The sequence below is a fragment of the Onychomys torridus genome, chromosome X (genome assembly GCF_903995425.1).
Source record: "Onychomys torridus chromosome X, mOncTor1.1, whole genome shotgun sequence".
Classification (NCBI taxonomy): domain Eukaryota; kingdom Metazoa; phylum Chordata; class Mammalia; order Rodentia; family Cricetidae; genus Onychomys; species Onychomys torridus.
In genome coordinates this window covers 29,602,195-29,890,552 of record NC_050466.1, presented here as the reverse complement: position 1 = coordinate 29,890,552, position 288,358 = coordinate 29,602,195, and the positions used below count along the sequence as shown (strand labels likewise).

General features: G+C 38.6%; 1 long non-coding RNA gene and 1 pseudogene across 1 annotated transcript; both read left to right on the top strand.

The window, feature by feature from the left end:
* The first annotated feature begins 78,902 nt into the window (after positions 1-78,902).
* LOC118574590 lies at positions 78,903-93,469 on the top strand (annotated as a pseudogene).
* Positions 93,470-143,106: 49,637 nt separating this feature from the next.
* LOC118574065 lies at positions 143,107-260,690 on the top strand. The gene is made up of 3 exons (XR_004943689.1): positions 143,107-143,238; positions 144,478-144,553; positions 260,553-260,690. It is a non-coding gene; the product is annotated as an uncharacterized LOC118574065 (long non-coding RNA).
* The last annotated feature ends 27,668 nt before the right edge of the window (positions 260,691-288,358 follow it).

The following is a 288,358-nucleotide window of genomic DNA, read 5'->3' as shown; positions in this document are numbered from 1 at the left end:
GGACCAGGCTGTCTGCTGAAAGATATGACAAGGAGATATATCCATGAAATCTTAACAGTATGGTTACTGTGAAAAGACCTGCACAGTGACAACAGTTGACATGCCAGTGCAGATGGAGGACACCTTATAAGGCCCTACCCCTAAATAAAGTGCTATAGGCAATCAATGGCTGCTGAGAGAAGGAAAGTCAGTTTTCTCCAGAGACAAGACCCCTGCCTGATAGGTTATCTAACCCAAAGTGGTCAGCCCTAAATTAGTATACTTAATACACAACAGGAAATGGACTCAGCAAGTTGTATTTGTGTATGTATGTTTGTGTATAACAACAATTAAAATGTCTTTTTTAATTCATTCTTTCTTAAGATCTATATTTAATGTACATTTTGTACTGTTTTGCCTTCATATATGTATGTGTGAAGGTGTCAGGTCCCGTGGAATTGGAGTTATAGACAGTTATGAGCTCCCATGGGGGTGCTGGGAATTGAACAGGTTCTCTGAAAGAGCAGCTAGTGTTCTTAACTGCTGAGCCATCTCTCTAGTCCCAATTAAGAGGTCTTAAATTTAAGATGAAGTGGAGGGACATGGGAGTAGCTGGAGGGGAGTGAGGGAGGAGTAAAATTATGCAGATTATGCAGATAGAGTACTCACATATGAAATTCTCAAAATTTAAATTAAGAAAAAACAACAACTCTTCCAGAAAGCATTTTCTGACCCCTCCCAGCCAGTCTTTTCTTCACATAGATCCTACACAAGAAATACTAGTGGAAATTAGGCAAAGAACTGCAGAAATGTTGGCATTATCCCTTACTTCTGTAAGTGGGATTCAGGCCAATAGAGATCAGTGTTTTCAGAAATGTCTTCCAAGTGACAGATGCTGTTGGAGATGTCCGAGGTACATGTGTGCCCAAGGAAACAGAGGCTCAGAGCTTGAGAACAGCGGCCAAAATCTGGAGAGTTTATACTAATTCACTTCCAAACATTTTGATTTTCTCATTTTACCCTTTTCTTTGACAGTCTCACCAAAAATTTGACCCACTGCTGCAGGGATTTGGGGAATAAAATGCATCATTAATCAAAAATTACTCTTCCCTAAAGTAAAATATTAGCTCTGTTGTATAGTTAATTGCATTATCAGAATGAACAGCTCATCCTCTTTACAATGGCTTTAAACCCTGATCACTTAATAAGTGCAGGAATTATAGTTAATCTAGCTCAAAATTTAATTATGGTGAGTCATACTTCACAAAGCAAAGCACACAGAACAAAATTTTGGTGACATCATGTCCCATTGACCTTGACCTCAAGCCTGCTGCATTTTTCTAAGAGGGATATTGGAAATCCTTCCTGTTTGTGAGGTAGGGTGTTCCTAACAAGATCAACCACAGTCTAACTTGCTGGCCTTACAGGACAGCCTGCCTAAATCAAAATTTACCCTGAGAAAGCCCTGTGACAATTCTCCCTCTAGACTCTGCCTTTCCAGATCTTGTCAGGGCATTATGCATATAGGTTTGAAGACCAGAACTACAGGGGATCCAGGCTGGGACAGGGTGCTGAGGAATTTAGTGCGAGCTTCAAAAATCCAAGAATGGATCTACATGTAGATTCCAAATCTCTCCAGATTGACAGGAACCTAAAAAGTCAATAGTGCTATGTCAACTGTTTTAAGCCTCAACATTTCTTCACCTCTCACAGAATTGAAGATAATCTTCTAGGTGTTTTCTGAACAGAAAAGGGCTATTGATCTCTTGGAATTTTACACCTCTAACAATGGTATTTTAAAAGTTCTGTCTCTCTGAAAAATTATTGTCATTCAAATTATCTTCTCTCTGGTCATTCTAATTATTTTTATACATATTGGGTTGGACTCAGTTGCATCATTTTTCATTAATGCTTGCTAAGTGTTTTCTTTTATATTTAATGCATTATTCCTTCCTCCCATGTGTCTGGGGAATATTCTTCCTACCCTCCAAAATAGTAGCTGCCTTTTCTTACTTTTTCTCATGTACACTATTGAGAAGAAATCATTTCTTTCTTACCTGTTTTCAAGTTATTTCTGTTCCGACTTCACCATGTCAAAGGATAACATGCTGATGATGGCTATTTCCTCATGGAAAAATTAATAGGGCCCCTTTTATTAGACTTTGCCTTTCTTTCCAACTGATATTTTGACTTCCTTCTTTTAATGTTTTGGGGTTTAGGGGGAAATGTTTTGCTCTGAACTTTTCATGATAATACACATGTCTGTCACATGCCTCTCTTCTCCATTCTGGTCATCTATTGCTGTATAATAAACCATTCAAAATATAGTGACCTAAAACTAACATTTGATTTGATTTGATGTGATTCGTGATTTTATGGATCAAGAATTTGGAGACATCTTAACTGGTACTTTACCTGATTCATATGGGGTTAGCTGAGAGCTGAGGCTAAATAGCCATTTCCAAACTGATTTCTTCACATTCAAGTTTGTCATCCCGAGGTCTTACACCTTGTCCTGTCTATTTCATGCATATCTTCTTCTCTCTTTGCTTTTGTATCTCCTTATCAATATGGCATTTTATCTTTTAAGGCCTTTCAAAATCATTCAAGCTTTCCAAGTTTTGGTAGTCGCAGGTTAGTCATACATTGGCTAGCTTTTGATAAGTAGGAAACGGCAATTGCCAGACCAACTAGGATCTATTCCAAGAACTGTCATAACACCAATTATATTGTATTTCTTTGGCCAAATCAATCACGGGTACAACCTGGACTCAAAGAGGTAGAAAATACACTCTTTCTTGTGGAAGGAGCAGCATTGTTGACTTTGCTGTAGAATATGTGATATTGCAGTAACTGTCTTCTGAAAATAAAAACATGTATCTTGTACACAGTTCCAGATTTCAAAGTCTAATACTATAAAATATAGATAGAAAAATTGGACAAAATACATGAACCTTAGAGAAATTGAGAAAGTGTATTTAACTTAGGATAGCATTATATAATGGTTCAAACATGGATTTAAATTCTGAAAATCTGAATTTGAATCTCATCATATCTGATAACAATCTTATACACACTTACTAAACACTTCTCACAAACTAAGCATTGTGTTGGAAATTAAGAGACTTAGGAATGACTAAGATAATAATTAAGACTTGAGAAAGCCAAAATGTACAAAGGGAAACTGTCATAAATAAATATTTAGAAAAGAATATACTAAATGTTATAATAAAAATACCATGTACCTTGGTGGCTCAGAGTAAGAAGCTGTTACTCTGGGTGCCCAGAAACTGCTTCATAGAACTGAAAATAGCAGAATAAAATAGAAATGTGTTATACAGAATGACAGGAACACAGAATAGCATAAGAAACTGTTGAAAATTAAAGATAGAAAGAAAAAATGTAAAATATTAACATATTGTTAGTAAGCTGTGATACAATTTTAATCAGCCTAATTAACATAGAATCCTCAAAATAAGAAAGAGGACAGAAAAATATTGGAAGGAATAATTGCTGAATATTTTACCAATTAGATAAAAATATGAGTCCACATGTCTGAGAATTGCAACATAACCCAAGCATAAAAAGCTTGAAAAATGTGTAGCTGAAAGTTTTCCTGTGTCCCTTCTAGCCCGTGGTCAGGACAAATCTCTCTCACTTGCCAGTCCTGTAGCAGCTAGAACCCAAATAAACACATACAGGCTTATATTACTTTTAAACTATGGCCATGGCAGGCTTCTTGCTAGTAATTCTTATACCTTAAATTAATCCATTTCTATAAATCTGTACTTTGCCATGTGGCTTGTGGTTTACCAGTACTTTCACATTTTCCTTCTCATGGAAGAGGCTAATAGCATCTCTTCTATCTCTGCTTTCTCTTCCTGTCTGTTTGGATTTCCGGTCTGCCTCTAAGCTGCCTTGCCATTGACCAAACAGCTTTATTTATCAACCAATCAGAGCAACATATATTCACAGCATACAGAAAGGCATTCCCATCATTTCTCCTTTTCTTTCTATTCAAAAGGAAGGTTTTAACTTTAACAGAGTAAAATTACATATAACAAAACAGGTATCAAGCAAGAATTATAGCTACAATATCTAGTCTATTTGTATTTGGCAAAATTAACAAAGATATCCTATCAATCCTATGTTTGTGATTCTAAGGTTTCATATCTACCTTATCTCTTATCATAACCAAGGAAAACCATAATTGTAACTATCTAGTCTTCAACCACATCAAAGACCTCAAAAGGATACAATATTATCTCAGTGAACAGGAAGAGCATTGTAAGAAGCTCCCCAAAATCTAGAATTATAGAGACAGTTGGCTGTCTGGACAGTCACCCAAAGTTCTTCTGCAATGTTGGGGCATCCATTCTTCAGCCTCTATAGGCCTAGAGTCTCTCAATCTAAATCTAATGCCACACAGAAAGAAGCGACTCTGTCATTCTAGATTTTGGGGAGTTGCTTACAATGCTCTTCCTGTTTACTGAGATAATATTATATCCTTCTGAAGTCTTTGATGTATTTGAAGACTAGATAGTTATAATTATAGTTTTCCTTGATTATGATAAGAGATAAGGTAGATATGAAACCTTAGACTCACAAACATAGGATTGATAGGATATCTTTGTTAATTTTGCCAAATACAAATAGACTAGATATTGTAGCTATAATTCTTGCTTGATACCTGTTTTGTTATATGTAATTTTACTCTGTTAAAGTTAAAACCTTCTTTTGAATAGAAAGTAAAGGAGAAATGATGAAAATGCCTTTCTATATGCTATGAATATATGTTGCTCTGATTGGTTGATAAATAAAGCTGTTTGGTCAATGGCAAGGCAGCTTAGAGGCAGACTGGAAATCCAAACAGATAGACAGGAAGAGAAAGCAGAGACAGAAGATATGCTTTCAGCCTCTTCCATGAGAAGCAAGATGTGAAAGTACTGGTAAGCCACAAGCCACATGGCAAAGCACAGATTTATAGAAATGGATTAATTTATGATATAAGAACTACTAGCAAGAAGCTTGCCATGGCCATAGTTTAAAAGATAACATAAGCCTGTATGTGTTTATTTGGGTCTAAGCAGCTGTGGGACCAGCAGTTGAGAAATTTGTCCTGACTGCTGGCCAGATGGGGCACAGAAAACTTTCAACTACAAAAATGATACCAAAGCATACCATAATTCAGTTCCTTAAAATCAGTTGTAAAGATAAAATCTTAAAAGAAGCTAGTGCATAGAAATAAATATATGAACGAAACCAGATTTCTCCTTAAAAACTAATTAAGAAGACACCAGGAAACAATATAATAACAATAGAGGAAAAATAGTACAGCAATATGCAAAGTAAACTTCAAGCCAATAACAGTCATTTAATAACATGAAAGACTTCAATTCATCAGATACACATGACAATGTTATATATAGTTAATCTAATAATAGAGTATCAAAAATATTTGATACATGGTGGCTCACTCCCATTATCCCAGTGCTTTGCAGGCTGAGGCAGGAAAATTTCAGTGAGTGCTAGGAAAACCTGAGCTAAAAAGTTGGATGCTGTTATCCTTCCAAAAACTACATGCTAACAATAAGAATAGAGCTTGGATAATTATATAATTGCAGTTGGAGATTTCAATACTATCTCTCAGTTTATAGAACAAATAGAAAGTCATTAAGATTAGAGAAAAGTACCACAAATGAAATTGAAATATACAATATTTATACAACACTACACATAAAAGTATCAGAGTAAATATACTTTAAGTACATACAGATCATTTATCATAGTTGATCATGCTATGCTACACAGAGCAAGGTTAAATACTTTTATTTTTATTTTATTTTCTATGTATTAATATTTTGCTTGCATGTATGTTTGTGTACCATGTGCATGCCTGGTGCCCTTGGATGTCAGAAGAGGGCATTGGATCCACTGGGACTGGAATTATGGATGGTTGGAAGCTACCATATGAGGGCTAGAGATTGAATGCTGGTCCTTGTATGAGTAACCAGGACTCTTAACAACTGAGCAATCTCTCCAGCCCCTTGGATAATTTTATGAATATTGAAGTCATGTTAATATGCTCTCTGACAAGAATACAATTGAATTAGAAATAAGTAACAGAAATACAGTTGAAAAATTCCCCAATGTTTAAAAAGCATACAATACATTATAACTCAGGGATTAAGTAAAAAAAGAAAGAAAGAAAAGTTGATATTTTAACTGAATGAAATTAATAGTACCAGTAGGTTATTTAGAAGGTGATGTATATGATGAAATGTTTACATCTATGAAAGAAGAAAGGGCTCATTTAATGTTGACATTTTTACCCTAAAAATCTACAAAATAAAGAATAATTAAGTCAAAAGTAAAAGTAAGAAAGGAAATAATAAAGATAAAGACAAAAATCAATGAAATATAAAACAGAAAAACAACAAAACACAAATCTAATTAATTTGAGTAAATGAATGAAACTGGTAAGTCTCCTGCTCAGGAAACAAAGGGAGGAGACAAAAATTACTACTCTAAGAACTGAGAGCTATGATAGCACTATAAATTCTGTAGGTAATAAATAACAGACTACTTAAACATTTTACAGCAATAAGTTCAGCAGCTTCAATGGCATAGACAAATTCCTTAACAGACCAAAAGTCCCAAAGCTCATCCAAGAAGTAATACCTTGAAATTCCCCAAATCTGATGAAGATATTGAATTTGTAGTTGAAAACTTCCCACAAAGAAAATTCTGGTCCTGCATGACTTTTCTGGTAAATTTTACCAAATACAGAAGAAAGAAACAATACTAACTATATAAATATATTTCTGAAATAAAAGGATGAAAGAGGCAGCATGCTCAAGTGTTAATGTGCATATCTTTTATCATGACACTGTTCACAATAGCCAAGATGTATAACTAGCCTTGCACCAGTCAATAGGTGAATAAAGACTATGGTATGTAAACAACAGTATAATTTAGTCATGAAGAATGAGATTTTGTCATTTGCAGGAAAATGGATGGAACTAGAGAACATCACATCAAGTTAAATAATTACAGAAAAGTCCTGGCTGTTTCCTCTCATATATGGAAATAAACATAAAAAATGACCTGAAAGTACAAAAGGTATTATTAGAGACTAGAAAGGGAGCCATAGAGAAGCAGGAAGAGAAAGAGTGGAAGAGTGGGTGGACATGATGAATGCATATTCATGCATGGAAATGCCAAAATGAATATTATATGTATAATTTTGTTAATTACAGTAAATCAAAATGTTGTAAATATGACAGAGATAAAGAGTATTTTATAATTCAACTTATTGACCAACCTTACCCTGAGAACAAAACTAGCTAAAATCATTTCAACTAAAGAAAAGTATAGATCAAAATAACTCACAAATATATTCACAAAAATCCCTGGTGAGTATTGGCAAAACCCCCAGTAATATATTCAGAAGGTATTATGTCATACGTAAGTGGAATTTAATCACAAATTTGAATTTATATTCAAACACAAATATCAGTATCTCACCATATTAAGAAACTAAAAATGTGGCTGAAGACAATGGCTCAGTGATTAAAACCACTTGCTGTTTTTCCAGAGGACACAAGTTCAGTTCCCAATACTCACATCTGGTGACTCACAACCACTTGTAACTCCAGTTCCAGGAAAAACTTCCACATAAACACACGTACATACACATAATTAAATACAAAAATAATCTTGATGAACACATACTAAAAATGATAAATCTTGTCATTATCTTAGAACAAGGAAAATGAATACCATAAAATTCAATACCCTTTCCCAGTGCTAATTAAACAATTTTATGCATAGCTGCTGTAGAAGAGAACGCCCACAAACTCCCAAGAGGCACATATGAACACTTGACAACTAATATGCTGAACATTGAAAGACTCAATGTTTTTCCCTTAAGAGGGGAAGGCACACTCTCACCTCTTCCTGTCAACATTTTACTGGAGACCATAATCAGTGTGATGAGGTATGAAAAATAAATTAAAGACATACAGATTATAAAAAAGAAATATATTTTATTCCTAAACTACAACATCATCATTGCAGAAGATCTTAAGGCATCTAAAAAATGTGAGCATCAATAAGTGAATTGAACAAGGTTGCAGGATACAAGTTAAATATTCAAAAATCAACTGTTGGATCCTAGCAAAAAAACAAAAGAAAATTGAAATTTTAAAAATAGTATTTCCAATAGCATCAAACAATACAAAACAGAAATAAATTTGACAAATGGCATAGACAACTTGTACACAACATCACTGGGAGAAAATTTAAAGGATCTAAATAAACGGAGAGATACATCATGTTTATGGATCAGAAGGCTCAGTATTGCCAGGATACCAGTTCTCCCAAAGTTGATTTGTAGATTCATAACAATCTCATTCAAAATCCCAGCAGGCTTGTTTGTAAATCTTGATAAACTTATTCTAAAATTTATATGGTAATTCAAAGGACCTATATGTGTCAAAACAACCAAAATATGAAATAAATATCTATTTGATTTAATGATTTATTATAAAGATACAATAATCAAGACAGAATATCATTACTGTAGATAGTTATAGGTATTAAGGGAACAAAAGAGGAAGTCTAAAATAGAGCCATACATACAGAGACCATTGATGTTTTTTTACAAAAGTGACATGGTAACTAAATAGAGGAAATCTTTCTCAATAAATAGTGCTGAAAATGGAATACCATGTAAAAATACTGGACTTCAGTCCTTATCTCACACTATATACAAAAAGTATAAAACCTATAGCCAGATACATAGTAGAAACTCTAAGTGGCCTTGCATTTGGTAAAGCTTTTCTAAATAGAATACAACAAACCTGAAGGATAAGAGTAGAGTAGGTAATTGAACTAAAATGAAAAGGCAAGTCGTTGACAAGAAGAAAATATTTTCAAATCATGTATCCAATAAAGACCTTATATTTAGTATGTATAAGGAATTATTGTAACTCAATTATAGGAAGACACAATAAAGTTTTTTAAAATGGACTAACGATTAGAACAGACATTTCACAAAAGAAGAAAAATAGATGGTAAATATTTGCACATGAAAAGATGCTCAACATCATTAGTCATTAAAGAAATGCAAATCAAACTCACAATGAGCTTCAACTACACACCCATTAATCTGTCTAAAATGCAGAAGACTGACCATAGATTATCAGAGAGGACTGTATGCAGTTAGCTCTTTCATTTATAGCAGAATATGAAAAATTACAACCATTTGGGAAAGCAAACTGGTATTATTTATTTAGTTTTCTAAATTAAAATAGTTTTTTGAGAATTTCACATGAGAGTTGTATTTACATCATCCCCACTGCTATGTCCCTCCACTTTCTCAAATCTATGACCTCATCTTCTCTAATTATTATTGTTTAATATTCATGAACACATATAGAGATATTTGTAAGTATTTGCTTATAGAAGTTAAGCATATGTTTGCCTTACAATATACTCATTTCTCTCCTGTGTATTTACCCTAAAACAAAGTATTTGTTTGAACAACAACCCACAAATATTCATTTTAGCCTTGATAAATAGTCCCAAATTTAACTAATCTGAATACTGTATTATTCACATTTCAATAATGAGATTCACCTGAGAAATTTAATATGTAACTGTTTATTACAAAAATATGAGCGATTATAAAAATAATGACAATTGAAACAAGATAGACAAAAAAAGAACATAAACAAATGATGGGACTGTAAGAAAAGGAATTATATTTGAGTGTCTCTGAGCAGATCATGCAAAGGACCTTGGAGTGAAAGAAAAGGAAATGTAGTCATAGAACAACACTTGGCTAGTCAGTATATAACTTTTTAAATTGTCAGAATAACATTAATGCTAGCTTTGCATCTTCTAAAGGAATACTTATGCTACAAAATAGAATGCAAACAGCATCAGTGCTGAAGTAAAAGTACAGTTGACAAGTGGAAATGTTGAAGGAGGGAGGGGAAGGCAAATGGAATAGTTAAGTGTCTTTATACAGTAGGAAATTGAAAGACAGTCTGTTATGAAGGGAAAGGAACATTTTATTACTTACAGGATAGCCATAAAGTTTCTAAGATACTAATATAACTATATTAAAGAGAGGTTGGCAAAGAGCAACATGAAGTCAACAGTAAATATTTGGAGATGGATAGTTCAGGAGGGATGTCTCAGAAAAAAAAAATCAACACCTGGTGTATGTGAATATATGGTAGAGATTTTTCATTTTTAAAAGAGCCTGGTGATAAAGTGTTATCACTGATTTTTCAAAATTAACTAAACTGAATGGAAGTAATTACAAACCCCCAGAGTGTAAAAGGTCAAAATTCTGAAAAAATAATACATATTGTCAGAATCAATTTACATAAAATTCCATAAATATGAGTTAATCTATGCTAACAAAATTTAGATCAAGGGTTGCTTAGAGACAGACCAGGGGGCATTTATATACAAAGGGGGTATCATAAAGCTTTTGCTGGTAATAGATATACATTATCCTGGTTGAGGTGATATTTTCATTGAAATATAAATTGTAAATATGCCCAATTTATTATATGCCTAAATAAAGCTAAGACTGAGACTAACAAACACTCCTGTGAAAAGACAGTAATGGAGTGGAAGGATTAAAGCCATATCATACTGAATTAAGAGATGAAAAGAGGAAGAGGGGATTGAGTATAAGCTACCCACTACACCCACACAAGGTCTTGTACATGCTATTCATTACTAGCTTTTAAAACTTAAAAGATGGGAAAGGTGTAATAGTAGATGAAGTAGGCAATGATGTAAAAAATGGATTTCTAAAGGAGACAGCCCAACATGATGTAGAATAACTAACTAGCTTGGGGGAGGGGTTTAGGAAAAAGAACAGACATTTAAAAAGCAAGTTATAAGTAAGGTGTCAATGGGAAGACTAGAGGAGGTTGTACAGAACAAAAACTGAGTTACCCTGGGGAACAATACCCTAACTAGAACCCCCATGCTAGCAAATAAAAACCCAATGCCAGGAATTGGTTACCTCTTTTTAAGGTTGGCCAGTGGAATGATAAAGACTCCCAAGTGTTATAGGCTATTACCAATTCCTGACTACCTCCAGAACTTGATGATAACACCCTATTGTTAAAGACACCACAGGACATGGAGAATTCAAGCTGGTACTCACCTGGGAGCTTCATCCCTACTGGCTAGAATATATTGTGGGAGGTGCTATGCACTGGAAGGAGGAAGTTAGGCCTCAATCTCTCCCAGCTATAAACACTGTAAGCTATAACAATGACTGGCCCAACAAGATGTGCTCATTGGTATAATAGTCACATGGACATTATGGGAGTAACCAACTACTTTCTAGCTGGATCTGAGGGCAACTTCATGAGATGGAACCCATACTTGCCACTGTTAAGTAGGCTAAGAACCTATTGCTTGATAGATCATAATGAGCCTTCAGGAGAACTGAATTATTACTATTCTTGTCAATGGACATAGTGTCAAAATGACTCCTGATGACTTATTGCTGTTTCCATAAATCAGAGAGTCACTCAGTCCTCACTAGAGAAGCTTCTCCTTGCAATAGATGGCACTAATCACAGAGACTCTCAATTAGTTCACATGCAAAAAAATACAAAACCATGGAGAGCTCAGCCCTAAATGGGAATGGGATATTCATATCACACATACATCTCACCCCAGTGTCAGGAATCTTTGCAGAAGAGGGGCCAGAAAGAATATAAGAGCCAGAGGTGGTCAATAACATCAAGGAAACAGTATTTCCGAGACACAAAATAGTAGATAAATGTAGAAACACACAGCAACTCTGGCAGCATGTACAAGACCTGCACAAGCTCAAGGCCAGACAAAAGGCCAGCATAGAAAGGGGAAGTTAGACTTAAAAATCCCACCAGTACCTGAGGCACTCTTGGCATTTGGTAGCCTCTAGGAGAGGGAAAGTCAGTCTACACATCAGGGCAGGCCCTGTCGTTAAGACTATCTGGACCTTAATGCCCCCTGCTCATAGAATCCCTCCTCTCTCTCTCTTTGACTGGACTCCTGGAGCTCAGCTTGGTGTTTGGCTGTGGATCTCTGCATCTGTTTCCATCAGTAACTGGATGGAGGCTCTATGATGACAGTTAGGGTATTCACCATTCTCATTACTGGATTAGGTCAGTTCAGGTACCCTCTCCACTATTGCTAATAGTCTAAGATGGGATCATCCTTGTGGATTCTGGGGATCATGATGGGAAGACCTAGAGACAACCAAATCAAATTAGTGGGAACCCATGAACTGTGGAACAATAGCTGTGGAGCCTCTATAGGACTGGACTAGGCCCTCTGCATAGGCGAGACAGTTGGTTAGCTTGACCCGTTTAAGGGGCCCCCTGGCAGTGGGATCAAGATCCATCCCTGATGCATGAGCAGGCTTTTTGGAGCCCAGTGTCTATGGTGGGACACTCACCTTACACAGCCTTGGTGCAGGGAAGAGGGACTTGGACCTGCCTCAACTGAATGTACCAGGCTCTCCATGGGAGTCCTTGCCTTAGAGGAAGTGGGAATAAGGAGTGGGTTTGGGGAGGATGGCTAGGGGGTGCAGGAGGAGCGAGGAGTGTTTGTTGTTGATGTGCAAAATGAACAAAAAATTTCTTAATAAGGAAAAAAAGACTAGCTGGACAACAAAAATTGGATCCAATGGGAAAATAAATCTCCAAGTTGATTGAGAAGGGATGGTAGGGTAGAGAGGATGGCTATGGGAGGAGTTACAGGAGAGCGGTAAGTATGTTCAAAACACACTGTATGACATTCTCAAAAATATTGCAAAATTGGAGCATCTAGAATGTAAAGAATTTCTCTGTTTTGGTTCTATATTCTACAGAATATAAGGAATATAGTCTCAATTCTTCTGAGACTACAGGAGAAATACAAAGTGAGATTTAGAAAAACTCAAAGGATGTTTGTAGATTTGAAGATAAGGAGTTAGAAATGGCTTAAATTTCCTCTGGGAAATAATAATCTAGGTAATTTTAGAGGATTTAAGAGAGGATAAAGGAAGTGATGAAGAAGCTTAAGTACATATGGGAATAAAAGGGAGGAAATGAGAACTAGGAGCATGTGAAGGATTGCTGAGTGACCAGATGGTCCAGACATAACTGGACATTCTCACTGATAAAGGTGGTAACATTTCAGGGGCTGCTTCTTTCTCCCAGACTTCAAGATGGGAATATTGTAATCTCATATTTGGAGGGATCTAAAGCTGATGCTAAACCGTACAAATGAGGTCTCTCTAGTTTCATAGGATGATGATACAATCGTTGTTAAATTGACGTGTTCCAAGATACTGATTAGGTAGGAAAAGATAGAAAAGATGAGAAAAAAAGAGCTTGAAACACTAGTTCTCCAGGTTTTTCATTTAGACCAGTAGTAAATGGGGGAAAAGACATTTCTGGGAGTTTTGAGTCTTTGTGGGCTACCAGAACTGAGCCTTACAGAGATGCCATGCCCAGAGATACCAAGTGGTGAGCAATGCTGAGAAACTGCAGATCAGGGAGGCATGATGCCAGGATATATTGGTGGGGTCTTCTATGCTACCCAGCCTGTGCAAAGTGCTTGGAGTGATGAGAAAGTCTGTGAATTGGACAGTAAAGTAAAGGGAACAGTGACCAAGAGTTCAAGAAATAATCAGAAATAATCATCACCATGCTGGCAGACAGTGTATATTAGGATATACTATATCTTGATTAATAGTTATGCTTTCTTGTCTTGTGGGAAAAAGTAGTGCTGTTACCAAAAAGGATTTGCCTTAATTTCATTAACTGTTGAGTCAATAGTTTTCAGTGCAGCCAAATTTCTTTTTCTCATGCCAGTTTTCAAAAAAGTTGCGTTTGAATACTTATCTCATCACATCTCTGTGAGAACAAATTTAAAAAATGGATCTAAAATGTTCAACATGGAGCCTGCACCTACTATGTGATCTATGAATTGAAGCAGTGACTATTAATATTATTGTATTTTTATTTATTTTACCATTTAAGTAATGTTATCCATGAGCTAGGGGCCTCTGTCTGAAACTATAAATTATGGTTCTGTTTTTCAAGTAACAAATCTTCAGAATCAAGAGACAGGAAAGACATCCCTCATTCCAAGGAAAAATATCTCTAATTTCTTCCCTATCCTTCCAAGGATCAACTTTCCAGAATTCCAGTAAAAATATAACAAGTACATCAATGAGCCTGATGCACAGTAAATTCTCAACATATTTTCTTTGCCTTAGCCACTGCACTTGAAAATTGCTCATAGTTCTAATCCCTAAAAGGATGGCATAGACAATATATTGATTGACTGATTTCAAAAAAACAATACTAGATTCAGTTTTAATAGTCTGGAAAATTCATTGACTATGACTTTTTTGAGAACTGGGATCATGTTTTTTTTTTTAATCATTTAAAATTATTTCTAGGTATACAGAGAATAGGTATTCAATAATTCTCTTTAAAATGAAATTAATCTTGGCTCCCTGACTTGCCCTTAAGACAAGTACTCCTGTTAACCATAAAATTCAATGGGCACAAAATATGCTTAGTATTTAAAGTCAGTTGGCTGATATCTTCACTGACAATTATCATTCAAGAACTTTCCTCATATCCTGAGCATGCTGTTATCATACTCCTACTAAAATGAAATCCAGTGAGCTTGGAAAGACAATGACAGTAATAGTATTCCCTATCAGCACCAGAATTTTAAAACATATTTATTATTATTTATCTGTACAGGATATGTGTGGGCATAGATGTTGAGATCCGAGAACAACTTTATGGGGTCCTTCCATCTTAAGTGTACTCCTAATATGGAACTCAGGTCTGTCAGGTTTGTGTAAGCACTGCATGATGGAATATGTGTGTGTTTGTGTGTGCATGAGTCAGAGGGCACAAAGTTCATTGGAGTGAAGGGTACTTAGGGATAGGACACTGTGAATGAAATCATGCAAATGTTAGGCACTTGGTTCCTATTTAGAAGAGTATCTATGGTGCAATAGTGGCATGATTGGTTGTGGGAGTAATCAACTGCTTCCTGGTTGGATTCAAGGTCTACTACATGGGAGGGAATACATATCTAGCATTGTATGTCTAAATAAAGGCCTATCTAAGGGTAGGCGGACACAGACTCTGGGTGGGGGACTTACCAATGTTATGCTAAATGTAGATACAGCCAAGCTGCCTCCTAAATATCTATTCTATGTTTATACCATTAGACTATCCTCAGCCACCAAATGTTATTTTTGTAGTGGAAAACTGCTAATGCAGAGACTCCTAACTACTCAAAGTCCTGAGTGTAAGTGATAGTGGAGTGCTTGTCCCCAAATAGGACATCTAAGTCACCCCACTGAAGACTCAGAGAACATTGTGAAAGATAGAGTAGAAAGACTGTAAGATCTGAAAGATGGGGATGAATTGTTATAGTGTACTCTAGATATGACATGACCACTGTAATGATTATTACATAGCAGTTTTGTACCTGTATAAGACCTGTAAAATAAAAAGGATATAAAAAGAGGAGGAGGAGAAATTGGGAAAGGGGGGTTTAGGAGTGGAAGGAGGATAAGACAGGATAATGGGGGTGAACATGTTCATAATATATTATACAAATGAATAAAATTATTTTAATAGAAAAAGAAACATATCTAAAGCTTAAAATCTAGCATTCATATGCAAAAGAAAACATGCAAATTTTTTCTGGGTATGGTTTATGTCACTCAGGAAGATTATTTCAAGTTTTAGGCTTATTTACCTGCAAATTTCATAATTTCATTTTTCTTAACAGCTGAATAATAGTCCATTATATAAATGTACCACATTTTCATTATCTACTCATCAGTTGATGGATATCTAGGCTGTTTCCAATTTCTGGCTTATGAATAGAGCAGAATTGAACATAGATGAGCAAGTAACACAGTAATAAGATTTAGAGTCCTTTGGGTATATGTTCAAGCATGGTATAGCTGGATATTGTGGTGAGAGTACTTTTAGCTTCTGAAGGAACCTCCACACAGATATTTCTAGTAGCTAGACCAGTTTACACCCAGTCTTTAAAATGTTACTTGTATTTATGTTTTTAGGGCTGACCATTGGATCAAAGTCATTTTAATTTGCATTTGCCTGGTAGCTGAGGATGATGAACATTTTTAAGTGATTCTCAGCCATTTATTTTGTCATCATTTGAGAATTCTCTGTTTAGTTAATTGCCCCATTTTTTAATTGGTATGAGTAAGGGGACTGTGTTCCAAATATATTGTATGGAAAATTTTTTTTATTTTTTTATTTTTTCCCTTTTTTATTATATTTGTGTTTTAATTTTACATATTAGCCATGGGTTCCCCTGTCCGCCCCCCTCCCGCCCCCACTCCCACCTTCCCCCCATTTCCTCCCCTCCGTTCCCATCTCCTCCAGGGCCAAGAATCCCCTGGGGATTCATTTAAACTTGGTGGATTCAGTACAGGCAGGTCCAGTCCCCTCCTTCCAGGCTGAGCAAAGTGTCCCTGTGTAAGCCCCATGTTCCAAACAGACAGCTCATACACTAAGGACAGGTCCAGGTACCACAGCCTGGATGCCTCCCAAACAGTCCAAGCCACTCAACTGTCTCACTTATCCAGAGGGCCTGATCCAGCTGGGGGCTCCACAGCCTTTGGTTCACAATTCATGTGCGTACGTTCATCTGGCCTTTTGTCCCCATGCTTTTTCCGATCCTGGGCTCAACAATTCACGCTCCCACAGTCCCTCCTCCTTCTTGACAACTGGACACACGGAGCTCCACCTGGGAACTGGCTGAGGATCTCTGCATCCACTTCCAGCAGTCAATGGATGAGAGTTCCAGCCCAACCGTCAGGGTGTTTGGCCATCTAATCACCAGACAGGTCAGATCAGGCTTTCTCTCGACCACTGCCAGCAGTCAACGGAGGATGCATTACTGTGGACCTTAGGGGTCCTGTCCAGCACTCTGCCCACTCCTGTTCTCATGTGGTCCTCATCGATCATGGTCTACCAGTACTTGTTCTCCCTTTCTGTTCCTGATCCAGCTGGGATCTTCTACTCTCCCAAGCCTCCCTTCCCTCGAACCTTGCCCTTCATTTCTCTCACTCTCGTCCAGGTTGTTCATGTAGATTTCATCCATTTCTCTGTTATTGGGTGATCCCTGTGTCTTTCCTAGGGTCCCGTTTTCTAGGTAGCCTCCCTGGAGTTGTGTAGCAGTCTAGTCATCTTTGTTTAACATCTAGTATCCTCCTATGAGTGAATACATACCATGTTTGTCCTTCTGAGTCTGGGTTACCTCACTCAGGATGATTTTTTCTAGATCCAACTATTTGCCTGAAAACCTCATAATGTCATTGTTTTTCTCTGCTGAGTAGTACTCCATTGTGTATATGTACTGTATTTTCTTTATCCATTCTTCAGTTGAAGGGCATCTAGGTTGTTTGCAGGTTCTGGCTATTACAAACAATGCTGATATGAACATAGCTGAGCAAATGTCCTTGTGGTATGATTGAGCATTCCTTGGGTATATGCCCAAGAGTGCTACAGCTGGGTCTTGGGGGAGATGGATTCCCACTTTTCTAAGGAAGCACCATATTGATTTCCAAAGTGGCTGTACAAACTTGAATTCCCACCAGCAGTGGAGGAGAGTTCCCCTTGCTCCACATCCTCTCCAGCATAAGCTGTCTTCTGTGTTTTTGATCTTAGCCGTTCTGACAGGTGTAAGGTGGTATCTCAGCGTCATTTTGATTTGCATTTCCTGGATAATTAGAGATATTGAGCAATTCCTTAAATGTCTTTCAGCCATTTGAACTTCCTCTGTTGAGAATTCTGTTTAGTCCTACAGCCCATTTCTTAATTGGATTGTTGGGCATTTTGATGGCTAATTTCTTGAATTCTTTATATATTCTGGATATCAGCCCTCTGTCAGATGTGGAGTTGGTAAAGGCTTTTTCCCATTCTGTATGCTGTCGCTTTGTTTTGTTGACCGTGTCCTTTGCTCTACAAAAGCTTCTCAGTTTCAACAGGTCACATTGATTGATTGTTTCTCTCAGTGTCTGTGCTACTGGTGTTATATTTAGAAAGTGAACTCTGGTGCCAATGCATTCAAGAGTACTTCCTACTTTCTCTTCTATCACGTTCAGTGTAACTGGATTTATGTTGAGGTCTTTGATCCACTTGGACTTAAGTTTTGTGCACAGTGACAGATATGGATCTATTTGCAGCCTTCTACACATTGACATCCAGTTATGCCAGCACCATTTGTTGAAGATGCTTTCTTTTTCCCATTGTACAGTTTTGGCTTCTTTGTCAAAAATTATATCTTCATAGGTGTGTGGGTTAATGTCAGGGACTTCAATTTGATTCCATTGGTCCACATGTCGGTTTTTATGCAAGTACCAAGCTGTTTTTATTACTGTAACTCTATAGTAGAACTTGAGGTCGGGGATTGTGATGCCTCCAGAGATTGTGTTATTGTACAGGATTCTTTTGGCTATCCTGGTTTTTTTTTTTGTCCATATGAAGTTGAGTATTATTCTTTCCAGATCTGTGAAGAATTGTGTTGGTAATTTGATGGGGATTGCGTTGAATCTGTAGATTGCTTTTGGTAAAATCGCCATTTTTCCTGTGTTAATCCTGCCTATCCATGAGCATGGGAGGTCTTTCCATTTTCTGACATCTTCAATTTCTTTTTTCAGGGACTTAAAGTTCTTGTCATATAGGTCCTTCACTTCCTTAGTTAGAGTAACCCCAAGGAATTTTATATCATTTGTGGCTATTGTAAAGGGTGATGTATCTCTGATTTCCTTCTCAGCCTGTTTGTCTATTGTATATAGGAGAGGTACTGATTTTTTTGAGTTGATCTTGTATCCTGCTATGTTGCTGAAGGTGTTTATAGGCTGTATCAGTTCCTTGGTTGAATTTTTGGGGTCACTGATGTATACTATCCTGTCATCTGCAGATAGGGAAAGCTTGACTTCTTCCTTTCCAATTTGTATCCCCTTAATCTCCTTATGTTGTCTTATAGCTCTGGCTAGAACTTCAAGTACTATATTGAATAAGTATGGGGAGAGGGGACAGCCTTGCCTTGTTCCTGATTTTAGTGGTATTGCTTTGAGTTTCTCTCCTTTTAATTTGCTGTTGGCTGTTGGCTTGCTGTAGATTGCCTTTATTATGTTTAGATATGTTCCCTGTATTCCTGATCGCTCCAAGACCTTTATCATGAAGGGGTGTTGGATTTTGTCAAATGCCTTTTCTGCATCTAGTGAGATGATCATGTGGGTTTTTTCTTTGAGTTTGTTTATATGGTGTATTACATTGACAGACTTTCATATGTTGAACCACCCTTGCATCCCTGGGATGAAGCCTACTTGATCATGGTGGATAATTGTTTTGATGTGTTCTTGGAATCTGTTTCCCAGTATTTTATTGAGTATTTTTGCATCAATGTTCATGAGGGAGATCGGTCTGTAGTTCTCTTTCTTTGTTGCATCTTTGGTTTAGGAATCAGGGTAATTGTAGCCTCATAGAAGGAGTTTGGTAATATTCCTTCTGCTTCTATTGTGTGGAACAATTTAAAGAATATTGGTATTAAGTCTTCTTTGAAGATCTGGTACAATTCTGCAGTGAAACCATCTGGTCCAGGGCTTTTTTTGGTTGGGAGACTTTTAATGACTGATTCTATTTCCTTAGGGGTTATTGGACTATTTAAATGGTTTATCTAGTGTTGATTTAACTTAGGTATGTGGTACCTATCAAGAAAATTATCCGTTTCTTTTGGATTTTCCAGTTTTGTGGAGTAGAGGTTTTTGAAGTATGACTTGATGATTCTCTGGATTTCCTCATTGTCTGTTGTTATGTCCCCCTTTTCATTTCGGACTTTTTAAATTTGGATGCTCTCTCTCTGTCTTTTGGTTAGTTTGGATAAGGGCTTGTCTATCTTGTTGATCTTCTCAAAGAACCAACTCATTGTTTCATTAATCCTTTCTATTGTTCTCTTTATTTCTATTTTATTGATTTCAGCTCTCAATTTGATAATTTCGTGGTGTCTGTTCCTCCTGGGAGACTTTGCTTCTTCCTGTTCTAGGGCTTTCAGGTGTGCTGTCAAGTCACTAGCATGAGAGTTCTCCAGCTTCTTTATGTTGGCATTTAGTGCTATGAATTTCCCTCTTAGCACTGCTTTCATAGTGTCCCTTAAGTTTGGCTATGTGGTGTATTCATTTTCATTGATCTCTAGGAAGTCTTTAATTTCTTTATTTCTTCCTTAACCCATTGGTGATTCAGTTGAGCATTATTCAGTTTCCATGAGATTGTAGGATTTCTGTGGTTTTTTCTGTTGTTGAAATCTAACTTTAAACCATGGTGGTCCAATAGAACACAGGAGGTTATTCCAATTGTTTTGTATCTGTTGAGATTTGCTTTGTTGCCAAGTATGTGGTCGATTTTAGAGAAGGTTCCATGGGGTGCTGAGAAGAAGGTATATTCTTTTTTGTTCGGGTGGAATGTTTTGTAGATATCGATTAAGTCCATTTGAGCCATAACTTCAGGTAAGAAACACCATTATGTCTCTGTTAAGTTTCAATTTGGCGGATCTGTTCAGAGGTGAAAGTGGGGTGTTGAAGTCTCCCACTATTAATGTGTGGGGTTTTATATGTGATTTAAACTTTAGTAATGTTTCTTTTACATATGTGGTTGCCCTTGTGTTTGGAGCATAAATGTTCAGAATTGAGACTTCATCTTGGTGGGTCTTTCCTGAGATGTGTATGTAATGTCCTTCATCATCTCTTTTGATTGATTTTAGTTTGTAGTCTATTTTGCTGGATATTAAGATGGCTACACCAGCTTGTTTCTTAAGACCATTTGATTGGAAAGTCTTTTCCCCACCTTTTTTTCTTAGGAGGTTTCTGTCTTTGAATTTGAGGAGTGTTTCTTGTATGCAGCAGAAAGATGGATCCTGTTTTTGTATCCATTCTGTTAGTCTGTGTCTTTTTATAGGTGAATTAAGTCCATTGATATTAAGGAATATTAATGACCAGTGATTGTTTTTTCCTGTTATTATTTTTATTATTTGGTGGTAGTGTGTGTGTACTTCTCTTCTTTAGGGTTTATTGCTGTGGGGTTATCTATTGCCTGTGTTTTCATGGGAGTATCTGCCTTCCTTAGGTTGGAATTTTCCTTCTAGTGCTTTCTGTAGGGCTGGGTTTGTGGATAAGTATTGTTTAAATCTGGTTTTGTCTTGGAAGGTCTTGTTCACTCCATCTATGAGGATCGAGAGTTTTGCTGGGTATATTAGTCTAGGCTGGCATCCATGGTCTCTTAGTGTTTGCATTATATCTGTCCACGTACTTCTGGCTTTCAAAGTCTCCATGGAGAAATCGGGTGTTATTCTGATGGGTTTGCCTTTATAAGTCACTTGGCCTTTTTTCCTTTGCTTCCCTTAATATTCTTTCTTTATTCTGTACATTTAGTTGTTTAATTATTATGTGGTGAGGGGACTTTTTGGGGGGTCTAGTCTGTTTGGTGTTCTATATGCTTCTTGTATCTTCATAGGCATTTTGTTCTTTAAGGTGGGAAAGTTTTCTTCTATGATCTTGTTAAATATATTTTCTGTGCCTTTGAGTTGGTATTCTTCTCCTTCCTCTATCCCTATTATTTGTAGGTTTGGTCTTTTCATGATGTCCCAAATTTCTTGGACATTTTGGGTCATGACTTCATTGGTTTTAGTGTTTTCTTTGACTGATGAATCTATTTCTTCTACTGTATCTTCAACACCAGAGATCCTCTCTTCCATCTCTTACGTTCTGTTCTTGCCTCTGAAGTTCCTGTTTGTTTACTCAGATTTTCTATTTCCAGCATTCCCTCTGCTTATGTCTTCTTCATTTTTTCTATTTCCCTCTTCAGGTCTTGGACTGTTTCCCTTGTTTTTTTTTTTTTTTTTTCATGATTTTCTTTCAGGGACTTATTGTTTTCTTCTGCCTTAATTGTCCTTTCCTCTAGTTTTTTATAGTGTTCTTCCCATTTTTTGTTTGTCTGTTCCTCCACTTTATTTTTGATTTCTTCTATATAAGGCTCTAGCCTCTTCATGATGTTACTTTTAAGGTTGTCTTCTTCTTCTTCTTCTTCTTCTTCTTCTTCTTCTTCTTCTTCTTCTTCTTCTTCTTCTTCTTCTTCCATTCTGTGATGTTCAGGTTTAGCTGTTGGAGAAGGGCTAGGTTCTGGTGATGCTGTATTGCTCTTTATTTTGTTGTATGTACTTCTGCCTTGGCGTCTGCCCATCTCCTTGTGGGTTCCTTCTTGGTCTTATCAGTGTACTTGGTCAGACAGTGCTGACAGATTTAGGGAGTCTCTCTGGTCCAGATGGAAGTTCTGGGCCTGATGGGAGCTCTGGTCCAGATGAGAGTGCTGGCCGGATAGGAGCTGGGGGGGGGGGGGCTGGACTCTGAGTCTCAGGAAGTCCCTGGGATCTCCTTATCTTGTCCAGATGGGAGCTCCTCTTGTCCAGATGGGAGTTCCGGGACAGGATGGAAGCTCTGGTCCAGATGCGAGTTCTGGGGCAGATAGGAGCTGGCGGCTTTCTGGTCCAGATGGGAGATCCGGGACAGGATAGGATACTGGACACTGGTTTCTAAGTCTCTGGAAGTGGCTGGGGTCTCCAGCAGATGGGTGTGGGGGCAAGACATTGAGGTTGTAGTGTCCACCAGAGGGTCTCTTTGGTCTCTTGGAAAAAAATTTAAACAGAAAATGCAGTCTTTCTTTCTCTAAACTCCTAATCTAATGCCCAAGTCTTCCCCTGATCAACGAAGTTTCAACTATAATTTTACTTTTTTTCTTTTTTTTCTTATTTTAATTTTCCATTTATTGATATGGCACAGGAATTTCAATGCTGAGGCTATATAGCTGCTACATTTTAATACTGCCTCTAATTTATCACAGAGTTACTTGCCAAAGTTGTTGCGCATAGCTAGATTGAAAAAAAAAATATTTGGGATTTGTGACAATGTGGATTCTGCCAGTGATCCATGAGGATTTTTCTTTGTAGAGTTTGAAACAAAAGAGCAAGCAGCAAAAGCTATTGATGGAGGTCTAGGTCATGAAGTCAGAGCAGGGTAGGGGATGAAAAATAGCTCTGAGGATTTAGGTTGCAGAATGTTAGATGCTGGATGCTAGATGCAGGACACAGGATGTAGGATGCAGAATGCCTTCCTTTCAGGTAAAAAGCCTAAAAAAGTGACTTGGTAGGATGGCACTCAAGAAAAAGATGCTGAAGTCTGTGAACTGGTTCCCAAAGAATCTTCTTCTCTCCTTGGAGGGTGAGAAGTGTTACACACTTTTCCTATCACACAATGAACTTTTACCTACATCCTTCTACAGTATTAACAAGAGCTATTGAATTACATTCCCCAAGTCATGCACATTTCTTTACAAAGCTTAATAGATGACTACATTAAAAAAGGTTAACCATACTTACTCTGTATCCCGACTGCCACACACCTCAGGAAGAACTTTTTCTCTGCACCAAAGAACTTCTCTTTTTTCATCTATGCCTGCTTTTTTCCTCTTCTACTCTCACTCATGGTCATGATGGTAACATCTTTGTCATGCACCATTTATCTGTCTTTGGGAGAGAGATGCTCTGGAACTGAATTTCAAGTTGTCTTCTCTGGAATTCACTTTTCTGCTTATATATAAGCTTCTACCTTTACAGTGCCTTTGAACAAAATTACATTCTCATAATTTTTATTCTAAAAGTAAAGTAAGGTTTAAGTTTTATAATTTAAACCCTCATTGCCATTGAAGTAATCTTGACTCTGTACATCATTCATATGATACTGAGGTCAACACAGAAATGCTCTTTGTAGAATAAAAATAACTAAATACCACAAGACATTGCGATATGTGTTCGTGTCAGTGCGCAACAACAGATTCTCTTTAGTTTGTAAGTATCTATCAGTTATGTTGATCTCAAGACTCAGAGATTTAATTTAATCGTGTTCTTTAATTCATAGCACATAACCTTCATTATGTGGGAATCTCTTATTCTATTACTATATTTCAGCATTTTATTATCATTCTCCACCTCCAATTTTATTTCTTCTTTGTCAGACATACAATAATCATAGTGTACACAATAAACATCCTTTAGAATGAACATGCCTATATATTATCTTAAATTTTCAGTGTTTTTACATACATAGTACACTACTATAAACTTCATTGCTTTTCACTTAGCATTTTGTAGTTTAAATATATATTCATATTAGTATGGTGAATTGTCATTACTGAATTGTTCATGTCCTTATTAAATTTAGATGTTGAATCAACATTGATTTCATCTGTAGACACTCTAATGTGGTATCTATTTTGGTACTAAGGTATGTAATGTTGCTGTAGCAAATACATAAATATGGAAGCTGATTTAGAAATATTATACACAATGAGTAGAAGCTGAAAGAGTTTTGAAGTACATGCTAAAGTACAGACACTATGAGCATTCCTAGTGTATTCCCGTACAGATATAATGAACATGTATCGAACATTGGAGAGTGGACAATCCTTTTGTAAATTGGAAAAGAATGTAACTGACCTATAATGTAGCACTTGGTGGAGGGCAAAATGTATACATATGGCATTAGTTCCTTAGTTGAGGAGATGTATAAGTACAGTTGAAGGAGTAGTTTGATTTTTTTCCTGGATGCCTGTAGTAAAATATTAAATGAGAGACCTTAATTAAATGAATAATTAAGCGCAAGTAAACTAGAACTTGAAGATTTGGAAAAGTCTCAGTCTATCCATAAGGGAAAAAATAAAAATTTTCTCCTGAACAGAATACTGAGGGGATGTGTGAACAATAATTCAATGAAAAGATCTTGAGTGTGAGTCATGGGTTTCATCAGTCATGTCAATAGAAGCGAGTAATAGAGATGTAATTACATCACTAAGAGAAGCAAGAAGCTCAAATGGAATGAAAGGAGGTGAACAGACTTAACTACATTTTACAGATTGAGCAATAAGGGTGTCTCATTGCAAATGCATAGTTCTTCAAGAAATGGAAGAATGAACACAGAGGTGGTTTAGATGCTTTCAGAACTGCTTCTCCCAAAAGGTGTGTGACCATTGTCTTGGTTTTATCAGTACAAATGTTCACAAATCTTGGATACAGGATACTTGGAATACTGAGGACAGTGCCACCACCTAGTGTATCCTTGAGGGCATCAGCTCCACCAGTAGTAGGACCACTAACGCCAAATGACCAATGCAATGGATCCAGAGGGCAGATCTTTAATCCTCTTTCTCCCTTAAATATTGAAGTGTTCAAGACACACTTGCTCACCCTTGCTTTTTGGGTGGATATATTACTCCTTGATTGCATAGATTCATACTGGAGAGAAATTAGGCTCAGGAAAAATTAGACCCTAAATACCAACCATGTCAAATTCAGATAATATTTTAGATGAAACTTAAACTTTTACAGGTTGTGTTAGAATGAGCTAAGAGCTGTTGGTATATAGTATGCTGTATATATGAGAAAGATAGGAATTTGTGGATGCTTTAAATACATAACATGGACTGAAATCTGAGTTACTAAGAATACACCAGTTGAAACTTTAACTACCAATGTTGGTGGTTAAGGAAGATTTAGAGATGTGTCTATGGGAATTAATTACGGTTCGATGAGGTCATGGGGATAAGGACCTCATGATAAAATTTTCTCTCTAGTATAAGAAATACAAAACCTCACTGTCATGCTTCCTTCCTTCCCATCTGAAGAACCCAATCATCCTTTCATCCTGGATTTCTCAACTCCAGAAATGTGCAGAAATACAGTTCTACTGTTGAAGCCATTCAGAGTATTGTGTTACATTATGGCAGCCAGAGCAAACTAAAGCATCAGGCTAGATTGGATTTCTGGATTGAAGCAGTATTTCTAGTATGTGCATATATCTCAATTTACTTATGTGTTCCCCTAGAGATAGGGATCTAGTTTGCTTTTGTTGTTATCATAATGATTTCATAAACATTATCACACATGTTCCTTACTGAACCTGTTCATTGTAAATTCAGTCATAAGGTTTATACATAACGTTATTTAGCTTTTACAGATTGCTCCCCACATGGGCTCTCCCAATTCATTCCCCACCTAATAGTAAACACTATGATTCCCCATGTCATCATCAGTTCATAATATTATCTGACTTTCTGATTTTCCTATTGGAATATGTGTTCAATACTATGTCATGGTTTTTTTCAAATTTGTATGAATAATTCTGTTATTGGCCATAGTTCTTCAGATACACGTTTCCTACTGTGTCAAATGATGATTCAAATACTGTTTTCATTTTCTACTGGATAAATCCCTCCCCTCATTTGATGATACCTAAAATCACAACTTGACTTTGAAAATGTATTAGAAACAAATCAACATAATAATTAAGGAGAGTAGAGCTGATAAAAAGACCAAAGTAGTGATGGGGAAATCATACAAAGAGAGGGAAAAGCAAAGATGAAAAAGTTACCTCTATTTAGTATAGCTCTGAACATCCTGGTAGCCAAAAAAATTGAAAAGATGATTCATTAATTCAACAAATGTTTTTGTTGAACTTTTATGGTTTTAAAATTTTTTGGTCTCTTGGCTGAGTCTCAATATAGAAAATAAATATGGTTTTGAGAAAATAATCTAGCTAAATCAAGTCCCCAAAATACAATCATGAGAACAACACTAGAGAAAATAATCTTTGGGGCTGAATCATCTCACTGATCATCACATCTACAAAAAGCTTTTCAGACATTTGTTTTGGTTTGAAAAATATTTTCAAGACATGTTGATTTTTAAGTTTTTTTTAAAAAAACAAAACTTTTGTTTTGAACAGTAGGAAGCAGAATGCACAAAACAATTTTTAAAATGTTTTCTAAAAACATTGTGCTGCTGAGTTTTATTTCAAGAATTTAGATTTCCAAATATTGGCTCCAAAAAGGCTGTGAAAAATTGCACTCCTCGGGCAAAGTGTAGATAGAGCAAAAGGATCAGTGATTGCCACAGGTTGAGAGGAATGAGTAATGTATACACGGAGCACAGGGGATTTTTAGGACTATGAAAACACCTGGTGTGATGTTATAATAGAGCATACAGGTCATGATACATTGATCCAAACCCATAGATGTATAACCCCAAGGGCAAACCCTAAAGTAAAGGTGGAATTGGAGTGATAATTATGCGTCAATGTGGCTTTATCAGTTTTAATAAATGTACCACTCTAGTGAAGGGTGCTGATTGTGGGAAAACACACATATATTGGGGTGTATGAGAAATTTCTCTATGTCCTTGTCTATTTTACTGTGAAATGAAAACTGCTTTAAAATTATCTTTATTTTCCAAAGCTTTTTTCACTTCTTGGTGACAAATGCATCCTCCAGTGCTATGCTGAGCCCACCTTAATATGGCTTCTATGCAATGATTGCTCAGGGTTTAAACTTGTAGCTAGGGTCACACTGGATAGGATATTAAGCCTTGTGGGCAAGAAAAGGTCAAGATTGAAGGACTCAAGGGTCCAGGAGTTGTCATGGATGTCTCTTAGGGAAATGCTGAGAGGTCTCTGATGAAATAACTCAGTGGACATCTTAGAAGCTCCACAACCTATTCAGCTGGTGGGAGAGGGGGACTTACAAACCGTTTACCTAATTCTGCTTCATCAGAACCTCTGGATCTTATCCTGGTATCCCAATGCAGAAAATCCCATTGACAAATACCATTGTTCCATTGTGTAGCATTCCTGGTCTTCTAGACATGTTGCATCCAATGTTCTCAGAAATCTCATGAGTAGATAATAGTATTATTCCCAATTTACATATGAAGAGACTGATGCCTGGAGACAATAAATAAAACCCTCCAGGTAGCAAAGCAAGCAGATAGGGAAATGAATTAGAACCAAAGCTCAAATGCCTCCCAACCCAAGCTTTTGATAACCATTTTACTTTATTATCTGTCTCCTCTCATCTCAGCACTGGGATTAGTAATTCTTATTATTATATTCATCACACTAATAATATCTTATATTCATTCTTTTGTAAATGTAGTGCTGAGATGCGAGCCAGGCATATACACATACTAGGCAAGCAATCTACCATAGAGCTACAGCCCCAACCTTGGTATTTTGTAATTGTGTTGTCCTTTGCCATTTAACACTGTACAGCCTGTCCCCCTAATTGGGTAATTAGCCCTGAAAGGGAGTGAGCTACCATTTATACTTTTCTTAGACCCCAATAGTGCTTAGCACAGATGTAAAAGCTTAGAAGGGAAGGAAGTAAAACAAAGAACTGATGTTCATCTGTTATATTCTGTGGCACATGGAATGTTTTATTTTTGTTGTTGCTTTCTTGAGTTTTGTTTTTTCATTTACTTGCTTTGAGGCAGGGCTTTACTTGTAGCCCAGGCTAGCTAGGAACTCACAGATATCCTCCTGCCTCTGCCTCTGGAGTGTGAGGATTAAAGGTGTATGCCACTATTCTGGGCTATCCAACATATTTTCTAGTTTTATCTTTCTAAATCTAGATTTGTATAAGTGCTGTTGTTGTTCTTATAAAGACAAAGAGACTGAGGTTTAATGAGTTGAAATTGCTTGCAAATTTCATTTGCATGAAGATTAAACCCTGCCTGACTAAATTGTTCCATGTATCCACTGTGCAGAGAGGCATGTAGTCCTCAGCATTCTTCTCCAACAGATGGGCACATGGGTATAAGCATTTGGAAAGCTTTGCCCAGTTGTGTACTTCAAATGTACATATATGCATTTCTATTTCTAACATTTATTTCAATTAAAGGCAAATTGAACAACCAAAGCAAATGACTGTCTTAGAGTAAATGGTAGGAACATAATTTGAACCCAGGTCCGTAAGCGCCAGCTCTTTTGCTTCCCAAATGCTCAGCTCTTCGCACTTACACCATTCTTGTAAGTGACAGCTTGGTCCTTCTCTAGATCAGTTTCCCAATTCGTAGATTCTTTAGCTGAAGCTGAACTGAGAGAGGAAGATTCATACAAGGTCCTCTCTCCAGCAGTCTCCATGCCCCTCATTCAACAAATGAGATTTCTTTTAATGAAGGCACCATATTTTAATCCATATGTTGTCAATAATTCAAGCAGAAGCGTTCATCAAGTGGGAATTAGTAATTAAAAGCTGGTGATGTTGAAATAATTATTCTGTTTACCTTCTAATGATTGGAGAGTTTTGTCACCATACATTGGAAGCAATAATAAACATGTTCCATTTAGTTAAATCCTTTCAATCATGTCAGTTTTATTGGTCAACTCTTCAGTACAAGTCATTGTACAGGGTCTTTGGGTAGCTGCACAGCTGACCCTATTGGCATCCCAAAGTGCTCCCAGTAGTTGAGAAGAGGACACAGATATGCACAGGTGTCTATGCTTTACCAGAAAGTGGAATGTTGTCATTTATGTTATGGAGTTGCAAAGTGATGCTTGCAATCAGGAGGAGACACTGAATTCTCTGGTGGGAAAGTGGGAAATATCTAGAAGGCCTCACAGAGGACGTAGTTGGAAATAAGACAAGAAAACTAAGAGTTACACTGCATAAAATCCTGACTCACTCCAGATTCTTCCACTCCATTTTTCTCTCCTACTCTGTATCTAAGTTATCCACACGATTGTTGCTCTACATTTTAAACATAAACTGATACAACTACTCACACCCACTTCTGCTACTAATACTGAGGACCAAGTTTTCATTTGTCACCCAGCCTATTGGACTTGTGTTCTAACCGGATTCTCTCTTAATCTTGCCTCCTGGACTTTCTTCACTAGTGTTCAAAAATCTATTAAAAACATAAATCAATTGTTGCTACTGACCTAAAAGTCTCCTGTTGTCTTTTCATCTCACTTAGAATAGCACCTCAGCTCTCTAGCATGGCCACCACAATCTTGCAGGCTCTGTTCCCTGCCTTGTCCCCCTTGCCTCCACTTCCTTGCTCAATATATTTTAGGGACATTGTTCTCCTTCCTCTTCCGGGAACTTTTTGTGCACATTCTCTGCATTAAAAGCACATGCACGTAGTAGTTCCCAAATGTCTCATCCTTCACCTGTTCAGGACTTGTCCGTGTGTCACCTCTTCCAGAGAGAGTTTCCCTAAAGTCTTCAGATAAAATAGGAATCCCCTCCACATCCTCTCCTTTTTGTCCTGCTTCTTTTTTCTTATTGGGATTTATCATGACTTGGCATTTGTTTCTAGAGATTGGTAAACTTGTGTTCCACTAAAACATGCTAAATCAGAACCATGGGGCTTTACTTGTCCTTTTTTTCCACTTCAAATTTTGCAAGACTAGTAGGTGGATTTTTTTGGTTTTGTTTGTTTTCAATGCAGGTTTTCCTCCTTTCATTCCTCCCATAACCCCCCACCACACACACACTGCCTCTCTACCCCAGATCCACTCCCCCTCTGTTTCCCTTCAGAAAATAACAAGGTGTTCCAGGAATATTCACCAAACATGACATAACAAGATACATTAAGACTAGACACAAATCCTCATATCCATGTGTGCAAGGAGGTTTTGCCTGTCTTGTTTACTACACAATTTCTAAATCCTGGAATAGTGATTTTCACATATTATGTACCCAATAAACAACTGCAAAATGTACAGGCAGAGATGCAAAGAAACTTATATTTCTAGGGAAAGAATGGCTCATACACTCGACACAGTGCTGTGTGTTGGACTAAAGGTTTATCAGGAAAAGTACACCATGTCCACATAAAATTCCCACTGTAATAAACAAGCAATTAGAAACTGTAGGGTAAGTTCATTGACCAAGGCTAACACTGTGGACTATGGGAGGGCAGGAGGGGACCACCCTATAGTGATTAGCACAGTGACTGGCCTGTGATATTGATTTGTTCCTGTCTCCATCTATCACACATTTATTGAACACCTCCTTTACGAAAAACATGGTACTTGGCACAGAGAAGTATCCAATTAAGAAGATGACTCAGTCCCTTCTCTCACAAGGCTCATAGTCAAGTATAGAAGATACATGATCAATATTGGGATATAGAAAGACAAAAGTGAAGGATAGTAGATGGAATAGTTCAAAAAATGGCACTAAAGAAGCCTGAGAAGAGACTATTGCAGTAGTGTCATCACAGAGGTAACTGCCGGTCTGGGACAGGGGAACCAGTCAAATATATGTGGCCACCTTTTCTCAAAACACCTTTAACTGGCCTGGAGAACCCTACTATCAGGCCTCGCACTCCACGTCCCCTGCCATCATCATTCATGCTGTTTTCTCCATCAGGGGGGTTTGTGAATCCTTCCTGACATTTCATGAGGCCTGTGACTCTGGCATATTTCACCACACAACTGAAATTTCCCACTAGAAGGAAAATGGAGGTATGGCGGCATTTCCATTACTGCAACGTTGGGCTACATTAGCCCTATCAGCAATGAAGAGTATTGCAATATACATTGGAGGCAAACTGGAAGCAAGGGATGTGTGAGACGTAGAAAGCCCCTCCCTTGAGCCAGCCAACTGAGCCAAGAGAGCCAGACCAAGAGCTGAGTTTCCAGGGGCCCATTCCTTCTTGTTGACTTATTTAGACATTACTTTATTTATACCCCTGCCTCATTCCACACTGCCTTCTTATCTGATCTGTTGATCCCCTCTTCTCCCCTTACCCTTTCAAATGAAAGGTCATCAAGATAGATTTCCTTGGGGGCCCGGCCTACACCTGTTCCTTGCACGTGCTCAAATGGGAAAGTGGCCAAAGACTAAATACAACCACTTCATCGTTAGGGAGAAAATTGAGACTCACAGAAGTTCATAAAACAGTTCAAGGTCACAGAGTTAGTAAATGGCTAAATTCTGTTTTAGCCTAGATGCAAGCTTTGGTCTTCTGACATCCTAGTATGAGTACAACATTTTCTCATTGCTGAAATGATAGAAACTCATTTCCCAGTAGAAACCTTTCTTAAATGGGGAATACCATTTAATGGAGGAGGAGGAAATCCCTTGTATAAGTAGTGTGGCATTTAATATTATAAGAAGCTAAACTTAAAAGGGGAAGGGTATAGGGACAAGGTAAATACATGGCTATATATCAGTTTCTGTCAACTCTATATGCACCAACATATATTCACACACACATACATACACACACACACACACACACACACACACACACACACACATTCACTTCAGTTGCCTGTAAAATGGGGTTCATTATAAGTTCAAAAAGAAATCATTTTGGGTTACAGTGGTCTGTAGTGTCTCAAGTGAATAAGGGATGATAACATTATTTGCTCCTCCTCCGGTCCAGCTATAAGCCCCAGCTCCTCTTTGTCCCTGTCACTCCTTTATTATTTATTGGTCACTTTCTCTCACTGCATTTGTTGACACACACATTTCTCTGACATTTCCTTGTCTTTTCCCCCCTCTATCTCTGTTCTCCCTTCTTCCCTCTCTCCCTTTTCCCCTCCCTCCCTATCTTCATCTAGGAGACCTCAATGAGTCTTCTGAGCTGATCAGCCTTGGTCTTTGCTCCCAAGCACCACTTCCCAGGACTCAACACAGGATGAACATATGTCAACAATCCAATTTCCCTACCTTGGGTCACCCATTGACTGTTAGCAAACACAAAGCTATTCTTAAGTCAAATTCCTGGTCTTAGGAGCTAGGATCACTCATGACAGCTAAAAAGGAAAGGTTCTACCCGAAGTCCAATGAACATTTGTGCCTGCAAAGGTCTCTCCTGCCCCTCCCCAAAACACATCATACACTTTGTGCCTGGGAGCCAGAGCTTCCATGGAGAAAGACTAGGACGGTCATAAGCAAAGGCATGCTAGTCTTGTTCCCACAGCACCTGGCACCTCAGCCTTCTCACCATCCTCCTATAGTTCTTCCTTGCAGTAGATGTCATTCCTAGACTTGTTTACTACTTGTGTGAGCTTGTGGTGGTTTTTTCCCATTTAGACAGTAGGCTCCAAGGAGGCAAAGTGTCTGTATTGCTCTTTCAACTTTTATATCCTCAGTGCCTAGCACAGTGCTTGGCAAAAAGTTAGCATGCATGCAATACACTTTTATTGAGCAAATAGGCAAATGAACCAATTATGCACTCTTTAAGCTTCAATGTTCTTACCTATAAAATGGTAAAAATACTGACTACCTTCTAGGGCTTTTAGATGTATTGAAATGTGGCAATTTATATAAAGTATCATCAACAGATGTGCAATGGATGTAAAAACTTTGCAGGGTTGTTAGGTGGAAATTAAGATGACGCACATAGACCTAACTAGCACAATACCTGACACAGAAAGGCCCTTGGTAAGGATCCACATCCTTCCATGCATTTACTACAGTCTGCTGCTAGAGAGGTACAGGGGACCAGCTGGAAGTGAGGCCCCCCTCCTAATGGCCACCCAGAATGGAAAGCTGTGCCTTCTGCTTGCCACCCTCAGCAGTTTTAAGCGTGTGGACATTTAGTCTATAATCCCCATGGCCTCCATCTCCAGCCCCTGTTCAGCCTTTCCTGCTAATTAGATGAGTACGGGTGTTTACTGTCTCTGCCTGGGCAGCTGACGGATGGTTGAGGCTGCAGATCATTAACCTTTTTCAGGTTCCCAAATGTTCTCATTAAAGAGCACTGTCCTATGTCTTTTTCCAGCCCCGAGCTGATAGCTACAAGGCTGCCTGTCATGGGGAACAAGTACTTGGTGGGACGTGACTGCAGCTGTTCGGGACAGAGTTCTCCGCTGTAGCCTCAGGATTCTTTCTGTTCTTCTAACCCTTACCAATTCCTTTTAAAAGCCACCACCTTGTGGAGACATATACCTATGGAACCCTGCCCCCAAGAAGAGGAGAGTACAACACCCCCTTGCTCTTTTATACTTTACTAGCATGTAAGGGTAGATTTATGACTTGTCAGGCTGCTCTGAAAATTCTCACAACTCCGGGATAGAAGTAGTAGAGCCCCAGGCAAGCTTGGTCTTAGGTTTAGCCAGCCTCTGCTTTTAATTTGCACTGTGACTTTTGGGCAAACTCCCTGGCCTTCCTCTACTCTGTTGCCCTGCCCCTGGAGACAGGCTTCTTTATTCTTTAATGGCCCCTCCACCTCTTCAGATATCTGTTTCAGAGACAGAGATGGTAACAAATTATTAGTAAGACAGAGCTCAGAAGAGCTAGCTCACAAAAGGGGACCTTCTTCCACTCCACCTGTCAATCTCAGTTCTGTGGAAGAGAGCTCTTTATTCCCTGAATGGCCCTCTTGGCCTGCCAGAGGCATACACTCTGGTCATGGTGACAAGAAAAAAGTGAATGAATAAGGATTCTTAAACACTCATGGCAGGCAAAAGCATATAGGTTTTGAATCTGACTGCTCTTCTGAGGGAATGAATTGCCTAGCCCTGCTGGACTTCAGTTTCTTGAACTCTAGAATGGTTATAATAACAAGTAGAGTGAGTCAGGATGTTACAGGAGACAATGGATAGAAAACTCTTAGCTAAGGGCTCGTGTTTTCACAGAGTCGGGGTTTGTCCCATTTTATCTTGAAGGTTCTCTCCTCCCTGAAATTGGGGGAGAGTAGTGCAGAATTCTTGTACAGCTTCATGGCAGCCTTTTCCCTTGAGTCAGCCAGCCACAGAGATGTGAGCTACCTCCCTAAAGCACTACCCTTTGAAGGTCCATATGGTGGATATACTGAGCAGAGGTGAATAAAGGTATACGGGACAGGGTGAGCTACCACATTCCCATGTGAATAGTCTATTAGAACTCAAGAGAAGTGATGAGATCCAGGCCAGAGAAGTGGACAATTCCAAGATCAGAGACACAGAAACGATGAAATAAGGGATATAAAAAGAGAAATTCCTCCATGGCTTTCCCTGCATACCGTTTCCAGTGCACTGTGGAGTCCTATATTTATGTCTTTGAGCATTATCTTTTATTCTCCTTAATCATTTTTTAATTTTTTAGATTATAATTTAATTACACCATTTCTCTCTTTCCTTCCTCCAAACCCTCCCATACTCCTCTCCCCACTCTCCTTCAAATTCATTGCCTCTTTTTCACGAACTGTTATTGCACACATATATATGTGTGTGTGTGTGTGTGTGTGTGTGTGTGTGTGTGTGTGTGTATTACTAAATATGACCTGTTGAGTCTGTATAATGTCACTTTTATGTGTATTTTCAGGGCTGACCATTTGGCACTGGACAGCCAATTGATGTGCTCTTCACTGAAGAAGACCACCTCTCCCTCCAACATTTCCTCAGTTGCCTGTAGTTTTTTGTTGTTTTGTTTTGTTTTGTTTTGTGTGTGTGTGTGTGTGTGTGTGTGTGTGTGTGTGTGTGTGTGTGTGTGCATGTATGTGTGTGTAAGGGGGAGGTCTCAAACATGTCCACAAGGGAATATGTGATCCCTAACCTACTCCTCTTACCTAAGTTTTCTTCACTTTAGTGAATTACAGTATTATCTACCATAAATGCTAAGATAGTGGGCCACATCCTTCCTCCTTACCTCTCATGTTAGACTGTGGAAACTCTCCAAATCCATTATCCACATCCAAACTATGGCCAGTTCTCACTCTCTCTTGTTTTAATGTAAGAGATCTACTACACACCATCAAAATGTAAGGAGGTGAGACTCAGAAATCAGTATTTTTAATTTTTTCTTTTAAGTGTCTTACAACTTCATACGTGTATATCTTACACTGTGATCATATTCAGCTTCCATTACCCTTTCTTACCAACTCCTTTATAAAATCTATAATTTTCAAAAGTATCCAGGTGGGTCTAGTGTATAGTAAAGGATAAGAATCACAGCTCTAACCATTAACCAATCCTTTCTCTTCATAAACCTTTTATTGGATTTTGATTGTATTTAGAATAAACTCCAAGCTCTTTCTTATGGCCTATAACAGGACAGCTTAAATAGAGTTTCTATAGCCATGATAAAACATCATGACCAAAAATTAATCATATAGCTTGTAGTTCATTCATCCATGGAAGTCAAGGCAGGAACTCAAGGCAGAAACTGAAGCAGAGGCTGTAGAGGAGCGTTGCTTACTGGATTGTTCTTCCATGGCTTACTCAGCCTTCTTTCTTAGAGAATCCAGGACCACCAGCCCTGGCATGGCACCACCCACAGTGAGCCTAACCCTCACACCTCAGTTATCAACCAGAAGAATGCAGCACAGGCCAATCTAGTGGCAGCATTTTCTCAGTTGAGAAATAACTCCCAAATAACTCTAAATGTCAAGTGGATATCAAATTAGCCAGGACACAGGGCTTAATTTTTTTTACTTGCAACCCCTTCTCACCAGGGGAAATTTTACTTAACCTTGTCCACACCAATTATAAAACAGGTATGTGAGAAAATTTTACTTTAACTTATGCATATCAATATATAAAATAGGTACACAAATAAAATATTTGCTGATAATAAAACTATTTGGCATGTATATAATTTTACCATTGACTAAACACAAAAGCAGATTTGCACACTAATGAGGCGGATATGCCTCTTTATTTTTATAAAGACTTAAAGCTTGGCTGAATATTTCATACGTTAGGACATAAAGCATCATTAACATTCTTCATGATGAAACAATATTGTAATATTGTAATTGTTAATGTTGTAATACATCAATGTGTAGTACAAAACTGTAGAAATACATTTAAGCCAATCTGATCAGTGCTAATAGAAGTCGGACACAAATTTATTGTCAAAATACTGGCAGCACTGAGAACCTGTTGGCAATGAAAATGGGCCTCTTGCAGATCTATCAAGTCAGAATCCATGAACATGGAGCTCGATCATCTGTGTTTTAACAAACCCTCAGTGAATCTTGACTAGCGTTCACTTCATACAAGAGTATTGTCTGGTAAGGAGCAAGGAAGACATTTTATAACTCTTGGATGTTCCATAGCATCTAAGACAATAGATGGTAAACATAAACAAGGGCAACAAATTCAGGAAGTAGTGGCAAGTTGACTGGAGTGTGCAAACAATACATGTAACAGCTTAGAGAATTTGAAGTGGCATCAATGAGGCATAGAAGAAGGTAGCCACAAATGGTGCTAATGCCATTTGCTAGGCTGGTACTTTTCACTGCACTCAATCTGCCTCATTTCTCTCCAGCCACTAAGATCACGCTTGGGGAATGCCCCCCACTTACAATCTCCCCCACATTGCAGTGTTTAACTATGGGCCTTGGTTACTGACCTTTCTGCCTTTGAAACTTTCTGCTCAATTAATAAAACTCTCATCTCCTTAATGGATTGAGCCAATCCTGTTCCAAAAACCATTTCATTTGGCTTTGTCTTGGATGGTGTTGGGGGTTGACTAAGCAGTCTCACTGAGTTTGCCAGAATCATCATTTTCCTGTACATTCCATCAGTCCACTTACTTTAAGAGCCTGTCAGGGAGAAGATAAAGCACCCAGCTTTGTGCCTTACCCAAGACCGGGTCCACAGCCCTGCTGACACCAATCTGGGAGCTGGCCTAGGGAATTCACAGTCTCAACAGGTTATCTGCCAATCCATATTGGCTTCTGGAGAATCCAGAATTCTGTAAGATTCAAACTTAAAGAACATTCAGGGTCTCTCTTTGGTCACCTTACTCATTTTATGTAGAAAGTAAAGCCAGTGGCCACACAAGTTAGGAGCTCCTGAGAAGGGCAATGATAAGTGTTCTGGCTTTATCATCCCTGTTTTTCCCAAGGAAGATGATTGCAAAATTCAGTAGCTGAAGTTCCAGCTTCCACCCCTGTTCCCATTGCTTGACGAAAGTTACTCCTTCAAATAGTGGACTTATTATGATGGGATCATGTGTTTTAAAGATGCCAACCTCAAGGATCCAAAGAGGCAGCTCATGTGCTGTAAAATGGCCTGGACCTCTCCAGCACTGTGTTCAACTGGCACATAGATCTGAAGGTTAGACTATACACTCCTATATTTCATTCTCATGTTTATCTATGCCTTGTGGTAATACATCATACTTGTCTGCCATGCCATGGGGGAGATACCTTTCCTATATGGAGAACTGTAGTCTGATGAGTAACAAAGAGAATATATAGATCAGTAGGACAATTGGTAGATGTAAAGCCAGACAGACATGGGTTTATATTTCAAGCTCCACCACTTCCTAATCCTGATATATTAGTCAGATTATTTCTCTAAGCCCAGTGGCACCCAATTAAAATAGAGACAGTATTACATTATTTTCAGAATTGTCTAGTAGAATAATAGCCATCTTGAACTATGCACATTGCCAGGAATATAGTAAGTTCTTAATAAATAATATTCATTACTTTATTAGCTGGTCTGGAACAAGTTCCTTCTTCTGTCAAGCTATCAGGTACCTTATCATATTTCAGATGGAGATGAAAATATCCACTTGATACACCTTTAGGATGATTAAACAAAGTTATGATTGTAAGTTGCCTGCTGCAGCACATAGCACATTATAGTCATCCAATACCTGTTTTCTATGAATTAAGACCAGAGACAACATACCCTGAAGCAGAGGTTAATAGAGAGGGTCTGAGTCGCTGGTTTCTCCAAAGTGGGAGTCTTGACATACAAATAGAAGAGTTGGCTATTGCAGAGCCATCAGCATTGCTTATTTTCCTAAAGATGGGAAGCTGATAGGGATTGGTTGTGAGATTTTATCCTGTAACACCAGCATTCAACATCAGTTACTGTCACCTGGATTTTTCTACATTTCTCAGGTTCTCTGGGGGACCATGACAGTGTTAGCTCAGAATTATCCAGAGAAACAGGAAGAGCAGTCTACCACACAGCTTGACCACCACTGACTACCTTGATTTGAGTATTTTGACTAAGGCAGCTTAGCCAGGAGATGGGTAGCACTCATATCAATGGGATAAATGGACACATTCCTAGACAATGTTGAGATAACAGGAGAAGGGGTAAACATGTATCCTTGATGTTTGCTATGAGTTCATAGACATGGCACCAATGTGTCCTCTTGGCAGGTAAGGGAAGGGCTTCCCATTTGAATCTGGTTTTGGAAAGGGGGTTCAATGGGTGAGAGTAGGAAAAGAAAACAGCACATACAAAAGCATGGGGAAGTAAAAAAAAGCTTGCTGTGATGGGAACCAGCTTCAATGAGGCTTGAGTTCATCATGTGAGGAGTAAACACAGGCTGAGGTAGGAAAAACATAATGAGTTTCCTTGTAGTACAAAATTAAGAGAATAGACTTAGAAACTGGGAGTCCTGGAGATGTTACTTAGGGGTAGATCATTTGCCTAGCATACATACAAGATTTTGGGTTGAATCACTAGTACTGGGAAAAAAATAGGGAGGTTAACTTTGGGATTGGAGTTTAGTTCAGCACTAAGATGATTTCCAAACATGCATGAGGCCTGATGCTTAAGCCCCAGAACCAGGGCATGAGGAGTTACTGAAAAGTTTTAAAGTGAGGCTCAATGCCCTGGCCAAATTCATATTTCAGAAAGTGTACATGGTTGCACTATGGAGAAATTGTTGCTGAAGAAGTTGATACACCCAAACCAGTGGGGGGGGGGGTTGTTGTAACCATCTGGATGAAGACAAGGACCTATAATAGAGTAGGAGAGAGATGGACCCAATGGGGATGAAAAAGAGGAAGTAGAATTTGATTATCTATTGAATTTGAGGGTGGCAGAAAATAGGAAAAGTGAGGATGACTCTAAAATCAGAGTTTAAGAAACTAGGTTAAGGGTGACTCCAGAAACTGAGGTGAGGAACATAGGATGGAGAAGTAATGAGTTATGTCAAGTTTTGACTTGTTTATTTGTTTTATTTTGGGCTTTGCAAATCAAACTAGGGTCCTTGAAAATAGTAAACAAGGATGCTGCTGCTAAGCCACCTCCACAGTCACTGAATTATGGCAATTTGGGGTACATAAAGGCTAACCAGATGGAAATGACAAAGGCTTATTTTCTGAGTATGAAGTATGGCACATTATCATTTTCTAATTTAATCCTTAAAACAGTGCTCTGAGGTACTACACTTACTTCCATTTTATAGATGAGGAAATGAAGGTAGATTGATATGCCAATACTAGTCTCACTCCAGACTTATAGTGTGTATACATTACCACTCTATCAAGAGACAAAGCCTTCAGAATAGTTTACTGCAGAGACTCTGCATCAAACCTAGTAAGCACCTATCATTGCTCCCTATGTGGACAACCAGAACCTGACTTGTTGCTGTAGCAACTTCCAAAGTCATTTTCTAACATCCCATTGGAAACATCTGGGGATTGATCTAAGGGAGTGTATTTTCAACCTAAGATACTCTGAACCACTTGGCTTTTAACAACAGAGAAGACCTTCAGATGCTCTGCCACCTGATCCACATCTCCAAGGCTTCCTGAGCTGCCATAGTGTGTATCATTTTGTCTCCATCTAGGTCCCATATTCATTCCTAGCAACTACAAAAAAAAAAAACAAACCAGCTATAGGCAGGCATCACACCAGCGAAAAAGGTGTTCAAGTGTGGGGAACTTGAAGTACTCAGGAAAAGTACAACAGGAAAAACATTTAAACTGCAGTATTTTGGCCTTTTGTCTTTTCCCAGTCTTGAATATCTCTCCATGCAAGAGATAACCTTTCAACGATTACTCCCAGAATGGTCTTTCTTGCTTACATTCCTTATTTGCCTCCTATCGACCACTTCCATCCTCAGGGGTTTTTCAAAGTCACTCTAAGACCTCTGTGGTTTTAATTAACCAAGTCGTTCGGTGCCATCAGCCTTCTTCATCAATTTATTAGTCATTTCCTTCTTGGGCTCATTAATGAACATACTTAATAACACTGTTTCCATCCCCAAGTCTCCAGAGCCCTCCCCAACCCTCCCCACAATACCTTTCTCCTTGCCAGGAACTGCTGGACATTCATCTCTTGACCCCTTTCTTCTGTACCAGCTTGAAATCCATAAATATGAGCTTACTCTCCAGGGTTAGTGAGAAATCTCTGGGTACATGTGTAGGCGTGGGGATGCATATGTATATGGAGAGGGGCAGAGGGGGGATTCTGATAGAAGACACAGAGAAAACAACATGGAAATGGAAGATAATGAAAACACTTTCTTTAATCAAGTGTTTACCCACAGGACTTTTGGAAGACCAGTCAATTGCATATGCTGTTTATTATTGCGTCCCTCATCTGCAATGTGCTCTCACTACTCCCCCTACGCCTCCTCCATCCAAAAACGATGAATCAAAGACTTATAAAAAGACATGAGTGGAAGTGACCTTAAAGATCCTCTGTAGCTCTCAGTCCTAACTGTAAAGAAGAGGTCTAGAGGTGACCTGGCTATTCTTCACCTGGGGTCAACATAGGTGCTACTCTTCCAGCTTCTCTAGTGGAAGAGCTCTTTCTACACAGCTATGAGAGACAGTTGGGAGTTAGGAGGCTAGACTTGGGGTCCTGGTTCTATAGGTTCAAATCTTAGCTCTGAAAGACAACTGTGTTGGTTTGTTGGGGCTGGTATAGCAAAGTTACCACAAACTGGCTGAATTAAAACAATGGAAATTTATTCTCTCACTGGCCAGGAGACCAGAGGTGAAAATCAAAGGATATGTAGGGTGGACTCCTTTTAGAGGCTCTATAGAAGAAACTTTATTCTGTCTTTCTCTGACCTTCTACTGACTGTCTCCAAGTTTTTCATTGCTTGCCACACAGACATGTGGCTCTGTTCTGTCTCTATCTTCACATCACCTTCTTTTTGGTGTCTCTGTGTATCCATACTCCTTTGCTGAGATGCAGGACTTTGTGTCCACACTAAGGACTTCAAGATACTTAACTAATTTCATCTTCCTCTTCGAAGACTTTTATTTCCCAAGAAAGTATTGTGGGGTTGTGGGTGGACATGAATCTTGAGGGCTGTTCTCCAACTTACCATATTCATGACACATCCCTGAGCCTCAGCTTCCCTCTCTGTCTAATGGAGATAATGTTCTTTATCTTCCTTATGACGAGGTTCAGAAGATGAAATAAGCTAACAGATGGCAAAGCATTCAAAACAATGCCTGGCATGTAGCAAGCACAACACTGACATTTTAGCTCCATTCATCCCTGAGCTCCAGGCAGAAATCTGTCTCTAGTTTTTCCTTTCTTTCCTTTCTATTTAAGCCGTATACCTTAGATTGAGAACCGTGTTTGGCACATAGTAGAGACAAGGTAAAAATGTATGAAGTCAACACATGGTGTTTAGGAGTCACCAAGTAAAGGCATTCTCTAGACGTTCTTCCAGTGGCAGAGCTAGAATTCTTCCAGCCCCTAGGGAGAAACAAAGGAAGTAGTGTGAAGGTTGTTACAGCACAGAGGGTCAGGCTTTATCAAAAATATTGTTGAAGGGCATTCCTAAGCCACACATGGGGCTCACAAAGACCACGAATATATTAGACCCACTTATCTCTGTGGGTGCAGATACACCAGTCAGGGTGAGAGGAGAGAGGGAGAGGACAAGCAGGCAGGCACCAGCTGCTGGTTGACCCGGTCAATGAGTACCAACAGATTTCTAAATACATTCTCCTAAAGGGTTATTGGGACATTGCTAGCGGGGCTAAAAGAAACAGTCATGAAGTTCCCTATGGTCTCTCTCTTCAATTGGATATTGTTGCCCAACGGATGCCCTTACTAGGAAAAGTGCCTGGCAGGGCCTGAGCCAGCTGCCCAGCTGTCTTGTAGGGCTCAGTTACGTTTCGCTGCCTCCCTACTGGGCAGGGATTTGCTTATGGAGTTTCAGTGGAAGAAGTTTCAGTGCATGTGGGAAGGGGGTGAGAATGTGCATATATCTCAGTGTGTGGTGTGTCTGTACCAGTTGGTTTTGAGAAGAGTTGCTCTCCAGGGCAGGAACACGTAATCTAACCCTTCCTCCAAGGCCAAGTTCAGCAGGAGAGCTGAAATCCAAAATTAGCACACTGACCTGAAGCCTTAACCTGAATATGTAAGGGTATACATATCAGAAATCCAGCCAGGATAGATATTGGGGAAAGGCACCAAGGAACCTCCAACTGGGTCACTCTTAGTGAGAATGCACGTTCATGGAGCCTCCCCCATTGTCATTCCCAGGACCATGCAGTGAGAGATGGGAACGGAGGGACAGTACCTGAAGTCTAAAGCTCAGCATATGACCAGATTTGGTTGTTGGCTAGGACAAGGACTCATAAATAGCAAACATTTGCTGTGCTGGTACCAGGTGCCAGGCACTGTGTTAAACTCTTTACAAATACTAACTTGTTTCTCAGATAATTCCTAATAGCATCCTTTCCTTTCCAGTAAAAAGCTGAGGCTATGTGGACAAAAAGCTTGCAAGTGTTACGAACCAGAATAGAACCAACTCCCTTAAACATTAAGCTCTACTGTCCTCAGAATCTGGCTCTTCTAGAGGAGGTCAGAGTATAAGGGGCAGGATTCGTGAAAGGTAGGAGTCTGGTCTTCAGAAAAACTTGGGGTTCTGTTTACCTTAGTTCCTTTTCTACCTGTGCCTTGGTTTCCATTTTGATGTATTGCTGCAGCAACAAAAAGCAAGGATTTTATGTAAGGTTGCGCCCCCTCATGGGTTGAGTGGTACCACAAGTAAATAAAGGATTATTTTTGCAAGATTTTCTTCTTGCCCATTTCTGTGCTCTGAGTGCCTCGTTGGGTCCAGGGCTCTCGTTGCATCCTCAAGTATGTGCAGTCCCAGGAGGGATGGCTGATGGAAAGAATAGGGTTATCATGTGCTGATAGAGAGTCCCTAAAATATGCCTAACTGTAGACAAGGGTCCAGGGCATCTAGTGTGTTTAAAATCAGTGATGGAGAAAGAGAGTTGAGGGATAAACTAAGGGATTGAGCTGAGTATTTTATGGAAATGGAGAAAACCCAAAGGAGGAACATTTGATCAGGAATCCATTAGGCTTCCACCACCTGTTGCCATAATAATCATATGTTCTTGGAAATCAATTAGTAAATATTAAATAATATTTGATGTTATGAACAGTAATTTATGGAATCCCTACTAGGCTCCAATGCGGTACAAATTATTCTTTCTGCTTTACAGTTCTGGAAGGTGAACTTTAGAGAATTCAGACTGACTCTTCAGCTCACCTGCTGTCTATTCCTGAGTATGTCAGTTACCTTCTCTGGATCCCAGTTTCCTCATCTTCAAGTAACTTATAAACCTTAATCCACACAAGGCATTTAGATCAGTAGTGGTATACTGTAAATACTTAAGAAGTGTTAGTCATTTTCATGTATACAACCAAGATTTCACCCTCAAAAATAATCTCCTGAGAGTACCAGACGACATATCTATCTGTCTTCGCACCATCTTCAACTGAATGTCTCAGTGATACTTGAAACTTGATGTACCCAAAAGCCAAACTTAGGAGTACTGCCATCCCAAACTAGCTCTTTTCCACTAGTCTCAATGATTAGCTTTATCAAATAGAAAGCTCCTGCCTCTAGCTCAGTCCCCATATCCAGTCTAAAGGAATAAAAGAAATGTTTTAGTGTCAGGGTTAGGAACAGAGTCTGGACCATAAAACCTAACATTAGCTGTATAACTAGTCACCTCTGTCTCTCAGTTCCTCATCATAATAGAGAAACAATAATTGTATCTACCTGCTTATACTGTCATGAGTAAATAAATCTGAACATAGAAATTTCTTAAAACAGTATCAAGTATCTTGCAAACCCTAATATGAATCTATTTTGTGAGTTTTTATTTTGATGGCTATAACCTTGGCTTCCTTTACTGTGCCTGTTCCTCTGTGTGTTTACTTCTGTAGGAAGCAGAATGGCAGGAAATGAATATATGAAATGCTAGTGGTGAAATCTGGATGGTGAAGCTATAAATGACCTTAAATCAAACAGAACAGCACAGATGGCTCAGACCTTCATCTATATTCCATATTTGTTAGAAGATGTTGATGCAGACCTGGAATACAGCAAAAATCTGACATTTAGAGGAGATAAAAGCTGGACCAGATTTAGATGATCATTAGAGACACTTGTTTAATCACTAAAACCATCTTAGGTGCACCCCTACTATGTGCTACACACTGGGAAAATAAGTAACTGAAACACAGCCCTGCCTTCAAAATCCTCAGTCTCTGGCCTCAACAGAACAGTCAGGAACCACACACCACAGTGCTGTGGTTTATCACTGGACATTGCTCACATCAATCCCCTCACTTTTGCAAGGAAAACTATTAGTAGATTCCATCTCAGCCACATCAGAAGAGTAGTCATTAAGAAAATTGATAACAAATGTTGATGAAGATGTGGGCAAAAGAGAACCCATCCACACTGTGAGCAGGAATGTAAACTAGTGCAAGTACAATAGAAATTATCACAGAGGTGTATCAACAGAAAGCTAGCTCTGGTCTTACATATGATCCAGCTATACCACTCCTGGGTATTTATCAAAGTCAACATATCAGAGATACTTGTACATCAATGATTGTTGCAGCACTAATGACATGAGCTAAGTTATGAGAACAACCTAGGTGTCCAAGAGTAGAGGAACAGGTAAGGAAAAGTGATTTTCATGCCCAATGGAAGTCTTTAGCCATGAAGAATAAAGCCATGCTATTTGGGGGAATATGGAGACAACTGGAGACAATCATATTTCATATTCAGAGAACTGAGTCAGATGCCAAAGGCAAATGCTGTATGCTTTCCCTCATTTGTGGTTCCTAGGTTTTACATAGTCAAATATAACCATGCACAGAGCTATGCCATGAAACTAGAAGAAAACTCTGTAGGAATACAAAGACAGAGAAGGGGAGGAAAGGAGGAATGGGAGAATGCTAATCATACAATATATACTTGGATGAATTTTTGACAAACAACAACAAAAAAACAAACAAAACAAAACCTCATCTGGCTGCTTCACAAACTCTGCCTGAGGAGAAAACAGCAAGTTAAGATCAAAAGTGACCTAGGCCAAGGGGCAAATTCTAGCCTTATCACATAGCAACTGTGTGACATGTTCTCTAGCTCCCTAGGCCTTCGATGTTTCATCTGTACAATATAATTAATAATAGTACCTACCTCATAGGGCTGTGGAGGAGTAAAAGATCATCCATATAAAGCAATGAACACAGTGCATAGCCTGAGTAAGAACTGAGTTCCCATTGGCCACTATTCTTAGCTCACAAGTGTACAGAAATAGCCTGAGAAGCAATGAGAAAGACCATGAAGATGTTCGTGGCTTTTTTTTTTTTTTGTCTGAGACTGTTTAATGAATGTAAAATCATAATTTGTTTTTCGGACAGGTACATAATGATCTTACAGTATTATATTAACAATTTTTATTCTTAGGATTCTTAAGTCTCTTTAAAATTAATTCTTCCAAATCCAAAGATGTGTTAGTGATGTTTCCAGTCACTAAAGATCCAGTTGATAAGTTCCTCGTCTTTTATTGTCTTTCTTTTCTACGGAGTCAAGCTTTAGTAATAACATTGCTATTTCTCTGTTTAGAAGAGAGCGACCAAAGGGCAAAAGAGAAGTGTCATTTTGCCTTTTCCTGCTTGTCTGTACCTGGAGAGAGGAGTGAGAGAGAGGGGAGTCCGGCTGGTAACGGGTAGAGGTTTGGTGACATCTTCATCAGCCAAGGCTTGTAGGACAGCTGCTCCTTTATTCATTCCTCAGTTACCTCACTCCTGAGGGGGATCATGGGTTGTTTCATGGCTTTTTAACCCCCACCCCACCCCTTTAATTCGGAGGGAATGCTAGCTGCCTGAGACCAGTGTACACTGAACTGTTAATCTCTTGCAGGGTGATCATCAGGGTTGATGTTTTTTTGTTTTTTGTTTTTTTTAATAAATAATTTTTTTCTTTATTATTATGTGTTTTAAATTTTATACATCAGCCATGGGTTCCCCTGCCCCCCCCCCACGATGTTCATGTTTTTACAACATGGAAGGATGTTCAAAAATGAAAATCTTGTGCTCTGTTCTGTCCTAGTTAGGTTTATCTGTTGCTTGGTTAAACAGTTACAAAACCAACTCAGAGAAGGAATGAGTTTATTTCATCTTACAGCTCCCAGGAGACTTGAGGAAGGAACTCAAGGTTTGAACCTAGAGGCAGAAACTAAAGCAGAGGCCATAGAGGAATCTTCTTACTGCCCTGTTCCTCATGGCTTACTTGGCCTGCTCTCCTTTACAATTCAGGGCCACCTACCCAGTGATGGCATCATCTGAGCAGTCTGAACCCTTCCACATCAATCAGCAGTCAAGAAAATGTCCCCAAAATCTTCCTTATAGGACAATCTGATACAGAAAATTCCTCAGTTGATATTCCTTCTTCCTCAAATGAATCTAGCTTGTATGAAGTTGACAAAAACTAAGCAGCCTATGTCAAGAAACTAAGAGCACAATCCAGGTTTTATGACACTGTATCAGGAATCACAGGGGGGAAAGAACTGATGTAGGAACTTAGGGATATGAATTTACATAGCCAGAGAGATGGCTCAGAGGCCAAGGGCACTTGCTGTCCAATCTGATGACTTGAATTCTAGCCCAAGAACCTATGTAGTGAAAGAACCAACTCCCAGACATTGTCCGCTAGCCTCCAGTTGAATGCCATGGCAAGCGTGCACACACACACATACACACACACACACACACACACACACACACACACACACACACAACACACAACACACAAATAAATAAATGCAAAAAGGGGAAAGAAAATGGAAATGAGATTAGAGATCAAGAAGAGATGTGTCTTCTAGACTGTCAAGTTGTTTTTTGTTGTTGTTCTTTGTTTCTTTGTTTGTTTATTTGAGACAGTTTCATGTGTCCCAGGCTCCCCTCAAACTCCTGGTCCTCCTGCCTCTACCTGTTGAGTGCTGGGATCATAGAAATGTCCATTATGCCCAGTATGTGTGCTGCTAGAGATAAAACTCAGGGCTTCATGCTTGCTAGGCAAGCATTCTACCAACAGAACTACATCTCCAATCCTAAGGCAAGAAGTGGAATGTTGTTCATGCATGTTATCATTAGGGAACAAGTGTCTCTAGATTGGGAGCTCATATCTCAGATAATCTGGGTTTTAATACTCCTTTGGTTGTGGGACTAAAATAGCATCCTTTTCCTTCTATTTTGCTACCACTGTTTGTTTGGTGTGTGTGCGTCACTGTGGGCCACATTCTAGCTCTGCTACTTACTTCCTCTGTAACATGAGGCAAGTGACTTGGTCACAGAATTGGTGTAGTCTCTGAAGAGAGAAGGGCCCCAAAAAAGAAGTATCTGCAGACTCCCTGGGTCCTGATTGGAGCCATCCTGTGCTAGGTGAAGGTTTAATGTGTTTATTAAGCTCATCACCCATATAAATATGACGCCCATCAGAAAACTGCACTGTTCTCTCTCTCTCTCTCTCTCTCTCTCTCTCTCTCTCTCTCTCTCTCTCTCTCTCTCTCTCTCTCTTTCTCTCTCTCTGATTTTGGCTTTAATGGGACTCAAAAGAGCAGACTATATTTACAAGTATTGGGATTCCCTCTGAAGAATGGAATGAGAATGGGCTGAATAGCCAAAGAGTTCTGACTTTGAACCTCAGCTATTCTGTGTGGGGTTGGCTATGTTGCCTAATGTCTCTGATCATGTTACTCCACTTTTAAAATAGGTATAATTATGACCAACTTGAAGTTTTTCTGTTTGGTGGAAATGTTACTGCATACATTACTATTTCTTCACAGACACTACTGAGTCTAAGATACTGAAGCTGGACCTTTATCAGGTGGGGTGGAAGGTGGAGATGGGAAGATGAGTAGAGCCTGGAAAGGAAAAGGAGAATAATAAAAGGAGATGTAGAATGATTAAGTTGGGATAAATAACCTTACCTACTTCTGTTTATGACAGTGGACAATTAAAATGTATTATCTTGGTTATTTTGAAATATTAAATCTTCATAGCTGTAGTGACCATACTATGCAGTAAAACTTCCTCCTCCTTTCTAACTCCAATTTTGTACCCTTTGACAATTGTGTCCCCATCCTACTCCACTGACCCCTGGTGAGCATCCTCAACTCTGTTTATAGATATTTGATGGCTTTCTTTTAGATTTCACACATAAACAATATAAACAAAAGTATTACCTTTCTGTACCTAACTTACTTGGTTTAGCATAATGCTGTCCCGTTCCATACATGTAGATGAACATGGCAGTGTCTGTCTTCTTTAGAGCTGAATTGTATTCCATTGTAGGTATGCAGCAAGACTTCTATGAACATTTAGATTATCAGCATAGTTATGCATATTATGGTTTCACCCTGTAGAATATGCATATGTATCACAACACCACATTGTATCTCATAGGTGTATACAGTTACTGTTTGTCAGTTACAAGGTAAGTGGGGCAGAGAGGATGTGAGAAGAGAAGCCTATGAAAATGGTGCAGCGAGAGCTTCCAGGACTCTGTGAGAAAATCTGAGGGGAGTGCACTAGGAAAGAAGCTCCAGGAACCTGGGGATCTGTCTGCATTTGAAATTGTTAGCTTTTCCCTATGGCTTCCCTTCCCACCACTACATGAATTGCCTTCTACTGTAGAAAACGCTCTTGGATGAGGAATAGCATGGGTTCTGTCTGTGCACATACAGTTGCTCTTTCAAACCACCCTATCCCAGAGGTCACTTCAACATACTTTGTGTGCTATGGCTTACCCTGAAGCTCCCTTCCAGTTTCCAGATATCCATAGATGCCACAATCTGTGAGACAGTCTGTTAGCACTGGAAGTTTCCAGCAGAGGGGTTTGGGAGTGTATAGTTGTCCGCATGGAGGAAGCACACACACTGAATGGACAGCATGGCTACCTGGCCTCTACCTTTCTACTCAAGGAGAGACAGGGGCTTTGCTATGCTGTCTTCCTAGTACTTCATCTATATAGAAATTCTTTTATAAGAAGTATATAGAAGTTCTTTTCAAATGTTGATTTCACCTGCCCCCTCTCTTTCCTCTTCTTTTTGCTTGAGTCCCACTCCCTCCCTCCACTGATTCACCTTTCACCCTGACAAGAAAGACTTTATTTGAATCTCTGAAGCCCTGTGGAATTCCCTTGCAACAGACGGAGAATTTAAGAGAGTGTTCAAAATGACTGGCCTCACCCAGGCCTCAGGAAGATTTACATCTGCCTCAGAAGGAAAGAGAAGGAGCCTCGCTTTTCCCAGTGGATAAATAGCCTACAACAAGTCCTTTGAAAGCACCTGCCAAGGCAACTCTTCAGCTTCAGAGGAGGCCCTACCATCTGTCACAGCCCCTCTGCCCTCCAGGTTACAGAAGAGTGAAAAGAGTGTGACTAGGCGTGTGTCACCTCCTGTGGCAGATGGTTGGAGGTGGGAGGTTACCAGGAACAAGGGAGGGGACACATTTCCATACATTTGGCCCCGAGATTATTTCTGTTTGTCAAATGTTCACATAAGTATATGTACTCAGGGACTAACATAAGGACTCTTGGTTGTCAGGGACATAGTGTTTGAGTCAGCTTTCCACCCAGCTGCTCCATTACATCACCCTAAACAGTCACTGTCATCATTGCCCCCTGACCCAGGCCCTTGGCTTTAGAGAGGCTCAGGCTACAGTCAGGAAGCCTACCATGTGACCTCTCTGTTGGACTCCTCAGATCACATGCTATGTTTTCTAGTACAGACCTGTCTCCTCATTGCCTGCAATTGTGTGTATGTGTGTGTGTGTGGAGGGGGGGGGGTGAAAACCTTTAATTTGAACGCAAATGCCTTACTTTGGGGGTTTCAACACCTACAGTCCTTCCGTCTACTGCAATAGTCCTCAGTGGTTTCAGAAAACATTTTTTCTGTTGTGTGTCCCCTTTAAAATGTATATATATATATGCATGTATAAATGTACATATATATTTCCTAATTATGGACTCATTTTCATTAGTGTTCTACTATGCACTAAGAGAAAATTAACTGCAAACTCCTTATGCTTGTGGTTGAGATACAGTTTTAAAGCTGAAACAAACTTCCAAATGAAATGTAAACAAAACTACAAGACCAATAAAAATCAAATGAACAACAGTTCTTTGAACGAGGTAGATGGTGTTGTTTTTCTAAAATTAAATTGCTGTTCAGATCGTGACTACAGGGCCGACTGGGATACAGGTTCTTTTGAGTTCGTCATGCTATATTACTGTGAGCCAGGCGATGACTCAGCTCTAGTACCACTTTTTTCCTATTAGATCTACTGCTAACCTGTCATTCTTCCAGCCCTCAGGGACGTCATTTGGCCTTCACCGGAGACTAAGCCATCATTTATGTATTAAGTCCTCCTCTGTGCTTCTCTCATTAGTCCTTGACAATACAAGCAGGACATTGTGACGCTAATGAGTTCTTCTGCACAGAACGTAGCAGAGACTGCTAGTTATCTATCCCACTGTACACCCCCTTCCTCCCTTAACTAAAGTCCCCAACCTAAAAAATAAAAATAAAAATAAAAATAAAAAATAAAAAACCCCTACTCCACAGCCTTCCTTGTAGCCATTCTGTGAGGTCCAGTTCAATGAGACACAAATGAAAGTGTTATTTGGAGTCTTTTGCAGATCCTCTACAGTGGGAAAGGGGTGGCCTGTCATTGTCCTTTGTCCCACCTTCCTACTTTTAGTGAACAAGGATTAACAGAGCTGTTGCAATCAACATAGATCATGAAGGTGGAAGAACTACTTACAGAATGGCACAGTAGAGAGCTGGGAGGAGTTATGGTACTAGCCATGGTCATGAAACCATCCCACCAACTCTGTACCACCCACTTCCCAATGTTGATGTCCTACAAACTAGTCATTTACATTGTTTAAGCCACTGCCATTTAGGAATTGGGCAATCACGGGCAACCTACTATGATACCAATACAAAGATACAGGTATACAAGAAGGCCCAGAAGTCTTGTAGCTCTCCTCAGATTTTGGGTGGCCATTCAGGTGACAGCAGGCTTACTGTATTTGCTTTAGGTTTTACTGATGATCAAAGAGAGAGAGGAAGAGAGAATTTTTACTGGTGTAGCCATCTTGGGAAGCAATATACAAGTTACTAAAAAAACAATAGAACCACCCAGAATGAAATCAATACCACAAACAGTGAGCTGCCTTCCCATGTTCATTGCTGAACTCTTCACAATAGTTGTGGTATGAGAACAATCTAAATATTCATCAACTGATGAACAAAGAAATTGTTGCACACACTGAGAGGAATATTTTTCTACCTTTTTACAAAAAGGAAGTCTTCACCATTTTCAACAACATGGACGAAAATGGAGATCATCATCTAAGTGCAATAACCCAGATACAAAAAGACAAATACTACACAGTCTCCCTTATATCTGGAATATTTTGTTTAAAAAAAATGACAACATGCAAACAGGGAGAGTACATGCATATAAGAGGGCTGCCTGAGGCTAGTGGCAGGGATGAGGTCTTGGGGTGCAAAATTGCAGTTCCATAGGACAAATAAGTCTGGAGATGTAATGTACAGCATGGGTACTATAATAAGTGATAATGGATTGCACACTGAAAATTTGCTAGGATGGTAAATTGAAGGTGCTCTTATCACAGAAAAAAATAACTATGAGAATACAGGTGTGTTAATTTGTTTGACTACAGCAATCATTTCATTACAAATTGTGTATATATATATATTCACATTGTACAATTATATATATTCATATTGTATACATTATATATGTACAAAACAATTTTAAGAATCCAAATATTAATATTGACACATAAAAACCTAATCCACAAGAATATGCAATACCCCCAAAGGCTGTGGTTGACACCCAGAAAGTCACTAGGGTGATGCAAGAGACAATGGAAGTCCTACTGTGGATCCCCAACTTTGAGCTTGCATCAGTCAGGCCCACAGGGTGGAAACTAGAACTGAGTGAGGTGGGAAACTTGAGGGAGATGACCTGTGGTTTGAGGAAGCCAGTGAGACCCTGAAGGAGGCAGGCTGGCAATAGCCATATCCACCTATGTGTCGCCCAGCTCTTCTTCGGCCTCACTGCACTGCACAACACCCTGTTTAGGATGACATGAGAAACCTCAAGCCAAGAAAGTGGCTGTCATTGCTTCCTAGAACGCCAGTGGCATAGAGCAGGTGACAGGAAGGTGGGGGCCAAAGTGTTAGCCAGGAAGGGCCAGCTTTCCACCCCTGTGTGGGGCCTCAGCTGCTGGACATAGCCACAGCTCTGGAAACTTGACTCTTCTAACTGAAATCCCTGTGCTAACTTCAAATTTAGCCCTGGGCCTTGGGCCACTTCGTAAGTTGCCTCCTCATATCTTCCCCACTCAGCCACCTCTGAGATCAGGGCCAAAATCTGGGAGAGGTTATGAAATGTGACCCTCCATTTGGCCTGATCAATCCATCTCCAAATAACAAATCTTAATCATGCCACCGGAGAGCATCCCCTCTGCCTTTGCTATGAATTCTTTCTGTCTCGGCCCCCTTTCCCCATTTCTACTTCTGCCTCTCTTCTTGCCTTCTTAGACTCCTTGCCCTTAGCCCAGCTGCCCTTCCCTTCTTCTGCTGCTCCTGCCGGGCCCCACAGGATGAACTAGTGGGAAAAGCATACATTTGAACCACAGAACGCAAGTTAATCTGGACTCTGCCACTAACTAGCTGTAAGATCCAGAACAAGTCACTGCAATCCTCTGAATCTGCTCCCATTCCAGAAAAAGAAATGTGAAATTCTGCTAAAGAAACTGCCATCGTGATTTACTTGAATAAGACAAAATATGTAAATGTCCCTGAGATCTAGCCGGGAATTTCTGTTGATACGCAGGTCAGGTATCCTCCCCCGCCAGAACTATTCCCCAAACCTGACCCTTCCAATAATTCTGGCCTTGATGAATGACACCTGCTAGCATCCTGCAAGCAAACAGCGATTCCTGACTCATTCTTCTGCCGTAACTTCTAACTCTAATCTATCATGAAGTAAGTCCTGTCAATATTACTTCCGTGTCTAAGCCAGATATTGTCTCATAAGACCATGTACCCTTGTCACTGCTTTCAAAAGTGGCAAATTTACCTTTATGGTGTGATGATTCATGCTAATCTCCCTGCTCTTTATTGTATCTCCAGGCCTAGCACAGCGTTCGTCATGAAATTGGGAGCTAAATAAACAGAGTTGAATAAGAGAATTAGATGGGGGTTAGAATTATTGCCATTAACTGGTAAAGCACATGGGTTTTTTTTTTGTTTTTTTTTTTTTTGTTTTTTGCAGAATCTAAATGCCTCTCCCAGAGCTACAAAAAATAGCGAGCAACCAAGACACAGTTTGAACAGAAATTTGTCTGATCCCAGAGTCAACTCCCCAGCTTTCTTGAGGTATAGAATTAAAGAAAACTGTAGGAATTGAAGGTATACAAAGTGCCAATCTATTCTACACATAAGTGATTACTTTAAAATGATTACTACCATTGCGTTTGTGAGCACACTCATCATCTCACAGTTATCAGGGTGTGTGTGTGTGTGTGTGTGTGTGTGTGTGTGTGTGTGCTGAGATTATATAGGATCTGTTCATGAGCTGAGCCTAGGGAACATTTGTCTCTAATCCCAGCACTTGGGGTTGTTGAGACAGGAGGACCACAAGTTACAAGCCAGTCTGGATTGCATAGCAAGATTCTGTCTCAAAATATGGAGAACACAGAACAACAGCAGTTACTCTGCATGTTAGATAAAATCTCACTCATAATGTAAATTAATCTTGGTCCACTTTTTTCAATGATGAAATTGCTGTATGTGGAGTATAAAATACTGTAGAGACATGTGTCTTTTGTACATGTTTCCCTGCAGACTGGACTTCAGTTAAATTCTTTTCCCTGGTGCTGAGGGTCTGCTGCCATGGTGTGAGTCTGGGTCAGGAATCTCATTATGTTGAAATTCTTCATCTTTTTCATGCATGGTATAGGTACTATCAGCCTTGACCACCTTTGCAGCTTAGGATTGAAATTTGTTTTAACTGTATCTGTTCTGAATGTGTAGGGACATTTTCTTTCCTGTTATCCTTAACAGTATAAAGTAGCAATTACTTATGTAACATTTCCTTGAATTATTTATTGAAAGCAATTTAGGGATGATAGAAAGTATGTTGTGGGTACGTGTGGAAGTACTATATCATGGTATAAATGGGACTTGGACACACACAGATTCTGGCCTCTCAGAGATCTTGACACAAATCCCTGTAGATGCTAAGAGATACCTCTGTATGTGCCTGTGTGGGTAGGGCCCAGGGGAAGGATCAGACAGACCCATACTTGATAAAGTGAAGCTTCCCTGATGCCTGAAGGTGGTAGTGATGAGGGTTAGTACCACTTGGTAGCGACACAGCAATTGCTCAAGGCAGCAGTGTCATTTAACATGGAGAGTGAGTCATGAAAAAAAAATGTCAGGATGTCTGGGTCTGAAATGTGGGAGCAGAGTAGGAATAAGAAGTATATTCATTATTGAGAGTTGATTGTGAACAAGACAACGAATGAGATGTTGGTTTAATCTTCCAACCAAACCAGATAGGAGCTAGAAGGCCAGAAAGACGAAGTGACATACTTGAGCTCATGAAATTACTGGAGTGCAGGAAACATAGCAAGGACCTGGAAGCCAGGGCATTCTCTAGGGTTCCTGTTCTTCTTACTGTACCATAATAGTCCATGATGCAAACATGAGGAGCTTAGCAGGAAAGTATGCATAACAAGATGGAATTAAAGTTCAAGCCACTTCTGTCCAGGAAAAGCACCAGACCAAACTGGGTGTAGTGGCACATGCCTGTAATCCCAGCACTGGGAAAGGCAGAGCCAGGGGAACAGCCACAAGTTGAAGGCCAACCTGGGATACACAATGAAACCCCATCTCAGTTGGAAAATAAAAGGATCTGGCCACAGAACACCAGGCTCTGATGTTCCTAGGCTCTCTCGAAAGTTTCTGATATCAGCTGATGGTGATGACAAGATGTTCAAGGCTCTGCTCTGCTGGCCCAGCTCTGTACCTTGTGCCACCCACTCACTTAGCCTCTGATTTATAGCATGTTCTTGATGCTCTCGCCCAATGGTTTTCAGTCTGTGAGTCTCAACCAGATTCATAACAGTAGCAAAATCACAGTTATGAAGTAGCAATGAAAATAAATTTATAATTGGGGACCACCACAACATGAGGAACTGTATTTAAGGGTCACAGCATTAGGAAGGTTGAGAACCACTGTTCTAGTGTCTAGTGATATTAAGGGCTACTATTTTGGAGCCCCTTCTCTCTTGACACCCTAAAGTCAGGAGATGAAAAATAATATAGCAAAGCCATTTAGAAATCAGAAAAAAAAATAGATTAAAAATAATTGAATGAAGGCAGGCATCATGGTACCTGTCTGTGGTCCCAGCTACTCAGGAGACAGACAAGAGGGCACTGCCCAGGGATTTGAGGACCACTTCTGTAGCAAGATCCACCACTTGGCTGTGGTTGAGCAACAAAGTAAGACTTCATCTCAGAAAAGATGTAGTGTTTACTACAGCACAACATTTTAATCAGGATTAATAAGGTATTTAAGTTTTCCTGAAATATTTACTTCATTGCTTTACTGCTTAGCAGCTATTGTATCTTAGACTACTCACTTCCTATCCCTGATCCTCAGATGGCATGTCTATAAATAGAAAGCCTCCTTTGTTTCACGGGCATTGACTAAATGAAGAGGTAATGTACATGAAGTACTCTTTCAGGTACCTGGCTCATGGTAGACATGTGCTGTTGTTACTCATAACCAGATGTACCCAGCATAACATCCTGTTTCAGCAGATCTTCATAGTTATTAATCAAGTGTTAAAAGGTTCCATTTACTTATTCAGGCATTTCACTGTAAACACAATTTAGCAATCTTATCCTGTTCAGATGCAATTCTGAGTAAACCTAATGATCAAACTTCTGGGTGATCAAACTCTTGAGAGAGCTATCTACCACGACAAAAGATGGGTTGGGGAAGGCATAGGCACTTTCTGTCTGCCATCTGTACCTGTGACACACTTGGAAAGCACATGCAGAGGGATACATGTTCTTATGCTCTTCGTGATCTGCAAAATAATAAAGAGTAAATTCAGTGTATTTAAATTTGAAACTAAATATTGAAAACTATGAAGAAATCCTGTGACTGATTTTTAAACAATAAAACCTGGTTAGAAAGGCCTACAATCTTGTATCTGTAATCTTACTGAATACTTAGTACACATTGGCTGAAGAGATCAGTGAAAACCTCATCATTTAACCTAGATGAACATTAAGGGACCACAGCTAAGTGTTTGATTACTACAAGAGAGCAAATTGCATCCCAGGGGCTCTCAGGGATCACAGCTGGACCTATAGGGAACCCCTGGATTGAAGAGTGTAGTCAGCACAGCTGAGCACCATATGTAAGACTTATCTTCAAATGTTTGGGCCAACTTCTACAAGTTCAGCAATCAGGAGGGTGAGTCAGGGGGATTGCTGGGAGTTCTATGCCAGCTTGTACTACACAGTGAAACACCGTCTTTGAAAAAAAAAAAGCATGGATCCAAAAGAACACCCACACATGAAGCAGGAGCATCATGGAGGGCCTCTGCACACCTTCCTGGCAACTCAAGGGTCACCATTTCAAAAAGCTGTGAAGTGAACAGCGCCCTCTGGCTTTGTACACTGTAGTGGTCCTGCACATACTTTGGAAATAGGAAGAGCTTCTAGATAAACAGATTTTTTGAAAGCATGACTTAGAATGTGTGGCTTGCCTGTGTTGGCCAGGGCAGCCCAGACTAGCTCATGAGTGTGTTTGATGGGTAGAGATGTCCCCTTCATCTGTCTGGGTTTGCTGTCATCTCCCCAGTGTTCAGTGTTGCTAGTCTGTCAATGTGTCCCGAGAGAAGCATCTGCCTAGGCATCCTAGACATTTGGGTTATACCTCTAGACTTCTCAGAGACCTTTGCTAGGCTTGCACGGATGCCTGTCCAGCTGCACATGCAGCCTGAGTGTGACTCTACTTGCTCCTGGAACAGGACAGATAGGAAGTGGCTCAACAATTTCTTCTGAGACTCCTTTGGCATTAGCAGTTTTTCTTTGACCTGGCTTCTTAAAGAAATAGTCTCAATGGGAAGCAGGAACATAGCCAGCTTCAAAGAGAGGCCCAATCTAGTCCATCATGGTCCAGGCAGAGTGCATCATAGACTCCTTCTCCTTCAACCATAATTTCTTCCTAGGTCCCCACTCACTTGAATACATGTGAGTGTCTAATACCTGTCTTCTGTTACTTTCAGACTTTTGTATAGAAAGACTAGGTGTGCCCTACTTGATATGAGCCAGCCATCATCATGCAGTCTTGATTGAGCAGTACTATGCCATCAGATAATCTGGTTTCCAGATTCTTCAGTGCTACATACCTAGGTATGCCACATACCTGGCTATGTGATACTGAGGAAGATATCTAACTTGGCTGAGTCTTGGTTTCCTCTATAAACATGGCAAGTCATGGCAAAATGGCATCTACTTTTGCACGGTCATTGGTGGGATTCAAAACAACCATCTCTGTAAGCTATAGCATAATCTTGGACAAATTATTCAGCCTTACTCTGCCTCAGTTTTCTTGTCTTTAAAGTGGGAAGGATAATGGTATAAACCAGAGGAATATTGTAATAATTGGATGAGATTACACTTAGAACAGATGTTACTACCAAGTAAGTGCCCTGAAGTTGTTTATTAAATTAGTAAATATCAGTTTCTCCACTCATTCCATTACCACTGTGTATCAGGCTTGAATCAATGGGAATGCAGAAATGAACCAACTCTACAAGATTCTGTGCTTTTGTGAAGCTTAGAGTCAGATAAGGAAGACAGATAGTAAATAAGGCAACAATAAGCCAAATAAAACAGACACAATGATTTCCAAGAAAAAATGAAACAAGGATGTAGGGAAAGAGTCATGGGGAGAATGTGCCTACAATTGTACCACAAGATGGTGAAGGTAGTACTTAAGCTGAGATCTGAGTGCAAACCAGCCAAATTTTAGAAGCTAGCCATCCAGATAAAAGATAGAAACGGTTCACAGGTGTTGGGGTGCAGTTGGAATGGAGTGAAGAAGAGCTGAAGCAGGACCAAGTGAGAGCAAAGAGACTGGATCATGTTGAGCCACCCACAGGTTCCATACAACAGAGCTGAACTTTGATTACAAATGCAGCAAGGAACCAGTTTCTTAGATAAACTGCTTATTACTTTTATTTGTTTGTTTTCTTTGTTGGTTTTTAAATGGGGCAACGAAGTTCTAGTTTAGTGCGAGGAAACAGGTGTCCAAGATGGCACAAAGAATTACTAAGAAAGCTTGGATTGACATCAAGCTGCCCTCATCCCCCAGCATCCTGAAGCTTGTGGCTGTATTCCAGCCTGCCCTGTGTGGATCTGAGTACCTGAAAGGTATTTCGGATGTTTTTTTAATTTTGTAACTCTTTCTGGACACATGCTGGTGCTTGGCTTTGTCCCTGACTGTGTGTAAGCGTCCTCATGCCTGCACAGAGGGCACTGGAAGCTTGCCAGCCAGCCTACCTCCTCTTAGTTCCCTGAGAAAGAGTGGGCATTCCTGCATGAGTACCATGTACTTGCCTGGTAGGAGGAGACCAAAAGCTGTACCTATATGCACACAGGGGGCCACCTTGACATGAGGATTTAGCCCAAGGCCCATACAACCATTTTCTTCTCATGGCAAGAGAGAGAAAAAAAACCTAATTTGTGAGGGAATGCCACCTCAGTTCAGCATCAGCTAAAGGAAGAGCAGCCTGGACTGCTAGATTTGGGGTCTGTTTTTTTTTTTAATTTTATTTTTTCATACTTCTGCAGCCAGCTCCTTGAGACTTGCTGGAGAGAGAGAGACTCTGCTTTTAGAACTAGCATCTTACCATTCCCTTCACAGAGATCAAGTAATCCAGCATTTTAAAATGTTTGTAAATATTTGTGAAAAAAGTAAATAAATTTAGAATGCATAAGGATATAATATTGGCTCACAAAATACTGGCTCTGTCATGTATTCTTCTCTGGTTAGTTTAAGAATATATTTTATGCGCAAGCCATCGATAAACTATAAGTCCATAAAGGAGAAATTAAAAATTGCTTTTAACCCCAAATCTCAGAAATAACTACTATTAACTATGTTTCTCTAGTGTTGTTTTCCAAGGTATACAAAAACATATAAATTTGTGGCTGTGTTGCATATGCAAATATGCTTCTTTTATTTCTTATCTAAAACTATGAATACTCCCTCAATTAAATATTCTCAAAAAGCATGGTTTATCTAACTTCTATGTAATATTTCAACAGAAATATATTTCATAACCTATATAGTCTAAATTTTACTCGTATTAACAGTTTTCCAAATGTGAAAACACTATTATCATTTAGTTTTTAAATATGAGAAACTGTTTCATGGTGGACTGAAGCATACTCTCATTCTGACAAAAATTTACAAGTTTGTTTTCAGTACGACTGATCTCGGAGCCTTATTATACCATTGTGTATAATATTTACATATAATTCTAAGGAGATATGGTATGCATGATTTCCTGTCTACAGCACGAAACATTGGCGTCTCTCTAGAACAAATGCGGGATCATACTGCCCTCTGGTGGTCATTTAGAATGTTGCTTTTCTCCCTTCCTTCCTTCCTTCCTTCCTTCCTTCCTTCCTTCCTTCCTTCCTTCCTTCCTTCCTTCCTTCCTTCCTTCCTTCCTTCCTTCCTTTCTTCCTTCCTTCTTCCTTCCTTTCCTTCTTTCTTTCCTTCTTTTTGTATGCACCTGGTGTTTTCCTTAAAAGAGATTCATAGGAAAGAAATCATTGAACAAAAAAATAGAGAGTTCTGGGGCTTGATATGTTGCTTTGTTTAGAGAGTAGTTCCTAGCATTCACAAAGCCCTGTGTTTGTCTTGGAAACATACAGAGTTTCAGGACAGCAAGGTATACATAAACTCTGCTTCAAAACAAAAAAAAAAAAATAGAGGCTTTGATTCTGCACTCTAGATCTAAAATCTCAGTACAATTAGTTTATTTATGCTCAGACCAGCTTTACCTGCTTAAACCAGAAGAACTTTTTTTAAATTAAAATTTACAGACATACTGCATAATTCCCCCTTTTATTAACATCTCACATTAGTATGGTGTGTTGTTACAATTAATGAACGAATGTTGCTAACATATAATTAAATAAAATTCATAATCTATTCAAATTTTATCAATTTTAAGCTAATATCTCCCTCTATTCCAGCATTTTACCCAGAATCCCTCAGGATGTTTATCCATCCATAATATCCTCTCAGTGGTGGTTATTTCTCAGACTTCATGTGATTTTTGTTTGTTTGATTGTTTTGTTTTTTTATTTTTTGGTTCTTTTATTTTTCACCTCAAAAGTTTTGTGAGGTTGTTTTGTATTGCTTTGCTTTTTTATTTTCGGACAAGTTCTTACTCTTTCGCTCAGGCTGGCCTTGAACTTCGGGAACTCCCACCTCTACCTGCTTTGTGTTGACATCACAGGCCTATTTCCTTATGCCAAGCTTATGTTAAACATTGTTGAGGAAGTGTTAGGTGGATTTCATGTAATGCCCCTTAACTGATAAGATGTGTCTGGTGTTTACCTAATGGTTAAACTGTTTTTGTCAGGGAGCCAAGTGCCATTCTCAACACGTCATTTCAAGGGTATAATGGGGCACAATGTTGATACTGGCAAGTCAAAAGTGTTTTCGTGGAATGCAGAATCCTCTTTAGGTTGTAGAGAAAAATGGACATAAAAAATTTCAATGACCATGGGGATATTCACTTTTAAGTAGAAGAAACAATTTCATGTATTTTTTTAACTACTGAGTTGAATTAGGGTTGCTTATACAAACATGGGGAGGGGGTTATTTCCTGGAAAACAGGCAAATTGATGATGGCTGCAATGGAAGACAATGGCAACCATTCTCCCAGCAACCGTTAACTACCTACTGGTACCAGAGTGTCCTCATGAAGTCCCAGCCCTATCCATGACAGATGCTACAGGGTCCGATTGGGTGCAAGTGTCAATGGCTGCTGCATGTTCATGGTTGCAGTAACCATGTTGTATGGAGTTCAAATCGTTAAAATTTGTTAGGGCTGTAAAGATGGCTTAGTGACCAAAGATGCTTGCTCTCAGCCTCACAACCTGAGTGCAGTTAACAGGATGCACATTGAGGAAGAACAGCAATGATTCCCACAAGTTGTCCTTTAACTATGTGCATACACACACACACACACACACACACACACACACACACACACACACACTCACACACGCACGCACTCACTCACGCACGCACGCACATACACACGTTTGCACACGTACAAACACACCAGACAAATGATTGTAAGGAAAAAGACAGTGTACTTATAGTTTATGTAATATAGGTGAAATTTCCAGATGACTTTGTGAAAATTTTGACGTAGAATAAATTCAGTGAAAAACTGCTAACCATCTAAAGCCAAAGGTAAGATATCAAGTAAAGAAATATTTATTTAGTAAATCTATTAAATCCAAGTGAGAACAAAAGAAATCTATGCACCTAAATCATGAGCTTCCTCTACTCCCTTTAAGCTGAGTCTGAATGAATACATGCATCTTACAGATACACAATAAAAAAATTTTTAATTAAAAAAGAAAATTCATTCTGGGTAGGCTTCGTGAAAAACACAGGCCACCTTCTTTAGCCCCAATCTAGGGAGATCATCAAGGGGGATGAGTCATCTGGCTATATCATTATTGCCCTACAACTGACAAGCTCCTGGTGAACACAAGTGTGGTCAAAAAGGATGGTGAAATGTGTCTTCCTTCCATCAGACTTCATCATAGAGAAGAGACTCTAATCCCAGGGGTAGCTGAGTACTATTGGTCCACCAGAAGCCCTTGACCCAGGTCACTCACAGGCAGAGCTCCAGTCTTAGGATACCCAAGATGAGAAGACCACAGGTTACTGCCCTTTCTAACGGTCCTGGTCATAAAGCATGAGCACAATCCCAAGAAAAGTGGAGCTGTGTCTCAGCACCCAACTGTGGAGGAATGAATGATTCTCAGATATTTTTGATTCAGCAACAGGGGTAGACCTTAAAACAGAGCTTTCCAAAGCTCTTCCTAAAGCAGCTGGCTCTATCCAGAACAGACTGTAGTAACTCTCAGTAACAAGGCATATTTGGTGGTAAACAATTAAGAAGCTGCTGAGAAGTCTGTTAATTAAGAGGCACAGTCCAAACCCCAGACAAATGACTTTCCTGAGGAGAGCCAAGGAAAGAGACAATGATGATGAGCACTCTTGAGATCTGAACAAACTTCAAAGACTTGCCTCAAATACTACAAGTTGGAAGAGTACCAAATTTAATTGGATCTGACTGTGGAACAATTGGTGCCCCAGGACATGTTCAAAAACAATAAAGCAATCCCTGCCCAGCATGCGACAAAGCCCTGCATGCTGAGTGTGATTGCAGCAAATGCACATTTCAGCCTAACTGAAAGATCAGGGCAAGAGAAAGTCCCAGACAGCTCTGAGGAAGCCTCTGCCATCCCGCAGCGGTGGTGCACAAGCTTGAGGCTGTGATCTCTGCATATCAATGTGAAGACTTCACACTGAGGGAGAACTCTGTCTTGCTGTAATAGTTTAATTAAACCACAAACCAGGAAAGTAACAGCCAAAGTAAGCCTTGGAGAGGGGAGATGGAAATCAATATCTAGTTGATACAGTGTATTACCTGGCATGCCCAATTTTCCACAGAGAGAATTAGGATTCAAGGAAAGAAACAGAAGAGGTGACAATATGCAGGAAACAAAGCAAGCACCTAGAAACCACAAATGCACTCCAGTGTTGCATTTGGCCAAGACTTCAAAGCTGCCATTGGAAACCATATTCAGAGAAGTAAAAGAAAAATGGAGAAGCCTGCCCATATCCTCTTCTTAAAAGCAATGGGCGGCTGGAAAGATGGCTCAGAGGTTAAGAGCACTGTTTGTTCTTCCAAAGGTCCTGAGTTCAATTCCCAGCAACCACATAGTGGCTCACAACCATCTGTAATGAGATCTGGTGCCCTCTTCTGGCCTGCAGGGATATGTGCAAAGAGAACACTGTATATATAAGTAATACATAAATAAAACATAAATACATACATACATACATACATACATACATACATACATAAATGCAATGATCTTAGGTTGATTTATCCAAGCAAAATAGTGGAAGATCTCAGTAAGGATAGTGATATTTGGGGTGTTGTGTCTTACCCTTGCATGACCCTGTACACTCTAGCTCCAAAGTAGTCCTGAGAAGTCATAGTCTACATTCATAATGACAATTAAAATCCTGGAAGACAGCAGGGAGCAGAAAGGGGCTGGACCTCCTTGGGGAATGATTCCCACAGCACTGCCATTACTTGACCTGTCTGGTGTTGTCTTGGAACAGTCCCTTTGGAAAGTTGCATGTGCTTAACTGGACTCTGGGTTCTGTCGGTGTGAAAAGCCTTTCACCTCAGAGCACTTGTCCAAAACAATTCCATGCAACTCTCTTTGCTGCTCCATGAAATTCCTCAAACAGACAGTAGATTAATGAAAAGAACTTTGCACTTCAATCTGGAAAATGAGATGTCCATAGAAGCTTTGTAAAAACTTATTTTTTAGCAAGGAAATCCAAACAACAAGGAGAGACTTTCCACTAGATGCTGTGATAACTGAACTATCCAATACAAAGGGATGATTATTGCATTTGTATTTCCTTCTAAAGGTTTTGTATTTTGTGTTACTGACATTTAATTATTTGATTTATCTGAAGCTAAGTTGTTGTGTAAAGCGAGTGGTAGATGGTTGTTAAGTACATCTTACACAACTAAAATAGGATCCTACTGATTGAGTAATTTACAAAGGACAGAAATGTATTTCCTTACATTTTTTGAAGTCTAGAAAGTCCAAAATTCAGGAAATACCTATGGTGTAATAAGGGACTTTTTGCTGTGCCACCCATGGCAGAAGTCTGAAGGGCAAGAGAGCTCAAGAGATCAAACTTTCAGCCTCAAGTCCTTTTTATAATTGTCATTGATCCATTTTAAGGACACCATCCTCATGATATAAGGTCCCACCTCCCAGCTTTGTCATCCTGAGGATTAAGTTCTCATCTCATGCTTTTGACGAGGCACATTTAAACAAATGAACTCTCACTTGATAATTTGGGAGGAACATACAAAATGTCGGGGAAATGGAGTAAAGTCCTGCTTAGACAGGGCAAGCTATGTAAAGGAATTTTTACCATGAACTGGTCAATTAATAGACCAGTCACCTTACTGTGGTTATACTGAATCCCCTCCACAAATAAATGTTATTCACATGGGGCAGATCACATCCATTTCCTTCTCATAGCCTCAGGTTAGTTCATACATGCAATCAGAAATGTTGTGTACTGACCCCAGGTATGGAGTTAATGTAAGGTTTTATGTTTTACTTAAGTTGGTAATCTTCCTTAACTTGCTCTCAACCATAAAACAAAGACAATGTGGTATCTAAGCCTACAGGGTACTTCTGAGGGTTGAGTGACAGTTCATATCAAATGATTAGCGTAGTACCTATCCAAGAGTCTGTTAGAATGACGACTCTGTTCCAACCCTCATCTGCTGGTAGGAGCTTAAAAATTAGCTACCTTTTAACAACAACTCAGGCCCATAGGTGGAAAACTGCCAACTCTCAAGCATCACTCCTGGTTTGGAGATTTTGGGTGTCTCTTCAGCAGACAGTCCCCCTGGCCTTCAACTCACTGCTTCCTGGTGGGCTCCTTCCTCCCATTTGTCAGGGCTTCATGACCTGAGCCAAAGTGTCAGAGGGAATCGCAAGTCACATGCTCTGTGCTAATAAACATTCCATCTCTCTCCACATTCCTCCATCAAAATATTATGTGTGTCTCTGAAGTCCAAGATAAATCATGTAAGCACTGTTGTTAAGATTGTCTGCAAACAAGTTCACCTCCATCAGAGGAAATAATTAAAATTTCGCATACTTCCTTAGAGCAATATTCTTTTACATTTGATTCAGTTGAATGGCTATGATGAAAATTCCTTATAGCTTGATAGCTTTCAAAGAAATTTTATATTAGTCACTTGGAAGAATAAAACCAACTGTGGCACTAGGAGAGTGGGAACCATTCAGTAACTTTGCAACTGCAATAACCAGATGTCTCGGACCTCCTGACTACTCCCCTGTTGTTTTTCTCTGTTACCCTGGCACCTTTGAGAACACTATACATTCAGCACTCTCAACAGCTGGAAAGCAATCTCTTCATCTTCCACCAAAAATTCTCTTTGCTTCTACTTAGGAAACTTCAGCCCCTTTCTGAGTAATCTGTATCTGGTCCCCAGGGGAGGCAACCCTGCTGGATTATTGATGATCTCTTTCCTCTTCCTGACCATCCCCACATGGAAACAGCACTACATCCCTCTCTGTCTTTGATCGCTGTCAGTCTGACTCATTTGTCAATTTTCAATCTTTAGTTATCACTCCCTACCCAGGTGCTTAGTATAAGCTACCAGTATATTTCCATCTCGTCCATCTTCTCGGCCTCTGAATCTACCACGTAAAAGGTCATATTTCTCTATTCCAATTTCTGCTAATGGCCTTTAACAACATTTAATGGGAACAGAAAAGAATTTCACCTCTCAAAAGGTGTCGATCAACTTTCAACAAGTTCCCTATTAATTCTGACTGTGTTTCCAAGGATTAATCGAACAGGGCTGTTGACGTCTACTACCCTGGGGCTGCTTCATAACATGAAATGTCCTGCTGGATCCTATCTGCTGAGAGCCACTTAGAGGGTGGAAAGTTATATTTAGTCATAATCATTCTGCTTGACAAATGACCTTAGGGGGCCAGTCATGTCCCAAGAACATTAGCTGAATGGCCCCCTACAGTTAATGTACTGTTTCCTTTTCTCACAAAGTCCCGATAAGTTGACCAAAATTCTGCAGTATCATGCCCTAGCTCTTACATCTCTAAATGAGCTGAAGCAAGAAAAAAAGATGCTAGATTTACAGTCCTCACAGAGTTGATGGTGGCAGGCTGGCAAAATGAAGTGGGGCACACATAGAGCCTTACCAAGAAGGCCCTTGGTTCTTGCAAGCAGGATTATGGGACCACACTAGTTATGGCTCCTTAGAAGGTACACACATTCTTTATTTACTCTCCCAATATCTGTGCCCAATATACAACTGGCCCTAACAAAACCATAAAGTAGACATCAATGAAGACAACTATTTGTTATGTCAGACCTCTTGTAAGTCTATGGAGGAAACAAGCTGAGACAGTCAGAACAGATGCCCTAAAGTGCTAAAGAGAGATCAGGGAGACAGACAAATACATAATCACATTAGAAGGCAGTGGAAAAAAGCAATTAATGGGTAAATACAGTGTGCCTTGAGAACACAAAAGAGAAGTCCCTGCTCTGGACTTGGAAGATGAAGGTGGATCTCCTTGAGGAAGTATTCTTGACAAAGAGTCTCTTTAATCAATGTTAGTTAGGATCATCTGAATCCTCTTCCCAGCTGGGCCTTACCCTTAACTTTCATGTCTATCTCTACATGATTGCATTTTCACAAGATCTTAACTGACTTACCAAGGATCACTGCACTCCATTTCTTATCACGTTCCTCATGCCTCATAATCCACAAGTGATAATGACCACCCTGGTCTGCGTTCCGGAAGAATCACATTAAGCCAGTTTGGTCAAAATGCTCCCTCATCCCTGATGTTTCCTCCTAATAAGTTTTACCCCACTGAATTTCTTCCCATCCCTTGGCTGTATACTATACCGCCATATTTCCTCATTGTATTTGAAGTTGAACCCAACCCTTCTTATCTGCAAAACTTCATTGCATTCCTCCTTATACCTGACACAATTGTCTTTAATACATTTTTACAAATAATGTATTCCCCTTTAACACAGTGATATTGGACTCTGAAGCATACCAAATGGGTACTTGAGTGAAGGTAGCTGGAATGGAAGAATGTTCTAAGCATGGAAGAGCAACATATCCATCAAGCTAGAAGGAAGACAAAGAGAGAGAAACAGAAAAGAGGAAAGCTGATTCTCATTCTCATTCTCTCTCTCTCTCTCTCTCTCTCTCTCTCTCTCTCTCTCTCTCCCTCTCTCTCTCTTTCTTTCTTTCTTTCTCTCTCTCTTTCTCTTTTTCTTTCTCTCTTTCTCTCTTTCTTTCTCTCTCTCTCTCTCTCTCTCTCTCTCTCTCTCTCTCTCTCTCTCTCTCTTAAACACACACATATAGATTAAATTTAAAGATGAAGTTGGCACAGGGTTCAGGGACTACACCATGGAAGACCACCTGTATGGACTGTAGTGGGAAATTAGGAGCTATTTTAATATTGTCAGTTTTGTTATTGTTGTTGTCAGAGGCATCCCAAGGCCATAAGAAGTGAGAAAAAACTACAGATGTGGTCCCTGTCCTCAAGGTGTTTAGGATTTGTCTGGAATGCTTTGAGTAGAGATATAAAGGTATCAGAAGTCTACAATGCATGGTGTCAGGGATCTTAGATATCTATAAGGTTTGGATTTTTTGAGTAGCCATGGCAACTGAATAAGCCCTAGTGAATAAAGAAAGGCTTTGTAAAAGAATGGGCATTAATAAAAGACCCAGGCTCCACCAGTTACCTCATATCTCCTCCATGATCCCTTGTTTCATTTATCAGTGGTCATTAGTATTAATCACAAACCATGAGCAAGCTTGTTAGCATCCTTGCCAGTACTGTAGCATTGATGCTGCCTTTCAGTGGCTGTACCAAATACTGAAAAAATAAATACAATTGCTTATAAAATGACCATGGATGGAAAACAGTATGGGCTTCAGGCAAGCTGAGAGTCCTTTCCAGAAAAAGAAAAAGCATGCTATACTCTCAAACACCTCCTACTGCTTCTCCATGGTGATAGCACATCCTTAACACCATCAACATATGTCTTTCCAAGTGCACTGTTGTTCTTCCCTATGCAGAGGTCTGAGTCTGCACTATCCTGTAAGTACTTCAATCAAATGAAAAGAATACAAGTTTCACCACACCAATTCAAACCCAGGCTTTCTCTACTTCCTACTCTTCAAATGTTCCCTGTGGGTACCATGTGGCCAGTGAACAGAAATCCAAGCAAAAGGTGGAGGGCTCATGGAGATCTTTTAATCAGGGCTCCTTCTAAACTCCTATATGAAATCTCACATGAACTGCCAATGACTGTAAACCCAGCTTCATCATGAGAGAAATGAAATGAGCATCTCTCATATGAGTCCACCCAATTCACAGAAGCATTCGAGATAATACTGACTTGCTGTTTGCAGACACGAAGATTTGGTGTCATTTATTAAATAGAAATATATAAATCTGAGCACCATACTACTGGGTAAACCCAGAGCTCAGCAAACTTTTTCTTTCAAGGGTCTTCTAGAAATCTCTATCTATTCTGAATTAAATAAGGCATCATTGAGATTTTTAGGATCATTTAGAAGCCATATTCTATATGTACCAAAGCACAGAATCTCAAAATTTATTAAATGAAAAATGGACAGAGCTAAGTACCAAATCTCTAATGCTAGCTTAGGAGGTCAAAATTCTTCTCTCTTAACAATAGATAAAATTTGTGAAAAAATAAAAGTCAGCATCTAAGTCAGGTGTAGTAGCACATGCTGTAATTTTAGCACTTAGGAGGCAGAAGCCGGGGGATGAGGAGTTCAAGGCCAGACTTGACTATATGAACGTCTAACAGAGACAGAAAGAGATATAATTAAGGATATGGGAGATTCAAAAATTACAGCTAACTAACCAACCAGAACTAATCAAAATGTGTAGAGTATTCAACCCAACAATATGAAAATACATGTTCTTTTCAAAATCCTGTATAATACTTGCCAAGATAGATCATATTTTGGCACATAAAATAAGATTCAATAAATTTGAAAGAATACAGTTCATATATGGTGTTAACTCAGCACAAGGGGGTCTATTTTTTAAACTCTTAGAATTATTAGGTAATTCAGGGTGCTTTCAGGCTAAAAGACAAAAACTCACTTACACTTCTATATCCTAACAATAAACACACCAAAACTAAAATTTAAAACATACCATTCATAGAATTAGAGAGATGGCTCAGCAATTAAGGGCATTTACTGCTCTTTTTCTAAATGCTATTTTTATTATTCTTTTATGTGTATTGGTGCTTTGCTCACATGTATGTGAAGCACCTGCATGCTTAGTGCTCAAGGCCAGAAGAGGGTATCTGATCCCTTGTAACTGGAGTTATAAGGCAGCTGTGAGCTGCTATGTGGATGCTAGGAATTACACCTTGGTCCTCTAAAAAAGCAGCTAGTGCTCTTAACTACTGAACCATCCCTCCATCCCCACTTGCTGCTCACACAGAGGACCCAGGTTCAGTTTCTAGAACCTACATCAGGTGGCTCACATTACCTGTAACTCCAGTTCAGGGGATCAGATGCCCTCTTCTGGCCTCTGTGGACACCAGGCATACATGTGGCACACACAGACACTCATATATACACACAAAATAGAAATAAACCTTTTCAAGTATATATTTTACAATAACTCCAAGGAAAATAAAGTGCTTACATATGCAAATTTGAACAGAAACTGCATTCTGAATGAAACTTTAAATGTGAATAATACAACATTTTAAAAGTAATTGGAAAGATACACTTTAGAAGATTCAACATAATAAAAAGTCAGTTCTCCTCCAAATTACTTATAGGATATTGCAATCCCCATCAAAATATCTGCAAAGCAGCTTGTAGACATAAATGAACTTTTTTTAAACTTTATTTAAGGAGTAGGCCCTCTAACAGATAAAGCAATCCTGAGAAAAGAAAAATGAAGAGTTACCCCTACTCAATACAGTCTACCCAATATTGAAGGTTATTCTATAAGCTAAGTAATCAAGAGATACAATATTGACAGAAGGATAGACACACAGATCAATATAACTAAATAAAGATGCCAGAAATAACCCACACACATACATCCACCTGATTTTTTGACACAGTGACCAAACTATTTCAAAGGAAAAGGAAAACACTTTAAATAAATTGTACTAGAGCTATTGAAAATTCACTTTAATATTTCAAAATGGATCATGAACTTAGAATGTAAGATATGAAACTAGAAAACTTTTTTTGTGGGAGAATATATTCACGGTCCAGAGATATATTGGACTTGACACCAAAAGTGCAATCCATGAAGGATTGGCAAGATTTCAACAAAATAAGAATACTATTGCTCTGAAATGGTGCTATAGCAAAGCCAGAGAATGGGAGACAATATTTGCAAATTGCACAGCTGATAAAGGATGCTATTTAATATATACAAGTACCTCACAAATCCCAATAGTTCAAAAATAATAATAAGTAATGAGCACATGATGCATGTGCTAGCCAGCTTTTCATCAGTGTTGCAAATACCTGAGAGAAACTATATCAAACAGAAAACATTTCCTTCTGCTTACAGTTTCATAGGCTTACAGTTCAGGGCCATTTGGAAATATTATTTCTGGATTTGTCATGAGGCAGGACACCATAACAAAGAACATGTGGCCAAAGTTGCTTACTTTTTGGTGCCCAGAAAACAGAAAGACAGAAAGGGGCAAAGGACAGACCCGTCCAGGGTCTGCCTCCATACGCTTCTCCCCTGCAAATAGGCCCTACTTCCTAGTCTCCACAACACCCAGATATGCCACCAAGTTATGAATCTGTAATTGTGTGAATCCACTGATTAAGAGCCCAATGGCATGACCCAATCACATCCTTCCAAACTCCATATTTCAACACTACTACATTGGAATCCAAGCCACACATGAGAATTTGAGAGGACACCTCATAGGTAGTCCATCAGAAAATGAACAAACATTTCACTAATATGTAGATGACAAAAAGGTACACAAGAACATGTTCAGTGTCGTTGACTAGTAGTGAAATGAAGATGAAATCACAAGAGCTGAAATTTTAAAAATAGTAGTGATGCCTAACCCCAGCAAAATGGAAAAACTGGACCACACATACATTACAGATGGCAATGTAAAACTATATGGCTCCTATGGAAAAATTTAGTGGTTTTTCACATGTCAAATCTAGTTACTGTGTGGCCCATTGTTATATAAGTGAGCCAAATACCTTCTGTATACTGGCCCTCTGTTGTGTATTTCTTCACAACAGGCCAGGACCTGTTAGCAAAGCCCTCCAGCATCCATCTCAAATTTTTGCATAAACTATTGTTTTCAATGTAGCACAGAAGAGGAGTATTTTTTTATCTATTAAGAGCCTTGCCTGATGTAAGTATTCTACAAAACTTCCCCCAACATCTGCTAACTATGGATAAGATAAACCACAGAGCTGTAAAGACCCCAAGCAACTGTTGCCTTTTGAAGTATTCTGAATCAGAGACACTTCCATGATGCTAAGGGACATTACCTAGACATTTAAACTACCTCTCTAATACCTGTCTTTTCAGGGAAGGTCTATGACTATTTCCTCTTTCAAATAAAAAAGCCATCTATCTATCTATCTATCTATCTATCTATCTATCTATCTAGTAGGGAGCTGTGCTATGACACACATGTGGAGGTCAGAAGACAACTTGTGGGAATCAGTTCCTTCCTTTCATCATATGTGTTCCAAGGATAGAATTCAGGTGTCAGGCTTGATGGCTAGCACCTCCACCCATTGAGCCACCTACCTGCTCCCATCTCCTCTTAATACAATGCAAAGGGAAATTGGTTCACAGAGATAGACACATACATAGAAATGATGTAACAATGAGCCTTTGATGATATTGGTGGAAACTGGAGTAAAGACAGCTTTAGGCCAATGACATCCAGCCACCACCAGAAGCTAGAGAGAATAAACAATGATTTCTACTAAGTTGAAGTCTCAGAAGGAGTTCACTCTTTGATATTTGATGTCAAGTCTCTAGAACTGTGAATCAGCCAGTCTGGCACTTTGTTATGCCAATCCTATCAGGCTAATGTATCATGGAATAATGATAGTAAGAGAAGTGCATGTCCTAGTTAGGGTTACTATTGCTATGAGGAAACAGCATAACCAAAGCAACTTGGGAAGAAAAGGGATAATTTGGCTTATATCTCAACATCATTGTTTATTGTCGGGACAGGAACTCAAGCAGGGAAGGGACCTGGAGCCAAGAGCTGACACAGAGGCCATGAAGGAATAATGCTTACTGGCTTGCTTCTCATGACTTGCTCAGGCTACTTTCTTATGGAACCACTAACCCAGGGATGGCATCATCCAAAATAGTCTGAGCTCTTCCTCATCAGTCACTAAGAAAATGCTCTACAAGTTTGCCTACAGGCTTGCCTACAGCTGGATATTATGGAGGCATTTTCTTAATTGAGGTTCCCTCTTTGATGACTTTAGTTTGAGTCAAGTTGACATAAAACTACCCAGCACAGTGCACTATTGATAAACACAACAATTTTGAGATGTACATTGAGATTTTTAAAAGTCCAATTCCAGAGATCAGGGAGATGGCCCAGTGGGGAAAATGCTTACTGAGGAAATGTGAGGACCTGAGTTTAGTACCCCAATTCTCAAGTAGAAGGCCAGACTCCTAATGCACACTTGTAATTCCAGTACTGAAAAGCTGGAGACAAGCAAATACCTGGAGTTTGCTGGCTAGTTAGTATAGCCAAATAAATGATATCCAGGTTCAGTGAGAAACCCTTTCTTAAAAATAAAGGGGCCATACAGATGGCTTGCCATTCAGCTTGATAATCTTAGTGTAGTCCCTGGAACCCATGTAAAAAGTTGGATGCAGTGATGTGCACTGTAGTGTCAGCACTTCTATGGTGAAAAGGCAGGTGAAGACAAGAGACTTGACTGGCAGTCCAGGACCAACTAGCATGGAGTAGTCTGTGCAGCAGCAGGAATAACGAGAGATTCTGTCTCAACAAAGTGGAAGACAGGACCAATACCTGAAAGTTGTCCTCTAACCTCCACACATAAATTGTAGCACACACACACACACACACACACACACACACACACACACACACACACACAAAAGAACCAAGCACAAATAAAAAGAAAAAATAATAAGATGGAGAGCAATTGAGGAAGACATCCAACATCCAACATCAATCTCTGGCCTTCACATGCACACGCCCATGCCCACATGTGTACACACAAACACATGCACATACACATATTAGTAACTTATCTTGTTGCTACAACAAAATACATGGTAAAAGCAATTCAGGAAAAATGTAATGGTTAATTTTTTTCAACTTGACCCAATCCTGAATCTGAATGAGGGATTCTCTATATTCGTTTGGCCTATAAACACATCTGTGTGGGATTGTCTTAATTACTGATGTGGGAAGACCCAGCACACTGTGGCAACACCATTTCCCAGGCAGGGGGTCCTGAAATACATAAGGGTGGAGAAGTCAAGCAACTAATAGCAAGTGAACGTGTATGCATTCACTTACCTCTGCTCTTGACTATAAATATGATGTGACTAGCTGTTTGAAGTTCCTGCCTTTACTTCTCCACAATGATGGACTGCAACCTGAAATTTGGGGTTAAAATAAACTCTTTCTCCACTAAGTTTTTTATTATTTTTTTAAGGATGTCCTGTCACAGCAACAGAATGAAAGTAGGATAGAGGGCTTTGTTTGGGCTCAGAATTTGAAGATACATCCATCGTGAGAGGAAAGACACCACAGTGAGAGCAAAAGATCACAGTGTATCTGCTGTCAAAAAGCAGAGAGTAATGGACGTTGCTGTTCAGTGCATTTTCTTCTTTTTATTCACTCTCGGACTCTAACCTATGGAATAGTGCTACTTATATTTAGGATGGAACTTTCCACTTCAATCAACCTAACTTAGAAAATCCCTCAAAGACAGGCCCTGAGATTTGTTTCCATGGTGATTCTAAATCCTGTCAAGCTGACAACCATCACAACTCTACTTTTTGTCAACTTGACAACTGAACATATTACTTTGAAAGCCATAACATTCCACTTTGACCCCATAGGTTCATGGCCATCTCATAATGCAATATCCACTTATCCAACTTGAAAGTCCTCAAGATTCTCACAGTTCCAACACTATTTAAAAGTCCAAAGTCAAAATCTCAGCTATATTCAAAGTAATATCTTAACTGTGAGCTCCCACAAAATTAAGGAAAAAAATCCAAGAAGTTGCATATATGTGGTTGTTTGAATAAGAAATATCCCTATAGGCTCAGGCATTTGAACATGTGATCCCTGAATGGCACTGTTTGGCAAGGGGTGGGATGTGAGACTTTGCTCGAGACAGTATATTACTAAGGGTAAGCTTTGAAAGTATATCGTCTCTCCTACTTCCAGTTTGCTTTCTCTGTTTCATGTTATTTTAGTGAGGAGGTGATCTCTCAGCTTCCTGCAGTAGCTGCCGTGTTTGTCTGCTCCCATGCCTCCTGCTGTGATGGATGCTTATCTCTCTGGAACCCTGTAGTTGTTGAATGGGAATAGCCCTCATAGGCTAATGTATTAGAATACTTGATTCTCAGCTTGTGGAACTGGCCGGGAAGGGATTAAGAGGTATGGCCTTGTGGGAGGAAGTATGTCATTGTGGGGTGAGCTTTGAAGTTCCCCAATTAAGTGCCATAATCTTTTATAAGTTGTTTTGGTCATGATGTTTTTTCACAGCTATTGGAAAGTAACTAGATAAAGCATAAGCCCAAATATCCAAACACTTCCTTCTATAATTTGCCTTAATTGTGGAGTTTTATCATAGCAACAGAAAAGCAACTAATGCAATATTCCTAATATACAATGACACAGTGTGGTGATATTATGTATTGTGTTCCCCAATATATTGTGACCCTAATATACTTATCTGGGGTCAGAGAACAGAACAGCCACTAGATACAGAGGCCAGAAAATGGTGGCACACACACCTTTAATCCTAGCATTTCTAAGGCAGAGATCCATCTGGATCTCTGTGAGTTCAAGGTCACACGAAAAGCAGCCAGGCATGGTGACTCAGGCCTTTAATCCCAGGAAGTGATGGCAGGAAGCAGAAAGGTATATAAGGCATGAAAATCAGAAGCTAGAAGTTTTTGGTGGTTAAGTTTTTAGGCTTTTGGGCAGCAGTTCAGCTGAGATTCATTCTGGATGAGGACTCAGAGGTTTCCAGTCTGAAGAAACAGGATCAGCTGAGAAGTTGGCCAGGTGAGGTTAGCTGTGGCCTGTTCTGTCTCTCTGATCTTCCAGTGTTCACCCCAACACTTGGCTCTGAGTTTGTTTTATTAATAAGACTCTTTAAGATTCATGCTACAATGCAGAGTAAACATTCCCATTCCAAAATAGAAGAATTGGTACATGGTAAGGATTAATCATATCAAAGCAAGACTGAGACCCAACATGGAAAACACCAACTTCTAAATCACCATGCCTGGTATCTAAGGATAATGATAGAATCACATAGATACCAAAGATCTCTAAAATCCCCTTCCCTCCAGGTCTGCCTCCTGCAACACATAAAATATCACCATTGGACTTGTACCAGCATTTACATGGAGCTTTCCTCAGAGCATACCCTCCAATCTTGCTATCTCCCATATCTTGTGGCCTCCACTGTGACTTAGACTTGACCTTCTTTCACATCTTCATACTGTTCCCTCTAACGAAATCCTTGCAGGAACTCCAACCCTGCTACACATTGCCTTGTCTCAATGGCTCTTCAAGAACTACTGTGCAAGCCTCCATGACCCAGTTCTCAGTAGAGTGTCTTCCTCACCTCCCAAACTGCATAAGCCAGGCCACTTTTCTATAGGCATGTTGGTCTTCCAAACTCCCATCTGGATTGTTCTATTACAGTCTACTAGGCTTTTTCTAGCCCAAATTTCCAAATCCTTCCACATGACTCCCAGTCCCTAAGGCTTATGAATCACAGGCTAGGTTGATTGCAACAATGAATTCACATTTCAGTGTCACTGAACAAAGAAAACTGAAGGAAGTATGAGTTTATTTTGGCTCACAGGTTGAGGTTGCCATCCATGATGACAGAAATGGCTGTGGGAGCAAACAGTGGATGGTAACAGTGCAGCTGTAGTTAAGAAGCAGGGAGTGAAGATGGCATCTGCTCCATTCCCTTTTCTGTCCAGTACCCCAGCCCATGGAATGGTACCAACCACATTTCAGGTGAGTCTTTCTACCTCAAATAACTTAATCTAGAAAATCCCTCATGGATAAGCCCAGAGAGTTTTTTTTTCCATAGTGACTCTAAATGCAGGCTCAAAAACTTACATGTATAATCCTATTTATGCAGTGGTTTTGAAATGCCTAAGTCTTAGAAGGCAGAATAGGATTTGGGCAGGGATCATGAAAAGGGGAGGATGATGATGAATGTAGTTACAAAAGAGCAAAACAAATGCGTCTTTTGGAAATGTTTTGTATCTTAATTGAGGTCCAGAATATATAAACATACATACATGATACAATTGTGTAGGACTTAAAACGTATAAGTATAAATAAAATGGAAGTTATAATCAAATCAGTGAAATACATGTCAATATACTGATTGTACTATTATGGTCTACTTTCTCACAATTTTACCATTTAGGAAACTGAGCAAAAGTGTCAATAAGCCTATGGATTATGTCTAATTACTAGATGAGCCCATAACTACCAAAATAAATCAATTCATTTTAAAGAATCATCGTGAAAACATTCAGTTAAAAAAATTAAATGGCCAAAGTAGAAGCGGGGAGAAGGATAGGATTATAGCAGTAGAGACAAGGAGAGATTGTTGGATTTTAGAGGGAGAGGATTTTGAAAACAGAACTGGCAAATTTTGCTGAGGGTTGCATGCAGGGTATACAAAAAGAGTATCTCAGGAGTTTTAAGCTGGAGGTGTCTGCTGCTGGAGGAGGTTTGGTAGGAGGGGAAGAGGGAGAGGTTAAGATGATAAAATGTGGGGCCAGGATAATATCCTTAAATATACAAATAAAGAAAAGAAAAGGAAAAAAATCCTAAAAATCAAGACTTCAAGAAAGATTCTCAAAGACTGGCCTCTAAAATATATCCCTCAAACTTTGCTACTCCATTATGAGAGTGTTCCATGTTCAGATGATTCACAGCCTGCCTGTGAGAAGGAATTTTTAATCTTCAGGTAGTGTCTTGAGGAGCATGAGCCTCAGGACTTGAGATCGTGTCACACCCAACAAATCCAAGAGATAAACATCCCCCTCTTCCCAGCAAACAAAGCAGATCCAACATGGCTGCTATTGCACGTTGCAAAAGTCTCCAAGGGCAGAAACTTTCCAGTAAATACTGTATAAAGAATGACTTCACTATGCCACCTGAACACTTCTTTCCACTGAGGGCTTGCTTGCTTCCCCCAGGTCCAGTCTGTCATTCTTATATTTGATAAGAGGCTTCAGGAGACACGGCCCTGGCTGCCACCCTCTCCATCATGTTTCTAACCCCATCTATTGGCGCATTCTTTATTCTCTGCACTTGCATTAGAATTCTCTCTGGGGAACCCAATTAGGGCAAGCTCATCAAGCAAAACGGATGTGCCCTCTGTATGAAGTACATATAGCAATGTTTAACATGTTAGTATTGAGAGACTCAAACAACAAACTGGCACTGTTCCCATAACACCTGTCACTTCTGGACAGGACCACATGGGGGAGTAGAAAGGAGGGAGGAAGAGACGAGGACTGAAACATTTGGGGACATAGCTGTCTCCCACTGCTGCTCTGCCATGCCTAGAAAAGCAATGAAAGCTAAAGGCAAGAACTCAGTTTCCCAGGCCCCTGGTGAGGCAATGAGAGCTCTAAGCCAATTAGTTTCATAGCGAATGAGAGCATTGCTCAGTCTGGAGAAACGAAGCAAGGAGGAGGCTAAGATGGAGACAGGAGCTATTTCCAGTAGTGAGAGTACAGCTGTCAGTATTGGTGACATGTGAATGAGGGAGGGAATTGCTTTCTTTAGTGTGACTTCAATACTCAAACCTAATGATAACAGCAAGTTATGAGAGACAAAGGAGGTAGGTTTAGGTGGGGACAGATCTATTGATAGCCAGTCTTTCTGCCCATCAGCCTGGCTCACCATCCTTGGTATTTGTGGCCTGGAACCACTGAATATTTCAAAATGCCCTGTTGAACTTCTACTCCTTTAGCCTTGTACTATGGTGCAAAGTCTAATCTCCTTGACTCTGTACAAAAGACTTTCTCTACATCATACTCAGTAGAGTCCTTATCTCAAGGGACTGAAGAAGGAAACTAGAGAGAGGCTAAGTTTCGTCAGTATATAAGTGAATGTTTTTAAAGGTAGTTATTTCATGTGTATAGGTGTTTTGGGGGGTGGCTGGGTTGAGACAGGATTTCTCTGTGTTGCTTTGCTCCTTTCCTGGAACTCACTTGGTAGCCAAGGCTGGCTTCGAACTCACAGAGATCCGCCTGGCTCTGCCTCCCAAGTGCTGGGATTAAAGGTGTGCGCCACCACCGCCTGGCGTGTATAGGTGTTTTATCTGCATGTGTGTCTGTGTACCATGTGAGTACCTGGTGACCACAAAGGTCAGATAAGAACACTAGTTCCTCTGGAATTGGACATACAGATGGTTGTGAGCCACTATGTGGGTGCTGGGAATGGAACCCAGGTCTTCTGAAAGATCAGCCAGTACTCTTAACCAGTAAGCCACCTCCAGCCCCAAATAGTTTTTTAAATCAAATTTGTGGAGTCACCTCTTTTCTCTCTCCTCTCCTGAGGACTCCTATTATGCATTTAGTTGTGGAATATTCATTTATACTGTGTAAATATGTAACATGAATCTTAAAAGGTATTATAATAAAAAAACAGAGCCAGATATTGGGGTGAAAGCTGAAAGATCAGAGAAGCAGAACAGCCAGACACTAGTAATTAACTCTATGAAATCCTCAGCCTCGAGGGAGCGCGTTCCTGTTTCCTCATGCTTTTTATACATTTCTCTGCCCAGCCAATTCACTTCCTGGGATTAAAGGTGTGGGTGCTTCCCAGTACTGGGATTAAAGGTGTGTGCCACCACTGCCTGGCTCTGTTTCCAGTGTGGCCTTGAACAAACAGAGATCCAGATGAAGCTCTGCTTCCAGAGAGATAGGATTAAGGGTGTATGACACCACTGTCTGGCCTGTATGTCTAATCTAGTGACTGGCTCTGTCCTCCAATTCCCAACCAAGTTTATTAGGGTATACAATATATCACTACATAAATATATGTCACTGTGATTGGTTTAATAAAGAAGACAACTGTCCAATAGCTAGACAGGATAAGGTTAGGTGGGAGAACCAGAGACACTGAGAAGAAAAAGGATGAAGTCAGAGGAGTCACCAGCAAGAGACGGAGAGGAAACAAGAGGTGTAAAATAAAAGAGAAGCAATGCCACATAGCAGAATGAAAATTAATAGAAATGGGTTAATTTAAGTTGTAAGAGTTAGCCAGCACCCAGACTGAGCTATTGGCTGAGCATTTAATTAGTATTAAATCTCTGAATGGTTATTTGGGAGCAGCTGCCAAGGCACAGAAAAACTATGTCTATAAATGGCACCCCAACAGCTAGCATCTACATTCAAATAAAACTCAATCAAGCTTTCAAAGGGTTCCAAACACACAAAAACTAAACCCAATATGATTTCCTAGTCTTGCGTCTCTTATGCCAGCTGCAGTACCAAGACATGTCTCCCAACAGCTACCTGTGGAAGGAGGCAGCCACCAGCTGCCATGCCCTACTGTCTTGCACTAAGGTAAGCTATGCTACACCACTGGCAGCTGACATAGAAGTTTAAGATTCATCTTATGTGATCAAAAAACAATATAGCTACTCAGTAAAGACAGATACAGATGGAAAAAACCTCTAAATGTATTACAGTGTGCTTAAAAATATACATAGACTTGGGAGAAAAAGGAGAAAGGGTAGCGATAGTCATAGATTAACAAGTAGTTAAAAATAATAGTAAAGTCCTTAAAACTTATAAAGAAAAATATAATAAGCCACATAAATATGAAAAATACACAGAGAATCTGAATTCTGTATGTTATTGTATTGTCTTTAGATTTTCTGGTTGCTAATAAAGAAACAACAGTTTCTAAAACACATTGGATTATGAAAACTGTTGAATTAAACCAATCTACACATTTTTTTAAAAATGTCTTGGCTTCAAAAGGGAAATCAAAAGATGTGTTAATTGTGGTTGATATTTTATTTGTGCTGAAATCTGTGGATATTTTATTTGTATGTTAATAAATAAAGTTTTATTTATTCCTGGAGATCAGAGGAAATAGCAAGCCATTAAGTAAACACAAAAAGTCAGGCAGTGGTAGCACATGCCCTTAATCCGATCACTTGGCAGGCAGGATCTCTGTGTGTTTAAGGTCACACTGGGAAGAGAGCCAAGCATGGTGACACATGCCTTTAATCCCAGTACCAAACATAGGGACCTGGAGGTCTGTACAGATAGGCAGTAACAAGGAAGTGAGGTAACTGGGCTAAGAGCCAATGAGAGGGCAGAACAGAAAGGCAATAAAGGCTCAGGTAGCTCACTTTTGGTAACTGCAGAGCTGGAGAGGTAAGGTTGGTGGCTATTACTATTTCCCTGACCTCCAAGGCTTTCACCCCTATATTTGGCTCTGTGTTTTTTATTTAATAAGACTGTTTAGAAATTTGTCTGCAATTGGGACTCGCCATATAGACCTAAGAAAGTTTAAAGATTCTGAATGCACAGAAACGGAGCTACACTTGGCTTCCTAGTCTCACAGTCTCATGCCAGCATCAGTGCAAACTCATCTCCTGACAGCTACCTGTGAGATGGAGCTGGTCTCTAGTACACAGAGGCATCTCCAGGCTGCATAGTATAGTATGTGGTAGATTTAGCCTTTGCTAGTACAGACAAAAAAAATGTTTCTAGGCTACACGCTGCTTTAACAGAGGCATAAACACACTGCTCCTGAGGGTTGGTGGTACACACAGCTCCCAGAGCCAGAGCTGGTGGTAAATGTACCACTGCCATGTTGGAAAGCTGAGGTGGGCAGAGCCATCAGCCCAAGCTGCCATTTCAGTACCAGTAATGCTGCAGTTTAAAGCAATAGATACACAATAAGGCAGATTCAGATGGAACAAGACCTTAAATGGTTTACAATGTATGTAAAAATGTACATAGGCTTATAAGAGAGGAGAAAATGAATATAGATAGGTATGGGAAGAAATAATTTTAAAAGATAAAGTCTTTAAAGAGATAGTAAGGGTAATATAAAAAATAAGCCACGTAAAGATGGATATTACACAGAGAATCTGGTTTATATTGTCTTTGGGATTTTTGACTGCAGAGAGACAGTTGATTGTAAAAGCTGCTGAGTTAAATCAACATGTATATTTTAAAGATACCTTGACTTCAAAATTTGGATCTATGGATATGTTTCTCTGGAAAGGAGGCTCTGCTTCTGTTTCCACAGGAAGCAAGAGACTATGGATTTGTTCCAGATTAAGATATATCAGGTTTGACCAGCCAAGACCCCCTGAAAGGTCTTTGATGATACTGTGGCCCAGATGATCCAACATCCAGAATGGTTTCAAGGCAACTGGCTCAGACATGCAGCCTCACAGACTATTTCAGTCAGGACTTGACCATAATTCTTAATTTTCACAGGATCCCCATAAGAATACAGCACCCTTTATCAGCAGGAAGTAGCCTGGAACATTATACCCACTTTCCCAAGAAATGGATTATGGATGTTTGTCTTTGTTTACATTGTTGGTTACAAATTGTTATTGGTCATAGTCAATCTCTTTCTAAAAGAAGAAAGAAAGATATAGATATATAGGATAAGATAAAAGGGTAAATTATTGAACCCACTTTTAAAGAGCAACTTGTTCAAAATGTTTTACATTGGTATAGTTTTTAGTATATTGATACAAATTTAAAGTTATTTTTTTAATACTGTTCATGTATTTCTACTCTTGTTTAAGGTATAGGTATACAAGTCATTTAAAATTGTAATGGATAATTAAGAAATGCAGATTAATAATTAGTCTTCTATGAAACTTATAGTCATGTTGTTTTCTAGGTATAAATACATATAATTCAATTAGGTAGTTAATCTTCAAACACTTCAAAGACCTACAAAATATGGCATTTACAATGTTTTAAAAACTTAGACTTTCTGGACAGTGAGACATGTCTGCTCCTGACAGTACTGATTTACTTCAAAGATAAAGATGGGCATTGAAGACACTCCATATGGAGTTTATCTTTTTCCTGGCAAAAATAGCCATTTGGGCAAGAAACTTCTTGCCTGGACTACTTGACAAAATGTTGTGTCGATTGGACATGCAGGACCCATAGAAAGGTAACCACTGAACTTTGCAAGGCAAAATGGTCCTTTGGGTTCCTTCTTCACAGAGGAAACTGCCAGACAATCTACAAGACACAGAAAAGTTGCTGAGAGACTCAAGATCTGTGAGCTGAAAATGGATGCCCCAACATTACAGAGGAACTTTGGGTAACTGTTCAGGCAGCCAGCTGCCTCTGTCATTATAGATTTTTGGAAGTTGCTTACAATGTTCTTCCTGTTTACTTAGGTAATATTATATCCTTCTGAGGTCTTTGATGTAGGTGAAGACTGGATAATTATAATTTTCCTTGGTTATGATAAAAGATAAATTAGATATAAAACCTTAAACACACAAATATAGGATAGATAGAAAATATTTTCTTTAATTTTACAAAATACAAATAGACTAGATATTGTAACTGTAATTCTTGCTTGATAACTGTTTTGTTATATGTAATTTTAATAGGTTAAAGTTAAAACCTTTTTGTTTAGACAGAAAAGGGGAAGTGATTGGGGAATGTCTTTTTGTATGCTGCAAATATGTGTTGCTCTGATTGGTACTGGTATAAAAACTGACATGTGGACCAATGGAATCGAATTGAAGACCCTGGCATTAACCCACACACCTATGATTTTTGAGAAAGAAGGAAAAACTGTACCTTTGAAAAAAGAAAGCCTCTTCAACAAATGGTGCTGGCATAACTGGATGTCAACATGCAGAAGACTGCAAATAGATCCATATCTGTCACTATGCACAAAACTCAAGTCCAAGTGGATCAAAAACCTCAACATAAATCCAGTTAGATAGAAAGTAGGAAGTAGTCTGGAAAAAATGGTATAGGACACCACTTCCTAAATATAATAACAGTAGCACAGACACTGAGAGTGATAATAAATGGGATCTCCTGAAACTGAGAAGCTTTTGTAGAGCAAAGGACATTGTCAATAAGACCAAACAAGAGCCTACAGAATGGGAAAAGGTCTTCACCAAACCCCGCATCTGACAGAGGGCTGATCTTCAAAATATGTAAAGAATTAAAAAAGCTAGATACCAAAATACTAAACAATCCAATTTAAAAATGGGCTACAGAGCTTAACAGAGAATTCTCAACAGAAGAATCTCAAATGGCTGAAAGGCATTTAAGGAATTGCTCAACATCCTTAGTCATCAGGGAAATGCAAATCAAAACAATTCTGAGATACCATCTTACACCTGTCAGAATGGCTAAGATTAAAAACACTGAAGACAGCTTATGTTGGAGAGGATGTGGAGCAAGGGGAACACTCCTCCACTGTTGGTGGGAATGCAAACTTGTACAGCCACTCTGGAAATCAGTATTGTGGTTTCTCAAAAAATTGGGAATAAATCTTCCTGAAGACCCAGTTATACTACTCTTGGGCATATATCCAAGGAATGCTCAATCTTACCACAAGGAAACATGCTCAACTATGTTCATATCAGCATGATTCATAATAGCAAGAACCTGAAAACAACCTAGATGCCCCTCAACTGAAGAATGGATAAAGAAAATATGGCACATATACACAATGGAGTATACTCAGCAGTAAAAAACAATGATATCATGAAATTTTCAGACAAATAGATGGAACTAGAAAATACCATCTTGAGTGAGGTAACCCAAACCCAGGAGGACAAACATAGTATGTACTCACTCATAAGTAGATATTAAATGTGAGGGAAGGGATGGCCACTCTGCAACCCACAACTCCAGAGAGGATAGTTGACAGGGAAAGACCCTAGGAGGGACACATGGATGACCCTGTGAAGGAGAAGTGGATGAGATCTACATGAGTGGATTGGGGTGGGGGTAGAGGGCAAGGAGTAGGGGATGAAAACATAGGGAAATGGGAGGGTCAAGCTGGACCAGGGACAGAGTGGGAGGGCAGGGAGGAAGGTGCCATGATAGATGAGGACATCATGGGAATAGGAAGAGGCAGGGTGCTAAGGAGGCTCTCAGGAATCCACAAGGTTGAACCCACCTTGGTCTGTTGGCAGTGGTCCAGAGGGTGTCTGGACCAGTCAACTCTGGTGACCAGCCTAGCAAATAACCTAGCTGTCATCATAGAGCCTGTGTTCAGTCTCTGATGGAGGCAGATACAGAGATCCACGGCCAGACACCAGGCTGAGCTCTGGGAATCCAATTGATGAGAGAGAGGAGAGATACTGCAGGCAAGGGATGTCGAGATCATAATGGGAGAACATGCGGAGATGACCAGTCACACTAGTGGAAGCCCATGAACTGTGGACTGGTGGCTGTGGAGCCCCCATGGGACTGACTGGACTAGGCCCTCTGAATATGGAAGACGGTTGTTTGGCTCAAACTGTTTGGGGGGCACCCAGGCAGGGGGATTGGGATCTGTCCAGGCTTCTGGAAGCTGGTGTCTGTGGTGCGATACCTTGCACAGCCTTGGTGCAGTGGGAAGGGCCTTGGACCTGTCTAGGCTCAGTGTGCTGGGCTCTGCTGACACCCCATGGGAGACCTCAATTTGGGGGAAGTGGGGTGACTTGGGAAAGAGGGCTGGGCGTGAGAGGAAGGGGGATTTGTGGATAGCATGTGGAGTGAGTAGAAAATTTCTTAATAAAGAAAAATGAAAAAAAGTTTTAATAACATAAGGATTTTCTTGACAGTGAGACATATCTGCTCATGACAGCACCAATTTACTTCAAAAAAGATGATGGGCACTGAAGAAACTTCATATGGAGTTTGCTTTACTTTATGGCAAAAACTAGTCATTTGGGCAAAGAAATTGCCCTTGCCTCAATTGCTGACCATGTACTTTTCAAACTGGACCCACAAGATGCAAAAGAAAGCAACTGCCAAACTTTATGAAGACAAGGTAGGACAGTGCTTCAAATTTCCTGCTTCTCAAAAATGTCTGTTAGATATAGTAGGCCTGTAGGCCAAAGATGGATGCCCCAATGCTACAGAATAACTTTGGGTGACTGTCCACGCAGCCAGATGTTTCTGACATCAGGAAACATTTCACCCTTCCTGGGTCTTTGATTGAGTTAAACACAAAATAATTGGACTAAAAGATGTCCTTAGTTATTATAAAAAGGTAAATTAGGTATAAAATTTTAGACTCACAAAAATGAGATAGTATATTCTCTAAATTTGCCAAATACAAATCAACTAGATATTATAACTATAATTCTTACTTTTTAACTGTTTTGTATATTTTACTATATTAAAGTTAAGACCTTCCTTTTTTAGACAAAAGGGGCAATTTTGGAATATTCCTTAACACTGTGTAAATATATGTCACTGTGATTGGCTTAATAAACAAGCTGACTGTCCAATAGCTGGACAGGATATGGTTAGATGAGAGAGCCAGACTAATGTGGTGATATTTTGTGTCCCCCAATATATTGTACATCCTAATAAACTTATCTGGGGTCAGAGGACAGAACAGCCACTAGATAGACATAGAGACCAGAAAATGGTGGCACACACACCTTTAATCCTATCACTTGGGAGGCAGAGATCCATGCAGATCTCTGTGAGTTCAAAGCCACACTGGAAACAGGCAGGTATGGTGACTCACACCTATAATCCTAGGAAGTGATGGCAGAAAGCAGAAAGGTATTTAAGTTGTGAGAACCCGGAACTAGAGCTAGTTAAGCTTTTAGTGTTTTTTAGCAGCAGTTCAGCTGAAATCCATTTGGATGAGAAATCAGAGGCTTCCAGTCTGAGGAAACAGGATTGGCTGAGCAGTTGGCCAGGTGAGGTTAGTTGTGGCTTGTTGTGTCTCTGTGACCTTCCAGCATTCAGCCCAATACCTGGCCCTGGTTTTGCTTTTATTAAAAGATCTTTTAAGATTCATGCTACAGACTAAGGACACTGGGAAGAAGAAGGGAAGATTCAGAGGGTTGTCAGCAAAACACAGAGTGGAAACAGGAGGTGTGAGATGAAATAGAGATAACACCACATATAAGATTGTATATTAATAGAAATGAGTTTATTTAAGTTGTAAGAGCTAGTTCATAATAAGCCTGAGCTATTGGCCAAGCATTTAGTATTAAGTCTCTGAATGGTTATTTGGGAGTGGCTGCTGAGACACAGAAAAAACGCCACCTACATATAGTGGTTAATGTATAGATATTTTACAAGTCTCTGAGGCTTCATTTATCTTTTAGCTCCTTCAGACTAGACAATATTCATCTACCTTTGAGTTTGCTGTTGAGCCAATCTATTAAATTTTTTCATTCAATGATTATGCTTCCCAACTGCTAAATTTCTATTGTGTTCTTTTTTTTCCCCCAGGGCCTTGCACTTGCTAGGCAAGCGCTCTACCACTGAGCTAAATCCCCAACCACTATTGTGTTCTTTTTATAATATTTCTTCATTGATTTACTTTATTTGAGGAAAAATCATTGTAAGAGTTGCCTTTAGCTTTCTTTGAACATACTTATAATAACTGCTTTGAAGTTGGTCTGCTTAGGTTAGGAATAGCCCATGTACAGAGAGTTTTCATTGACTGCCTTTTTGGTATATAGGTTATACTTTCTTGTTTGTATGTATTCTATTTGTTTTTTCATAGAAAACTGGACACTTTTTTGTTTGTTTGTTTTTGTTTTTCGAGACAGGGTTTCTCTGTGTAGCTTTGCACCCCTCCTGGAACTCGCTTTGGAGACCAGGCTGGCCTTGAACTCACAGAGATCCTCCTGGCTCTGCCTCCCGAGTGCTGGGATTAAAGGCATGTGCCACTACCACCCGGCTGAAAACTGGACATTTTAAATAAAGTATCATAGCAATTATAAAATTGTATCTATTATCCGGCACTTGGTGTTGTCACTGTTCATGTATTTAGTGACTTGACTAAACTAAGTATGTGACTTTGGGTAAATTATTACATTCTACAGCTTCAGATGTTCCTGCTGAGGCCACTTTCCCTTATCTTTATTTTTAAGATGTATCGCCCATTGGTCAACAGAGTATGGTGGTTAGAGACTAATTGGTTATAAGTTGCATGTTTTAAGGATTTCACACTTATCTTTGAATGTGTATGTAGCTGGGAGATCACCTTTCCAAGTCAATGGAAAACTGTTTATTTAGGAACTAGTGTTTTCAATTCTCTAATTGTTTAATTTAAGTGTATTCTGTGGCATGGGATTCTTCCTTTTCATCTGAGGTGAGTGTGGATTTAGCAGAACCCTTTCAAGCTGTCTTTTCCCTGATATTTTAAGCTTATAGCTGATTTAGCTTTATCACTATCTCTGAGCAGTTCTCTTCCTGCTACTATTCTCTCTCTCTCTCTCTCTCTCTCTCTCTCTCTCTCTCTCTCTCTCTCTCTCTCTCCCTCTGTTCAAAAACATTCCAGGGCATGAGTTCCTCTAGTTTCTTATACAAAACATCTTCCCCATCATTCTTTGCATCTTTACCACTTCTTTCAGGAATAACCTTACTGCCAGAACACCTCAACTGCTTCTCTATGTAGATCCTTCTTATGGAGTGAATGCTATAAGTTTTGGGGCTGCTGACACTCATCAGTGTAATTTCTACAGCATGGAGATGAGAAAAGAGGATGTGCTGGGGTTAAACAACTTCTATTACCTTTCCAATATGTTAATAGATCCCCTGAGTTAGGGAACTGGGAAAAATACAAGAGCTGCCTTCTTGGCTACATCTGTGCATGTAGGGCTGTTCAGTCTGCTGAGAGTACATCCACACACAGCATTAAGGGCATGGTGGGTGCCATCTCTGGCTCCTCAGATGCTATGAAATAGATATCTCCCAATTTTAGTTCACCCCCAAAGACATGAAAGTGTTTTGTTTGGTAATTTTAACTAGTTTAACAGTTGTCTCTCTGGAGAAATAGATTACTGATCACACACCATGAAGGAATTGTGCAAACTTAAATAAATCTGAGATCAAAATCACAGTTGAGGTCTTGTGATTGAGAACCAGAACCAAGGTTGGGTAGGGAAAGTAAAGACTATCATCATTAATAGTCTGGATCGATAGAGAACTAGACAGGAAGAAAATTCATTCATGCCATGCAAAATATATGTGTTATAGCCATCCTTGAGCTGGGTTTAAGTCTATTTTATCTTCATAAATGTCACAAATGGCTGTTGCATAGCTGACAACAGACTTATAACCCATCCAACTCACATAACGTTTGTCTACTCTGAAGCAGGATGCTTCCTTTGTCTTCAAATATTTTCCTGGCCAACACTGGGAGGAGGCAAAAAAATCTCTTAGTGGCTTCTTATTCTGATGTTTTTTTGTTTTTGTTTTTGTTTTTAAGATTTATTTATTTATTATGTATACAGTGTTCTGTCTGCACATATCCCCGCAGGCCAGAAGAAGGCACCAGATCTCATTACAGATGGTTGTGAGCCACCATGTGGTTGCTGGGAATTGAACTCAGGACCTAAGGAAGAGCAAGCAGCAGTCTTAACCTCTGAGCCATCTCTCCAGCCCTTATTCTGATGTTTTGAGGTTTTTTCCCCATGTTGCTGGAGTAGAGAATTGAAAAACACTTTGTAGAAATCAACAGCATGACTCCATATTGCATGGAGCAGATGAGAGAATGAGGCAAAACAAAAATTAGATCAGGATTTCCATACATATGTCCAAGGCTTGTTTTTGATCCTTTAGAACAGCATGATCTTGAGCAAGACATTTAACTTTTTATTTTCATCTTTTCTCCTCTCTAAAATGAGGATATTGATGTTTTTACAGAGTTCCAGGGGTGATAAAAAATAATCTGGCCTCTGCTTATCTCTTAAAACCATTTCAAAACTAATACTCTTTTTAATTCAATACACTCAAAACACACTGATTTTTTTTGTGTGTGTGTTCCTTGAACACAAGTATTTGTACCCTTGGGGACTTTAGTTTTCCTATTATCCCTTTTGTGACAGATTAAATATCATTTCTGAAAAGTGACTTTCCCTGACAATTCAATTTAAAATGAAGCCAAACAAAAATTATAGGTTGTGCCTATTCCAGTCATTCTACCTCATCGTTTTATTGTTTTCATTACACTTACCAATACCTAAACATAGAGACAATATAGCTTATTTGGATAGTACTAAATGGCCTGGGTTTGAATCGTGTTTCTGCCAGTTCCTACTAAATGATTATCTCAGTAACTTTTCTACTTCTATAAAGAGAAATTATAACCACATCAGCTCATAAAAGAAATCATTTAATTGGAGCCTTGCTTATGGTTTTAGGGTGTTAATCCATGATCATCATGACAGGAAGCAGACAAGCATGGTGATGGAGCAGTAGCTGAGAGCTTTATATCCTGATCTTCAGGAAACAGGCAGAGAAAGAGAGGATAGGTCTGGTTTGGCTTTTGGAAACCTCAAAGCCAACCTCCAGTGACACATCTCCTCCAACAAGGACATATTTCAACAAGGCCACCCCTCCTAAACCTTCTCAAACAGTTCAGCTGGGGATTAAGCATACATATGAGCCTAAGATTATCCTAGTCTACATATAAGAATTATGTAGCTGTATAAAAGGATTAGAAATCATTTTGTGTACTGCTATTAATTGTATTCCAGGATCTACTGTTGCATTTTAAAAAATCAAAGTTCAGAGTAGTGTCTATAGTATGCTCTCTTTTATCTGGGTTTGAAGAAAAGTAAGAATAGGAGTGTAGAGCTTTTTTTCCGTTTGAAGACACCATTACAATGACTTTGGCAAGTGATTTAACCACCCTCAGCTTTAGGTTCCTTGTCTGTAAAATAGTAATGATAACAATGTCTACTTCAAGGTGTTGTGAGTTAGTATCTGTGAAGTCCTCAGCATGGATTCTGGAACATAATAAGGTTTTTTTGTCAGTGCTAACTCTTGTGGTGTGAGGATATAAAATAGCCCTCTAGTGATCCCTGCCTTATGATACTTACAGACCATTTGGTCTGTGAGAGAAGACAGAAGTCATGGCATGCCCCTTCTGAGCTAGGTTATAAAAGACTTCATCTTTCATCCTGGGTACTCTCAGTTATCTTTGCTATTTCCCTTGGGTAATTAACCCATGGGAAAGGACATTAACAGCCATATTGATCACTCTATGAAGAAAGCTATGAGATGATCATACTTGCATGCATGAATACATACATACATATATACATACATACATACATACAGAGAGAGAGAGAGAGAGAGAGAGAGAGAGAGAGAGAGAGAGAGAGAGAATCCAAAATCAAATGACAGAACTTGGCAGCAGATTTGTTACCCCACATTGCTTGACTTCAAACTCATAAAAAATCTTTAGCCAGAATTATTAAGCTGAGCTGCTCCAGGATTTCTGACTTCCAGAAGTCATCTGAGATAGTAAATATTTGTTGTTGTGGCCACTGTTTTAAAGTGATTTGTTATAAAACAATAGATTGTTAATATGGCCATTAAATGATATTGTTGGTTTACCTCATTATTAATCGTGACTGTTTGTTCTATCCCTAGGCCTTCTTTAGTGGACTTCTGAGTTGAAAGTGAGCAAATGCAGTAAGTATGGTTCAAATTTTGACTAAAAGGCTCAGACAAGCCTTACTTAGTTGTTATTTTAATTATTGTGCTATAATGTAGACCATTGTACTAGGAATGGCATCTGTGCTCACTGCACCTGATAGCTGAGTGATCTTAGATAAGTCATTTCATATCCTGGAACATTCTCCTATCTCCAACAGACAAACTGATATCTTTCCCACCTACTGAAATGAGTAAATTGTGAAGATGAAATGAGACGATATATGGGAAACTGGTGGTAAAATAAGCAAAGTCGCGACAACATCAAATTTCCTCTAACACTTGTGTTGTCCTTGTCCTTCACAGCTATGTGAACAAATATCCCCTGAAGTTTTTCACTATAAATTATTAGTAGTAATTTCTATGTTGGCATATGGAATTAGGCTCTGCTGTAGTTTTTAATATAATTTAATATAACAGTTTTCCATTCAGTCCTCCCCAATTTTCCAGTTCTGTAACTAGCAATTATTATGTCAAAGCAGAAATTGTTCCTCCTAATGTACCAAAACATCACGCTCTTCAAATAGTTGTGATTTCCCCCATCATATTTATTCCTTTTAATTTAGGTTTGAGCAAGCAACTCCTTACTGCAAACAGATCAGTCCAGAAATGAATTCTCCATTTGAGCAATTTTCTTGTGGAGCAAGGAACTGCCCATACTTTGGAATAGGCATTTTTCCTTAATTCTCTGTTTGCCACATTCCTAGGCCTGCTGCATGACAGTTTCTTTTGAAGAACTTTCTTCAGGGACAGATTGAAGCATCTGCTTTTAGTCACACAATGAAGGATTATGTAGTGATACAAAAGGATTATAACACTTTGTGTACTGCTATTAATTGGATTCTACTGGATCTACTGTTGGGTTAAAAAAAAACAAAACTAAGAATAGTATGCAATATGCTACCTTTTATCTGGGGTGAGGAGAAAGGTAAGAATAGAAGTGTGGGTTCAGGTAAAAATTGCTGAATATTTAGCTTCGATATTCGGGACTGAGAAGGACAAGGTTAACTGCTCTTTTCACTTTAAGATTGGGGCCTGCTGGCACAGGGACCAGTGCTCCCGACTTCACAACAAACCAACTTTCAGCCAGACCACAGTGCTGCTCAACTTGTACCGGAATCCACAGAACACAGCCCAAACCGCAGATGGATCACACTGTCATGTGAGCGATGTGGAGGTGCAAGAACACTATGATAACTTCTTTGAGGAGGTATTCACAGAACTGCAGGAGAAGTACGGAGAGATTGAAGAAATGAATGTGTGTGACAACCTTGGAGACCACCTCGAGGGCAATGTCTATGTTAAGGCTGTGCATGCTGAGCTGTCTCCTGTCACTGACTTCCGAGAGTCTTGCTGCTGGCAGTGTGAAATGGGGGAATGTACCCGAGGTGGCTTCTGCAACTTTATGCACCTATGATCCATATCCCGGAAGCTGCGCCGGCAGCTCTATGGGCGAGGACCCAGGCATAGGTCACCTCCAAGATCCCATACAGGACACCGTCCCCGAGAAAGAAACGGACGTGGTTCCCCAAACCACCGGCATGGTCGCTTCTAAGACTGTGGTGCTCTTCACCTCTTCCTGTGTAGAATCCCTTCTCAAAGCCTTCTTCACTTTCCAGCTCCATCATCCCCAGGCTTCAGAGCTTCATGATACAATCTGTCAATCTGTTCAACAGAGTAACTCCCTCCTCCCATCCCTTCTATAATAAAGCTTAGGAAGTTTGTCTAAAAAAAAAAAAGTGTGGAATTACTTTTCTATTTGAAGACAATCCTAAAAGGTAAGCCAAAAAAATAAATAAATAAAGATGACTACCTATGAAAGGAAGGAGGGACCATTTAAAAAATAGAGAAAGGAGCGGTTACTAATATAGACATAACTCTTTTGCATGTTTTTCTTTGGAGCATTGTAGCTGTCATATAAATTATCAAAAATTTAGATGAAACAAAATAGCAATGCAATCACTACAATTAAAAGAAAAAAATAGATATACTTAATTGTGCACTGAGATGGAAACCTACCTTTTTCATGTAAAGGGAAACATTTCAACCATGTGGTGGTGGTGCACACCTTTAATCCTAGCTCTCAAGAGGCTGTGAGTTTGAAGCCAGCCTGGTTTACTGGGTGAGTTACAGGAGAGCCAGGACCCAGTCTCAAAAAACAAACAAACAAACAAACAAACAAAAACAAAAGAGAAAGAATCATTTCAAGTGATTTTAAAATGTAATTTGTTAGGCCAGGCATTGATGATGCACACCTTTAATACCAGCACTCAGGAGGCAGAGGCAGGCAGATCTCTGTGAGTTCGAGGATAGCCTGGTCTACAGAGCAAGTTCCAGGAAAGTTGCAAAGCTACTCAAAGAAACCCTGTCTCAAAAAAACAAAAAAAGTAATTTATTTATAAATTCTTAATAGTAGATGCTTCAGAGACAAAAGCAGCTGCAAATAAATTTTGATATATTTTCAATAACCACATTGCCTGTAATAATGTTGATAATGCTATAAAACTCTAACTCTTATTTCAGAGTGCTGGAAGAAAATATCATAAACCAGCTAACTCATAAACATCAGAAATTTATTACTAAAAGTTCTGGAGAAAGATGGAGATCAAGATGTTAATATGGTCTGGGTTCTGCTGAAGGGTCACTTACGTGTTGTATACAGACAACTACTTGCTGTGGTGTCCCCAGCAGAAAACACTCTATCTATACAGTTCTCTGGCTTAATATAAGTGAGCTCATCTTTTTTTGTTTGTTTGTTTTTCTAGTTTTTAGAGACAGAGTTTCTCTGTAGCTAGCCCTGGATGTCCTGGAACTCACTCTGTAGACTAGGTTAGCCTCAAACTCAGAGATCCACCTGCCTCTGCCTCCTGAGTGCTGGGATTAAAGGCATGTACCACCACTGCCCAGGGAGCACATCCTATTTTTAAGACTTCACTGGTGTGATCCAATTATCTACCAAAGCCATCTCAATGGAGATTCATATTTCAGCATATGGGTTTCACAGAATGTAATCTGTCAGTCATAACACTGTTATGAATGTTTTATGATAAAGTAAGTAAATAATTTTACTACTGTTATCAGAAACCAAAATTTTGAATATTATAAGACAATATACACCCTGCTCCAGCCAGACCTCAGAGCCTTAGCTAGAAGAACAGGTCATTTGCTACTAGATGGTGTCTGCTAGATGTGACAGGGATGCAGTACCCACAAGATCTTAACAATATGATTGACTAAACAAGACCTGAATAATGACAATACCACTCTACATGCCAATATGAATCAGGGAAATTTACAAGGCCCCACCCTAAATGAAGATCTATAGGCCACCAATGGCTTCTGTGAGAGCGAGGATCAGTTATCTTCAGGGATGAGGTCTAATATCAAGTGCTCAGCTATAAATACATGGACATAAGAGCAACATTAAATGGACTCAGTAAGGTGTGTGTGTGTGTGTGTGTGTGTGTGTGTGTGTGTGTGTGTGTGTGTGTTGTGTAAAACAATGATAATGAATTTGAGATAGAGTTGGGGGAACATAGGTGGACTTAGAGAGGATGATGGAGGGTGGAGATGATGTAAGTACAGTACTCATGTATGAAATTCTCAAAAAATTACAAAACAAAAAACACTTCCACCCTTGCCAGGTTATCATAAAGCTCTCCAAACACAACCATCATGGCAGTACCAGGGAAAGCTGAGACTTATCTTTTGTGCTCAGCAGCAATCTTGCCCCATGCTCCTGCAATGTCTACATAACTGTGTGTACACTTGGACTCCCTCATGAAAGCCAGAAGGGAAAGGCATGACATTCTTTACCCCCTGAAACAAAAGAACTGTTGTCTCAGGATACTAGATCTGTAGGAAACATGCTTCAGCTTTGAAGAGAGAATCAACATATTTTCACTTGAAAGAAAATTGAGAATTTGTCTGTAAATTTAACAATTTTTAAAGATTTATTTTCTTCTTAATTACCTGTATATCTGAGTGTGAGTATATGCATGTGTTACTGCAGGTGCCTGTGGAGTCTAAAAGGTGTCTGATTCCCTCGAGCTGTAGTTCCAGGTGGTTGTCAGTGCTGGAAACCAAACTTGGGCCCTCTACAAAAGCAGAGCACACTCTTGACCACAGAGCATTCTCTCCAGCCCCTTTAACTTCTGATTTAAGGTATAAGAACTACCCTAAGAGAACAATTTTGAAAAATTCTTTAAATGGAAAAGGAAATGACAGGTGAGAAATACCTTGGAAAATCAACAAAGAAACTACAAAAGGGAAAGTGTGGATAAATATAAGAGATTTTTTTCTTATTCCTTTCAGTTTTTTTAAATATGTGTAGCATGTGATGGAAAATGTATAACTGCCTGATAGAGCTGTAAATATACAAAAATTATAACAATTATATAGCAGAGTAAGAAAATGGACCAACAAGAGGGATGGAGGGGCAACAGATAGTATTGGGGGTTAAATATGATCAAAGTACATAATTTGCACATATGAAAACATCATAATGAAGCCCATTATTTGCACATCAGCAATAACACAAAGACAATTATGTCATAAATTAAAGAGGACCCAGGGATAAAATAGGAGCAAATTGTCTACAGTTCACCTAAACTGATTAAAATGTAGAGTGATCATAAATTTTATAATCAATTTTATGGTCTGTAAAGTTACATTTAACATTGAATTCATGAATACAGAAACAATGTTTCTATTAAAACAGATGGAACTATGTATTTATAGCATGGTTTTCTGTACATTTCTAGATTTGATTGGCTGACAAGTTTTAGGATTTTTCCATTTATGTCTGTAACAGATATTGGTTTGTAATTATCCTTTCTTTATAATTTCTGCTATACATTTTTAAGTAAAAGCTTTTTTAAATTCTATTTATGGTTACTATTGTGTCAAATGGAGTTTGTATTAATAAGATTTCTCTAAAGAAACAACTATATATATGGAAATTTACTAAGCTTGCTTGTAGGATGTGGTACAGATAGTCCAACAATGATTGTCTCGAGTTCCAAAGGCCAAGAACCTGTAGTTATTCAATACAAGAGGCAATAAGCATCTGGCACAGGAATCCTGTGGGGAATCCTAATGAGCTGGTGGTCTTCAGTTTATGTTAGAATTCCAAAGAAATAAGTCCTTTATATATAATATATATAAATATTACATATATATAATATTTCATTATAAAAATTGTAAATTTCTATCTTTTATGTATGAATGGTATGTGAACCACTCACAGGATTTTTTTTTCATTTTTCTTTATTAAGAAATTTTCTACTCACTCCACATACTATCCACAGATCCCCCCTCCTCCCTCCTCCCTCCTCCCACACCCCCAGCCCTCTTTCCCAAGTCACCCCGCATCCCCACATGCCCCAAATTGAGGTCTCCCATGGGGAGTCAGCAGAATCCAGCACACTGAGCCTAGGCAGGTCCGAGCCCCTTCCCATTGCACCAAGGCCGTACAAGGTGCACACCACAGGCACCACATTCCAGAAGCCTGCCCATAGAACAGGGACAGATCCCGATCCCCCTGCCTGGGTGCCCCCCAAACAGTTCGAGCCAAACAACTGTCTTCTGTATCCAGAGGGTCTAGTCCAGTCCCATGGGGACTCCACAGCCACCAGTCCACAGTTCATGGGCTTGCACTAGTGTGGCCGGTCATCTCTGCACATCCTCCCATCATGATCTCGATGTCCCTTGCCTGCAGTATCTCTCCTCTCTCTCATCAATTGGATTCCAGGAGCTCAGCCTGGTGCCTGGCCGTGTATCTCTGCATCTGTCTCCATCAGTCACTGGACAAAGGCTATAAGTTCTAACACCAGTGGAGGAATGTCTCAGAAACAAGATAGATGAATTTGCCAGTGAGAGTGAGGGCAAGCAGGTGAAAAACGAAAGCTTCCTTCTTCCATGTCCTTTTATATAGACTGCATCAGAAGGTGTGGTTCACATGTAGGGTGGGTTTTCCAGCTTCAAATAATGTGATTAAGAAAATCCCTCACAGAAATGCTCAGAAGCCTGGAATTTAGTGGATTTCAGATGTAGTCACGTTGACAACCAAGAACAGCCACCTCAGGGTTAATAAATAATACATAGGATCACTGTGAAAATTAAATGAAATATGCATATCATCTAGCATGGTTCCTAGAACATTATAAAGACATTAGCAAATGGTAGTTGTCGTTTCAAATGGATTTTTTAAATCTTTGCAAATGGCAAACAAATATTAAGCATAAAGGCTATTATTCTGGTTATAATTGTGCCAGTTATTAAAATATGGGCTTTTGTCTTTAAATACTCTTCTCTACATTTGGCTTCAAAATATAGGGCTGAACCTTGGCCAAACATATTTTCAACTTGTTGACAGTTCTCTGCTGCTTATCCATTTGTAGTCTTGTGGCAAGAGTTTTAATAATGCTTTTGTATTTACTTAATATTGAATAGGACTCTTCAGTAGTTTTCTAATTTTATGGTGTTGGTTTACATAAATTATATTTTAAATTAATTTTTCTGCTTTCCATAAAAATTTAAAGTTATTGGAATAAAATTTGTTGTAATATCCCATTATATTTTCTAATATAGAGAGTGCATATAATGATTACCTGTTCTTTTATTCATGAAATTGACAATTTTCTCTTTATTTACTTGGTAAGTTATACTGGGGATTTATTGATTCATTTTCTCACTTTCTGAATGGACATACATATTCTTAGTTATTTTCTCCTACATACATATATGTGTGTGCTTGATATATATAGCATATATGCATTCATATATGTGATATATATATATATATATATATATATATATATATATATATATATATATATATATAGTTTCCCATAAGTACTGCTTTAACAGTGTTCCATACATTTTCATTAAAATTTTCTTTTAAATGTAGTTATGGTTTGGGAAGTAACATTGCACAGTTTTGATGAAGTTTAACAAATGTCACGGGTGTCACCAAAACCACTATAAAAACAGAATAAGTTAATTATGTTGACACATACCTCATCCATTTCTCTGTCATTAGGTGATCTCTGTGTCTTTCCTAGGGTCCTGTTTTCTAGGTAGCCTCCCTGGAGTTGTGTAGCAGTCTAGTCATCTTTGTTTTACATCTAGTATCCTACTACGATGCCAGCACTCAAGATCACACATGGGAGGATCACACATTTAAGGTTAGACTGGACTACTTAGCAAGATCATATGTGTCAAGAAAATTTCATAGACTACAGTCATCAACGAATTAACCTCAACTCCTACTGTAGTTATAATGTACTTTCAACCAGATGTAATAAGAAGCCTGAGTCATATTCAATTATGTAAACATGTCATAGGTTTCTTATGCATGACACATTTTGGAGACAGGGTCACAGACATGAACCACCATGTTTGGGTGAATTATACTTTTGATAGATATTTAAATTATTATTCATGTTCAGTTACTCTGAACAATTCTTTAGTGATTGTTCTTAAGATGTCTTGAGGTTATATGCCTCCATGAAATAACTAGCTAGGGAAGGATTGGTAAATTATGTATTAGGTATTTGTGATGGTCAATTTTATATGCCATTACAAATATATACCAAACACTTGTCTATACATTGCTTTCAGTTGTTTTTCTGGAAACATCTATAAATTAGACCAGCATTTGAGTCAATAGTGTGAGTAAAGCATCACCATCAGTGGGATTGAGCCCCATACCATCTGATGAGGACCCAAATAGAAGGAAACGGTTGAGGAAGAGTTAATTCTCTCCTCTCTCCTCTTGACTTAAGATATTTGTCATCTTCTATTCTTCATGAGAGCTCTTGGAACTCAGGCCTTTAGAATATTGGAACTGCATCAGCAGACCACTTTCCTCTGCCCAATTCTTGGTAATTTTTTTTTATAGTCAAGACTTTAGTTTTCTTTTTCTTTTTCTTTTTTTTTTAAATTGGCCTCCACACTGAAATGGAATTATATCAGCAACTCTGCTGGTTATCTAGCCTGCATATAGCATACTGTAGGACTTCTGGACATCGTACAGCACATGAGCTAGTTCTCATAAGAAATCATCCCCCTACCTATTTACATATATGTCCTATTGGTTCTTTTCCCCTGAAGAATGCTATCATATGTCTAGAGTTGTAAAAAAGTAAGAAAAAAAAGAAGAAAAGTGATTTCAACCATGTTTCACTCTCACCAGCAATGTATGAGATACAGTTTCTCTACAATCTCTGAAACATTTGGCACTGGCAATCTTTTTAGTAGTACCCATTTTGGTGTGTGTAGAGACCTATAATTATGGTTTTAACTCAAAGGTTAATATTGTCGGATATCTTTCTGGGCCCTTTACATTTTTTGCAAACCACCCATATGCCAGTTATTTGGTTGCTGTTCATAGGTCATGGAGACAGTATCTTACTATATAGCCCTGACCAGCCTTGAACTCATTAAGTTCTTGAGCTAAACACCTTTTTTAATGATATATTTTTGTGGTATACTTCCTAGATTCAGTCTAATATTTTATTACAGATTTTTCTTGTGTTATGTTCATGGTGGATGTTGGTTTGAAATTTGTAACTCTTATAATGCTCTTGCCAAATCAAAGCTTGATGCATAATTTGTGAGACCAAGCACAAATAAAACAGTTTCTATACAGAAAGAAATGAAAGATACTAAAATATCAGTATTATCCCTTAAAGTATTATATTACACATAAAACATATTAATAATAAAGATATTAAAGATTCATAAATAATAGTATAAATTTACAAAGTAAAAAGGTTGTAAGATGTTTATATAACATTTTACCACTGTGATACATTGATCAATCACAACAGTTTAGTTTTAGTGAGGGTATTGCTGTGTAATGAAGTGTAGCTTCAAACTCAGTCTTTCTGCCTCAGTTTCTTTTTTTAATTTTTTATTCATTTTTACATACCAACCACAATTCCCCCTCCCATCCCTCCTCCCACTCCCCAATCCTGCCTTGCCCCAATCCAACCCCCATTTGCCTCAGTTTCTTAAATGCAGGAATTACAGGTGTGCACCACGATGCCTGCTTCTCTCTCTTCTTTTAGTTGAGTTTTTAAACTTACTTTTCTGAAAAAAAAATCATTTATTGGATTGCCAAAATGTGGTAATTAAAATATTTTCATTAATTCTTTCTTCCTCTTTTATTGAAAATAGTCTTCTCACACAATATATTCTGATTATCATTTCCCATCCTTCTACTCCTCCCAGTTCCTCCCCCATCTCTCCTCCCATATGGATCCACTCCCTTTCTGTCTCTAATTGAAAATATCAGGCTTCTAAGAGATAACAATCAAACATGACAAAATAAAATATAATAAAATAAAACAAAAACCACACATCACAGATCAAATTTGGACAAGGCAAACCAACAGAAGGAAAAGAGCCCAAGAGCAGGCACAAAAATCAGAGAACCACTCATTCACACACTCAGGAGTCCCATAAAAATACTAAACTGAAAGCTCTAATATATACACAGAGGATATACACACCTGGGGCAGACCTGAGTCGGCCCTGTGCTGGCAACCACACTTTCAATTGATATAATGAAAACATGTGTTTCTAGGCCATAATAATTTTGGAATACATTTCTGATATATTATTTTGAAATATAAATGATGATTCTTGCAGAACAATTTGTGTTTGGCTATGTGTTGGTCTATATACTTGAACATGTGTATATACACATGACTGAACATATGTATGCAGATGTTTGTGAACATTTGTGCACATGTATGTGGAGGTCAGAGGTCAACATCAGGTGTCATTCCTCAGAAAACATCCACCTTGTTTGTTGAGACAGGGTCTATGAATGGCCTGGAGTACTCTATGTGAACTAGGCTGGTTACCTAGAGAGGCCAAGAATCTGCTTCTTCAGCACCTGGAGTGCAAACATGTGTCACCATATCTACCTTTTTGCCATGGGTCCTGGGGATGACATTCTGGTTCACATGCTTGTGCAGCACACACTTTGTAGCCAGTGCAATCTCCCCAAGCCCAAGACAGTATTTTGAGGTAGAGATTGCTTCATACCCCAGGATGGCCACAAACTCATAGTAATATACCTGTCCCCAGATCCCCAAGTACTGGGATTACAGTTGTGAGTCATCATGCCCGTCACAGATCTAGTCTTTAAAGATCTAGTTCTTCATGTAGTTGAAGATTTCCTGTGTGGTACCTGACCCATGATTGGGACAAATCTCTCTCACCTGCAGTCCGGCAGCCACTTATAAAATAATCACTCAGAGGTTTATATTAATTACAAACTGTATGGCAAGTGGTTTAAATTTCTTGCTAGCTAGCTCTATAATGTAACAGGAATCTTAACAGGTCTTATTAATAAGAACAAACCTGAGGCCAGTTATTGGGGTGAATGCTGGAAGATCAGAGAGACACAGCTACCTCACCTTGCCAGTTAGTTCTTCATCTGGTCTTATTTCCTCATACTAGAAGCTTCTGAGTCCTCATCCACATGAATCTCAGCTGAACTGTGTTGCTCCAAAACCTGAATGCTTAACCAGCCAAATGCTTAACTAGCTCTGATGCCTGGTTTTCAAGCCTTATATATCTTTCTGCCTGTCACTCCCTGGGATTAAAGGCTGGATTTCTGGGATTAAAGGTGTGTGTCTCCATGCCTGGCTGTTTCTAATGTGGCCTTGAACTCAGAGATCCAGAGGTATTTCTGTTTCTGGAATTCTAGGATTAAAGGCGTGTGCTACCACTGCCTATTCTCATGTTTAATATTGTGGGGGTCCTGTTCTCTGACCCTAGATAAGTTTATTAGCCTGCACAATATTTTTGGGAACACAATACCACACTATCATCTTAAATTAACCCATTTCTATTAATCTATGTTTTGCCACATGGCTGTTTCATTACCAGTCTGCTGACACGTTGCTACTTGGGCAGCAGGCTGGCATCTCTCCCTACCATGGTGATACTTTATTTGCGCTGAAATGTGATTTTATTTGTATGTTAATAAATAAAGTTGCCTTGGGGTCAAAACTAAGAGCAAGTCATAGTAGAAGTCTGGCAATGGTAGCACACACCCTTAATCCAATCACATAGCAGGCAGTCTGTGTATTCAAGGACATAGCCACCTTGGAGACACACACCTTTAATCTCTATATCAACCATAGAGACCTGGAGGTCTGTATAGAAAGGCAGTGACAAGGTGGTCATGTAGTTGGATTTACAACCAATGAGAAGGCAGAACAGAAAGTTAATAAAAGGACAGATACACAGGAAGTAGGTCTCTTTCTCAGGGGAAGGATGGCAGCAGTAGTGGGTGATAAGAAGGCGGTTTTAGTCTCAACTCTTAGCTACTGCTCTGACCACTTGGGCTTTTAACTCTGCATTTGGCTCTGTGTTTTTTATTTAATAAGACTGTTACATCTACACCCTACTCTGTCTTTCTTCTTCCTGTCTCTCTCTTGGATTTCCTGCCTGGCTATAACCTGACTTGACATAGACCAGAGCAGCTTCTTTATTAATCAATCATAGCAACACATATTTACAACATATAGAAATATATCCCACAGCATCTTCATATTAATTAACTTTCTTTAAGTTTGAATTTAACTATAGGTGTATAAATATATATGTAGGAAATGATGATGATGTGCTAGGTAGAATTTTTAAATGGTCCCTAAAATATCAATGCTTTAATCCTAGAATCTGTGTCAATATATTTGATATGGTGACATATATTTATTATGGTTATGTCTTATTGTATATGATACAGATGATCTTCAAATCACAAGATTATTCTAGTGAATCAAATAAAAAAAAAGCCAGGTGGTGGTGGCACACGCCTTTAATCCCAGCACTCAGGAGGCAGAGCCAGGCAGGTCTTTGTGAGTTCGAGGCCAGCCTGGTCTACAGAACAAGATCCAGGAAAGGGGCAAAGCTACACAGAGAAATCCTGTCTCGAAAAACCAAAAAAAAAAAAAAAAAAATCCTACACGCACTTTTGGAGGCAGCAATTTTTCTCAAGCTAGTAGGAGAATTGAAAGGTAAAGGAATTTGATATATGTGCGAGGGGGAATTGACAGAAGGGATGCTGCTGTTGGCTGTAATGCTCTGCACCTCTAAAGTTGATTTGCCCCCGTTTAGGTTGAATTCACTAAGACTAATCCACACTTGAGGGGATGGAGGTGGTGATAACTAAGTTCTATCTGCTGGAAGAGTGAGTCTATAAAAATTAAATTACATACAAGTATTTTATAAAGATGAAGTGTCCCCATTCTCCCACTCATTTATTTAAATAATAATCTAGTCCTTAGTAATTTTTTTTTGCTCAGAATTTTCCACCTCTGGCCAATTGGAAGTTGTTTGTTATTGGCCTCTATGGTCCTTTGATATGAGCTCTTTTGTTGAACTTCCTTACATTCTGGTACTACAAGATACTTCACATTCATCTCATATTTTCCCTGAACCATTTTCTATATGTTAGGTTAACCCACTCAAGTTATTGATATGGGTGATCTGTTTATTTACTTTCAACTCCATCATATAATTTTATTTTGCATTCAATGTGTGTATCAGCCAAGATAAACCAAAGAAAGACAAAATGGGATACATGGGAATATACATATACATTTGTTACAAGACATGGCCTATGCAGCTGTAGGGGCTAGATAAGTGATCTTGGAGTGAAGTTAATTAGTCATGAAAAGAAGAGCAATGGCAGGCAGGTAGAGGCTGATGTTTCTGGTTCTTAGAGAAATGTCAAGCTTGACTTACATCCTTAAATGATTTTAGTTAGGCCCACTGCGTTTATCCACAATAATCTCCCTATTTGAAGTCAGTGGGTTAGAAGTTTAATTGCATGTGAAAGATTTTATTTTAGCAACAACATCTGGATTAGTGTTTGAAAGAATAATGGGACTGCAGCTTATCCAAATTGATACATCACAATCATGCTCTGCCTATGTTGTATTTACAGTGTCTATTTACTGGGAGCCTGTTTTTGTATTTAATTTTGTACCAGTGGATACCAGGGCCTTCTGTAATGCCCTGCTCTTCTCTTCCCTGCTTAATCTTCTATTACCCAAATTTTCAGACATGGTGTTTGTTATTCTTTATCTATGTAGCCACTATGCAATAATAAAAGAAAACTTGTATTTTAAAGTGCAATAAAAGGAAAGATTTTTTTCAAGAGATATAGCAAGTAAACATCTGTAATCCCAAAGCCTAGGAAGCTGAAGTGTAAGAATGGAGGATCTTGAGTTTAATGCTGGCCTGAGCTACATAGCAAGACTTTCCTCAAGATATACTTTATTTTTTAAATGTACATGTTATGGCTGAATATATGTGCTATGCAAGTATTACTCATGTTCAGTCATCCACCTGTGTTCCTGGTACACTTAGAGGCCAGAATAGGGCATTGGATCCTCGTGCAACTAGAGTTATGAGCCACCATATGGATTCTGGGATCCAAACCTGGGTCTTCTGAAAGAGTACCAACTTTTGTTAACCAGTTAGCCCCTCAAGGCTCAGGAATCTATGCAGAAGAGGAACCATAATGATTTGTGAGCATCAGAGGTAATGACCAACTTCAAGGAAACTGTCTTCAAGACAACAGGAATTTCACATAAAATTACAGAGGGTGACAGTATGTGTAGGGTCCACACACGTTCAAACCAGACAGAATCCCAGCCCTGATAAAGACACAATGGTACACCCCTAACCAAGAAGCTATTTGATGTTGACAGTTGCTAGAAGAAGGATAATCAGTTTTCTCTAATGGAATGACACTGTGTCAGCCACACTCCAGAGCAGGTCTCATGTTCAGGAGACAGAGAGAGAGAGAGAGAGAGAGAGAGAGAGAGAGAGAGAGAAGGGGAGGGAGAGAGATTGGAGTGGTTTGGTTATGGTTTTGTTTATTTTTTTCTTTAGAAGAGCAAAAGAACATGAAGTTGAGGGAGGATCTAGGAAGACTTGGGGGAGGGGAAAGAATATAATCAAAACATATCACATGAAAAAGTTTAAATAAAAGAAATGAAGTTGATTCTGTCTAAAAAAATAAATAACAGGATGTAGAGGCTAATTAAGTTTCTTGATTCAAGAATGAACTTTATTGTGGTGTAGCAAAAATGGGGTAGTGCTGATGGTGATGACCGTATTGACGTTCATGTATTTTTTAAGTTATTATTCTGTTTTTGTTCTTCCTACAGCTTAAATCTCTTCCCAGTAAACGCTTCCCTTCAGTAAATCTCTAAAATGTCCTTGTAGCTTTTGCTTGTCACAGTTCCCAGAAGTAGGAGTTTCATGAAGCTTTCTCCTGTGATCCCAAGAGCATTGCGATTAAATTTTCATTTTGAAATAAACATACTTTCATATGCATATGTAAGGAGTGATTAGGAAGAATCCTGTGTTCCCTTTTCCCCAGTCTTCCCCACTGTTACAGAAGTATTAGAAGTGTTAAAAGAAAGTATTGAAAACAGAATAATTAGTATAATGACATAGACACAGTCAAGGTCCACAACATTTGCACCATCATGATTGCTCTTGTTGTACTTTTGTACTCACCTTCACTTCTCCTCCCAACACTCCATTTTTAATCCTTCCCAACCCCAAATCTGTGTGTATATATGCATGTATATATAATATAATATGATATATGATATAATTTAATATAATATAATAGCTTAACAGTTCACTAATTGACTGATATCTGAGTTGTTTCCAATTTCTAGCCATTACAAATAAAGTTTTTATGAATATTTATGCAGTTGTTTCTGTGTGGAAATAAGTTTCTTTTTAGGATCTGCTCAAGTGTGTGACTCCCAGTCATATGACAAGTGTTTAATTGATTTTCTACATGTCAAGTGTTTTATTGATTTGTAAAAATAAAACCAATTGGACATCATTAAGAGCATACCCATGCTTTAAAATAACATGATTTTTGCATAATGCACTAGTGATACTTTTGTTTTTTGAATTTTTTTTGGGGGGGTGTTTTTGAGACAAGGTTTCTCTGTGTAGTTTTGGTGCCTGTCCTGGATCTTGCTCTGTAGACCAGGCTGGCCTCGAACTCACAGAGATTTGCCTGGCTCTGCCTCCCGAGTGCTGGCATTAAAGGCATGCACCATCACTGCCCAGTAGTTTTTTGAAATTATAATTACTACATTTTCCTCCATCCCCTCTCATTCATTCCCCTTGCTCTCTCTCAAATTCATGACCTAGTCTTCAATTGTTGTTATAATATACATACACACACACAGCAACATATACATACATACACACATACACACACACACACACACACACACACACACACACACACACACACATATATATATGGCTAAATACATAGTTACAACCTTCTCAGTCCATACAATGTTAACTGTATGTATATGTGTAGTGGGTAGCTGTTCCAACTTTGACCTTGTAACACTGCCCCTAGAGTGACAGCAGGTAACTGCCATACCTGACCCTGGGGCATGGCTGAGAGGGAGCCCCTTAAGACTCAAGGTGCATACATGTTTGGCCCTTTTGGATACCTTGTGGTCCTTGAAACTGGATGGGACACCAAGCCAGAGTTCTATGCTGGATGCTACCTCATCTCTCCCAGATCCTGGAACCAACCCCTTATTGGCTGTAAGTTATCCCAGAAATAAACCTCTCTTGATTACCAGATAAATTATGTGGAATTGCCTCATTAATTACAGTAATATATATGATCTCAGGACTGACAATATGATATTGGATAACCAATTTGGTTCCCTTTTGTGACACTTTTACATGGAAGCATGTAGTGCTCTATTCCATTCTGGACATGAAAGAAAAGTACTATCCTAGAAAATATGTGTATTTGCACCAGTCATGTATGAAAGATTAAGATTCCAAGTATTCACAACATCATGAGACTTCATTGCTTTCATTTGATTTTGATAAGGGGTCTGTATGAATTACTCTCTTGTTTCTATGAGAAAATACCTTACTAAAAGCACCTTAAAAGAAGAAGAACATATTTTTCTTACACTTAGAGGTGATACGACCCATCATGTCAAGAGAGATGCAGTGAAAGGAGTATGATATGGTTGGCTACACTGTCTTTATAATCAGTAAACACAGCGGTCAAGAAATGATGATGGTCTGTTCTAGGACCTATCCACAGTGAACTACTTCTACTTGCTAGGTCTCACTCCAAAACCTGTCCCCAGATGGGGCCTAAGTGTTCAAACACATGTGTATACAGGGTACATTTCCCATTCAAACAACAAGATCTCACTTTGTACCCTAGGGTGGCTTCAAACTCAATATAGGTAGATTCCTTCTTTAGCTACCAGAGTGCTGGAATTATAGGCATATACCACCACACCTGGCTTATCATTTTTTGCTGTAGTTGGCCTAACTAATTTGTAGTGATATTTCATTTTGGTTTCATAGTAGCTAATTGTGAACTGCCTTTAAGTACTGACTGTACAGTTTCATAGATGTTCTTTGTGGTGGCCCCCAAAGGCTCATATGTTTGAATGTTTGGTCACCAGTTAGTGGAACTATTTGGGAAGAATTAGTAGGTGTGGTATCGTTGAAGGATGTATATCATTAGAGGGTGGGCTTTGGGATTTGAAAAGCTCACACCAGGCCTGGTCTTGTTTTCTCAACCTGCGAGTTTCAGATCAGTTGTAAGCATTCCGCTCCAGCTCCAACAGTATGCCTGCCTGTCTGTCACCATGTTTCCTACATAATGATAATGGACTATCCCTCTGAAACTGTAAGCAAGCCTCCAATTAAATGCATCCTTTAAAAGTTGCCTTGGCCATGGTGTTTCAGCACAGCAATAGAACAGTAACTAAAACACTCTTTATCCAGTAGAAGATATTCTTTTTTTTTTTTTTGAGAGCTTTATGTTTTTAAGCATTACTGAAGCTTGGACTTTGTCAAATGATTTTTCTGCATTAATTCATGTATTCACTTTGATAGGAATTCCAATCACGCCCCCATGGTCATGCATGCCTGGCAGGACACTTAGTCATCTCTGCCTAGTCATTTCCAGGTCAAACGTCCTACATAACCCATGCCCCATGGCTATGTGGTTATGTAAACGAACAGATGTGACCATGTGATCTATGTGCATTCATGTAATAGCCATGTGGGCCTGTGTGCACAGGTGCATCCTGGCCTTTATAAGATGGGCCTCATGTTCCCCTGCCTTCTTTCTTGCATGTGTCCTTCCACAGGTCTGATCACATCTATCCCTTTCTTTTTGTCTTGATAAAACTCTTGTTAGTAGATTCTGTCATGTTTCATGACTTTCCTTGGGGATAAGAGCACTGTTAAAAAAAACATCATTTGGTGCCATACCTCTCTGCTGCAGACGTGGGAAATAAGGCTTCCAATCCCATCAGTCCTGCCTCTCCCCTAGGTGTCTTCTGGAAGCTTTAAAAACCTCTCAGCTTAATGCCTTGCTTTAAGATTCCTAAGCTTGTCCATCTCTGTACTAAGAGATGCCCCAAATATGCCTTAGACAATAACAAAAAATGGCCACCTAGCAGTTCCTTAGATCCCGATATTTTATGGGAATTATCTAAGTTGTGCCAGCGAACAGATAAATGGAAAGAGTTGCCCTATACCTTAGCTTTCTTCTATCTAAGTTCTAGACTGCCTCTTCTGGATTCCTTCTCTCCTGTCCATATGCTCTTTGCTATGCCTGAACCAGACACTTCCCTGATTCTGGAATCTCTTGCCCTAGATCCTGCAAATGAACCTCCACCTATCTGATTTTCCACTCCCAAACCTGCCCCCATGACACTAGTACCTTTGGCTCCTCCTCTGGCTCCCTCCTCTTCAACAGTGGCCATTTCCAAAGGTCTGGCTCTGGCTCCAAACTTTATGCCCCCTGCTTTCCACTCTCTGACCACTAAAGGTCCTGACCCTAGCCATTCAAACCCGCCAACCATTCTCCCTTTGCGAGAGGTGGCCCGAGTCTATGGACTGATTAAGGTCCATGTCCCATTTTCTCTCGCAGAACTCTCTCAGATAGAAAAGAAACTGGGTTCTTATACCTCTAATTCTGCTTCCTTTATTAAGCGATTTAAACATATTTCTCAATCTTATAGTCTCACCTTTCATGACATATATATGGTACTTGCTAATAATCTGCTTCCTGAGGAGCACAGATGGAGTTGGGAGCAGGCTAGGACACATGCAGATGAGGTTCACTAAACTAACCCCACACACCCTTCAGGGGCTGAGGCGGTTCCTGATCAGGACCCAAATTGGGATTATAACACCCAGGGTGGGTCTCTAGCCAGGGATATTACCTGCCTTCTGGCAGGCCTCCATAAGGCTGCCCTAAAAACAGTAAACTATGAAAAATTAAAGATGATAATTTAAGATAAGGACAAAAATCTGTCTCACTTCTTAGAATGGTTCACTAAGGCCCTCCTTCAGTTCACTAGCTTAGATCCTGAAAACACAGAGGGCAGGCAGCTCCTTGTGACTCACTTTGTCTCACAGAGCTTCCCCAACATAAGCGCGAAACTTAAATGCTTAGAGAAAGGCCCTCTGATCCCACAGGCAGAAGTGCTAGTGGTGGCATTTAAGGTGTACCATGGAAGAGATGAAAAAGCCCAAAAAAGGAACTACCAGCTGCTGACACATGTTGTCTGGCTGGGTCCTTGAAAGCTGCCAGGTCCCTGTTTCAAGTGCAGGAAAGATGGCCATTGGGCCCATGCTTGCACCACCACCCCACAGGGGGCACCAATAGGGCCTTGCCCAAAATATTGCCAAAAGGGTCACTGGTCAGCTGACTGTCCTAATGCACATAACAGCATAGGAATACAAGACCACCCTCTGGCTGACTTTCTAGGCTTGGCTTTCAGTGATGACTGACACTGCCCGGTTCACACCCCAGCCATTCCCGTCTCACACAGGGAAACCAGGGTAGTGATAATAATATCTGGGTACTGTAGCTCCTTCCTTCTGAACACTAGAACTATCTATTCTGTCCTGAGAGAGTTTTGGGGGCCTACTTCTCATTCTCGTCTCCCTATTGTCAGGGTAGGGGGACAGCCTTGTCTGCCTCACCAGACCCTACCACTTAATTGTATTTTCAGAGGCATCCCTTACACACACATTCAGTGGTGCCAACCTGCCCTCTGCCTCTAACGGGAAGGGATTTTCTAGCTAAGGTAGGAGCATCCATTTCATTTGCTCCCCACATTCGCCTCACCCCAGACTCGCCAGCAGTTCCTCTCCTTCTCCTAGCCACTCACTCTACTGACTCTAACAGTTCCTTTCCCTTGCCAGCCTCTCAGGTAGACCCAAATGTAGCATGAATTGTTAGAAGATCTTATTAATAAAAACAAACCTGGAGTCAGATATTGGGATGAACGCTGGAAGATCAGAGAAGAACAAGCCACAGCCTCCTCACCTTGCCAATTCCTCAGCTGATCCTGTTTCCTCAGATTGGAAGCCTCTGAGTCCTCATCCAGATGGATCTCAGCTGAACTGTGCTGCTCAAAAACCTAAAAGCTTAACTAGAATCTAGTTCCTCATCCTCACAACTTAAATACCTTTCTGCTTTCCACCATCAGTTCCTGGGATTAAAGGCATGAGTCACCATGCCTGGCTGTTTCCAGTGTGGCCTTGAACTCACAGAGATTCAGAGGGATTTCTGCCTCTGGAATGCTAGGATTAAAGGCAGGTGAGCCACCATTTTCTGGCCTCTGTATCTAGTGGCTGTTCTGTTCTCTGACCCCAGATAAATTTATTAGGGTGCACAATATTTTGGGGAACATAATATCACCACATTTCCCTTTTTTGTCTAAAATTTTAGAAAGCTTATAACTAATACAAGAAAAACTATATCCAGTAAGTATATACAATATATATATAGTCAAGAATTACATTAACATTTGATAGATTCAGACAAAAGAATTTCATTACTTATCCTATTTAAAACAAATAGTTCCTTTTTAAAAGTAGATTCAATAATCTTCCTTTTTAATCTTATTATATCCATACCCAAAAGTCTAGGACACCCAGAACCCTTCTATTGCTAGGCACCATCAGCCTATTACTATCTAGTTACAGGACACTACCAGATATATTACCCAAGCTCAGTACCCTCTCTCACTCCAGAGCCTAAGAGGACTTAAGCCTATCATTTCTGTCCTTTTAAGGAAAAAGATGCACCACCCAACCTCTTCGCCTTTTAACACTCCCATACTTGCAGTTAAAAAGTCTAATGGAACTACCTCCTGGTTCAAGACCTCCGGCTCATTAATTCTTCAGTGGTCCCTCCCTCTTCATCTGGTAGTGCCTAACCCTTATACTCCCCTGTCCACTGTACCTTCAGGAATCTTTCACTTCTCAGTTCTAGATCTCAAGGATGCCTTTCTTTCTATTCCTCTCAGTCCTCAGTCTCAAAATATCTTGCTTTGGACTGACCCTGACACTCACCTGTCCACACAGCTGACCTGGACTGTTCTGCCACAAGGATTCAGAGGCAGTCCACACCTATTTATTTGGTCAGGCTTTGGCCTCTGACCAGCTTTTTCTGTCTCTCTCTGGCTCTAAACTAATACAGTATGTAGATGACATTTTACTCTGCAGCCTGTCCTTACAAATTAGCCAAACTAACACCTCTGCTCTCCTAAATTTCCTATCCAGCTGAGGTTACAGGGTATCTCCTTCTAAAGTTCAGCTGTCCACTTCCCAGGTCAGCTATTCGGATCTAATCATTACTCCAACCCTCAAGGTTGTTATAGATAGAAAGCATCTAATCCATTCTCTTACAGTCCCTTCTACTAAACAGGAGATTCTATCTTTCCTAGGAATAGCTGGCTTCCCATGGTCTTGGGTTCCATCTGTTTCTCTCCTTGCTCATCCTTATACAAGGCAGATCAGGGCTCTCCACACAAGCCCCTCCTTCACCCCATTACTAAACCTTTCCAGAAGCTCCAACAGGCTCTTCTCCAGGCCCCAGCACTTCACCTCCCAGACTTAATCTGTCCCTTCTCCCTCTATGTAGCAGAGAAGGAGAGATTTGCCCTGGGAACTCTAAGGCATCAGCTGGGACCCTCCTTTGCACCTATAGCATATCTGTCAAAGAAGTTAGACCTTACCAGTCAGGGCTGGGCACCTTGCATTCATGTCTTGGCAGCTGCTGAGCTCCTTATTCAGGAATCAAAGAAGCTGACCTTTTGGTCACCCATTACTGTCTTCTCTCACCATAACCTGTCCCATCTTTTAACTTATAAAGGCTTACAAACTTTACCTCCTTCCTGGGTTCTTTCTCTCCAAGTGGCATTACTAGAAGATGCCACACTTAACTTTCCAGACCTGTCCACCCCTTAATATTTCAAGCCTCCTCCCTCAACCTAATGCTAACTATTCTTCTCATTCCTGCACTGAAACCTTGGAGGAACTGTTACCTCACCCTTCACACATACAGGAGGGCACATTTCCTCAGGCCACTTATACCTGGTACACAGATGGCAGCTCCTTTTTACATGAAGGGACTCATAAAGCGGGCTATGCCATAGTGTCAGATACTGAGGTAATAGCACAGGCATTATCCGCACACACCACTAACCAACAGCCTGAGATGATAGCTCTCACCCGTACCTTCCAATTGGCACAGGGACAATCTCTAAATGTTTACACATACTCCAAATATGCTTTTCATATCCTCCTGACCCATGCTGCTATTTGGAGGGAGCATGGCCTCCTCACAGCAAAAGACAGTGCAGCCCACACCCTTTCAGGGAACCCCTGACACTAGGCAAATTCTTTCCTATCTACACCAGCTCTTTCACCCTAATAATCTTGCTCTGTCTCAATTTGTAAAAGCTCACCTTCAGCCCACCTCTGAGGACTTACAGTTCTTAAGAACTATTACTGCCTCTTGTGAGATTTGCCATAAAAACAAAAAACAAAAACAGATCCCAACCCCAAGTACAGAAGTCAGCCTTTTCCCACCCATCAGGCTAGAGGTTCCCTTCCAGGGACTGACTGTCAGCTTGATTTTACCCATATGCCCACCGTCAGGAGAATTAAATATCTCCTCATGATGGATTCATTTTCAAATTGGGTGGAGGCATACCCTGTTTCTAATAAGCAGGCTCAGACAGTTGCAGACCTCCTTCTCCAGGAAATTATTCCTCGGTTTGGGATTCCTGCTTCCCTTCAGTCTGACAGTGGTCCAGAGTTCACCTCCTAGGTTTCCCAGACACGAGCTAAGGCTCTTAACATTCCTTGGCGTTTTCATATCCTATACCATCCTCAATTCTCAGGAAAGGTGGAGCGTACCAACCGGTCTTTAAAAACCATTCTTACTAAGATGTCACAGGAACTTCACCTCGACTGGGTAAGATTATTGCCTCTAGCTCTTTTCAGGCTCAGGGCTCTTCCTAAAAAGCCTCTTTCAATTTCTCCATTTGAACTAATTATGGAAGGTCATTTCTAACACCAGGTCTTCTATCCAACCCTCCAACTGTTCCAGACAGGCTGTTAACTCCCCTGCTATGTCACCTAAGGTCTATCCTGTGGAACTTCACAGACCATTCCTTAACTCAGCCATGTGACAGTCCGTGCCCACCCCCAATCTACATTGGGGACCAGGTTCTTCTTTCCCCTCCAGGCCAGATCCCTTCACCCCTTCCCCCTAAATGGCAGGGACTCTTCAATGTAATTCTTGTAACCCCTACAGCTGCTAAACTCAAGGGCTTTCCTCACTGGGTCCACCTGTCTCATCTGAAACCTTTTATCTCACCTCCATCCCAGAAAAATCTCTCTTCATATACAGCAACACAGACAAGGCCCTGTTCTCTTAAGCTCCAGAGGACATCAAGATGCACTGCCTTGTCACCAATTCCAAAGGGACAAGGTATCACCCCATAAGCTCTTCCTTTCCTAATTAGGGCCACACAGAGCTGGAGGCAAAAGGACCATCAAAAATATCCAGGCAATAAGGAAAAAGCAAAAAAACCAAACCAAAACAAAACAAAACAAAAATAAAACAAAACAAAACAAGAACAACAAAAAACAAAAACAAAAAACCAAACAAACAAAACAGTAATAATCAAAAGGTATTTACACTTCCAGACCCAAAAGTATCTGGGCTCTGCAAAAACAGATACTAATGTAACAGTCTATCACTGTTGAATGCTCTCAGCAATTGATCACCTGTGTCTCCTAACTGCTAAACTAATAAAGGAAACAGGTGCCTTAAATAAACTACCTCTAATAAAGTTTATCTTAGATTAAAAAAAAAAAATCCTAAACAGGGTGCTAAACTCTACCACAGTCACTAATTTTCTCATGGCTGCTTCTTAACATGTTCAAATTTTTTTTCTCAAGCTCCAGAAACTAGCTTACATCCATCTGGACAGGCCAGATCTACTTCAGATAAGTGTCAACACCCCTGGTCTGGGAACACTCCAAATAAAATAAGATAATAATGATTCTTTTCTCTCTAAGTTTTTTCTGTATCACCAGTATCCTGTCAGCCAAAAAGTTCCCAGCCATAAAGGATGGACAACTCCAGAGCAATGGATGACAGACAGCTCATCATCCCAGGACTTCAGAAACTCCCCTCCCTATTCCCCCCAAGAGCCAATCAACACCCACCAAGTCAGCTGGAAGAAGTTTTGGGAAGAAACGATACCCCACACCCACTCATCTTTTATAAAAAACAAAGAGTTCAGGATGATAGGAATTCCAACCACACCCCCATGGTCATGCATGCCTAGCAGGACACTTAGTCATCTCTGCCTAGTCATTTCCAGGTCACACGCTCTACATAACCCATGACCCATGGCTACGTGGTCACATAATTGTGCAGACGTGACCACATGATCTATGTGCATGCATGGAATAGCCATGTGGGCCTGTGTGTGCATTTTGGCCTTTATAAGACAGACCCCATGTTCCCCCACCCTCTTTCTCGCACATGTCCTTCCACAGGCCTGATCACGTCTGTCCCTTTCTCTTTGTCTTCATAAAACTCTTGTTAGTGGATTCTGTCATGTGTCATGACTTTTCCTTGGGGAGTAAGAGCACCGCTAAAAAACCATCACACTTGCCTTTTTTTATTCTATTGAGATACTAGATTACATTAATTTTCAAAAGTTGAACTAGCCTATTAACCATGGATTAACATGGTCAGTCATGTCATATAATTTTAAATATATTAATGCATTCTAGTTGCTAAAACATCATTTAGAGATTTTTGTGTCTATATTCACGAGGGATATTTGTCTATAGTTTTCTTTTCATACATATTTCCTTCATTATTAGAATAATAAAAGCTTCACAAAAGGGAGTTCTCATTTCCCTGCTTTTGTTATATGTTGTATAAAATTAGATCAATTTTCTGTAACCATTTACTGGAATCTTACAGTTTAGTAAAATCATTAGGTTATAAAAAATTCTTTTTGTTTTTGAAATTTAAAAGTTATGATTCTACTTCTTTAATAGATACATGATTATTAAATTATTGATATAATATTTGGTGAGTTCTAATTATTTATGCATTCCAATTTACTGGATTGTTTCTTCCTTTCTCCCTTTCTTTTTTCTATTTTGTTTATTTCCCTCTCTTCTTTCTCTGTCCTATCCTCCTGCCCTATCCTCCCTTGCTCTCTCTCTTTCTCCTTCTTCTCCTCCTCCTCTTCCTTCTTCTTCTCATATTCTTCTTTTTATTATTCCTCTCTCTCTCTCTCTCTCTCTCTCTCTCTCTCTCTCTCTCTCTTTCTGAGATGATACATTGCTACATAGGCCACACTGGCTTAGAACTTACTATGTAGTCCAGGTTGCTATCTAAATCTTTACCATACTCCCTCAGATCACTAATGCTGGAAACAGGCTTATACTACTATGTCTGGTTCTCTTTTTGATGTTGTTAATATATTTTTAGGCTTTTAATTTTCATTAATTGCTTTAAAAGAATTTTATCACTGTAATTTTTTTAATTTCTATGTTTTAAATCTAAAATCTTCCCCTATACTACACCTCTGGCCGCCTGCCTCATTGAGTTTACTTTTCAGGTTTCATTATCAGGCTTTCTACTCTTGTCTTTATTATGTCTTTATTTCTGCTTGCTTTGAGTATATTTTGTTATGCTTTTACTAGTTTTGTTTTCATTCTTGAGACAAGATCTCATTATTTAGCCAGGCTGGTCTTGGACTTCCTACATAGTCCAAGCTGGCCTCTAACTCTCCTTATTTCTGTTCAGCTTCCTCAATGCTAGTATTACAGGCATGTACCACCATGGCCAGTATCCTCTTTTTTCCACCTCATTTTAAAATTTAAGTCTTTGAGAATTTTGTATAATGTATTTAATTCATATTCACCCACTCCTCATGCTCCTCCCAATCCATCTCTCTTTACTACCTTCTCAACTTTGTTTTTTCTTCTTTTTTTAACCCATCAAATACAACTGGCCCTTCCCATACATTCTTGGATGTGTGGTTTTCTACTGGAGTATTGTCTATGTACCAAGGGTCACATCTTAAACCTGACTTTTCCTCTCTCAACAGAAGGTGTGGTCCACTTTAAAGATGTATCTTTCCAAACTCAAATATCCAGATTAAGGCTGTATCTTCCTGCCTCAAAGATCCAGATTAGAAGTAGGTCTTTCCACTTCAAATTATTTAATTAAGAAACAAATCCCGGGGTTGAGGATTTAGCTCAGTAGTAGAGCGCTTGCCTAGCAAGTGCAAGGCCCTGGGTTCGATCCTTAGCTCCAAAAAAAAGAAAAGAAAGAAAGAAAGAAAAGAAAAGAAAAGAAAAGAAACAAATCCCTCACAGGTATGCCCAGCCTAGGTTTTAGTTAATTCCAGATGTAGTCAAGTTGACAACCAAGAATATCCATCACAATAGTCTACTAGTTCTACCATAGAAAGAGAAAAGTAATCATTAGTTTCACCTAGCTATAAACCCTATGAACCATAACATGGCTTCAAGATATGCTCACTGGTGCAATAGAGCACAAATGTAACCACTTTTGATTGTATTTAATTCCACTTTATAAGATGGAACTCATTCCTAACTCTGTTAATGAAGCCAAGAACCTGACACAAGATAGTTCATGGACCCTAGGGAAAATATACTATCATTCTGCTAAGTGAACTATGATGGTGTGAATGAAAATGGTCCCCATAGACTCATAGGGAGTAGCAAAATTGGAGATGTAGCCTTTTTGGGGGAAGTGTGTCACTAGGGTTAGCCTTTGAGGTTTCAGAAGCTCAAATCAGGCCTAGTGGCTCATTATCTCTTCCTATTGCCTGCAGATATAGATGTAGAATTCTCAACTACCTCTCCAGCACCATATCTGCCTACATGCTACCATGCTTCCTGCTATGATGATAATGGACTTAACATCTGAACTGTAAACCAGTCCCAATTAAATGTTTTCCTCCATAAGAGTTATCATAGTCATGCTGTCTCTCCACAGCAATGAAACTATTAACTAAAACATGAACATAACAATAAAACAACTCATAATGACATGTTGCTATATCCATATGTCTTAGTCAGTGTTTCATTACTATGAAAGGACACCATGGCCATGGCCACTCTTACAAAAGAAAGGATTTAATTGGGGTTTGCTTACAGTTTCAAAGGTCCATTATTGTCATGATGGGGAGCATAGTGACATGAAGGCAGAAATGGTGCTGGAGAAGGAGCTGAGAGTTCTAAATGCAGATCTGAAGGCTGTAGAAAGAGAAAAACTTTGGGCCTGGCATGAGCATTTGAAAGTCCAAAGCCTATCCTCAGTGACACACTTCCTCTAACAAGATCACACCTACTCCAACAAGGCCACACTTCCTAATACCTATCCAGTAGCACCACTCCCTGATGACTAAGCATTTAAATATATGAGCTTATGAGGGACATTACTATTCAAACAACCACACTCTACTCCCTGGCCTCCTAAGGCTTAAGCCATATCATAATGCAAAAATGCATTCAGTACAACTTCAAATGTCCCCATAATTTATAACAGTCTCAACCCTCTTTAAAATTCCAAAGCTCAAATTCTCTTTAGATACTCATAGCAACCCCTTAACTATAATGCCCTGTAAAATCAAAATTAAGAAACAGTTCACATACTTCCAACACAAAATGGCACAGGATATATATTATCATTCCAAAAGAGAAGAAAGGAAGCAAAATGGGGAAATATTGGACCAAAACAAGACCAAAACCAGCTGGACAAACTCCAAACTCTTCATTTCCATGTCTAATGTCAAAGAGCTCTTTAAAACTTCAACTCCTTTCATCTTTGTTGACTACAACATACTTCTTTCTCTTGGGCTGGTTCCACTACCTGTTGGCAACTTTCCTTAGCAGGTATCCCATGATTCTGGCATCTCCAACATCTTGGGGTCTTCAAGGCAATCCAGGTCCCACCTTTAAAACTTCACACAATAGCATCTCTGGTCCTCCATGCAGGGGCACCCCTGAAGACATGCTTCAGTGGCTTTCCTTACTAGTGGAAAGAGGGTCCAGAACTCTTTTCTTGTATCCTTGACTCTAAAGCCAAACCATGTAGCCAAAACTACCAAATATTGCTGCTTGTTGGGGCTGGAACTTGGTCCCCTCATTTAAATATGTTTTAGTCAGCTTTCTGTTTTCAACAGCTCCCTTTATTGCTTAAACTTTTCTTTAATTCCTTTCCACAAATTGGAAGCTCAGGTCAGTGGTGTCTTGTCCTGAGGTCACCACTCCCTTTATTCCATTTGGCATTAGGCTTAAACTTTTCATCTCCTTGAGCCCTGGACTTAGCTTCATTACACTTCCTGTTGCTCCTTTTCTCTTTAAATTTTATATTTTGTATTTTTCCTTGCTCATCTTTCTCCTTTTATAGATGTGTGTAAGAGTAGACACTAACAACCTAATAACACCATCAATCCTAGGCTGTTTTGAAATCTCCTCTGCCAACTCTATTAATCCAAAATTTAACCTTGGGCAGACTTTTCAAATAAGAGCAAAAACCAGTCACAGTCTTAACCAAAATATTACAAGGATGATCTCTAGACCACTTACTAATATTCTCTTCTCTGAAACCACTTGGACTGGGTTGTCATAATCTACATTGCTCTCAGCACCACTGTCTTCCATGCTCCTACTTGTATGGCCCATTAAGGCCCATTTAAAGTATTCCACTACTTTCCTAATGCAAAGTCTCAAAGTCCAAATTCCTCCAAACAAAAGCATGGTCAGGCTTATCACAGAAATACCTCAGTCCTGGTACCAACTTCTGTCTTAGTTGGTGATCTATTGCTGTAAAGAGGCACCATGACCACAGCAACTCTTATAAAGGGAAGCATTTAATTGGGACTGGCTTACAGTTTCTGAGGTTTAGTCCATTAATAGCATGGTAGGTAATATGGTGTCATGCAGGCAGACATGGTGCTAGAGAAGGAGTTGAGAATCCTACATCTGGATCCTCAGAAATAGGGAGTGAGAGAGCCACTAAGCTTGGCTTTGGCCTCTGAAAGCCAAAGTGACATATTTCCTCCAACAATGCCACACCTACTCCAACAAGGCCACACCTACTCCACAAGTCCATAACTCCTAATCCTTCTTAAGTAGCACCACTCTGTGGTGGTATTGTGTACCCTGAAATATTTTGCAGGCTAATAAACTTATCTGGGGTCAAAGAGCAAGACGGTCACAATATTGAACATGAGGATAGGCAGTGGTAGCTCACACCTTTAATCCTAGCATTCCAGAGACAGAAATCCCTGTGGATCTCTGTGAGTTCAAGGCCACATAGGAATTAACCAGGCGTGGTGACACATGCCTTTAATCCCAAGAAGTGAGCCTTTAATCCCAGGGAGTGATGGCAGAAAATAGAAAGATATATAAGGCGTGAAGACCAGAAACTAGAAGCTTTTAGCTGGTTAAGCTTTTGGCTGATTAAGCTTTCAGGCTTTTGAGCAGCACAGTTTAACCGAGAGGCATCCAGTCTGAGGAAACAAGACCAGCTGAGGAACTGGTGAGGTGAGGTGGCTGTGGCTTGTTCTACTTCTCTGATCTTCCAGCATTCACTCCAATAACTGGCCTCAGGTTTGATTTTATTAATAAGAACTTTTAAGATTTGTGCTACACCACTCCCTAAAGACCAAGCATTCAAATATATAAGACTCGGGGAAGGGGGGGGCTATTCCTATTCAAAATACCACACTATATGTCAATGCATCTCTTATTCCTCATCAGAGAAGATACTTCTTGCAGTAGATGGTAAGTAACATAGTGACCCACAACTAGACAATATGCAGAGAGTAAGAGGCTTTGGAATACTAGGCCCTAAATGGGATGCCTGTATCACACCCCTTCTCACAAGGCTCAGGGATCAATGCAGAAGAGGAGGTGGAAAGAATGTAAGAACCAAAGGTGGTGGGAAACATCAAGGAAACTGCATCAACTACAAGGCTGATACTCACATGAACTCACAGAGACTATGACAGCATGAACAAGACCCATACAGGCTCAAGTCAGGCAAAATCTCTGTGAGGATAAGGGTAGATGAGTACAACATCCCACTTCTAGCAAAGAAGCTATTTGCAACTGATAGTTTTAACAGAAAGAAAATCAATTTTCTTCAGTGAAGTGACACTGGGTATATCAACTATACTTCAGAGCAGGCCCCAGATTCAGGAGTAGTTGGCAAACATAAATTGTTTGTTTGTGATTCTTTTTGTTGTGACTTGGTTTTTTAAAGATCACAAAAGAACATGAGATTAGGTGGGTATAGAGGTGGGGAGAATGTGTGAAGACTTGAAGGAAAGGAAACAATATTACCAAAATAAATGAAATTCTCAAAAAATAAATAAAAACATTAAAAATTGGCCCAATTAAGAGAAATCACAATAGCAAGTGTCAGGATGGAAGTGTAACAGCTGGAACTTTAATATATTGTTGGTGTAAGTGAAAGTTATTTCATCCACTTTAGAAAAGCATTTGGTAAAATGCTCTAAAATAAGCCTACACCATGATGCAGTAATTACACTTCTAATAGATGTTCCAAGAAAAATGAATACAGGTACATTGCCCTCATTCAAATAAATAACCACCCACCTATATTCATGCAGGCAATTCTAACTAAATGTGACAGGACACACACACACACACACACACACACACACACACACACACACACACACACAATGTAAATTTGAGGTGGACTTGGGAAGAAGGGAGGGCTCAGTGGGAGGAGAAAAGGGATAAGACATAATTATGCAGTGACTATAGTCAACTAACATTATATCTGTATAAAATGGTGAAGAATAAATTTTTAAAAAGAAATGAATTTATATATAAAATTACATATACACAAATTATTTCAGTTACTCTCATCATAAGAGTCTCAAACTGAAAACAAGACAAATTTCATTAACCTATTAGCAGTAGGTGGGACAAACGTTAAAGTTACATGACAGACTATTGTGGAATATTTGTTTTACCAGGGAAAGATGTGTTACGTTTTATTTATACTGCATTTATTTAATGATGTATGAATGTGTGTTTAATTATGTAAAAATACGTTGCATCTATTCACCTTGTCTGCCTGATTGGTCTAATAAAGAGCTGAATGACCAACAGCTAGACAGGAGAAAGGACAAGCAGGGCTGGCAGGCAGAGAGAATAAATAGGAGAAGAAATCTAGGCTCAGGAGGAAAAGAAAAGAATAAAGAAAGGAGGAAGGGTGAGAGAAAAAGGAGGAGAGAAATAGCCAGAAAGGTGTCTAAGCTAGGCCAAGCATTCAAAATCTGTCTCACTTCTTAGAATGGTTCACTAAGGCCCTCCTTCAGTTCACTAGCTTAGATCCTGAAAACACGGACGGCAGGCAGCTCCTTGTGACTCACTTTGTCTCACAGAGCTTCCCCAACATAAGTTGTCTCTGTATCATGATTTGAGAGCTGGTTGGTGGCTCAAAAGAAAAAGCCTACTACAATAGACTGTTATACAGGATTTTAAAAACATGATTGAATTCCACTGAAATGGAGAAAACTATGAATATTATTTAATTAATATAATTTATATCAAATGGAAAAATTCTTTGAAATTACTCACTAATAATAGTATTAGAAGAAATGGGAAATATTTTTAGTTTTTTCTATTAAGTTATTCTGCTATTAAAATGCTTTCCACAGAAAATTTTCAGTGCAAGCTAGTTTTGTACATAAGTTTAATTCTATGTTGACCTCTATGGGCATTCATATGATGAAGAAAATGTCATTTTAAAACACATTCTTAACAGGTTGGTGGTGGCACACGCCTTTAATCCCAGCACTCGGGAGGCAGAGCCAGGCATATCTCTGTGATTCGAGGCCAGCCTGGTCTCCAAAGCAAGTTCCAGGAAAGGCACAAAGCTACACAGAGAAACCCTGTCTTGAAAAACAAAAACAAAACAAAACAAAACAAAACAACAAAAAAAAAACCCACATTCTTGCTGTGGGATGTTCTGTATTCTGTATGTTAAATGTGTTGCTCTGATTGCTTAATAAATAAAACACTGATTGGCCAGTAGCCAGGCGGAAGAATAGGTGGGACAAGGAGAGAGGAGAATGCTGGGAAGCAGAAGGCTGAGGCAGAGAGACTCTGCCAGCCACCATGATAAGAAGCAGATGTCAAGATACTGGTAAGCTATGAGCCACGTGGCAACTTATAGATTAATAGAAATGGGTTAATTTAAGATATAAGAATTAGATAACAAGAAGCCTGCCATGGCCATACAGTTTATAAATAATATAAGTCTCTGTGTGTTTACTTGGTTGAGTTGAGCAGCTGCAGAACTGGCGGGTGAGAGAGATTTGTCCTACCATGGGCCAAGCAGGACCAGAAAAACTCCAGCTACATATTCTCCACAAAGCCAGAGGAGGAAGTAACATTTCCCAATTCATATTATAAAGTCAGTATTATGCTAATACTCTAAGCAGATGAAGATATTACACCAGTGATTTTCAACCTTCCTAATGCTGTGACACTTTAATACAATACCTTATGTATTGTGGTGACCCCCAACTATGAAATTATTTTGTTGCTACTTCATATCTGTAATTTTTTCACTGATATGGATTGTGTGTAAATATCTGATATGTAGGATATCTGATGTGCAAAGCCTTGAGAGGGCCATGAACCACAGGTTGAGAACCACTGGATTATAAGAAAGCAGGCATACTGATAGATGCATATAATTCTGGAATTTGGTAGGCTGAGATAGGAGAATGGTAAGTTTGAGATCAGTTTGGACTAAATAAAATAAATAAAAATAAAGCAGCAACAACAGAAGTGATAATGTAAGAAAATATTGGAACATTATTCTGAGCAAAGTCTTAAAGATTTGAATCTAGCAATATATAAAAAATTCTCAGGGGAGTGGCCTCCCATGCTCCAATGGATGGTCCTATAAGCACATATGCAAAGCTCTCATTGAAATCAGTGGTTATCAAGATAAAAAAAGAGGATGTGAAATTAGGAGTGGGATGTGAGGAGGTCCTGAAGGAATTGAAGAGTATAGGCAGTGGATATCTACAAATACTTTGCATACATGTGGGAAATACTCAAAGAATTATATATATAATGACAAAGTGGGGTGTCTTAGTGGAGATGGAAGTTTCTGCCCCACCTGGTCCCATAGTCATTCAGTCCCAAATAAAAACACAGAGGCTTATTGTGTTAATTATAAATTGTTTGGCCTATTGCTCAGGCTTATAACTAACTCTTATGCTTAAATTAACCCATAATTGTTCTTGTCTATGTTTAGCCACGTGGCTTGGTACCTTTTTTCAGTCCAGCATTCTTATCTTACTTCCTCTACACCTGGCTCTGCCTCTCAAGTGCTGGGATTAAAGGCGTGTGCCACCACTACCCAGCTTAAGGAATTAATTTTGTAGACCTGGTGAAAAGCATTGTTCTATTAAAATTTTGTATTTTAGAACTGCTTTCTGAATTAAGTAAGGGATTTGCTTAAAATAATCCAGTTTGGTGAATGGGGTTGGATGAAAGGACCATAAAATAAGATTGACTCTGTGAATAACTTGATGACTAGAAGAAATTTCATCATGTTATCTTCACTTCTCATCTAACTGAACATTTTCCACAAAAAATTACCTTGCCTTATTTAAAAAAAAAGCACAGGTTTTAGTGGTCACAGAGAGTCCCTCTGCTGATGAGATTTGAAGAGAACAGTTGCCTAACCTGCTTGTCTCCATTCATCCTCTGAAAAATGGCATTACTTACACAACTTGCTCAGAATCTTCAGACAATCCTGTAGATTCTGCTGTTCAGTACTCAGCTTAATATCTAGCTGGAATACATCAGTGTTCAATACTAACTAGTTGCCTTGTCTCCGCTCCCTTCAAGTCTCCGCTCCCTTCAACCACGATCTTCTCTATTTCTTCAGTTGGTCTTTGGTTTCCTATAGAGCACTGTGTTTTAAAATGTGTACCAATGTACTCTCCCACTTGAGTACTTGAGAGGATGCGATGTGTAGTTTGAGAAGATATAATAACACTAGCATGGTGGTTCTGTGCTGTGGGATGGCGATGCCCACAAGCCTTGGAGAGAGGAGGTGATTAAAATGTGCCTCCAGGCTAAAGAACTTTGTGTCTCGGCACTGGATCACCGTTTCCTTTGGTAATATGTTTGAAGGTAGAGATGTCCAAGTATGTGTGACATTTCTCCCTCTCTTTTCCTTCACTGGCATCATGGTCTCCTTGACACAGACTCAAAGTACTCAAGACACCTTCTTGATATTTCAAATTTCATCATGTAATCACAAGTGTGATGGACAGCAGCTACAATTTATAGTATACTGATTAAAAGCTTGAACAGCCTGCTACTAAATAGCTCTGAAAATTATTTAACCATTCTAAGTCTCGGTTTACATATTTGAAAAATGGAGATTGTGTGGTAAGCGGTTGTTAGACTCAAATGGGAAGAAATGCTTATAAAGTTCCTAGTACAGTATTGGCATGGTGTAAGCAGTAAATATGAACCATTTGATGCTGTTACAGACGAGCCCGGAGACCAGGCACATTCCATATTCATTGGGTCGTTTTCCTTATCCGCCTGCCTTTTGGGGGCCCTAGTTTATCCTAACACTCACCAATTTCCCTCAGTGCCTGACCCCTGACTCCTCATCCACGCCAACTTCATATCCTACCTTCCCCTCCAAACTCAACTGCCCAATTTTCTGTATCCTGACTCACTGCCTCTTTGGCCAGCAGGTGGCGCCAGAGAACGTCACAAGCCCGTCAGCTCCGCTTGAAACTGCAGAATTGTATGAATTCGGAGGTGTGCTCCTGGGAGGAGTAAATAGTACTTTCTTCCATAAGGATATTTTAGGACTTTTGTTTAAGGTCCGCCTGAACTTGCGTTTCACTGCGTGGACCATCTTAGGCTCTAAGTTAGGTTTCTGCCCTGCCTGGACTGTTCATTCATGTTGCTTCCTTTTCATGCATGTTCTTGGATCCAGAGAGGCTTTTTCTTTTAAAGCAAGCACCCCTCCCCCTGAATGCTGGCTGCCTGGGGCGGGGAAAGAAAGTCCCTTTAAGGACTCTTTGAGAAAGATGATTAGCTAGCCCTAGTTGGCTAGGTTTGTAGGGTGCCTAACTCTTGAGTCCTCAAAGTTCTAGAATGAGTCTTTTATCTGATACACAAGAAGCTTTTGTTTTTTATTAAATACTATCCACACGTGGGATTCATCATTAGAAAGGTTCCAGGTAGACCGAGAGAATACGAAAAAGGGTTATACAGACAATGTTTCACAAGTTTCCATTTTTACAACTGTACAATGGAGACCATCGTAGTTCCATTTGGGTAAGATTATTATAAAGACAAATGGTATTACTTCTAAGGCACTTGGAACAGTGCCTGGCATGTAGCAAATGCTGCCCTTCATTCGCCAACAGCAATGCTACAGTCCTCTGGCCATTAGGGACCTTCTGTCACACTGAGGCCCTACAGGCAGAGTGTTTTAGGAAGCTATTCCTTTCTTGGCCTTCACTGTCTTTACTCTCCAGGGTATTACTTGGAGACAGGATGGGAGGCAGCACTAAGTTGTTTCTGTTGATAAATTCTTAATTAAAATCGATTAGCAGCAAGAGAGTGAGTGCTGAATGAGCACAGGGCTGTCAGCATGAGGCAACCCATGCCATTGAGAGGCTAACTCAAGAAACGGGTCAGAACGGAAAAGTTTTAGTACCAACAAGAAATCTGAGGCCTTATTCTCTGTCCCAGTGGTTCTCAGCCTTCCTAATGCTGTGACCCTTAAACACAGTTTCTCATGTTGTGGTGACCCCTCCCAGCCATAAAATAATTTTGGTGTTACTTCATAACTGCAATTTTGCTACTGTTATTCATTGAAATGTAAATATCTGATGTGCGACCCCAAGGGGTTGACCCACAGCTTGAGAATCAATGCCCTATCCTATCTCTGCCTGCCTTCTTGCTTGTAGCTCAGGCTACTGTACCTTTCTAGAGCTTCCCAGGCGAGCTACAGTGTATGGTGTCTCACTCTAAGACTCTGTGTCATGCACTGTTTTCTGGGACTCAATGCTTAATGGTTATTTCAGGACGTTGAAAAACACCAAACAGTTAGAGTTCTAAGGGGCAAACTGCATTTTACAGAAAAGAAACCTACTTCAGTCCAGACAGAGGAGGGGACTTGCTCACAGACATGGAATTAGCATTCTTGTTTCTCTCTGAGACTTTAGGTTTTGCGAGGACAAGGACTATGGTTTCTAGCCAACTAGCATGTTGTCTAGTAGACTGAAAAAGCAGCAACTTTCCTGAAAAACAGGGTCCACTATCCTCTAATCCCCAATATCAGCTGTGGGCCATATTCTACGCATAGTGGTAGAAGATGTAAGGGCAGTATGAGGGCTTGAAGCAGGCCGGCTACTTCCGAACCTACCCTTAGTCCTGCTGTCTGTAAGTCTTTCTGTCTTTAGCTTTCCAGACTCATTAAATCCACCTCAAAACTGAGATCATGAGCGGAGACTGCAATTATGGGTCCTTGTATCCCCCCCAGGCATTAAGAGTTCCCCACTACTTCATTATTTACTAGCATGCACTCAGAGCATGTATCCAGCACAATTCTGTGGTAAGAGTGGGAGGCAATACTACAGTTGCCATTATCTTGTGGTCTATGTCAAGAGTGTGCTCTGCCATCCATGACTGGTAACACAATCTGACTGGTGCATCCTGTACACCTCTTGCTTCCTGTCTATGTCTATCAACATGCTATGTGCTTCAGCCGGACCTTCCTATTATCCTCCTCTCCACATAGTTAAAACCACACTGATGTCCTCCACATACCACCAGGAAGATTGCAATGCCAACTCTTTGCACATGTCTGTGGTCTGTCCTGTTTCCTGAAGCCATATTGATGTCCATAGAATGTGCTGCCCCCCAGGGCCATATTGATGTGGGCAGCCTGCACTGCCACATGAGGCTAGGTTGGTGCCATGGTTCAGCTGCCTTCAAGGACCTTATCTGGATCTATGGGTCCTACTGCAGCAAGGGCCTGTGTTCATGGTCCATGCTGTAGCCTGAAAACATGTAGAAGCCCATGATCTGTGCTCTTGCTGACTGTAAAGAGCAAGGAAACTACCTTTGCTGTGATATCGATGACTTCAGATGTGCAGTTGAGGAAGAGAGACTTGGAAGGCTTCCGTGACAACCCCTAGCCTACCCCAAGCCCACTTCCCAAAAGAGTGACAGCCTAAACAGGAAGCCATCAGAAACACTCTTAAAAACTGTGATGGGGATGCTGAAGTTAGCTCTGCACAATTGATGGTGCCTGGCGTGTGTGTGGGCCTTCGTTTTATTAATGGGCCAGTCACTGAGAATTCGACCATGCTTCAGTGAGTGCATAGATAACACAAATTGTACTTGCCTTATTTTCTTTTCCTTTTCATTTTGGAGGGGTGGTCACAAAAGTGGGGGCAGACATGGAAGGATGGGGAAATGAGTGTGGTTGGACTCGTGATGTGAAATTCCCAAAGAATCAATTAAATACTTCAAAAAATTATCTCCCTGAACATGTTTCCTCAATTGTATAAAGAAGATAATAATAATAATACAGGCAACTTTTTCAAAGTTGTAAAACTAAAATGAGATACAATAAATTCAAAGTAAGATATAAATCTCACATATGTGGTACAGACAAAAGAACATCATACAAAGACATAGAGGCTTGGAGTCTGAATAGCACTGGATTTTCAATCTGGTTCCGGACCAACTCCTTCAAGCTTCTTAGCCAGATGAAGAGGTTTTCTTATCTGCATGATGGAGATAATACCACTCAAATAAATGTCATGAAGCTACAATGGGAGAATGTTAGTGAAAATTGGAGATAGCAGAGTGGGGTTACACACACACAACTGTGGTGATGTTGTGTTCCCCACTATATTGTGTACCCTAATAAATTTACCTGGGGTAATAGAACAGACAACCACTAGAACAGAGCCAGAAATGGTGGCTAGAAAATGGATCAGAGCAAGCCATAGCAGAAGTTGGGCGGTGGTGGTGCACACCTTTAATCCCAGCACTTGGGAGGCAGATCCAGGCAGTTCTCTGTGTGTTCAAGGATACAGCCAGCATGGAGATACACGCCTTTAATCCCAGAAATGCAGCCTTTAATCTCAGGGAGTGGGAGCAGAAAGAGAAAGATTGTATAAGGGGTGAAGACCAGAAACTAGAAGCATTTGGCTGGTTCAGCATTTGGCTGGTTAAGCGTTTAAGCTTGATTTCACTAATAAGACCTTCTAGCAATTCTGCTACACAGAACCCCGGCACTTGGGAGGCTGAGAAAGAGGATTATAATTTCAAGGCTAACTGGCTGCATGCAACATGAAACCCCATCTCACAAAAGTGAGAACAATCACACAAGAAAGGAAATAAGCATTTGTGCTGTACTGGGTAGTCAATGTCAACTTGACACAAGCCGAAATCATCTGAGAGAGGGAACCTCAACTGGAAAAATGCCTCTGTATGATTAGGCTGTAAGGCATTAGTGATTAATTAGTCTTAATTAGTGATTGATGGGGGAAGGCCCAGTGCTGTGGAATATTAATAGAAGATGTGTTACATTTGTCTATGCTGTAGAAAATTTGTTTAATGATGCAAAGATGTGTTGCATTCTTCTATGTTTTATTTGTTTAGCTCTGTGAAGCTGTGTTACTTTGCCTGTCTAAAACACCCCATGGTCCAATGAAGAGCCGAATGGCCCCTAGGTAGTCAGGAGAGGGATAGGCGTGGCTGCCAGGAAGAGAGAATAAATAGAAGAGGGATGAGTGAGAAAAGGAGAAGGAGCAGAGGATGCCAGGGGCCAGCCACACAGCCAGACATGGAATAAGAAGGAAAGAAAAGATATATGGAAATAGAAAAAGGTAAAATCCCAGAGGCAAATGGTTGATGGGATAATTTAAGAAAAGCTCGCTAGACATAAGCTAAGCTAAGGCTGGATATTGTAGAGAAAGAATAAATCTCTATTTGATTATTGGTAGCTGGGTGGCAGCACCCTGCAAAGAGTGAAAAACAACCAACATTTTGACATATCAATATGAGGCTTGAATTTCCATAGAGCCTGATAAAGCTTAAAAAAAAAAAGATAGAGCTCCTAAAACACTTTGCCTTACAGCAGAGCACTTTAATAGCTTTTTTTTCACACTAAATAGAAACATAAAACTAAGTAAAAAAATCCCTGCCACAGTGCAGGGCACTGGGATTCCAGAGTTGGGGATTGAATACAGTTTCTGGTCAAACGCATCTCCAATCAGGCTGCTAGCTTTAGGCTTGGTTCTCACGACCGCAAAAGGAGCCACCCAGCTGCCAAAGCTGTATGAATATCCTACCTGTGCCACTTAGAAGTTTTTTACTAACACAGACAAAAACCATATGGAAAAACACCCTCTTAAGAAAATAAAAAGGACACAGACAGTCATAGAAAGAAAGAAATAGTTTAAAAATAATAAAGTATTTAAAGGCGAGTAAAAGCAATATTAAAGATGGAAAGTACACTGGGAGTCTGTGTATTTGTGTTGAATTGTTTGAATGCTGATAAGCAAATGACAACTGCTGACAGACATGGAATTATAAACTTGACTACTAAATTAAACCATCTTATATATTTTAAGAATGACTTAACTTTAAAATGGAATTGTAACACAAATTACTAAATGGTCTTATTAATAAAAAAAAAAAAAAACTGGAGCCAGATATTGGGGTGAAAGTCAGAAGATCAGAGAAACAGAACAAACCACAGCCAACCTCACCTTACCAACTCCTCAAGATCCAGAGCGAGACTTCCTGTTTACTCACATCTTAAATACCTTGCTTTGCCCTGCCATCTTCCTTCCTTCCTAGTGCTGGGATTAAAGGCATGTGTGCTTCCCAAATACTTGGTAGCAAAGGCATGAGATCTCAAGTGCTGGGATTAAAGGCATGAGTGACCATGCCTGGCTCTGTTTTCCAGTGTGGCCTTGAACTCACAGAGATCCAGACAGATTTCTGCCTACTAGAGTGATAGGATTAAAGGTGTGTACCACCATGCCTGATCTCTATGACTAATTTGGTGGCTGGCTCTGTTCTGTGTTCCACATATAAGTTTTATTGGGGTCCACACATAAAATATCACCACATGGAATTCAAAAAATATATTAATAAAATGGAACTTAAAAGATGCATTGCTTTGGAGAAGAGGTTTTGCTTCTGTTTTTACAGGAAACAAAAGGGTGTGGATTCCTTCAGGATTGATGTGGATCAGGGAAGACCTGACAAGTGATATATACCAACAAAGGTTACTGTTGGTTTTCCCAGGACTTGGTTATTATCTCAGTTTTTCTCAGGGACCTCTAAAGATACCTTCATCCACAGTCAACAAGAAGCAGTCTAGAGAAGATGATGCCCACATTCCCAAGAGATGAGATGGGTGGTTTTTTGGTTATTTGTTGGGTTATAGATGTTTGTTATCTTTTAGGGGAAATAGGAAAATAGGCTAAGAAGGCAACTATTAATCTCAGATAGTTTGCATTGGCATGGATTTTAGTATACTGATACAAAATTAAAGTTGTTTTTGTTATACTGTATGTTTCTACTCTTTGTTGTGGTGTGCTTATGCAGCTCATTTAAGAATGCAATGTACAATTAAGAAATGAGGTTAGTAGTTAATCTATAATAATCAAACTTGTAGTCACATTAGGTATGTTTTCAAAGTTAAATAGGCATATTTTAGATAGATAGATGATTTTCAAATACTTCAAAGACTTATAGAATAATGACATTTAAGATATTTAATAACCTAAGGTTTTTCATGACAATGAGACACATCTGCTAGCAGCACCAATTTACTTCATAAAAGGGTGATGGGCCTTAAAGATACGCCATATGCTTTCAATGTGGCAAGGACACAGGAAAGTGACTGCTGACTTTTGCCAAAACAAAGCAGGACAGTCCTTCAAGATTCCTGCTTCACAGAAGAATCTGACAGATATTCTGCAGGATGTAGAGAAAAGCAAATGAACTTTGTCAATAGGCAGGACAGTCCTTCAAATTTCCTGCTTCACAGGAAAGTCTGCCAGATATTCTAGACCTGTAGGCTGAAGATGGATAACGCAAGGTTACAGAGTAACTTTGGGTGACAGTCCAGGCAGCCAAAGCCTCTATTGTTAGGTAGTGTTATATACTTCTGGGGTCTTTGATGGAGTTAAAAGTTAGAGTTATAGTTTTCCTTAGTTATGGTAGAAAGTAAATTAGCTACAAGACTTTGGAATCACTAAGATATGATAGATAATGGAGTATTTCCTCTGAATTTGCTAAATACAAATGAATTGACTTGTAACTGTAATTCTTACTTGATAAATGTTTTTGTTGCATGTAGATTTATTATCTTAAAGTTAAAACCTTCATTTTTATTTGGACTAAAAGGGTGAAATGTTGTGGAATATTAGTGAAGATGTTTTATATTTGTTTATGCTGTGGAACATTTGTTTAATGATGCAAAAGACACGTTGCATTCTTTTATGTTTCATTTTTTAACTCTGTGAATCTGTGTTACTTTGCCTGTGTAAAACACCCAACGGTCCAATGAAGAGCTGAATGGCCCATAGGTAGGCAGGAGAGGGATAGGCAGGGCTGTCAGGAAGAGAGAATAAATAGAAGGAGAAAAATAGAAGAGGGAGGAGCAAGAAAAGGAAGAAAGCAGGATGCCAGGGACCAGCCACCCAGCCACCTAGCCACCCAGCCAGACATGGAATAAGAAGGAAAGAAAAGATATATGGAAATAGAGAAAGGTAGAAGCCCAGAGGCAAAAGGTAGACAAGATAATTTAAGTTTTAAAAATCTGTCTAAAAATAATCCAGGCATTTGTAAGAAAGAATAAGTCGACATGTAATTATTTGGGAGCTGGGTGGTGGGCTCCCCATAGAGTAAAACGAGTGAAAAAAGAACAACAGCCCAACCCATGGTGGGTGGGCCATCCCTGGGCAGCTGGTCTTGGGTTCTATAAGAAAGCAGACTGAGCAAGCCAGTAAGTAGCACTCCTCCATGGTCTCTGCATCAGCTCCTGCCTCCAGGTTCCTGCCCTGTTTGACTTCCTGTCCTGACTTCCTTTGATGACATGCAGGGATATGGAAACTTAAGCCAATAAATCTGTTTCTCTCCAAGTTGTTTTTGGCCATGGAGTTTTATCACAGCAATAGTAACTCTAACTAAAACACACATCTTGATGAATAGTAACAGCAAGAGCACTGTTGAGCTTATTTCCACTGTGATATGACACATATCAGTGTAGCATGGAAAGACATGAGAAAGAAGCTAGAAGGGATTCTCAGTCAAGTCAATTACTGGCACAAAGAACGTGAGAAGAACACTTAATAAACAGAAGTTTCCATCCATCACAATTCTCTTTCCAGTTTACCTTGCTCCTTGATAGACATTGTGTCCTTCAAAAAGCATCCATCTACTTTCCCGGGGTGGATGGTCTCTATCAGTTCTATGATTTCCCTTCAACACTCTATGTGTGTCTTACTACTACCGTAGCATACATTTCTGAGACACCCAAGACATAAATCTGCCTCTCAGAAGGGCATGGTGGCACATAGCTGTAATACTAGCACTTGGGAAGCTAAGGTAGGTGGGTTGCTAATTCCAGAGCAGCTTGGGCTATGTTGCATGCTTCAGAGCAGCCTGGAATACAGATTGAGACTTGGAAAGAAAAGGAAAAAAAGGAAGTAAGGGAGGAAGCAAAGGAAGAAGAGAAGAAGTAGGAATCATCCTACTATTTAAATTATAGAAATCTGCTTATTAAAACTTTTCCATGACAACCTTATTGAAATGCAATTAATACAGCACTACAGGTAAAGCAGCAAGTTCCCCAAACTGGATCATAGACCACCCACCCAGGCAGCCCCAAACAGAGGCCCTCTTTTTTACTCTGGCTGCCAACCATATACAGAATCTACTCATTTTACATACCAACCACAGATTCCCCCTCTCCTCCCTCCTCCCACCTATAGTGGGTAGCCATTCCAGATTTGATCTGGAAGTTCCAACCCCCATTGAGGCTTTGGTAACTGTCATGCCTTCAAGGCGGGGCTGAGGGAGGACCCAAGACCTGAGATCCAGACGCACCAGCTCTCTTGGTTCCTGGACCAGACTGTGTCACACCTTTCCCAGACCCTGTTACCTATCCCTTCACTTGTAAGTTACCCCACAAAATAAATCCCCCCCTTTTTTTTTCTTTTGGTTTTTCGAGACAGGGTTTCTCTGTGTAGCTTTGCGCCTTTCCTGGAACTCACTTGGTAGCCCAGGCTGGCCTCGAACTCACAGATATCCACCTGGCTCTGCCTCCCGAGTGCTGGGATTAAAGGCATGCGCTACCACTGCCCGGTGGATTTAGCTCAGTGTTAGAGCACTTGCCTAGTAAGCGCAAGGCCCGGGGTTCAATCCTCAGCTCAAAAAATAAATAGATAGATAGATAGATAGATAGATAGATAGATAGATAGATAGATGGATGATAGATAGATGGATGATAGATAGATGGATGATAGATAGATGGATGATAGATAGATGGATGATAGATAGATGGATGATAGATAGATGGATGATAGATAGATGGATGATAGATGATATGTAGATAGATGATAGATGGATGATAGATAGATAGATAGATAGATAGATAAACCTGCCTTTTAACTACGTGGAGTGGCCTTAATAATTTCACCTATACTCATCCCTCAGCCCCCCCCCCCCCCCCGGGCCCCCCCCCCCCCCGCGCGCAAAATACACCCCCTTCCCATCTCCTCCAAGGCAAGGTCTCCCAAGGGGATTCATGGTGATATTTTATTTGTGCTGAAATGTGATTTTATTTGTATGTTAATAAAGTTGCCTGGGGGTCATAGCTAATAGCAAGCCATAGCAGAAGCTGGCGGTGGTGGCATACACCTTTAATCCTGATCACATGACAGGCAGATCTCTGTGTTCAATGATACAGCCAGCATGGAGACACCTTTAATCTCAGTACCAACCATAGAGACCTAGAGGTCTGTATAGACAGGCAGTGACGAGGAGGTCATGTGGTTGGGTTTACAACCAATAAGAAGGCAAAACAGAAAGTCAATAAAAAGACAGACACAGGAAATAGGCCCCTTTTGGAGGGGAAGGATGGCAGCGGCAGGGAGGGGTAAGAAAGGGTTTTAGTATCTGCTCTTAGCTACTGCTCTGACCTCTTGGGCTTTTAACTCTGCATTTGGCTCTGTGTTTCTTATTTAATAAGACCCTTATGTCTACAGGGAGTCAGCAGAGCCTGGTACATTCCGTTGAAGTAGGTCTAAGCCCCTCCTCCCTATACCAAGACTGCAAACAGTGTCATACCCTGGGCACTGGGCTCCAAAAAGCCCACTCATGCACCAGGGATGAATCCTGATCCCATTGCCTGGGGGCCCCCCCCCAGACAGTTCAAGCTAAACAACTGTCTTGCCTATCCAGAGGCCTACCCCAGTAGCATGTGGGCTCCACAGCTATTGTTGATCCACAGTTCATGCATTTCCACTATTTTGGCTGCCTGTTTCTGTGCGTTTTCCCATCATGATCTCAATGTCCCTTGCTCATAGAATTCTTTTGTTTGTTTGTTTGTTTTTGTTGTTGTTTTTTTTTTTTGAGACAGGGTTTCTCTGTGTAGCTTTGCACCTTTCCTGGAACTCTCTTTGGGGACCAGGCTGGCCTCAAACTCACAGAGATCCACCTGCCTCTGCCTCCCGAGTGCTGGGATTAAAGGAGTGTCCTACCATTGCCTGGCGCTCATAGAATTCTTAATCTTGAGAAAATTGAGTTCCTAGACCTATACACATAACCACCAAAGTATGGCCAAATTACATATACTTATAGCTGGTACAGACAAAACCTCTAATCCTCATCCACTATTATAATCTAACTATGGTCAACAAATTGTAATTCAATATAGTATCAGATATAGTTCCTAAACTTGCTTCCAGGGTGAATGACAAACTTAAGCTACAGATTGACCTAACTCTGGAATATAGTTAGAATTCCACACCCACACTTACACAAAATGAGGGCTCAGCATAGTACGGGGAGCTATACCCGAGTGCACACTGACTTTTTAACTCAGTCACAACCTGAGATCTCATCTTGGAAACTAAACCAGCTACAATTTCCACAGACTTAGCACTAACCAGAACATAACTCCAACCTTGGCAAGAGAAGGACTACTAAACTTGGACTCAGACTGAGACGAAAACATGTACAGCCTAAGACTGCTGTGATTATGGCCAAGAAGTGTAACCCAATCTTCTAAAAAAATCTGAGGATATATTCTTACTCACAGAAGCTTGAATATGGCTGAAGACTGAGAGTTAATTTTATTCAAAGAAGGAGCTAGTAAATATGACCATGTAATAGTCTACTTATGATAGACTGAGCCTCTCACTATCCACTGATTTGACTCCTAACCTTTAAAATCTCAAACTGCTTATAGATTAGATCCCAAATTTTTACCACAGACTGAAGATATAACTCTATCATAGACTGAATTTATAATCTTAATCTCCACCATGAAAGTAAATCTAACTCCCCCACCCCACCCCACCACACCCACCACACACATTCATCAAAATAGCTGAATAGCTTAGTAAGCAATCTTGTCTCTTTAAAATAGAATGAACCCTATTTCTGGCTAAATATTAGTTTCAGAGTGGATCTGAACTCCAGCAAATCATAGTTTAACCTTGACCCTAGTCATAAGGAAAAATTGTATCAGAATCTAAACTGCTTGCCACAACTGGGGTGGGACTGAACCAAAACTTTAAACATGACTTAAAAACAAACTTGTCAAAAATAGTCAAACACATCTCACATCCTGAGCCTGAAACCTACCAACAGATTAAATTCTGTACCTGAACACAGACTAAAGTCACTATAGTCAAGGTCTGAGCTCTATTACTGGCCACATCCAGAGCACTGACCTGAGATGAAGCCTGAAAACCCTGCCCACAGTTGATCAAAAAAATCAAGCTCCAATGGTGGCTAAGGAATGATTCCTAACATAAGTAGGCTAAACCAAAATCTGCTTCACATTATTAAAATGGCCAAGACTGACTACTAATATTCATCATAGAGCTTCAAGCCCATAAATAAAAGTCACCTTATTTGTGGCCACAAACTGAGTTCTAGCAATAGCTAAAGATTGAGCAATCCATCTGGCTACAAACCTATCCCTAAATTGGGGATAGAAGCACTCAGGACAGCCATCAGCACAGACTGAACTCTAATACAGATCCCTCCATTCCTGCTACACTGATGAAAGCCTAAGTTTCTAACTGACAATAAGGCACGAGCACTCTGAACTCTACCCAAGTCAGTAGGCTGATTCCCAAACCCTCACTATAGCAGAGTTCTTCAACTTAAATTCAAGCTGTATCCTATTCCAACCTTATCCATAGTCTGACATGAAACATCACTATTCTGAAACAAAACAAAAACTGCTGACTCCTTTATCTCTTAAAGTCTTCACATATGCATTTACCCTGACTATTGCCAACTCCAAAATTCTGGTGAAAGTTTTAATAGATAGCATGACCTCTAGCACTCAGTAAACAAAACTATAGACGAGGTCAAAGTGGAACCACTACCTCCAGATTCAACTCTAGAGGTCTATGATGGTTAGAATTGCCAACTTGACAGAATGAGTTGCTAGGCATGCACGTGAGGGATTATCTTAATTATGTTAGTTGAGAAGGGAAAACCTGCCCACCATCAGTGGCACTATTCCCAGGGTGGGATCTTGGACTATACATAGGGAGAGAAAGGAGCCTGAGAAATATGCATGCTTTCATCCATCTCTGCTTGCTGATTATTAATGTGATATGATCAGGAGCTTTGAACTCTTGCTGCTTTGACTTGCCTGAAACAATGGACTGTATTTTTGAACAGTGGGGCAAAATAAAAAAAAATCCTTTCTCCCTTGAGTTGCTTTTATCAGAGCAACAGAAAAAGAAACTAACACAAAGACCAAAATGAAATAATAACAGAGGTCATAGTTACAGAGTTATACTTTTTCCACTGAATGAAGACTAATACTAGTCACTGAAAATCTTAACACTGACTAAATTCCGAAGTCACATTTTGAACTTAGCCAAATATCCATCCCAATCCTGTTCATATTTATAGTTGAAATCATGGCCACAAACTCATATTGTCCATAAATAAAATGTTAGCTGTGGTTTAAAAAGTTCAGGACACTCCTTTGGTTTTGGTACAATTTGTCATCTAAAAGTACAAATGTAAAGGTGTGGTTCCCCAAAGTGACAGTACAGGGAGCTGCGGCCTTATGAGAGGTCCTTGGTAGGATCTGACCTCAAGGGATTATGGAGCACTGTTCCCTCTCTGTTTCCTGGCTTGGAATATAACTTACCATTCCAATAAGATTTCCAACCATTTAATGAATAGGACTGTTTGATCTCAGAACTAAGCTTCCCAAACTGTGAGTCAAATAAACCATGTCTAAGTTGCCTTAGGTATTTTACTGTAGTAATACAAAGCTACAAATATAAGTATACCACAGATAATGTCTACATGGCAACACACTGAAATATTAGACACTGGGTGAGCCTTATCATTGACTATAGACTGAGTTCTAATTATTTATCAGACCAAGCATAAACTCTTATTACGGACACTGATTGAAACTTAACCTGATGAATGAATCACTGAGCAACCATGCTATTCATATTCTTGCATAACCTTTCTCTAGGCAGAAAAATCACTGTGAATACTAACTCTAGGACAAGGGGTAACTCTGGCTGTTACTGAGTCTCAGTTCTAGAAATAAAAATGAATCCAGAATTGTCCAAAAACTAAAGTGAACCTCGAGTCCTAACATTTCATGTGGTCTGTACAAAGCTGGTCTACAGACTGAGGTATGATGACAGTCTTAGAAGCAGGCTTTTTACACAATGTTTTTACAATGATGTATAATCGAGACCATTCTGGACTACTGTCCATCTCAGTATGAACTTTAACATGGATCAAAGATGCATCTTGGTCTATGGGCTGAAATATGACTGTAACTCTGGAGCCTAATATTGTTACCGGTTGAACAGTAATATTTGCTTTATGGACCACTACCATGGATCCACATTAGCCTGTAAACACAGCTACAGACCAACAACTTGTACTAAGAAAAGGTTTAAGTCAAGCACATTCCACATTATAAACTTGAATCTAACTGTGACCCGATGAGGTCTATAATAGCTCTGTAAAGAATTTAAAATTTGCCCTATTAACTGATTTCTGAATCCATTCTGTGTTATTTGCTAGTATTTCAGAAATGGGCCACTATTTCATAAATTTACTCTGCTATACAACAACGTGTCAAAGAGTATCCTAACAATGAGTCAAAATGTATCAGCTTTCTGCATATGTATACCCACATATTTTATTTAAATTTTTTTTTTTTATTTTCCGGAGCTGAGGCCCGAGCCCAGGGCATTGTGCTTGCTAGGCAAGCGCTCTACCACTGAGCTAAATCCCCAACCCCTACCCACATACTTTAATAAGCCATGTAGAAATATATATGTATACATACATATACATATATATATATATATACACACACACACACACACACACACACACACACACACATACACACACACTCAGGACAATTAGTATTCATGTGTATATATACATACATATACATATGTATACATTCACTATATATACCTATATCTATCTATCTATATATTCTAGATGAATCTCTCATCTCTCTCTCTCTCTCTCTCTCTCTCTCTCTCTCTCTCTCTCTCTCTCTGTATGTACATATGTATGTATGTATATCCATTGGCCTTGTTCCTTTACAGAACCCTAACTAATATACTGTCCTATTTGTATCCCTTTTATCCACTTCTCTTGTCTTGTTATTAATGCTCAAACTAAGGCTTCAAGAACTATATGAATGGGGAGGGCGTGCATGTACATGTAGCATGAATCTTAAAGGGTCTTATTAATAAAATCAAACCCCAGGACAGTTATTGGGGTGAATGCTGGAAGATCAGAGAAGCAGAACAAGCCACAGCTATCTCATTTTGCTAGTTCCTCAGGTGATTCTGTTTCCTCAGGCTGGAAGCTTCTGAGTCCTCATCCAAAGGGCTCTCAGCTGAACTGTGCTGCTCCAAACCCTGAACGCTAAACCAGCCAAATGCTTAACCAACTTAGTTCCTGGTCCTCAGGCCTTATATACCTTTCTGCTTTCTGCTATCACTCCCTGGGATTAAAGGCTGGATTTATGGGATTAAAGGCGAGTGTCACCATGCCTAGCTGTTTCTAAAGTGGCCTTGAACTCAGAGATCCGACTAGCTCTGCCTCCCAAGTGCTGGGATTAAAGGTGTGCACCACCACTGCCCAACTTCTGCTATGGATTGCTCTGACCCATTTTCTAGCCACAATTTCTGGCTCTGTTCTAGTGGCTGTGTGTTCTTTGACCCCAGATAAATTTATTAGGGTGCACAATATTGTTGGGAACACAATACCACCTGTACATCCTTGTCTGTTGCACAATTTTTGTGGAAATGCTTCCAGTTATTCTGTTTAGCATGATGTTGACTATGGACTTATTATTACTTATTATTATGTTGAGATACATTTGGTAAATTCTCCAGGAATTTTATTGGATGTTGGTTTTATCAGAGGCCTTTTTTAAATCTAATGAATAAATCATGTGGTTTCTGCCCTTGAGTCTATTTATGTCCTGGGTTACATTTATTGATTTACATATGATGAACCAACATACCTGTATATTTGGAATGAGGCCAGCTGGGTGGTAATGAATTAACTTTTTGGTGTGTTCTTGATTTCAGTTGTAAGTATTTTATTGAGATTTTTTTATCTATATTCATCAGGGAGATTAGCCTGGAATTTTTTTTCTTTCTTTCTTTCTTTCTTTTTTTTTTTGGTAAGGGGGTATTTATTTGGTTTCAGTATAAGATTAATATTGATTTTATAAAACAGTTTAGTAGTGTTCTTTCCTTTTGTATTTTATGGGATGATGGGAGGAATATTGATACTACTTTTTCATTAATGGTCATGTAGCATTCTATGTTGAATCCATCTGGTCTTGGGCATATTTGTTTTTTACCTGGGAGATTTATTATTACTGCTTATATCTTGTTTGCTGCTATGGGTCTCTTTATATTACTTATTAAGTCTTGGCTTATATTTGGTAGGTCATGTGCATCTAGAAGTTCATCCACTTCTTTTAGATTTTTATTTTTAGTGGAATATGAATTTTTAATGTCCTTATGATTCTTTGAATTTCCTCACTGTCTGTTGTAAGGTCTCTCCCTTCATCTCTAATTTTACTAATTTGGGTCTTCTTTCTCTTTCTTTTGATTAATTTGTAATCCCTCAACGTTTATTTTTCTGTTTGTTTTGAAACAGGGTGTGGTGATATTCTGTGTGCGCTGTAAGAAATAAAGCTTGCCTGGAGATCAGAGTGCAGAGCTAGCCACTAGAGTCTAGGCAGTGCTGGCAGACACCTATAATCCCAGCACTGGAGAGGAATAAACAGGAAGTGATATGGCTGGGCCGAGAGCATATGTCACACCCATTGATCTTCACTGCAAGAATGCAGCTTCATTGCCTATTTGTTTAACAGACAGGTTTATTTTGGGCTATCCCACATCATATTTTCATATTTAATTATGACAAGTTCTAAGGGAAAATATAATCCTCAATTTGAAGTACATAGTTTTTTGATGATTCTAATAAACTGCAAACTTTGACAGTTTTTTTGCTGTGGTTGTTTTTTATTTTATTTATTTATTTATTTATTTATTTATTTATTTATTTATTTATTTATTTAGAGACAAGGTTTCTCATGTAACAGAGCTGTCCTGAAACTCTCCCTGTAGACCAGGCTGGCCTCGAACTCAGAGTCTGCCTTGCCTCCCAAGTGCTGGCACTGAAGGTGTGTACCACCACAGCCCAGCAAACTTTGACAGTCTTAAAGGTACCTTTTCAGTTAAAATTTTAAGCTTAACAGAACAGAAATTACATATGTATCTCAAAAGTAAATATAGTATTGGTAGCACAGGTATTTAACTCTGCATCTCAAGAGGCTAAAGCAGTAGGATCCTTAACTCAAGACCAGTTCTAGGCTAGATAGCAGCATTTTGTCTGAAAAACAAAACCAAAAATCAACCATACTCAGACTTCAGTGAGAATGTCAAATCATAACACAATGTGAAGTGCTTTCCTCAAAATGTAAGTATTTTAAAAGCATTCAAAAGAATCTAGAACATTAGTTTTCTTCAGCAAGCACTTTATACTCTAAGCTAGTCTGAGGGGCCATGTGCTCTAAACTACAATACCCAGAATACTCTCCTGTATCTGAACTCTAGGGATTATCGGAAGCTTGGTGTTAGAAGAATTGTGGGTATCAAGAACTGTCTTGACTTCATCTCCCACAATCCACTCGCTTTCCACCAATGCCAATATGGGATGGTTTCGAGGAAGAACCGTTTCCAGTTACTTCAAACTACATTTCCCATGAGGACATGCTCTTAGGCCTGGGCTTCCCTGGTGACCAGTAGCCAATGGGAAAGGCCTCTGTAGCCACCCTGTAGGCTAGAATTCAGCCATTGGGCCCCATTGCTTGGCCTAGGCCGGCTCCAGAAGGTGCAGAGTTGGGAGGCGGTTGTGGGGCATGCGGTACTGCAAGGGCACTCCGGGTCCAGGAGCTTCTGAGCGGGCTCGATTTTCCGCGGCTGTTTAAGGAGTAGAACTTCGGTAGCCGCGGAGCTGGAGGTCAGCGAGGCAGAAAGCCCGAGTGGCAGTGGCCGGGGACTCTGGGACCGAGGGGGCCTTGGGAGGAGGGTGCTTCCGGGGCTGCGGTCTTCAGCGCCTAACTCCGCCCAGCTCCGGCTCTTGAGGGGTGGGGGTGTCCATGGGAGTCGGGGTGGGCACCAGTTGCGGGAGCATCCAGAACACAAGCATGCACCCTACCCCTAACTCTTTTGTCTTATTCCTGCCACTACTCGCCCCTTTCCCTCACACCAGTCAGCATGTGCCGCTTCCTAGGATTTTAGGGCTGAGAGTCTTCCTTAAGTCGCATCTGGACTCCTTCCTTCATGCAGGAAGGAGTGCTCTGTTTTCTCTCACTCAATTTGTAGTTTAGGTTTTCTCTCTCTCTCTTTCTCTCCCCCCCTTCCCTCCCTCCCTCCCTCCCTCCCTCTCTCCCTTTCTCTCAGTGGAAATTCCTTGCTCTACTCAGGGCTTGATTTTCCGTCAGATTTCCGTTTCTGCTTCCTGATGATGAGATTTTTTTTAAAAATCGGCCCATCTCTCTTACTGGCCTCTTTCAACCAGTCATTGGAGTGGAAAGGATGTACTCCTTCAATTTCCAGAAAGGATAGGGAGCAGAAGAAAGGAATTTTATATTTGAGAAATATATAATACGATTCAGTATAGTGTTTTAGTGAGAGTAGAAGGGAAATTGTACCTATTAAAAAACCTGGAGCATTTTAAGAGCTTCCAACAAAGACTAGTTGGCACCAATGTTGATAAACATTTAATGGGCGCTCTGTCTACAGAACACAGTGGACTGTGAAACTCACTGCATTAATTATTGCATATTACAAATGTGTGCAAAAAGTGCTCAGGGCTTAGTGGAAGAAGGGAGAGGCTGAGTTGTGAAAGTTCTAGCCTAACTCAGGACTTGCTGAAGTCTTGAAATGTACCCTTCTTTTAGATCAATCCTAGTAGCCTTTGTGGAGGAGGTCACCTTTAATCTGGGCTCAGTGGAATACAGGACATTTGAAATGAGTGAAGGAGGAACATTTTCTGATGCAGGGGTTGGCGCTTAAGGAGAAGTCATAGAAAAGGGAGAACTGTATGACAGGCACATTCTGATTATATAGGAGTTATCACCAGGGATATATTGGGAAATAATGTTTGGGAAGAATATACAAAGTTTGAATTTCATTGTGTATTGAATAAAATTAAGATCAAAAAATTAAGACTGGGTGATTTTCCTTTTCATTGTAGGGGAACCTGATTTGAGATCAATTCTTGGAGAACACGAAGTGTGGTGGTATGTTCCAGGTGTGAGTTTAATTTAAATGTAAGGAGAAACTTCTGTCTTGTAGATGTTTTGTTTGTGGCTATTAGCCACAACCTGTACTTGTCAATTAGAAAGCAAAGTGCCATAAACATATTTTCTTAAGAAATGAGTTTGCTGTCCTTATACAGCAGATTACCTGAATTGTAACCATCTGATTAGATGATAGTATTGACTCCTGTTTATTGAGCCCACATAATATCCCAAGCTTCATCATAAGCACTTTGTTACATTATCTGAGGGTTTTATAATATGTGTACTATTATTTCTCTTGAAGAAGAAACTAAAATGCAGATTTTAAGCAAATACTTGAAGTCACATAGATTGGAGATAATTGAGGTAGAGTTTCCCTGTACAGACTTCTGACTTGAAAGCCCATGTTCTTTTCCCCATGGTTTCCTAATCCTGATGTGCATTTTTGTTCTTGACTTTCCAATTGTGGCAAGGAAAGATAAGGTACAATTGATCATCCTGGAAGAAACCCAAATGAGTCATTTTGCATTTCTGTATCAGTGTGTGTCTGCTGTAAAGTAGTTGCCAATACCAAATTAGCTTAACTGCTATTATAACCACAGTTGACTATGTCTGCCAAAATCATAGTTAATATATCTTTTTAAATTAGATGATTCTGTACAAAAACTATGTCTTACCTCTAAGCCATTTGGATCTAGACAGTTCTTTGGATTTTATTTCATTTTAGCTTTTTAAAAGGGAGCCAGGTTACTAGATGTCCTCCATTACCTAAGCACATATAGTGTACAGAAAATGCAACAAAATATGAGGTCTAAACCCTCACTATGTCTAGGTAGCTAGGTGACCACAATTCTGAGATACCCTACAGTAAAGAATTGTGGGAGAGTAGAAACAGGTACAAAGCATTGTTGTAGGATAGAGGAAAGAGTGGCTTACCAGAGAGAGGGTTGGGGCTTTTGTGAGAAGGTGACATGATAGATAAGTCTTGAAGGGTCATGATTTGACAGGCAAAGAAAGGTAGAGAGGAGCCATTGGAGATGAAGGAATATGGACAGTTCATCATAGCAGGGTACTGAGATTGTTTGAGAAAAGGAAGGTTCAAGCAAAGTATGCTACAGAGTTTTGAGAGTGATTTTTGGAGAATTAGCTGTAATGCTAAGAAATATGAAAGTGTTCCCTTGGGCCCATGGACTCAAAATGTTGGGCATGGACCAGTGGTAGTTACATTGTGCTTTTACACACATTTTAAATTTCATTAGTTGCATATTTGAATGTATCTGATAAAAAACTGGATTTAATAAAAAATAGAAAATACACTAGTCTTAAGTTGATGTAAAGACAAATACTAAGTAAGTAATAGTATGAATATGTTAAATATGGCCGAGTTATAACCTCTTATTATTGGATGTAAGAAAAGAAATTGTAGGGGTTGGGGATTTAGCTCAGTGGTAGAGCACTTGCCTAGCAAGCGCAAGGCCCTGGGTTCAGTCCTCAGCTCTGGAAAAGAAAAAGAAAAGAAAAGAAATTGTAGGTAATAGAAAAAAAAAACTTCAATAATTTCAGGAAAAGAGAACCAGATGAAGGAACAGTAGATGTTGGAAGCAACTGGCAACTGCTCCCTGGGTTCTCTGATCTTTTAGGTTTTTACCCCAAATTCTGACTCCTGTTTTTGTTTTTTTTTTTCAAGACAGGGTTTCTCTGTGTAGTTTTGGTGCCTGGCCTGTTCTGGACCTCGCTCTGTAGACCAGGCTGACCTCGAACTCACAGAGATCCACCTGGCTTTGCCTTTGGAGTGCTGGGATTAAAGGCGTGCACCACTGCCTCCTGGCTGACTCCTGGTTTTTATTGATAAGATTAATTAGATTTATGTGTCATCTTCCCATTTGTAAGATGACATTGGAAAGGTTGCACCAGTGTTAGGCATGATCAATATCCAAGTAGGGTGTTTTCTTCAGAGAGATCCTAAGTAGTGATGTGGAGAGGAGGAAACAAACTTGAGAGATATTTATTGATTAGAATTAGTAGAAATTGGTACATGTAAATACTATTCTCCTAGTGTTTCCACTTGTTTGTTCTTTTTTTTTTCTTTTTCTTTTTCTGGAGCTGAGGACCGAACCCAGGGCCTTGCGCTTGCTAGGCAAGCACTCTACCACTGAGCTAAATCCCCAACCCCGTTTCTTGTTCTTTATATATTATGATGAGTATAACATTGCCAGAGCATGCTATTTCATGCATTAACATAACAGTGTAGGGGAATTGTTACTGTTTGGGAGAGTGGATTTGGGTTATGTAAAAGCACCCCTCTCACCTTCAAAATTCAATTTAAATATGAGTGTCTCTGGGAAGCCTGTCCAATAAACACTCTGCATATGCATGAATGCACACACAAGGCAAAGTTAGTATTCTTACTTCTGTAGAACCCATACTACCTCTATTCCAGATGAGATCATACTGTAGTATGCCATTCTGTGGATGTTTCTTCTTCAGTAGATTGTGAGCTCCTTGAGGGCAGGAACCACATCTTGTTCATCTTCGTACTTAGAAAGAGTACTTGGGACAGTAGACATCTAACAAGTGGTTATCATATGACAAAAAGTAACATATTCACATGGATGCAACTATGGATCTTGGTAGTTACGAATATTAAAAAATAAAAAGGTGTAAATTGACAGATAAAGCGATTTGCTGTGTGTGATACTTTTACTGAATTTAACAATTCAAATTCTCGTACCTTCACTATATTTTCATTTTTAGACATTTTTGTTTATTATCTTTTTTTCTCATAGTTTAACCCTGTTAGACCTGTTCTACTTCTCTTGACAGGGCTCACATTTCTCCTTTCTTGTTACTTTCCTAGGAAACATCTTCCTCTCTACCCACCAAGTCCATTTCATTTTTGGCATTGGTCTTAAATGCATCTTCTCTTGGTCAGACACATTGGTAGTGGGGTGATAATTTTATTCAGCCCTTCTTTGAAAATGATTTGTCAATATGCGTCAGAAATTCTAAAACTGAACATAGTCTTTAACTGGTCACATCAATTTTTAGTGCTATGTTTTGAGGAAGCAATCATGTTTCCCATAATTCAGCTCCCAGCTTCCCTAGAACTGTTTATCATAATGACAAAAAAGAGGAAAAAAATGGCACCATAAATACCCAGTACTAGAAGTTTGGGTGAAATCAATTGTGGATCATTAAGTAGCTACATCATCAAATGTTGCCAAAGTATATTTCATGATGTGGAAATTTGTTTGTGATACATCCAGAGAAAATTCAGGCCATAAAACACCCAGTATAGTGTAGCAGATTCCAACTTAAATGTATGTACATATCTTATACATGCCATATAAGTCTATGTATGCACACATAGGAAAATTACTGTACTTTTTTTTTTTTGAGACAGGGTTTCTCTGTATAGTTTTGGTGCCTGTTCTGGATTTTGCTCTGTAGACCAGGCTGGCCTCGAACTCACAGAGATCCACCTGGCTCTGCCTCACAAGTGCTGGGATTAATGGCATGCACCAACCCTGTCTGGCTACTGTACTGTTAAATATACACAAATAGGGGTTTGCTACAAATGATAACATGTGACTTCTACTTTTTATCATTTGTATATGTTTATTGTCCTATATTTTCCAGGGATACATTGTTCTTTATTTTTAAAGATAATTTCAACATACTATATTTATTTATTTATTTATTTATTTATTTATTTATTTATTTATTTATTTATATTGATTTTTGGTTTTTCAAGACAGGGTTTCTCTGTGTAGTTTTGTGCCTTTCCTGGAACTCACTCTGTAGCACAGGCTGGCCTCGAACTCATAGAGATCTGCCTGTCTCTGCCTCCCGAGTGCTGGGATTACAGGCGTGTGCCACCACCACCCAGCATACTTTATTTTTTAATTTTGTAAACTTATTTTAAAATGCTACTATTGCCATTGCTTTCGTTTGGGATGTGCTTACCAGCCAACAGAAATGCATCATTTCTTGCCTGGATTTCTACTGTCTCTACACCAATTCTCTTCCCATCTGTTTTACATATAAAGGATTTTTTTTATAAATCACAAATCTGATTCTGTTCAGCCTCCATATAAATAGTTCAAAGGCTGCTCCTAGGCAGACTGATGAACGCTTTGCAAATCAGCTATACTCGCATCAAGTTTTCTTCTTATAACTAATAAATTTCTTGGGATTGTAGGCCACTGTCAGGCAGATGTGAAATGTTTATAGTTGACCAAATGTTGTTGTGGATTATATAAGCTAATTGTTGTATAACACACAAACTACTGGTATTTTATCCTCAGAGCAAAAATATAAATACATTAAAAAATTATTACTAAGTTGAGTATGACAGAGGCAGGCACAATTCTGTGAGTTAGAGGCCAGCCTGATCTACATAGTAAGTCGCAGACCAGCTGGAGCTACACAGTGAGACCCTGTCTCAAAAGAAAATTTACTACTATTTTATAGAATGGGAAGACTAATGTAAATAAATGATAGAAGAAAAGTTATCATAATAAGAAACTTTGTTAAGAACAACTATTAACCCCCTGCAGTGTGGCTCAGTGCTTTACACTTTCCTGAAATACCTGTTGATTTTGTCCCTCTACACAGACTTCTTATAGTCCCTTGGGCAAGTTATGTGTAATCATAGCATAGCAAGAGCACTCCCAAAAAGGCATAGCTTTACTATGTAATGGTTTGTATTGGGTTAATGTATAGAAATCTTATCTTAAGACTTTATGGAAGGGAGTAGTTCTAATTTTTTTTGTTTGTTTCTTGAAAGTCTGTGTCTTTGAAAATGGGGATGCCAGCAGAAAGCTAGAGAAAATTGTTGTAGAATTGAGTGTACAAGAAGCACTGCATGCCAGGCGGTGGTGGTGCATGCCTTTAATCCCAGCACTCAGGAGGCAGAGCCAGGCAGATCTCTGTGAGTTCAAGGCCAACATGGGCTACCAAATGAGTTCCAGGATAGGCGCAAAGCTACACAAAGAAACCCTGTCTCGAAAAACAAAACAAAAACAAAAACAAAAACAAAACAAAACAAAAAAGAAGCAGTGCATGTCATGGGGGCCAGTGTCATTGGTAATAATTTTTAAGTGCCATGTAAATGCATTTTTCAGCAATCTAGCCCTAAGGAAGACCTTGGTTGAATTTTACAGTTAATCCTATTTATAGAATATAGCTTATGCATGCACTATCTTCTTCTGTTAAGTGATCTTAGACATATGTAGGGGATTGCCATAATGACATAAAATTGCATGAATATTGGATATCAAATTTTTCTCTACAAAAGTATATTGGTTGTCATATAGTCATTTAATATCTTGTAGTGTGATTTCTCTTTCATTTTTCTTACAAATAATAACCATTGTGCAAAAGTGAATGATCTTTAGAGGACAGAAGTTATGAATACAAATCATCTGGGAATAAAACAATATTACTTTGCATAGACTATGATATCCCTTTTAAGCCCATTAGTTTTACAATTAAAATGCCTACAAACTAGTAAAAAATAATCTGTAATTCTCCAGTTCAACATTGAATTTACAGTTAGGGTTTCGAATTATTCAGTGAATTATTGCAGGCTCATTATGTGGAATTACTGTGCTAAACTCTGCACCAGATACTCATAAATATTCGTTTTGATGTGTTTGGAGTTGTGTGTGTGTGTATGTGTGTGTGTAAGAGAGAGAGACAGAAATAGAGACAGACAGAGACACAGAGAGACAGAGAGAAAGAGGCAGAAATGCAGAGAGACACACAGATATTAGAGAAGGAACATTCAAGAACTACTAAAAGAAAGAACACTTAATGAGCAGTCCCATCATCTAAATGAAAATTTCCCCAGCTCAAAATTGGGCTGTGTGCCAGAGGGGTTTATTTTTCTTTCCCTTTCTCTTCCCTCTGTGGGACATCTAGGCAAAAGTGATCTACCAGATAGCTGATAAGCAAATAATGTACTTGTCTGTTTTTAAACAGTATTACCTAAGGAAGGGTGGGTTTCGGTGGCTCGAGCACTGCACAAGCTTGCTGGTGCAGTGAGAATTATCATTGTGTCAGCTTTTCCAGGGTCCCTGTCTCTCCTGCACAGATTTGGCAGACACTTCAGACAAATTTTATGTCTCTTAAATCTTCTCCAAGCAAGGCTTGGCCCTTAGATTTATGTGTGCAAAAACAGTCAAGTGTTTACCAGTTTGACGTTTTTGAAGATCAAAACAGACTCAGTTGTTTTTCTTTTTCTTTTTTTTAAGTTCAGCAAACCACCTCAGTTTAGTCTAAAGAAAAGGCTAATTGCTTTGTCCTAACTTTTTTTTTTTGAGCTGAGGATCGAATCCAGGGCCTGTGCTTGCTAGGCAAGCGCTCTACCACTGAGCTAAATCCCTAACCCTGTCCTAATTTTTAAGAAACAGCCCCAATGTTTACTTTTTAGAAGTAGCTACTGATCATATACCTAAAAATTTATATTCCAGTCTTTAGCTTTGTTTCTTCTATTTCTTGCCTATGAAGTATGATGTTTTACTGGCCTTAATTGTCCTTTTTTAAACTTTACTGATAACAGCATATCAAACATTGTAGATGGAGACATAATGAAATGCCCTGGTGATATAGGAGGAACAAAGAATTTTTTTCATCTCTGTTTCCCTTCCATTTGTGTTTTGTTTAGTGGTTCTACTAAAAAATACGGTTCCTTGGCATAATAGTGATAGGTGAGAATATAAATTGGGGAATATTCAGTGACTATCCATTAACAGGTCTGGTCCAAAGACATCTGCAGGCAGAGCACAAATGAAAGTTCGGCTGTAATTCAGAGAAGCTAAAGCATTATATGGAGAATGTTATCTAAATTGCTTCAGTGGTGTACTGTGAAAAACAAACATGGGGAACTCCCTAGTAAGGCCCCCTCTCATGTGCCCCAGATGCCCTTTTTAGCAACAACAACTGCCAGTGAGAATCTCCTGGGATAGAAACAATCCCACAAGAAGACCTCATGATATGTCCTTCCACTATTTCCTCTTCAGTTGGGTCCTCAGACACACTTTACCAGTACTATATTGGTCGCCTAATATTTGAATTTTTCCCTTTCAGGAGATTCCGAGGGCAGGGGAATAAATGTGTCATAAAAGCAGAGGGGGGACTATTTGGGGACATGAGGAAGGGGACTGGTAAGAAAGGGAGGAGGAAGAAGCCAGCTAACGAGCAAAGAATAAAGTTTAATAATATCTATGTATGAAAATGCCACAATAATACTCGTTTCTCTGCTAACCAAATATTAATTTTGAAAAGATGCTGAATTTGCAATCAAAGAACTTCTGATATTCAAACTCATTAATTTGACAAACATTTGATGACTTATAAAGGTCTGGACCTCATGCTAAGCTGGAAATATAATATGGAGTTATATAGTTATATGTAATCCCTGTCCACCTTTTTTTTTTTTTTTTTTTTGGTTTTTCTAGACAGGGTTTCTCTGTGTAGCTTTGGAGCCTGTCCTGGATTCCTCTGTAGTCCAGGCTGGCCTCGAACTCACAGAGATCTGTCTGCTTCTGCCTGCTTCTGCCTCCCGAGTGCTGGGATTAAAGGTGTGTACCACTTTCACCTGGCAATCCCTCCCCATCTTAATGAGCTCAGTCTAGCAGAGGAGATAGAACCCAAAGCAGTGATTATATTTCAGTGTACACAGGGTACTCAAAAAGAGAGATATACACGAGGCTTCCTAGAAACACAGTGAAAGGAGTTACTACTGAGTATGGACAACTGTAGACCAAAGCTTTGACTTTGCTGAGTCATAAGGAATGAATTGGAGTTGCCTATATTCTAAGTAAATAAAGAAGTAACTAGCATTTTAGCAGGACAGCCAACACATGAAAAGAAGTTTGGATAAACATGGGAAGTTTCAGTAAAGGTATGATGCTGTATGTAATCTACTAGGAATGTGACAGAGGGATACAATCTAGAAATTTTGGAAAGTGTCCTGTGGCAAGTTAGTGAAGGAAATCGGTTGCTACTAAGTGTGTCATTGTCTCATAGGCACACAAGGGTGAGACAGCACTGGGTTATAAGTAGGGGAGTAACATGACTGGATTAGAGGTTAGGAAGGAGACAGAGAAAGTCCAATTTGTAGTTTGGCAGCTTTAAAGAAGTTGTATTCTATACACTCACCACTGTCCAGCAGTGCCACCTCCATTAAGCTTTCTTTCAGTATATAGAGAGTAATATTGTTGCCTTGTACACATAGGACATTTATTCCTATGCCCTTTTGTATGTCATTTGGTTGAATATTCAATTTTTCTACCTCAAATCAGTGATCCTTGCAGCAATTTGGGTTTGATTATCACAAAGGAAATCAGTTTCAGAGCCCAGCAGCTTCATTTCAAAAACATTATGTGAAGCTTATTTATTGCTTGCTGAGTCAGCAACAACACAGAGGCAAGTTGAGGGCACAAGGAGGGAGAGGGACATAGGCTGGATGTATGTAAGAAGGAGGCTGTTTGAAAAGTAGCCCGTGTCCACAGTGCTGGTAGTCTCTACAGGCCATGTTCAGACATGGGATATACAAGGACCAGAAGTATATAGATATAAGCAGAGTGCATGGTGAAGGTGCATTTGCCTAAACAAATTGTACTATTTAGCTAATCAGTTTTAGTTATTTTTCTTTCCCTGACTCAGAAACCATAAATAGCTTCCTGTTATCCTTAGGAGGAAGGCCAGATTCTTTAGCCTGGCATTTGCTGAAATTTGGCTCCAGTATGTTTCCAATATTTATACTTCTCTCAACAGAACTCAGCTCTAGCCAGTTACCCCTTCAGACAGAACTTTGGTATTCTTTCAACTATATTGTTAGCCTGCTGAGTGCAGGGACTAATTTAAAAACAAACAAACAAACAAACAAAAAACCTCTGAGTCCCCTACAGTATCTTGAATATAGTATCTTGAATATACTAGTGCATCCACAGCCTTTCTATTGGTTGATGACTGTTATTCTTCTACCCTTCCTCCATCTACCACCATAGGCATCTGCTAAAAATGGCTACTGAAACAGCCAAGTGTCATATATCTGTTATTTTAGCATTTGGGACATATGGATATTTGGGATATATTGAAGCATAAGGATTGCTATGACTTTAAGTCCAGCCTGGGTTACATAATGAGTTCTCTGGTCAGCTTGGGATGCATAATGAAATACCGTCTCAAAAAGAATAAAAAAGCAAGTCAGTCAACCAACCAGTAAATACATGAATAAAAATTTTCAAATGATAACTGAGCAACTGAGATACTAAATGAAAGGAGTCATTGCTCAACAAACTGCCTTTTAACTTTGTAGTGTGTGTGTGTGTATGTGTGTGTGTGTGTGTGTATCTGTGTGTATGTTATACACATTTGTTTGTACTGGTAAGTGTACTTATTTGCATGTGTGGAGGCCAGAGGAAGGTGCCAGTTGTTCCCTTGTATCATTCTCTGCCTTATTCCTTTGAGGCAGGGTCTCTCCCTTAACTTGAAATTCACATTTTCCAGCTAGACTTGCAGGTAGAAAGCCCTGGTGAGCCTCCAATTTTTTTTTTTTTTTTGAGCCGAGGATCGAACCCAAGGCCTTGTGCTTGCTAGGCAAGCACTCTACCACTGAGCTAAAGCCCCAACCTGAGCCTCCAATTTTTACCCTGCTCCCAAAGCTATGACCCCTGACACAAGCCATCTCTTCAAGTCCTTTAAGCACTTTTAAATATGAAAAAAAAGCTGTGTAATAAGTCTTATATACCATTCATTCAGAATCATCAATTTTGCCCTAATTGCCTCATGCTTTTATAATGTATGACTATTTCCTTTTGGAAATTTGAGGTTTAATAAGCTACACTCTTTATTCTTAACCTAATTATGAAAAGTTTTAAATGTAACAGAAAAGTTGAAAAACACTACAATGAACACTCAGATTCCAATTAATCATGTTATTATGTTTGGCTTTTGAATTTAGATGTGTGTGTGTGTGTGTGTGTGTGTGTGTGTGTGTGTGTGTGTGTGTACATGCAACTGCATATGAATCCAGGTCAGAGGACAACTTGTGGGAGACTGTTCTCTGCTTCCACCATGTAAATTCCCGAGATCAGACTCAGGTTTGGTGGCAAGTGCTATTACCCACTAAGCCATCTTGCCAGTCCCTGTGTTTCTTTTTATTAGCTGCATTACCACCTCTCTGTCCTTTCAAACTAAGTTTTGCCATCAGTACAGATTTTCTAAATTCTTCAGTATTTATATCATTAGCTACATAAAAAAATGTTTTTGTGCTCTGAAATCAATCAAACCTTCAATTATACCTGCATTTGTTGTGTTGCCAAAACTCTAATTGTGTGTCTTAGCTCTAGTTTTCAATGGAGCATGTATCTCTTTGATTAATTTTGGGATGTCCCTCTGTTTTATCTAGTGCAGTGCCAGGCACATGGTCCATAAATACCACTTGATGTTGTTGAACAGAGATGGAGCTAGACCAGGGCAAGGAATACTGAAAGTCAAAATACATGGAGGAAGGCAGGGAAAAAGTGTATGAGAAGGCCACAGTTAAATGGGAGGTAGTCAGGACTTGAAGTATTATGGGAAGAAGGATATTAAAGTTCCCTAAGTAGTCCAAGCAGTGCCTCTATTTTCTTCCTTCTCTTTAGAAGCAGTAGTTCTAGGAAGCTAGACACAATTGTTGCTTAGTGTAGCACATGGCAAGTCTCCTTGTTGTTGCTTAAGTACCACTAATTCATATATTCATTCTGCTCTCATTTATCATATGATGCAACTTAATTTTGGAGGCCATGGGTGGGCTACCACTTTCAAATTCTATCTCTGCTATGCCTAAGAGCACCTGAGCTTCATAAACCTAGATTTTTTTCTCATAACATTTCCTTTTTCTCTGTGTCACTTAAAATACAAAGGGACCTCTAATCTGCTTTTATTGAGCAGAAATTTTGTGCCAAGTATTGTGCTAGTTGCCATCACATCAGTGACACTTTACAAAAACCTGACAACACACTTCTTTCTGTATTTGCCCAACAAGGAAACTCGAGACTTAGCACTGTCAGGTCCATAAGCCAGAACAAGAAACTCAAGTCTGTCTGCCTGGAGAACCTAATAGTCCCCACAATTACACTACATCATCAGATGACATTTTAAAACAGCAACAAAACAAGGGGCCAGAGAGATGGCTTAATGGGTAAAGGTACTTTCTGCCAATCCTGATGACATGAGTTCAATTCCTGGAACCCACATAGTGGAATGAGAAGACCAACTCCCTCTGGTCCCCACTTGTTCCTGGTATTTATGTTCATTATTCCTCCTTCTGTCCCTCCCTCCCACTTCCCCTCTCTCTGTCTCTGTCTCTGTCTCTGTTTCTTTCCAGTGCGCATGCACACACAGACAATGAACAAAGATTGAAAAAGACAAAGAAATACAAGGAAGTCTACGTTTACTAGATGAGCTCAGCAAGTGATTTATTCATTAAATAATTTCAATTGTATGATTGACTTAGGAAGTATGCCCTAATCATTAAGATGTTGGTATAGTAATGAATTCTGGTTGCTTGAGATAAAAATCTTATCATAGCAGTTACGTGACTAAGCAGTCATTTAATATCAAGTTTTCTCGCTTAGAAAAATGTATATAATACTTAACACTGCATTGTGGGGACTGACTTATGTAAAATACCATGCTTGTCTAGCATACAATAGATGATCACCATATTTTAGGTTACTTTCTTCCCATCATATTTTTGTGAGGACCAGACTGTTCACCTATAACTTTGACTTGAGAGGATAGCAAAGTGTTGCTTAAATACTTTTTAGATCAGACTTATTTTTTATAAAAAGACTGTTAGGTGTTTTTTTCTTGAGTCCAAACAAGACCAGCTACTACCTCTCATGTAAAACATTTTTCAAAATAAGCTAGAGATATAAACTCATAAGAGAGTTGTGATCATTGAATGTCTATGCTTCTTAGCCATCAGGACCAAATTGTGATGTCATTTAATTTTTTTTTTTTTTTGCTAGACTAAATTTCATAATTGGCAATAACTACTAGGTTTGGGATATTGGCAATCTCAGCACAGCCATTTCCAAGCCATCAAAGTAAGGCTCAGAAAACAGAAGTGACTTGAACAAGGTCAAACAGTTAAAAAGTAACAAAATGGCAGAGTCCTTTCTGATTATCTTTTGTTTGTTTGTTTGTGCTTGTTTGCTCCCTTTGGGAGCTTTCAAGCAAGTAAGTCAGCCTTTACCATGTGTTCTTTACTGGACACTTGAACTGCTTGTTTTCTGTGGGTTTTGGTGAAGTGTGATGGATTCAGAAAACATGAAACTTTGTTCTGGTTCAAATTATTTCATTACTTTTTACTTCGATAACACCCTTAACATTTTCATTTTAAGGTTTACCAAATTAGCATTGTTCTTCTCTGTTGAGGTCCATGGTTTCCTTTAAATTCTTGGTTCTTTGAAGTCTTCCACAGGGACTTTTGTTTTTGACCAATATACCTAGAATCCCAAATGACTAATGACCCTAATTCATTTGAAAAGAACAGCCAGGCTTAGGGGTGACTGCTGAGGGGAAGCTGTTTAGGTTGTCATTTCTGCTTAGGTTTTAAACCATGAAGTCAGGATAATGTAGCCTTACAGTAGTTTTTGCTATTTCTCCTCATCAGGATGCTTTGATAGTTTGATTTCCATTCTTGCTCCTGTGGGTTGAAGGTGCTGCCCTACCCCCATCGCCCCAGCTCATTGCCTTTGGGCCGCTCTGTCAGTCATCTTATAGATGGGGTCTTTCTGGTTTGAATGAAGGAACAATGCTGACAAATCCTTTCCCAGTCCTTTCCCTTTCACCTTGTGTGGCACGTGGGAGGGAGGAACTTGAGGGATTTGAATTTCAAACTGGAATTTGTGGAAGTTATGTACAGTGCCCAAAGGTGAAACCCCCTGATTCTGAAATACAGGCATTATTTCTTCTCTCCCATTTGTGGAACCTGAAGTTGGGCCGATACCTTTCTTTGCAGCCATGCCAGAGGTGAGGCTGTGGTGGACAGTTGTAGTTGGAAGGCTGCTGGAGATCTCCTCCACATGCTTGGCTTTCTGCATACCAGGGGAAGCAAGCTCTGGCATTAGGACCTCTAGTACTTCTGCACTCTTGTTTATCTACATAAGCAGATGGAAGGCTAGGTTACAGCTTTGGTTATCAAAAGTATCATTCACAATGCTTCAAAAGGGAAGCAGAAGAGATTTGCTATGACCCACCAAGTGTGTGATTAGAGAGAAAACTTACTTATTCTCTCTCTTCTCACCCTTTGAGCTTCTCCTTCCCTCCCCTTTAAATGGCTCAATTGCTCTTAGTTAAAGTCAGGTCAGCCTTTGTGATTCATGTTATCTACTTCCCCCATTGATTAACAATAGATTTCAGATAAATATTTTACTGGCATTTCCATCAGTGGCAATGGTATTGGAAAGAGCAATTAGAAAGTTTTCTTTCTTATTGCAAGAATTGGACTAAACACTTGTTTGAAGACACAGATGGCACTGGAGGGGCCAACATGAGCTGACAGCTGATATTTCTGCCTTTTTTTTTTTGGCTGTTTCGCATTTGTCCCATGTGGACAGACACACACTTGGGTAACTACCATACAGATGGAAATCAGGACATGTGGGATTTGGCTGAACTGGAGGTCCCCAAACATTGCCTGGATCATTTAGTACCCCAGGTGTGGCCACCCCAGGACTTCATGTGCTAAAATTGTGTCCCAGTATAAACCAGCTGGTCACTGTATATATAGTATCAAGGAAGCTCGGAGCCTTAGAAAGCATGGCTTTGGATTTTTACCTTGTAGATTTAGAGTTAGTTAATCAAGTCAAATCTTTTCCCCCATACTGGGCATAGAGGATGAGCCAGATAAATATAAAGATTGAGCGAAAGGGGATGTTTATTTTCTAAGAGTTAGCATTTAGATCCTATGAAGGAAAATGGACAGACTTTCTAGAAAGAGAATTAGAGGGCTCCAGTTTCTTTGACAAACTTCTGATGTACTGTGGGTTATATTTTAAAATATTTCTTTTGAAAAAAAATCCTTTTCTGGAGACTTCTAAGAACAAACAATGATTCCAATTTGAATATTTGAAGAATTAAACAATGATTTAAAAATTATATTTGTCCTTTCTTTTTATTTTCCTTATGTGAGAAAAAGTCATCTAAGCAGGGGCTGGTTCATAGTGCAATAATAATAACATCATACAGTTGTGTGTCCTTTTACAATTTACAGAAGAGCCATATCCATTATTTCATTAGCTTCCTATGATACTCTTGTGAAGCAGTCAGGATGTGTACCATCATCTCCAATTGATACATGTGGAAGCTGAGACTTAGAGAAGTTCTATACCTCAGCTGGTTTCATAAAGTTGTAGAAATGGAATCCAGGTGCCCTGAAACCCACTCCTAGCAGTTCCTTTCAGTATGTCATATTTTCCCTATAGGAATGTATTTCCTTACCTTCTATTCATAGGTAATTTAAAAAATCAGTTGAAAGAAGTATGCTTCACTTTAGCAGATGAAGAAAACCAAACCACTTTCAGATAAAGTAATTTTTAAGGTCACTTATCAAACGAGTCCTGAACACGGCTCTTGGTTTATCAGCTTTACTTTAAATAAATTAGTTTTAGAGAGACATGGCTTTTTTTTCAGTGTTAAATAGATGCACAAAAGTTGTATGATCGATTGATTATAGGTGTGGAAACTGCACCTGGAGAATGGGAGTAGGGATGAAAAGTTGGCTTAAAATAATTAGCTTCTTCTGTTTTTGTTAAGAGATGTCACGTTCAATAGAATTTAATTTCTTTATACTTCCTTTGCTTTCAGCCTCCTAAATATAATTCTTTAGGGAAAATGAGCAAATATGTATTCAGAATGTTGGTTTGTCAGGAACAAGGGTAGCCAGAGGAAAGAGAAAGTAGAGAGGTGACTTTCTATACCCTGGAAGTGTGGGTAAGTGTTATTTTGTTTGGAGCTGCGAGCTAAGATTTCTTTTAAGGCATGCAAATCGTAAAGTTCTGATTTGTCAACTGCATGCTGTTTCTTTAGGCACTGATGTATGAAATCCTGAACGAATTCTCCAATGAACATACTGCTAATTGCTTCTCCACCTGCTCTCCAACCTCCCCCACCCCACCCCCTCCACTCCCAATTCAGCCTATAAGTGTCCGTCATTGGAGATGGATGGTGACACATGCAGTAATAGCAATTCATAAAAGGCAGTTCCAGCCCTTGTCTTCAAGGCTCCTGGATTTTCCACTGCCTGCTTTTGTGTAAGTGAAGTGGATGGAAGTGCTACTGGCATCAGAATCCACCTTCCCATGCTCCGTTGCTAGAGCTCAGTTGCTCGGCTGGAGCTGAGCTTAACAGAAGCATCGGGTCTGAGCGGAATTCTGGCTGTGTTTTTTTTTTTTAACTCTCAATGGGGGGGTGGGTTAGGAATAGTGTGTAGTGGGGGCTTAGGGTGTTTTGGCTTTTCTTTTTGAGGAGAGAAGAGGGTCAGGAGAGAATAACTCACGGTAGGATACAACGTGAAACAGTTCCACGAAGAGTGTGACAATGTTCCTGGTACAATATACAGGTATAGTATGTTTTATTTTTTCTCTGAAATTTCCCTTTGATTTCCAAAGTGAATTTCTTTCTCTTCTTTCACTTCCTGTTTTACTAGACTGCAAGACAAATGGGATTCTAATAAGCTAAACTAAATAGCTGCATAAAACTCCTTAGCTATGCGTGTGGTAGATTGCTTTGTGGAATCTGGGTTTTCTGTTCAGTTGTTGGTCGCGACCCCTTAATTGTGCACGCTTCTCTGCTGTATTCTTGGGTTGAATTTCCCAAATCTTATGTCTGCAACTGGTAGATGTGTTAATGCCTACAGTGTTTGCACACGAGACAGTGTTTTGGAAGTATGTTGTTTTTCTCTTGAGTTTTTAAGCTCCTGTGTTTTTTTAATTGGTTGTATGGATTTCCGTATAGTTAAGAGTGAGGAAACTTCTAATGGGAAGCATTCCAGAGCACATCTTTTCCGTCAATTTATTTTCCTTTCAGTATTGAACTCAGGCTGATGAATATCATGTATTATTGTTGTTTATTCTCATGGTAGAAACAAAAAAATGCTAGAAACAGCAAGGCTAAAAATGCCATCCCTAAGCCACTGTATTGTAACATATCATCGGGTCTAAAATGTTCCTTAAGTATTTGCTTACGCTTTCAGAAAAATATTGGTGCATAATAATGTAAACTCTTGGGTTCTGATCAGCCACTCATGCGTGCTGTTAAGGCTTGTTATATAGCTGTTAGACGAGAGGACCCTTGCAAATAAGAAACCTTGAGAAAGTTTCACTTTCCCACTGAACAACAGGAGCTTAGTTCCTCTAGCTACATGGTTTTTGATAACTTTGGATATCATTTATTGTCAAGGGCTTTGATCTGCATTCTTGTTTCATTCTTAAAAGAATGTTTTCCTGTGCTGAAAAGCTAAAAGATCATATTTTGTTTTGATGCGTGGTTTGAGAGTTGATTTCGCTCCTTATTAATTGGGCAGCATGCAGATGATGTGGAGAAGAGAGTGAGTGACAGTATTTCAAGGTTGCATTGAAGAGCATACAGTGAACCTTAGTCTCTGGACCAACAGCTGCTAAATTGAATTGTCTGCAATTAAAGCAACAGCAGGTTTGTGTAGTCTCCCTGCAGCCCATTTCTTTGAATTTATGGCTTTGGTTTCCTTCCTGGCTATCAGTTGGTTTGTTTCTGTAAGTGTTGGAAAGTTGTGCTTGCTAGATGTTTTCTCCATATACCAATGCAGCCATGACTCTTGAGGAGCTGTATCTGTACATTTTAATGTGACAAGTTGCTGAGGTTGTTCTCTGGTTAAATCCAGAAATGTCTCATTTTGTCACTATAAACTAAATAGATATATTCTCATAAAAAACATTGCTTTGTTCAATACATAGAGGTTTCTTGTGTGCTGATAATACTGGTTTAGATGTCTGGCAGTGAAAAATACTGGACTTTGTTATGCTTCTGGAATTGCTGTATCTGGGAACACTTCTTTGTGTTAATACAATGTTTATATTAAAAGAAATGCTGGCATCCCCTTGCTATCTTTCAATTCAAGGTGAACACATGCACAATGTCAAATTCAACCAGGTGGCTTTAATGGCTACATTTTATTTGTGTGCTAGTAATGGATACGTTTAATTCTTTAATGGTTTTGTTCTATTAAAGTTACAATTACAATATAGTTGTTGGGTCACAGTGGATGTGTAAAACATTTCTACAGTGATTTAATTCATACTCTTAGTTTAAGCTCATAACAATCCTACCTGGTAACAGTGGTGATGTGATCTGTATTTTATAGGTAAGAAAACTGAGACCGAGACTCAGAGGATAAGTACTGGCCTGAGGTCTTACACCTCCTGAGTGGCAGGCAGAGCCTGAACTCATAGATTAAATCATCTGACTGAAAAAAAATCTGTGTTTTTCTCTCCCTTATACCACACCGATTCTCAGATAATGGATCCTGGGCAAATTGGATTTATGCTACTAGTTGAGAAGACTACATTTAGTTATTTACAGAAACAGTATATTCTTTTATAACACACTGGTGTTTTGAAGAATTTATATACCAATATGAATAAAAGTAAAATTCGAAGTTTTGAGGAAACAAATTTTGTATGATTTAAAGGATAATGTAAAATGATAATAAGATAATTTGTTGTGATATTTTGCCCAGTGGTCTTATACATGTTTTTCAAAAGTATGTATTTTAAAATATCCTGGCTATGAATGTGAAGTGTTGTGTTTTCAAAATGAGAATACTTTTGCACAGCTGACAGAAAACAATATGTAGTTCCTTCTTCCTTCCTCCTTTCCCTCCTCCCTCCCCTTCATTCCTCTCTTCTCTTTCATCAGTCTTCCCATCTTTTCAATTTGTTCGTTTTCATGAAAAGTCATACTTTGTGTACCATGGAAGAAGAGCTGCTTAATGTTGGGTTATAAATTCAGCAAAGGGATCCAGACATTGAGTAATTCACACTAGCCCGAGCTCTCTGATCAAACATTTCTTTAAAACCCTTTGAGGAGACATTGTTCGAGGGATCATTATTGGAGATCCTGTGTCCTAGGGAAATGACTGCACTCATGCCATACACAATTTCCCAACATTTGGCAGTATTCAACAGTGCTATTAGGTAAATGAGTAAAGTCAGGCATGGTGGTACACACCTGCAATCCCTGCACTTCAGAGGCAGAGGCAGAAGCAGAGACAGGCAGAGGGAGAGGCAGAGGCAGAGGGAGAGGGAGGGAGAGGCAGAGGCAGAGGGGGAGGGAGGGAGAGGGGGAGGGAGGGAGAGGCAGAGGCAGAGACAGGCAGAGGGAGAGGCAGAGGCAGAGGGAGAGGGAGGGAGAGGCAGAGGCAGAGGGGGAGGGAGGGATATGGGGAGGGAGGGAGAGGCAGAGGCAGAGGGGGAGGTAGGGAGAGGCAGAGGGAGAAGGAGAGGTAGAGGCAGAGATAGACAGAGAGGCAGAGGCAGAAGGATCACCACAAGTTCAAAGTTAGCTTGCAGTACAGAGTGAGACCCTTCCTCAAAGGCTAAGCAAACAGCAGAAAAGAAAATGAATCAGACATAGGACAGATATTGTTAAAAATATGTTTTATCAACTTTTAGAAAAATGGTATATGAAGATGGTAATGACTGAATTGCCTCAGTCACCATGTGGTTAGAATTTATCTTCACCCAAGATTATATCTTTAATATATATTAAAGTAAAGTAAAGCATTACTTCCTCTGGTTAAAGGAAAGGAAGAATATATGAAGCCCATTCATCTTTCTTTAAGCTTAAATGAGATTTGGTAATTAAAAAAGGAGTAATAGGTCAAGTTTATAGAAAGGGGAGTTGAGGAATTTTAGGTATGTGATTGGAGGCTCCATATTAAAATAAATCTTGTTTTTTTTTTTCCAGTGGACAATTTCTTATGCAGTTAGAAGCTTTGAACAATACCCTCTTCTCCACCCCAAACACATACTAATTCCTTTATGTGGGAACAAGCCCACTGAATTTAAATGAAAGGAGCTTATTGGAGGCTTTTAAAAAGAAATTGGCCAGGCGGTGGTGGCGCATGCCTTTAATCCCAGCACTCGGGAGGCAGAGCCAGACGGATCTCTGTGAGTTCGAGGCCAACCTGGGCTACCAAGTGACTTCCAGGAAAGGCGCAAAGTTACACAGGGAAACCCTGTCTCGAAAAAAACAAAACAACAACAAAAAAGAAATTGGCATTTTTTTTTTATTGGTGAAGGAAAACTAATCTTTGATCTGTATAATGTTCCCTTTCTTGCACTTAGTCTAAGAAAAACTAAGAAGTCAGTTTATGGGTTTCAGCTCTTCAGGGTTATAAAGTGGGTTGTGTGCTGGGTTACTTCAGTATACCTGTTAAGTGTGTCTAGTGACGTAAAGGGCAGGCCTAGTTTATTCAAGAAGATCACTGAGATTAGTTACAAATGACTTAATATACTCAGTAAGACTAATACTCAGGGAGTGGTGAGATGACTCAACAGGGGAAGGTGCTTGCCACCAAGCCTGAGGATTTGAGTTTGATCTGGAATCCACATGATGGAAGGAGAGAACCTATTCCTGCAGTCACTCCTCTGATCTCCACATACTCCATGTGTCAATGTGGCATGCCCCTCCTCTCAAGAAAAAGTAAAAATATTTAAAAAAGGAATAATAACTAAGGCACGTTGTTTATGCAGGACAGTATACTACAGATGCCTCTTGGACTCCTGAACAGTATTATGATGACACAGTACAGTTAAGTGTGTTCTCCACTCCTGTATACATATAAGAGCTAACATTTATTGAATGCTTATTCTGTAGCAGGTTATTATTTTAAATAATAACTTGTATGTATGGGGTCAACCTTCATATTATTTCCCTTAGGTAGATAGTATTATTTCCATTTAAATGTTTAAAAACTGAGGCACATACCTTTCTCTTGGGTTGGTTGGGGATGTCCATGAGACCCCTTTGGCCAACAACTCAATTGGATAGAACCCAGCACAGAATTTTAAGTAACCTGCTTATCAGGTCTTAAAATTAGTAGGCATCAGAGTTGGGTTTTGTTTTGTTTTGTTTTTTAAATTGCTGTTTGAGACATGCTTACTATGTACCTCAGGCTGGCCTCAAATGTTCTATGTAACACAGACTAGCCTAGATCTTACAATCCTCCTGCTTCCTCCTCTCAACTACAGGGTTTATCAGGTAGGGACTACCATACATATTATTACTAGCCCCAAGATTTGATCACTGAAAGTTTGCTCCTGAGCCCATGTTCTTAACCACATGCAATATGGAGGTTCATTGAAGAAGCTATGTGTGCAATAGTGTGCAGTCAAAAGTTGTTATTCAATTGTCCATGACTTCAGAAGGCCTAGGCAGTGTAGAGCCATCTGCTCACTAGACTATTGAAAACTTTGTTTTTACTTACTTTTTGATCTGCATCTTGGATACTCTTTTTTGACAGAGTCACAAAGGATCACTGAATTGCTAGCAGTTTCTAAATGCACTCTTCATGGTTCTTCTTAAGATTTTCAGTTTTGTTTTAAAAACATCGTTCATATTCTGTTGCTTTTCTCTAGGTATTTAGCTTTTTGCAACAAGAAGCATTGTCAAGTAGAGTCTAATTTTTCTTCTTTGCAGCCAAATGACCAATCATAGTACATCATCTCAGCTTCTCCTACCTGCCCAGTACCTTTTATGCCCAGCTATTACAGCGTTTCCCTAAATATAGATCTAATACTATCACTTTGCTCCTCAAATTTTTTTGCTAAAGGATTTTTTTAAACCAAAGAGATATTAAGGATAGTCTCTAGTCACATCCCAGCCACCCAGAATGCTTTTATACCCTGATGTTACACCATGCAGCTGTGTATACCCTATTTATTTATGAATTAGACTACTTCTGGGTCACCTGGTCCAACCCATATTTTAAAGTTCTTATGCTTATTCCATGCTGTTCTCTACATTTAAATTACCACCTTTCACATTTCCAGCTACTTAGAATCACCTGACACTTAAGATTCAGCTCAAATCACACCTGCTACTATATTATAATACTTATCTTTGCTCTGTTTTCCCCTGGTAGACTGAGTTCTTGAAGTCATTAACTGTATTTTTACCCATCTCTCAGCACATAATCTAGTGTCTTACACAAAAGGATTGACATATAATATTAGGCCACCTGCAGCTGTACTAAGGTTTTTCTCCTCTCCTACTATCTCAAGTTTCAGAATCATTTCAGAGCCAAGAAAAGTGGGTAGATAGATGCGTCTGCTTTGCACAGATATTCTGGAATATTCTGTTCAACAGATTTGTTTCTACTGCTTGATTTTTCTTTTCGATACTTAATATTTTCACAGATCCACTGCACCTTGAATGTTTTCATTGCCTTTGAGGAACATTTCATAATTTTACATAAAAAGTCTGTACTATATATACACAGTTTATATATATAAATATACACACACATATTTATGTGTGTATGTATGTATGTATGTATATATAACACTCAAAATAAATAGATATATATATGTATTTGTAAAAAGTGATAAATATACACACATTATATAATTATAATTGGAATTTTTCCCTTGTTATTATGTTCAGCAAAAACTTTAAATATTTAAATTACATTTATTTTTAAATCAGTATATACAAGCCAAAAAAAGTTACCTACTAATGATACTTTATAAGTAGTGTTAATATATCCATACATTGTGTAATGTTCAAATTATGTTAAATATACCTATCTTCACAAACATTTATCTTCCCTTTTGGTCAGAGGCAAAAGTGGGTTACTATATAGCCCAGGTTGATCTGTAATTTGCTGTGTAGTCTAGAGTGACTAGTAACTCATTATTTTCCTGTCAGCCTCCCAAGTGTCAAGATTATATGTTTAGCCACCATGCCTGACTCATTTATCATTTCTGTGTGGTAAAAACTTCTTCCATTTTTTTTTCTTCCAGACATTTTAGATATACAACACAATTGTTACCTTTGGCCTCTTTATTATGCAAGAGCACACTGAGTGTCTTTATCCATGCTTATCACTTAACACTCACTGATCAACTTCTACCCTCCCTGTCCTTTCCTCTGTTCTTCCTAGAAGCCTTTGATAACCAACATTCAATTTTAAATTTCAGTTCCATCAACTAGTTTATATACGAGTGAGATTATGCAGTACTTGTCTTTCTTTGTCTCAATTTTTATGCTTAACAAAGTATTATTGGAAGTGACAGCATTTTATTCTTGTTTGTGGCTGAATAGTATTCCATTGTGTGTGTGTACCACATTTTACTTATTGTTGACAGAATCAGTTGGAATATTTTGATGCATAACTACAACATTTTTCAAAATGCAGTTTAGGAACTACCTGTGACATTATTATCTTGAACATATTTTAAATGCACATTCCTGGATCCAGATATACATTCTTCTAGTAATAGCCATTTAATAAAACCCCTCAAATGGTTCTTTTGCACAATTGATTTTTAATAACTACTCTCCAAATAAAACATAAAGTGTTAAGTGCAGTTCTGTATTCTCTATGAATATGAATATTAATTACACTGTTTAAACCTGCAATTGAAATGGTTTGATTTTTGGTTTATCATTGCAAGCTTTAGTCTTCTGATAACTTACTCAGTACTATCTGAGAAAACTGTCTATGCGACCCATCCCTTTCTAACACAGTAGCCACTAAGTGACATGAGGCAGGTGAAATTGGAAAGATGGCGGTTTCAACTCAATGCATTATTTTATTGGACTTTAATTCATTTGAAATTTAAATAGTAAAATTGGAGAATCTTTGGTGGTAGCCCCATTGATGATTGTAACAATGGGAAATCAAACAGGGACATTGGTTCCTTTGACATATAGGGAATTGCATTTCTCTTGATGGATGATTTAAATTTTAAACATGGCCTAAAATTAGTTATTCTCAGAATTGATTTAACAAATTATGATCTCAATTAAATTTAAATGAGAGCTACACTCTGCATTTCTCATCAGTACTGTTTTGCTCATCATACTGCGTGCTGTTGAGATCTGGCTATAAGCCTTGATTTCTAAGCTAAAGTATAGTTAATCAGAAGAAGAGCTTCTAGCTCCGATCATGGATACTTGTATGTATTTTAGCTCTCGTAGACCCTTCCACTATTCTCTGCTAGATTATTCCACCCTTCAGATGCTCATGACTCACTGCTTCCATTTCTTCCTCTGACAAACCTTCCTCGAACATGTATGCCCTTTCCAGATAATTTCACTACTTAAAATAGCATTATAAGTTTGGAAGACTTAGAATGAGAAACACACTGTGGTCTTTATGCAGACATGCTTTCTCTCTGTTTTTATTATTATGTGAGTTCATGCATATTAGTTGTTTTGGTAGCTTTAAAAGGAGCCCAGCTTCAAAATCCTTAGTATTACAAAGGACACATGGGTAATATACTTGAGTATTGATGTCCACTAAATAAACTATATGGTGATAATTATGCCTGCTCAACCTGCCCTCTATTGTCAGATCCTAGTTCTTTGTATTCTTTTTAATTACAAAAAAAATTGCACATCCTGAAATTCCCCTTCTGTCCCTTGTCATTCCTCACTTTCTTTGTGGGCTTTCAGTTTTCAATGGACAGAAGACCCCTTCTTTTTTGCAACATTTAAATTCATTCCCAGAATTCATTGTTGTATCTGTCCTTCATGGGTTGCCCAGGTGAGTTCAAACTAGTTCATCTTAAAGCTTTAAAGCATCACCCAAGACCTCCCTGCAACACTCAGTAAATAAGTTCATTTGTTTTGAGGACTAAAACAATAGTAGCTCCGCTACAGTTTTGAGAAATACGTAAAGTCAGTACATTTGAATCTAAAGGAAAATTTTTACCCCTTCTCTCTCCCTTCCTCTACACACAACCCTAATTGTCAGTGACTTAAAAAAAAAGAAACTGTGGCCGGGCAGTGGTGGCACACGCCTTTAATCCCAGCACTCGGGAGGCAGAGCCAGGCATATCTTTGTTAGTTTGAGGCCAGCCTGGGCTACCAAGTGAGTTCCAGGAAAGGTGCAAAGCTACACAGAGAAACCCTGTCTCGAAAAACAAAACAAACCAAAACAAAAAAAGAAACTGTATTAAAAAAAAAAAAGATTCTGTCTGATCAAGCGGCTTCAAGATTGAACCAGAGGAGACAAGCAATGTGTCTTAAAGGTATACTACAGGGCTTTGCTAGGATTCTTTCACAAGTCATTTTTATTTACTCCTCAACATTCCCAACAAGTAATAGTTGTTCTTCTCATTCAAGGTTGTTATAACCCTAACTTGTTTACACCTCTGGCTTTCAATTCCAAAATCTGTACTTTTGTAGATGTCTCACTCATGTTTAAATGTGAATGGTTGTGCTCCCCATGTGTGTGAATGCTTTGCAGAGGAAGAAAAGGAGAAAGGGGAGAGATAGGGGGGAGGGGAGAAAAGGAGGAGGAGGTGTCCCCTTGCAAAAAGCCCAGATTGGTGAAAGTGAGAAATGTAAAGAAGGTATTCTATTTAGCTGTCCCTGAAGCAGAGTTGGGATGTGTTCAGTCAGTGCCTCTGAGAGGTTGTAAAAAATATTTCCTTTAGACTCTTTATATATTCTCCTTGTTGCCACTTTGATCCTCTGCCCTAGACTGCCAACTCTTCCCACCAAACATGGTTGTCACCTTTGGATTTGGGTTGGTAGAAGAGCTAAAAGAACGTCAGTCAACCTTCATATACTTGACTGAGTCATAGAAATTTGTCCTGCTTATTCAGTGGAAGTTGTACAGTCTGAATTCATCTCAACTTGTGATAAAGAATGAGAAGAAGATAAAATAATTGTGACAATGCATGTTTAGTAAAGTTAATAATATTCAGAGAAGTTTCTGGAATAGTTTTGTTTTTTTGCTTGTAAATGTTACATTTTATCTTGATGATTAAATATCGAATGAATTGATTTCAAACAGGTCATTGAAAGATGCATTAGTAAGTCTGTGGGTGACCAGGCTTAGTACATTAGAGGTATATAATACGATATAGCATTTTAAAAGCCAATATGGGTTTGAATAACTGACATGGCCATGGCCATGGATGGATATCTTCTAAGGGCCAAGTAATGAGAATCCCATTTTAAATCATAGTAAGACCATACTGAACTTTGCTTTTGCTACATTTGTAATCCTTGAAATGGAAAAAAAAGCAATTGGAATGCTTAAGATATCTAGGGGGAGTGGTTTGCAAAGGTGGGTCACAAAGTAAATACAATAAGGAGCTTAAGCAATTCATGAATATTGGTGCTCACGGCTATTTTGAATTATGTGAGCAATAAAGAGCACAATCTGGTAGAGAAAGGGATAAGCCTGGGCAGAAATATGTTCATTGGTAAAATATGCTGGAGATTCCAGTAATATCTCTCCCTTTCTCAAGTAGTGTTCCCTGAGTGCCCTACCTACTGGCCCTTTGAGGCTTTTAACAAGAAGGAAACAAATGATCTGGGACTGAAATGAGAAAGACATACTTCTTTTGGTTAAGCATTTATATCTAGGGGCTGACAGTGTAGCTCAATGGAGAATGCTTGACTAGCATGTGTGTAGCTCTGGATTCTTTTTCCAGTACTTGAAGGGCAGCCCAAAAAATCACTAAATATACCGGAATTGACACTCATATGCAGGAGATGCTTTTTGTGGTACTGTTGTACAGTAGGGTGAGAGTATATAAGTCATGTTCTGTATGCTTCAAATTAGATACAAGAAAAGATTTGGAACTTTTTTTACACAGAGAAGTAATAAATGTTTACGGGGCAAAATATGTCTATTCTGATCTAAGCATTACTATGTGTGTGTGTGTGTGTGTGTGTGTGTGTGTGTGTGTGTGTGTGTGTTGGACATTAAAATGTATATCTTTAATTTTATCAATTAAAATCTGAAAAAGTACATCTATTTAAAAATGAAAAGAATACTAACACAACAACAAACTCTGGAACATTTTTTTGGCTGGCCTCTTGTAGAGGTAAGCTGTAGAGAAGATCCTCACTCTAGCATGAAATATGATCTAAGGCAATGTCCTTCTTGGACCTTCTCCATGGGGATTTATTACTGGAAGTAAGAGAAAGGCTATGTCAGAACATTAGAACATGAACTTCAAGGTTGACAGTGAGTACAATTTCACTGTAGATGTTTTCTATTTCAAAATTTTGATACAGAATTTTTGTGCATGCCTAAGTTGTCAGCCAGAATAAGTCAGCACTACTTAGCATCTGCTATATATGTTGACTCTTCTTGACTAATCTAGTGACAGAAATTCTTGAAGCTGGTTTGTCATTTCTAGTCCCCTAGGTGCTATTAGTAGGCTTCCTACTGGGATGTTAAACTTTCCATTGGTATTGTAAAACATGATAAATACATAAGCAAATTTCTCATGGTATTTGGATTTGAATTTTTTTAATAGAGAACAATTCCAAGGACGTTTAAAGAGTAAAGTGGAGTAGAGACTGCTGCCCCATGAGGTTTTAAGTCTAGATCATAGTTAAAGTTAGATCCCAAGTTAAAGTTCTCAACAGAGAATAAAAGCATTGCAGGAGGACCAAATGCCAATTTCTTATGGCATTTATGGATTTATGCCAAAAGATTTGAAATGTTCAGACAAATGGTTCATTCTAGAGCTTTATAAAAATCAACAGCCTGCACATTCCATATCTGTGGAAAGGCCAGAAGATGGTATAAAGAAAGGACACAATCTAGAGTGCTTTGCATTCATTAACTGTTATTAGTGTTAAGTGCAGGGTAGGATGTTTTTCTTGTTGAAATTCATGTTACCCCTAAAGCTAAGACTAAAAAATAAGTCTAATTGAATAGGTTCTTCAAGAAATGACTGATCCAGAGACAACATGTGTAGATTGGAGATGTCCTAAACTACAAGATCAAGTTTTATTATTTTATAAGAAATCATTAGTGAGACTTATGACTGCTATAAAAATATGCAAGTATTCATTGACTCTTGGCTAATGTTGAAATTGTTACATGGGGAAAACCTTATAGATGCAAGTTTTGGCAGACTTTGTAATGTGGGAATTCTAATGAAATTTGTAGGGTTTTAAGAAACCTTTACATTTTATCAAATCATGTCTCCTCATCTACTATACACACACACACACACACACACACACACACACACACACAATCTGTTACATGTATCCATCTACTTCATCCTTAATTGGTTAATACTGATTATGTCTGGAACTATTAATAATTGTGTTCTCCCCACTCTAAGGTGAGAAATTTGATTTTTGGGTAGCTCTAGTTACTGAACATTTACTTAAATCAATCAAAAGCTTTCCCTTTCCTTAGGCAGAGTTGCAAAGCTACTCAGGATACAACTGGTTTCTCTGCTGTGCAGTGTAGTGTAGCCTTGCTTCAGTTTATCCCTTGGGACTATACCAAACAACCCTGCTGTGATTCCATATGGTAGCCCCTTGTGATGAGTAGAGTTCATTGGATTGTCTTCATTAATTTGGGAAGACCTGCCCACTGTGGGTGTTACCCTTGCCTAACTAGGATCCTGAGCTCCCTAAGTGGAGCAATGGAATTAAGCAGTAGCATGCATTTGTTGCTTTCTACTTTTTGACTGTGGAAGTTCCTCCTGCCTTGACTTCCCTGCAATGATGGACACTATTCTGGAACTGTGAGCTAGAAGTCCTTTTCCCCTTAAGTTGCCTTTGCAGCAGTAGGTAAAGAAACCAAGACTTCCAGCAAATGTTGGGAAAGAATTATGTATGTGCTCCCCAAGTTACTGACGAGACAGGGTTTCTCTGTGTAGCTTTGCACCTTTCCTGGATCTTGCTCTGTAGACCAGGCTGGCCTCGAACTCACAGAGATCTGCCTGGCTCTGCCTCCCGAGTGCTGGGATTAAAGGCGTGAGCCACCACCGCTGGCTTGACTTTTTTTGTTAAAAGCTTTGTTGAGGTATTATTTACATACCACACAGTTAACCCTTTTAATTGTATAATTCAATCAGTGATCTTTAGTGTGTTGGTAGTTGTCAAACTATCACTGCAGTTTTTTTCATATATTTATTTGTGTATGTGTTGTCTGGTGTGTGTATGCACATACATGTATGAACATGCCATGGAGCATGGATGGAGGTCCGAGGATAACTTTTCAGGAGTTCTCTCCTTCCACCATGTAGACTGCTGGGACATAAAAAGTTGTCAGGCTTGGCAGAACATTTCTTTACCTTAGTGAGCCATTTCACTGAGCCCCCAAATTCCTGTTTTTTTTTTTTTTTAACATTTTCATTATTGCCCAAAGAAGGAAACCTTGATCCCCTTTAGCCATTACTTCCCAGCCCCCTCTGTCTCCCTGCTACTGTCTCACAGTGTTTCAATACAATTGCCTAGTTATCCTACATGAATTAAATCACAAATTTGTGGCCCTGGCCTTAGTTGTTTAGCAAGAAGTTTATCTATTTTGTTTATCTTTTTAAAGAGCCAATTCTATGCTGAGTTCTGGTTTTCATATTGGGATGTTAGCTTTCTAGAATGTGTTTGAATAAATTTCTTCCTCTTTTGGTTTTTGGAACAAATTAAGGAGAACAGGTATCATTTATTTGATATTTGGCAGAATTCAGCAATGAAGTTACCTGGTCCTGGGCTTTCTTTTGATTGTGAGTTTTCATTACTAACTCAACCATATTACTTGGGCTTTCTGTTTTTTCACAATTCAGTCTTGCTAATGTATGTATGTCTAGGATTTTTTCATTTATCTTATCCCAGATTATTAAATTTGTGGACCCATAGTTGACCACAATAATCTCTAATGATTATTTTGCATTTCTCTTATGTCAGTTGTAATGTTTCTTTAAATCTATTTTTTCTAGTTTGACTAGCTAAAAGTTTGTCTGTTTCTTTTTAAAGAACTGGCTCTGTTTACTTGATCTTATACATTATTCTTTTATCCTCTATTTTTGATTTGTATCTTCCCTGATCATTACTATTTTTTTCCTTCTACTGACTTTGGGTTTAGTTTATTTTTGTTTTGATATTTCTTGTGATAGTTTATTTGAGATCTTTTATTCTTTTGATATGGGCATTGATTCATACAAATTTCCTTATTTTTTTCTATGCTTCACATGTGTTGGTATATTTTATCTCCATTTTTATTTACTTAAAGCCATTTTTAAACTTCACTGTTGATTTCCTTCCTGATCCATTGGCTGTTCAAAAGTAAGTTGATTTGATATTCATGTATGAAAATCTCAAACAATAAAAAGCTGTAGAGCTATAAACATAACTTTAAAATATACTTTAAAGTAAGTTGTCTAATTTACATGTATTTGTATAGTTTCCTGTAAACCCCCTCCCCCCCACACACACATTGCTGGGTACTGAATGTAGGAACTGACACATGCCTCAATGTTTAAAAAATTGTTGAGAATCGTTTTGTGTCCTATCATATAATCTCTTCTGGCTAATATTCCCTATGTTGATAAAATGTGTTCTTCAGCTGTTGGATGGGGTGTATATTCTTCCAGTCTTGTTTACCTTTGCCCTCTCTGCACTCACACTTTAAAAACAAGAATTCAGTTGTTTCACAGAAACTTTCTAATTCTTTTATACTTCATGCTCCCGAGAGTACCCAAATCACCAGGTCATGTGTTCCCCGATTAGAAATGAAACAGTGTTTCTATGAAAAGTCCAGGCTAAAGCAAACAACACACTTATGAGAGAATAGAGAAGTGATAGACAATCCCTAAAAATGAACAACATTCAGTCAGTGCTTTGAACCTTACTCACCTGTAAACCTGGAGTTGCATTACTGCCTTTACCTTTAAAAGATCCCCTTGTCTTTCTTCTTCCCTTCCTCCACCCCCTTTCCTTCATTGTTTCTATTAGCATTATAATCTGCCATTCAAAGGAAGATTAGAAATGAAGTTCATAGTAGTTTACAAGTATTAAGTCTAGAGTAATGCTGAAATCATGTAGAGGAGACATGTCACCTTGGGAAAATATAGAAGTTGAGGAGACAGAGCTTGAAAGATACTTTCTGAAGATTCTGATATGCTCATTGAGTACTATGCCATCCTGGTTGAGAACCATTTAGAGAAATAAAAATGGCTCCCTATTTCCAATGAGAATTTTCTATTCTTAACAATATGCAATAGCCTGATATATGCTAGTAAACATGTTTGCCTTATAAAATAAAAAAGAACAAAACCACCTTGGTCATTTCCACTCTTTGCAATTAATAATATCCACCAATTATGATGTATCAAATGAGGGTTAAATTTTTCTTACAGATAAGAGGAAAAGGCACGTGACTATGCATTTCCTTAGTTCTAACTGAGTTTCAGTGTGATAGATGTTATACTAGCTTTTGACATTACCACCTGGGTTTAATTACTTTCCCTCCCTCAAATGGAGGTGCCTTTGTTCTAACTAACGAAATAGAGGAAGAAACACATTTGTTTCAGATGGGTAAAAAGCAAAAAAAAAAAAAAAATGCATTGGGAGAGCTCCCCTAGCATCAGATACTTTTCCCACATAATTACACCAATTGGTTGATAATCCCTCTCTACTTTGATCTCATTCTTGCTCTAATATGCAAATGTTTTACAGAAAAGTTAAGCCTCAATCATATTTTAGCACTTATTACTTTATTTAAATATCCAGATCAATTTCTATGAAAGTTTTCTATTCCTGATTAGGCTAGAACAGTCACTGCACATCTTATTTTCTTCTTTATCTGTTGGGTGGTACTTGGGGCAGGACTTTCCGAATGCTTCCTGATGGAAAGAACTGATTTTGGGCTGGGGAGATAGTTGGTAAAGTAATTGCTGTGCAAACATGAAGACCCAAGTTCTCTTCCCAGAAGCCATGTAAAAATGCAGTGTGGTAGCATCGCACTGCTGGGAAGGTGGAGACAGGTGGATCCAGCACATTTGCTGACCTCCAGGCCAGTGAGAGAAACTGTCTCAAAACACAAGGAACATGAGGAATGACAGCTGAGCCATCTCTCTGGCCTGCACACACACACACACACACACACACACACACACACACACACACACATACACACACAAACCTCAAGAGGTGGGATAGGGTTAGTGTATGTAATGTTGATTAATTTGGTTAGTTGATCAAATGGCTTTCTAAATCCCAACCTACTTGACCTATCTCAAATCTTACACATCACAAAAAAGTCTTCCTTTCTTCTGGTAGTCTACTTTAGTTTTCCCCCTTCACTGAACTGTAACAGTTTATACCCCCAGTCCAATGTTTGATTGAGTATGATATTCTCCTGTTCTTTAGTGGGCTTATATGTACTGAGCCTGTTCTTTATGCGAGACTGGTGGTAGATTTGCAGTATAACTTACTGTTGGAAAAATGATCGTAAGTTCTTTTTTAAATTGAAAATAGATTTTAATGTAATCTGATTATAGTTTTCCATCCCCTTCCCACTTCCTACACACCCCAGTCCACACCCTTTCTTCATTAGGATACAAACAGACATCTATAAAAAAATAAAACATAGTTAGATGAAATAAAAATAAACAAACCAGAATAGGATAAACAAACAAACAGAGAAAAAGAGCCAAAGAAAAAGCTCAAGAAACACATATATACACAGAGACACACATATAGAAATATATTTGAACACAAAACTGGAAACCATAATATATGTACAGAGGGTGTGTAAAGGGAAACAGCATTATGAGACAAAGCACTTCCCCAAATGCCATTGAGTTAGTTTTCTGTTGGCCATCTATTGCTGGGGATAGGACCTGGCCCTAAGAATGGCTTATATCCCCAGTGAGACTCTGTTGGAGAAAACTAGGTTTTCATTTGCCAGTGGTTATGGACTGAGGATAGCTTCTGGGTTGGGGATGGGGACTTGTGTCCACTTCCCCTCTCAGTGTTGGGACCCCATCAGGCTGAGACATATTCAGGCCCTGTGAATGCTGCTTATACCTAACACTGCTTGGGTGACCAAAACCTGAGACTAAATAGGCTAGGTACCCAGGGGAAACCAAATGTTACTACTCTTTTGCTAAAGGAACAAAGCTTTGAAATGTTTCCTAATGGTATTCTCATATATCCATAGGTCAGTGCCTCACTAAGCCATCATCAGAGAAGTGTAGATGTAACCATCTTGTTAAATAAGAAACACAGAGCCAATTGCAGAGTTAAAAGCCAAGAGGTCAGAGCAATAGCTGAGAGCTGAAAACCTTACCATTCACTGCTGCTCTGTCTTTCCTCTCTGCAAGAGGCCTACTTCCTGTGTCCTGTCTTTTATATAGTCTTTCAGTTCTGCCTTCTCATTGGTTGTAAACCCAGCCACATGACCTCCTTGTCACTTCCTGTCTGTACAGACCTCCAGGTCTTCTATGGTTGGTATTGAGATTAAAGGCGTGTGTTGCCATGCTGGCTGTATCCTTGAACACACAGAGATCCTGCCTAGCTCTGCCTCCCAAGTGCTGGGATTAAAGGCGTGCACTACCACTGCCCAGCTTCTGCTATGGCTTGCTTTTACCCCAAGGCAACTTTATTAATATACAAATAAAATCACATTTCAGTACAAATAAAATATCACCACAGAGAAGCTCTTGCAGTAGATGGGAACTAATACATGGAACTATCCTTAATGCAAAACAAGCATGGTATCTTTCTTACTTCCTGCTTTGGTATTCATCATGATATGCTAATCAATACATTTAGATCTATGGAAAAATTAGCAAACTGCTATTGTAATTAATGTAATTCATTCAAAGCTATTGTCCACTTTAAAGCATACTACATTTGCAAGTAGGTGCTATGATGAGTACGTGGTACAAAAAGGGCTGTAGTCACTGTCTCAGTTGGCAGCATTGTCTTCTCCCATCATTATAAGCTTTTTGTAGTAAAACAGATAGTAGTAGCTTTTCCTGCTACTAGCCATTTCTTGTGGCCTAGCTATTGGCTCCTTCTCACGCTGACTACTGGAAGCACTTAGAAAGGCCACCTAGTAGTTTCATATAATAGCATAGGGACACAGAAAAAATACGACACTCTCTTTTCTTGTTTTCCAGATTTCTAAGATCTATAAGCACACTAGTTATTTTGTTGTTCTTGTTTCTTAAACTCTCTCTGTAGAATAGAGAAAAACTATTAATTTAGATAGAATCATTTTAATTTTTTGACATAAATTCAAGAGAACAAAATAAGAATACCCTTCTCGAAGGCTATAATGGGTTTTAATTCTCAGCAGTTGGTGGAGCACTGAAGTACAGCAGCCCTTGGCAGAGTGTGTGTTAAAGGGATTTATATGTTTCATTAGTTCCCCTCTGCACTCCCCCACCTTTGAACTTCTTCCTTGTAACAGCAGGTAGAATCCAGTGCTGACGATTGCTTCTTTTCCCCCCAGTTGAAGTTTCAAATTATGAATGTTGTATAATGAAATCGTGATTTTTATTCTGTCTTGGTGGTAAAAAGGGATTTGCTGATGTGTAAAATGAGACAAAGATAAATAACAAACAGATGTTCTCACAAAATGTTCATTAAATCCCTGCCTAGTAGAAAATGCTGGATTACATGTGTTCAAACTCTAAATGTGTTAGAGAATAAGGAGCTTTTATACCTTAATGCTCAATTTAGGAAAGACTGTATAACTTTCTCAGTAAAAATTATAGTAATCAGTGACTTACAGTCTCTTCCTCATTTCAGTGCAGCTTGTCATGACTGTTTTTAAACTTTTCTTATTGCTTTTCACAGGTCCAATTATCCAAGCAGACATCACTTTATTGGGGATTATGAAGTGGGGTTAAGTTTTTATTTGGCCCCACATAGGGCCCCACAGGTGGAAATTACAGCTTTTACTTGGACCATCTGTAAATGACTATGTGATGTGGATGTGCAACAATGATTTTAGGGGAATAGGACCTCTTAAAGGGACAGGGGTCACAAGGCCTCTTCTCCCTGCTTCCTGCTTCCTGGTGTGATAGCCAGGAGGATTTGCTCCTGGCCAGATCAGAGGACAACTTCAGCTATCTACTTGGTTCTGTATTTGTGAGTGTATTTCCTCAATTTATCCTAATAAATTTCCCTAATACTCCTTAAGCAGATACCTGTGAATTACTCGTATTACTTATACTTTGCTAAGGATGAACATTTTTTTCCCTTTTAGGTGATGGAGAACTATTAAGGAGTTTTGTTCAAGATTTGAAGTAGGTGTCCAAACTTGAATTTTAGAAAGACCATTCTGTTTGCTTTCTGAAAGATAAGGCTGGATAGGAAGAGAAGGGAGAAAGATTTGGAAAAATCTCTAGGTCAGTTATAGATTTTTACAACCATCATGTAAAAGATGATGGAGGATCTAAGAAAAGCAGTTGTAGAAAAGAATATTTACAAAGTCTGAATGGGATTTAACAAATATATCTTATTTGGCCTACAGTGTTTAAATTTGAATAACTTTCTATGGAATGTCTGTTCTCCAGTTTGACCAGGCCCCCTGTAGTATTAGGTTACAGGTTTACAATGCCTGGCTGGCCCTTTTGTGAGAGGAGGAGAAGACAAAATTAACAATAAATAAAAAGAGGATGTGAAGTTGAGAGGGAGATATTGGGGGCTCGTATAGGGGTAGCTATAGGGAAGGAGTAGAGAGGATTTATTGATCAAGATACACTCTTTAGTGTATGACATATTCAGAGTGCTTAAAAATGAGTCCTACAAATGCAAATTAAAACTCTACTTTTATATGCCATGGCTGGTTGATACCCACATGAGGCCTGCCCCTTTCTTAAGAGAAATGGAGGCAGGGAGGATTAGTGTGTTTGGTGGGGGAGCTGGGAGGAGGGGAACTTGTGATTGAGATGTAAAAACAAAAATAAATAAACAAATAGAAGCAAACAAAACAAAACTCTGCTTTGAGATGTTTTCTCTACCACAGTCAGAATGGCTATCATGAAAACAAGTGATGGGCTGGGGATGTAGTCCATTTAGAAGTCTACTTGTTTAGCATTCAGGAAACCTTGGGTTTAGTCAGCAGCAACCTATAAAACCAGATATGGTAGTGCAAACCTGCAATTGTAGCACTCCTTAAGTGGAAGCCAGAGGATCGTAAGTTTAAGGTGAGTTACAGCCTGATATATGTGAGACCCTGTCTCAAAATAAAATAGATAGGAAAGAAGACATAAGGAAAGAGTACAGGAGGGAGGCTACCATATGAGTCACCTATGCCATTCCTGGGTATGTACCCAAACGACTCCAAGTCTTACCACAGAGATACCTGTTCATTACTGGACTGTACACAATAGCTAAGATGTGGAATCAACCTTAAATGTTCATCAGCAGATGAATGGATAATAAAAAATGTGGTACATATGTACAGTGGAATGTTACTCATCAAGAAAGAAAAATTAAATCATTCCATTTGCAATAAAGTAGAAATTATCCTAGCTGGATCAAGAACAGAGAGGGAAGACAAGGAAAAAGAGACCATGATAAATGAAGACACCATGGGAATAGGAAGAAGCAAAGTGCTAGAGAGCTCCCTAGAAATCCACAAAGATACCTCTACTGTAGACTGCTGGCAATGGTCAAGAGAAAGCCCAAACTGATCTACTCTGGTGATTGGATGGCCAAACACCCTAACTGTCGTGCTAGAACTCTCATCCAATGACTGATGGAAGTGGATGCAGAGATCCACGGCCAGGCTCCAGTTGGAGCTCTGGGAGTTCAATCGGCGAGAAAGAGGAGGGATTGTATGAGGGAGAATTGTTGAGATCAAGATTGGAAAAAGCACAGGGACAAATAGCCAAACTAGTGGAAACACATGAACTATGAACCAATAGCTGAGGAGCCCCCAACTGGATCAGGCCCTCTGGATAAGTGAGCCAATTGAATAGCTTGAACTATTTGGGAGGCTCCTAGGCAGTGGGACCCAGACCTGTCCTTAGTGCATGAGCTGGCTGTTTGGAACCTGGGGCTTATGCAGGGACACTTTGCTCAGCCTGGGAGGAGGGTACTGGACCTGTCTCCACTGAATCTACCAGGCTGAGCTGAATCCCCAGGGGAGTCCTTGCCCTGAAGGAAATGGGAATGAGGGGTGGATTGGGGGAAGAGGGGGATGGAGAAGGGAGGACAGGGGAATCTGTGGCTGATATGTAAAATTATATTAAATTATAAAATAAATGTTAAAAACTGTAAGAGAAATTATCTTAAGTGGAGTATCTTAAACTCAAGGTGACAAATTTACTCTATGATTTGTTTTTCATACGTGGATCCTAGATTTTTATTTAGATACAGGTATACATGTGTGTATGTGTGGTATATGTCATGAAACTAGAAAGAAAACCATCAGAGAAGGTGTCTTAGTCAGTATTCTTTTGCTGTGAAGAGACACCATGACCATGGAAACTCTTAGAAAGCATTTAATTGGGACTTGCTTACAGTTTCAGAGGTTTCTGCCATTATCATCATGGTGGGAAGCATGATGGCACACAATCAGACTTGGTGCTAGAGAAATAGCTGAGAGTTCAACATCTGAATCTGCATGGAACAGGAAGAAAGATACTGGGACTGGCTTGGGCTTTTGAAATCTCAAAGCCTACCTCCAATGACATACTTTTTCCAACAAGGCCATACCTCCTAATCCTTTCAAATAGTGCCACTCCCTGGTGACCAGGCATTGAAATCTATGAGCCTATTGTGGCCATTCTCATTCAAACCAACAGAGGGGGAAGGAAGTTCTTTACTTTGTATTTATTACTACTACTACTACTACTACTACTACTACTACTACTACTATTATACTGTGTGTATTGTTGCTCTTGCACTCTTATCACAGCAAACATGTGGAAGTCAGTAGACATCCTTCAGAAATTGTTTTTTTTTCCTTCCATGTTTCATGGATTTCAGAGATTTAAATCAGGTCATCAGTCTTATATATGTCTATATCTGAGCTATCTCACCAGCTTGAAAAAGATCTTAAGGGAGGATTGGGAATGGGGAAGGTAACAATATGTGTGGAATTGAAGAGGATGGGTGGATAGGTAGAAAGAGGACTAGCAGGAGGAGGACAAGGACGGTGGATCAGGGAGGAAGAGAAGCAAAAACAAATTTGAAAGAAAAGTTTGTCTATTATATTTATAGATATCAGAAACAGTTCTGCAGTTGAAGAGATAAGTCTACACTTAAAGTATAGTTTTAAGAATCATTTATTAGCTTATGCATGATAGATGAAGCAATTTTGGTCAGTGATATAATTTTCAGTTCTTAGATACATGTATTTATTTAATTTTGTGTGTCTGTAGGGTCATGCCCCTGCCATGGCCCATGTTTGGAGGTCAGAAGACAAATTGTGTGTGTCTATTCTTTCCTTCCACCATAAGGGTCCTAGGAATTGAACTCAGGTCATCAGGTTTAGTAGCAGGTGCCTTTACCCATTGAGCCATCACTGGTAGCTCAGTCTTATTCACAGACTATTATAGTTAGGACAGACAATGTTCCCCTCAGGCTCAAGAGTTTGAGCACTTGATGCATAGCTGGTGGTGCTCTTTTGGTAAGTTGTGGATCCTTTTGCACATGGGGCCTACTTGGCAGACATAAAATTGAAGTGCTCTGGAGGCAGGGCTTTTGGATTATAGCTTGTCTAGTGCTGGCCCAAGTTGCTTTGGTTCTTTGTTCATCAAAAATATGAGCTGTTCCTACCCATTATTGTGAACTCCACCATTTCTTCCATACTATGATTGACTATACCCTCTCGACCAATGAGCCAGAGATATTCTTTCTTCTTTAAATTCTTTGAGCTGCTTTGTCTCTGCATTAGGGAAAGTAACAGACACACAGCAGAAGTTTGAGCTCAGTAAAAACCAATGAAATGCCCAGAGGTAATGCTAAATGAAGAAAGAACTTCAGACATAATATAGACCATTTGTTCTCAAAAGTGTGGTTCATGTGTCCCTGGGGCTCCCCAAGATTGTCCCACAGGCTTTGAAATGTCAAAACAATTTTCAAAATAATTTTGAAGTGCTTCTTGCTTTATTTATTCTTATTTACAATTCACTGATGGTGCAAAAGCACTTGTGACTAAAACTGCTGGTGACCGGGCAAGAATCAAGGGAGCAACAGGAAACTGCATTATTTAGTCATTTTATTCTTGGCTATCGCATACTTAAAATTAGGAAAGCAAAACTATGTTCACTTAGTAATACTGCTTTTTATAATTGACAGACACTGATGGTATTAATTTTAACTTTGTGTAATTTTAATATCTTGTCTATAAAAAATGGGAAGAACTTCTGATGCTTTTGATGCATAATAGAATATGATGGTGTCTGTGACTGTAAATCACTTGAATGATTGAGTTGAAAACCCAGCTCACAGCTTATTGCATGGTATTAAAACTGACAAAGCATGGTTATTCTGTGTTTCTAGGTATTTGGCAGGCATCAACCCCCAAATGAAGTGGGAATGTTATTTTAAGGATAACAACAAACAGTATTTCTTTCTTGTCAGTGACAAATATAGCCATGTAAGTGCAAGTTAGACTTTTGTCACTTCTGTCATGAGCTTGAGAGCTTCCCAATACTCCATGCCTTTTTTGATGAGGCCAGTGGTAATATTACCTAATATGACTTTCAAATCTTGTGTAATTAAATGTATCACCATATGGAAATTTTTCATCACTCAGCAAATCAATAGTTGTCAAATTATCAATACATGATGATATAAAATCATGCTGGAGAAAAATCTATTAAAGTTCAGAGATGACCAATGCTTTTAATAAAACTAATCCTTCAAAGTTCCTTAATATAGATTCAGATCCCCCATTGCTCTAAAAGAAAGTACTGTTGTCAAATTTTAATGTAGTAGCAAATAATACCAAAATTATCTGAAAAATCTACTCAAGCAGTTCTCCATTTTCTAACTATATATTTGTGTGAGGCTAGATTTTCTTTGTACACTTCAATCAAAGTCACACAACAGGTTGAATGCCAGTACACTAAATACATATATGAAATATCATAATAACCAATATTATATATAATTAATGTATACTAATAAACATTTTTTAGGAATCATTAAAAGATAATCTCACTGTTTTCTATAAAATTGAAAAATTATAAAACAGTTGCAGTTATTTTCACTGACTTTACTTGTTTTGGAAAACAGTTATATTTATAAGCAATTTATGTTAACATGCACTAGATTTGTTATGTTTTAAGTAAATGAATAATTAAAATTTTATATCTATAATTCATATAGCATAAGTAGTAATAGATACAACCACTAAAACCCAAAGTATTTTTTTTAAATGTATTGGAGTGGGGTGTGCTCCAGCAGAAATTTGGAGGTGAGAGGACAACGTGCAGGAGTATCTTCTTGCCTTTTACTATCTGAGTCCCAGGAATTGAACTCAAGTCATCAGGCTTGGCAACAAATACCCAGTGGGCCATTTTTACTGGCTCCCCAAACATGCTTTTGGGGATCTTTCATATACTTGAAATATAGAAAGGGGCCTCAGTACAGAAATGCTTTGTTGTTACTGAGTGCTGAACATAGTGAGGAAAAGTGAGTGGTAAAGCTGTCTCCTTGTTAGGCAGCCACATTTTCTGTTAGGGAATGGAGACAATGTAAAATCAGAATGTGGAAAAGTGTCACTAGACGTAGACAGTTAGCACTAAAGTAGAAAAATAGTGTAGACTAGAGGTTAAGAGATCTGTCAGAAATATAGACTGGAGATTTTGTAGCACAAGATAGGGGAGCATATGTTCCAAGCATGATGGCCAACATGCGCAAAATTCCAGACATTAAATTAAACACAACACTTGTAAGGAAGAGCATGTAGACTCTCTCTGATAAAATAAATCGTTTATATTGGTGTATAGTGATAATTCAGTTGGGTAAAGAGTATAAAGCCAAATTATAAAAAAACTTTAAATGCCAAGATAAGAGATGAAGTTCTCACTAGCACTGGGAATCTCTTAAAGGCGCGTGATTCAGCGTGAGGGCACTGTGAAAATGATAGTTTATGAAAATTAATGCAGAAATAACATAAAAGTGAGATTGTAAAAAGGAACATTAGAAATCTGTTAAGGCAATATTATAGTCATCTGCACATCATTATGACCTGGTAGTTGGAATGGAAAATAAATAATGGATATGAAAGATATTACAATAGCATAATGGACAGTACTTGACTGATTGGAAAGACTAAGAGGTTAGTGATTCAGTTGATGAAAAAATGAAAGAACATAGCTAGACTTACCTTAAATAGTTAATGATGACTGGGTTGTTATTTGTTGAAAGTTGGAATTATCTTAATTATGTATGCTTAGGGAGTAATCATAGAGAGGTCATCATTGGATTTGAGAAAATGAATTAATTGTATGGGGAGCAGATTATGTAAATCAGGAGCCTATGAAATAAGTTATTATTTCATTAGGTTTTGATAGGATCAGCCAGTAAAAAAGGCTAAAGACATGATTGGAGACTTTTTGAACAAAATAACCTTATATTGTGGACATCAATAGGTGAGTTTCAGGAAGATTGCATGAGCTGTGCCGAGTTCTACACAGAATAGAATGTTTAACATATAATGTAAGTTCTCTGAAGGTTGTCTTAATATGTCCTATGTTTTACTCAATGATATTTCCAGAATTCCTGAAAGTAGATTTGGTGCATGATAGGTAATGAGAAAATAAATATACTTGGCTACCAAATGCTAAACATTTGGAGCAAACCTTATAAACATGTAGTGGATAGCCATCCCAGCATTGGCCTGGAAGTTCCAACCCCCATTGAGGCTTCAGTAATGGTCACGCCCACAAGGCAGGGCGGAGGAGGAAGCGGAAGAGCAAGGATCGGGAAGAGGTCTCGCGCTTGGTTCAAGGACCCTGGACGCTGGAGGTAGACCGAGCAGAGTTCTCCAGAGAACACCGCTGGACTGCACTATACCTTTGCCAGACCCTGCAACCTACCCCTTCATTTGTAAGTTAGCCCACAAAATAAACCTCCCTTTTAACTATGTGGAGTGGCCTTAATAATTTCACCAATATAAACACATTAAAGAAAATTAATTAGTGGGGAATATCTTCAGATGCAATCCTCCTCTCTAGACACATTGATTATTTCTGTAGCATATTAGGCCCTGTTATTGTAATCCAGAACAGTGTTATTGAAATGCACAGTGAATATAAGATGATAGATCATTCAGGTCTGCTGACTCCTACATAAGGCAACAGGAAAAGGACTGCAAAACTCCACAGAGTACAGCTCAATTGGTGGCCTTAGAGTCTGGTGTTTTAAGTTGCACTCTTCATCTGAGTAGGACATAACCTTATTCTTATTCTTGTGCTGTCTTATGCATATATTATCCTGCATCAAAGTGAAGAATGCTTTAGAGTTTAAACAGGTCTAATTACATTCATTTATTTGAGCTTCAACTTATTTTGATGATAATTCATAAATTCTAGTTGCAAATCTTTTTGAAAACCAGTACATTGCTTGGGTTAAAAAACTAATGACTATGTTGTTTATTTCAGTTCTGATACTAGTAACCCTAATAGATTGGAAAGAAAAAATAAATGATTTTTAGTAGAAAACAAGTTATCTGATATTTTTTTAATTCTCTCATAAGCCAATGATATGAGAATTCAGATTTTGTATTAGCTATAAGTATTCTGTGACAAACTGTGCTAAAGTGTAGTAGGTTAGAGCAGTAAAGATTATCTTGATGTTTTTAAGGGTTAAGAATCTAGAAACAGTATGGATAGTAGGGGTAGCTGGCTGTACTTTGAAAACTCATAGTTGTACTTCCTGCAGACCATAGACTTGTTCACAGGCTTGCTCAAAAAGTGACAAAGAAACCACTTCAGGGCCCATAACCCAGGAAAGAATACCCAAGACTACCAAACCAGAGGAATTTCAAAATCTAGTTCCAGCAATGATGTATCATCATTTTGAAGTGAATCAAAGATTAGTCAGTACCAGGAAGTAGGGATTATTAGGGGCCATCTTAGAAGTTTGTTTTAAATTTGTTGACAACAATTTTACCTTTAAAGCATATAACTAGAGTTACAGAAAGAGAAAAGATAGAGACCCATTTTCCTTGAGTCAGTCTTTTTTTAAACCATTTTATCTTTTCATTATTTTTTAAGTTAGCATACAAAATAATAGGTTTTATTATGGATCCTCAGTAATGAAACAAGGACGTATCCTCTGTGCCGAAGCATGAAATGTTGAATCGTCCACTGTAAATGAAAAAGAACTTAAAAATTGCTAGAAGCTCATATATATGTGTGTATAATTATATATATTAATATTGATATATCCACTAAGATGTATCACACATGTATCACACATAGGCAGACTTTTTATTTATATATTTTATTTTGTTTTATTGCTGTGTTGGGAATTCACCAGCAGGTTTCAGGCAGGCTAGACAAGTGCTTTCCCACAAGGCTCTTCCTATATTCTATATACAGTCTTTAAAGGCATCTTGTATTTACTAAAATATAGACTCAGAAGAAACTTAAGAGCTGAATTAGAAAGAGATCAAAATTATCTTTAATTTACCCCTGTACTTACAGTACCCTAAACACAGCAAAAATGATATTAAGAGTAGTCCTATGTAGATTTCAATGCTGTTATTGAATTAATGTAAGTTAGTATGGACTAAGATACAGACCACAGTTAAATGTATCCATTGCATATTGCTTTTAATGGATATTTGAATGCAGAGACAGAGAAAAGAAGAATGAACCTATTAAAAGTTGAATTTTATACCGATACAGATTTTCTCATAGTTCATATCTTTTTCTCTTACCTTTTTCTGTTACATTTTAGCTTAATAACTGGAATTATTAAATACACTTTTTGATGATGGGCTGGTAATTTAGAAGGAAGCAGAACAATGCTGTCTTTCAGTGGATCTTTAAATCCAATTTTTAACTAAATTAATTTCATGAAAGCCAGTCTGTTCTAAATCCAGAAATTATAGGTATTAATTTATATTCATAAACCATATCCCATTTATTCCAAATAAAAGATATAACCCTGTACTTGTCTACAGGGAAAAGGAAAGGATTAAGGGAAAAAAGTATCTTATTAATCATAAAACCTGTCTGTTTTATAAATCTGAGGAAGAAATTATGTATAACATTTTTAGGGCATGTATTTGTGTATGTGCATTTCAAAAGAGATGTACTTCTGAATTAGTCATTCTTTATTTGAAAATACAGACATTTGTGATATAATAAAGGAAAATAATAAGTGAAAAAGGAAGAGTTTTGAATTAGGTTATCTCAGGTGAGTGCTAGCCTTAACATTCAGAATCCATGTTCAATTTAGATATTTAAGGTATAATTCTTATTTGTGTTAAGGAGAATGTATAATTAAATCTATGGATCTTTGAATTTAAAGTTTGAGACATGAACTTTCTTCTCCAATAAGCTTATTTTTTTTTAAAGTTTGGTGTATTTTAAAACTGTTTTACTGTGTTCTTTGAGAATTTCATACAATATATTTTTGATTTTGATCATATTCTCTTCCCTTCCCCAACTCCCCTCAGATTCTCCCCTTCCTTCCCATCCACCAAACTTCATCATGTTCTTTTTCTCTTTTAAAATAGTCTGGTTTTTGTTGGCCAGCTAGTCTTGAATATGGCATCTGCCCTGAGTGGTTGATAAACCCAGTGTCACTCCATCGAAGAACCTGCTTTTCCCTTTCCCAGCAGCTATCAGTTGCCAGTAACTTCTTATCCAGGACTAGGACCTTTGTAACATTTCTCCTCCTCCATGCTGGGACTTTGTCTTGTTTTAACATGTGCAGGTGCTGTGTGTGCTGTTACAGTTTCTACAAGTACATAGTTGCAATGTCCCTGTTGTGTCTGGAAGACACTGTTTTCTTATAGCTTACCCCTCTTCCACATAAATCCTGAGCCTTGGGAGGAAGAGATGCGATAGAGACATCCCATTTAGGGATGAGTGTTCAAGGCTCTCTCTGCATTTTGTCAGGTTATAGGTCTGTGTGTATGTCTTAATTACCAAATACTACAAGAAGCATCTTGGATAAGAGTTGAGCCATTAACTGATTATGTTCTAGCAATATCTTCTTAAATTCTCTTTCCTTCTCAGTTATATCTAAGGTAGCTGTTGCCTAGTCTGTCATATCCCATAGGTTTCATACTTATTTATTTATTGATCATATATTTACTGTGTTCTAGGAGCTCTTTTATGTACTGTAAATGAATATGATCTTGAAAAACACTCCTAATTCATCGCTTATATTCTGGAAATGACCAAATGGTGAAAAGGGTCTTCTGTTCAGGGAGCTGGTGTGAGTAAATCAGAGTGAGAAAGGGGAATATTAGGAGCTGAATTTGAAAGTCTGTAATTGATGGAACAGCTAGATTTACCTTTTAAATTGAGTAAAATAAGCAAGTCTATGATGAATCTTGTGCAAAGAGTGATGTGATTTAGCTTTTAATGGAATTATGTTTGGGGGAACCTTAAGGGATTGTTTGATAGGTAAGAACAGTTGCTCTTACAGTGCAAACATTAAGAGTTGAGTTTGGATCTTAGTATCCACGTGGCCACATATGTGCCTATAACCTCAGCATTGCAGGGCTTGGTAACAGAAGGGTTGCTGAAGTTTACTGACTGCCAACCTCCAGGTTTAGTGACAAACTAAATGTAGAAGGTGACAGCAGGGCTTCTGAAGTCCTCCTTTTATCTCTGCCATATACTCAGTGCACATACTCAAGAACACACATGTGCATACTCACACCACCACCCACCCAAACACACAATCCTGGTGGCCATTATTTGTGTTGCTTAAGCCAAATTATTGAAATACAGTTGATGAATAAAACCTTGTATGTATTGAATGTATACATCTTAATGAAATTGGAGGTAAGTGTATATTATAAAATCATGTCAGTCTCTGCTATGAGCCTATCAATCATCCCTCAAAGGTTTCTGTTCATATTTGTATTTGTGATAAGAGCACTTACCAGAAGATATACTGTCTTAGCAAACTCATCATTATTACAATATTTTTAACAATTAATACTATACTGGCTCTCTAAGATTTAACCATCTTGAAGTATTGAAGCTATACCATTGAATTAATACCTCCGTTCTTCTTCCTCTCCTCAGTCCCTGACTACCATCTTCTATTCTCTGCTTCTATAAGTTTGGCTACTTTTGAAACATCATATAACTGCTACCATGTGGTATTTGCCCTTCTGTGTCTGGTTCATTCATTCCTTTAGGATAATATTTTCCAGGTCTACAAATATTGTTGCAAATGCTAGTATTCCTTTCTTTTTAAAACTGAATACTGTTTCTGCTATGTTTTTATATATACAAATATAGTATGTATAGTCATAGTTTATATGTACGTTTTCTTAATTCATTCTTCCATATATGGGCATTATGCTTGTTTCCAGGTCTCAGCTTTTGAGAAGAATATTTCAGTGATCCTAGTAGTGTAGATATCTCTTCAAAACACTTATTTCAGTTCTTTTGGATATATTTTTATCCAAAAATAAAATGGGACCAGTGCATTATTTATTTTAATTTTTAGGATTGTGACTCCATACTATTTTCCATAGTGACTGTACCAATTTATATTTTAATTAGCAATATAAAACTATTTCCCCCCTTTATTCTTGGTAACAGTTTCTATCTTTTCAAAATTGTAACCACCCCTGTGACTATTAGGTAATAACTTTATTGTAGTTTTGATTTGCATATTCCAAATGATAAGTGATGTGAACCCCTTTTAAATATACCTGCTGCTTGTTTTACCTTCATTGGAGAAGTGTTTGTTCAGGTATTTATTTATTTCCAGTTTTTAGTCTCTTTTTAATTGTTACTGAGCTGTAGGAGTTCTTTCTGTGCTTTGAATAATAATGTTTTATCAGCTAGACGTTTGGTTTGCATATATATTCTCACATTCCATGGGTTGCTTTTTCATTTAATTGTTTCTCTTTTTGTGCAAAAGCTTTGGCTATCTAAAGAAGATATCATTTATGCCTTTGCAAGGTAGGAGCCAGGATACCAAATAGAAAGCTGCTATAGTATTTTAGGCAATAATTGATGGTTATTGGAACAGGACTGAAACAACTTTTTTTTATTAAGAAATTTTTTTATTCATTTTATACACCAATCAAAGATCCCCCTCTTCCTTCTTCTCACCCCTCCAGCCTACCCCCTCAACCCATCCCCCATTCCCTCCTATAAGAAGGGAAGGCCTCCCATGGGGAGTCAGCAGAGCCTGGTACATTTAGTAGAGGCAGGTCCAAGCCCTTCCCCCTCCCTCAAGGCTGTGGAAGGTGTCCCACCATAGGTAGTTGGCTCCATGAAAGCCTGCTCATGCACCATGGATGGATCCTGATCCTACTGCCAGGGGGCCCCTTAAGCAGATCAAGCTACACAACTGTCTCGCCATGCAGAGGGCCTAGTCCAGTCTCATGCAGGCTCCACAGCTGTTGATCTAAATTTCTTGGGTTCCCACTAGTTTGGTTTGGTTGTCTCTGTAGGTTTCCCCATCATGATCTTGATGCCCTTGCTCATAGAATCCCTCTTTTCTCACTTCTGCTTGACTCCTGGAGCTTGGCCTGGTGTTTGGCTATGGATCTTTGCATCTGTTTCCATCAGTTACTGGAGAAAGGATCTATGTGTATTCACCAATCTGATTACTGAGGTAAGCCAGTTCATTTCAAGCACCCTCTCCACTATTGCTAGTAGTCTCAACTGGGGTTATCCTTATGGATTCCTGGGAACTTCCCTAACACCCAGCTTCTCTCTATCCCCATGATGTCTCCTTCTGTCATGGTATCTCTTTCATTCTTCTCCCCCTCCATCCTAGTTCCAGCTCAACCATCCTGCTGAAACAACTTTTTGCTTTTTTTTTTTTTTTTCTTTTTCGAGGCAGGGTTTCTCTGTATAGTTTTGGTGCCTGTCCTGGATCTCACTCTGTAGACCAGGCTGCGCTCAAACTCAGAGAGATCCGCCTGGCTCTGCCTCCTGAGCACTGGGATTAAAGTTGTGTGCTACTACCTCCCGGCCCGCTGAAACAACTTTTGATGTTACAAGATATATAAGATTAGTTGGTAGATTGGCCATGGGATATGAAATGGAGATGACAAGGATGAATCCTATAGTTTTGTTCCTGAAGAAGGAGATGATATTTACTAAGGTGAGAAAGACTGTAGGTAGATAAGCTTAGCCTGAAGGAGTTAGGTTTTAGACATATCACGTTCAGATCCTTACTAGATATCTAAGTGGCAGTTATGCAGTATATGCATCTGGAGTATGGAGAAGAGGTCTGGATTGGTGCTGTGCATTTAGGGGATCATCATCATATACATAATTAGAACTAAGAGTGTGAAGGCAACAAATGCTATAAGGCCTGAGTCCCGTGTTAGTGTACTGTTAAGAGGAAGAACCAGCAATGAAAACTAAAAAGAAGTGGCCAGTGAGTAGTAGGATGACAATCAGTTGTAATATTTTGAAGTTAAGTAAGTTGAATATTATGGACCCTAAACTCTTCCATCTTGTCGGTTACCAGTGCTTTATCCCTTATTCAGCAGGACTGTCATTACTTGTCTAACCTGCAATAGTCTCTTAACTGTTCTTGTCTCCATTCTGTTTCCTCTACTGCATCCATACTGCCAGGCTTCTCTCTTAACACAAATAACAAGAATCATACCTCAAATATCTAAACTGAACGTGGATTCTGAATGTTAAGGCTAGGATCCCCCTGAGAGATAACCTAATTTAAAACTCTTCATGTTAGGATTAGAGGACCTATGCTGGAGCTTGTCCCATGAGGAAACTGATTCTCTCTCTCTTAGCAGCCATGGATCACCTGTAGTTCTTTATCTGGGATATAATTATCTGTGATCTGTTTCTTGCATTTTAGGCTGTTATTTATTGTGGGACAGTGACCATATGTTATCCATCTTTAAATGTTTGGCTCCTAGCTAAGAAAGTGGGTAGTTACTCCAATGATGTCTATGCCACTATTGTATCATTGAGCATGTCTTGTCAGGCTAGTCATTTTTGTAACTTGTAAGGTTCACAGTTAGGTAAGATTAATTACCTTTTTTCCTCTGGTACTATGCATAGTACCTTCCAGCTTAATGAAAGCTAGCCCATAAGAATGAAACTTCTAGGTCAGTACCAGCTTGATATTTCCATGTCTCACCAGCACTCACCCATTGTATCATCATGTACAAATATCTTTATTTCTTCCTCTCAAATTCTAATATTTTTATTGTATTGCACTGACCAGAATTTCCAGTACTATATACTGAATATTAGATAAATTGTGACAAGAGATATCATTTCTATCATTAAGAGGAAACAATTCAGTTATTAGCCTTTATATAAGATGTTAATAGGAGCTTTTTATAGATAACTTTTAACATGTTCAGAAAATTTCTTCAGTGTTCCTGTGTTTTCCAAGGCTTTTGAATAATGTATTACTGTTGAATTCTTCAAATGCTTTTTCTACACCAATTGCTGTAATTATATGGTTTTCCCCATTTAGCCTTTTAATATAATGGGCTCCATTATTTGATTTTTTTGAATATTGTACCAGCCTTACATCTTTGGAACAAACCCTCCTTGGATATGATACATATTTTCCCTTTTATTGAAAATAGATTCTTTTCTCATACAGTATATCCTGATTATGGTTTCCCCTTCCTCCCAGATCCTGCCCACCTCCTCTTCTATCCAGATCCACCCCCTCTCTTTCTTTCATTAAAAAAGAACAGGCTTTTAAGAGATAACAACCAAACATGACAAAATAAAATATAAGATAAAACAAAAACGATCACAGCAAGACTGGACAAGGCAAACTAACAGAAGGAAAGAGTCCCAAGAGCAGGCACAAGAATCAGAGACCCACTTTTTCTCACACTCAGGAGACCCATAAAAATACCAAGCTCTAAAGCTATATTAATGCACAGAAGGCCTTGTGCTGACCCATGCATTCCCTGTGCTTGTTCCTTCACTCTCTGTGAGCTCATATAGTTCCTTGATCAGTTGACTTAGAGGGCCTTGTTCTCCTGGTGTCCTCCATACCCTCTGATTCTTATACTCTTTCCACCTCTTCTTCCTTGGGGTTCCCTCTGCTCTGAAGGAAGGTATTTGATGGAGACATCCCATAGACTCTGTTCGAATAGTGTCTGGCTGCAGGTCTCTGCATCTGTTCCTGTCTGCTGCCAGAGGAGGCATCTCTAAGATGACGATACAGAATTTTGTAAGAAATTTAGTTTTAAGCTGTGTCTGGCCTTTAAAAGTGTGAGGCAGGAAAATTGCCATAAGTTTGAGGCTATCCCTCGCAAAACTAGAAAGAATCAATTTCAAAAAATGAAAAAGTGTAAGGAGAGGGGAAGTGTGTGTGTGTGTAGGGGGTGAGGGACTTGAAGGAGTGAAGGGATGGGAGGCTGTGGTCAGCATATATTGTTTGAGAAAAGAATAAAAGAAAATATGTGCTATTATTTTATTGGCATATATTCACAGCACATAGTATGGTGTTTCATAAAAACAGCATCTTTCACTTATAATATGTAATTTGACCACAGTATTCACCCCTTCTATTTCTTTCCCTTAGTTCCTCCTCTTCCCTTGCTGCTAGTCGTTTTCATTCTTCCAGTCTTTCTTCTGCTTTTTTGTTGTATATGTATATGTGGTTTTGTCTGTATATAAAGCATTCTAGTACCCATATATGAATGAAAATATGGTATTTTTTTTAATCTCTCAGCACCTAGCTTATGTGCTAAGTATTAGCTCCAATTCTATCAAACTTCTAGCAAATGATACTGATTTATTCTTTGTTGGTAATAAAATCACACACACACACACACACACACACACACACACACACACACACACACACCCACCCTACTTGCTGGTAATAGTTTTTGTCAATTTGACACAGACCTAGACATACTTAGCAAGGGAATCTCAGTTGAAGAACTGTGTCTGATTGGCTTATAGGCATGTCTGTGGGAAAATTTTCTTGATTGCTGATTGATGTGAGAAGGACAATCCGGTGTGGGCTGTATTATCCCAGGACAGGTGGTCCTGGGATGCAAAGGGAAGGTAGCTGAGCAAGCTATGGAAGTAAGTCAGTAAGCAGCATTCTACCATGATCTCTGCTTCAGTTCCACCTTTAGCTCCTGCCACGGCTTCCCTTGATTTTAGACTAACCAGGAAGACGTAAAAAACCGTTTCCTCCACAAGTTGCTTTGGGTCATGGTGTTTATCATAAGAAACAGAAAGCAAATTAGGACAATGCCATATTTCTTTATTTATCTGTTGGTAGACAAGTAGGCTGATTCCATAACCTGGCTATAGAGAATACTGCTGCAGTCAACACTGATGTACAGGTATCTCTATGCTATTTTTTTCTTACAGTTCTTTGGTTATATACCCAGAAATAGTATAACTGTGTTATATGATAATTCAATTTTTGTTTTTATGAGGAATCTCCATATTGATTTCCACAGTGGCTAGACAGTTTGCATTCCCAGGATTAATGTATGAGTTCCTTTTCACAGCATCCTTACCAACACTTGTTGTTGCTGTTTCCTTGATGATGGGCATGGAGTGTTAGGATATCTCAGTATGATTTTTATTTGCATTTCCCTGATGGTTAAGGGTATTTAACATTCTTCATATGTTAATTCACCTTTTGTACTTCATCTGTTCAGGACTGCTTGTTCATTTCATTAGCACATTTATTGTGTTGTTTGAATTTGTGTTTTTTAGCTTTTATGAATTCTTTGTATATTCTAGGTAGTGATACTCTATCAGTTATATAGTTGGCAAAGATTTTCTCCTGTTCTGCAGGCTAGCTCTTCTCTCGATTAATTCCTTTGTTGTACATAGTTCTTTAAATGTCATGTTATCTTATTTGTCAATGCTTGGTATTATTGAAGAGTCTTGGTCAGAAATTTCTACATTTTTCTCAGAGGATAGAAGCATGTAACAATTTGGCCAGCTGCCGTAGTAGATTCAAGTATAACTCATGTGATCCTTTGTATAACTAGAACCATTCCAAATGTAAGTTTCCCAGATGAAGCTCAAGACCTTGAATTGCATTTGGATTTTACAGAGTCATTGTGAAAATTAATAAGAGGTGTAGCTAGAGTTTTCCTGCCTGGCCCACAGTCAGGACAAATCTCTCTCATCTGCTAGATGCTCCTACCCAACCAAGTAAACACAAGGAAACTTATATTGCTTACAAACTGTATGGCCATGGCAGGCTTCTTGCTATCTAGTTCTTATATCTTAAATTAACCCATTTCTGTTAGTCTATAAGTTGCCACATGGCTTGTGGCCTATCAGTACCTTACATCTTGCTTGTCATGGCGGCAGCTGGCAGTATCTCTCCCTCCGCCTTCCTGTTCCCTGAATTCTCTTCTCTGCTTGTCCCGCCTATACTTCCTGCCTGGCTACTGGCCAATCAGTATTTTATTCACACAGAGTGATATCCACAGCAAAGAGGAGTCATAGATATTATCTGTGAACTTGTTTACCTGTAGACAAATTTCTATTTTTCTTTTCTTTTCTTTTCCTTTTTTTGGTTTTTGGAGACAGGGTTTCTCTGTGTAGCTTTGCACCTTTCCTGAAACTCACTCTGTAGCCCAGGCTGGCCTTGAACTCACAGAGATCTGCCTGCCTTTGCCTCCCAAGTGCTGGGATTAAAGGTGTGCGCCACCACCACCCAGCGTAGACGAATTTCTAAACAGTATTATTAAATAAGATCCCAGCTGGATCCAGAACAGAGAGGGAGAACAAGAAATAACAGACCATGATAAATGAAGACCACATGAGAACAGGAAGAAGCAAAATTCTAGAGAGGTCCCCAGAAATCCACAATAATACATCCACTGTAGACTACTGGCAATGGTCAGTCGAGAGAAAGCCCAGACTGACCTAGTCTGGAGATCAGATGGCCAAACACCCGAACTATAGTGCTGGAAATCTCATCCATTAACTGATGGAAGTGAATGCAGAGATCCTCGGCCAGACCTCAGATGGAGCTCCAGGAGTCCAATTGGTGAGAAAGAGGAGGGATTGTATGAGGGAGAATTGTTGAGACCAAGATTGGAAAAAGCATAGGGACAAATAGCCAAACTAGTGGAAACACATGAACTATGAACCAATAGCTGAGGAGCCCCCAACTGGATCAGGCCCTCTGGATAAGTGAGAAAGTTGAATAGTTTGAACTGTTTGGGAGGCTCCCAGGCAGTGGGACCCAGACCTGTCCTTAGTGCATGAATTTGGCTCTTTGGAACCTGGGACTTATGCAGGGACACTTCACTCAGCCTGGGAGGAGGGGACTGGACCTGCCTGGACTGAATTTACCAGGTTGAGCTGAATCTCCAGGGGAGTCTTTGCCCTGGAGCAGATGGGAATGGGTGTGGGCTGGAGTGAAGGCAGTGGTGGGGGCTGGAGGGGGGAGGACAGGGGAACCTATTGGTGAAATTATTAAGGCCACTCCACATAGTTAAAAGGAAGGTTTATTTTGTGGGGTAACTTACAAATGAAGGGGTAGGTTGCAGGGTCTGGCAAAGGTATAGCGCAGTCCAGCGGTGTTCTCTGGAGAACTCTGCTCAGTCTACCTCCAGCATCCAGGGTCCCGGAACCAAGAGAGAGCCCTCCTCTCGATCCTCGTTCTTCTGCTTCCTCCTCTCCCTGCCTTGTGGGCGTGACCATTACCGAAGCCTCAATGGGGGTTGGAACTTCCAGGCCAATGCTGGGATGGCTATCCACTACAGGAACCTAAGGCTGACAGGTAAAATTAAATTAAATTATAAAACAATAATAAAAAATTACAGGTACAATGAAAAAAAAAAAAAAAGAAACATAGAGCCAAATACAGAGGTAATAGCCGAAGAGATCAGAGCAATAGCCATAACTAGCTTTAGCTTACCACCAGCAGTGCACACGTCTTTAATCCCAGCACTCCGGAGACAGAGCCAGGTGGATCTCTGTGAGTACGAGTCCAGCCTGGTCTACAGAGTGAGCTCCAGGTCTCTATGGTTGATACTGGGATTAAAGGCTCATGTCACCATACTTGGCTGTGTCCTTGACCACACAGAGGCTCTGCCTGCCATGTGATCAGATTAAGGACGTGTGCTACCACCACCTGATTTCTGTTTATGGGTCACTGACCTTGATCTCCAGGCAACTTTATTTATTAAGATACAAATAAAATATCACATTTCAGCACAAATGAAATATCACCACAGTTACCCACTTTATTTTCTCCCCAATGTAACTTTGTAGCTGGTACCTGTAGATGTCTCCATAGACTAGACTCTCTATACTTGCCCCAAAAGATGCAGAAGTGGAATGTTTCCCATCAGATGTGTTTGGACCTAAGAGAAAAATGAGAAAGTATTGAGCATTTTAAATTTAATCTGTTAATTTAATATCTCTCCAAATTCCTCTGTTACCAGACAGGCATAATAGATTTTTTACAAAAAAACCCAGAACTGTTTTGTACCCTCTGTTTATAAAAATGTGTCCATCTATATGACATATTCACAATACTAAGACTATGCTGAAACAAAAAAAATGGAATTTAAATTTGCCTTAATCTCTTTTCAATAATAGTAGCCTTAAAGGAAAACACAGTTGAGATTTGAGAACATTAGTAATGTACAACACTTGTCCTGGATGACTTTTATCACCTGAGCCATAAAACTTTAGAGCTACCTGGCCCTTTCCAGAAAGATTTCCTCCAGAAGTGATATTGTGCTCTGAACGAGAAAGCTTTTACTTAAACGACCTGTCTCCAGTAAACTCATCATCAAATTATCTGCCATTGGTGCTATTGTCTTATTTTTCTTTAAGGCTGGCTGACTGATTTTGAATCCATAGACAAAAAAAAAATGTTATCATTGGGAAGAATTTAAGCTTCAGAAGAAAAGAAAAACAGTTGCCTTTTGCTTGACCTTCCTGCCTTCTTCCCACTGCTAATGGAGAAGGGAAGGAGGAGGAGAGAGAAAATGCTCCTGGTTCTTAACTTGACTTACCTACTTTAGAGACTTGCATCATACCAGTGACTTCCAAATAAACAAGTTCATTGTATGATGGAATTCCTGTCAAAGCAAAAGTCAGTCTACTGGCTTTCTTCAACAAAATGATATTTTAAATGGCAAGGAAGCATTTGTATTTATTTACTTTGATAATTCAAATAGAGGGGCTAACATGTTTGGGTGTGATTTCTTTTTTACTTTGTTTACAGATAAATTTATAATTTTAGTCTTTTATGTCTTTCATATGTTTTCTCCTTTAGTTTGGTTCTTTACTTGATTTTTCTGTTGCTTCCCTCTGCCATTGATTATCTTCTCTGTATTACAGTTGGAAAAATTCTCATGTCCAGATAACCTAGTATTATTAACAAGTACTTTGAGATTTCCTCAAGGGAACGTCCTTTAACATTGCAGTTTCTCACGTCTTGCAGATGGATCCTCAAGGACCAGTTTGCCAGGACATTTCCTTTCTGACACAGATATAAGACTGCTTTACGGAGGGCCAGTGTTATCAGGCACTGCTGATAATGTTTTGCTAGTAAAATATGAGGGAGGAAATAGGCTCTGTGAACAGACAAATTAGGCTTTGTTTTCTAGCGTATTCTTGATTGGGAATGCTGTGATGTCATTCTTATTAGCATTGTAGTAGTAGAGAAAAATATTAGAATTCAAAGATAAAATTTATTTCCAGTTAGATAACAAAAGTAGGGCCTACACTTGTAAAGTTCATGCTAAGTTTGCAATCTTTAAGACTGCTTGCATAACTTTTGTTACAGCTTTTTGTTGACCACAGGTGTTTTTGTTAATAGTAAATACTAAATCTGTCCCATCATTACCTGTTATTTTAAACTAGGTAGACTTTATGTGTAATAATATTTATCAAGTTATAGGTTTTGATGATAGGAATTGAGACTTATTTTTGAAAATACAGTTTATTAATTCTTTGAGAATTACATACAATGTATTTTGTTCATCTTTATCCCCACTCCTCCCCTAGTTCCCAGATCCACCCTTACTTCCTCATCCCCTCTCAATTTCATTTCCTTTTTTTTTTGTATGTGGAGCTGAGGATTGAACTCAGGGCCTTGCGTTTGCTAACCATTTCCTTTTTTTAAACAACCCATGGAGTCAAATTGTGCTGCTCATAATATATTGAGAGTTTCTAATTCAATCTTCTGTAGGTGTTTATCTTTATTTTAAGATATTGATAAATTATAGTTTGTATATTCACAATGCCTTCCATATACACACACACATGCACATATACATAATAGTTACTTTTGGCATAGTTATTTTTTAGAGGTTCAGAGAAACCATGATTAGTTGATTAGTTGTGCTGGCTAGTTTTATGTCAACTTGACACAAGCTGGAGTCCTCAGAGAGGACTTTAATTCCAGCATTCTGGAGGCAGAGCCAGGTGGACCTCTGTGAGTTCAAGGCCAGCCTGGTCTACAGAGTGAGATCCAGGACAGGCACCAAAATTACACAATGAAACCCTGTCTCGAAAAACAAACAAAAATTTAAAAAAAGAAAAAAAGAAAATGTCTTGGTATGATTGGACTGCAGGTAAGTATGTAGAGCATTTTCTTAATTATTGAGGATGGGGGAGGGTCCAGCCCATTGTGGGTGGTGCCATCCCTGGGTTCTATAAGAAAGCAGGCCCAGCAAGCCATGGGGAGCAAGCCAGTAAGCCATGGCCTCTGCATCAGCTCTTGCCTCTAGGGTCTTGTCCTGTTTGACTTCCTGTCCTGACTTCCTTCCGTGATGAACTGTGTATGGATGCTTAAAGTGTAAGCTGAATAAACCCTTTCCTCCCCATATTGTTTTTTGTCGTGGTGTTTAAGCTAAATGAAGACATCTGGTTTAATTATTTTTCTCGGCCTAAGAATTATTAGGGCCGGGCGGTGGTGGTGCACGCCTGTAATCGGGAGGCAGAGGCAGGTGGATCTCTGTGAGACCGAGGCCAGCCTGGTCTACAAAGCAAGTTCCAGGACTGCCTCCAAAGCTACAGAGAAACCCTGTCTCAAAAAACCAAAAAAAAAAAAGAATTATTAGAACTAGAGTTATTAGATGATTTAAGCATATGGAACTTTGACTAAGTCATTGGAACATTATCAAACAGAAAATTGATTTGCTAGCCTAGAATCATGCTAGAACTGGGATTTATGTTGAATGATCTTAGAGTAAATCAAATCACATAATAAAATCTTTAAACCATTATATAACATAGGGCAACAGTTGACATATAGGGAAGAAATATTGATAGCACTATCTTAGGAATGAAGGTTTTATGTCTAAATTAATTTTCAGAGTTTATACTGTTTTTGAAGTTGATGTGTGTCTGGGTAAACAGAAGACTTGCAACTTTGTTCACATTTTTATCCTGTTTTTTTTCATGAACTTTATATTTACTGAACATTTTGTTTCCCCTAGAGGTTACCGAATTGATACTACTCAGCTCATGCATCAACTTAGATATTTTTAATAATTGGATTCAAGGTAATATTTGTCAGAAATTGAATTAATGATTAGGTATTCTAATATAGTAAAATTAAATATTTTTACAAAATTGGAACTGCAGTCACCATGTGGTTTCTAGGATTTGAACCTGGGTCATCTCTCTAGCCCCTCAAAAGTTTACTTTTAATGTACATGTGAAAATATATTTTTTCTCAATTAGACAATCTGATACATCCTTCTCAAGTGATTTTAGGGTACTTTCTTAAATCTTATTTCTTACAAATCCTAAATTTTGCCTTGGGCCTGTGAGATGATTAAAAAATATTTTTTTACCCACTTTTGTTACTTAATAGGGACTTGTTGGACATTATCTCAGCTTGCTGATTTTGAAGCATAGATTTTGTTTCTTCTCTGCTTAACCCAGCCATCCTCTATATTACAGACATATACTTTAAGCAGAACCAGTATGCCAGAATTCAGACTTATAAAAGATAAGTGCACTGCAACTTTTCATGAAGCTTGTTGGTACAGGAATACTTCACTTCAGACAAAAACTCTGTTTGTAAGAAACTGAATGTATAAATCCCATATTTGTAGAAACAAATTCTACTTAAGAGTACAATATTAGCTTGACATTTTAAAAGGCTGCCATGTGGAATACGTCTGTAATACAAATAACCTTGCCTATATTATCTGGTTTGTAGACTCAAAAAAGGAATAATGAATCTTCTTAAAGTAGGACATACTGTGTACCTATGCAGAGTTCCTATGTCAAGGAATGACTTCTTTGTTAACCCCTATTTCTTAGTCTTATCTCCCCTTATCTCTTGAGATTTCATTCTATTTCATTAGCCCACTGAATCAGGTGTACATTCCTGACTCCTGATCTCTGTTCAGCTTTATATATCATATATCGGAATACATTATATATTTATATGTGAAATATAGGAGGAATTTGTACATTAGCCTTATAAGCATGTATTTTTTCTTTCTATACAGTGATTTCTAAGATCAATGGGGATAGTATGCATTGCTAAGTTGCACTTCTGTATATTGTTATTTACTCTATTTTTTTTGTTTTGTCTCTTAATCTTTTACATGTCATACTAACTATTGTATCTACTAGGTATAATCATTTCTAGAATGAAATAGTATCCATGTAACCATGTGGAAAATTCTGTTGACTTTGTTTAGAATACAAAGTGACACTTATCTTTCTTCTTTACACTGAAAGAGTTTAACCTATCTTCAATGTTAGCAAAAAATAATAGTTCTTTTGATTTGCACTGGTAATCTCATTTAGTTTGCTCCCTTGGCCCTACTTGCTTCTTTATGGGGAAGAATGCATCTGAGGCCTTCTTTGCTTCTACTGGTACCATGATATGTAGAGGAGTTTATGGAGAAATACATCAGTTGCTTGCTGTGCATTTAAATATCCCACTTCCCTGCCACATTTGTGTGCTGCAACTGGTAGACAAAGAGATGAATTCAGGGCCATTCTTGTCAGCATAAGTTTTTGAATGCATACATTACCAAGCACACATATCATTAAATGTGGGAAGCAAAAGTGGTAGTATATCAACTTTGTTCACAGAGGAGAAAAAGGGTCACTGTTTATGAGAACTAAATGGAAGTGTATCTTTCCTATCAATTAAGGAAATTAGGAGATGAGAATTGGTTTTTTTAGGCCATCTGGTTCCTCTCTCAGAGGCCAGTAAATGATGGGTCCTTTCATTATTTTGCTCTTTGTGGTGATTTTTGTTACATGTTTTCATATGTTTGCAGTAACCTCAAATGGTTCTATAAGTACAATTTCTCCACTTGTTTTGACCAGAGAATTTCAGATTGAAGCTCATTTTGAAGGAGATATCTCTCTTTGTTTGCAACTTGCAGTAAGCCTTTGCCACTTTATTCAGACTTTAAAGGGTAAATAAATTCTTGTTTCTTAGTTTCTTGTACTTCTAAATATTTACCTGTTCTGAAGGGCTCTTACATATATTTAGTAATTTTGACATCATAAACTGTTGTTGTTTTCCTCTTTTGGACCTCTTAACTCTTTTGGCTCTTTACTCTTTGGGAGGTCTGCCACCCAGCTACCAAATAAATCACACATGAGGCTTATTATTTCTTATGAATGCCTGACCTTAGCTTGACTTGATTCTACTCAGTTTTTCTTAACTTAAATTATCCCATCTACCTTTTGCATCTAGGCCTTTTCTTTTTTCTTTAATCTTACTTTCACTCTTACTCACATGGCTGGCTAGGTGGCTGGCCCCTTCTTTTCTTGTTCCTAGATCTTTCCTTCCTTTTATTCTCTCTACCTGCCAGCTCCAGCTCTCCTTTCTCCTGCCTTGCTATTGACCATTCAGTTCTTTATTAGATCATCAGGTGTTTTAGACAGGCAGAGTAACAGAGCTTTGCAGAGTTAAACAAATGCAACATAAAATAATGCAACACATCTTTGCATCATTGAACAAAATGTTCCACAGCATAAACAAATGTAACTCATCTTAAAATAATGTTCTGCAACATTTCTCTCTTTTTGTCTAGATAAAAATGAAAGGTTTTAACTACACACAACAAAAATTGTTATCAAGTAAGATTTACAATATTCAGTCCATTTGTATTTAGCAAATTCAGAGAAAACATTCTCCCACCCATTCCATCTTCGTGACTTCAGAATTTTGTACCTAATTTACTTCTATAGTAACTAAGGAAAACTGAATCTCTATTATTTAGTCTTCAACTCCATCAAAGACCCAGAAGGAGGTAATATTACCTAACAGACATTTGGCTGCCTGAACAGTCACCCAAAATTTCTCTGTAACATTGCAGCATCCATCTTCAGACAATAGGCCTAGAATATCTGGCAGACTTTTTTTTTTAATTAAAACTTATTTTCATTTTACATACAAACCCCAGTTCCCCCTCCCTCCCCTTTTCCTGCCTCCTCACCTCCCTCCCACTGTACCCCTATACACTCCTCAGAGTGGGTAAGGCCTCATGGTAGTTAACAAAGTCTGGTATACCAAGTTGAAGGAGAGCCTAGCCCTTCTCCATTTTATCAAGGCTGAGCAAGGTATCCCACCACAGGGAATGGGCTCCAAAAAGCTAGTTCATGCACCTGGGATAAGTCCTGGTCCTACTGCCAGGGACCCCACAAACAGATCAAGACACACAACTGTCACCCACATTAAGTGGGCCTAGTTCGGTCCCTTGCAGGTTCCGGAGCTGTCAGTGCAGAGTCAGTGAGCTCCAACTAGCACTGGTCAGCTGTATCTGTGGGTTTCCCCATCATTATCTTGACCCCCTCTTCTTCTTTTTTTTGAATGCTGAATGCCATTTATTGAAGGAGGGAGTAGGTCTTAAATATAGGCTTACAGCACAATGGGAGAACCCCGGAGGGCAGAAGTTTGCTTCTGATGTTTGTTTGTTTGTTTTGTTTTTGTTTTGTGGAGCTGAGGATTGAATCCCAGGCCTTGAGCTTGCTAGGAAAGTGCTCTACCACTGAGCTAAATCCGCAACCTCATTTCTGATGTTTTACAATCTTGCATCTAAGCTGTTAACACCCAATATGGTGGATACACAGACAAGGAGCTTCCCTTAAGCATTCAGGAGGGTGGAATCTTGCAGGGAATTAGCATAGGGAGGATATCAAGGTCAAGGTCAACAAGCAAGGCAACAGTTACCCAAAACGGGGGCCAGGACCCTACATGTGCCCCTCTTTTACTGAAAAATGAGCTTCTGACTTAGGTTGCGTGGGACATCAGCAGGTCACCTTACCCATCATGGAGACACCTGTCCAGGCCACACAGGCGTTCTGTCTTAGGTTGCTGAGCACCTCCCCCCAGGTATTACCCGTCTCTGAATACTCATATCATACAGGCTCAGTAGTGTGAGACCTGCAGAGTTAAATGTTACCAAAGGTCTCTAAGTGGCGCTGGGCTTACAATCTGTGTGTTCGACACAGAAAAGACCAAAAGAAGGCAAACCCACCCATAGCCAGTAGGCTAAAGGCAACTGAGCCATTCCCTTCCTTAAAGAGCCTTACTGCAAATTGGAGTCCTTGTAAGATGGTATCCCGAGAGTAAATGGAACTTGAGTTTCTAAATTTATAATTTTCAAAGCCAATTGAAATGTATATAACTATTGATTTAAATTTGTCATGCCCAATAGAATGAAAGATTAACTGTGGTAGCTACTTTTGCTGCCAGGGTCTCCGCTGTGCTACCTGTAGTAAGCAATTATGAAATGGCAATCCCAGAAACATTAGCGGTGGTTGCTGCTGTTATAACAGCAACAATGGCAGCAGCGATGTCAAATTCTCTTCTGGAGTGTGTGGGTATCCATTGGCATGGACACAGCTCCAGGAACACAAACAGCCAAGGCCCATTATTCTTAATCCCTGCACGACTTAAGCTGGCAGCTCTGCAAAAGAACAACTAAGAACCATAAAGAAAAAACAGGCAGCTCACAGGGAGCAGAACTAATGGTCTCATAATGGCTACATTCAGGCTCACAATTTTTAAGGTATCTTCAAAGGGGGGGGGTAAATGAATTTCAGGAGGCCAAAAATTATTGCACGGAGCCACTCCTGAGAAGTAGGTATTACTCCAGCTTGAATAGGATTGTGAGAATGAAAATGCTTAGCTGGCATGCTACTGTTAATAAATGGAGGTCAGTGATCTTCAGTATTATCCTTAATCTCCTAAGTGTCTGGGTGACACATTCTCAAAAATACTTGAAAAAGCAGTTACCATACATTACCTTCTGGAGAATCCAGCTGCATGGCAGTTCTTAGGCTTTTGTTAATGCTTGCCAAAGGTGGCCCTATTGGGTGTTCAATCCCCATTGGCATTGGATGGGGAGAGTTTTTCACGAAGGCCCAATAGGTCTCTGCCATGTTGGGCTTCAGCTGCAGCCACAGGGCACACTCGGCACTCAGAAACCTAATGAGGAATTTCATTGTCCTGAGGAAAGATATAAACAGAACCCCAGGCCCACACCAACAACCAGATCTGGTCCCCTCTAAGTGTCAGTAGAAAGATCTTTCCATCGCTCCAGAGGGTGATTTGCAACAGGAGCCCCCCAGTGTTTGTCTATTAGTGGATACTCCAGCAGAATCCACTAATAAAAAATTTAAAATATATAATACAAGGGAAAGAATAGAATGTGGAGAGGAATGATAAGCCCCTAGTTTCCCCTTTTTGCTTTAGCAAAATATGTTTGTTTGTTTGTTTGTTTCAATAGTTCAAATTTTTCTTTTTTAGATCAATTGATTAATTTATTTTTCTATTATCAGCTTGATACAGTATAAATTCTTACCTTAATAGTGTAATGTTTCATTGAGGGTTGCTCCGTAATTTAGTAGAACCAAATCTTATTATAAGCAACAGTCATCCTAGGGTCCTCTATGCCATATATTTAGCCTATGGTTCTGTGGGTTGCAGTCTGATTGATCTTTGCTTTATATCTAGAATCCACTTATGAGTGAGTACATACCATGCTTGTCCTTCTGGGTTTTGGTTACCTCACTCAGGATGATTTTTTCTAGTTCCATCCATTTGCCTGCAAATTTCATGCTGTCATTGTTTTTCTCTGCTGAGTAGTACTCCATTGTGTATATGTACCACATTTTCTTAATCCATTCTTCAGTTGATGGGCATCTAGGTTGTTTCCCGGTTCTGGCTATTACAAATAATGCTGATATGAACATAGCTGAGCATGTATCTTTGTGGTAGGGTTGAGCATTCCTTGGGTATATGCCCAAGAATGGTATGGCTGGGTCTTGAGGTAGTTCGATTCCCAATTTTCTGAGAAACCACCATACTGACTTCCACCGTGGTTGTACAAGTTTGCATTCCCACCAACAGTAGAGTAGTGTTGTTCCCTTTGCTCCTCATCCTCTCCAACATTGACTGTCATTAGTGTTTTTGATCCTAGCCATTCTGACAGGTGTAAGGTGGTATCTCAGAGTCGTTTTGATTTGCATTTCTCTGATGATTAAGGATGTTGAGCATTTCTTTAAATGTCTTTCAACCATTTGTGATTCTAGTTTTGTGAATTCTCTGTTTAGCTCTGTAGCCCATTTTTTAATTGGATTGTTTGGTATTTTCATGTCTAATTTCTTGAGTTCTTTATATACTGTGGAGATCAATCCTCTGTCAGATGTGGGGTTGGTGAAGATCTTTTCCCATTCTGTAGGCTGTGTTTTTGTCTTATTGACTGTCTTTTGCCCTGAAAAAGCTTCTCAGTTTCACGAGCTCCCATTTATTAATTGTTGTGCTCAGTGTTTGTGCTGTTGGTGTTATATTTAGTAAGTGATTTCTGGTGCCAATGCGTTCAAGAGTACTTCCTACTTTCTCCTCTGTTAAGTTTACTGTAACAGGATTTATGTTGAGGTCTTTGATCCACTTGGACTTGAGTTTTGTGCATGGTGACAGATATGGATCTATTTGTAATCTTTTACATATGGACATGCAGTTACTGGCAGACTTGATCTTTCCTCCTCTTTATTCTCTCTGTCTGCCAGCCCTGCCTATCCTATCTCCTGTCTTGCTATTGACCATTCACCTCTTTATTAGACCATCAGGTGTTTTAGATAGGCAAACTGGCACAGCTTCACTGAGTTAAACAAATGCAACATGAAAGAATGCAACACATCATTGCATCAAATGTTCCACAGCATAAACAAACACATCTGAAACTAATATTCTACAATAATAAACTAATTCAACATTGTGAACTTCTTAAAATTGTACCTTAACTTCATTTTTACAAAAGATAGAAATGTTTTTTAAAAGACATTTCCCTCTGTCTTTACCCCCATATTCCTGTGATGATTAGTTTTAATTGTCAACTTCCACAATGTAGAATTACCTGGGAATGATCTCAAAAAGGAATTGTCATAATCATGTTTGTCTGTGAGAGATTTTCTTAATTTGTATAACTGAGTTAGGAAGATCCACCCTGAATGTGAACGATACCATTTCGTAAGCTGGGCTCTGAACTGTTTACAAGTTAAAAAAGAAAGTTGAGCAAGAAGTATGAGTGCCTGCATGTATTTCTTTCTGCTCTTGACAGTAGATGTGACTAGGTGCTTCAAATTCCTCTCTTGACTTCCTTGTAATTCCACGTCTATAACCTGGAATTGTAAGCTAAATAAGCCCTTGCTTCTAAGATGCTTTTTGTGAGTGTGTTTTGATTATAGCAACAGAAATGAAACATACTCCCTCTCTCCTTAGCTAACTCTGTCTTTCCTTTGAAGTTGTGCTCTCTTTCTCTCATATCTATCTTTCTTTTTCTCACACATGTATACAAAAAATATGTCTTGGCCTTTATTCAACTTTTTTTTTTTCAAATATCTAAACTGGATTATCACAATGCTGTTAGGATGACAGAAAGTCAGGTAGGAAAAAGAGGTGAAATGGTTTGGAAGATGAAATTTATATATGGCAATAAAACTGAACATTACAGAATTTCCAAGATAGGACAAAATATGGAGAATTTATCCTTAGTCATACAAATGAGGAACATGAGGCCCTAACATTTCATTCTTAAGCCAGTTTATTTCTATAATCTATTTACTTGTTTCCAATACTAGATGAAGGCAAAGACTGTAGATATTAAGAGTGTATGGGAAAAGTCGTGAATTTCTACCTACTCAGTAATTTATTAAATTATTTATCTCATATTTGTTGACAAACAATGATGTGCCAGGCATTATGCTTTGTGTTCCTGTACCATATAGTCCTTGAACTCAAGGAGTTTATAGTTCATCTGCCAAACTTCAGTGGTGATCAGAAGAAAAAGAACAGGCAATCATAACATAGAATGATGTTTACATAGTAATTATATGATATGATTTGAGTATATAAGAGGCACTCCTAGTGGAGCCTTAGAGTCTAGAGATGGCTTATTAGCTAAGGTTTCCCAAGCCAAAGTAGACAGGGTATTTCAAGCTCATGTGATTATATCCCAATTCCTTGGATTTAAATGCACAGCAGACAACTGACATATTTCTCCATAAACTGCTCTACATATCATGATAAAAGTCAAAACAAAAATAGCCTCAGGTGTTGTTTGATTTTCTTTTACTCTTTTGGGGGGCTTGTCACCCAGCTTCCAAATAAATCACACATGGAGGCTTATTCTTAATTATGAATGCCCAGCCTTAGCTTAGCTTGTTTTTTTGCCAGGTTTTCTTAACTTTAAATTGACCAGTCTGTCTTTTTCTTCTAGGATTTTACCTTTCTTTATTTTTTGTATACCTTTCTTTCTTACTCCGTTGCTGGTTGTGTAGATGGGTGGCTCGCCCCTGGAATCTGGTGCAGGAATCCTAATTGGTCTTAATAAAAACCCAGAGCCAGAGAACAGGATGAAAGCTGAAAGATCAGAGAAGCAGAACAAGCCACAGCCACCATCTCTTACCTCACCAACTCCTCAGCCTGAAAGACCCAGAGTTCCTGTCTCCTCCTGCCTTTTATTCCTTTCTCTGTCCAGCTATATCACTTCCTGGTTCAATGCTCCTAGTGCTGGGATTAAAGATGTATGATCCCAAGTGCTGGAATTAAAGTTGTGAGCCACCACTGCCTGGCTGTTTATTTTTTAGAGTGGGATTAATCTCATGTAGTCTAGTGTGGCCTTGAATTTACAGAAATCCAGGGATCTCTGCCTCTGCCTCCCAAGTGCTAGGATTAAAGGTGTGTGCCACCCACTGCCTGGCCTCTATTTTTAATCTAGTGGCTTGTTCTGTCCTCTGATCTTCAGGAAAATTTTATTTGTTCAAAATATCACTATAGGAGTACTCCCCCATCTCTGGCTATCTCTTTCCTCTCCCAGATTTCTTCTTCTATTAATTCTCTCTACCTGCCATCCCTGCCTTTCTTTTCTCCTGCCTTGCTATTAACCATTCAGTTCTTTGTTAGACTGTCAGGTGTTTTAGACAGGCACAGTAACACAGCCTCACAGAATTAAACAAATACAACATAAACAAAAGTAACACACCTTAAAATAATATTCCCCAACACTCAGGTGCATTCTTCCCCACAAAGAAGCAGATGGGGCCAAGAATTCTGCTAGAGCATAGAGAGTAGTTAAAGACTGTTAAGAGGTTGAGAAGCTGCAGAGTATGGACAAACTATACAGATGAGAAGGAGCTAGGCAATGAAGGAACTTGTTTGCCATGCCAGGGACTTTGTGTGGTCCAAAAACAAGAAATAAATCAAGAGTTTTGAAGTCGAGAGTGACAAGATAATTTTTTTTTTTTTGCTTTAGAACTGTCACTCTGCCTGAAACCGAGAGTTGTTTGGTGACAGAAAGACATGTGAGTAAGTTATTTAAATTGTTCGTCTTCCTTAAGATGATGGTTACAGGGAGAAAGATCCACATTTGAAATAGAAGGTAAACATCAGGAATCTGGGGATTGAATGCGGAGAATGAGGTAAAGGATAGAAGATATAGAACGCACAAGCAAAGGATTCTTGAGCTACCATACCATAAAAGGTCCACATTGAGAATAATTGTGACAAAAGATATGAGTTTGGAATTATCAGAGTTTATAAAGAGATGATTTGAAGTTGGGAGACCCATCATAGTCAGTTGGCAATCAATTTCCCTTATTCTTTATTTTGTTTCACACTCATTTATGTACTTGACAACTGTAGTCCCTCTCCCCATAAAATTTGTATGCACTGCTCTATACATAGTTTCAAGAAAGTCCACAGACTTCTTGAAGCATGCTCCTTTATGCTGTCCAGGTCTAAAATCTCTGGATGTAGAATAAGAATACAAGACCCATAAAAATGGAACAATGTATAAAAAATAGGTAGACATGATGTCCATCAAAGAAACTGAGTAAGAAGAAGCAAAGGGTCAGCATGTATTAAAGAAGGCAAGGGAAGAGAGTTTCAAGAACGCAGGACTTGATTGATAAACTTTGGTGCCACAGTTAAGAGTAACGTGAGGCCTAAACATTGATAACCAGCTTTGGCAAGCAAGTGTCAGTGATCTTTTCAGGGGCATCAGTAAAATGCTGTGGATAGAATTCTGAATGCAGTCCTTAAGACACAGATGAGAGAGGAAGTGGCCATCTGCTTCAAGAGAGTAGAGTTTGACTGTGGGGGTGGTTAATTTCAGACCGTGTAGAGCATGCTGAATTTCTTTCAGTATTTCTTTGAATTCCCTAATTTTCTGATTTCTTACCATTGAAAAGGTAAGCTGCATAAGAAATGGGGTTTTATAGATGTCTAAATTCTTATGTTAAGCATTAATAAATGATGAATTGTGGGTTCATATCGCTAGAACTGTATATCTTTCTCAGTTTTGTTGAAGGCATTTGTCTAGTCATAATCTACAATGCCTTGGGCTGTACTAAATTAGCACTGTAGTATGTATATGCAGGCTAGCCTGTCTGGATAAGAGAGTCAATAAGTCTGGCCTTAGACCCTAGAGTGAGGAGCCAGCTTTGTAATTCCCAGCTAAGTAATCATGGAGGCTTTATGTTTGCATGTGTGAGCCTTAGTTAAGCTTTGTCATTGGTTTCCCAAAAACACCTGGGGCTTTTGGTCTATGAAAACATTAATTTGTGTCTCCAGGGGCTATGCATAAATCAAACTGGAACAAGGGGAGGAGGAGGAGGAAGGAATTTTTTCTTTGTGCAAATTCCAGCTCCCTGTTAACTGTTTAATTGAGGAGAAGGGAAGCGTCCTATGGCAATTGCTGCATTAGTGATGCACTATTATCTTCTGCTTGATATATTCTTGCTTGGTGTATGTATGCTAAGAAAGGCAGTAAATGCTGCCTCTCCCAAGAAGGCCCTGCTTTGTTGACCTTCAACAGAAATGTTGACTCAGATTTCACAGTTCCTGTTGATTCAAAGGGAGGCTTAACATGGGTTAGTGATGGTTATTAACTTAAACTTTAGTCCTCTATTTTTTTTTTACCATCTGTTGTGTAGTGGCTTGTCAGTCACAGACCAGGAACAATAGCAAAGATCCTACCTAGGGAAGGCTGGTAATAACATAGGCCCTTAGGAATACTGCTGCACCTTCATCTTTAGCCTCGAAACAGCTTATTTAGAGGTAACATACACCATCATGGAAGCAATTGGCATGTTATAGTGAATCAGGACAGGAAGTGAGCTCAAACCAAAATGCTTCCAACCTTTGAAGTACACCTAAGCCAAGGTGTCTCCCTCTCCCACTATATTGTGTTTATCTTTTAGCCACTGCATGTATCTAACAGAATGCCAAATATTTAGAACAAAGAGGAATCTTTGTTTCTGTATTTTCTGACTTTTTAGTCTGATAGAGTAATAGGTGCAAACAAATAGAATATAGTCTACACAGCAGACTAGGATTCCCTCTCTGTAATTGTGTGTGTGATTTACCAGACTTTGTTGGCATCCAAGAGTAAGTTCATGGAGGCAAAGCACTGTATTCTGTTATAAAACAGTTGTGTGATGCCACTCTAAGTGTATAAATGCTAAAATTCATACCCCATGACTTTATATGCTGTTTTCCAAGTTAGAAACCAAAAACTATCCATGGGCTTTTTGTATTTTCGGATTAATTTAAAATAATTGTAAACAGTATCATTAATTCTTAGGGTTTCTGTTGGGCAGTGTATTCTCAGGTTTCATATAAGAAAAAGTGGAATTGTAATCCTAATTATTGGCTATTGCTGATTATATATATGAATGACTGTATTTTTCTTCTTTAAAATGTGCATCTCGTTGACAAAGAAAGGGTTTAGGGTAGGCTGTGTTGTGGTGGCAGGCATACATCTAATTTAATAGCAGTCATTGTGTCTCTTGACTGCTTCATGACCACACTGAATCATTGATTTACACCATTTGTGTTTGTGGAGTTACATAGTATGATGCAGATATATTGGTGAAATTATTAAGGCCACTCCATGAAGTTAAAAGGGAGGTTTATTTTTACAAGTGAAGGGATAGGTAACAGGGTCTGGGAAAGGTATAGCGCAGTCCAGCGGTATTCTCTGGAGAACTCTGCTAGTTCTATCTCCAGTGTCCAGGATCCAGGAACCAAGAGAGCTGGTGCATCCAGATCTCGGGTCTTCAGGGTCCTCTCTCAGCCCCACCTTGTAGTTGTGACAGTTACCAAAGCCTCAATGGGGGTTGGAACTTCCAGATCAAAGCTGGAATGGCTACCCACTACACAGATACTTGACATCTCAATGCGTTTCTCAGAACTTATCCCTGTTGTGAGATGTGGCTGTGATGTGTGTGAATAAAATGAATACATGAAGCAAAAAAAGGGGAAGAAAAGTGACGTGTGTGTGTGTGTGTGTGTGTGCGCTGTAGTATATTCTTGTGTGCATGAATGTGTGGAGCTAAGAGGGTGATGCTAAATGTCTTCCTCTAAGGCTCTCTACCTTATTTTTTGAGCTGAGGTCTCTTGCAGAACCTGAAACTTGCTGATTGGCTACACTGACTGGACAATGAACCCCCAGAAACAGCAAGCCTCTGCCTCCCAGCACAGAGATTACAGGTTTATGCAACCACAATTGGAATTTTTTGTGATTGCTGGGTGTCCACATCCAGGTTATTTTACCCCTGGAGTTAGATCCCCAGCTGTAGGAAAGTTGATGTCCTGGGTTTTATCTGCCCCCTACAAAAATCTATTTAGTTTGTCCTATGTAGGAGTATTCCCAACCCAAATATAGCTATGCAACATCTAGGCACTATGGTCAGGCATGCTGTGAAGAGCAAGGTTAAAAGTAAGACAAAGCCAAAGGACTCTAACTCAGGTTGTATGAATGTGCTGAGCATGCCTGCCATGTTAGTAAGCATTTGTGCCCTTTCAAGCCAACACTAACAACTCCTCATAGACAGGTTTCATTTCTAATTCTGTTTTTAAAAGACAGACTTTCTTGAGTCCCAGGCTGGCTTCAAATTTTCTATATAGCTAAGGATGACTTTGAACTCCTAATGCCCCTGCTTTCACCTCCCCAGTGCTGAGATTCCAGGTTTGTGGTGTCATACCTGGTTTATGCTGTGCTCAGGATGCAACTTATGGCTTTGTGTGTACTAGGCAAACACTGTATCAACTGTGCAACATCTTAAGTTTTAGATTTCATTTCTGTTACTCTGTAGATGAGCTTTTGGCATAGAGAATTATAAGCTAATGAAAGAAGCCATTCCAAAGACTTGTTGTGTGAAGAAATAGAGAAACCAGTGGACAAGTTTAGAAGAAATGCACTAATGAAAACGCATTAGCTCTGGAGTTCTTTTTAAAAATATTTTATTTATTTTTCTTTCTTTGTGCACATTAGTCTGTGTGAGGGTGCCGGATCCCCTAGAACTAGAGTTATAGACAGTTGTGAGCTGCCATGTGGGTTCTGACAATTGAACCCAGGTCCTCTGGAAAAGCAGCCAGTGCTCTTAACCATTGAACCATCTCTCCAGCTCCTGGAGTTCTTTTTTTTTTAATCTCAATAATGTATAATAAAAGTGAACTAAGTATCCACTTTTAAACTCCAACTCTGTCATTTCTATCTAAATAATTCTTTGCATTAATCTGCCATATATGTTTCTTCCTTTTCCAGTCCTGTGATTTTATGTATCTATTCAGATACTTGTATATTTTTATTATTGATCAGTCATAAAAGCCATTTGTGAAGTCATATAGCATACTTACTAAAAGCATAAGAGTTTCCTATGATTTAAAAGCACAAACAGCATGCCATGAGAAAAATAACTAAATAAATAGCTAACTCTTTTCTTCCTTTGCCTTAGCCTCTATCCATTTTTCTTTGTCTACTTTTCTAAAATAAATAAAGTCACTCAGGAGAAAAATGAGCTCTCTGGGAATTCCATCACTGTCAACGGCAAACACAAGGAGACACTATCATTAACCTCCTTTTGCTCAGTTGCTCTTTAGAGCTTTGACAAAGCAGCTAGGAGTGTGGCTTATCATTGCTTCTATGTCAAACATTACAATAGGGAGTCATCTGGGAAGGCAGCAGGCAGAGGGAAGCAAGCCAGGAACTGCTCTGGAAAGATATGACTATAAAATCTCAAGACCTGAACAGTTGCTCATTGAGCTGCCTGGAGTCCTTATAGGGGACCAAGTAAGTCTTGTAAATGTATTCATTCTTTCTAATGACTCACTGATCAATTCGACATTATGCATTGTATGGTCAAAGGGCTGCATATGCTCCTTGTGGTTCTATATCTTATCAAAGTTAATGGGGAGGTTTCCCCTGGGAAACTGAATTCTTTATAGTCTAGTTACATTTCACATAGCTTTTCCCTCAGTTCAGCTTTACTTAAATCACCAGTAGTATTTCAGAAACAATGTATGAGACTTACATTATTAGAACCATTTTTATTGACCTAACTGAGGCCTTTGATTTAGTCACCCATAAACACTTTCTTCAGAAATTCCATGATTCTGGGCTTAGCAGTGACCCTGTAAAATAGTTTTCTCTTCATTTAGTTCTTGCCAACTTAGCCTCGACCTGGAGGTCCAAAATCCTTGCAGACTGTCATTTTTAGTGAAGATTAAGTGAAGTTTCTCTTTGGCTGATGGTGAAGGAGAGTTCAAAGACTACTGCTAGCTCCATTTGCTATCACAAAAGGTTTTTTTTTTTAAATCCTTTCTTCAGCAGATGTAATGTATCAAGGGTGTATTGTATGGGAGAATTTGTTTCTTGATTTACTTATGGTATAAGTTATCTCCAACAGTGAAACATTTATAGTGATTCATGAGATGTAACTTACTTAATAGAGTAATAAAGTGGTGGAACTGGATGGAATGTTTTGAAACCTTTAGCTTGATGTCTTTGTTTGATATGTGGGAAAACTGAGACCCAGAAACATTAAATGATTCATATAATACTGTCCAATGGTTAGCTTTAGAGTCTAGATTTGAACCCAGTTCTCAAGGTTCCTACTTGGATTTTGTTTCTACTGCATTAAGCTACTTTCTGCATAAATAGTTTATTTAGGATTTATCTATTATAAGTATGCATTTTTATGACAGGAGAATATATGCTAGACAAAATAACTTGTTAGAGACTCGATGCGTAGAAATATAGCTTAGAAGTTCACAGCAGTGCTAGGTCTGAATTCTTCTGCTTATTGTTGAATGAGTTTCTACACCTCATTTAATGTTTGCCCTTCAGTTGTTTTCTAAACTCAGTACTATATATTGTATAAGAGTATTATATATTCACTTGTCTAAATGATTGTGAATATTGAGTAAGGAAATGTATGAGAAGCACTTTTTAAAGTGCCATTCAGATAGTAGATTTCCAGTGAATGATAACTCACTGTCTATTTAACTTTTTCATGCATGCTTCATCTGTGCCCACTTCCCCATCTTCCATCATGAGAATTCTCTTGGAAATATTAATTTAGATTTAAAATAAAATTTTGTTTTTATTAAACTAGCAAGCAAATGTATTGAAAAGCAGCAACATTCTTTTCACTAAACCAAATCTAGTATATCATTTTTTTCTAAGCTAATTGTAGCACTGTTTGGTTCTGTTGCATCTATTTCTACAAACCTGAAATTGTTTTTTTCTATATTTTGACTGGCAGGGATGGTTTTTATAAATGTTACTGAATTGCACTAGTATTGCTGTATGGTGGTGGTCGAGCACAATTTCATTATAGTCCTCTGTTCCTTAGGTGCTTATCTTTTTTTTATAAAATTACTCTTTGGACTAAAAATTTTTCAGATGAGGCAGGAAAAATTGGGGCTCTGAAAAATGGATAAAATTTTTGTAACATTTCATTTGACTACTGAGTAATCACATTTTAAGGTTTTCCTATTTGCCCCTGCAGTTTCAAAATGTTGAAACCCCATAAGAACCCAGAAATGCACAACACAGTGTTTATAAAGAACATCTTGCAGAAATGGAAATCCCAGCGGAACTTGGTGTGTGTGTGTGTGTGTGTGTGTGTGTGTGTGTGTGTGTGTGTGTGTTTGTGTGTTTGTGTGTTCAGTGTTTTGTGCAGATATTGTGCCTGGCTCCAGAGGTTTTCTTTTTCAAATCATCTTTGACAGTACAAATTTGTTTTTGTAACAAATATATTCCTTGAAATTGGACCATGTTATTTCATATTCCCAACTATCCCTGATTTTCACTTTGTTTGAGAAGTATTTATCAGGAAAAAATATATACAAAGTAAACATTGCATAAGGGCTCTAGGGTTAAGGGAGGCAGGAATTGTAAATAGAACTGGAGGCTTACCCCAGAGGCTGAGGAAAAAGCTAATCAGAGATCCTCAAAACCAGAAGACAGAGACCAGTGCCTTAGGGATTTTGATCAAATTTATGTCATCAGGATTGGAGAAATATGGGGTGTCATTGTAATGAAAGCTCTCTTCATTAGAACTAATCACAACTAGAGGGGATGATAGAGATGATGGTGGCTGAAAGAGGTTATTAAGGTTAGGTGTGGGGATGCAAGGAATTTCAGAAGCAGCAAAAAGAAAATCCCCTATATTGAGCCCTTAAGAAGCTAGAGAGTGCAATAAAAAAGAAGGGTTTCTTAATCACTTAGATTAGCTTTACGTTATGTGATTATTGCAGTTTTTAATAACTCAACTAAGCAATCCCGTTTTAAAATGTAAGGTTTGTGGTAGCCAGCCTTACTGTGTTTGCTTACTGATAGATCCCATCAGTAATAGCCATGTGTGTGATTTATAGATGGGCCAAGTACACATTTTCTAAATCTATGAATAATCTATGTAGAAAGTTACTTTGGGATTTCTTTCTTCCAAAATTAGATGAATTTAGTTACTCCACTGCCTCTATGTATGCCTTAGAGTGATGAGAAGAAGATAAGACCCTAAACCCAACGTGTAGATCAAGCAACAATAGGGCTCTCTGGACTGAGGGGAAATGTGTTTGGGGTTCTTCAGAGAATGTTTTATTTCTTTCAATTTACTTGACACAAAATTGGTTTTACTTTTAAGGTATCTGTCAGTGGAGCCTGAGATATATTATGCTTGAACTAATAAGGAAGGAAGCTGAAATCAGGGAGCCCTGAAGAAGTGACTCCTTTTCTGATATCTCACCTGCTGCTAACAGCCTATGGCGATTTCTGTTCCATTATGTGATTAAAAACAGCAACAAAAGGAACAGCCTCTTGCACATCAGAAACTCTTCTCTCTTTGTTACATGAGCCTGTGAAGCTATACTGTGGTCCTTTAATACTAGCACCTAGAACGTACCCCAGTGCTAAACAGGCTCCATCTGTTGAACTGGGCAGTAGTGGTGCATGCCTTTAATCCCAGCATTCAGGAAGCAGAGACCAGCCTGGTCTACAGAGCTAGTTCCAGGACAGCTAGGGCTGTTAAACAGAGAAACCCTGTCTTGAAAAACCAAAAAAAATAAAATAAAAAAAAAAAAAAAAACAACTACTACCACCACCACCACCACCAAAAACGAATGAAAGATCTCTTGAATATATGACCCTGTCTGGTCATGTATTTCTAGTATATTGTATCACTTTCCATAGTCCCCTTAAAAAGACATATCAGGAAGAACAATTATGGATAAATTGGAGAAGAGAAATGGAAAGTAATTGCAATTTCATATGTGCTCAGATTCCTGTGCACTTTGGGAAGTCTCTTAAGTGTCTCTCATGAGTTACAGCTCCATTCTGTAACAGTTACTTCAAATGTGCAGATGCTAAGACTCTAGAAAGTTCAGCAAATGTTTCTTGTAGAGTCGAATAGAAACAGTACCGTGTCATTGTACATGAATACTGATGCCTGAAATGACAGCATTAAAACATTTGTGTCTTTTTTGAGGGTCTCTGGCCCACCAACTGTAAGAACTATATATATAATAAAGTATATAATATATATATAATAAATATAGCATATATTTTAAGTATATAATAAAGGCTTTTCTGAGCTTTAACCCCCAAATATTTGTGTATAACCAACTTTTTATTAATAAGAAATTCAGTACAAAGGCAAATTAGCTTCCTAAAATGAAATTTGGGATTTTAATGCCAAACGAACTATAGGTAAGTCTGAGTTTCTTGTTCTAGAAGCCAGGAAATGAACAATAAGGGACATTGTTTTTAATAATAAGGCTAGATGTGGAGAATGCAAAATTAATACAGGAAATGGAGAACAAGAACATCTGGCAGCTTTGTGCTTCCTGTGTAAAATGACTTGTATGGAGCACGAGTGGGAGGCAGTGGCTGTAGTGTGTGCAAGGTAATGTCTGTATTTAGTTTATGTCTTTAGGTGCATTTGTTTTCTTGAGTTACTTCTCCAACAACTGACATGGTATTGTCTGGGCATGTCATTTATTTTGAACACTATAAGGTTTCTGATGAGAGTGCTGTAAACTGCAGCTCTAAATTGATGTTGAACAATCGATAAACTACTTAGTAGAGGAATAAATGGCTTGAGGTAAAAATAACCAAGTAAAATATATCTACTACTCTCTGTTCAGCTGTGGATAGTGGAGGAAGAAGACTCAGTCAGAAGACCCTTAAATTGTTATAACCCTCAAGGTTCTTTCCATCATTTGAGTCAACTTTCCAGATACATTGTCTCTCTCTGTCTCTGTCTCTCTCTGTCTCTCTATTTCTCTCTCTGTGTCTTTGTCTCTGTCTTTCCGTCTCTCTGTTAGAGAAAAAAATAATCATGAAAGCTGATAAGAGCATACTAGTTACCATTTGTCACAAGTTAACAATCTAAAAATAAGCCTGATTCTGTTCCTGAAGGGGCCATAATTGTTTTTCTTTGTTCAGACTGTATGTATGTAGTAGTATAGTGGTAAATGATTATAAAGTACCTTAAAAAGAAGCACCTCATCTGAAGATTTTTAATGTTATTGTTTACTGGCACTAATGGACTACCCCTCCCCTTTGGTTTATTATTCTGAGCACGGTGTTTGTCTACTTGAATATTGTATCAGATACTATTCAATGAGATTTGGGTATTAGCCCATTCCCAACTCAGAAATTATTTAATGAATACCTGTTTGATGTCAGATATTCTGTTAGACACTGTAAAAGTAACAGTAGGAAGATATACAAAGGTCCCTGTCCTTTGTATATATAGAAATGCATAATATACATATAAAATACTTACTGATTGTAGGACATGCCAGCACAGCTGTGGTTGAGGGGAATGGAGAACCTACTTAGTTCTCATGGAATTTTTCCCTGAGAAGATAAATTTAGGTTGAGACTTGGCAAATAAAAAGATATTCATTATGCAAATTTGCTTGGGCAAAGCACACACAGGTCCCTGGAACAGGAACAGATGAAAGGGCAGAATAGTGGAGTGAACACTAACAGCATCAGATGAAGCTAACATAGTTAAATGGAGGCCACATCATACAGAGCATAGCACACCCACATGTTTGAATTCTCTTCTAAGAGCAATGAGAGCCCGTAGAAAAGTGGTCAGCAGGGAAAGTTTTAAGTAAGTTTTTAAAAGTTCTTTTTAAAATAAAAGCTACTTTGCTTGCTCTTTTGTGTGGTGGTATTGTGTTCCCCAAAATATTGTGTGTTCCCTGAAATAAACATATCTGGGGTCAGAGAACAGACAGCCACTAGAACAAAGCCAAAATTGGTGGCTAGAAAATGGGAAGAGTAAGCCATAGCAGAAGTTGGGTGGTGGTGGTACACACCTTTAATCCCAGCACTTGGGAGGCAGAGCTAGCTGGATCTCTGAGTTCAAGGCCACTGTAGAAACAGCTAAGCATGGTGACCCATGCCTTTAATCCCAGAAACACAACCTTTAATCCCAGGGAGTGGGGGCAGAAAGAGAAAAGTATATAAGGCGTGAGGACCAGGAATTAGGGGAGAAAAAGGCATGTAGTGAGTAAAGCATTCGGCTGGTTAAGCATTCAGGCTTTCGAGCACAGTTCAGCTGAGAGCCATTGGGATGAGGATTCAGAAGCTTGCAGTCTGAGGAAACAAGACCAGCTGAGGAACTGGTGAGGTGAGAAAACTGTGGCTTGTTCTGCTTCTCTGATCTTCCAGCATTCACCCCAATAACTGGCCTCGGGTTTTGTTCTTATTAATAAGAACGCTTTAAGATTCATGTTACACTTTTGAGAGTAAGTTAAAGGTAAAAAAGAATGGAATCCCACAACCAATTATAAGGGTGTTTATTTATTGCAGGAGGATAGGTAAGAAAGAATGCTAATCTAAATGGTATTAGCAAAGATGAAGAGAAATGGAAGGATTTAAAGTTATTTGGCAGTTTGAATAAAAGTTAGGATCTGCAGATGGTTATGATGTACTGGTGTTGAATGAGTAGAGAAACTCAGGCTGATCCAGTAGAAGAGGTCTGAGTGGGAAAAGAGGATGTTATTAAAGGACTCTAATTCTTCCAGGATGAAAGCAAGAATTTAGAGATAGGTAAGTGTGTAGATTTAGTGATGGGAGGATGAGAGAGCTCCTTCTCTTTTGCCTTTTTTTTCTTTGTACAGTATAAGGCAAGGTTATTAGCTAAAGGCTGCAAGTAGTAGTGTGTGTGTGGGGTGGAGATTTGGGAATATTGAGGATAGCAGTGAAGATCTGTTCACTTTGAAGCATGACAAATCAAGTTTGATGGGAGAGTAGTATTGATAGGTAGAGATGAGTACTCAGATGAGGTATGTTTGTGAAACTTTCATTGGAAGTGAAGCCTATCAGCTCACCTATGGGAATATTCTCCCGTGAATTTCAGTAGCTTAGGCACAGGACCAGGAGTGGCAATTTAACTGATTTCGGTCCCCTTTTGCCATGTGAGTGCATCTGAGAGACTATAATATGATATAATGGAACAGACACTTGATTCCAGGGTCAGATGACCTAGGCTCAGCTACAGGCTCTGCTACTTGCAGACCATATGACTTTGGGCTAGTTGATTAACCTTGTGCTGCTTCACTAAGAAGATAAGCAAGACTAAGTCTTTAAACTTGTTTAAAAAAAATTGTAAAACTCTATATTTTGGGTTTTTCTTTTGGGAAAATTTGTGATCTCAACCAGTTTCTCATCAGTATCAGGTTTTGCTTAAATTTATAGGCTCTGTAGCTATGCTACTTGGGTTTGATTTTTTTTTTTTAATCTCTGATTCCCCAGCCACGTGACCTTAAGTCTTTTTATCATTGAGTACCGGAGTTTCCCCTTCTTTTCTATGAGGATAATGACAGAACTTAACCTTAGGAAGATCATTATGAAGATAAAATGAGTTAGTGTATGTGAAAATTGGAACATAGTTCCCATCATGTGCTATGCCATAAATAAATGCTAGCCATCATCATCACCATCATTACTCCTGTAAAAGGCTACAAAGGGAGTGAAAGCTTGGGTTTTCTCCTGCTTATGAACATTTACCACCTGGCATCATACTTACTTACTTTTAACTTATTATTATTGTGTATAATATATGTGTGAGTATGTAGAAGCCAGAGGACAACTGTTGTGGAATAGGTTCTCTTTTTCCACCTTTTATATGGGTTCTTGGGATCAAAATGAGGTTACCAGCTTGGCATGATAAGTGCCTTTACCTTCTGACCTATGACACCTGCCCCCTGGCACCTTTACACAAAAAGATTTTAAATGTATTCAATCTTGGTTTATATCCTCTATCAGCCATTTAAATAGTGTTGAGACATTGAGAAAATTAACCAGCTGCTGTTCAAATTCCTCTTTTCTGAAATGAGGAAAATAGTAATAGTTATCTGATAATGTGTATGGCAAATTAAATTAGATACTACAAGTACAGAATGTGATACTATAGGGTTTATGGAGTAGGTATTTAACTAAAGCAATTATTTTAAAGTATCCTTTTTATATCAGCTGTTGGGGAATAAGTGACTTCTGTTGTTCTTCTGTTTATCCTAGAGCACAGAGAAGTAACAAATAGCCCAATCGGAGAACATGACATAAACAATAAAGCAAGAACACCTAGTAATTAGAGACTAGGGTAGAGTAGAAAGGCTAAATAAGAGGGTATACATTGTTATTTGTTGCAATAAGCATTATAAACAGTTTAGACTTCTAACATTGAAGACTTATTTTAGAGGTTTGATGGATGCCACTTACAATGGATTAACAGAGACCAAAATTGTAGTTAATATGCCCAATCTGATTAGCAATTTATACAGGAAAATAACCTTTACCTTTCACTTCTAGAGAAAGATACCCACAGAACCCTCCTAGGCTTCAGGGCAGTGGCCATTCCTGTGAAATCCATGAACTTCTCAGTGAAAAGGCATCAGTTACGTGAGGCCAAAAAAATATAATAAAATGTCATTCTTTAAAACTGCAGTGGGAGCAACACCTATTTTCATACATGAATATGAAAACACCTTCCCAAATTGTGAAGTTTGGGTTTCTTTGTTTGTTGCTTGGTTTTTTTTTGGGGGGGGATTATTTATATTTTTAATAAATTTTTTAAAATTTATTTTACATACCAAACACAGTTTCCCCTCCATCTCCTCCCCCTGTTCCCTCTTCCACCTCCTTGCTACTCCCCTCCCCTATCCACTCCTCAGAAAGGGTAAGTGCTTCCATGGGAGTCAATAAAGCATGGCATATCAAGTTGAAGCAGGATCAAACTTCTCCCCCTGCATCAAGGCTGAGCATGGCATCCCACCAAAGGGAATAGGTTCCAAAAAACCCAGCTCATTGGGGCTGGAGAGATGGCTCCGAGGTTAAGAACACTGACTGCACTTCCAGAGGTCCTGAGTTCAATTCCCAGCACCCACATGGTGGCTCACAACCATCTGTAATGAGATCTGGTTCCCTCTTCTGGCCTGAAGAATAAATAAATAAATCTTAAAAAACAAACAAACAAAAACCAAAAAACAGCTCATGTACCAGGGACAGATCCTGGACCCACTGCTAATGGCTCCACAAACAGACCAAGCTACACAATTGTCACCCACATACAGAGGGCCTAGGTCGGTCCCATGCATCTCCCTAGCCATTGGTGTAGAGCCCATGAGCTCCCAGGGTTTCCCCATCATGATTTTGACCCCCTTGCTCATATAATCCCTCCTCCCTCTCTTCAACTTGACTCCCAGAGCTTGGCCCAGTGCTTGTGGTTCTCTACATCTGCTTCTGTCAGTTACTGGATGAAGGTTCTTTGATGACATTTAGGGTAGTCACAAGTCTGATTACAGGAGAAGGCCAATTCAAGCATCCTCTCCACTATTGCTAGGAGTCTTAGCTGGGGTCATCCTTGTGGATTTCTGGGAATTTCCTTGGTACCAGGTTTCTCTCTAACCCTTTAATGGCCCTCTCTATGAAGATATCTCTTTCATTGTTCTCTCTTTCTGTCCCTCCCCTCTAACTTGGCCATCCTGATCCCTCATGTTCCCATCCCCCATCCCCTCCTCTCTACACCCCTCAGCCCCCACTTTACCCAGGAGCTCTCATCTATTTCCCCTTCTTGTTTATTTTTAAGCAAGGTGCTGAAGAGATTGTTCAGTGCTTAAGAATATGTATTGCTCTTGCACAGTGACTGAGTTCGGTTCCCAGTACCCATATTGGATGGTGTACAAATGTCTGCAACTCCAGCTGTATTGAATCTGATGCCCTCTTTTAGACTCCACAAGCACCTGTATTCACATGCACATAGATACACATATATACATAATTGAAAGAAAATAAATAAATAAAAAGATAATTGTGGGAATGAGCTCCTCATTTACATGCTTTTGGATAGTATTAAACTTCATCATATGAGGCTAAAAAATGATCCAAATTAATATAGGTGTTTTCATTGCAGTGTTACTTTTCACATGGTATTAATTACAAATATAGATTAGACCAAAAGTGTGTTTTTTCTTCTTAATTGCATTTTAGATTTAATTACTCTAGCTGAGACCTTGGTCACTCTTGTTAAATGCATTTCATTTTATTAGCCTGTTAATTTCTTCTAGTTAACTGAATGACTAATGTTAATGCAAAATTTTATCAACTGCAAATGGAAAGGAAATGCCCATAGCAGCCCTAATTTACCCTTGTATGTGCCTGTTAAGTCAGTAATTTGAACCCAGAAGCTAAATTACTTTTACTAGAGCAAAACATATTAGTCAGTATGAATTACGGGCTTTTTTTTTCTGTGTCAGATATTTGCTCTTATCTGTTCTTCTCACTCTGAAAGGTTGTGATAATAATTGTGATCTTACCAGGGTACACTGTTCTAGTGGCTGGAGCTTCAAATAGGATATTGGGATACCATTTGCAGATGGGAAAGTTCATTTCACTTCTCAATCCATTTCCCCTTCAGAAAAATGACAGTGATAATATCTGCCCTTGTGCAATTTTAGTCAGAATTTGTAAAAGTAAATGAAACATGGATGGAAGCAGTTTGAGCATAAATTCATAACTGAGGAATTATTACTCCTCTGGACTTACTTAATTATACTGACATTTGTGTTCTTAGAAATCTCCCCCTTTCTTCCTATCAACACATGCGTAATTCACTCTATCATTTTGAAATTTAAAGAGACATGAATACATAAATCCTCATTGTTACCTAATGTACATTTTCCTCAACTTTTAAAAATGAGTACTTTTTACCATGTAAAATTTGCATTAATGTACTTATATCTGAGCATTTATGAATCAAGCCATCAGTTTATTGATATAGCCAATAATTATTTATCATGTTCCTACTAATATGCCAGGTACCGTTCTTTGCTGAGGAAAAATTACAATAATCAAGATTAAACAGAGTTTTGGTTCACAAACTTAGGATTGAATAAGGAAATTAACAAGACTACTAAAGAATTTTAAGTCCTGTAAGGGTGATTGTCAGGGGTAAAGTACCTCGAAGGAACCAGAGCCTGCAATGAGGAGATGGTAAAAAGACATTCAGAGAATTGATGTTCTTGCTGAGGCTTAAAGAATGAGTCATTGTAACCTAGCAAAGAGGAGTCGGGAAGGACATCCAAAGGGGACAGTATCACTGTGTGATGCATTGGTGTGTGGATCCAGTCACATTTAGAAACTAGCCTATTTGTAAGTAACTGTTGTTCTGCTACATTAGAAGGAAGCTTGTAGCTTTTTCTTTCTTTCTTTCTTTCTTTCTTTCTTTCTTTCTTTCTTTCTTTCTTTCTTTCTTTCTTTCCTTTTCTTTTTCTTTTTCTTTTTTCTTTTTTCTTTTTTCTTTTTTCTTTTTTCTTTTTTTTTTTAGAGCTGAGGACCAAACCCAGGGCCTTGCGCTTGCTAGGCAAGTGCTCTACCACTGAGCTAAATCCCCAACCCCACTTGTAGCTTTTCAAACCTTGTGGATTACTTGCTCTTTGTCTAGTTTCACTGAATGAATGAAAAGCTTCTCTAATATGAATTGGTTTTGTTCATTAATTGATTTTTCTGCTTCCTAAAAGTGAAGCTCTCAATCTTATTATATGTCTTTCTTGTGATAATTCTGAAAACTGTTTATTTTTCTTATAACAACTACAGATAATTCCACGTTTGCTTTTAACAAATTTCTATGCTTTTAATAAGTTTCTGCATTTTAGCTGCGTTAATTACTCTATTAATGGAGAGTTGTGTCCATCAAAACACAAGGTACTTTATAAGCTCAGCAAGCATGTGTAATTTACTGATATTAATATAGTCTCAGAAACCAATGATCTGTGTAATTTGGGTGGTGACCATTTATTTATACACTATTTTAAGACCATGCAAAAGACCATGTAATCTGACCGTCAAAATGGTGCTTGTTGGTATCGTTGGTTACCAGCAGAAAAGTCACAGGGCATGGCCACGAATACCAGAGTTATATAGAGCTTTATTAGAAAGGAATAGGGGATAGGAGGGAGCCAGGCCTGGTGGGGGAGGGGAGCAGGGGGAAGGAGCAGAGCAGAGAGAGTACACAGAAAGAGGGGTGGGGTCTGCATCCAGCTTTTTAAGGTGGGAATTGCATGACCAAGCCGCAGATATGTAGTTGTTAGTGCCAACTGATGATGTTAAGATGCCAGACTCCAAGCCCCCAACTGTGCATATACAGAATCCTAACATTCTAGGCTTTTGCTTATTATAAAAAAGTAAGTAAATAGGAATAGGGGCATTGTTTCTCCCGGAAAAACTGCTTCCAGCTGACTTGTGGGCATCAGTTGGCTCTTGGTGGGGTGAGGAAAGGGGGCCTTCTGAGGTAGACAGGCATCTTGGGATCATGGGCTGTCCTGCTGCTCTGGAGCCATCCATCCCTCTTGGTTTGGCACTATGGCCACTTTTGTGTCTGACAGGATGCTGGTGAGACAGGAAAAGCCTGAAGTAGATCTGACCTGTCCAAATGGATTTAAGCTGGTTTCTGGAGCTTGGGAGAAATTTTGAACATGTTAAGAAGCAGCCATGAGAAAATAAGTGACCATGGTAGCATTTAGTACTCTGCTTGTATTAGTTAGTGTTAATGAGAGAGACAGAGATTGGAACATGTTTTAAGTTCTATAACCATAATAGATGGTTATATTAAAGTCTGTTTATGCAGAGCCCAGACTCTTTTAGCTGTTACAGTTTCTTATTTGATGATCTCTGGACTCCAGTTCAGTTTTCCTTCAACATTGTATTTTTCATACTTACCTGTGTCACATGCTTATTCTTTTCCATTTTTAACAACTACAAAAATACTCCATTTGATAAATAAGAGCTTCTCAATGTTTTCTTTTTTCACTATTATAAGAAGTTCTTAACTGTCTCTTGAATGTGTGTGAGGTGTCTTTAATTTTGAAGTAATATTGCTGGGTTGTGGTGTGTGCAGTTTCAATTCTACTAGCTCTCCAAGCTCTTGTACTACTTCATTCTCCCACAAGTAGTCTATTAGGATTCCTGTTCTCCATATACTATAGTCCTCAGTATTGTAAGACAGAAAAATTTTTTCAATGTTGTGGGTAAGGAATAATTAGTCACTGTGTTCTGCTGTGCATTTCCTATTTATTAGTGAGGTTTAATATCATTCTGTGTGATTCTTGAGCATATCCTTTGTCCTTTATTCTGTTTAGTTGTTGACTTTTTTCTTATCTACATGAAAGACATTACCTACTCTATATATTAATCCCTTACTCTTTGAGAATTCTGTTTCCTACTCTACAGCTTGTCTTTTAGCTTTACTTACTGCTTCCTTTGTTGAACTGGCCTTTATTCTTTAAATATAAAACTGTGTAGAAGAGAGTGAATTCCTATACAACCTACAATACTTCTCATTAAAATATAATGAAGAAGCAATTTGAAGTAAGACAGCAGATTATATTGACACGACTTCTCATAAAATAAACTCAGGAGGTTGGTTACAAAGGATAAGACTTTTGACCAACAAAAATGTAACTTCAACAGACCATTAAAGAAAAATATGAATATTAACATGTGCAGTGTCCTGTGTTCAATATCTAATACTGCTCTGCCAATAAAAACTAAATTAACATATGGAAGATCTACATAGAAATAACAGTACTGTATTTTATTATTTGTTTGTTGGTGTCTTTGTGTGACATATGAGTGTGCGCACATTTGCCATGCCACATGCAGAGGCTAGAGGACTATTTGTGGCAATCGTTCTCTACTTCCACTTTGTGGGTTCCTGGTATTGAACACAGTTTATCAGTTTTACCCACTGAGCCATCTAGACAGTCCAATCATGTTTTACATTTTAAAGTTTAAGAAATTAGCTTTCATATTATTTGTGTTTTTTCAATGTGAAAAAGGAAATTAAGAAAAAAATCAGTATATTCCTTTAAACTAAAAGAAAATAGTATCCTAAGAAATCTCAATGTTAATTTCTTTATTGATGATTTTGCACCTTGGACATATGATTTTTACCCCTCCATTTTTATATGTAAAGTGAGCAAATTATGTAATGTGGTCCCTAATATATATTCCACCTCAAAATTGTGTGATATATGAAACAGTGATGAATTTCTATGGTTTCTTCAAGTTTCGTTAAGAATTTCCCCCAATTTCAGATCAATTCTCTGGAATTCCATTAGTATATCATAAAATGGCTTCTAGTATGCATCTACAGTCCCACATGAATCTCAGAAGTCCTTGATATTTACAAACATTTTCCATAGGTGCTTTTGAATACCTAAGCAAAGAATCATTAAAAATCAGTGTAGAGAGGAAGACATGTTGTAGATCAGAGAGGAAAGAAGACATGAAGATACTGAGGTATGTTCAGAGGTGATACTGTTTTAGAGTACTAGCGCCATAGGTTGTTGATTTGTGTTCCAGAAACAAAGCCAGAAAACTTATTTACTTTTTCAATAGGCTAGTATTTTATTTCCTTATTTTTGGAGGAAAGAGAATTCTCAGGGATTTTGTTTCGTTTTGAAATACTGAAATTTTTTTATCTTTTGAGATTATAATAGAATTACATCATTCCTCTCTTCACTTTCCTCTTTGCAATCCCTCCCTTGCACCTCCTCCCTTGCTCTCTTTCAAATTCATGGAGTCTTCTTCTTTAATACTTGTTAATTGTTATTAAACTTCCTATGTTGGATAGACTTCATAATCATCAGCACGATGTCACAGCAAAATTCCTGTTCCTCTGGCTCTTTTCATCTTTCTGTCCCCTCTTCTGCAATGATCCCTGTAGGTGCAGAAGTTGTGTTGTAGGTGTATCAGTTGGAACTGGGTTCCACAGCTCTGCATTTTGATAAGGAAGTAAAGTTTAGTATATACATATGGGCTTTTCAGTTATATAATTTTTCCTTGAAATGCATCCATGAACAGTATCTCACTTACATACTACTGTCCTTTGTATTTTTAACTAGTGTGCTTGCCCTGTCTCTTTCTCTCTCTTTCCCTCCCTCCCTCCCTCCCCCTAACTTCCTCTCTCCTCCTATCTTTCCCCCATTGTATACAGAGATTTCTTGAACAATTTCTCTACTTTGCATTTTCCTACTTCTTTCATTTTACAATTGTGTTGTCCTTCTATCTATTTGACAAAAGTCTACTTTTGTTAAAGTTTAGTGTGGCAATATTCTTTGTAAGACTTCTATGTAATGCTGGAACCAACATCCACTTCTAGGTAATTCTGAAATCGACATCCATGTCTGAATGTAAAATACAGGATAGGAATTCCTATTACTTCATCAGTACCATTTTACAGTGTATTTAAGCTCCACATGAACACTTGCTTTTTCTTGAATTTTGTTAGTGTGCTGGACACTGTCTTTGTTTCTCCAGTCCCTCTAATATGTGGTGCATCCCTCCCCTTTCCTTTACTTCCACCTGCTTTACTGATTCTTGAAGAACCAGCTCATAAAACACACAACTGATGACTTTCCTTCAAGAATTAGTCACTTCATTTCTTTTATTTTTAAACGGTATTATTTATGGTGGACAAAGATTTAATGTTTTGAAATAAAATACAAACATTGTTTGATGGCTAAATTGAGCTAATTAATTTTTTACTCCTATTTTCAAGAATGTAATAAGTTACTGTGATAATCATGTAGATTTCTTGAAATTACTACGTTGTCTAACTGAAAATGCATCCTTGGAACAAAATCTCTTAACCCCACTCCCAGCCTTGGTAGCCATCATTCAACGTTGCGCTTATGTGACTTTAACATTTTAGATTGCATGCGTAAGATCATGTAGCATTTGTCTTCATGTACCTTACTATAACTTCCTCTAAGATCACTCATGTTAATATAAATTTTAGTATTTCCTTCATTTTGAACATTAGATGATGTTAAATTGTTTTCTAGTTACTACATGTCCTTTATACATTCATCCATTTATGGACACATAGGTTATTTCCACACTGTGGCCATTGTGACTACTGCTTCAATGATCATGACAGTGGACTTAATCGGATATGTTGATTTCCTCATCTTTGGATATAGATGCAATAGGGGGATTGCTAGATTATGCAGTAATTCTATTTTTTTGAGGAACTTCTATGCCATTTTACATAATGTTTATACTAATTTGCATTGCCACCAACAGTGTGCAAGAACTCCCTTCTTTTCACATTCTGACTAATACATTTGGTATAATTACAGGTATGAGGTTATAATTTGTTGTCATTTTAATTTACATTTTCCAGATGACTGATGACATTCAACATTGATTTCATAAGTTAGTAGGCCAATTACATGTTTTCTTTTGAGAAATATTTTCTGTAGCAGAATAATAATAGTAGATTCACTACTGGGGGCTGTGAGCTTCCCAATCCTGGGTTCTTGACCATGTTTATAGTACAAGGTATGTATTTCTTTTTGTGGAGCAGACCTTAAAACCAGTCAGGATTTGTTGGTGTTATTTTACATCCTAAAGAGGAGCAAAACTGATTTTCAGGGATAGGGTCAATCCCCAATGGCCTCCAAGCTTGAAAGGATATTAAATTTTATCAAATACATTCTGTCTTCTGTCTATTGAGATGAATATAATTTTTGTGTTAATGTGGCATTTGTAGATTCTTCTCTAAGATCCATGACTTCACCATCCCATGGTAATTGGCTAGATTTCTAGAACCAGGCATTATTTCTCTCTTATTGAGTGGATCCAAGTCCAATTAGAGACATGTTGATTACTACCAAGATATGTGTGCCACTACTACATCCTTATGCCATGCTGGTCATTGTTGTGATTCATAGGTGGTATAGCTGAGTAGGACTAAGTGGGGGAGCATTGCCAACCCAGATGTGAAAGTTTTGTTTAAACTATATATATATATAATATTATTTATATAATATATGCACAGTCTTACATGTATTATAGATATTTTAGGTAGATAATCATTCCTTATAACATCCTTACTGTCATTTCATCCTTCCTTTCTTTCTTTCTTTCTTTCTTTCTTTCTTTCTTTCTTTCTTTCTTTCTTTCTTTCCTTATTAATTTATTAAATTATATATTGTGTTTTAATTTTACATATCTGCCGTGGGTTCCCCTGTCCTCCCCCCTCCCGCCCCCGCCCCCACCTTCCCTCCACCTCCTCCCCTCCATTCCCATGTCCTCCAGTGACAAGACACCCCTGGGGATTCATTTAAACATGGTGGATTCAGTACACAGGCAGGTCCAGTCCCCTCCTTCCAGGCTGAGCAAAGTGTCCCTGTGTAAGCCCAAGATTTCAAACAGCCAGCTCATGCACTAAGGACAGGTCTGGGTCCCACAGCCTGGATGCCTCCCAAACAGTTCAAGCTATTCAGTTGTCTCACTTATCCAGAGGGCCTGATCCAGCTGGGGGCTCCACAGCTTTTGGTTCATAGTCCATGTGTTTCCATTAGTTTGGCTAATTCTGTATTTACCTCCCTTAATCAGAGTCACTCACTCATTTTACCATTTCCCCCTTCAGATCAGTTGTACCCTGCTATTTGCCCCTCTATGCCCCTCACCCCACCAGACAACATCCCTTTCTACATTCCTGTGGTTATATACTCATATGGGAAGATTTGGAGCTAGCAGCCTCTAATAAGAGAGAACATATGATAAGTGCCTTTCAGTGTCTGGGTTATCTCACTCAATATTATCTTTGCTAGTTCCATCCATTTACCTGTGTACATGTGCTGTATGTTCATTTTCTATTCATCACTTGAAGGACATTTAGGTTGTTTCTATTTCTTAGCTCTTGTGAATAGAGCAACTATGAGCATTGCTAAACAAGTGTCCGTGGAATAGAATGTCAAGTCCTATGGGCCCATGCCAAGGTGAGATATATGGGAGGTTTATTTTTAGGATTTTGAGGATTCTCCCCAGCACTTTCTAGAGTTGCTGGTCCAGTTTGCAGTTCTACCAAGAGTGAATAAGCTTTCTCTTTTCCCCACATCCTCTCCATTTATTGATGGTTGTTTTGTTAATCTTTGCCATTCTGACTTGGCAACATGAAATCACGAAGTTGTTTTGATTTCAATTTCCCTAACTACTAGGTACAATCAACACTTTTGAGATATTTTTTAGCCAATTTTTATTTCTTCTTTTTGAATGCTCTATTGAGATCTCAGGTGCTGGGAGGCTTGCTCCAAATGGATCCAACAACCGGGAACTGATGTGCAAAGTCAGCTTAAGGAAGAAACTATGACCACCTGATTCAAACAAGTAGCTCTGGATAGTCTGAGCCATTTTTATTTACATGGTTTCAGTAGTTTGCTTGAACAGTTTTACAATCAGATTTGTTTCCTTAAGTTTCTAATAATGGTCACAATAATTGCCAGGGTTTTTTTTTTTTTTTAACCTGGTTCTCGTTCCATTCTGACTTTCCCACCAGTAACCATTACCTACTTGATTCATACCTTTAATGTCAGGAGCATAATCAGTGTTGTAAGCAGGTAGAACAGTGTGCCCAGTTGGCAGCATTTGCAGTTACAGCATCCTGCAAAGTGAAAGAGGGTTTGCCTCTAGTAGTTAATGTTTACCTCTAGTCAAATCTAAGTTTTCCCAATTAACTCACCAGCCAAAGCTGAATCAATTCATTCTCCATTCTATACTAGTCTATCTCCTATGGGAGACATACCAGGTTTTTCCCTGTCATCCTGTAAACTGCATAACTTAAACGTTTACTCTTAATAGATGGCACTGCTTATTTCTTACTCTCATGTCTCCTTCCTCTCAACTTCCTACAGTATTGGCACAGCTATTAGAAAGGAAGGCACTGTGGATTCCTATGATTCTACGTCATCCCCTCTTCCTAGACTGTGCCCATTAACTCTTGATATCATCTATCTATTTGCATTTATCCTAGACTTTGTGGTTAAAATCATTCTCTCCAGAACATTTATGCAAATTTGTAATATTATGAACTATTGTGACTCTTTTAGGCAATTCACAAGGTGCATTGGAAAGGCAACATCCTGTACTTGAGAATCCTGAATTCATGGTCACACTTGAAACATCAAAGGCTTTAGGAGCTGAATCAGGCCCACTGTATATTTTTAACAACATTCCCTCTGGCTCACCCAGAGGAGAGTCATCAGGGGGAAGTTTCCCTAATGCAATAGCCATTTCATCCATAGCTCTAAGAAGGTAAAACTGGAGGCAGCCAGCAAAGTGATCTGTATAAAGAAAGCAAGGAGAGCAGGTAGCACATATGATCCCGGGGCCATGCCCAGAATTATTCAGCAAACTATCCATCAGCCTTGCCAAAAATGGGTCAGAGTCTCCATGGCCTTGCCAGAAAGAGAACTTGTTTGTGCTATTCTCAGGCCTTGTCCCCTGAAAAAGTCACATGGCTCCCGCCACTCAGGCCCATTTTTCCATGGGTCATTGATTTTTCTTTTTCTTTCTTTCTTCTTTTTCTTTTCTTTCTTTCTTTCTTTTTTTTTTTTTTAAAAAAAAAACCAAACAACTCGTTTTTTCAGTTCTTTATATATTCTGGGCATTAATCCTTTGCCAGATGGCAAAAATTTTCTCCCATTCTGGGCTTCCTCTTATTCAACTGATTGCTTCTTTAGCTGTGTAGAAGCTTATTATTTTTATGAAATCTCATTTGTAAATAGCCTTAATTATTGGGCAAATGGAGTCCTATTCAGAAAGTCCTTTCCTACATCTATATCATGGAGGGCTGCCTATGTTTTCTCCTAGCAGTTTCAGTGTTTCATGTTTCATATTTTGTCTTTGACCTATTTGGAGTTAGTTTTCTTGCAAGTTGATACATATGGGTCTAATTTCAGTTTTCTGCCTGTGAACATCCAGTTTTTCTAGCATGATTTGTTCAAGATGCTTTCTTTTTTCAAGCTTATGGTTTTAGCATCTTTTGCAAATATTAAGTGTCTGAAGATATGTACCCATGCTCAGGTCTTTGATTTTGTTCCATTGGTCTGCATATCTATTTTTGTGCCAGTGCCACATTTTTTATTACTGAGACTCTGTAATATAGCTTCGCATCTGGAGTCATAATCTCTCCAGCAATGTTCTTTTTGCTCCAGATAGTTTTGGCTATCTAGGGTCTTTTTGTGGTTCCATATAAATTTTAGGATAGTTTTTTTTTCTATTTCTCTGAAAAATGAGATGAGGATTTTGATTGGTATTACATTGAATTTATAAATAGGTTTAGGTAGAATGATAATTTTCAAAATATTAATTCTGTCAGTCCTTGAGCATAGATATCTTTCCATTTTCTAGTGTTGTGCTCTATCTCCCTTTTTGTCATTTCCATCAGCCTTATGTTTGTGTCTTCTTGGGCATCACTCAGGTGTTTTTCTCTTTAGGTTTTTTCTCCTTTCACTTAGCTCTTTATTTGTGTCTTCTTTGAATTCTTTGATGAATTATGTGATTGCTCTTTTTAATTCTTTTTCTTGTAGTTAATCTAGGCAATTCATTTTTAAAGTTTTCTAAAAAATATTACTGAAAATAGATTCTTCTCTCATACACTATATCCCAAGAGATAGCTAAGCTGTTAAAGGTTAGGCTCACAACAAAAAATATAATCTAGGTAATTCTTATTGGCAAAAATTTCTACAGGACTGGATGGTTTTAGAGGGAATTTACTGCTTGCATCTTTCATATTGTTTTAATTTTTTAATGAGATCTCATTAAATGAGATCATTTTAATGAGATCTGGCCATTTGACTTTTGTTAGTTCTGTATATGAAATGGGCAGAGCAGCTTAGCCCAGAAGAGAAGATGTGCAGGTCTGATTGGGGATAGATATGGTTTAAGTACAATGAAGTCAGGTGGGCACAGGTACTGAGCTGATATACAGGTTGTGAGTCATGGTCCAAGTCTGGAGTTTGAGGGTAGATATGGTTGTTGGTAAGAATATGTGGAGGGTAAACCATGGAGAAGGATGTGTAGGATCTTGCTTTGTGGTAAGTTAGATGTGACATGGGACGGGCCTGTGAATCAGGGCAGGCAGGGTGGCTCCTGGTAGAAGCCTAGAGCTAAGAGTAGTACAGAAAGGGGTGGCCAGACTAGGCTGGGGCACTTTTTGTAGGACCCAGAGTATATTGGGGTTGAGGAGAGAACATGGAGGGAAGGATCTGGTGAACTCATTTTGCTCTACCCTGGAGAAGGATGTGCCTCTCTTCAAGTTCTTACAAAATATATAATTTTAGTCTCATTGTTAAATCTTTGTGTTTTATGTATTGTTTTGCTGACTTGATTATTTATTAGGGTTTTCTTTCATACTTCAAAGCTGTTTTAAAACAATTATTTAAAAATCTTTACCAGATGTACTATACTTCGTTTCTTTAGGGTCAGTTATTGGAGTTTTATTTTCTTTATTTCAGAAAAGTCATAGTTTCCTGCTTTTTTGGGGTTTTTTTGTTTTGTTTTGTTTTTGATCCTATGGCTGTGGGGTAGTGTTTATATGTTAGCAAAAAATAGGCTTACTATGCTGTTTTCAGATTTGAATTGTCCTGGACCACCCTTCACCAATCAAACAATCCAAAGTTTCTGATCCTGGTATGATTCATGTGTAAGCTTGCTGGTATCCTCACATAGGTTTGCTTGGTACCTAGGTCAGCAGATCAATGATCTTGATTTCTGGGTTATTGAGATTGGGCTGACACCCTGGAACCCTTGGGGTAGACCATTTAGTTAAGGCCATTTGAGTAATCTTTGAAGCTAAGTCCATGTGGTTAGAACCTATCCTTTATCTGTGAGGCCTAGGCTAAAGCCTAGATGTGTGAGTTTGACTTGATATTGGGGTGATTTTTATCCTTATTCTGAATGTACCAGCTAGGTATTGGGATAAAATTTGTATTTTGATATATCACGTTAAACCAAGATCCTGAATCCAGGGGAATTGGCTTAACACTGAGATCTGGGTCTGTGGGTGCTATTCCAGCTCTGATGTCAACTAGGATGGGTCCTGGCTCCAGGTCTACTAGAGTAAATTTAGGAACCCAAATCTTCTGTCTTTCTGGGCTGCAGAAATTATTACCAAAATATGGGAGAGCAAAGACTCACTGAGTGCTGCAGGCCTAATGTGTGTGCCCAGGGTAATGGTTTGCTTCTCCTATACCTGAGCTGTTGAATGTAGTGGTATTTGCTCCACACATGACCCTGGGCCCAAAGGAGGTGGTGCTTGCTGCCCTGGTATGTGACTTCTGATAAGAAGCTCCAGAAAGAACACAGGCCCCTTCTCCAGGCTCCTGGCTGTGAGGTGGATTCACTTCAGGTCAGATCAGAGGATGACTTCTACTGTCTTCTCTGTTCTGTAATTGTTCGTGTATTTTCTCAATTCATATCTTTTTTTAAGGGGTGGAGGCTTTTATTATAGTTATAAGGAAGAAAAACAGGCAGAGTCCAAAGTGGACATAATAGGCCAACTAAGCCAAGCCATGTGAGGAGAGTTAGCCCTTTGTCCTTGGTTTGAGATCTAACACTTTAAATATATAATGGCATAGTATATACATTCCAATTCCAAAATGAAGGCATGGGAGCTTAGTGAAGAAATATTAGAGCAAAGGAAGAACAAAATGAAGTGCGTAATACACTAAATCCTGGTACTTGATAGCACTGGGCCAGTGGCGCAATTGTCTGACTACGGATCAGAAGACTCAATTTTATCTCAATAAATTCATGTGAGTTGATTATAATAGTTGAGCTAATGTTGAGGCAAGTAAAAGGCCTGGACATTTGGGGACAAAAGTGACTAGTCTCATCTGGATCATAGAGAGAATGACCTGGCACAGGGCAGTTGTGGATCCTTTATCTAAGAGTGCTGGGATGATGACTTCAATGGTGCTGGAGTAGCTCCATGGGGGCCTTCCCAGTGGTGAGTTTTACTAAGCTACTTTTTTTTTTTTTTTTTTTTGGTTTTTCGAGACAGGGTTTCTCTGTGTAGCTTTGTGCCTTTCCTGGAACTTACTTTGGAGACCAGGCTGGCCTCGAACTCACAGAGATCCGCTTGCCTCTGCCTCCTGAGTACTGGGATCAAAGGCATGTGCCACCAACCGCAGCTGAGCCACTCTTGACATTGGGACCTAGGTAAAGTCTGGTGCTCCTTTCCCTCTCCTTCCTCAGCAAAATAGTATCTTTCTCCATTCTGTGTTGACTGGTTTAGGGGAATGATAGTAACAGTAATGTTAATATTGTTACTCTTATTCTCTCCAATGACACTTTTTAAATTTGTTTTGTGCTAGTTGCTATAATCTTTCACCTCATTGCCTGAGTGCCTGTCAAGGTACTTTTCATTGTAGATAGTTATTCAAATTAGTTTATTTGTGGGAATGTGAGTGCTCAAAAGTGTAGTTAGAGTTTTCCTGCCTGGCCCAGTCAGGACAAATCTCTCTTACTCTCCAGTCCCACAGTCGCTCAGACCCAACCAAGAAAGCACACAGAAATTTACATTGTTTAGAAACTGTATGGCCGTGGCAGGCTTCTTGTTATCTGCTTCTTCTATCTTAAATTAACCCATTTCTGATAGTCTATACTTTGCCACATGGCTTGTGGCTTACCAGTGTCTTTACATGTTGCTTTTCATGGCGGTGGCTGGCGGTGTCTCCCTCCAGTCTTCTACTTCCCAGAATTCTCTACTCTCTTGTCCCGCCTATACTTCCTGCCTGGCCACTGGCCAATCAGAACTTTATTTACACAGAGCAATATCCACAGCACTTCCCCTTTTCTTTTTTTAAAGGAAGGTTTTAACTTTTACATAGTACAATTACATATAACAAAACAATTATCTAGCAAGAATTACAGTTACAATATTAAAGAAGATATCCTATCCATCTTATATTTGTAAGTCTAAGGTTTTATATCTAACTTATCTTTTATCATAATTGAGGAAATTATAACTATCTAGTCTTCAACCACATCAAAGACCTCAGAAGGATATAATATTACCTGAGAACTGGGAGAAGGATGCAAGCATTTTTCCCGAGTCTTGCAAGAGTAGACAGAGACAGCTGGCAGCCTGGACAGTCACCTAATGTTCCTTTGTAAAGTTGGGGCAATTGTCTTTAGCCCACAGGGCTAGAGTCTCTCGATCACTTCTCTCAGTGTCCTGTAGAATGTCTGGCAGTTTCCTCTGCAAAGCAGGAACCTGAAGGACCATTTTGTCAAGCAAAGTTTAGTGGTCACCTTTCTATGGGTCCTGCATGTCCAGTCGATCAAGCAGTCCAGGCAAGAACAGTTTCTTGCCCAAATGACGGGTAAGAGAGATTTGTCCTGACTGTGGGCTGGGCAGGAAAACTCCAACTACACAAAAGTCCTAAATCACCATCCTTTTCAGGTTTCTCAATTGACTAAAATTTCAAGTAAAACTACTATTTTTTTTTAAATAGCTCTTACTGATTGTAGATCCTTGTTTATATCTATTCTGACTCTTAACAAACAAATACTACAGATATTCTATAATGTTCTTGGGGTAGGGACTGAACTTGAACTTGGGCTACAAGTATACCCCTTTCCCAACAGTAGCTGTAATCTTCTTTTTGCAACTTCTCTGTTCACAGCCTTACTATATAAAGCATGAAATGAATAGCACTAGCCAAAGATATAACTTCATGTGTCTATCTAAACAAACTGCTTGAGCCCTATCCAAAGAGCAGAAAACTTACTTTGAGGAGCATAAAAGTTAGTAATCTTAGACATATGCCTTGATGTTGTTTAAAGACCATGAAATCATGAATTTTCATTGTCAGTGTGGTAGAACTCAGGACTGTAGCAATGACAGCTATCCTGGCAAATGGAGAACTAGCATCGTTAATTTGTGTAGTGTTGTGTAAACTTTTTCCATGACAGTATTATAGACACTATCTGAAGTGGGTATGCCAGCATCAGCACTTGGTAAAATTGTGGTGACTGGTTCATTGTGTTTTCAACAGCCTCACATAAATCAGCTCCTCTTCTGGAATGGAATAACTAGTTCAGGTACCACCAAAGATGAAACACACTGTAATTTTCTTGATCTTCAGGTAACAGAAGTGTTGTATTAATAAACTTAATACAACTCTCGTGAATATTTTCACTTGCTCCTTTTGTCCCTTTTTTCACCATTTTTGTTGGTCATCTGGAATATAATAAGAACTTACTTCTAGGTCAGACTATTTTGAATAAAAGATTGACCAGCCTTAGCTAATTAAAAACAACTAAAATTCTACTGATTTTTATGTCACATACAAGAGCAATTAGGAACATCCTGTTACTGTGTACTCTGGTGTGCTAAAATATATAAAATTAGTAAGTGAGCCTCTAATAACTTGAACTGAGAAGCAGTGTACAAAATAAAGTTGTAAACATGTCACAGTTCAATAAGGTAATAGGGACTTGAAGTGCTTAGAGAATACAGATTAAGGTGAGGTCTTTACAATGCACAGTTATTCTCAGGCTTTTTAGTCTTGTTATCCCATTTACCATCCCTCCTAAATCACGCTTGCCAAATTTTGCAGCAGACTCTTTCTGCTACAGTAAATAACAGATCTCTTGAGAGTTTTTCACATTTACAAGTTCTTTTCACAATTGTGTATATCTTGCTTTATACCTAATTGGTACAGTTTTATGTGTGTCTCTTTTTATTTTTATCAGTTTTGTGGCTAAATATTGGAACCTTTTCTTCTATTAACTTAGTTCCCTAAATATGTATCTATTTTGTTTATTTTCTGTGTTTTTTTTACAAGACTATTGAGTTCCATAAAGGCAGATTTTTTTCCCCCTATTTTGTCCATTGTCATATTTCCTTGACCTATATCATGCCATAATAATTATTCAACAATAAAAATTAAGCAAATATGAGTTAAAAAAAGTTTAATCATCCAAAGTTTACTTGGTCAGTGTTAGCCTAGGCACTGTTGGTAGGGGAAAAGGAGTACATGTTATCTCATTTTCACCTCTTTGCTATATATCAGATTCTTTGGTGATTATGTTTTTTTTTTTTTTATTGTCTCTTTTCAGTACTGTAAAACTATGAAGAAGCAATATACAAAATGAATATATATATATACATTCTACTATTGAATACAATGATAGTGACTGCAAGTGCATATAGACAGAAATTGTTGGTTAGGGTATTATGTTTCTATGTTACATTTTTATTCATGTATTTTTCATTGAAGAAATTATGTGTTTCATTATGATATTTATATTTATGAATAGAAAGTATTTTGTTCATGCCCCATCCCCACCCATTACCCTCTATTGACCCGATCCTCTTGCTGATGCTCTTCTTATTTCCAAATAGTCCCACTTTTCCTTCCTTTCAAGTCATTATATAATATATGTGTGTGTGTGTGAGTATGTATGTGTGTGTGTGTGTGTGTGTGCAAAATATTACTTTTACATCAAGATTCTGTGTAGGAGAAAACATGGAATACATCTACATACATATTAATTTATATTCACATACATGTATATATAAACATAATTTTAAAATCTAGATTTTGTGGGCTATGGAGATAGCTCAATAAATTAAGTGCTTGCAACACTAGCATGTGTACCTGAGTTTGGATATTTAGCACCCATGTAAAAAGCTAGTTATGTGTGCTTGTAATCTTAGTCCTGAGGAGGCAAAGACAAGTGAAACCCTAGAGGTCCCTGGCCATCTAGCCTTGTGGAATTGGTGAATTCTAGATTCAGTGAGAGACAGTGTCTCAAAAAAGGAAGTGTTGGAGGTGTATTGGTGCACACCTTTAATCCGAGAAGTCTGGAGGCAGAGTGAGGCAGAATTCTGTGAGTTCTTGGCTAGCCTGGTCTGCACAGAGAGTTTAGGATAGTCAGGGCTACATAGAAAGACCTTGTCTCAAGAAAAAAAAGTGGAAAAAAGTGGTGAATAGTAGAGCAAGTCATCAGGCAACAATATGCACATGAATGCATACAAACAAACATACTCCACCATGCACACACATTAATTTCATTACCATCATCATTGTCGTCATCTAGATTCTGTAAAGAAGAACGAACATGCAATGTTTGTGTTTCAGAATTTGGCTAATTTCATTTAACATTGCTATCCATTTCCCTGAAAATGATATAATTTCATTGTTTATAACTGAATAAAATGTCTATATGTCACTTTTACCTGTAAGACATCTAAGCTGGCATAATAACTTGGCTGTTGTGAATAGTGTTGCAGTGAACATAGATATGCAAATATCTCTGTGGAATACTGCCATAGATTGCTTCAGTTATGTACACAGGAGTGGTATAATGGAATTACATGGAAATTCCATTTTTTTTCTTTTTCAGAGGAATCTCTATACTTATTTCCACAGTGATTGCACTAATTTACATTCATGCCAGGACTGTCTAAGGATCCCTTCCCACTTCAGCCAGCATGTGGCCAGCATTTGTTGCTGTTTGTTTTCTTGATGGTAGCCACACTGAGCGAAGTGAGATAGGATCTCAGTGTATTTTGAATAGTTGTTTCCTGATCTCTAAGGATTTTTTTCCTATTTTATTGGCCATTTTTACTTCTTCTTTTGAGACTTTCTGTTCACTTCATTTGCCCTTATATTTATCAGATCACTTAATATTTTTCATGTTTATTTTTCTTATTTATAATTTTAGATATTAATTCCTTATGTGATTACAGTGACCAAAGATTTTACTTCATGCTGCAGGCTGTCACGTCACTGTTAATTGTTGTTTTCACTATGTAGAAGATTTTTGTTTTTTTTTCATGGATTCCCATTCGTATATTCTTACTATTATCTCCTGGGTTATTAGAGTCCTTTTCAGAATGTCTTTGCTTATGCCTATATCCTTAAGTATTTTCCCTATATATTTTTGTGGAAGTTTCAAAGTTTTGTATCTTATACTAATATCTTTGATATATTTTTGAATTGATTTTTTATGCAGTGTGAGAGAGATGAAGTTTCATTCTTTATTATATACCTATCCAGTTTCTCCAGCACCATTTATTGAAGGGCTGTCCTTTCTTCAATGTATGTTTTAGGTACTTCTGTTGAAAATCAGATAGCTGAAGCTGTGAAAATTTATTTCGGGGTCATCTATTTCATTCCATTGATCAATGCATCTATTTTGTACTAGCACCATGTTCTTTTGGTTGTTGTTAATTTGGCTCTATAATTCAATTTTAGATCAGGTAGTGTGGTCACCTTCAGCACTGCTTCTTGAAAAAAAATCTGTTTGGCATCATTCATGCTTCCAAACAAATACTAAGCATTCTTTTTTTTTCTTCTCTTTCTTGAATGTTCATGGACAATTGCATTGAATCTAAACTCAGAACTAAAACAATAGTATACAGTCTTTTTACTCTTAAATTACTCTTATAATGCATTGTTTGTATTAATATTTTTGCATTCTTTAGACCACTAATTGCTCTCCTTTTGCACAAGACTTTATTGAAATAGTTACACAATTATGCAGTCCTCATACATTTATTCTTAATAGCCTTTGTTTATTCATGGTCTTGTATTTATTTGAATTTTTTTTTCAGTAAGCCATAGAAAACAATTTCTTCTCCAGTCACACTTGCTCATAGAAGTGATATTCTTTAACAATAGAAAGACTTGAATGAAATAAGGAAGTATGAAAATGGCTTCTTGGGAATTTCTCCCTTCTCTTAGTAAGGTTTAGTATTAGCCAAATTTTGTATGCTATATTCAGAAAGTTGCTGGTTTTGTCCATGATATGTAGCATCTTTTCTTTAAAAGATGATACATTCTAGGATGCTCTCTTCTGGCCTCTGTGGGCACATGTACAATGAGTGCATAGACATACATGCAAGCAAAACACCTCTTCAGATAAAATAAAAAATAAATCTTAAAATAATTTAAGTCACTTAGCCTCTCTTACCTTTAGGGTTGTATATTTAATAACTGTTTGAGCTCGTCTTCTTTGTTCACTCTACAGAGTAGCTCTGATGTAGGTGTGAAGAAAAGTTAAAAAGACAGTAGTGATCTCTGAATGTAAGTTTAGAACACTGTAATGAAACATCAATTTAATTGTGTCCGTGAATGAATACTCCTGCCTTTGCAGCTGCTTCGTGTTTATCCACATATTGTATATAAGCCCCACTCACTGAATCTACTTGACAGTACATTTGATAATGCAGTTCACCTCTATGCTGAAGGGAAGGAGTGACAATTTCTTTTTTTAACTTATGCTGCTTGCTAGAGGGTATCTAGGAAGCAGGTGTAGATATATTGCTATTTGAAGCCAAATCATTTTGTTGACCACAAGGCAGAATGGTAGCAAGCTCAGATGGGAGAAATGTAGTCATTATCCAAAGGTCAGACTTGATAAGCAGACTCTGCTCTTTCTTCCCCTAACTTCCATATGTCTGGGAGGGCCACTGGATAGCAGAGGAAGCCAGAAATTTCCCTGTCAGTAAAGTATTTAAGAAATTTTCTGCACACCGCCCTGGTTATATTGTGTGAAGAATGACAGATTTGTCTGTTTTTAAGGAGTTCTTAGTCTAAGGAAGTAAGGCAGCTGCAGGAGCTTCAGGCAGAGCCAACATCTGTCACAATGCTTGCCTCAATCTAAGCATTCCATAAATGTCACTTGAATAAGTGTATAAATGAATAGGTGGACAGACATAAAATAAATGAACAATAACCTTTGAAAGGTAATTCCTCAGAATTACTTTCATAGAAATCAGAAGTGACATCTTGAAAACATTTAGGAATATAACTAAGTTATACATCCTCTTCCATTTAACATATGAAAACTGAACACCTGAAATTCAGATTAACTGTGAGGAATAAAATATTTTTTTCTAATTTGTATATAAAACTAAAGCAAAACATAAAATTAGGGGTTCCATCTCTCTTATACAAAGTCATACCCAAACTAATTACTTTATTATTAACTTATAAGTTCTAATGAATAATTTATCATGTTTTTAATCTGTTTGATTTATTTCCTATCTAGATATCCTGGAGGTAATGGTTATGCTTTCTCTTTCATCTGGTAAACCATGCATCAGTAAAAATCATTTATCCACAGTCAGGCAGTGTAGTAAAGTAGGGAAGACAGAAGACAGGAATCCAGCTCCTCTACATTTCATGTCATGACCTAATACAATTTGCTGAACTTTTTCTTATCTACAGTTTCCATATCAGCAAATAGTTGACATTGAATTCTTCCTCTACCATAGGGATATTACAGAAGTAATTGATAAGCTCTAATGATCTATAATGATGGCAAATATTTTCAGAGTTAGAAATAATATTTTATTGATCAAAGGCTTTGGTTTATGACATTTCAATATAGAAGACAGTGTGCAGTCCTTGGATTTTCACCACTGTTCTAAGATTTTTGCAAAATTACAGTCTTAAACTCATAGCAGATGTGATTACCTATATATTACCTATACAAAATGGTTGCTAAAGGAGGAAGAGACATTTTCTTCAGTGGTGTAACCACTGGTAAGTTGCCCGTGCTTCTGTAAGCAACCCTAATGAAAATCAGTGGGCTACATAGACACACATACATGTGAACACACATACATATACATACACACAAACACACACATACCCATGGGGAGGGGATAGGGCTATTTGACAAAGGCAATAAAGCAATCTGGAAAAATGAGAAGGGTACAAGAGAGGGTAGTGGGGGGACATGATCAAAGTGTATTTTATATATATGTATGAAAATGGTATAACAAAGCCCACCATTATGTATAATTGATATATGTTAATAAAAAATTTAAAAAATAAAACAATTTGTCCAAAAATATATTGCATATTATAGTTGGGAAAATTGTAAGGGCTAGTTTATACCCTTTAGATAGTACTGCTCGGTTGAAGACCTCTCTAAATTTCACTTGTTCATCAGTCCTAATGGCATATACTATGTACTGCTCTGTGTTACACTGACCTAAATGGATTTGTTTCATTGATGGCGCCTCATAGCATTTGACAGGTGCCAAAGTTATTAAAAGCTTTGCTATAATATAATTGTCTTTCTTACTTAAACTACAAAATGACCATTTACATTTGGAGGATTAGTATCCTTCTAAACACAAATCTGTTCACTATCCTCTAATATGTAACTGTGTTTAAAAGCAATAGACAAGCTGCAGTAGTGGATGTGATTGTAAATTTGTTACCAAATGTTCAAATCAGATTGTCACAGAAGCACAATCCCATCTTGAGGAAGACAACTATTAAGAATGGGCTTTAGAAAAGGATATTTAGTAGATGTGCTAAAATAAGAAACATAAGCTGATTAGGCAAAGTTCCAAAGATTCATTAGTTTATTAAAGTATATTGAAATGAATGTTTGAGAGATTTAAATAAATTAACCTTTAATGAGTACCCAGGGGCCAAGGAAAACGAATGACAGAGGATTAGGAGTATTTTGTCTGATTGTTGCATAATGCACACTGATTAGTTTTTTTTTTCTGAATGTTCATTGCTGTATAACAATACTAATAAATAAAATAGATTAAATCTAAAACATCACTAGGTTGTAATTATTGCCTCCTCTTATGTGTGCACAGATGCTGTGGTTGGCTTTAATAGCAATCCTGTAAGTTTGGCAGAGGGAAACAGGAATTTTTGTCTTTATGTCATTACATTTTGAAATGTCTCATATGTGAGCAATGCTATGTTCAATTAAGTTAATTTATTCCTACTGTTCTGAACATGCTTTTAGCATTTCAGCATTAGATTCTTAATATTAACTATGGCAAGATAGATACAAAGTATATTGGCATTTAAACATCATTAAAAACTTTTTTCCATGCACCCTACCAAGTTCTGGCTTATGATTAGCAAGTTTCTTAAGGAGGTCCTTGTTTGAAGCTGTATTAGAAATGCTTTGATTTCTTCACAGTGTCTTAACTGTCCTACCATTAACCCATTAACTGGTTGCTAAGTGAGTTCTACGTTAGTGGTCCTAGGATGACATCTTAGTGCTACCACCTCTCTTTCTCAAGTCCTTTTTACTGGAATTCATTTCAGGTTTCTATTGATGTCTTCCACCTAGCTTTTCTCTCAAGTTCAAAGCTAGGAGAGCCCTGTTTTTAGATGTCAAAACTGATGAGGAATTACTCATACATTGTTGCTTAATGAGTTGAAAACAGCAGACACCAAATTCTATTGTCTTTATAAATCATTCTTCCACTATACTTCTTTTCCTCCTTTGAAGTTTTTTTTTTTTTTAACCAGACTATAAGTTTTTACCAGACCATTCAGAAAGTACAGTGAAATCACTGAGGTGAGCCTATACATAAACCATACTACATAGTTATTTTATCAAATATAGTTGTAGTTCAGATAGTGTCCCCCAACATTTTGCATAGCATTGTACATTCAGTGAAGAAATTTCTACATGAAGACAGGAGTGATTGACCTAGAGAGCAAAGAACATGCGTTTCAAGGCCAGTTCCCAAAGGCAACTTAGAAATGAAGAAACAGACATAGTATTGCTGAAATAATTTAGCTAATTGTCTAAGAATCAGGATAAAGGCCTCAGTCCTGTAAAAATACTTTGCCTAATTTTTCCTCAACACCCAAAGTTTTGCTACTAGCCCTTCTTTCTTTGGAAATGGTAAACTCTAAAAGACTCACAAACTAGACAGGTTTAGATCCAATGCATTTATGGCAGACAACCAGTATCATCCCATGCCTGTTGTAGTTAATGAATAAACAAACTTCTAAGTATTTTCTGGTTTCAACTTTAAAAGAAAATAAAAGACTGGGTAATAAATTCTCATTTTCTGTCCTCAAATTAGAAAAGCATTTAGGCAAGACATGCTCATTTCTGCCTATTCATTAGAATCCCCTGGTGTGTATTTAAGCCCTATCCTGACCATGTGTGTGTGTGAGTGTGTGTGTGTGTGTGTGTGTGTGTGTGTGTGTGTGTGTGTGCGCGCGCGCACACGTGCACGCGTGCATACATTGGTATTCTTCAAAAAATTCCCCTAAGTGACTTTGTAGCCAGTAATGAAATGTCTTAAAGTCCTAGTCTGGGGGCTAAAGTCTGGGGACACTTCTAATAAATTTGAAGTTAAGGTTGAGGCAAGTAAAGAACTAGTAAATATGAAAAGATTAAGGGACTTTCTTTTGTTTCTGTTTGCTTTATAATAAACTATACTTGATTGTATTTGTGCCAAAGTCAACCAATTGGCATTCAAATGACCAAAGAAGGGGCCCTTAGAAGCATATATTTAATAAACTTCAGCTAAATGGTCATGATTGGCAGCTGCCCAGGATGCCACTGTTGAGTTAGATTTTTCAGAGCCTGGGTTCATTCTTATTTAATTCCTTCCTTTCTCTCCATCATCCTAGGCAAGTGTCCAGTTTCCACAAATCTTAGCTTGTAAATGTAATCAATCTAAATCTCTTTCCAAAGGATGTTTCCCTAAGCTTAAAGAGGAGTACTTAAAAAAAAGGCAAAAAATGATCATCACAATAGAAAATAGCAATGAATTCTATTAAAGAGGAAATGAAAATGAAAATGACCTAATATGGAGTGATGGAGTAATGCCTTGTCTTTTGGTACTCACTACAATGTCTCAGTGACATTATTCCGGGTTAGATGTTTAGGTCTTTTCTGCCATTGATGTCCTAAGGGCACTTGTGGAAAGTTACTGTATCTTTACAGTTAGACTTTGTTTGATACATTATTTTAGTCTATGTAATTAAATCAATTGTGTTGTACACCTGCTGCCCTGGGTACCTCACATTCTTAGGTGTGAAAAATCCAGGCAGTGTTAATCATATCTGCTACAATGTATCATGATTTTTAATCCTACCTAGCATTATATTGTTGCACAGACTCTCTGAAGTTGAGAATGGTCATGGGATTGAATCAACTGTGGTATTCTGTTTGACTCAATCCATCACTTTACAGTCTCCTAGGAGCCCCAATGTTCTCTGTCAATTGTCTCAGACCATCTTCCTTCCATGAATTTACTTTAAAGATAAAGATGATTACAGTGCTTCTTCACCAGTAGATAATCACATTGCTATATTCTTTGGCAGGAAGAAAAACAACATAGCATTATTTTTTCAGGTTTTCCTTGAGTATTGTTAAAAGAAGAATTGTCAGTTTATTCCAACACAATATAATGTCAAATAGAATTGCCATTACAATGCAATGTTTTCTAATAAGACCATTTGGAGAAGTTATTTGGGAAGAGGAGACAAGGAAAAAGGTTGAAAGAAAGAGCAAAGGAATTTATTAAGTATTACTGACCTTCAAAAACACCTTTGTCAGTGAATGCTATACACAAAATAAACTAAGTCTACAACCTATTATTAAATGGTTTTTCCTTCCCTTAGCCCAGTAGTTTATTCTGCCTCTTACAATATTATACTTTTTATTCTGAATGAATTTATGTCTTTTGATAGGCTTTGTTAGGAATACATACTAAAGGTCAAGTGTAAGCTGGTGTTTCTTGGCAGTCGTTATACTATGGTAAATAAAGACTGGAAGCAGCTTTATTTTGCAGCATAGACATATGGATATGCCTCTTGATGAAATGTGCTTTTTCTCCTATTGATTGCCACAAGGGTTGCAGTTTTTGTTATGGTTGAGGTATATGTATCTGATGTATGCATGGTGAATGCCAGGGTACATCTGTGGTCATCAAGATTGGGTTCTTTTCTTTCCACTGTGGGTACCAGGAATTGAATTTAGTTAATCAGGCTTGAAAACCAAGCACTTTTCCCCACTGAGCCACCTTGCCAACCTACGTTGCAGTTTTTCAGGATTCAAGAGTTTTTCAGTGAATGGTTCTGGATTCCTCTCTTCTCAAATCCAAGATCCTGAAACTCATTCATGTGTTTCCATCCTACAGATTCCATTCCACTGAGTTCTTGCTACTACCATATTTCCACAGTGTGACTGTTGTTTTCCAAATCTGTCTCTCTACTTTTAGTGCTTTCAAATTTTCATTACATCCTTCATCCTGGTATCAGATGGCATAGGTCAGCTGTCACAGTGCCCACCTAAAACACACAGAGAGACATCCAGAATGAAGTCTGATGTCCTGCTTTAAGTGCTCTGAGAAAAATGTTCTGTGAAGAGAACCTTCGAGGTTAAGGGAAACTTCACTGAAGAGGTGACATATGTGGGGTTTAGAAAGGCAAGTAACATTCTCCACGTGGAGAAAAGGGAAAATTTATTTTCAAGCAGAGAATGTATACAAAGAAAAACATGGACATGAATGTGAGTAGCATATTTGAGGAATTTTGAAAAATTAGATATGAATGACACAGGTTACTTAGTGGAAATAGAAGGAAGTGAATCTAAGGCACAATTCAGGCCAGATTGTATATATGCTGCCCTTCCTTTCTGGCTCTGATCTCTTTGAGGAAAGAGACTATCTTAGCACATCATAAACTCCTCAGGCCTTGCATACTGATGGACACACAGAATTGTTTTAATGAATTGGGTGAATAAGGAGGGAGACAATAGGTCCCTATTAATTCATTAGCTCATTCATTCCAATACATATTGACTACCTCAACTAAATTTCAGGCCAGAATAAAATTAATCTCCCACTCTTATACAATAGAAGTCGTACTACTTACTTCAAACATAAAGTTGCTCTTATTTACAGACTTCTCTTAATAAAATTATGCTGTCTTCTCAAGAATCAGAGTCTGGCTTCTGCAGAAGTGAATTTACCTTCAGCTCTGGCAATGACTTCACTAAAGGAGTTAATCATTTGCCAGCTCCCTGTATTGATGATACTCCTGAGATGAAGTAGTTATAGGGGAGGTATGGAGCTGTAAGGATGCATTAGTATATTATGGGAATCTCTGTCTTTTCCTGTGTGTTTAATTCCACAGTCAACAAGAACCGTTTATCATACATATCTGAAAAATGAATCCAAATGGTGATCAAAAATAAGGGATGCAGAAAGCATACCTCCAGAGCATCAGTGAAGCAGTGTAGAAAAAATTAATAGATGGGGAAAGGAAAGGAAGATAAAACTTGAGAATGTAAATGAAGATTTACTGTATTTATGCAGTTCTATCTTTAGGGAATGCTAAATCACAAACTCATCATTGGTTAATTAGGAGGTAATTAAAATTGTAGCACAGTGATTGGATAAATAGTTAATGACAGTTGGCTAAATGAAGGAAGGAAATCTGATGAAACTCATATATTTTTTCAGAAAGCAAAGATTCACATGTTTTTCATACAGTGCATCTCTCATAAAGGATACTAATATCCCTCTAGCATTAATTGATATAATTACCTTTCCAAAGATCAGAAAAGTTCCAGCTCTCACTCTCCCTTTCAAAGCATCTTACACTGAAATACAGATTTATCTGACAGCAAGTTCAATTTTCATTTACTCACAGCATGTGAAATTATTTTGCTGAAAGTTGTTTACAACTTATTTACTGGCATCATAAGAATCTATTAGAGGAAATTGGTGTTCTCTATGTATTGTAACTGTTCCTATTGAAAGGGCTGGCTCAGCCTAGGCTCCTGACCAGATCTAGCTGATGAGCTAGTTTTTAAAACCATTGAAGTAGGTTTTGCAGTGAAAACTGTGCTTGCTTTTAATAATTGCCTCAGCTTTATGAAATCAGTCAGCCTGAAGGGAAGTCCTCATTACAGATCCGACAAGATAGACTCCAGTTTTCATACCACAACAACTCTCTGCCCTCAGGCTCAGAAATCTGCAATTATTTGTTTCATTGAGACAGAGAAACCCATAATACAGTAGCTCTGGGCACATTCACAGGCAAGAACTAAACAGATAACTTAGTGGTCAGTGTGTTAAGAACTTGCCCTTTTCTGTTACTCAGGTGGAAAATTGGTCAATGAGAATTGAGGCATAGCTTAAAGCCAGCTTTAAGCAGGTACTGATGAACCACCATTTTTCTATACCAGCTCCCAAAGATGTGTTAAGAAAAGTGGATGCTGTAACTGTTCCATAGGGCTAAACTACCACAAACTTTGAACTACTTTTATCAGTTTTTTGAGGAATGCCAGACTTTAAAGAAAATGATAGATTGCCCATCTACCATCTGTCACTTTGAACTGTTCTATCAAATCAAAATTTTTTGAACCTTGTTTTCATTGAGTAATGTGATTTTGCTGTTTCCCCAGCATTAAATTGTGTAAAGGAAAAGAGTTCTGAAGCATTCTTCTTCTGAAAGTTGGAAATCTATATTTGGTTTTCCTACTCAGGAAACTTAAACACCTTAATTGGTTTAGTTCAGATTTACTCAAATAATTCACCATTATCAGGCCTGGTGGCTGTCAGGGCCCCTTCCCCCCCCCCAGGAAAAACACAGAAAATATGTCAAGTTAAGGGAAATATGGATTTAGAGAAATGATCCCTGTCCATCACAGCTCTAGTCTGCCACTCCAGTGTTGCAGTAGTATAGCATCCTTCTAAAAGATACCACTTAATAAAGCTTTGAGATAAGGCACTTCAATTATAGTTTATTCTTGCATTTTTGAAAGTCCACGGTGATGATAGGAATGATCTAAAGGTATTGCAAGACAAAAAAAAAACCCTATTTCCATACTCTTTATTAATGATTTACTTTAATCACTATACATTGCCTGGAAGAAAAGAAAATACATTAGAAGAGCACAAGGCTAACATCTCCCAGTCCTTATATAGGAATTAGTCTGGAAGCCTAGGATCCACACTCTATACTATAAATTTGTGAGGCAAATTCATATAAATTCCTGTTACTTTTCTTGTTGCTATGACAAAATACTCCACAAAGCATCACTTAAAGGAGGGAGGGTTTCCTTTGGCTAATGGTTGGAGGTTGCAGCCCATCACAATGGGAAAGTATGGAACATGAACAAAGTGCCGGGTCTTATTGCATCTGTAGTCAGGGAGCAGAGCAATGAATGCTGGTAGTCCACTCTGTCTTTTTATTCAGTGCAGAGCCATAGACCAAGTAATAATTGTGCTTAGATTTCAGGGTAAGTCTTCCTTTGTCAGTTGCACCTGTCTCGAAATGCCATCACAGGTGTGCTCAAAGATTTGTCTCCATGTTTAATTTAAATCTCAAGTTAACAAGCAAGATAAAGTGTCATAAGCACTTTTTTAGTGTCTGATATTTACTAGACATTTAGTGATTGTTGTCCCTATAGTAGCCAATATTGATTGTCAATATCTCAGGATCTAAAATCAGCAAAGGGACAAGCATGTCAGTGAGGGATTATATAAATTTGATTCATTGAGGCGAGAAGATCAACAAACATTTCTTGGTCTGGCCTCCAGGCCTATCTAAAATGGAGAAAGAAGCTGAGTGCTGCTAATACAACCATGAACTGTGAGCCAAAATAGGCAGTTTCTTCCTTAGATTGTATTTTGTTGGAACTTTTGTCCCAGCAACACATAAAATAACTAATATAGTCCCCTTTAACTTTATTCATGTCCCAATAAAGGAGAGGCATTACCTTCCATGTTTTATAATGCAGAACTAGAAGAGATAAAATGACTTCTCATATGAATGACACCCTTAATGACTGGAACAGCAAGTAAGTGGCAGATATGGATTTAAGTCTAGTTCTAACTATATAATAGCACTGCACTGTCCTGTGGAACTTTCTGTGATGATTGGAATGTTCTGTCTGGGCTGTCCAATATAACAGTCCTTAGCTACAAATGTCTAATGAGTCCTTTTTATGTGAATAGTGTTACTGAAGTTTTCATGGTATTCCATCTTAGTTAATTTAAACTTAGGTTATAATAGCTGCATGTATTTATGTATATTGTATTAAAATACATTTTTAGAATCTGTCTTTTTAAATTAAATTTTTATAAAGTAGGGTAGGTAACTTACTGCCCATAGAACTATTAAGAAATGATTCATATATGCAATCTCTTCTGTAGTGTTTTGTTATTTGGTGTCTTAGACAATGGAAAGACCATTTTGGTTTGCAGAAAAAGAGAATGAAGTTGTGCAGAGACATGGTCCACTAGTCAGTTTTCCATCACTGTGACAAAAGAAGAGATCATTAACTTGAATTGTGGAAAGATTTCTATTTGCTCATAGTTGTGGAGGTTTCACTGTGTGCTCACTTGGTTCTATTGTTTTGGAGCATGTGGCAAGAAGCACATGGTGGAACAAAGCTGTGTACCTGGAGGTAAAGGGCTTTGTTCTCTTTCTATTGCTGTGGATATATTTGGTTGAAAATGAGCAAATAAGGAATTGCACCATCATGTAAATATAGTTACTATAATGAACCCTAAAGGAAGGCTGGCATTTTAAAGTTTGAAAATCAAGAAGAAGCAATGGGGTCTCACTGTGCATATTAACCCCACTTAAGGGTAGGCCCCATGCCCAACAGTGGATGGCCAGTACAAAACAAATTCAATGATATTTTTGTAGACTCTTGGTCTCATATTGTTTTATCTGGGAATCTTTTTGTCTTACTGGCCTTTTGCTTGTGTATATGGTTTCTAATTTTGTGTTTTTGTGGTATGTGTGTGTGTCTGTCTGTCTTCCTGTCTGTCTCTCTGTGTGTGCAATTTTTTATTAAAATTTTATTCTAGTTTCCTTATTTTGTTTTGTTTTATTTGTTTTCTGTGTGCATTCTAAAGAGATAGAGAAGGGTATGCAGTTGTTGGGGGATGGTGGGAGGATCTGGAAGGAGTTGGGGGGAGAAACATCTGATCAGAATATATTGATAAAGGTCATTTTTCAATAAAAATATTAAAACAAACATAAAGAAGTAGGCAGAAGAACAGTGTGTGCTAAAGACATGGAGGTATAAAAATAGATTAGATAGATTTATGAATGTTACGTAGTCCCAAATGGACTCTATACCATCATGCTCAGCAACATCCAAGAACTTGTCAAGAAAGCAGATTGCAGTTCAAACTTATTGAATCTGAATTCTTGACAAACATACAATCTCCATGGAATACATAAGTATGTCAAGAAATAAGTGTTGGGTGAAAGTTCATGCCAGGCATAGTACAGGCTGCTGAGTGGTGGTGACACACCCCTTTAATCCTAGCTCTCGCGAGGCAGAAGCAGGGAGATCTCTGTGAGTTCCAGGCCAGCCTGGTCTACAAAACAAGTTCCAGGACAGCTAGAGCTGTTATACAGAGAAGCCCTGTCTCGAAAAACAAAAAACAAAAAACAAAAAAACAAAACAAAACAAAAACCAAAACAAAACAGACAAAACAAACAAAAAAAAACAAAGGTCTGAATTGGATGGGACATTTTTATGAAGATTCTAGTGCCTTTACTGACTAGTTTGGGGAGTCACTAAAAGTTGAGGGACCTTCTTTTATGAAAATCGGCTATTTACCTGTGTTGCACATGTAGGAAAAGGTGACTTTGGTGTAAATTTTGCTCTGAAAGTTACATCCATTACAATTCAAGCAATACCTTTATTTACAAATATAAGGTATGTGTATGTAAATGTATCTGTGTGTGTGTGTGTGTGTGTGTGTGTGTGTGTGTGTGTGTGTGTGTATGTGTGTGTGTGAAGATCCCTTAGGGCTGGAATTTCAGGTGGTTGTGAGCCTTTCTTTGCATATGTGTGCAAGAAATCAAACTCTGGTTCTCTGCAGAAACTACTGTGCTCTCCTCTTAACTTTGTTGTCTCTTATCTTCAAGGAAGAGTTTGCAAGAGAAAAGTTTGCCCTTTTATTTTCCATCTCATCCCCATTATTCACTCATTAACAGCCGCGCTGTTTTCGTCTAACATACATACACAGCATATTGGTTTCATAACAATAGAAAAATAGCTTTTATTTGCTTTCTATCAATTAAGCCATGGTTCTGAGGAATGTCCAGTTGTTTTCACTGCTACCATTTTCATACTGTGAATAATCCTTCAGAATTATTCAGTAGAATGACAGGCTGGCCAAAGCTATGAAATGTGCAGTCAAATGGTTTCTGGCCTATAAGAGTCAGTGAATGAATGTGTGGAGAATATCCCAGAGATGAAGAAATATTACAAAAGGACCTGATGGTTTATTCATGGCATACCCATTATTGTTTTCTCACAAGTTTATAATTAAAAACTGACTTATACAGACTGTACAAGTTATATTTAAAAATACATATGTATATACATATATGAATGCAGTAACAATTAAGAAATAGGTCATGAATTTGAAGGAGAGCAAGGAGTATATGTAAGGTTTTGAAGGGAGGAAAGGGAAGGGAGAAATGTAATTCTAGTATAATCTCAAAAATCCCCACTCATTTGTAGCTAAATGTCTTGACATACAATTGCCCAATGTGATTTCAGCACTTGGGAGACAGAAGCAGGAGGATCAAGAATTTGTTCAAAGGCCAGGCTGTATAATAAAACCTCCATCCCAAACAATCACATGCTAAAGATGGAACCCCCAAGTAGTACACTTGCCTACTCTCTGCAAAGCCCAGATGAAAAATAAAGAAAAGAAAGTCACCTAATTTGGAGGACCCCCTCCCAACTATCATAATGTCTTATATCTGTTTTAAGCTGCAGTCATTTGGAAAATAGGACAAATTCACTAGGATGGTCGTGATGCCAAAAAGCTGTTCTTTTTTCAGCATTAATTTCTGTGTGAAGATTGCTGCCTTCAGTTAATAGATTTCTCAGACCTTCAGTCATTTTCATTTAAAGTGAACTTATCCAGAGGAGTCATTTAATTTCATATAGTGTATGAGCCACAGCTTTAAACAAGAAGTTGGATCCACAGGATCACATTTTACTCCTATAACCTGAAACACTCATTGCAAGTGTTAGAATGCATTGTGAAGGGTGTTCCTAACTTGATCTGATAGTAGAATACTATGGACAATTCCTATATTGTACAGAATGAGCTTGATAACCTCAAAAATTTTTTCAAACATAACATTTTCCAGTTCATCATATCTGGCAGAATTTAGTAGAAACTACTTCCATAAAAGATTTGAAAGTAAATTCCATAGTTTTCGTGAGTTACAGTATTGTCATCGCTAATATTTTTGTTTATGTCATCATTGATATTTGCCAAGAAGTCTTGGCATCGATGTGATGGATTTTCTTTTAATATTCAAATAATTTTGTTGGTGTCTTTTTACTTAAAATGCCATTTGACTTAAGTCACCTATACATAGCACAGAAAAAAACCCTATAGGGACCTATTAGTTTACTAGTTTACTTGATGCTGTCTTCAGGGAAGAATGAAACAATACAAAAAAAAATAGCAAGGAATCACAAGTGTCATAGGATTTCATTAGCTCTATAGCTCTTGCTCTCAAGCTACAAATCTTTGAAGATTTTGAGTCCTGAATAATATAAAATGTGCATTTGTGTTCAATGAATTGGCTTACTGTGTCAGATGGTTCTGTCTTTGACAGGAGATCCTTTCCTATTTAAAAAAAAATAAGAACTGAGCTGCTACACTGAATTTTCATGCATCTAGATCTTCTAAGAGGTCAGTTCACACAAAACCTTGAAATCTGTCTTTCTCAGTGTCAAAACTTCTATACATTAATATGAGACATAAAATATCCCAATCTCTGAAGTTATTATTTGGAACCAAATAGAACAAATACAGTTTTGACCAAATGTCTATGATTGAAGAACCTCAGCTCACCAGATGTTTATTTGAAGGACTAGTTCAGCTTTTAAAAAGATGGAAAAACATCAGTGAAAAAATTGAATGAGGAAAGTAGGCTATGGTTTTGGATTAGGTCAAGTTCAGATCAACTCCCTTACTTTACAGTTCCTCAATATGATAAATTTAAAATTTTAAAACAATATTATAATAGTTGTGGTCAATATTTATTGGGCTTACCTTGTCCATTCAGATCCAGCATAGAAGCCACATCTTTTTTTTTCTTTATTAAGAAATTTTCTACTCACTCTACATGCTATCTACAGACCCCACCTCCTCTCTCCTCCCACCCCCCCCAGCCCTCTTTCCCAAGCCACCCCACATCCCCACATCCTCCAAATCGAGGTCTCCCATGGGGAGTCAGCAGAGCCCAGCACACTGACCCTAGGCAGGTCCAAGCCCCTTTCCACTGGGCCAAGGCTGTGCAAGGTGTGACACTATAGGCACCAGATTCCAGAAGCCTGCCCATAGACCAGGGACCCTGCCTGGGTGCCCCCAAACAGTTCGAGCCAAACAACCATCTTCCTTATCCAGAGGTCCTAGTCCTTTTCCATGGGGGTTCCACAGCCACCAGTCCACAGTTCATGGGAGAAGCCACATCTTACCTGCTCACTCCAAGAAGAAACAGAAAGCATGCCGACCAGGACAGAAACAAGAAGTGGGAATGCAGTGCCATAGATCCGACAATTCATGAATATTTTTTAATATATTTGGTTTGAATATTTTTGAATGATCAGTATACCCATATTGTGCATTAACTATGGGCCAGATGTTATACTGAATGTCTCACATACATAATCTGGTTTTATATTTATATCAGTCCCAGGAGTAAGGAGCTCTTACTAGTTTCCACTTACAGATTATGGCTCTGAAGTTTGTAAGCTCCTCGGTCATCTACTTCATAAACAGGAAAATGGATTAATGCATTATTCTTAAAATTATCAAATGTAAGATAAAATGAAAAACCCTCTTATGATTAACAGTCATTAATCAGAATGTCCTAATCTCAGAGAATTTCTTTTAATCAGTATTTTACCCATCCTGCAGTATATTACTCAAATGATGGAGATGCATTTAAAATCTATTTTAAATAGTATTGCTCCAATCAGCATTAGAATGTTTCAGTTGTGACATTAATTCTTGGTTATCATCTGCCAAGGCTTTAATCACATGGGTTAATAAAATGAGTACCTGCCCCCACTTGTTGATGGTAAATTAATTCATTCAATATTCACTATGTATTAGTGTGGTGCTAAGTATAAAGGGATATGATTGTGAGGTGCAGAGTCTCCTTCAGGAGAACTTACAAGTTTGTAAGAAAAATCTTGTTTTAATTCGCTTACAGTAAAAAACAACTGCTACAAATATCTATCTTGTGCAGTGTTATCACTCATTTTACACATTATGAGACCAGGGGCAAGAGAGATTATATGGTTTGCCAATCTGATTGAGCTAGTAAAGGAAACCAAAGATTTGCATTCTCAATGTGTTGTGCTTTTTCCCCTATGCAAGCATTCTGTTTTCCTTGGAACTTGATCTTATCAGATTGATAATGCAGAAGGAAATGGTAAGACAGTTTTGGAGTTGTACATTGTTACTTTGAATGATTGCAGACCCACATCACTGTGTGTACTTTGTTTGGTTTTAGTTCTAGTCATAATACATAATTAATAGGATGTAGATAGGATGTAAGTGAATAGTTGACTTAAGGAAAAGAAGTAAGTTTGATTATGTCATGTAGTTACTTACATGTTGTAAATGAAGCATATTTGACAAATTATTGTCAGAGGACACTTTGAAGTTGGTCTTAGTGGAGTCTAGTTAGTTGCTAGGGAAAAAGTATTACGTTTTTCATGGTCTGAAAACATTAACAAAAGGATAATTCTTAGGAATCACAATGTGAAAGTGTTTTGCTCAGCATTCGTGTTACTGACTATCTTCCGAACTTTTTATTGATGTTTTGTAATATTGTCTCAAGAATTGTACAGTTGTGGGTCATAGAAAATTTAGAAGTTAAAAAAAATGAACAATATCAGACCAACTTGATTCCACTTTTGATAGGAAATAATGAATAAAAGGCTTGGAAGAAATATATTTACTTTGAGCTGTCACAAAGCTTTTCTTTCTGTATTTCATGACATTTTAATTGAAATACTTGAAATCCCATGTGCTGCTGCCAGAGTAAGAACTTAGCTTTATTCCCCTCTTTAGGTGGGCCACTAGCTAGGAATGCAGCGTAATACAGAATTGTCAATTTACTTAAAACATTAAGGTTTTTTTGTGATCTTTTCTATAACTCACGATAGTATTCCTTCTTCGTGTGATTCTGACCCATCTCTATGTCTTAGAGAGGACCTTTTGACATTCTGTGTGGTGCAGCAATGAATATTTAAATTTCCATGTTTCTGACAGCAGTTGACCATGATGAGAGAAATGCCAGCAAACCTGGCCTATGAGCCCCCATTATTCTGGCAAGTAAATAACTCCCCACAGTGACACATCTTTCTTTTCCTTTCTTTTCTTTTCTCATTTGTCATGAGCTTACAGTTTTTGTTCTTAGAGACCTTTGTGTTATCACTGGAGATGATTGACACTAGATGTTTCTAGTGCTTGTATCTGCATCAGTTCAACAAACCTCATAACAAAATAATAGAGAAGGTGTTGTGGGGTAATTCAAAAATTCAAAGCTAACCTTTTTCAAAGAAAAGTAGTCCCTGCTATAGAAATATCATTTTTGTTTGAGATGAAGTCTTACTACATAGTCTAGCTTGGCCACAAACTTCTGTACTTACACGACCCCCTTGCCTCAGCTTCCTGAGTGGGTTCATAGGCACAAACCACTGCATCAGAGAGTCCTGTCATTTTAATGGAAGAAGTACAGAAAAAAAGTGGGAGCATTCTTACAAATGACAGAGTCACTATCTTATATTTTAATTCTGAACTTGTCAACAAATCTGCAAAAATTAGAGGGCAACTGTCTTGGAGGATTTATCTTTTTACACCAAGACTCTGTTAAGGCTTACATTTTTTTTCCACTAGCAGCTCATATAATAAAGTCTGGGGATGATCCCAGTCCTTAATGGAGACTGGACTTTGGCTTTCTGTTTCTTCTTTAGGATTGAACCAGCTGCCCTTTGACCCTGCCAACAACAACGAACCCCTGCAGTTTGGTAGTGCCACTGGCCCTCTGGTCGCAGATGGCCTCATTGAAAATGGAGGGGATTCAAGCAAGAAAAGAAAGAGAACAAATACTCCTTCAGGTAAGCTAGGTGATGATGCACTGTCTTAAATCAGTGCTATTGAGCCAATATTCCCCATAGCCTGGTAGGTTGTGGGCATTATGCTAGGCAATATAGGAAATGCAAAAACAAGTCAGAGGCCCTTGCCCTTTTCATATGATGGACAGGTCACATATATGAATAACTGGTATTATCACAAGTGCTGTGGCGAATGTGTGCAAGGGAAAAAAGCAGAAATGAGGGAGATTTTGATTGACCTTTAGAGATTATGGAATACTTCATAGCACATGTGACATTTTAAGCAGATCCTCCAAGAATAGGTAGATTTGAAGCAGGAAGAGTAAAGAATTTTGATTTTTATAGAAAAGGAATTGTGTGAGTGACTATTTCACTAGCCACCTGTCTTTTTATGAACATGAAACAAGCTACCCTCACTTTATCTCTAAAACAGATAATTGCATTTATTTCAATCTCTCCAACTTCCAATACCTCTGCAATGTGTATCATGTCCTCATGTCTACTGTTATTTTGATATAGTATTTCACTGTGTAGCCCAATATGGCCTCAAAATTATATTTTCCTGCCTTGGTGACTGAGTTGTATGATTAGAGGTTTCACTACCATAGCAAGTCCCACATGTCTTTTATGCCCTTAGCATTAATTAGGCTACCTGAGAAACAGATTCTCCAAACTTCCCTAAAACAGCACAATGGATTCTTAGCATTCCCTGCAATCTTTTCCTCATTCCTCTTGCCTCATTGGCATATTCTCATCATAAATATCTCTAAACACAATGAGAAAACAACAAGAAAACTAAATGTTAACTGATCATTTGATATTCACGTTTCATCATTTACGGTCAGACATCAACCTGAGATATTGGAGTAGGCCTCATTAGACATGTTCATAGGTTTGTTTTTATTTTTCATTATTACTTTATTTTTAGCTTGCAAAACCAAGTATGTTTAGAACATATCATTTTCTATCTCTTAGATCATAATGAAGATGCTTGCTAAATATATGTTTGGAAAATAAAAGTACAGTATAAATACTGCCTATATGGAACCCTTAACATAGGACAGAGTTCTTTTTTGTTGAGTTTGGAAAGGTAAGGTGGATAGCCCAGGAGGTGTCTTGAGTTCTAACCCTAGAGATCCCCCTCCCTGACTGTTTGTCTCTCTCTTTCACTCTCTCTCAGCTTAGAGTTCATTAGCCTCTGAGTTTCCCTTTCTTCATGTGAAGCAGAAATGATGCTAGAACCTTCTTCAAGGGATTGTTAGGCAAAGTAGTTGAAATAATGTAGGCCATATTTAGTACCACATCTACACACAACAACCACTTAATGAATTGCTGTTCTTTTCTTATTATATGATATGATCCTCATCTTTTTAAGCATCAATACATTTCACTTTTCAGGGTTACCTATTGTGTGCACAAAGTATGCCTCTCTTTGTGTATGTGTGCTTGTGAACTAATTTGTCTTTTAAAACCATGTTCAACATAGTTCAGCTTTGATCATTTAGGGATGTCATTGGTTATTGCACTCTAATATTCTATTACAATTTTCAGAGTTTACTAGGGAAGATTATACAATTTTACCTCTACACTAACTTGTCCTAGGTTATGTTGGTGTTCTAGTTATTCCAGATACATTTTATACAAGGTCTGTTACTTTTCTGCAGCCTGCAGTCACTTATTCCTCTCAGTGTTCTTTTTTAAAATTTTTATTTATTTATTTATTTTATATCCAGACCACAATTTCTTCTCCTCCCATCCCCTCCCTCACCTCTTCTACATATTCTTTAGCAATTCTTTTCCTCTTTCCAATTAATTAATGAACTTTGTAACTAACAAACAAAACATCCTTTAAAAAAACCTACCCAGTTTTCTAAGTTCATTTCTCACATGTGTATGTTAAATAAGGGCAAAATTGGCTGTCAGTAGAACCTGTCATGGAGAGCATACTCATGATTTATAACATTAACTTTAAAACATCGCTTTTGGCTGCTCTGAGGCTGTTTGATCACTTATAGGTTTTTGCACTGTAATCATAAGTGATGGGCTAGTTTCAGGCAATACTGTCCTAACTGTGGTTAACTCATGGGGGTGGGAAGAGGTATTTATTAATTTGAATTGTGAACCAGCTTTAAAGAATCGACATTTCATTTCTAATGAGCATATTCAATGCAAGCCAAGTTAACTGTTGCAGATAAAGGATTTTAACAGTAGATTACACTAATCTATAATTAGCAGAATCAATTTACATTCAAATAATGAATATTCTGAAGTTCCTTAAAAACAGTGTGTTCTTTAAAATAGGTGGAATATGCTCCTAGAAGGCTAAATTAACTTTCTTGATATCCCACTCACACTATTTGCTTGGCGAGCCCTTTCTTTGTTAAGTATCACAAAGGTGACACCAACCTGGTTAAATGACCAAAAATTCCAAATTAATGTATTCTAAATTAATGAGGTTTTGCTATAGAGGGAGTCTCATAATTGTTCAACTGATAATACTGTGATGTTGCAAATGGATGGATTGCTTCATAATATTATTTCTTTCTTGTACAGTACTAGACAAAAGGAAGAGGAAAGGTGGTTTGTGAATAAGAACTTCTCTCTCTTTTGTCACCATTTACTAGAATACAGCAAAGAGGGAAGCTGGAGTTTGATGTTCTTGTAGAAGCTACCAGACATTTCAGTTCTGAGTCACTACATGTCTATCTGTTATTATCTTTTGATCATAGTTATGAGTCAAAGCTGACTCTTTGTCCTTCAGTGAAAATGAAGTAAAGCTGAAAAGAAACTTCAGCTAGCTACAGTCCCTCATTATACTTCTTCTTTCCTTCCTTTCTCATACCAACTGTATTACCCCTTTCAGCAAACTGCTTGTCTCCTTTTGAACTAAAGCTAATTTCTTGACGGTTACTGATGGTTTCTGCTGTTGTTTTATTCTCTCAAAGTTTCCTATGGTTTGTCCCCTCGAAGGATTTTATGCTAGAATCTTGGTACCAAATATGGCACTGTTGACATGATGAAATCTTTAAGAGCTGGGCCCTCGTGACAGATATTTACGTCATGAGAGCTCCCTCCCTGGTAAATGGATCAATGCTGGTCTCTTTGAGTGGGTTTGGTCTTGCAGGAATAGATTGATTTCTACAAGGTTACATTTTTATAGAAGGATATGTCTGGCCTCTTCCTGCTCTCTTGCTTTCTTGTTGGCACATATGCCCCTTTTCCACATGGCTGATTCATTTTATCCCTCTCTGAAATGTAATAATATAGTCTGATGGAGGCACAGTGCAGTTTGGACTTTCCAACCACCAGAATTAGAAACCAAATAAACATTTTGACAAAGTACCCAGCCTTGAATATTATATTTGTATCATTATGATACAAAATGGATGGAGACAACCTCAACCTTTATGCAGTTAATGTACTTTGGGCAGTTTTTGAAGGACATTTCTTAATGTATTTATGTACAGAAAACTTAGATATGTATATTTAATCCCATTTGCTGGCAAGTTCATTGACTTGTTTTGTTTTGCCATTTGGTAATGTGAGCCACAGTTTTGCAATACAGAATTCTGGCTCTCCAGTGACAATGAGTCTCATCTTATCTGTCACTGTAATTTGTACTGATAGCTTCTACCAGCATATTCAGGGTGCCTTTGTCATCCAACTTATGTGAAGGCAACAGTTGGTTATGTCTTTCTCTGGACCAGTCATCCCAGCCTGGCCTTCTCCTTGATGATGCAGCAGGGTTGTGATACAAGGGAGACGTGGTTCTCCACCAAGAGAGTAACAATATAGACCCCTGCTTGAAAAACAGGAGGTTTCTTAGTGAGGGGACCCCTTTGCCAGAAGCTTTTTTCACCAGCCCATGTCAATAGCCTCTACATTTCTTCTGCTTTGTGCCTGGCCTCCTCTTGTAGGCAAGCTTAAACAATGCCTAGCTGAACTGGTAATCACATGAGGATGGAGATACGGAAGCTAGTATTTGACAAATCAGGTGAGGTCCCTTAGGGGATGGATGTACTGTCCAATTCTAAAGTTCTCTGGCTTTTTCTCAAATAGAGGATTCAGCACCACTTTGCTTTATGATAGCAAAAGCTGGGGCCAGCTTCTTCCCATTGGTCTTTATTACTTATGCTTGACTGAGAGGAGAACCTTCAGGCAAATTGTAACCACCTTAATCTCCTATTTAATTTGATGCAATGAAAAAATCTTCCTTGAATCATCTCGCCTTTTATATTCCTTAGCTCCCATTTGCTAAGAAATCCACAAATTCTTTGTACCTTTTTTCTTCCGTCAGCTTGAGTGTATTATTGTACATATTTATAAAAAAGAAATAAAGGTTAAATAAACTTACCCAAGGCTGAACATGCAGTAAGTGGCTTATTGAGGTCTCTATCTCCAAAGCCTATTTCTAACTACTATGCTGTAGTTACTATGTTTGTCAATAATAGGAACTCAGACTCGTTATTAAAGCATATATTAAACGTCAGTGGCAGACTAGGGAAAGCTGTATTTGAAAGTAAATAGTACAGAATAAGATGAGCGGAGCTTGAGTTTCATCATTTCAAGCAATCTCTTCAAATTTTGAGATGATTATAGTTCATTCTTAACAGTTTTCTTTCCTGCTGCTCCCCAAAACAAATCTTCTATTTCAGCCAAGCTAATGAGCTGTATTTCTTCAAAGGCACTACCTTACCCACTCCATTTGTTCACTTATATAGCCTCCCTTGTCCTTAAAGGTCAAATTCAGTTCCATAAGAGAGCACACTTCTCAAGCAGCCATAAAGGTGTTGTGAAAAGAATACCTGTCCCTAATGACCCTCATTGTCTCATTAGCAGGTGAATGTCTTAAGTGCCCAAGAGAAACTTAATGGGTGGAGTTTTAGGGTTCTGTCTCATTAGCAGGTGAATGTCTTAAGTGCCCAAGAGAAACTTAATGGGTGGAGTTTTAGGGTTCAGTGTTCACCATCAGTGTCAATAAAGTAGATTAACAACTGAAATTCAGTATTTTTGCCACATTTGACCACCAAATCTTAAGTATCTGACTACTTTGTAGCCTTTATCTTAAAGTGAGTTCAGAGTTCTTCAGACTGTGCTTGTGCTTATATTATAGCTTTATACTTACAGAAATATGTCCTTGGTCATGCTTCAGTTGCATAAATTGCTATGGTAGCAGTGAAGTAATGTCTTTAAAATGCGGCTCTATGTCAAATGAGTTTGTTAAACCATGGGAAATTAAAATTCCAAGTTCCTTTCTATAAGATGACACTGTTGCCAGATTTGAGAACCATATGGATTTTCAGAAGGACAGATACCAAATACTAAAGTGGAAGAGTCAATGAGTCAATATGGCAGACTGAATAATGACTAAAATGGAATGGATTACAGTATCATTCACTAGAATTCAAAGAAAGTCTCAACATTCTACAGGACTAGGCAAGTAGGCAATTAACTAGAAATAATTACTACATTCTAATGAATATCCAGTCATTTATATAGTCCTATTTCCATTGTCTTTTATATATAGGCCTGTATTGAAAGGCATGCTTGCACTTAAATATCTGGTGCTGAGCTGGGGGGTATTGATTAGTGGTAGTGGATCTGCCTAACATGTGTAAGGTCTTGTGTTTTGTTCTAGGTATTGCAATAAACAAACAAACAAAACTTGATATCTAGTACTAAGTGGCATTGCCAAAGTTAAGGTGAATAATGAATCACTCAGTATAAAAAGAGAGCTCTCCACCCATTTTCCACTTGCAATGATTGCATCCCAAGAGTCAGTTCCTTCAGGAAAATACTTCAGTTTATTAGTGTTCCACATCAGTGTAGTAACTCTCTTAAAGGATTTTCATAGTCATTAGTTTATACAGTTGAGATACTATTAACTGGAGAGGAGAACTAGCTTTAACCAACATATACTAGCTTCACTAGGAATGCGGAATGTAGGAATTAAGATAAGAACCCCACCCCCATCCAAGTACTAACCAGACCCAACCCTGCTTAGCTTCTGAGATCAGAGGAGACTGGGCGTTCAGGATGTTATGACCTGAATGGTGGTATGTTATCACAGGGTGCTATAGGAACCATGTGTATTGAAATCTGAGGGCCATACTGAGCTGGCACTGTCCTCTGGCCCTGCTCCTGGCTGACTACTGCAGCAGAAAATCTGGCCCCACCCCTCACAGGAGAGCTGGCCCCACACTCAGGAGAGAGTGGCCCGACCCCTCACCATAGGCATAGGAGAATGGGGTATAGAAGAGCTGGGTCTGTCCTTTACCTGTGCAGTCATTTGCAGCGCCCAGGACTGACCAAATCAGCTACCACCCAGACCCACATCTAGGACCTTTGAGATGGCCCACCCTAACATCTACCCCATCTACCCCAGTGCATGAAGGGACTGATCCTGTGGAACCATAGCCACAGGATCTCCATGACTCAGGGAAACAGCAGGATTTCCAAGAAGAGTTTCTGTGAGTATTCAGTATTGATGGGTGTACCAGAAGCCAGAGGCCTTGAACCAGACCAATAACTCATTGCAGTGAACATTTACAAGTAAAGCTAAGGGGACAAAAGGATATACTGTGTGACATACTACAGCTCCCAATGCCATTAAGATGAATGAAGAGGGGTTGGAGAGGTGGGGAAAATGAAGGACCGAAGTGGTTTTTGTTTGTTTGTTTTATTTTGTTTTCAATTAATATATTTTTTAATTATTATATTTATGTTTTAATTTTACACATCAGCCATGGGTTCCCCTGTCCTCCCCCTCCCGCCCCCACCCCCACCATCCCCCCATTCCCTCCCCTCTATTGCCATCTCCTCCAGGGCCAAGACTCCCCAGGGGATTCATTTAAACCTGGTGGATTCAGTCTAGGCAGGTCCAGTCCCCTCCTTCCAGGCTGAGCAAAGTGTCCCTGTGTAAGCCCAAGGTTCCAAACAGCCAGCTCATGCACTAAGGACAGGTCCCGGTCCCACAGCCTGGATGCCTCCCAAACAGTTCAAGCTATTCAATTGTCTCACTTATCCAGAGGGCCTGATCCAGCTTGGGGCTCCACAGCCTTTGGTTCATAATTCATGTGCTTCCATTCATTTGGCTATTTGTCCCTGTGCTTTTTCCAATCTTGGTCTCAACAATTCAAGCTCTTATAGTCCCTCCTCTTTCTTGACAATTGGACACCTGGAGCTCCCCCTGGGGCCTGGCTGAGGATCTCTGCATCCACTTCCATCAGTTATTGGATGAGAGTTCCAGCTTGACTGGTAGGGTGTTTGGCCATCTGATCACCAGACTTGGTCAGATCAGGCTTTCTCTTGACCACTGCCAGCAGTCTACAGAGGATGTGTCATTGTGGATTTAAGGGGACCTTTACAGCACTCTGCCTATTCTGTTCTCATGTGGTCTTCATTTATCATGGTCTGTTATTCCTTGTTCTCCCTTTCTGTTCTTGATGCAGCTGGGATCTCCTGCTCCCCTAAGCTTTCTTTCCCTCTAATGTTGCCTTCATTACTCCCACTGTCATCCAGGTTGTTCATGTAGATCTCATCCATTTCTCTGTCACTGGGCGGTCCCTTTGTCTTTCCTAGGGTCCCGTTTTCTAGGTAGCCTCCCTGGAGTTGTGTAGCAGTCTAGTCATCTTTGTTTTACATCTAGTATCCTCCTATGAGTGAGTACGTACCATGTTTGTCCTTCTGAGTCTGGTTACCAAAAGCAATCTACAGATTCAACACAATCCCCCTCAAATTACCAACACAATTCTTCACAGATCTGGAAAGAATAGTACTCAACTTCATATGGAAAAACAAAAAAACCCAGGATAGCCAAAAGAATCCTGTACAATAAAACAACCTCTGGAGGCATCATGATCCCCGACCTCAAGCTCTACTATAGAGCTACCTTAATGAAAACTGTGGTGGGTATTATGTTCCCTGAAATATTGTGTGTTCCCCGAAATAAACATATCTGGGGTCAGAGAACAGACAGCCACTAGAACAGAGCCAGAAATGGTGGCTAGAAAATGGGAAGAGTAAGCTATAGCAGAAGTTGGGCGGTGGTGGTACACACCTTTAATCCCAGCACTTGGGAGGCAGAGCTAGCTGGATCTCTGAGTTCAAGACCACTTTAGAAACAGCTAAGCATGGTGACCCAAGCCTTTAATCCCAGAAACATAACCTTTAACCCCAGGGAGTGGGGGCAGAAAGAGAAAGGTATATAAGGCGTGAGGACCAGGAACTAAAGAGGAAAAAGCATGTAGTTAGTTAAGCTTTGGAGCAACCCAGTTCAGCTGAGATTCATGTGGAGGAGGACTCAGAAGCTTCCAGCCTGAGGAAACAAGATCACCTGAGGAACTAGCAAGGTGAGATAGCTGTGGCTTGTTCTGCTTCTCTGATTTTCCAGCATTCACCCCAATAACTGGCCTCGGGTTTGAGTTTTATTAATAAGAACTTTTAAGATTCCTGCTACAGAAAACAGCTTGGCACTGGCATAAAAACCGACATGTGGACCAGTGGAATCAAATTGAAGACCCTGACATTAACCCGCACACATATGAACATATAATTTTTGACAAAGAAGCTAAATTGTACAATGGAAAAAAGAAAGCATCTTCAGCATAACTAGATGTCAATGTATAGAAGGATGCAAATAGATCTATATCTGTCACCATGCACAAAACTTAAGTTCAAGTGGATCAAAGACCTCAACATAAATCCAGTTACTCTGAACCTGATAGAAGAGAAAGTAGGAAGTACTCTTGAACGCATTGGCCCCGGAGATCACTTTCTAAATATAACACCAGTAGCACAGACACTGAGAGAAACAATCAATCAGTGGGACCTGTTGAAACTGAGAAGCTTTTGTAGAGCAAAGGACTCGGTCAACAAGACAAAGCGACAGCCTACAGAATGGGAAAAGGTCTTCACCAACCCCACATCTGACAGAGGGCTGATATCCAGAATATATAAAGAACTCAAGAAATTAGACATCAAAATGCCCAACAGTCCAATTAAGAAATGGGCTATAGAACTAAACAGAGAATTCTCAACAGAGGAAGTTCAAATGGTTGAAAGACATTTAAGGAATTGCTCAACATCCCTAATTATCCAGGAAATGCAAATCAAAACTACTGTGAGATACCACCTTACACCTGTCAGAGTGGCTAAGATCAAAAACACAGAAGAGAGCTTATGGTGGAGAGGATGTGGAGCAAGGGGAATTCTCCTCAATTAATATTTTTAAAATTTTCTGTTGGAAGGACACTACAAGTGTGGAGGTGGATATAAAGGGAATGGGAAATAAGAAGGATTAGGGTCCATGATCTGAAATTCTCAAAATATCAATTAAAAATTATGTTAAAAAAGATAAGGAGCCCAAGAATGTATTTAATCCTGTTCATAGACATCATAACTATTCTATTTTATTGTGATAAACACCATAACCAAAAGCAAGTTGGGGGAGGAAAAGGTTTGTTTAACTTACACTTCATGTCATAGTTCATCATTGAGGGAAGTTAGGACAGGAACTCAAGCAGGAATATCGAAGTTGGAACTGAAGAAGAAACCAGGGAGGAACACTCATTATTGGCTTGTTCCCAGGCTCGGATTCAACTACCTTTCTTATATAGCCCAAGACCACTTGTCTAGGCTTGGTACTGCAGACAGTGAGCTGAGCCTATCTATGTCCTCCCTCACACATATGCCCTCAGGCCAGTCTGATGGAGGCAGTTCTTCAAATGAGGTTCTATCTTCCCAGTGTGTCAAGTTGTTACTGTTTCTGGCCATCACAGTAAGAGTCGGGCCGGGCAGTGGTGGCGCAGGCTTTTAATCCCAGCACTCAGGAGGCAGAGCCAGACGGATCTCTGTGAGTTCGAGGCCAGCCTGATCTATAGAGTGAGTTCCAGGAAAGGCGCAAAGCTACACAGAGAAACCCTGTCTCGGAAAAACAAAAACAAAAACAAAAACAAAAACAAAGCAAGAGTCAACAATGTAATGACAGTAAATATTTCCACCAATGCCAAGTCTATAATAATACGAGGAAGTGAGCCTGCAGAGCAGCAAGAAAGGTTTGGTTACATAGAAAGAAGAAATGTGTTGGAATGAGTTATCAAGGAATTTGCTCAAGCTCACTTACTTGGAAAAGGAAATACAAAATTAGATGAAAATACTCATCTGCCTGGGAGTGTTTTAATTTCCTTTCTTATCTAGAAAAAGAGCAACAAACTGGGGAACTTTTCTGTGACACTTAAAGCCCTTTAAAGCCCTTTGATTTACCTCAGACTCACAGGCTTGAGACTTTGATTTCACATGTACTTTGAAGTCCACAAATGAAAACATTGATTGTTTTTAAAGAGGGAGAATGCCACCATTTTTTTTTATCTTGGTGTGTGGTATTTCTAGCATGTTAGCTGAATTATTATAGTGCCAAAGGCAAGAAGAGCCTATTGTTCCTTCCAGTGGAATTAAAATACAAAAAAGAATAGACTAATCACCCAACTTAGTTTCTTTAGTCCTTTGGACATTTTTATCTAATTATAGTTTTGAAAAATAAAACCATTATCTTGATAACTGAAGAGATCAAAAGGTAACTAAACTACTTGCTTTCTCAGGCCTGATAGAATCACAGTGTGAAAAATTTGTCTTCAAAAACTATCTTGAGATGGGGAGAATGAGGATGGTACAGAAAAGTCAGGGTAGAAAAATGCAAATACATCTCTTAAATTTTCTCAACTATTATAATAGCTTTGGAGTGATTTTATAAGTTCATTGCACTGAAGTCTTTAGGCATTAGTAGCTTGGCAGACTGGGGGTTTAAGGTTAACCTCATATGTTGGTGTTAAAAGGGCTAGTGGTAAAAACTGAATTGTAATATTTTAGACTTGGAAACAACTTTGACTACATTTTTACAAGTAAAGGATTGAGACTTGGAGAAGGTATGATGTCACATGGTTAATTCTGAGACCTAGTTGTAATTATGGCCAAACCTATGTAAATATTTCAATTTGGCTAACACTGTATGATTATTTTATTGTTACTAGAAAACGTGAAGTGCTGACTTCTCCTGGGCTAATACCATTATGTGATTTGTAGCAAACTAAGCTGGTGGCATGTGAGACCCCATATCTCTTATGCTGCTACCCAGGAGAAAACTCTGTGATTTTCAGATAGAGAAAGACTTTGTGGTTAGGAAATACTTGTGAGGGAGTTACTTCTGTGAAGATGGTACACATGCAGCTTAGCAAATCACAGAAGAAATTCTTCATGATATCTGCTTACTTTTGTGTCCCCACTGCTATCCCACCCTTAAGTCCACTTCATCCATATAAAAAACATTTATAAGTATAATTTATCTGTGATTTAAACTTTGTTGTATAATATTGTCTAGAGCAGTGGTTTTCAACCTTCCTAATGCTGTGACTTTTTAATACATGTTGTGGTCACTCCCCAAACATAACATTATTTATTTCATTGCTACTTCATAACTATAATTTTGCTACTGTTATGAATTGTAATGTAAATATCTGATATGCAGAATGTCTGGTATTGCACCCACAAAGGAGTTATGACTCACAGTTGAGAACCGCTGGTCTAGAGACTATCTCTTGATTTTTAAAATTTTTTCTGAGAATTTTGTAGATAGGCATTGAACTTATATAATTTGGATCTCTCCCTCTCTCTCCTCCAACTTCTCCTATTCCTCCAAAATTCATGATCCCATCTTTAATTATATATATGTACATGCATATTATATTTTATATATACATTTGTATATATATAAACACAGCCTTCTGTGTCTATTTGGGTGTATTCTTATGTATATGTCTCTATGGATGACTGCTTGGGATTAGATAATCCATGACTGGGTTCATCCCTAGAGAAGACTCATTTGCCCTCTCTTAATTGCTTATAGCTATTCATCCTGGCATATGACATTATTAGCGTCTCCCCATCCACCTTGGCATGTTATTGTCCAAGTCTAGATTAGGCAACCATAAGTTTGAGATTTCATAGGTGGAGCTTCCCAGTCATATGTAGTTGCTAATTCACAGTGGAAGTCCTTGTCCCTTGTGTCTTGCAGTCTTTCTGGTCCCTCTTCTGCAATGTTCCCTGAACCTTAGGTATAGAAAATATGTTATAGATGTATCTTTGATGAGGGTGAGAGCTACACTTATCTGTAGATATAAGGGTATGTGTTTAGGATACAGTTGGAGGCCCACTTGATATCCATGAATTCATGTGTGGTTCTGTGAACATACCCTGTATAGTTACCTGTGGCCAGTGAGGTCATGGACCCTAGAAGAGAACCTACTACCCCCACTTTCTTGAGTTTTAGTCAGACTTAAAAAAAAAAAAAACAGCCTTAGGTCAGTGAATTTCAATTTCAGAGTAAGAGGATTCTTGTATTTTGGGAGGTTGTGTTCCTTTCTCTTAGCTCAGTAAAGTTAAGATCTTTTTTCTTGTCTTTTGTGCCTATAAGGACCTCTTTGCATTGGTAAGAAAAAGGAACATACTTCGACATTCAGTGAAAATTAGTTTGGGTACTCAATTTGTCACTAACTAGTCTTTTGACCTTGAATAAATTGCAGAAGCCATTTCTAAGTATCAGTTTTAAATCTATTTAACATGAAAATCATTTTTAAAACTGTCAAATATTTCTATGGTTACTGCCCTGAACATAAGCATTTGAGAGGCTGAAGGCACCATATTGCTTTTCTCTATTATTTTGTGAATTAAACAAAGGAAAACAAACAAAGAAACTTTGTGATAAACAAAATACTCCCTTAGTCTCATTATATATGAAACCATTCTGAGGAATGTAGCTTGAGACTAAGGCTCAATGAAGCCTTTAAACATCTCTAGCTCCAAATCTATCCTTCAGTAGGAATCAATCTACTTGTCAGGACCAGCCTACCCATCAAACAGGGAGTGAGGATTAAGAAAAGACAGATAGATAAAACAGACATAAAGAAAAGACAGAGACATAGGATAGAATCAGGAGGGCTCTCGGTGAATACTGCAGCAGCTCCAAATTTATTTCTCATAGCCTGTTTATACCCAAAGCAAGGGGGGCAAAAGACTTCCTTACCATGGTTCAAGGAACAAACAAGCTTAAACACCTCCTTCATTCTCAAAACAACTAGTAACCACACCTTTGGCCAAACATTCTGTTATTTGGTCTTGAGTAACAAAACATCTAGTAACCACATCTTTGGCCATCATCCTGTTATTCAACCTTAAGGAGCAATAACATCCTTGCATTCTCTGACCTCAAAGTCAAGGTGGAATCAAGCCACAAGCACCCACATCTGTTCCTTACCATCTTAGTGTCATTGAGAGTGGTGGCATGTATCACACTTAAATAGAAACTAGAAATTATTTGCAACGTGAGCCTACAGGCATTTCTCTATATCCATGGCAGGATGAAATTCTGGAGACATTTCTATAGCATTTTCTTTACTCCCTTACAAACAGCTTGGAAATTTCCGCCACCCCATGAACTGATAACAAATGAGATAAGAGCATCTACATCACCAAACATTGGCATTTACTTTAAGATTAGCATGACTTGATTTTCTAAAACCTGTCCTTAGGATTCTTTTATCCATTGGGTAATTGACAATGACAGTCCATTGTATGGGAACAAAGAAATAGTGTTGTTCTAGTATACCTGTATTACATTTAGATTTTTCAACTTATATCTGCTATGAATTATGCATGGGGGACCCTGTGGGTATCCTGCTTGTGCAGGGAAACATGCTGGCATGCAGGGCAGATGCATTGGTGGGCTGGTGGGTGGCCCAGGCCATGAGGGCATGGCAGTGGGGTGTCTGGTAGACATTCACAACCCAGATGCTGCATCTGTGTGGAAATGGCTTATTATAATAGAGATGAAGAGAGGATTGGAAAGCGGGAGAGGAGAGAGGGTTATGTCACTGGAGAAAACTTCAGCTACAGGGGAAGAGGGGGTGATGAGGGGTGCACACCTTGTGGGAGTGGAGAGAGAGCAGAAAAGAAAGAGAGAGAGGAAGGGGAGGAGATTTTCCTTTATGTCAGGATGCATGATGGGCCCCAAGGTGCAGGTCAGAATATTAACTATGTCGAGACAAATTCTAGGTAAAACCAACCTCGTATTTGTTCCACACAGTGAGGAGATTTAATTTTTATGAATTTTAAATACAGAACATTTCTGATGCCTTTTCAACATCATTCATATGAAGTTGCAAATTTTAAAAGTCTCAACTATCTCTTCTAACATATAACAATGAAAATGCTTTTTAGAGGGCTGGTGATATGGCTTATCAGGTAAAATCACTTGCTTCTTAGACAAGACTGATAAGCTGAGCTTGATCCCCAGGACCTGTTGCCGCTCTAGAGGCAGTAGGACCTGGGAGAATAGAACTGATAAATGAGGTGGACTAAAGTCTCATGCAACAGCCATCTTTATTCAGAGCCTCAGACAATTATTCTCTGAGGGTTAAGGTCATATGAGTAAAGTTCTCATGAGTTCAAGCTGTATACAATCACAAGAACAAGCCACATGTGGCAAAACATGTTTTTCCATAGAGGCATATAAACAAATAAAAATAGCCAGTTGTAATGAGTAATCTGAAGTAAATTCACCCCTGCCCCACTCTACCTGGGAGGGGCATGAAAAAACATTTCAAGAATAATTTCATGTTTTGAAGAAATTGGGCTCACCAGACTCTTGTTTTCTTGGCATGATCTCACTAGCACTCAGAACTCAGAAATCTCCTCACATGACTCAATTCCTGGCCCATGTTCCAACAAGGACCCACACAATGAGAATAGAAAACCAATTCCTGCTAATGTTCTTTCTCTCTGACCTCCCCACTTGCACCATGGCACATGGTACATGGAACATTGGAGTAAGTGGGTATGCCTAGAAAACTGTGGTTCAAAATATATGAAATATGCAAAGTGAGACTTTCAGAAAGTAAAATGCTTCTGTAGAGCAAAAAATATCTTCATTTGAGTAAAGAGGCAGAGTACAGAATAGAAAAAATATCTATACTAGCTATACATCTGACAGTGTCTAGAATATACAAAGAACACAAAAATAAACACCAAGGAAATAAACAACCCAATTAAAAAATGAGTTTGAAACTAAACAGAGAATTCTCAAAGAAATACAGATGGCCAAGAAGTGTTGTTTTTAAGTCTCCAACAGCACTAGCTAACAGGGAAATGCAAATTAAAACCACTTTGAGATTTCATCTTTCCCCAGTCAGAATGGCTGAGATTAAAAATAATTATGACAAATGTTGTCATAGATATAGGTTATGGAGAATACTTACTTCTGGTGGGAGTGCAGACTGGTGCAGGCACTGTGGAAATCAGTGTAAGGTTTCCTCAGAAATCTAAAAATAGATCTACTGCAAAGCCAACTATTCTATTCACAATAGGCAGGAAATGGAATCAGCCTAGGTATCGATCAACTGATGACTGGGTAATGGAATATTATTCAGCTAGTATGAAAAATGAAATCATGAACTTAGAAGGTAAATGGATGCAGTTGGAAATAATTACTCTGAGGGATTAGAGAGATGGCTCAACATTTAACAGCACTTACTGCTCATGAAGAGGACCAGGATTCAGTTCCTCCCACCACCTACATGACATCTAACAACAGCTTATAGTTCTAATTTCAGGAGATGCAATGGCCTGCCTCTTGTAGCCTTCATGGTCACTAGACATTCAAGTAGGTGTGTGTGTGTGTGTGTGTGTGTGTGTGTGTGTGTGTGTGTGTGTGTACACAGACAAAACATACACATGAAATAAAAATGAACAAATATTTTTAAAGTAATTATTCTGAGTAAGGTAACCCAGATCCAGAAAGTCAGCCACTACATGTTCTCTCTCAAATGTGGATGCTAGCTTGAGTCTTTACATAAGTGCATTTTAATTGGAATACCCATAAAAATCAGAAAACTAGTAAGAGGTCATGGGGGTATTTCAAGGAAAAAGGGTAAGAACACAAGTGGCTTGACAGGAGAATAATGGGACATGAAGGGTTAAATGGGGTTGGGGGCATGTGATATAGAAACAAGTAGTGTGAGGGATAGCTAGCACTGGAGATCTTCTTACAAATACATATGTGTATGTATACATATGCCTACATAGTTCCTCAATAAGAAGGAGACAGTGCCTCTTCCAGACACCATAGGCTACAAATAAAAAGCCCTGTGACAGGTATCGGTTAGCACTTTCTAAAGTGTTGGTTAGTGAAATCCCACCCCACCCTCCAGACATTATAGGTTGTTGCCACTGTTTTAAACTCTAGAACTTGGTAGTAAGACCCTATTGATGAAGATACCATATACATGAGACAGGATATAGAGAAATCAAGCTGTTACTGACCTGGAAGTTTCACTCTTGTGATTTTTCATAGTGCTAGAAGATGCTATGCAAATTTGTGGAAGGAAAAGTAATTATCCACCTTATCCAACTGTGAATACAATTGGCCTATCAAGATATATCCACAGTGACAATAGTGGCACAAATGTTATGTAGTCACAAACTACTTTTTAATTGGATTTAAAGCCTACTCCACAAGATGGACCTAGTAGTCATTAATTGAACCAAAACCCCATGACTAGTAAGGTCATAGAACCAAGGGAGAACCTAACACTGTCATTCTGCTGAATGGATAAAATAATAAGCTTTCCTCTATAATATTCATACCCATAGATTAGTTCGTAGCTTAACCCTTGTCAGAGAAGCTTTTTTTTTTTTTTTTTTTTTCAGAGATGGCGATTAATACAGACATGTAATTGGTCGATATGCAGAGAATAAGAGACTGTGGAGTGCTCAACTCTAAACATTTTTATCTCATCCCTTCACTGTGGCTCAGGTATCATTAGGGAAGAGGTGATTGAAATACTCTAAAAGCAAGAGGTAGTAGTGGATGTCTGCAAGTATTTGCTGGACATGACAATGCTTTTTCATACATGAACTCACAGTATCTTTGACTACCTGTATAAGACCTGCACAAATTAAAGCCAGCCAGAATATCACCATGTACTATAGAGGAACTCATGACATTCCACCATGAATGGCTCTTGGCATTTGGGGTATGGACAGTCCATTTTCTTCAGGAATGTGGCTCCTGAGAGGCTAGCTAGCTCCCATAGATTGCCCTACACATACACACATACAGATAACACTAAGAAGTCTCTGTTTTGGGGTTTTTTTTTTAAACACATGGGACAATAGAGATTGCTCAGTGACTAGCAGTGGATACTGCTTTTGCAGGGGATCAGAGTTTAATTCCCAGGACCCACATCAGTTGACTGACAACAACCTGTAACTCCACTCCAGGGCATTCTATGTGTGTGTCCTTCCAGAGCACCCACACGAATGTATACATACTCCCACTCAGGCACACATATACACATAACACATAACTAAATAAAATAGAAGTATTTTGTATAAAACACGTAAAATTGACTAGGAAATGTGACATAATAAAAGTCAATCTTAAAGAAAAAGAACATATGAAGTTGGGATGAAAAGTTTTCGGGGGATAGAGGAGGAATTCAGAGGGAGAGAATGGGGGTAGGTTGGACCAAAACATATCATATGTATGTCTGAGATTATTAAGCAATAAATAAAAGAAAAATATTAGTAATGTGGACTATTCTATGACTATGTCCAGAATGTTCTGTTAGAAACTAATGTGACAGAAAACTAAAAGATAGAAAATTAAGTACTATGTAAATGTTGCCCTTTCTGTATATCTGAACACAGGACAAAGAGATCACCTTATTTACATTTTTTCTCTGCTATGTTTCCGGGTATCCACTTATTATTTGCTGGAATCCATGAAGATGAAACTCCTTATGGCTATGAGCAAGAGGCTGTTCTTGATTTTTTTTTCAATTTTCAATTTCCTTAATAGTATAAACTGTTGGGTTTAATATTTGTAGCCTTAGTACTCCTCATTGAGCCATTTGTTGTATAATGGAATTTTAAAATATTCCTCATATTCCATATTGTATTTTAAGCAAAAAAGAGGTCTCCTGAGCAAGTTGTATTATGAAATGCTGTGAGGGTTGATGAGCATTATACACAAATCCAGTAGAGACATGCCCAAGTGCAGAAACAAGTGTGCTGATTTGCAGGGTGTGGGCAGTGCTTAGCAGGAGGCTTCCCCTCACTCTAGTATCTTTTTCTGCATGCTGGCCTCAATAACAGTAACAGCAGCGGTAGCTTTTATTAAATATTGATTCAATGCCAACCACGCTGACCAAGTGCTTTACATGTATAAACTCCAGCAGTCTTTACAACAAACCTGTAAGGTAGACATTCATTCCTTTGTTTGGGGGTATTTCTTTAATTTGATGCTTGGACAACATGAAACATTCTCAGGCTCGAAGTGGTAAGTGAGAGAATAGGTCTTTAGAGGGAGGCATGTTAACAGCACATGTTCAGGGTCCTGGCTCTCACCTTAGACAAGTTGCTGCAGGTATTTGAGCCTCAGTTTCCTTACCAAGGTATGAAGCTATTTTAGAATTCATTCAGAAATTAAAGAGTGCTTAGTACATTGCATTTTTGTTTGATTAATATTTACTTACTCTTAATAAGTATGAGTCATTTTGGTAGGTACTAAGTTATTACAGTAAGCTGTGAATAAGACAGACATTGACCCTTGCCTTGTAACACAGCCTAATAAGAAAGACAGCCATTAAGCAAGTAATTAAATATTTGCACTTATGCTAAGTGCTATGAAAGAAAGACTACTACAATAATTGCATAGTAAATAAGAGTAAATATTTACTGAGTGAGTATTACATGCTGGGAACTATGCCAGGTAAAGAATTGAGCACAAGTGCGTAAAATATAGAGGGGAGACAATTTCCTGAGTTTATATATTAGTTTAAGTTGGGTTCAAAGAAACTTTGAGAGGATGAAGTAAACTCTATGAAGTTGCTTGGTTCAAATCATTGGGAAGCGAAGAAAACAAGTTGTAAATGTGCTTTCTTTCTGCAGGATTAATTCCTGTAAGGGAATGTAAGGGACATCTCCAGTATGAGAGTACATGAGGGAAATTTTAGGAGGCCTGTGTGACTAACCATGGACACCAGGCTTTCTTTCTCCAGAGAATGCTAGGGGTTGAGTTTGCATTGGGATTTGGCATAAAGCTGTGAAAATGACAAGTCACCGCTATCTGCTGTTTTTGGATTTTTATTTAAATACACATATAGTGGTTCTTCTGGCAAACTGTTTCCTAATCTTGCTGTTTTTATTCTCCTCCATAATTACCCTGATGTACGATGAACAGCCTGAGAAACATTGACTAATGCATCTGAAATTATCTCAGCAGGGTAACCACAAGATTTCAAGCTTCTCTTGATTTTGTGCCAGGTCTCTGTTAAGCTGCTCTTCCCACATTAGGTATGTGAAGGGAAGACTCCAGATCATTCAGGCTGGGGCTTGCCATCAATTAAGACTGTTGTACTTTGCTGTGGGGTGCCACTCTGTGTGGCACACCCTATAGAGAAGGAGATGCCTTCACTTTCTGTTCTTCTGTCAAATGGCCTATTGGTTGATTGGGAAGCTGTGTGTTGCTGCTCAGATGGCTTGGAAGTGGTTTCTGCCTTGATTGGTGTGAATCAAGTACTAATAGCTGAAAAACTTGATTCTTTGCTTTCTCCCTAGGTCCCTAGCTAGTGAAGTAAAGTGTGATTTAGGACATCATGCACCAATAGGTGAAAGTATTTTTACCCTGACTCTGTGAAGAAGGCCTTGTTATTATAGTTGACCATCTGTGATGTAAGGTTCTGCATCCTTGGATTCAATTAACCATGGTTCAAAAATATTGACTAAAAGTATGTTAGGCTAGGAATATAGTTCAATGTTAGAGTGCTTGCCTAGCATGTGTGAGGCCCTAAATTCAATTCCTAGTACCTTACATATAAAATATTGTCTGTTCTCAATAAGGACAGACTCCCTGTTATTCTCTAAACACTATAGTATAACAACCATTTACACTATATTAGATACTAAAAATAAGGACATTTTTGTTTGTTTGTTTTTGAGACAGGGTTTCTCTGTGTAGTTTTGGTGCCTGTTGTGGAACTAGCTCTGTAGACCAGGCTGGCCTTGAACTCACAGAGATCCACCTGGCTGTGCCTCCCGAGTGCTGGGATTAAAGACGTGAGCCACCACTGGCTAGCACATAAGTCATATTCTAGCAATGCACATTTTATGAGGAAATGGAACCTACTTTGGCATCAGTGGGGATCCTAGAACTATTCACCCTACAGATACTGAGAGGATGCTGTTGACATTTTACACTTAGTGGAATGAGGACACAGAGGCTCATAGAAGAATAGACAAGCAATAACCTTTTCAAACCCAAGATTCTAGATGGCAGTTTCTATGTGTAAGTGGACTTTTCTTTGGACAGCCAGCACACAAAAAGAGAGAGAGAGAGAGAGAGAGAGAGAGAGAGAGAGAGAGAGAGAGAGAGAGAGAGAGAATGAGAGAGAGACTCATTATTAATTATGAACGCTTGGCCTTAGCTTAGGCTTATCCTACTAGCTCTTATAACTTAAATTAACCCATATTATTCCAGGAGCTTGTTACATAATCTCCATTTTTCCATCCTGCTTTCTGTATGTCTGAATAGCAACTCCTGCTTTCTTCTCAGAGCTCTATCTGTCCATAAGTCCCTACTATACCTCTTGCCTAGCTATTGGCCATTTAGCTTTTTATTAAACCAATCTCAGTGACATATCTTTACACAGTGTAATGTAATATTGCACAATACGTATGTGCATTGCACTGTGCCCTATTGTTTTCCAAAGAACATAATGATTTAAACCTAAGCTGTATTTTCAGAAAATGTCCGAAACTGCTTTTGCTATAAATTGTAAAGGGAAAAACTAATGTTGGAATAACAAGACTTGAAATGTCTAAAGCAAGTACTATATGGATCTCAATAAATGTGTGAGGGTAGGGATGGAGAAGAGGGGCTAGGTACAAGAAATTTAGTGGATTTTTAGGGCTTGAAAATCAGAAATGGAAATTGAAAGTATTTAAATTTTCTTGGTGATCTATTTTTAAGCAGAATATAATTATCCCACTTTTATACATAAGTCACTTATCATGAATCTTGGATAAATTTCGCAGGGTTAAAAAGCACTACTACACACACACACCTCTCTCTCTCTCTCTCTCTCTCTCTCTCTCTCTCTCTCTCTCTCTCTCACACACACACACACACACACACACACACACACACACCTACACCTACACCTACACCTATGTATGTAACAACAATTAATGAAAAAAAAAAAGACCATGAATTTGAAAGAAGTCAAGGAGGGGTGTATGGGAGGGTTTGGAGGAAGAAAGGGAAGGAGAAAAATGATTTAATTATGTCATAATCTCAAAAAGTAAAAGAAAACGCAACTCAGAATTTCTTCTTTGTAGTGAAACGCCCTTTCCATTAAAGCCTCGGGTATTACAAATCTGATTTTTTAAACATTAAAGTATTTATTGAGGTAAATACAAATACATAAGCCATATATACGAACCAGTGAACTTTCCCATCCAGCTTAGTCATGTAACCAATACCTGATACAATCACAGATCTTTTGTGGCTTCCAGAAGACTACTGCTGCTTTTCTAGTCTCCTGCCCACATCTTCCACCCTTACTTTATCTCCCTATTTTGAATAACTATATTACCATATTCAGGGTTGGGACATTTACTGCTGGTGTACTCAATGAGCTTGATCATTTGGACTCAAGAGCAAATGAGTCTAGAGCCCAAGAAGCAAGATTGTAGAGTTCAATAGCTAAGGACTTAGTGCATTTGATGACTAAAATCCCCCTAATCACTTTGGCAAAGCCATCCCCATGCTATCCTCTGAACCTTGGGATTTCAGTTACTCCCTCTCTCATCAGCCAAGAGTATCTCAAATCCTCTGAATTTGACAAGTTTGACAGTTGAGAAGTGCTAGCTGCACTTTTGCTTTATTCTTGTTTCTCTGATGAATGGTGAATTTAATCTTATTTCTAAATGTCTGCTAGCTTTTGTGTTTTAAAAGAACTCATTTGTTATCTCCTTTGCTGTTTTCTATAGTTACTTGTTTGTTGTTTGTTTGTTTGTTTAGTTTATAAACTTGTCAGTTCTTTTTATGTCATAACAATCAATGCTTTTTGTTAAATGGGTTTCTAAAGTTTTCTCATGTTTTTGTCATCTTTTGTACAATATTACATCACATCAGATCTCTACTATAAAGGTATTTCTGCTTTTTAGATTTTCTTACCATCCCTATGTATGGTAGACCACATCCTCCAGATTTTTGAGAGTACCCTTATCCCACTGACCCCAGAAGTATAAGTACATACATCAAATTATGTTTTCTCTGCAATGAGTCATCTGGCCTGTGGTAGTTGGCAGAAAAGCTCTTGTTTGTTTACCAGACTGGTTCCAAATGCTCTTTGAGAGAAAAATAGGGTAGCAGGACTCACCTGCCATTAATGCTTTGGAATTTGGTATGTGCTCAAGGGAATGTAATCATTCTAGCATCATATACCCAGCTGTTTTGTGCTACAATACTCAGATAGCTTAGGCAATTTGGAATGCGTAATTGCTGCTTGAAAGTGTTCGGTTCCACAGAATGAGGTCTGGAATAGTTCTATCTGGCATCTATTTAAGGGAACTGAACTGCTTTGGGCACAGGAGAAATTCTCCTAAATTCTCATCTATATTCTTAAGTACTAGAAGGTTATGTATAATTAGTATGTTATATAAAAATCATTTAATCATAAAAGGAATCAGAGCTAACACATAAACCATTTACAAAGAAAAAATTAAGCCTGCCATGCTAATATTTAGCTAGTTATGTAAACAATTTAGAAGTATTCATAGAAGTAGGCAGTTAGAAACAAATAATATGTGTATTTGGTCAACATTTACCGTATGTCTCTTATGTGTCAAGTAATGCCTGATAGAAGAATAAATGAATGTGGCAATTTCTAATAAGGAGAGATGAATAAGATTTGGCTTCTGTATTCAAGGTATTTACACTTAGTAAATAGAAAGTGTCCTCTTCTGTTGATGAAAAATTTTCCTTTCCCTAGAAATTCTAAAGGGCTCCCATTTGTTAGTGTTGAGTTGGAGTTAGGGAGGTTGTGCAAGAATAATAAAAGTAAATTCTCCTGCCTTCAATCAGTACCAGTGTATTATACCTGTGTTTTTCTCTCAGGAAGTCCATTAATATACTATTTTCAGCAAAAGTCCATTCAAGTAAGTAAAAAAGATGCCTTGTCCCTTTTCAGAATTTCCTTTGAGCAACTGCTAGTAACATCTTTAAGCTATGAAAGGGAAAGTGATATTCATTTGGATAGATGGGTGTTCAGGTGGTAAAAGTAAGAAAACTGAGATGAGACATTAAGCATTACAGAATGACAGACTTTTCACTGAGAAATGTTCTGGGGTGATAATTAGCTTTCTGTTGCTGAAGGACCATGGCTTGAGACAAAAAATATTCCCCTAGATTATGAAAAATGTAGTGTAGATATTTTATTTCTAAAATTAATTCCGTAAACATTTGCTCCAATAATTAAGCTCTATAGAGCTTCATGCCGAGGGTATGTTTTCATTGTTAATGGAATTTACCACTGTCATAAGAATAGACCAACTTAAAAAGCAAGCGAATATTGGACTGACCATCTTCTTCCCCTCTCTGCCCCATTCTCTTGCCTTCATCCTAGCCATATATGGGATCTTGATCCAGTGTTGAAGTTCTAAAAGTCAGACCTTCAAGAGTAGCTCTATAATTCAGAATTCCATCTTCTGTGCACCCTGACTCCAGCCTCCCACCTACATTCTTCTCAAAGGTTCTTTGAAAGGACCAGGCTGCTCTTGCTTCCTAGTGAAGTTATTTTTGCAAGTTAGCATTGGCGTGGTAATTCTATCCCCTTCTTTGTGGAGCAGGTGCTCAAGTCTTTCAAATTTCATTGGCTGCTAGTGGTCAGTTTTCTTCCAGGGCAAGATTTTATAGCCCTGAGCACTTCTAGAAGGGCCAAGTATTCCCCTAGAGAGGCCTAATATTAAACTGAAAGCTTAGCTGGGGTAAGAAAAGAGCCAAAACCTATGAAAAGGTGGTGTGCGGGGCAGGACAGGGTGGTGAGAAAGACAGATCACTAAGAGATTATCTTTCAGTGATTTAGAGCCAACATGGCAAGGGGTGTAGTCAAGTATGTAAATATTTGTCATTGTAGCAGTGTTCCAACAGTGAGGGAGGGGGTAGTGCCTAAAGCAGAGGCTGTTACAGGAGAAGCTTATGAAAAGTATTTTCAAAGAGTTGTATGTGTGTAGCATTAGGAACCTGCCCCTCCCCACCCAGCGTCAACTGAACTACAGTCCCCATATCACATAACAGAGCAGTGGCAGAACTGAATTGATCCCACATCTCTGGAGTCCTTACTCTCTTATTTTTCATTGTTTACTATTATGAGTGAGGAATGATGAGAAAGTAAGTAAGGCAATGGGCAAAAAAAAAGCAGACCAAGAAAAATAATGGCCTGAGATGGAATACCTGCCTCCACTCTGACATCTTACCCTTGACATTTCAAATACGTTGAATTCTCATATTCAAAAACAAGTCAGTCTTATCTTCTGCTAGACAATTTGAGCATTTCTTCTTTGAGCCCTGAGACATTCTGGACTCCATGCCCACAGTGTCCTGTGCTTTCAGTTCAATCTGAATAAAAATCTCCAGTATTCAAATTCATATTTCCCTCTTACAGCACATAATGTTTCTTATGTATTGTTGACATTTATATACACATTTGAATTCCAACTATGTTGTTTATAGTGAATATCTTCACAATATAGTAGTAAACGTAAAAGTCTTCAGAATCTAATAAAGTTCCAAGAAGTGGACTCATGAGTGCATGAAGCTCTTATATATGACACAGGTATATATATATGATGGAAAATATAAAAGGATATTTAATGAGTAGAGGTAGGAAATAGTTTATTTCATCAGAGTTCTAGGAACTAGGAAGTCCATAATTAATGGGCTGTATCTGGTGTGGGCCTTCTTGCTGGCTCAGCACCTGGCAGAAACCACAAGAGAAAAGGGGAAGAAGAAGAGGAAGAGAAGAAGCCAGGCTGACTTAATCCATTCATTCAGGAACTTGATTCCACCAACCTACACCTAAAATAACATTAATTCATTCATGACAGCAGACATGACAGCAGATCCCTTGTAATTTAGTCACCTAAAATTCCCAACCTCAAATAATATTGTACTGTCAATTCAACATGAGTTCTAGATGGCATTCAAACAATATCAAGTGTAAAATTCAAAAACTAAATTTTAATACCTTCAGTAGAAAAATGCCACTGAATATCTTACTAACCTTAGAAAACTCAATATGACTTAAGGTGCAAAACTGAAGGGTATTAACAGTTTTTCAAGGGCAGCAAGATGGTTCAGTTGATGATGATGCTTGCAGCCAAGCCTGAGGATCAAAGTTCAATCCTTGGGATGCATACAGTGGAAAGAAAGAATCAGCTCCTGAAGGTTGCCTTCTGATCAGCAGAGGTGCACCATGGCATACACATGCCAACACACACACATGCACACACACACACACACACACACACACACACACACACACACACAATTATTTTTGCAATTAAACATTTTTGCTCATATACAGTAAACTGTATAAAAACAAGATACAGACTAAGGAAACACATGCACAATACAAAACTGATGAGATACTATGGAGAATATGTAAAGATGTTAAAAATTATTAAGAAAGTGAGGAACATGCCTAAGTGGTTGGCTTTCACGACTGGAATTCATATTGGGTGTCTCACAACTATCTATAACTCCAGTTCCTGAGGGACCCATATGGCCTCTTCTGGCACATGCACTCAGGTGCACGCACCCACATGCAAACACATAATACATACCCATAAATTTACAAAATATAGTAAAAATAGATTTTTTGAAAAGAAAGCACATACTGGAAAGTGGACACAAAACACAAAAGTGTAAGCACATCTGCTAATTAACTTGTGGTGACAGATTCAGCATCATTACTAGTCAAGAGAATATATTCGAATAATACTGAAATATTATTTTATACCCAATTGGTTAAAATAATAAATAAAAAGTGAGACTATCGGGCAGCCTTTCTCAGCAGTGATTCCTGGCAACAAAGTGTTAATGCCCTAAAGCATCTATTGTTTAGAAAGAATTTGCTTCTTTGTGTATCTAAAATGGTATTAGCTACTTTCCACCCTTGAGAGAACTGAAAAAATAGTCATTCAAACAATTTTCTGAGTTTCATGTTTCAGAGGACAAATTTCAGCTGAGAAAGGCAAGTATTGAAGCTGTATTTTTCTAATGAAATAGGGAGCCCAGAAATAAGGCACCACAGGAATATGTATGTATGTATGTATGTATTGTGTATGTATGTATGTATGAATATGTAAAGTTGAAAATTGCTGCAAAACCTTTTAAAGAAATTTTGGCATTATCTCTGAAAGTTTAGTATTCATATACCAAGACCCAAATATTGTACTTCTTCATATATAGACAGAAACTTTTCTTCATGTAGATCAGATGATATGGAACATTATGTTTATTGCAGCCCAGTTCACATCACAACAATCTAGTAACCACATAAGTTCTCATCACCATTAACATATTTATTATTTGTGGCATACTGTATAGCCTTCATATGACAGCCACACATTAATTGATTGATTGATTGATTGATTGATTAATTTCGCTTCATGAAAAAATAAGCCCTAAAATATTATCTCGAGCATGTTATAGTTTTATAAACTTAGAAATTATGATACAGGCAGGAACATGAGGTAAGAGGATTGCCACAAGTTTGAGCTCATCTTGGGACAGTGTTGGCTGTAGAGTGACAGACCCTATATGAGAAAACCCCTATCCAAACTAGTAAAACATGTAATATCAATGGTACATGTAGGCTTAATAGAACTATAGAAAGGGGAGATAAAATGAATGAGGGTTCGGTATGATGGCCATATTGTCAATGGAGAGGGTATGTACGATTGGAGAGAAGACCTTAGGCTTTGGTGTTGGTTATTGATTGTTCAAATCTTAGCTTTCATTTTGGATTGTTACCTTATTAAAAACAAGCTAAAGAAGGGACCAGTGGCGAGGTGTCACAAACCAAGTGTTCAATTTAATTTAATGTACTTGAAACCATGAAATAAAAATGAGGCTCGATAAATAACAGTTTTCACCAACTTCTATTTTTTTCTCTCCCTACATTTTGCCTTTTCTTTTCTCAGCCATTCATTATCTGCCTATTGTTTCTGAGAATTAATGATTCTGGGAAATATTAATTTGCCTGAGAAAACTCCAAATGACTGAGATAACTGGATTTATATTTTAATACTTTCTGAATTGTCAACCATTAATAAAATCCATTAAATCTCTTTACTTGTACTTTTCCCAATTATGAAATTACCCTGCACACATACTTTAAAATCTTACCACCACCAGAAACTTTAACCTCTGTGCATTATGACTGTAGTACTCAAAGTCAGTAATAGTGTGATAGTCTAATAATGGCAGATGGTACTGAATTAGTGCACTTTGCTAGATTATGGCATGTTAGATGGAAAGAAGGAAAGAA